This window comes from Plecotus auritus, assembly GCF_963455305.1.
Source record: "Plecotus auritus genome assembly, chromosome: 4".
Lineage (NCBI taxonomy): Eukaryota > Metazoa > Chordata > Mammalia > Chiroptera > Vespertilionidae > Plecotus > Plecotus auritus.
This window is the reverse complement of record NC_137775.1, coordinates 5101698-5332679: the sequence shown is the minus strand read 5'-3', so window position 1 is coordinate 5332679 and position 230982 is coordinate 5101698. Positions and strand designations below refer to the sequence as shown.

At 49.4% G+C, this 230982-nt stretch overlaps 4 protein-coding genes across 14 annotated transcripts; 3 read left to right on the top strand and 1 right to left on the bottom strand.

Moving 5' to 3' along the window:
• The first annotated feature begins 23597 nt into the window (after positions 1-23597).
• Positions 23598-93876, top strand: SNX9 (sorting nexin 9). Its single transcript, XM_080663533.1, is given in 20 exon segments — positions 23598-24008; positions 24011-24067; positions 24070-24164; positions 49984-50070; positions 53748-53822; positions 55052-55177; positions 64605-64770; positions 66694-66844; positions 69418-69502; positions 71548-71673; positions 71783-71900; positions 77052-77182; positions 80251-80354; positions 81959-82062; positions 84586-84663; positions 85239-85315; positions 86386-86475; positions 88223-88337; positions 90179-90270; positions 92381-93876. Coding segments are annotated over 20 exon segments (1986 nt in total). The 5' UTR covers positions 23598-23947; the 3' UTR covers positions 92429-93876.
• An 8010-nt stretch (positions 93877-101886) lies between these two features.
• SYNJ2 (synaptojanin 2) lies at positions 101887-183119 on the top strand (the record flags this gene model as incomplete). Of its 6 annotated transcripts, none has more annotated exons than XR_013960470.1 (28): positions 101887-102010; positions 123452-123538; positions 129503-129773; positions 132062-132287; positions 135649-135732; positions 147644-147705; positions 151599-151695; positions 154053-154225; positions 155574-155655; positions 156296-156445; positions 156532-156697; positions 157040-157228; positions 159107-159188; positions 159881-160021; positions 160966-161158; positions 163929-164087; positions 165579-165735; positions 167793-167910; positions 168119-168337; positions 168440-168518; positions 169445-169613; positions 170041-170208; positions 171614-171745; positions 173763-173872; positions 174983-175091; positions 178056-178207; positions 178634-178807; positions 179640-179696. XR_013960470.1 is itself a non-coding variant. In XM_080665898.1 (28 exons), the coding sequence occupies 27 exons, from the start codon at positions 101887-101889 to the stop codon at positions 178754-178756; spliced, it is 3822 nt and encodes a 1273-aa protein (XP_080522024.1). In that variant the 3' UTR covers positions 178757-178783; positions 179640-179738. The 6 variants fall into 6 exon arrangements, 5 of the variants coding, with proteins under 5 accessions (XP_080522024.1, XP_080522023.1, XP_080522022.1 ...); XM_080665898.1 differs by having other exon boundaries at positions 178634-178783; positions 179640-179738; XM_080665897.1 differs by lacking the exon at positions 178634-178807 and having other exon boundaries at positions 173766-173872; positions 179640-183119.
• A 2041-nt stretch (positions 183120-185160) lies between these two features.
• SERAC1 (serine active site containing 1) lies at positions 185161-223513 on the bottom strand. 5 transcript variants are annotated; one of them, XM_080665893.1, is made up of 18 exons: positions 223441-223513; positions 222506-222578; positions 213292-213383; positions 210938-210974; positions 208779-208915; positions 207341-207430; positions 205757-205888; positions 202941-203062; positions 201813-201941; positions 200324-200437; positions 198530-198692; positions 196871-197021; positions 195276-195411; positions 193953-194047; positions 192487-192584; positions 191199-191381; positions 189839-189982; positions 185161-188156 (listed from the first exon to the last, which is right to left on the bottom strand). In XM_080665893.1, the coding sequence occupies exons 3-18, from the start codon at positions 213380-213382 to the stop codon at positions 188020-188022; spliced, it is 1959 nt and encodes a 652-aa protein (XP_080522019.1). In that variant the 5' UTR covers position 213383; positions 222506-222578; positions 223441-223513; the 3' UTR covers positions 185161-188019. The 5 variants fall into 5 exon arrangements, with proteins under 5 accessions (XP_080522019.1, XP_080522021.1, XP_080522020.1 ...); XM_080665895.1 differs by having other exon boundaries at positions 222506-222537; positions 223376-223468; XM_080665894.1 differs by having other exon boundaries at positions 223376-223464.
• Positions 223514-223567: 54 nt separating this feature from the next.
• On the top strand, positions 223568-230671 carry GTF2H5 (general transcription factor IIH subunit 5). Of its 2 annotated transcripts, none has more exons than XM_080665889.1 (3): positions 223568-223637; positions 224902-224975; positions 230264-230671. In XM_080665889.1, exons 2-3 carry the CDS (start codon positions 224941-224943, stop codon positions 230442-230444), a joined length of 216 nt encoding a protein of 71 aa, XP_080522015.1. In that variant the 5' UTR covers positions 223568-223637; positions 224902-224940; the 3' UTR covers positions 230445-230671. The 2 variants fall into 2 exon arrangements, with proteins under 2 accessions (XP_080522015.1, XP_080522016.1); XM_080665890.1 differs by lacking the exon at positions 223568-223637 and adding an exon at positions 224454-224653.
• The last annotated feature ends 311 nt before the right edge of the window (positions 230672-230982 follow it).

Genomic DNA, 230982 nt, shown 5'->3' with positions numbered 1-230982 from the left:
GGTGCTGGTCTGCCCTGCCTCACGTACGTCGAACCCTTTAGCTTTCCTAGACACCTGACCCCTGCCCACTCTGTCCCAGAGACCTTTCTTAAATGTTGTTTCTTTTCCTTTCTTACCTAGACAGCAGAAGACAAATGCAAGAGAAGGAAGTAAGGTTTAAAGACCGGGCCCTTCTGTCCCACTTCCTTCTCTGGCATCTTCAGCTCGTGCCCTGTCTCCCTGGCCCTGGGTGTTTTAGTCTCCCTGGCCTTCTTCCATGCCAGGAAGATAGTCCAGGGAGGCCCGGAACCATGCTTTGGACGGCCATGGCCTTGGGAGAGAAGGCAATTGCCTTCCTTGTCGCATAGCTCAGGGCCTCAAAGCAGGAACCCCGTTCCTGGGGTCAGCAGCACTGAGGGCCTCGCTTTGGGGCTGCGCTTGCTTTCTTGCTGTTATATAAATGTTTCAGGAGAATATTAATTATGTTAATTGGCACCATGCTACCGTCCTCACCCTTTCTCCTGTCACGAGTGGAACAGCAGGGGGGTGGGTTCCCCTTTCCAGCCGGAGGAAAAACATTTGCAAAAAAAATAAACCCCAATAGGAAATTCCTCTAGCCTGCTACTTTGTTTTTTAAAGCAAAATTTGCTGGGGAGGGGTGGTTCATTATGGTTACAAGAGAAATATATGCATGTATTATGACAAAATAGAAAAGTCGAGAAGGCATTTTTTTTAAATCACCCAGAATCTCGGAATGGTACCTTCTAAACACACGGGATACCCACCTGCAGTGGACGCCGGCTTGGTCAGGTGGGTCCCCGGCCATTCACCAGAGCCACAGCTGCTCAGAACATTCGAGTTCTATGGCCTTTTCCGCACCAGCAGCCACAGCAAACACGTTTCCTCATTACGGGCAGTAGTTCTGTTGCTCCATGATGCTGAACTGATGACAGAGCCTGGAGTCCATCCACAAGTGCTTCTGGAGTCTCTATGGCAGTGCAGGCCCCTCCGTGGGCAGGAGACACACAGAGTGAGTGTAACAAGTTGTACCAAATGGCAGAGTGTGCGTGGGGGTGGGCAGCCAGGGCACCCCTCCTAGTGGGAGGCAGGGGAGGTTTCCTGAGGCCGTTGTACCTAAGCCAAGACCTGACCAGAGAGTCAGGTGAAGGCAGAGAAAGAAGGGCTCAGGCCGAGGGGCCGCCTGTGGGGAGGCTCAGAGCTGGAGGTCCCTGTTCGAGGGAAGCATGGAAGAAGGCCAGGGAGACTAAAACACCCAGGGCCAGGGAGGCGGGGGCACGAGCTGCAGATGCCAGAGACGGAAGTGGGGCAGAAGGGACCGGTCTGGAGGTCCATGTTCTGGTTCGTGGCCTTCCACCAAGAGCAATGAGACACCCCCGCAAGGCTCATCCACATGGGTGGTCAGGGCCCCTACGCGGGCAGGGCGGGCTGCTGAGAGCAGAGTGGGTGCGGAAGAGAGTGGCCGGAAGTGAGAAACATCTTGAGAGGACTGGGGAACGTGGGTGTGTTTGCAAGCTAACGAGGTGACAGTTTCAGTAGAACCTGGTGATGGAGTAACTATGGGGCGAGAAAGGGCCCAGATGACAGGTTGCAGAAGGAGAGAACAGTCTGAACGCCTCATCAGTTTTGAACCAGGGGCCCTGTGTTTTCATTTTGCATCAGGCCTGCAAGTTACAGAGCCGGTTCCTACCCAGGGCTCAGTGTCTTCTATGCGTTTATGCAGGATCTTCACTTGGCTGATGGGACTTGAACTCCATCCAAGGCCTTGAGATTGTTGATTTATGCTGACGAAGAGTGTGAGACAGCCCCCCGAGCCCGGCTCAGTGCAGTGTGTGTCTGCGAAAGGACCAAGGGTGGTTTGTGATGCAGTTCCCGAGAGCAGGAGGAGACAGAGACCTACTGTTCGCTAGCTTGGAGACACTTAGGGGACGGAGGGCGTGTTAATAGCATGAGCTTCGAGTTTGCTGCTTCAGTAAAACAGGAATTTCCCTCACCCAGGTTTCATTTAGGTTAGTGACTCAAGCTAAAAAATTCCGTCAGCGCAAGCCAAAGCTAAATGGGTATGCAGTTTGGCAGAAAAGACTTCTTATAAGTGAGTGGCTTGTTATTTTATTTGGCTAAGAATGTCACAGGATGTCTGAATCTCATGCAATACCAAATTTGCATTTGAAAGAAAATTATTATTGAAACGGTTTAAAAGAAAATTTGTGAATATTCCTATGTTTGATCTCTCTTTTTTTTTTTTTTATTTTAGCAAAGCTTAAGGTATAACACAATAAACTGATTATTCAAGGAACTGTCTACAAATTTACTAGAATTGCTTTGCAGGCTTGTAGGCTCGACCAAATAATAATTATTACTTTCATTATTAAGTCTGAAAATATGCTACGAATAATAACTGAGATATGGATTCACCATGCTAAATTTCTTTAAGTGTCTCATATCTACTTACAGCCAGCAAATCTATAAAATATTAAAATTATAGGAGGAATAAGGGAAATTGGGCAAGTGCCTCCAAATATTTACCAGGCTGCAAATTTTAAAGTCACTTTGGGAATGTTGTTAAAAGGAAGGGCTTTCAAGTCAGACAGTTTTAGGCTCAAACCTCGGCTCCATGTTGGGCAAGTTGCTTAACCTGTCTGAGACTCAGTTTCCCCTAATGTAAGTGAAGGTCACCTCTACTTTCTATTTGTATTCTGCAAGTTGAAATCATTTCATAATTTGTGTTTTTTAAGCTGTATTTTTTTAGTAGCTGCTAAAGGACAATTAAATGCGCAGTTCCCTGTGTGAATCTTCGTGAATTTCCTTGAAAAGAAGCCTTCACTCCTTTGATAAGCCACACAACTGCCTCTGAGGACAGAAGCCAGTGACTACTGAGCTAACCTGTTCTGCACATGACACAGAGATGAAGAAATTGGTGTTTTCCCCTCAGAAAAAAAAGAGGTAGAGAGGGACTGAAGTGGGGAGGGTGGGGGAGAAGGGGTCCGTGAGCTGGTGTCCCCTGAGGGGCCACTGGGTCATGTCCGAGGGGTAGGATGGGCCTTAAGGGATGGTGTTTCTCTGAGTTTATCCGCAGATATAGTGATACTATTTGTACGGCATTTGTACTAGTTTTTAAGGGCTGTCACCACCACGTACAGCAAACTGGGTGGCTTAACACGCCGGAAACATATTGTCTCACAGTCAGGAGGCTGTCCTGGGAGCTGTCATGGAGCAAGAACAGGGCTGTTGAGAATGTGGGGTCTCCAGGGCTTCAGAGCGTCTTCATTCCTCTTCCCTGGTTTTATCTGGGCTCTCTGCGCGGCCACCAGGCTCTCCCTGGGCTGCCCTGGGCCTCAGCCCCCTCCTCGGCCCTGCCCACTTTATTGCAACACGAGGGCAGTAGAAATATTCACCAACCTCAACAGGATGTTGCGGCAATTAACAAAGGGATAATTACCGAGCGCATTCCCATGAAAGCTCCTGATACAGCTAAATATTATTGTTACAGGAGCTCTCGAAGGGAAGTCCAGCTGGTGGCTGCAGGTGGCGTGTGCGCTGGGTCTCTCTGCCGGGGCCTCCTTCCTCCCAGGATTGAGATCGGGAGCATCCCAACCCGGGGCTCCCCTCCCTGGAGTGCGGCCTTCCTGGGCCAGAGGGCTGTCCCCTTTGGCAGCACTGAATGGGGGACCCGGGGTTGCCAGGTAAAAGTGAATTGCAGATCGATGGCAAACAATTTTTTCATGTAAGTAAGTTTCATGTAACAGTTGTAAGAGAAGCAGCACATACTTATACTAAAAAATTATTCCTTGTTTATCTTAAATCCACATTTAACTGGACATCCTGTTTTATTTATTTGTTTGCTTGCTTTTGCTGTATCTGGCCACCCCCAGGTCCACAGTTTTAGGGTCAGCATCTCAGAACCATAATATTTAGACAACACAGTAATCACCTCATGCCTCCATGAAAGGACAATCTCTGTTATTGTTGTTGATGCTAATGTGTGGCATCGGGTTCCATCAGGCGACACCCTGCTTAAGGCAGAAAGAAGTCTTTCATTGGGGCTGCTTACCTAGAGCCGTCTAGAGCCGTGATTCTAACAGCCAGGTGGTAGCCATCCTGTCCGCATGTCCCTCCTGTCCCCGTGTCCCTCCTATCTGTGAGTCTACCGATCACAACTAGAGAGTGTTGCTTTAGCTCCAGGACTTTGTAAAGATGAGAAAATGTTTGAGAAGCAGTGAAACCCACACTCCATAAGGGACCATTTGGTTGAACGTCCAACATCCATGTTCTTCAAGGTCATAGGAAGGTCAACAGTGGCCCTGTCACCTGGTTCCACATGCAGGCTTCCATCCAAGAAACCTCTGAGGAAGCAGAGGTGGGGGGTCTGCTGTCAGGCCCAGCGACTCCTCAGTGGCCCAGTCCCCCTCTGCTCTGTATGACCACACGCAGGGGTCCTCAAACTTTTTAAACAGAGGGCCAGTTCACTGTCCCTCAGACCATTGGAGGGCCGGACTATAGTTTAAAAAAAAAAACTATGAACAAATTCCTATGCGCACTGCGGGCCGGGGACGCGTCGGCTGCTAAGCAGGACAGGCAGCGGCCCCCGGCGGGCCGGATCCATGTCCTCGGCGGGCCGCATGTGGCCCGCGGGCCGTAGTTTGAGGACGCCTGGACCACAGGGTCCCGTCTTTGTTTGGGAATCTGCTTGTTGCATTTAGGCCCTGAAGGTAAAGCGTGTGCCGAAGCGTGTACGTCCCCTCAAAGCAGGGTGTGTTCGCTGAGTTCAAGGGAGGCCTTTAATGGCACAACATTCTCTGGAAAAGGTTGACTGTGAAGATTAGGTTTTCGTAGCTTGGTGAGACCAAACCCCAGAGATAACAAGGGAACATTCTTTTAATATCTGAAAGCGGTGGAGAGTGGCAGAAAGCAGGTAGAAACTGGAGTGGAATTTACCCTGGAAGAGGGAAATTACCTGGTGAGATCTGGAAGTTTGCAGCTTCTGTTTCCCTCTGAGGAAAGTTCCCGGTGTGCCTTACGGGCAGCAAACGGCCTTTCTGCCTCGCTCTCCACTCCTGAAGCAGCAGAAGCCACAGACCTCGCGGCTTGCTGAGTCCCCAGGGTGGAACAGCGCCTAACCCTTTTGATAAGCATTGCTGGATCCTCTTGGGAAACCATAGGATGAGAACAAATTTTATCTGAGTCACTTAGATGCATTTGCGGTCTGTGACTGTGGGTTTGTACAGTAAGATGGCTTTTGCTGTTTCATTTTGTTTTGTGTATAAACAGACTGTGTTAGAGAATTTTTAAACGAGCGTCTCTCAGACTCCTGAGGGCTAGCTTGTGCTGCTGAATGGCTTTGCCACCGGCTCCAGTTCCTCACTGTCCCAAACTGCGTGTGCACGTTAAATTAATCCAATGAGTCTAAATCACTGATGGGCCTCTTCCATTCCTATTGTCTGTTCCATTCAGAAGAAATGTTTGTAGTCTTAAATCATACCACGGAAACTCCTTCTCCCAATAGCCAAGCAAAGGATGAATTTAGTCTCTGTCTTTGAATGTCAACCAGTCCCCCTTCGGGACTAATCAGCCCGTCACCTGTTTGGATTGACTGAAATAGCCATAAACCAGGGGTCCTCACACTTTTTAAACAGGGGCCAGTTCACTGTCCCTCAGACCGTTGGAGGGCCGGACTATAGTTTAAAAAAAAAACTATGAACAAATTCCTATGCGCGCTGCGGGCCCGGGATGCGTCGGCTGCTAAGCAGGACAGGCAGCAGCACCCGGCGGGCCGGATACATGTCCTCGGCGGGCCGCATGTGGCCCGCGGGCCGTAGTTTGAGGACGCCTGCCATAAACCATAGCCCCCCAGCCTGGTCCTTGGTAGTTTTCAATAACTGTTGCATGAATACATAAGTGAGACTCGTGAGTGTGCTCATGAATGTTTTTGAAACGCCCATCTTCCTCAACCAAGACTTCTCTAGCACTTGGCAATGTGACGCCTTTCTTCCTGGACAGACCGCGGGCGCTACGTCAGTACTGTGACCAGCCGCCAGTCCGTCCAGCGATGGCCAATCAGGCCACTTCAAGGAAACACTTGCCGGGTCCATAGGACAAGCTCTTGTCTGGGTGGGGTGATGACAGTGTTTCTCTTACCCATGTCTCAGCTGGGAGTCAGCACTGAGGAGCATCCACAAGTGACTAATTACTAACATTTCTGATCAGCGTAAGAGATACTTACCGGTATGACTGTGAAGAAACCATTTAACAAGAGCTCTGGGGAAAATAATCCAGCAGAAACTACCCCCTGCTGGAAATACCTGAACCCTGGGGTGTTTAATTGGGGTTACCTGGAAACCAAGGTAGCCACACTCCTGCCTACCTAGCCTGAGGAACCTTCCGTGGCCCTCCTTCTTAAGAGAGTCCTTGTGAATTATTTTCATTATTGAGAGCACAGTGTGTTCGCTTTGGCTTCACCCCTGCCAGAAGGATGCTCTGAACTCTTTAACTTCCGGCCATTGTTCCTGTCTCCACCTGGCGCTAGACTGATGACACTAGAGTCACTTTGGAAAAGCATCAGATGGCAGTCACTTTATCAGCCTCCACATAGAATTTAAGGCCTTGAGAGCAGAAGAGTCTATTTTTCAAACGCAAGGATCTTAGCGCCGAGTTTCAATGCTGTGCTGAAGATATGCTCCCCCGCCCCCTCCCCATTTTTATTCATCCGCTTTTGATGTTTTGCGATGTGCGCATTTCCCCCTCCCACCAGCTTGCCAGTTCCTTAGCTGGCAGGGACTTTGTCTTACCACCTTTGTGCCACCTCCGACTCGGCAGCCCTAGGACCCAGCACAGGCCTTCTTCCAAAGAGCAAATCCACAGAGAGTGCGCACTAAATAAGGTAAGAGGTGTGCGTAGGACTTCTTTTTGGTAGGACTTGTGAGTGATTCTGAGCGTATTCACAAACACGTTCCGTGCGTGGCAGCCGCAGAGAAATCAGTTGATGGCTCCAACGGGCCTGGTTGAAGAACCACCCTTCTGTGGAAGCCTGAGACCCGGTGGATTTGTTGGGGAGACAACAAGGATTTCATTGTTTCTTTACTCACACTGCATGATGAAATTCTAGAGTATTCCAAGTATATCTTTTCCGCCAACTAGGCCAACCTTTCCCAGGAAGATACCAAGGCTAAGACAACTTATAGGACTTATTTAAATCATTAGCTCACTGTAAAGGCAGGACTAAACCCCAGTCTTCTTACTCCCTAAATCTCTAGGTAGTATTCTTCCTGCTGCTATATCACAATGCCTTCAGAGACGGCTAAAACAGGTAAGTAAATCGCATTGTTCATCTTTCTTTTTTTAACGAGGAAACTTCTTTACAATAATTCGTTGTCTCACTCTTTCTCCTTTTATACATACAACTGTTATAAGTTTTCATGTGAGCAACATTGAAAAGCACATGGGGTGAAGGAAATGGTCTTCTAATTGAACCTAAACACCATTTCTGCATTGAACAACTTTGGGTATTAGTGTAACAGTCAAAGCATCTTTGCTCTGAAAATTCCAAACTAGCTGGACAACAATTGTGCTTCTCAGCGTCCCATAATGAAAAAGATGTCAGAGCTTAAGAAGAAACTAGGAACAAAATCAGTGTTTTCTTGAGTGGGGAAGTGGGACGTGAAGACTGGGCCTTGTCTCAGGACTGATTCGCAGGAGGCTGTGAGGCAGGGAGCTCTCAGTGGCCTTGAATTCCAGGAATCTGGGCACCACCCCCCTTTCTTTCAAATTAATGTTCTTGTTCTCCCAGTGCTTCCTTTGTACATGAATATTTGCTTTTAAATTATTTCTGTGGGTAGTTACGTATAGTCATATGTGTATGTATATATGTACATATGTGTATGTATACATGTACACATGTGTATGTACATATGAACTTCATTTCTTGATAAAGACAAGAACCTGTGCTTTACCACAGATCACTGCTTGTCATATCAAGGGTGGCTCACGTGATCTGCGGCACGTGGTGGAGACAGGAAACAGGGTGACAGGGGCACGTTCACACCTGGGCACCGTTGAAAGAATTGAAGATGGCCAGTCCACAGCAGCCACAGCATCCGGTCCTAAATTACCTGCCCGGCAGTCATGCCGCCGGAGGGGCTCAGGTGACCCAGGGACAGAAACCTGGCCGCGGGGAAACCGTCAGAGAGGCCCTGTGAGCTCCATGTAGGGGAGGGCTTGCTTGGTGAAGGCTACTCCCCAATGGGAGCGCCATTTCCCCCTCCCAGCCGCCCCTGCAGAGGTCCTAACAGACGCCAAGAGGGGGTGGCCTCTGAGATGTCGCCTCCTCCGGACCCCTGCAGGTGGGAGAGGCCAGGGGCCTCAGCTCTGCACCAGGAGCAGCTGGCTGCTGTGTGTTGCCCCATGGGAGTCACGGAGATGATGAGACGCCTCTGTCCAGGGCTCCTGTGGCGCCGTCAAAGCTCTCAGAAGACGTGGCCATTGCCTCTCCTCTAGGAAGCACTGGACACAGAACCAGCAAAGAGAAACAGAGTCCCACGGGACTTTCCACTTCCTCATCAAGGGCAGTTCTATTCGCAGTCTTGGGCTCCATGAGACTTTCCTGTACCTGTGCGAGTTCCATTTTCAGTTTATGTGACATCGGGTTCGTTTCAGATACCTGCACCCAAAGAAGCTTACCCCACACAGATGAAGTCAAAAACAGCCTCTGCAAACAGGGCTAAGAAATGGAGGAGAGCGGACTCATACGGTGCCAGCATTTGGGGTTACCGCGGCGGCGACCCACCCCGGCTGGCTTGCAGACCCCCTGAACTTCCTGGTGGAGTGCCTACTAGGGTGCACGCGCAGGCCACAGGGCAGCGGAGAGGGGAGAAAGCCCTGGGCCAGAATGTGGGGGTTTTCCACTGACTTCCGAGTAGATGAGGTTGGGTTGAAAATTACTCTTTTGAATCATACCTGCCCTTTGCCTAAGCCAACACAGTAAGGGATGGCTGGAAAGGCAGCAGTGCGCTCTGACTCACCGCCATTAGGAATTCCTATGAATAGTTTGTGAGCACTCCTCTGAGCAAGCCAACTCATCATTCACGTGTGAAAGCAACCAGAATGGCCTCAGATAGGCAAGGGCTCAAAAAATGCACCATCATATACCTTCCTGAAAACATCATTCAGAGGACACGAGTTCTTTGATAATAATAATAATAATAATAATAATAATAATAACAGAAACCAATTGAACATGTACAGATTTGGGGGCATATGATTTCAAAATTGACGAAGCAAAAAAACAATTCTTAAAAATATTTTTATGAGCAAATACTTTACCTATGTTATCATACACACACACACACACACACACACACACACACAGGGAGAGGGAGAGGGTATGGGAAAAGGAGATCTGTACATAAGGGAAAACGTTGTTCTTAACTTTTAAACTAGAGACATAGATTTTAGCCATGTGGCCCTTAAACCTAAAGGTAGCCTTAGCGTTAGACAGAATGTGTATTTCCAAATCACTTTAGGAGATGAACGCAAATAACATACAGCACAGATCCCAGATGACAAGAGATAAAAACAAAGGAAATGAGGAGGAGGCATAATGAACAGGAAGCATACATCAAGAGGACTGGAGTGGGACCAAGAGCATCAGTAAGATTATCAGTATTTAATGACACACCAAAATGCATTAGAATGAATGTGAATGAACAAGCAGAATAAAACACCACGAACATACAAATACATTTGTGTAAAACACGGATAGAGGACTCTGGAAGGCAAGTGGGGGAAAGTTTAAGTGAGTTGTACCCGGGTATATGTGAATTTCTTCTGTTTCTTTGTCCTTTTCTGGTGTTGGCAGCTTGTCCACAGTGACAAGCAGTACTTTACCAGGCAAAGCTCATTATTGCAAGCAATAGCAACTGGCTCTGCCTTTTGTTTGCAGGGCGGCCAGGCAGGCTGAGGCCCAGGGAAGAGCTGACGTTGCAGCTGGTAGAATTCCCTCTGCATCAGGGGTGACATCAGTCTTTTTCTCTCTCAAGGCCTTCCACTGATGATTTGAGGCCCTCCCACATTACTGAGGGTAATCTGTTTTACTCCAAGTCCACGGATCCAAATGTTAAATCTCACCCCAAAACACCTTCAGAGCACCATCTGGACTGGTGTGCAACCAAATATGTTTATGGCGTCCTCTCCCACCCTTTCATGTATTCATTTCCACATGCATGCAGTCATTCAGCAAAGCTCTACTGAGTGTCTCGGTCAGGCACCGTGTCAGGCACCGCGGACATACCCAGATGGGTAGGAAAGGCTGTATTACAGTTCACCTCCTACATCAGCTTTTCCTGGCCCCAGGCCCGGTACTGAGGTCAGTTTAGTAAGTGCCTGCCACAGTAATAGACACCCATCCCGCAGAAATTCACATATACCCGTAGTCTGTGAATTGAAAGCTGTTATGTGAACATTTTATTGGAATTCTATACACACACAAAAATGAATAAAAGTATGTTTCTTTCTTTCATCAGACTGCTAAGAAAGATAAACAGCCAAAACAGTGTTAGTCTAAAATTGAGCTAGTCTAGCCGAAACTGGTTTGGCTCAGTGGATAGAGCGTCGGCCTGCGGACTCAAGGGTCCCAGGTTCGATTCCGGTCAAGGGCATGTACTGTGGTTGCGGGCACATCCCCAGTGGGGGGTGTGCAGGAGGCAGCTGATCGATGTTTCTCTCTCATCGATGTTTCTAGCTCTCTATCCCTCTCCCTTCCTCTCTGTAAAATATCAATAAAAAATATATAAAAAAATAAAAAAATAAAAAAATAAAATTGAGCTAGTCTATATAACTGCAGCATTTTATAAAGAACCGGCGAAAGGCCTCTTTTCCTCTGCTCTGCATGGCAAACCCGTCAGCGAGGCCTTTTCCCGTCTCCTGAGTTCCATTCCTCCCTCCCTGCAAGGGGCCTTGGATACCGAGGCGCTTATCCTCAGCAGATGTAACGGTTTCTCGAACTCTCTCAAATATTCGATAATTGTGAAGCCTTATTCCAGGGGTACCACTTTGGCCATGCAACTTGTAGTGGGGAAAGTAAAACATCCGAAAGTTTCTCTATAAACATTTTAAAAATGTAAAGCAAATCAAACAGTTAACTGCATCTCACTTTCTACTGAATAACCTTGAGATCAAGTGGAAATGGCAGCTGGTAGCAACCAAACCCTCACTTTGCCTTGCTGTACCGCTGACCCTTGAACAACGAACGAGCAGGTAAGGGGTGCCCACCTCCCGCACAGCTGAAAATCCCCTCAGAGCTGTCCCGTGGAAGTGGATGATTTAAATCAATCGCCAAATATTTACTTTCCTTCTGAAATGGAAGCTCAGCCTATCATGGCAACAGAATATTTAGATGATCTGGAAACTGAGACAACGGCAACAATTTTGCCAATGTGCCATCACGGCTCCTCACCCCTTTGCCTCCTCCGCTCCCGAGGCTCTCCCTTCAGGGGTGGGGGCCACTGAAACTTCTCTTCAGAGATCATGTGCGCTCCAGAGGTGCAGAGGCCCAGCTGCAGAGGAAGGAAGTCCGACCCGGGGCTCCTCCCTGGAACCTCATTTCTATTAATGGCTTCCCGCTTCTCCAGAAGAGTTCATATGGAACACGCCGAAAATAGTGCCTGGCGCCACGGTGTGCTGAGAAAATGTCGCAGGTACTGTTATCCAGCCTCAGAGCTACACGACCTTTCTCCTTCCACATGCACTAAGTCCTGCATGCTCTTCATTCCGAATGTCTCTTACATGTATGTACTGAAATATCGACCGATGAGATGCTGATATCTGGGATTTTATTCCATACTAGAGGCCCAATGCACGAAATTCGTGCAGGAGTAGGCCTTCCTTCCCCCAGCTGCCGCACCGGCTTCCCTCTGGCACCCGGGACCCGGGCTTCCCTCGCAGACGGAGGCCCCCCACCTGTGCAGCCCGCCGGCCGGTGGCCTGGGCCTCCCTCTGCCGGTTCATGGGGCGATGGCCGGGCCCCCGACCGATTGCATCGCACCTACCTTGACTGGCCTGGCGCCAGTGGGTGTCATAGCGTGGCCCCGGATGTTCGTCTGGACAGTCCTTCTGCTGTTTGGCCGCCCGGTCTAATTAGCATTTTATGCTTTTATTATTATAGATTGTACAGGAGGGAGACAGTGGGTGAGTGTAAGAATGAGAGGACTGACCGGGGGTTGATGGTGTCTGGGCTGGATAAGGGCTATGTGGCAGTTCATTTTACCATTTTATCTACTTTTGAATTTTGAAGTTTTCCATAATAGAAAGTAAAAGGACAGCAAAAATAATTATCTTTCATGGTGATTCCCTCCTTTCCATCCCACTGTGGAGACATTCAAAGAAGCAAGAGGACACTTGACGAGCAGCCATGCTGAGGTGTGCGCTCTCTGGGGAAGGCTGATCGGTCACCCGAGGGCCACAGTGGCCTGTTCCCTCGGGACCTCTTCCTGGTCCTTTGTAGCCACCCACCACCCGCCCGCAGGCTCAGAATCGGATCTGTCACCACGTTAATTGTGACTTAATTGAGGGGCAGATTCCCGTGAACCAGGCTCCGGAGAGTGGCAGCTGCTTCAGGATGCCAGTTCATCCTCCTGTAACGGAAGCTGGAACTGCCCAGAGTCCGGGACACCAAGTCCTTCTGCCAGCAGCTTCTCTTGCTCTGGGCAAGCTCTATGGATGGAGGACTTTCTGAGCTTGGAATAGGAGGCTGGGAGTCAACCTTGCCCTGCACATTGTTTACTGGAATCAGGCCAAGGTCACCTGACCCTTCCCCACAAGGTCAGGACAAGAAAGGCACCAGAGTCCTACATAGTGCTCCTGTCCCTTTGGCCTCTGGACTCTCCTTTTCTTATTTGTTTGTTTGCTTATTTATTTATAATATATTTTTCTCTTTTTTTAAAGATTTAATAGAGTTTTATATTTTTTTAAATTAATTTCAGAGAGGAAGGGAAAGGAAGAGATAGAAACATCAATGATGAGAGAGAATCATTGATCAGCTGCCTCGCGCACACCCCACACTGGGTATCAAGCCCACAACAGGTATATGGTCTGACCGGGAATCGAACTGTGACCTCCTGGTTCATAGGTCAATGCTAACCACTGAGCCATCCAGGCCGGGCTTCCTCTTTTCTTTGCTTCCAAGTCAGATCAAGCACCTCCTGCTGAAAGGCACTTCCTCTCTTCAAATACATTAATGCCTTTAATCTAACCCTTGTTAGATTAGCAGGCCAAGGAGTTATTTTATCTACTTACTAGAGGCCCAGCTCGAAATCACGCACAGTAGCCTGCGGCTGCTCGCAGCCCTGCCCACCCACCCGCCGCTGCTTGTCGCATTGGCTGCCCGCTTACCTTACTGCGATCGGAGCTTGTGGGCTGTGGGGAAGGGACTGAGAGGTGCTCAGTGCACCTCATGGTGACTGGTCGTTTGGTCGTCCTGGTCATCACGGACACTGGCTATATATATATATATGTGTGTGTGTGTGTGTGTGTGTGTGTGTGTGTGTGTGTGTGTGTGTGTATATATATATATATATATATATATGGTGTCTTTGGATATTTCTGCTCTTATCAATGTTGTCCTGATCTTTAAAAATGTAGTGGTCACATGATTTCTCTTGATCTCAAATTCCTAGGGAAGAGAAGGAAGTGGGGCATTTCAGAATAGTGTGGCCATAACTATCGATATGAATACCTCCAACTACTGAGAAAGGCCTTGCCATCTGTCTCCATCCCCCTTGGGTCGGCCTGCTCCAAAGCTTCCTACACACACCGTCAAATTCACTTTCCAGCAACAATACTTTAAGATACTTTCTAATGGGTTCCACGGCCTCCCCAAGTCATAATCTGCCCTCTACCTATCTTTCTGTTTGGATTTCCCACATGACAACCTCTGCCCCAGTAAACGTGGACTCACTGACATCAGAGAATACAGCCTGAACTGTTCTATTGTGTCCTTGCTCACACCATTCCCTGTACTTTGAAAATTTTAAATTTTAACTGTTTTTCTTTTTTTTTCCCACTGCAAAAAGCTTTATTGTTTCATTTGGTCCAATGCATAGGAGAGGGCTTCAGGGTGGTTAAAAGAATGGCTAGTGGTTTTGGGGAGAGGCTCAGGTAAAAGACAGATATGAGGGGGATGCAGAGGAGCCCCTCAAAGGCCTCTGGGCTCCACAGGCTCCTGGTCGTGCTTGAGGGTGAGCCTTTCTAAGAGATACTCGCCCACCAGCCTGGGGTGGGCCAGCTGCGGAGGTGAGCCAGGTGTCACCCATCTTCTTGATGAGTTTCACCTGCTCACCCCGGAAGTGGTTCTCCTGGAAGTCACAGAGCTGAGGGGCTGCGTGGGAAGAACCAGGGCCTGCAGCTCCCAAAGGGCCTGGTCAGGTTCCTCTAAGCCCTGGCGGCCTCCATGGCGTCCTGAGTTTTACCCACTCGTCTTGGGGAGGCTTCAGCACGTCCTGGAGAGAATGCGGCCACCGCGCTGGTTTTGCAAATTTTTTTCTTTGAGAAAAGTTTTTGATTTTTATTTATTTTTCTTATATCAATTCTCTTACCAAAATCTTTTTTTAAAAATAAATCTTTATTGTTCAGATTATTACAGATGTTCCTCTTTTTTCCCCCCATAGCTCCCCTCCACCTGATTCCCCACCCCCCACCACATGACCTTACCTCCCACAACTTCCTCATCCATAGGTGTAAGATTTTTTGTCCAATCTCTTCCCGCACCCCCCACACCCATTTCCCCCTGAGAATTGTCAGTCCACTCCCTTTCTATGCCCCTGATTCTATTATATTCACCAGTTTATTCTGTTCATCAGATTTTTTATTCACTTGATTTTTAGATTCACTTGTTGATAGATATGTATTTGTTGTCACTTTGTTGTTCATAATTTTTATCTTTACCTTTTTCTTCTTCTTCCTCTTCTTAAAGAATACCCTTCAGCATTTCATATAATACTGGTTTGGTGGTGATGAACTCCTTTAGCTTTTTCTTGTCTGTGAAGCTCTTTGTCTGACCTTCAATTCTAAATGATAGCTTTGCTGGGTAGAGTAATCTTGGTTGTAGGTTCTTGCTGTTCATCACTTTGAATATTTCTTGCCACTCCCTTCTGGCCTGCATAGTTTCTGTTGGGAAATCAGCTGACAGTCATATGGATACTCCCTTGTAGGTAACTAACTGTTTTTCTCTTGCTGCTTTCAAGATTCTCTCTTTGCCTTTTGCCCTTGGCATTTTAATTATGATGTGTCTTGGTGTGGTCCTCTTTGGATTCCTTTTGTTTGGGGTTCTCTGCGCTTCCTGAACTTGTAAGTCTATTTCTTTCACCAGGTGGGGAAAGTTTTCCATCATTATTTCTTCCAATAGGTTTTCAGTATCTTGCTCTCTCTCTTCTTCTGGCACCCCCATAATTCGGATGTTGGTACGCTTGAAGTTGTCCCAGAGGCTCCTTACACTATCTTCATATTTTTGGATTCCTTTTTCTTTTTGTTTTTCTGGTTGGGTGTTTTTTGCTTCCTCATATTTCAGATCTTTGGTTTGATTCTTGGGGTCCTCTAGTCTGCTGTTGGATTTCTGTATATTATTCTTTATTTCAGACAATGTATGCTTAATTTCTGACTGGTCCTTTTCCATTTTTTTGGCATTCTCATTAAGATCCTTGAAGGTCTCACTAAGTTCCTCAGAGGTCTCACTAAATTTCTTGGCGGTTTGTAGAAGATTCTTGAGTAACCTTATAACTGTGATTTTGAACTCTATATCCAGTAGTTTGCTTTCCTCCATTTCTTTCATTCGTGACATGTTTGTCTCCGCATTTTGGCTGCTTCCCTGTGTTGATGGAGTGGCTTTGTGTGGTAGGTGACCTATAGGGCCCAGTGGCTCAGCCTCCCCAATCACCTGAGGTGGACACTCTTGGTGCACCCCTTTGTGGGCTGGGTACACAGTCTTGTTGTAATTAAGCCTTGATTGCTGTTGGTACACTGGGAGGAATTGACCTCCAGGCCAATTGTCTGTGAGGATCAGCTGTGTCTACAATGGAAGAACTGCTGTGCTGGAGACACCCTTATGGGGCAGGACTTGCTTCAGTGGGGCTTTGGTGCTCACCGAGTCTACCTCTTGAGTGTGTCACTTATGTATGTGAGGAGTTGAAATCTGGTGTCATCTCACACTGACCTCTAGGTACACTGGTTCCTGGATCTCCAAGGAGGTGCAAGGTCAGCCACTGTCTGAGGCCACCCAGCAGGAGCTACAGGGAGATCTACAGATTTCTCCTCTTTGCTTGGGGTTTGGAAGTTTTGGAGTTGTCTGACCCAGTTGCAATTTGTTAGGTTAAGCTGGGAGAGGGCAGGCCATTCATATGCAAAAGCCGCTGCGCATAGCTCGGTGGGTTTGTAAATTGGGTGGGGCAGGGTCTCAGGGAATCACTAGGGCGTGGCAAACAGCGATGGCTGCCAGTCAGCCCTCTCTGCGTCTCTACATTCTGTTCCGAGTTCCGTTCCGCATTCCGTTCCGTGTCTGTGTCCTGCGTCCCGCGCCCCAGCGCAGTAAACAATGATTCCTGCGCGCACCTCTGCGAGAAAGCCACCCTCACTTTCCAACCCAATGGTAGACAGTCCAGTTACTACCTGTATGAGTCTGGGTCCCCAGAGTCTTGCCTGAAACTGGAGTTCAGAGCAGTCAAGAACTGGTAACTCCCTCCCAATTGAAAAAAACAACACATGCCAGCCCGATTCGCGTGCGTCTCTGTACCTCTGCTTTTCCGAGCCTCTGCACGTCCTACCCAGTCTCAATGCACTTTTTTCTTTCCTTCTAGTTGTAGAACTTCTACTCCGCCAGCTTTCCCGTGGTTCTGGGTGATAGTCATTTTTCTTTTAGTTGTAGTTTTGGTATGGTTGTGAGAGGCAGCACGTACAGGTGTATACCTTATGCCACCATCTTGGTTCTCAACTGTTTTTTCAAAATATAGCTCAAATTCCACCTTCTTTTGACGTTTCCTGAGTATACCAGTCATGGGTGACAACTATCTCTGTTTTACATGACCTGGACCTGCTCAGAGTATAGGTATCTGATTTCTAACAGAGTTAGTAACCATGCTGCAAAATTATTCACTTTCCCCTCATTTCAATGAATTCTATCTACTGAATATTTATCAAACGGGACGAATAATTTCTTAATCCTCCAAAAAAAAACCCACTTACATTTTCAAGAAAGCATGCTAAATTCGTCTCTAATTGTCACATACTGGTGGGGGACATTTGTGGCAAGGGATGGCTACAAGGCGCATTAGCCCTGGGGCAAGTGTGTTGGGGTTTGAGGTTGGGACAGTGTGGTTTGACTGACTCCCTTGATTGTTCTGCTTTTTCACAGCTTTCCCTTCTCCTTTATTTCTGAAACCACATGGTCTTTGAAACACAGGTGTTTCTCCCAATGGCTCTCATGGCAACAGCATGAGAGTTTGCTTCCATTTGTTTAGTTAAGAATGAATAAGCAGTCAGGACAGACTTAAGGCCTCTGACTGTGGGTGCATGAGGGGTGTCCTATTTTCCTTATAATATTTCACAATCTAGGGGAGCATAAACTGCACTTTTCATGGCTTATCTACCATAGTTCTTTGCACATTTTAGCCTCTCAATAAATGTTTTGTGAATGAAATTAAAAGTAGCTAATAGACCGAATCAGCTCTAATAAGAGCCACTGGGCCAGGACTCGGGTACCTATCACTCCAGTCAATGATCTAATCATCGCCACCTGCAAACCGCACCCTTCCAAATATTGACACACACAGGTAGATGGCAGATAGTGTCTGTTTATAAGAACCATATGTGTTTCTGAACAATTATTTATTTAATACTTTTAAAAAACTAAGCTTGGAATGTCTCTTTCTACAAAGTATAACATTAAACTTGTTACTTATTTTAAAACTAATGCAGAACTTGTGTTTACAAGAATTGTTTTTATGCACTTATTTAAAGAAAAGGGTATTTTGCATTTTGACATTTCCTGACTTAATCAAAGGCTAATTGACCTTAAGAAGCAGAACACTTGCTGAGGTGTCTGAAAATAATGAGAAACTAGAGATGTTAGACTCGTGAGAGAAGAAATTAAATATATCCAATGACTGAACTAAAACACAATGAGGATGAAGAAGAGGATACTAAAGAAAGAGAAGGCTGAATGAAAAGAAAAGAAGAAAGAATGAGCATATACGCTACTGGATGCAAATCATTTCAAAAGCCATAATGATTGTGGGACAGCATATAGGAAATTGGTTGTAGATCTGAGAACCGCAATAAGAAACTGAAGTCCACCAAGTGGACAGCTATTGATAACCATTGAGATTTGTTAGACTAGCATGCTACTCCAGCTAAAGGTGGTTTGCTACATCTTCTGAACGAGTCTCAGAGCAGCATCACTATAAATGAGAAAACTGAGGACCAATATTAAATAACCTGCTCAGATTTGCCCGCGTGGCAAGCAGCGGAATGAGCTCCAAGACAAGGACTGTCCAAATCCAGGGCTACCAGCTTACCATTCAGCACTCAACAGTGGGTGCCTTTCTGACCAGAGGCCTGGGGGAGAACAGTTCTCCAAGGGACAGAGGCTGTAATTCGCAGCGCCCAGCAATAAAACATGCTGGTGGCAGCAGATGTCCTGCGCTTGTGGTTAGCAGCACTGTCATTAGATTGCCTTCCACGAAGAAGGAATCATGTGTTTGTGTGTGCTCGCATATTAGATGGGACTTGTAGCTTTGAAAGTAACTCCCATAGCTTGTGAATTGAGCAATGACACACGAGCTAGCACAAAGCCCTGTGCTATGCAATTACTGCTACAGCCACTGTCTGTCATTATGTTTCTGAGAACTCACATTAGCCTGTTCATAGCAGGTCAAAGAATCAAGGCAATGTCCTCACTAGACTAAATGGTACCGTGTAGTTGGAAGCTGTGAGGATCAGGCAATTGTGGCATATTGCGTGCAAAGAGGTAAAGGGTAGTATATGACAGTGGTCGGCAAACTCATTAGTCCACAAAGCGGCAAATTGCATCTCGGCTCGCGAGCCGCGGTTTGCTGACCACTGTCCTAGGGTAATGCTTTAAGGGACGTCAAGGAACCTAGAGGCTGTAAGCCAACTCGTTAGCCAATCTCACTGCGCCCATTTCACTGTTCTATCACAGATTTCCTTCCGGGAGTCGGGACTACCCAAAAATGAGCCAACAGCCTCATACAGAACCAAGAGCAGACAGTCCTTGCTGCAGCCTAACCCTGCCTGCCCGGGCCACCCCTGCCATGTATGCAGCTTTGTCAACTCCAGCCTTTTCCCTATTACCTATGTCCCTTCCTGCCTGCTCAGATCCTAGCAATCAGATTCCAGCTAAGTCTCCAGTTCTGGATACCATTTCCCATGACTGTACATGGACTGAGTCTCCCAGACAATGGAGAGAGAGAAGTGACTTAGTCAACATGGAACCAGTTAGCCAACCAACCAATCAACCACCCATAACAAACAAGAAACCATCCACTTTTATACCTATCATTGGCTAGTTCAACATCAAGGAACAGCCTTATATAAAACAATCTTCCCATTTCTCTAAAGCCCTTGCCCTGCTTGATTTCCCATCAGAGCACATACTAAGGCATCTGACGTGTCATATAATGTACTTATAGTTTATTGCCTACCCCCACACGCTTTAGATTCTAAGGTCTAAAGGACAAGGAACTTTTATCTCCAACATCTGCAACAGTACCTGAGACAAGGTGAGGATTAGATACATTTATTGTGATAGAAAGGCACTTGTCACACCCCTCTCTGATGTTTATTTTCATCACCCTGAGGTTCACCTTAACCTCATTTAACTCAAAAAGTGAGAGAAAATATGCTCTTGTTCCACACCCAGGATGACTCCGGGGGTCTGTATTATTCTCCACTTTTCCCATTCCCCAACATGTATAGTGGGCAACCATCCCATGTTTTCATCCCATTTCACATTATTTTCCATAGTTTCATTTTCCCACAGTAGTTTCACATTAGTTGACCTAGCACTTAGTAGGGATCTGAGCTATTGGAACATAAGGACAATCTAATTTTGACTAGAGAAAGAAACCAGAACGATGACTAATATTTACTGTTTATTATGTACAAAACATCATGCTAAGTCCTTTGAGCTCATTATCACACAAGAAACCCATGAGATAGGTATTATTATTATCCCCATTTTGCAGTTCAGGAAACTGAGGATGAAGTAATGTACCTAAGGTGATATGGGTTGTAACTAACAATCCAGCCCTGTTGACAGCAAAGTCTGTGCTCCTAAGGAAGAAAGGAGGGAGCCTGGCCTGCCAGTGTTGACCCATGAACCAGGAGGTCAAGGTTCAATTCCCCGTCAGGGCACATGCTCAGGTTGCAGGCTCCATCCCTAGTAGGGGGCCTGCAGGGACAGCCAGTCAATGAGTCTGTTTCATCATTGATGTTTCCATCTCTCTCTCCCTCTCCCTTCTTCTCTGAAATCAATAAAAATATATTTAAAAAAAGAAAGAAAGGAGGGAAAAAAAGAAGGGAGAAGGGATGGGGGCTGTATTTGTGTGTTGCTGAGCCACTGTAGCTGTATCTAAGAAAATTCAAGTCTTTAAAAAAGATAATTTTTTTTTTTAAACTATCATTTCAATGTGAAAAAGTGAGTTTGGAGCTAGAGAGTTTCTGAATTATAATGATGAAGTAATTAATTTCTGCAGTAAAAATAAAAGCTTTAACTTCATAGGTTTATAGTCATAATACCTGTTACTGGACAAACTCAGGGCAAGGGTTAAATGAGTCTCTAGCACAGGCTTGCCAGGAATCCTTATTGCTCCCTCTCCCTGGCGCGATAAATAGACCATGATAAAAAGGAATAGCTCTGCTCCAGCCACACCTCTTTTTTTCTTGCAAAAGTTCAACCAAAAGCAGTCTGCCAATGCAAATCAAATTCCTTAATTGTGTTCTCACCAACGGGAGTAATGGAAACTCGGGCTGTATGTAGAGGAAATAACTGAACTTCGCATGTGTCCCAAGTTCAATGCCAGGGATCTGGGTTCTGAGGGAGCCCACATAAGGCACCACCTCTGGGGAAGCTGGGAAGGAGGGGCGGGAACAGAGAGGTGTGAATGGGTGATCAAATGGAAGCAGAAGACCACCTACTTCCAAGTTTGCCCAGGACTTTTCATGATGACCTTGAGTGAGGTCTACTTCCTAGTTTGGGAGAAGCCACTGTTCCACTGGGCGGCCGCCCTTCACGGGATGAGGTGAAAGGGTGTCGTGCTTCTGTTCTCCCATGTAGGTGGTGGCTCTTGCAGTTTGGGACAGGAGTTCTTGTCCCATTTTTTAGCTGTGACTGTCTTGCCCTTCACACAAGTCCCTTCAAACCTCTTACCTAAAATATTTTTAGTTCAAAAGTGACATGGTTTGGAGACCTGTGATAAGAGAAGTAGGTTCTTGTTCCTACTCTGTGGCCTGGGTAAGCCATTTAACTACCCTGGTCTGTTTCTACACTATAAATCAGGGGATTGGCATGTTATCATTCCATGTACTTGGTAATTACATCCAAGACAAATGCCAACCAGGGTGGTATTAGAGGGAGCTGGACTCAGACTCATCTGAGGGTTGATTACCTTAGTGACTGCACTTCTGGGCTCTATAAAACCATGCCATAGTGTTTCATTCTCTCAATAATATGGACAAGTGATTTCACGTTTTCTTTAGTGTTTAACTGATCTGCATTGGTCATGATGAGTTCGGTGTCTCCATGGTTACTTATAAAAATGAAACCGTGACTACAGAAATTGTCCAGATAGGAAAAGCTTGGATTCTGGTCTTGCTTTCTTGGTGCCAGGTGCCCAGGAGAATTGGTTGCTGGGAACACATCAACTGAGGGTGTCACAGGAATGACCCTGACTTTGTACCTTCCTATCAAAACGTGCATTGTTGAACTGTGACAGGGAGCTATCCCCAGCTTTCAAATCGAAAAGAATATGGAAAACTCTTTATAGTATTACCCGAGTTCAAATCTTAGCTTTTCCAAATACTCATGTGTGCTCTTCTTAGTCAAGATACTTGTTAGAATGTAAACTCATTTTTAAAATAAAGTAATACATACATTTTCAAAACATTCTGACAATGGCATCTGATGAACTTCCAGAAAATTTCTAGGCATACACAAGGTATTTTCCATTTTTTGCACAAATAGATTGTGCTACACATAAGGTTCTTTTTACCTTTATTAGTGCCTCTTAAAAACATTACCACTTTCTTGTGGGCTTCCTAGAATTTCCTTGGTATGGATATAGCATGTTTAGTGAAACAGTCCTATTAACAAACACACAGGTTACCTTCTGTTTGGGGTTGTCACAGAACAACGCTTTACTGAACAGCTGTGCTCACTCCTGCACATCTGGCAGCAACAGGATAAATTCCTAGAAGAGGAGCTGCTAGGTCCAAGGTTAAGGCCATTTTCAATTTTCTAAGTATCACCCCATCAGTCAAGTTATTCACGGGAGCCTTGGCTTCTTCAGGGCTGTACACAGTGGCCCGTCATGACCTTCTCCGAGGTTTCCTGTGAGGATGACAGCAGATGAAGGTATGTGAAAGCCCAGTACATGGTGAGCGGCCGTGGATGAATGTTAACCCTCCTTTTCCATAGACCGCTGTTTATGAACATCATGATGGCCATGGACGTGAACTCAGTAACATAAGAAACATAAGAATGCACAGAAAACTCTGGGCATTTATTTTTTAAATATATATTTTATTGGTTTTTTACAGAGAGGAAGAGAGAGGGATAGAGAGTTAGAAACATCGATCAGCTGCCTCCTGCACACCTCCTACTGGGGATGTGCCCGCAACCAAGGTACATGCCCTTGACCGGAATCGAACCCGGGACCCTTCAGTCCGCAGGCCGATGCTCTATCCACTGAACCAAACCGGTTAGGGCAACTCTGGGCATTTAAAATGTGCCTGTTTTAAACTCCATTGTTGAACATAACTCATGAAATCTCTGGAGGGCAAGGTGAATATTTTCACACGCACACAGACTTGGAATTAACTGTAAATACTGCTTTCCTCGCCCAATCAAGGTGCTTGACTTGACAGTTGCCTCTCTGCACACGCACATCCCAGGGGACCCCGCACATCCCAGGGGATCCCGCACATCCCAGGGGACCCCACCAGGGCGCACCAACCAGGCCGAGGCCAACTCCGGCGTGTCTCCCAGGCACGTGTCTGGTTCCTGAGTGGAAACCGGCTGCTCGAGTCCAGCCATCGATTATTAATACAACCCGCATGCCCAGCTCTGAAAATCGTTTTGACAAACAATATGGAAAATTCCGGACCTCTCCTTTCCACTTCAGCAAAGCTGCCGAGTCTCCCCCGGCCTCTGGGGGCCCCGAGGCGTTTCAAATGGATCAAAAGTCCGGAAGGAGGTTCACGGGACCGAAGCCCGGGACCGAAGCCCAGGGCCGGGCCCAGCCCGGCTAACTCCAGGCAGAACCTTCTGGAAGGGCCGGGCGGCCCAGGAAGCCATTGCTCCGCTCGGCCCGGCTGTTGACTCCGCACGCCTTTCGCGCAGCCCAGGGCGTCCCGGCCCCGCCGCCGCCGACCCGGACCGAGCTCCCCGCCGTCGCCGGTCTCCGGGGACGGAGAGGTTTCCTCGGCTTCGCGCCTCCGGCCTCCGACCGCCGGCCTCAGCGGTGCGGCCGTGAGGGAGCCGGGGGCTCGGGCGGCAGCGTCCCCGCCGCCTGACCGCGTCCGCGCCGCCGGCGGGCGGAGACCGGGCGCGGGAACAAAGGGCGCCGCCGGCAGCGCGGCCCGGGGCGGAGGCTCCGGCGGGGGCGGACCGTGGGCGAGGAGGCCGGGCCGCCGCGGGCCCCGGGCGCGCTTCCGCCGGCCGCGCCGCGCACGGTCCATGGGAGGCTGGCCGCGAGGGCGGGCGCCGCGCAGCCGGGAGTTTCAGGAACTGCGGGAGCGGCCGGCGGCCCGAGTCGCCCAGAGCCCACCCTCGGGGCCGAGGCGCAGCCGCCGCCGCGCCGGGACGAGCCGGAGCCGCCCTCAGCGCCGCCCGCCCGCCGCGGGACCCGAGCCGGCCGCCCCGGGCCGGGGAGCCGCCCGCCATGGCCACCAAGGTGAGGGGCGCGCGCAGGCCCCGGCGGCCCCTCGGCGGCGCGGGGGGGCGGGGGTCGGGCCGGGAGCGGGGGAGGCGGAGGGGCCGCGTCACGCGGGGCGAGGGCCTTCGGGGACCCGCCGGAGGTGCGGGAGGATCGCGGGCGGGACTCCGGGCGTGAGCGGCGCCGCCCGCAAAGTTTGCGCGTGAGCGTGGGCTGCGGCCGGGCCGAGGGGGGAGTTCCCGCAGCCCTGCTCGCCCCGAGCGGCCCCCAGGCCACGGGGACCCTGGTAACGTGCGGGCGGCGGCCGCTCCCGGCCCGCACGCCCGGCCGCCGCGGAGGGCGCGTCCCCTCGGTCGCCCGCCGCTGCGACCCGCACGCGGCCGGAGTGGGGACCCGACCCCCGCCCGCGAGGACCCGGCGCCCCAGGGTCAGGCCCAGCTCGGGGGACGGAGCGGCACGTTGAAAGACCAGAAGCAGCCCCGCGCTTCCACTTCCTTCGTTTTCCCTGTGTGTGTGTGTTTTTCTCTTTTTCGTTGGTTTCGCTGCCTTTTCGGTTTGAGTGGCATTTCCAGCGTGAATAAAACGCAGAGTGGGAAATGACTGTTTTCGGCCAGGCGTTCGCCCGAAAAAGGCCCAGGCCCGCGTTCGCGGTGGAACTTGGACTCGGGCTTGGTGAGCGGCCGCCGCGGGGCTCGCTCGCCCCAGGGCCGGTTCGGGGCTGCTTCGTGGGGTCGGCGGCCACGGTTCGCCGCCTGAGGCTGCAGGGGGCGCCCTCCCCGCCCCTTTTCCTGGGGCCCTTTCCTGGGGCTCTTCCCTTAGTTCTGCACGCGAAGCAGCAAGAGCCGGGATTCCGCGGCGCTGACGGGAGGTGGGGACCCTCCCCGAGCTGGTCACGTGGTGTGAGGGAGGGCTCGGCTTTTGCAAGTGGTTTTTGTCCGGCACCCTTTTTAAACATCAGCACCCTCCTGCGTATTTATGTTCGAAATCCCCCAAGTTTCTCTTGGGTTACTTTTTGTTGTTGTTGAGTTTTTGTTAGATAACTTCGGGAAGTGGTGAGAAACGTGGAATCCCTTTGAGAGGTCAGGTTGTCTGATGTCATTAATAATAGTGTGTGCTCAGAGTTTACCTAGGTGCAGCGTTTATTTTTTAATGGAGATTCTTCTCCCAGGAACCTGTTTGCCTGCCGCCACCGAAACAATTACCTTTTTGTTAAGATACTGGTGTCGATGCTCTTCCTTGGTTTTATCAGATGTGACAGAGCTTGCCACCTTTTCAAACATGTATCATTTGTGTTGATCTTTTAAAAACAAAGCTGAGCCCAAGCCAAGGATTTCTAAGGAAATTTGATTTTGAGGTTTGTTGCCACACATTTCGGAAATTACCAGTTTCACGGTCTTGCTTGACACCCACCTTGCCGCCTTCCGAGCTGTGTGTGGGTCCCACTCGGGGCGGCCAGGGTGGGGGCATCCCTGCTCTGACCTCCTAATCTCGCCACCAGGCCTGTCCTTCAAGTGGGACCCCGCTTAGCAACCAGCTCAGGCACACACAGTGGAGATCTTATTTGATGGGTACACCTGAACTTGGTTTTCCCGTAAAACTGAAAAAGGTGGTGTGGTTCTTGTATTAAACTTGAATTGGACCGGCTCCCATTAAGTACAAGCCTTGAAGCGTGCGTCAGCACTTCCTCCTCGATTATCTCCGCATTCTGTGAAGGCACATTCCAGTACCTTTCTAATCACCACTGCACAGGGGACTCACTTCCACGTGCGTGTGCTGATAAACCCTTCCTTTTTTTTTTTTTTTTTTTAAAGGAAGAGCAAAGAAGTGCGTAATGAAAGAGGACCCTGCCTCCGTTTTCTGGTTTTCCTACTTTCTGGTGATTCTTATATCAAACCAAACGAATTTTCCCGTTGTTCCCGGAGAGTAAAGTTGTTCTGGTTGCTTCCCTTCCACCCATTACCCACATGCTGCCCTTACCCACATCGGACCGGTCTGGGCTTTTCCCTTCCCTTTAATGGGGAGGTGGGGGAACATGCTTTTAGTAACTAATGACAGCTAATGTTCTTAAAGCTGAAGATCACCGAGCACTCAGGCTGTTGCTTTAAGTGATGACAAATCAGTGCACTATCTGGATATGTTAGGTGGTACTGGGTTTGCCTTTGAATTTACCAGAGGATGGCTTTGGTTCTCTTAGATGCGATTTTCTTGTGTATTATGCTCACATGTTTTCTTGAAGATGCATTTACCTTCAAACGATCATGATTTTTAAAAGACTTTTGGTATACTCAGAATAGAAAGGAATGATCTATTTTGAGGAGAAAAACTTGAATTGGTCAATTCTTTACTACCCAAGAAAGTTAATTAGTAACTGCATATTTTAAAAGAATTATCTGTTCTTTGAATCTAATCTTTCCCTAGTATGCTGAATTCAGTTGTGTCACTCTGAGACCAGTCCAGTCTTATTTAACAAACACAGGGAAAGGCTAATACAAGTGTGTAAAGTCTTGACTTCTGTTAGAAGCTTCAGAAGGTTATATTTTGACACAGTCATCTGGTGAACTTAGGAGTAAATTAAGTTTTATGTATTAAATCTTAGAAAATAAATATGGGTAAAAAATCATTTATTAAAAGGGACATGAAATAGCTAATGAAAGTTAATCCATAGCTATATAACTTAGTTGTAATTTCCATTTCAGAGTTAACCTTTCGTAACTAATTTGGATCCTTGTGTGCTTACGTAGTCACTTTTAGGATTAATCATTATAACAAGATTCTAGGAGTCCCTGGTGCTTTTTTAAACAGAACTTTTCTTTCCAGCTCCAATGTCTAAAGTCACACATTTGTGTGTACTGCTTCTCTGGTGGAATTAAGTGGGGGTGGAATGTTGAAATACTGCTAGGAAAGGAGTGAATTGCTCAGGACTGTTCCATGATAAACAATAGAGAGAACAGTTTAGAAAGCATACCTTGTAGTCTCTGAGCAAACACCTCTTTATCTGGGGGAAAAAAAAGAATAGAAATATCTTTCTAAAGAGTCTTCAGGGTTAAAGTTGGTTTTGAAAGTTAAAAAAAAGTATGGAAAATGCTAACCATTCAATTTTGCATAACAGTAATATTTTAAAAGTGTCTTAGTAAATATATCTGGACAGTTTTTGTATAGTCAGGAAAATTTGATGGCAGTAGAAAGGTAAACCAATTTCTTATTAAAGAAGGAGTAGATTAGAAAGCATGAACATTTTGCTGTTTTCTACTCCCTGCTTTTATATCGACCATCTGAAAATTAAATTAGAGTTTTACTTTAATTGCCCACCTAATACTTTATAACTTTGCAGATGCTGTTCTTTCTTTTCTGGAATGCTGTTCTCTGGCTCTTCCCCCAGGTGCCTTCTATTTATACTTATGTCTCAGCTCAGAGCATCACTTCCTCTGGAAATTATTCCTGATCTGCCCAGCCCTTGAGGTCACATATGTCCCTACTGCCATTTAAGGTATGTTTCTATGACGAGTGGCTGTCTCCTTTAAGATACTGTCAGCAGACATGTGCTCTGACTGGGAACCGAACCGGTGACCTCTTGGTTCTTGGGGCGATGCTCAGCTACTGAGCCACACCGGCTGGGCTTTGCTGTTTTGATTGGATGTTTTCTGCTACCTTATCTTCCAAATCACTGATTTGATCAAGTAATTTAATCTACTTTATTCTTTATTTTAGTTATTGTAGTCTTCATTTCTGACTGGTTCTTTTTTATGTTTTATATACCATTTTTATGTTTCCTATCTCTGTGAAGTTTTCACTGAGATCCCTGGTCATCTTTATAACCAGTATTTTGAACTCTACATCTGATAGATTGCTTGTCTCCATTTTGTTTAGCTTTTTTTTTTTTTTCTTCCTGGAGTTTTGTTCTTTCAGTTGGGACATGTTTCTTTGTCTCCTCATTTTGTTTGCCTCCCTGCATTTGTTTCTATGTATTAGGTAGAGTGTTATATCTCCCAGTCTTGGTAGAGTGGCCTTATGTAGTAGGTGTCCCATGGGGCCCATTGCAGTCTCCTTGGTTTGTTGTGTGAGCCCTCCCGTTGTAGTTGAGCCTGGATTGACTATTCTTGGTATGTCAGGAGAGGGGTTGACCCTCAGGCTAATTGGTTGTGAGGACTGGCTGTGACTACAGCAGAGGAGCTGTTGATAGGGGAACCCTGTGGTGCAGGATTTGTTTTGGTGTTTCTTTGTTGCCTGCTGAGTCTACCCTTTGGGTGTGTCAGGGGGTTGGGTGATGTTCTGGTGGGTCTGATGCGGGGGTTGTGGAGGGGGTTGGGTGATGTTCTGGTGGGTCTGATGCGGGCCATTGGGTGTGTTGGTTCTGGAGCCTCTTGGGAGGGGCTCTGGTGCAGCCAAGGTCAGCTGCTGCCTGTGCCCTGCCCAGGGCCTCTTGCGCAGGGACTGGCTAAGCTGACCTGGAGAGGCTCAGCTGCAAATTGAGGCCAGCTGCACTCGTGTTGGGCGTGTGGTTGCTTAGGGAGTGATAAGGGGCACCTGGAGACTGGATGCCGCCTGTTTGGGGTTTGAACCTTTGAGAGATTTTAGGAAAGTTCTCACCATGAGCCAAGACAGGCCATTTGTATGGAAAAGCCACTGGAAGCGGCTTGGGTGTGTCCGAGAGTTGGGTGGGGCTTGGTCTCAGGGAATCACCAGGGCAGGGCAACCAGTGTCATGAGGTTGATGGAGACTCAGATATGGCCAGTATGTAGGCTGGGTTGGGGGAGGGCTCCAAAAAGGAACGATGGCCTCTGCCAGCACTTCTGACTTGGAGAAAGCTGCCCCTCCAGCCCTTGCCCTAAAGCCAGACAATTCAGTTCCGCCCCATATGTCCCTGGTACCTTTCAAGCTGCTACCCCAGTCTGGAGCTCAGAGGGAATTAGTCCGAGTAAAGTCAGAGCAGTCCCTTTAAGAGGAATGCCTGGACTCTAGCAGCCCTCTGTCTCAGCTACAGTCGCCACTGGGTTTTTGTTTTGTTTTGTTTTTTAACTTATTTTTATTGATTTCAGAGAGGGAGGGAGAGGGAGAGGGAGCTAGAAACATCAGTGATGAGAGAGAATCATGGATCATCTGCCTCCTGCATCCCCAGGCATGTGCCCACAACCCAGGCATGGGCCCTTACTGGGAATTGAACTGTGACGCCCTGATGTTCAACCACTGAGCCATACCTGCAGGGCGATCCTCACTGGTTTTTACCAGCCAGAAGTAATGGGACTTCTCTTCCTGCCACTGGGACCCTGGGCTGGGGGTTCTTTTGTGGGGCTGGGACTCTTCAGGGGTGACTTCCACAGCAGAGTTGTTGTTTTTTTTTAACTGCCGTATTTGAGTGGGTGACCAGCCCATTTTGTGTTTCCAGTCTCAACAGGGCTTCCTCTGATATCCTTAGTTATAAGACTTCTGTTCAGCTAACTTCAGGGGGTTCTCAATGATGGTTCTGTATTTTAGCTGTAATTTTGATGTGGTTGTGGGAGGAGGTAAGCACAACATTTGCCTACTCCACCTTTTTGACTGGAAACCCAAAAGTATGTTTAAGTTTTAAAAGTATAGGATTGCTCTTTGTCTTTTTGTTAATAATTTCTAACTTAATTGCATTGTGATCAGATAATCTGATTGATACTAATACTATATCTGAAAATTAGTTGAGGCTAACTTTGTACCTAGCATATAAGCAGAAATATTCCACTTGTGCACAATATATATGTATATGCAGTATAGATACATGTATATATACCCTAATTGATACACATGTGTGTATTCTGTGTGTGCCCATTAGATTGAACTTACATTAAGTTATGCCTTTCACATCTGTTTTCTTACTAACTTGATGGACATGTTAAAATGGTGGCTTTTTAAAAATCTCTTGAGTTTAGAATTAACATTATCTTCCAGGTGACTTGAACTTTTTATCTTTATGAAGTAATGCTCATTAAAATACTTTTTTTTTTTTCTTAAAGACCATTTTGTCTAACATTAATGTGGTTTCACTGGCTTTCTTTTGGTAAATATTTGCCTGATATATAAAAGTGTGTAGCTGAATTTTCCCTTTTTATCTAGTCTGGCAATCTTTGTAGCTAGAAAGTTTTCTCTGCTTTTATTTGTGTTTACTGATGTGTTTGGATTTCTGGCTACCATCTTACAGATTGATTGAAACCCCACACCCCTTTATTTTACTTCTTTTTCCCCTTCTCACTTTTTGGAAGGTTTGTCGGACATACTGCCTTTTCTTCAGTGATTATCATGGAATGTATGTTACCATTCTAAGTTAAAGTCTGAAATTACTCAATATTATTGCCCTCTCTCCCCAGATAGCCAGTTACTGCCTAGTATTTGAATTCTCTCTTTTCCACCACAAATTATAATTTTAATTTTTTTACAATTAATGTTTGTTTAGATTTCATCACATTTTACCATATCTGTGCTTACTATTCCTTTTTACATTCCAGTTCTTCTTTCTGGGATAATTTTCTTTCTGCCTAAAGAGAATTCTTTGAAATTTCCGTTAGGGAAGATTTGGTGATGGTAAATCTCTTCGGTGTGAAAATATATTTTGCCTTATTCTTGAAATGCAGTTTCCTAGGTTCAGAGTTCTAGGTTGGTAATATTTTCTCTTGGCATGTTTGAAGGTATTATTCCCCTGTTTTTGCTGGCTTTCAAAGTTACTGCTAAGAAGTTAGCCACCTGAGATCGTTCCTTTAGAGATGGTCTAACTCTCCCTCTGCCTGTTTTGAAGACCTTCTCTGTCCTTAGTATTGTGCAGTTCCCCAGTGTGTGTCATGTGTGCATTTTATTTACACAGCTGGGATTTAATGGGTGTCTCGGGTGTTTCAGTGGCTCTAGGGCAGTGCAGTTCAGTAGAACTTTCCGTGATGCTGCAAATGTTCTCTGTGCAGTCCTTTATGGCAGCCGCCTGCCACCTGTGGCTAACAGGACTTGAAATATGGCCATTGTGATTGAGGAACTTTGTTTCGATTCTTAATTTAAATAGCCACATGTGGCTAATGGCTACTGTATTGGGGATCACAGTCGTAGAAAATTCCCAGTGATTATTATTTCATGAATATTGCCTTGTTCCCATTTTCTTTTTCTGGAACTCAAATTAGCATGAAAATGTCCAACAGACATATAACTTCTTAACTCTCAACCTTTTATGTTTTCTTTGTGCTGTATTCTGGATACAGTAAACCCTTGATTTTGCAGATCTCAATTTAATGGACTTCGGGTTCAATGGACACAATTTCCGGTCCATATGTCATATGTGGAAATTAACATCCTATAAATTTTAAAATGCATTTAACCAAGATTAGCTTATAACTAAATTAACAGGGCTTTTTTTGTTAACAACTCACTGTTATTTTTAACAAATTTTAGCAAATAAGCCATATGTTGGAGAAAACACTGTAGTAACTTCACTGACATAAATCATTATTACATACCTACACCTATAGTCTACATCTCAAATCCAAGAGTCACAACACTTATAAACGATGTTTGACAAATGATTAGCACGTGATCATACTGCATCGCACTAGACTTTCTGCAGCAGCTTTAAAGCGTGCTGGCTGGTTTTCTGACGTGCACTAAACCATGTCCCAGCCATGTGCATTTGTTTATTCTCGATGACTGGTGAATGCACACATTTGCTAGACCTATTCAGTATAAATTTAAAATTACAGTAATACATATAGAAAACTTTTCTGTGAAATTAAACTTTTCAAGCATATATAATTTTAATTACACAAATGTGTCTACATAAGCAAAAACAGGTAAACTAACCAATTTGTCAATCTTTTAACATATGCATTCGGAAAACCTTTATTATGTAGCAGACTTTCTGTGATGCTACAAATGTTCTACATCTGTGCAGTCCCATATAACGGACTTTCGGCCTTAACTAAGGACACCCCCTCACCCGAATTAGTCTGTTATATTGAGGTTTTACTTAATTTACTCTAATTTCTTTGACTCTTACCCAACTAAGAAAAGGACAGTTCACTGCTCTTTTTTTTTAGTTGGACCTAATCTGCTATTTTATCCATACCATTAGTTTTTAGTTATATTCTGGTTTTAGACATTATATTGGATTCTATTTCAGATCTGCTTGGTCAGTCTTTATAGTCTCTCATTCTTTCCTCATTTTTTTAAGCCTCACTTAAGCATAATAAACATTTATAATTTGTGTCTGGTAATTCTGATATCTGAGTTCTAATTTGACCATCTGTTTCTTCTGTTCATTCTCACTCATGGTGCCTTGTTTTCTTGTGTGTTTTATTATTTTACTAGAGGCCCAGTGCACGAAATTCGTGCACGGAGGGGGGATTCCCTCAACTCAGTCTGCACCCTCTCCAATTGGGGACCCCTTGCGGGATGTCCGACTGCCATTTTAGGCCTGATCCCAGGGATCGGGCCTAAACCGACAGTCAGACATCCCTCTCACAATCTGGGACCACTGGCTCCTAACTGCTCACCTGCCTGCCTGATTGCCCCTAACTGCTTCTGCCTGCCAGCCTGATTACCCCTAACTGCCCTCTCCTGCAGGCCTGATGTCGCCCCCAACTGCCCTCCTCTGCTGGCCAATTTGGTTCTGATTGGTCGGTTCCTATGCCAGCGTCAAAAGCTTCACCTCCTAGGCAGCCATTGGTTCCCCAGAGCACCCAGATTTGGTTCTCATTGGTCGGTTCCTATGCCAGTCAGCAGCAAAAGCTCCGCCTCCTAGGCAGCCATTGGCTCCCCATAGCACCCACTTTTGTTTCCCATTGGTCAGTTTCTATTCCAGTCGGCGTCAGAAGCTCCGCCTCCTAAGCAGCCATTGGCTCCCCACAGCACCCACCTTTTTTCTCATTGGTCAGTTCCTATGCTAGTTAGTGTCAGAAGCTCCGCCTCCTAGACAGCCATTGGTTCCCCACAGCACCCACCTTTGGTTCTGATTGGTTGGTTCCTATGCCAGTCAGCATCTCCAGGCCTATCTCTGGGCCTGATCAAAGAGGCATGACAGCCCTGCGGAGTCCGGGAGAGAAAGAAAAGCCTGGCTGCTGGCGAAGGTCAGAAAGAAAGAGGGAGAGAAAGAGAGAGGTAAGTACACTGATCAGCAGCTTCCACTGAGGCTGCAGATCAGAGCCTGACTCACTTTCTGGGTCTCAGCCACCTGGGCAGTCAGTGTTGGGTCGCCAGGCTGCAGCTGGGCAACCCAGGGCTGACTTCCGGATGGTCTGCGTTTGGTCGCAGGCTCGGCCCCTTCCCAAGTCCCAGGCTTTAGGCTTGGGAAGCACCCCCACCCCCTGCCCCTCCAATCGCAGGCTTGGCCCCTCTGATGGCCGGCTGGGAGTGACCTGGGTGCAGAGGAGGTTCCCGGGACCCAGGTATGTATGCAAATTAACCTCCATCTTTGTTGGGTTAATTTGCATACTTACTCTGATTGGCTGTGGGCGTAGTGGAGGTACAGTCAGTTTACATGTTTCTCTATTATTGGGTAAGATTTTATTTTTTTCTATGAGTTGCTCCTTTTCCTTAGAATGTCACCTGAGAGAATTTTACTATCTATATTGAAGTTACTCCAGAGAGAATTTGTCATTGCTTATGCCATTCTCCTGGAGATGCTATATCCTTGGGGCCACTCTAACTTGATTCCTGGCTTAATGTTTTTCCAGCCATACTGGGTAGCATAAACATGGACCTCAGATCTCAGTGGAAATTTTCCCTTATTCCCCTGCGCTGTGTCAGTGGTAAGTTTCCTTGCTGTTCCCTTTTGCACAACAGGTTCTTCTCTTTTACCCTATGTTTCGGTCCTCTGGGGCCCCAGCTTCTAGCTCAGTACAGGAGTCCTGCCCTCCCCCAGTACAGCCTTCAGAGTATAGATCCAAATAGGGTCTCCAGAGTTTGCAGGAGACTCCTAGGGTACAATCCTGCCTCAGCACATCTTTCTCCGAGGGTTTCTGCTCTCGCTCCCTATGACCTCTCCAGATCCTTTCCTTTTGTGCTGACTCAGAAATGTGTTTTAAAAGGTGAATATTTTGTGTGTGTGTGTGTGTGTGTGTGTGTCTTTTGCTTTTAATATTTTATTCAGTACCTCAGTGTTTCACTGTGATGTTGGTTAACATATCAGCCTGCTGTGTTTGCCAAAACAAAACCCAAGTTAGAGCATCTTTATAATAGATTGTGAAGGAATGGAAGATGTGCACACAAAGGGTTAATCTGTTTTTGGAAGAAAAACACCAAGTTGTTAAGCATTTAAGTTGAAACCAAACCTGACTCAGGCGATCAAAATAACAAACTGTGGGCATTTCACTTTCTAATTGGTACATCTTCTCCCCTTTTGATTTTTAAAAACACACCTGTTAGATTTAGCCCATTTATTCATTTTTAGGCACTGTAAGTACAGTGCTTAAGGATGTTATTCAGTATGACTCAATTTTCTAAGCTATTTTTAGTATCTGAAAATGGAGTCAGGTAGTGGTATTACCTGCAGGGACAGGATCCAAAAGTCTGGGAACTGTTACCCGTCATCATTCACTGACTCATTTGAACTCTGAATGAGCTCAGTGTCAGGTCCTCAGCGCCACAGTGGGATGTGATCGGAAAGGCCTTGTCCTTGCCCTCAAAGGGCACACTACCGAAGTTGCAGTGTCCTAGAGGAGTGGGGGCTCTCTGCACAGTGGGGGCTCCTGGTGCACCTCAAGCCAGCAAGGCTTTCAGAGGAGCTGAGTCTTGAAATGTCTTTTCTTCCTTTCATCCATTGATTGGATTTAACCCTTATTCTATCACATCAGTCTCTTGTAAAATACCTAGTACATCTCGATAGTCTTCGAGTCCAGTCTTTGTCCTGTAGGGTCTCAAATATTGAATTTAACAGACATTTCAGTAGCTCCTGTGTGCCTCTTGATGCTCGAAGTAAGGCAGCTAAGGTTTGGATCCTTGCCTAAGAGAGTTGACATTCAGAAATTATTGAGCTATTTAAAATGTACCAGTTAGCCCTAACTGGTTTGGCTCAGTGGATAGAGCGTCGGCCTGCGGACTGGAGGGTTCCAGGTTCGATTCCGGTCAAGGGCATGTACCTTGGTTGCGGGCACATCCCCAGTAGGGGGTGTGCAGGAGGCAGCTGATGGATGTTTCTCTCTCATCGATGTTTCTAACTCTCTATCCCTCTCTCCCTTCCTCTCTGTAAAAAATCAATAAAATATATTTTAAAAAAATAAAAATAAAATGTACCAGTTAAATGCCAGGTTCCATGTATTTTCTAATGCAGATTCACAGAAGAGGGCTTGAAAATGTAGAAATATGTGTTAATAGTAATTGTTTCTCTCATGGTGGCTGCCATTAACAACTTATTTTTCAGCTTTTAGCCTGTTTTGTATTCTCTAGATTTTGAATAATGAATATTTATTGTTTTAGTAATAAGGAAGAAAACAAGTTCATTTTTTTAAATTTAAAAACTTATTGTCACTAACCAGGCATCTAAAGCAGAATCCCAAACTTATCCACCTTCTGTTAATTGGTTTTGAATTTACTGAGATGAAAAAATGTTTTTAATTTTAATTTATAAGTGGTATGTCAACAGAAAAAAATAGAAAAATGCTAATGAATTCAGTATTACAAATAGAAACTTAGATATTTATTTAACTTAAGTACCATATTTTCTTACTTTCCAAAGGAGAAAAAAAGTATGTTTTTTTTAACTTTTAAAAACAACTGAAAACTTACTGAATAACCACCGCTGAACCTGAAAGTTTTAAAAATTGCAGCTTTTTAAATACATTTGTAATTTTACCTGCTTCTCTGCATTTTTCTCTCAGAACCTGAGAGGAAGCAGAGCAGCTAATCTGTGGGTCAGCAACAGTTTTTTGTTTAAGTCATTTCAGTACTTCCTTCACCTTCATAAGATTTTAGAGTCAACTTAAATTTAAGATTTTTTTACAGCCTTTTTGTTGATGTGTCAAAAATGAGTCTCTAATCTATTTTCCTGCATTCACTGTCATTGGAAATGTAAAAGTAAAAATGAATTTATGTCTGTAAAGAGGCCACAGCATTTTTTTAAAAGTCTATTTTGTGCCCCGGCCGGCGTGGCTCAGTGGTTGAGCATTGACCTATGAACTAAGAGATCACGGTTCAATTACAGGTTAGGGCACATGCATGGGTTGAGGGCTCGATCCCTAGTGTGGGGCGTGCAAGAGACAGCTGATCCATGATTCTCTCTCATCATTGATGTTTCTATCTCTCCCTATCCCTTCCTCTCTGAAATCAATAAAAATATTCTTTCTACTTGGTTGTTTTCCCTTTTTGTGCTGTGTATTCACGTGCAGGAAGGATTACTATAAACTGGGATCTGTTAGACCCCAAGATCTAGGGTCTACCTTGACTGTATTCTGGGAGCTTAAACACGTTTTTCTAATTTCAAGTTACTCATGTGGAAGTGATGAACTTTTCGAACTGACTTTTTTTTTTTTTTTATAAATTCTTACTGATTTCAGAGAGGAAGGGAGAGAGAGAGAGAAACATCAATGATGAGAGAGAATCATGGATTGGCTGCCTCCTGCACATCCCACACTGGGGATCGAGCCCGCAATCCAGGCATGTGCCCTTGACCGGGAATCGAACCCGGGACCCGTCAGTCCGCAGACTGATGCTCTATCCACTGAGCCAAACCCACTAGGGCTTCAACCTGACTCTTATCCCAAACTTTGCTAACCCAGTTTCCCAAGTCTGGGTGTCTGGCAGTTTGAGTCTGATACTTTTTGCCATTGCTGTGGTGTGCTGCTGGGGTGTTCCTCAGCATCTAGAAGGGCTCAGGAATCTGGAGAAGGGCTGCGTGTAAATTAATAAATAGACTAGAAATACAAATTTAGAATACATGGGGGAGCCAGAGGAGACCTAGCTTCAGTAACCAAGTTCTCTCTGAATCTCCAGACCCAGGGCTCTTTATTAACACAAATTGCCCTAAAGTAAAGCAGATATACATATCAAAAGGTAAGGTTTGGTATACAGTAGGCATTGTCAGGTTGGGGGGAACTGCCTGTCATGTAGCAGGCAATAATATATGCAGATCTTTAGGTTTGGGGAAAAGCTTTCAGCTATTCCAGCAGCAGGTAATCTGATTCAGCCTGCTGAATATAGAAGCCCATCAACCTTTTGAGGACTTCTTGCTTTTTATTATGCCCTGTGGAATTAGCTTCCGGCAGTGTGCCTTGCTAATTCTGGTAAATTACCTTTCAGACATCAAAACAAGATAAAAATGAGTCAATGTTTGAGGCATGCAGGACAAGAGTGTGAATAAGCTAAAAAGCACATTGGCATTGCTAGAAAATCTGTGACATGATACCACTATGTGTTTAGCTGCTCCATAATTTTGTTAACTTAAAGAATATTACAACTGTAAACCTACTTTGCCAGCCCCTGCATTTACTTTCAGTATTTTCAGGACATGTGATCTGAAATTTTCTATGAAATAGAATCTAAAATTCAGTATGTTAGAGATTTTAAAATTTTCATTTAAAAATTATTTTCAACTCATTTGACTGGGATATTCCTCATATATAAAAAAATAGTCTATTAATCCTTTTGTAGCTCTCTCACCAATTGGCTTAAATGGAGCTCAGGATTTTCCTAGTGTCACTTTAATTAGATAAAATCAATTAAGTTTCAAGAAGGGATGAAATAAGACTGAAGTCTAATATAAAGGTGAACAGAGCATTACCTTCCCACAGTTAGCTTTGGCCAATAAAGGCAAGATCAACTCTTTAAAAAAAGGTCAGTTTAGGTGTGTTGAAGCCCTTCAGTAGTTGAGATGGTATCATCCTGGCTTAGGATTTTGAGATTTAATGAATCTTTATTCTTTTCATTGTAATTTTTTTGTATGAAATATATTATTGAAATTTTATATGATTTGTGGTTAAAACCCCCACAGCAATGAGTTTTATTAAAGACTAGGGGCCTGGCGCATGAAATTCATGCGCAGGTACAGTCCCTAGGGCTGGCCTGCGGTTGGGACCACCTTCCCCAGCTGCCTGCAGCCGGCCCCACCCCCTGCTGTCACCCACCCCCGGTTCCCCATTCATCATCGGATGATTGGTGCCTGCCGGCCAAGGAAAGGAACCAAGCGGTGGTCAGTGTGCCTCATAGTGACTGGTCCAGTGGTCGTTCTGCCGTTAGGGTCAATTTGCATATTACCCTTTTATTATATAGGATATTGTATAAACGTTTGGCATGATTCAATATTTTTTATTTTAATTATTTATAAAAATTCCAACCACAGACAAAAGTAAAATGGTAAGTCTATTGAGCTCTGTATGTACTAGTACATATCACCAGTCTGAATATTTATCAACTCCTGGCCAATTTTACATCCTCTAACCTTCCTCTTTTATTTTTCCCTTTCTTTGTTATTTTGAAGCAAATTTCAGATATTAATGATAAATATTTTAGTATATACCCTTAAAAATAAGATTTTAGAAACAAAAACAGTATTTGTTCTTTACTGTTTCAACTGGATCAGCTGCTGTTAGTAAATCAGTATCTGCTGTATCATGATTTATCAGAAGTGTTTCTGTGACATTTCCAGTGAAAATGGATCTTAAACAGTTATCTAAAAAATAACAATGTAGTTTACTGAAACAGTGTGGTATAAAGAAAATACCATAGCTCTTTAAATTTAGAGGTCTTACAAGTGTAGGGAACCTAATAGGGCTTACTGTTATTTGCAGTGAAATAACTAGGTTTACTCTAGAGATAGAAGTAAGGACAAACATAGTCTCTGTCCTGGAGGGAATAAGAAAATGAAAGACAGTGACCAAGTCATTAAGGCTCAGAATAGCCTCTCCCCTGCTTTCTCTGCCTTCTTCCCTTCTTCCCTGCCTGCCCACTGTGCTTTGCTCCACTGTGCATTGTTTTATCACATCACATTCTCTTGTAACTATTTCTCTTTCCCATCAGCCATTGGGGTGGTGGCTTTTCCTTGCGTGTTTTCATATCCCCCTGGCGTGATCAGTAGTAGCTGTGCAGTAGCTGATTTTTTGAGTAAGAGCTGCACCGCCTGGGTGTCCTGGGAAGGAAGGGCCCAGGCTTTACCTGGAGACAGGCCTGGGTGGCAGTCCCGGCTTTCCTGCTTTTCAGCTGTGACGGTCGGCAAACTAACCGCTCTGCCATTATGCCAGGGCCGATCATGTTTCCTGCAGGGATGTTAAACTTAATGTGCAGGGTAGTCCCAAAATAAAGGATATAAAGAATTGCCCTTCGTTGGCCCCAGTGCTAATGGCAGCTCTGTGGAGAAACACTGGCCGAGGCTAATCAGGCCTGGATCTGCCCCTAGAGCTGAACGTGGTGTTACTTTGCAAAACGGGGGAGGGTTATCGAGTAGAGAGGGCAGAAGAGGGCGTGAATGTTGTGAGCACGCTAGTGTTGATTCCAGTGGTGTCTCTCTAGGTGAGAAAAGAGTGCTCTGCTAGGGAGAGTGGTATTGTGGAGTGGGACACAGGGTTAGATTTTTAGGGTGGGGTTAGGTTTTGGAGGGTCTTAAACACCAGAAGAGGAATCTGAACTTGATCCTAGATAATTGGGAATCAGGAGTTTTCAATATGTGGCATGACGCCTGATTTATCAAGATAACCTCTACCAGCAGTGTGCAGAGTTGACTGGGTGAGAGGAAACACTGTGGCCAGATCACTTAAGGGGTCAGGACAGGATCAGCTCCTGGATAACTGACGTCACAGAAGGTATAGGGCTAAGAGCTGGGTTAAAATTCCAGTTCTTCGTTTGTTGGTCATTCTACCTCAGGACAGGTGACTTCCTGCAAAACAGCAGTACCACCATATAGGGTTGTTTTGAAAACTAAGGACATAGCTGAGGTGCCTCGTGCCTGGAGATGCTTAGTCCCACTTCCTTGTTCTTCTTTCTACTTGGTGGTTTTCCCTTTTTGTGATGTTCATTCGTGTGCAGGAAGGATTCACTGCAAAGGGAAAAGCAGATGCTGGCAGAACCTGGCCAGGAGTTAGGACCCCTCCAAGGAGCTTTTCTGGCTTCTCAGTTTTCCCATGTAATGGATCCCTCATCCTGTAATCTTTTCCCACCTCTTGGTTGCCATTTAATCTAAATCTCTTCATTTGATTAAGTATAATTCATTCTTCTGTTTTTGGTATAATAAAGTAAGTTAGCTCAAATTGTATTTTATTTTGCTAACTTAATTCTCTTGGGAAGTCTTTTTTTTACTCTATCTTTAACCTTATACTGTGATACTATAAAAGCCAGCTGTAGTTCTGTGGTGAGTTTATATTAGCTGTATGAATCTAGAAGAGAAATTGTCCTAAAGAGGAACCACTGATAAAAATAAATCAGTTAATGCCCTGGCCAGTGTAGCTCAGTGGCAGAGCGTTGGCCCACACACCAAAAATTCCAGGGTTCGATTCCAGATCGAGGGCATGTGCCTCAGTTGCAAGTTTGTTCCCTGGCCCCGGGCTGGGTACATGTGGGAGGCAACCAGTTTATATCTCTCTCACATCGATCTTTCTCTCTCTCCCTCCCAATCCCTCCCTTCTACTCTCTCTAAAAGCAATGCAAAAAATATCCTTGGGTGATATTTTAATTAAAAATAAAAATAAAATAAATAAGTCATAGTTAAGAGTACTGGCCTTCATCCAAATATTCAATTTAAAGCAGACACTCGTATTCCTCATGCAACCCAGTTATATGTGTCTTTATATAGATTACCTTAAGAAGAAGCATATTCTGAGTAGTTTAATTGTATTTTTAATTTTTTTTTTTTAGTTTTTAAGTTACAGTTGATGTACAATATTTTATTACTTTCAGGTGTACAACATAGCAATTAGACATTTACATAACTTACAAAGTGATCACTCCAATCTAGTACCCATCTGACAACATAGTTGTTATAATATTTTTTACTGTATTCCCAGTGCTGTACTTTACATCCCCATGACTGTTTTTTTAAATACCAATTTGTACTTCTTAATTCTTTTGCCTTTTTCACCTATTCCCCTAACCCTTTTCCCATATGGCAACCATCAGAATGTTCTCTGTAGCTAAGATTTGTGTTCTTTTTTGTTTGTTTGATTTTTAGATTCCACATATAAGTGAAATCATATGATATTTGCATTCTCTGACTTATTTCTCTTAGCATAAAATCCTGTAAGTTATCCATGTTGTTGCAGATGCAAAATTTCATTCTTTTTTTATGGCCAAGTAATATTTTATTGTATATATGTACCACCTCTTCTTATCCATTCATCTATTGATGGACACTTAGGTTGCTTCCATATCTTGCCTATCTTAAATAATAAAAGGCTAATATGCAAATTGACCAAACAGTGAAACAACGGGTCGCTATGATGCACACTGACCACCAGGGGGCAGATGCTCAACGCAGGAGCTGGGCTCACGGCTGGTGAACACAGTGGCTATGCCAGGAGCCTCTCCTGCCTCCACGGCAGTGCCAAGATGTCCGGGGAGCAGGCCTAAGCCACCAGTTGGACATCCCCCGAGGGCTCCCCGACTGGACTGCGAGAGGGTGCAGGCTGGGCTGAGGACTCCCCCACCCCCACCCCACAAATATCATGCACTGGGCCTCTAGTTGTAAATAATGCTGCAGGATGCATATGTCTTTTTGAATTAAATGTTTTGAGTTTCTTCAGATAAATATCCAGAAGTAGAATTGCTGGGTCTTTCTTTCTTGTTACAGCCTTTTTTTTAAAGTCTATTTTGTGCCCCGGCCACCGTGGCTCAGTGGTTGAGTGTCGACCTATGAACCAGGGGGTCACTGTTCGATTCCCAGTCAGGTCACCTACCCAGGTTGTGGGCTTGATTCCCAGTGTGGGGCATGCAGGAGGCAGCCGATAAATGATTCACTCTCATCATTGATGTTTCTATCTCTCTCTCCCTCTCCCTTTCTCTCTGAAACTAATAAAAATATATTAAAGTCTATTTTGTCTGATATAAGTATTGCCACCCCAGTTTTTAAAAATTTATTTCTATATTCATGAAATATCTTTTTCCATCCCTTTACTTTCAGTCTGTGTGTGTCTTTAGATTTGAAGTGAGTCTTTTGTAGGCAGCATATGTAAGGGCCTTGTTTTCTTATCTATTCAGCCACCCTGTCTTTTGATTAGAACATTTCATTTATTTACATTTAAAGTAATTGTTGATGGATGGTAGTTATTGACATTTTATTATTTATATTTTTTATCTTTTTTCTTCTAAAAGATGTCCCTTTAACATTTCTTGTAATAGTAGCTTGGTGGTCATAAACCTTTAATGTTTTCTTATCTGAGAAGCTTTTAATCTGTCATTCAGTTCTAAATGATAGCTTTGCTGGGTAGTTGTCTTGGTTATAGGCCCTTCCTTTGCATTACTTTGAGTATTTCATTCCAATCTTTTCTAGTCTGCAAAGTTTCTGTTGATAAATTATCTGACAGTCTGGGAGATCCCTTGGAGTTAGTGAACTGCCTTCTCTTGCTGCTTTTAAGACTCTCCCTTTGTCTTTAACCTTTGGGTTTTTTAATCATGATGTGTCTTGGTATGAGCCTCTTTGGGTTCATCTTGTTTGGGACTCACTGCACTTGCTAGACTTGTGTATGCTATTTCCTTGGCCAAGTTAGGGAAGTTTTCCATCATAACTTCTTCAGATAGGTTTTTATTTTGTTGCGTTTCTTTTCTTCTTCTGGTACTCCTATGATGTGAAAGTTGGTATGCTTGATGTTGTCCTAGCAGTTCCTTATACTATCTTCATTATTTTGGATTCTTTTTGCTGTACTGATTGGATGTTTTCTGCTACCTTATCCTCCAAATTGCTGATCCTGTCCTCTGTTTCATCTAATCTGTGGATTTTCTCTAATGTATTCTTCATTTTAGTTATTTTCTTCATTTCTGACTGGTTATTTTTTGTTTTGATCTCCATTTTTAATGTTTGCTATCTCTTTGTTGAAATTCTCCCTGAGGTCATTGAGCATCTTTGGGATTTTGGATGAATTGCAGTTTTTTATAAACAGACATCTTTATGTTGTTGCACCTTGTTCTCAGGAACATGGTGTGATATATTGATAGGCTTTCTTCAGTAAATTCTTTATGCTTTTGGTTATCTCTTCTTTTGTATTTTGTTTTTGTTGCTATTGGGAATATCCTTTCTATTATTTTTTTTTATCGGAGTATTTACAGGGGAACTTGATTTTTGCCTATTTATTTTTAAATTGATCTAGTTAAATTACTACTATTCTAATATTTTTTCAAATGTCTGAGGGTGAGGGATTCCTTGTGGACATCATAATTAACATTGCTGGATAAACTCTTCCCACCATACACACTACACAGGAGTGGAAGGGTTGTTGGGGTTGACAACTCCAACCCCCAGGTGGATCTGGTTCGTGAGTGATGTGGTGAAGTAACAGATTCCAGAACCACCTTTTGTGGGAATAAGTAACCTGATCCTCAGCTCTTCCCCTTGAGCTCCAAGGCTAGTTCCAGAGCCTTTGGTGGCTGGAAAAAGGAAAGCTATACAATGATTTTTAACACATGCAGTATATATGTGTGTGTATATCTATACTAATAATCTATACTAATAAAAGGGTAATATGCAAATTGGTCACGATGCCCTCACAGTAACAACCGAACAGTAGGCTGCGTGGGGCAATCAGGCCAGCAGGGGGGTTAGCGAGGGACGACCAAACGACTGACCAGCAGGCTGTCTGGGGCGACCAGGCCAGCAGGGGGGTTAGCGAGGGATGACCAAATGACTGAACAGCAGGCTGCATGGGGCGACCAGGCTAGCGGGGGGGGGGGGGGGGGGCAGTGAGGGGCAACCAGGCCAGCAGAGGGGGGCAGTTGAGGGCAACCAGGCTAGCAGTGGGGGGCACTAAGGGGTGACCAGGCCGGCGGGGTGGGGGCAGTTAGGGGCGATCAGGCAGGCAGGCAGATGAGCAGTTAGGAGCCAGTGGTCCCAAGATTGTGAGAGGGATGTCCGACTGCCGGTTTCCCTGGAATTGGGCCGAAATCGGCAGTCGAACATCCCCCAAGGGGTCCCAGATTCGAGAGGGTGCAGGTTGGGCTGAGGAGACCCCCCCCCCATGCAAGAATTTCATGCACCAGGCCTCTAGTGTGTGTGTGTGTGTGTGTGTGTGTGTGTGTGTGTGTGTATGTATATATATATGATGTTAAAAAACTCAAAGGTTATGACAGCTAATATTTGGTGGGCTCTTTGTGCCAGCCACTGTTCTAAGTGCTTTATATTTCTTACTCCATTTATCATTCGTGTCACGAGGCTCATGCTGTTATCCTTATCTTATTCTTGAGGAATTTCAGACAGAGACTTTAAGCTTTAAGGAATTCAGCCTAGTTGAACCTGCATGGTCTGGTTTCAAAGCCAGCTTAATCGCTGTGTTGCCAATAATTACATTTCCTCCCCTTTTGTGGGAGGAATGGAAAACATTCAATACACAATACTGGGGCCTGGGAGGTAGCAGCTTAGACAGACACTGTTACTGGGAGTGCATATAAGTTCTCTACCAGTCATCTCTGGGGTTTGAAAAGCGTGCACGCACGTGTGTGTGTGTGTGTGTGTGTGTGTTTTACCTCGTACATGTCTTTTTACAATCAGGAAAATAATAAAGCTATTTTAATTTGGGGTGGGGAGTGAAGTTATTTTCTTAACCACAGCGAGGTAGGTTTTCACGTGCTTTGCCCTGGAGGTTAGTAGTAACCTTGCAAGTGTGATAAAGAGCAAGGTATGCTGATAAGAGAACTATGAGTAAATGAAGTATGACCCGAAGAAGAGTATATGTACTATGGTTCTAAGTGGTTTTGTATTTATGTGCAAACATGTGTGAAATGCATAATTTTTGAAGGGTACTTTAAGGGTACTTTCAGATCTGTTAGCACTTGTATCCTTTGGCAAATGAGGAACATTTTTTAACTTCTCCTTTTTTAACTTCATTGAAAGTATCCTATCTAATAAAAGAGTAATATGCGAATTGACCGTACTTCCGCTATACCCACAAGCCACGCCCACCAGCCAATCAGGAGCGAGTATGCAAATTAACACAACCAAGATGGCTGCGGCCACGGAGAGAGCAAGAGGCTTGGGTTTCCCTGGCAATGGAGGAAGCCAAGCTTTCCGCCGGCCCTGGCCTGCCTTGGCCTCCACTGAAGGCTACAAAAGTTTTAATTAGAGAAGATAAGTAATTCCCAGATACCAGGGCCTCCTCTTGGGTCGCCGGGGGGCGTGGCCAGCCTGCAAACCACCACAGGCCCCTCACCCAGGCTACCCCACATGCCAAGGGAACCCCCACCCTGATCTGGGACACCTTCAGGGCAAACCAGCCGGCCCCCACCCATGCACCAGGCCTCTATCCTATCTAATAAAAGAATAATATGCAAATTGACCATCACTCCAACACACTAGATGGCTGCCCCCATGTGATCAAAGATGACTGCCCCCATGTGGACCCAAGATGGCCACCACAAGATGGCCAGCAGGGGAGGGCAGTTGGGAGGGACCAGGTCTGCAAGGAAGGCCAGTTGGGGGCAATCAGGCCAGCAGGGGAGGGCAGTTAGGGCCGACCAGGCTGGCAGAGGAAGGAAGTTGGGGGCAACTGGGCCTGCAGGGAAGGGCAGTTGGGGGGGACCCAGGCCTGTAGGGGAGAACAGTTGGGGGTGACCAGGCCTGCAGGGGAGGGCAGTTAGGGGTGACCAGGCCTGCAGGGGAGGGCAGTTAGGGGCAAACAGGCTGGCAAGGGAGCAGTTAGGCATCAATCAGGCTGTCAGGGGAGTGGTTAGGGGGTGATCAGGCTGGCAGGCAGAAGCGGTTAGGGGCAATCAGGATGGCAGGCAGGCAAGCAGTTGGGAGCCAGCCGTCCTGGATTGTGAGAGGGATGTCCGACTGCCCATTTAGGCCTGATCCTACCTGGCAGTCGGAATCCCTCAAGGGGTCCCATATTGGAGAGGGTGCGGGCTGGGCTGAGGGACACACCTTCCGTGCACGAATTTCATGCACCGGGCCTTAGTATTTATTATGTTTGTGCACAGTGAAAACCACAGTACTCAGAATGAGAACTGCAGGAATATATAGCCCTAAATACAGATTCTGCCTTCTAATCATCTTTTTTTTTTTAAATCCTCACCTGATACGTTTTTATTGAATTTTAGAGAGATAGAAACATCGATTGGTTGTCACCCTTACAGCCCCCAATGGGGTGATCGAACCCGTAAACTCTAGGTATGTGCCCTGACTGGAAATTGAACCCATAACCTTTTGGTGTACAGGACGATGCTCCAATAACTGAGCCACATGGGCCAGGGCTTGAATAGATTCTTGAATGAATTATTAAACATGCTACTTGTGAACATTTAAAGAAATAGACTAACTTTATTTTCTTCTTTGGAAGTTTTAAGAGTACCATACACAAAACATGGTAATTAATTGACCCATGTATGTCCCCTTGGAGAATTTCTTTAGCAGCTCTCTTGGATCCCGGGCCACAGTATTTTAGCAGTTTATTAACGAAGCAGGTGAAACTATAGAAAGCATGCTTATCGGGCTTTCTGATGACTTGGCAGGAAAGGATAAGGGATAAATTAGTGGCTTCAGAATTCAGAAAACTCTTATTAGTAGGTAGAAGCAGTGGGCTGAATCTAACAGGATGAAATCATAGAGATATTTAAGATTCTGTATTTGATTCAAAATAACAATAGAATAAGCACAAGCCAGGATTTAACCAAAGTGATTAAAATCATAGATTGATATTAATTGAAAAGCATTTAAGCCGCCGAAACCAGTTTGGCTCAGTGGATAGAGCGTCAGCCTTTGGACTGAAGGGTCCCGGTTTCGATTCCTGTCAAGGGCATGTACCTTGGTTGCGGGCACATCCCCAGTGGGAGGTGTGCAGGAGGCAGCTGATCGATGTTTCTCTCTCATCGATGTTTCTAGCTCTCTATCCCTCTCCCTTCCTCTCTGTAAAATATCAATAAAATATATATTTTTGAAAAAAGCATTTAAGCCTTAACGTTTATAATAGGGACAAATACATCTATATTAATGATGTAATACAGTAATGCTCTCAGGGTATATTAGAATACACTCTGTTTCTTACTTAAGCTGTAGAAGAATAATTGATCCTCCAAAATAAACTAACAAAATGAAAACAGACTCATAAACACAGAGCAAACTGGTGGTTGCCAGAGGGGAGGAAGCCTGGGTGTTGGGTGAGAAAGGTGAAGGGATTAAGAAGAGTACAAATTGGCAGTTACAGAGCAGTCACCAGGAGTAAAGTAGAGCATAGGGAATAACGTCACTAATATTGCACTGACTGGGTGTGGTGCCAGGTGAGGACTGACATATCAGGGGACCACTTTGTCAAATATGTGATTGTCTAACTACTGTGCTGTACACCTGAAACTAATACAAAATAATATTCTATGTAAACTGTAATGGAGAAGTAAAATGTAAAGTTCTAAGAAAGGAAGGAAGAAAAGAAAGAAAGGTTGCTCCTCTAGGCTGAACGTTCAGTTATTTTGTCTTTGGCCTGTTATGCTCATTTGGGGATGTGCCTTTGAAATATTTTTGTTCTCCAAAATTATTCTCATTTCTAATTTTTAAGAAACATTCTAGATTAAAATAAAAGTATTGATCAGTGTTTTAAATAAACCTACAATGTTTATATACATTTTTGCCTTGGATAAATGTTTAGTAACATTTAAATGTGTAAGAGTTTCCAGTTTTTGTTTTTATTTTTGACATTCTGTTTTACTAAGTTGTAAATTTGGTAAACAAGAGGCTTTGGTATTCTGTATTTGGGGATAAGTTGGAGTTAGTGGGATTAAAAAGAATTGTTAACTGGGATTCTTAAGGAATAATAAGAAAACATCTGGCTCTTGTCAGCACACCAGACCCCTCCCCGCTTGCTGTGCTGAGGGGTGTGTCCTGGTTCAGGGACCCTCCTCACAGGGGAGGACCCGCCACACCCATTTATCTCACGTCTGCCCTCTTTGCACGAGGGATTGAGATTGGTATGACATGGTTTTGAAAAATATTCTACAACATGACAAGCAGAATTCTTCTACTTTTGCAGCTGTAGGAGAAAAATCCCTCACAGTTTTGTTGTGCTTGAAATGACCTAAGGAAAATTAATGCTCCAAGAATTCTCTGCCTGCAGTCCATTCTTTCCATCCCCCTTCCCATCCTCTCTGTAAAGATGGAAGTAAGGAATCAGGTGCCATTTCTTCACTGAAACACTATACACTACCATTTGTTTCTTTCCAACATTTTATTATGAAAACTCTCAAACATGTAGAAAAGTTGAAATAATTTTTCATTGAACACCATAAACCCACCATCTAGATTCTATAAATAGCATTTACTATGCCTGCTTTATCACATATTCACCCATCAGTCCATCTTACTATTTTTGATGTATTTGAAAATAAGTGAGTATTTAGGTTTTTCCCTTGTCTTTTATTACTAGCTGTGAATTTTTAATCCTTATGATAAGGATTTCAGGCCTCATTTAGCAAGTGTGAGAAAGCGCCCTGGCGAGCAAGAGGGCCTCGCACAGGTCTGGCTTATGGTAGGTGCTGAGTAAATATTTGTGAAGTGAATGCCGTTCCATCCGTCCTATTTGACTAGCTCTGGAGGTAAACTTCAGTTTGTCTCTTAGACAAACAATTACTTTAAAAATAAACCATATTATCTCTAGATATGGGTGAGCCTCGATTTATAAGATGGGCTTCTTTTTATGAGACAGTCCATGAAAGGCATTTGAAATGGTTAAAAAAGGGGTTTTTGTTTGTTTGTTTGTTGTTGTTAGTCCTCACTCGATGATATGTTTCCATTGATTTTTAGAGAAGGTGGAAGGGAGGGGGAGAGACACATCCATCGGTTGCCTCCCGCATGCACCCTGACCAGGACCAGGGATCGAGCCTGCAGTTGAGGCATGTGCCCTTGACCAGAATCAAACCCAGGACTTAGTCCATGGGTTGATGCTCTATCCACTGAGAAAAACCAACTAGGGCAAGATATATATTTTTTTATGATATATAATACATATACATTTTTTTCAACAGTGATTCTCTCTCTCAAAATACATGTGTGGCAGTATTCCAAGGAGCTCACATTTCTGGGTTGGTGCCTCAAGGATCCTCTTAAGGAAGAGGCTGGAGGAGTAATCTCACAACCAGAATGGCTTCCTTTTAGTATGTTTTCTAAGAAATTAAGATTTCATTGCAGGAAAATGTTTGAAAATTATAGCTGTTGAGGTTACCTGGCCAGTCTCCACAGCCCTATAAGGCATTGTACAGTGGGTAATGTTGTAGAACAAGAATGCAGTGTATATCCTGCATTCTGACTTTACTTGGCTGGGAAAATGCATTATCAGGATTCATCCCAGTGGCTCTAGATAAAGAATAGTGAGAGTTTTAATGGCAAGGGAGAAATCTAAAGATGTCTGCCTCTTACAGGTGTCTACATATTTGTATATCTCTTCGGTCCCTGAGAGTGAGTTCCCATAATGAACGATGTCTGTATTACTACTTCTTACCTCCTGGAAAGGAGGGCATGCCTTTTTCCCCTTGAAGAAATGGGTTTGTTTTGAGGACTTTTGGGGGGCCAATCTCTAAATGCAGTATGGGCAGTTACCAGAACTTCTCCTGTTTCCAAAACAGAACCAGGCTCTGAATCATTTTGGTAATATGTTTCCTTTCTCCCAAAACATGGCAGCCACTGTCATGTGGTGTCTGTTCATACCAGCATGTATACAAAGGGAACTTAGAGGTTGTTGGTTTTTTTACTAAGTTTACATTTGTAACTTCTTTTCCTTTCCATTCCCAACAGGCTCGGGTTATGTATGATTTTGCTGCTGAACCTGGAAATAATGAACTGACGGTTAATGAAGGAGAAATCATCACAATTACAAATCCAGTAAGAGAACTATTGCATTTAAATCAGATTGTCCCTTAAGGACTTACTTTTAAGATTTTATTTATTTATTTGTTAATCCTCACCAGAGGGTGTTTTTTCCATTGCTTTTTCAGAGTGGAAAGGGGGAAAGAGGAAGGGAGGGAGGGAGGGTGAAAGAGACAGACAGACAGACAGAGACAGAGAGAAATTGGTGTGAGAGAAACACATCGATTGGTTGCTGCCCTGACCAGGAGTGTGGAGGGAACCCGCAACCCAGGTACGTGCCCTTGATCGGAAATCAACCCTGAGACCCTTCGGTGTATGGGCTGAGGCTCTAACTGCCAAGCAACACCAGCCAGGGCAAGAATCCTATCTAATAAAAGAGTAATATGCAAACTGACCATCACTCCAACACACAAGATGGCTGCCCCCATGTGGATACAAGATGGCCAGCAGGAGAGGGCAGTTGGGAGGGACCAGGCCTGCAAGGGAGGGCAGTTGGGTGTGATCAAGCCTGCAGGGGGGGCAGTTAGGGTTGACTAGGTCAGCAGAGGAGGGAAGTTGGGGGCAACCGGGCCTGCAGGAAAGGGTAGTTGGGGGGGACCCAGGCCAGTAGGGGAGAGCAGTTGCGGGGGGAGACCAGGTCTGCAGGGGAGGGCAGTTAGGGGTGACCAGGCCCGCAGGGGAGGGCAAGTAGGGGCAAACAGGCTGGCAGAAGAGCAGTTAGGCATCAATCAGTCTGGCAGGGGAGTGGTTAGGGGTGATCAGGCTGGCAGGCAGAAGCGGTTAGGAGCAATCAGAAAGGCAGGCAGGCGAGCAGTTGGGAGCCAGCAGTCCTGGATTGTGAGAGGAATGTCCGACTGCCCGATGGGGGTCCCAGATTGGAGAGGGTGCAGGCTGGGCTGAGGTACACACTCCCCTGTGCACCAATTTCGTGCACCGGGCCTCTAGTCCTATATAATAAAAGCCTAATATGCTAAGTGTCCAGTCGACTGGTTGGCTGTTCAACCAAAGCATAATATGCTAATGATAAGCTAAGGCCGCTCAATGGCTTGCAATGATGTGCACTGACCACCAGGGGGGAGACGTTCCAACCGGTAGGTTAGCTTGCTGCTGGGGTCTGGCCCTGGAGCCCTCCTGCGGTCCCTCCCCAGCTGGCCAACCTCCTGTGTCTCTCCCCTGCCCCGATCATGCACTGGTGGGGTCCCTCAGCCTGGCCTGCACCCTCTCACAATCTGGGGCCCCTCGGGGGAGGTTGGAGAGCTGGTTTTGGGGGATCCGCTTAAGCCGGCAGGCGGACATCCCCCGAGGGGTCCCGAACTGTGGGAGGGCGCAGGCTGGGCTGAGGAACCATCCCCCACCTCGCCCAGTGCATGAATTTCATGCACCGGGCCTCTAGTACTTTATAAACATTGAGAAAGTTAAGTCCCCTAAAGATAGCTGGGTAGGGTTTCATCAAATAGAAATCCTAGCTGGATCCCAGCCAGATCAAAGGTGCTGAAATTAGAAAGTATTCACTGTTTCTTAGAAGTCGCAGCAACCATACTGACAACCTATGAGTCAGGTGTTTGGCTAAGTTCTATGAATACTTTCTTTATTATATTTTCCCCATGAACTCTGTGAGGTCAGTATTTTTCATCTCTTTTTGCAAATGAGGGTAAAGAGACTTAGAGAAGTTAAGTAACTTATCCAAGGTCATTCTACTTGTAAGTGACAAAACAAGGATTCAAAGCCACATCTGTTTGGCCTCTAAGCTTCTGCTTTTTTTCTCTGCTGGGGAACACTACATGTACACCAGTGTCCCAGGAGCACAGGTATGTACACACCAGCAGGAGACAGGCTAAGAAAACTGGCTCTCAGAGCCAAATCAGACAGGACTTGTATGCCAGGCCATACATAGATTCTGGGCTTCATTTGTTAAGCAGTGGATTCACTTAAGGGTTTTGCTTGTTTTTTTTGGTTGGTGGTGTTGGCAGGGAGACATGATGAGACCAGCACTTCGAGGAAATTAATCTAGTAGAGGCATATGGAATGAATTGGAGTTGAGGGACATGACTTTGAGTCACAGCAATAGAAGTTGAAAGAAAATGGATATAGGAGGCTTTGGAGAGTCAGACCCAGAGGCCTTGGGGCCTGCTTAGATACTGTTGGTGAGAAGAGAGTCAAGGACCCCTGAGGTTTTTGTCCTTTGCGCCTGAGACAATGGCGGACTTACTCATGTATGTAAGTCAGGAAGAAAGATTGAATGAGTTTACTTTTAGATACGTTGAGTTTAAAGAATAGAAAATAATTAACCGTGGCCTGCATCAGTTTAAGAATGGAAATGCAGAGCTGGAGGTGGGCTGGCTCTGGACAGGAAGCACATGAGGAAGGTGCCAGGAAGGCCAAGGGGGACTCTGGGGAAGGAAGGAGATGCAGGTGTTCCACCAGGGGGGGTGGGGGCGGACTGCGGCACAAAGAGCAGGGAAGGAGACGAGGATGCCCGAGAGGAGGGTGGTGGTTTCTCATTAGTGATGGTATTTTTACAGCCTATTTTAAAATCTGCCTTAGATACAAAAATGAATTACTGGGTAGAAAAAGTATATGTAGTTTTGTAAAATATGCTAGGTGTATATAAGTAAATAGGTTCTATTTTTAATCATCGATGAAATTTTGATTGTTTTATCTACCTATCTAATTTTTTTAAAAATGAAGACATATTCTTTATGTCTTAGAAAAACAGTAATGTCTTTAAGTTGCTGTTGTTAAAAATGGACAGAGTTGTGGCTAAATTTTTTTTAAAAGAATGAAAAATGTTTTATCTAGATTCAGGTAATTATTAAATAATTAGGGCACAATTTATGAACTTAAGACAACTCTTACTATTTTAAGGGGGGGGAAGTGGGTTTCTGCTGAGATAATAGATTGAAACACAGGAATCCTGCTATAGAGTACTTTATTACTTATTTTATTAATAGTATTTTATAAGAAGAGCTAAGGAACCCATGGATCAGTTGGTTAGCTTTTCCTAAATAATAGGCAATCCCAGAGCTTAGTGACTAGAACAAACAACCGTTGGTTGTTGCTCAGGAGTCTACAAGTCAGCCGGATAGTTCCACCAGCCTGGGCTCACTCATGAGCCGGAGGTCACCTGGCACTGGGCTGGGGCCCCCTGGGTAACATGGCTTCACTCACTCACGTCACTGGCAGTGTTCCTGCTGGGGGTAGGCTGGCTTTAGGTGGGGCAACAGGCAGATTGGGCTTTGTCTTCATCATCATCTAGCAACGCAGATGTATTCACATAGCAGCTCTTCTAGGGGGAAAGCCTCTTGAGGCCAGGCCCTGAGCTCACCCCACCATTTCCACCTCACTCTGTTGACCAAGAGGCCACAAAGGACAGCGCCAATTCTAGAGGTGGGGTGTGCATTCTGCTTCTTGCCAGTCAGAGCTGCAGATCATTTTTGTAATCTACCACAGACCATCAGTAGGAAGGAATGATGGCATTCTGTGAATAGGCTGTTTACAAATCTTTGATCACTTATTGTTGAAGTTTGTTACTTCTTGTTTTTAGATGATATCATTTTCTGGAGTAAAGAAAAGGCTTAAAAATTTAAAATTTTGATATCACATATATAACAATTCCCAAAGTAAAATTTTTGCAGGAAATTTTCTAACTATATTCTTTTCTTTCTTTCCTTTTTTTTTTTTTTTTAACTTAGGATGTTGGTGGAGGATGGCTGGAAGGAAAAAACAGCAAAGGAGAACGAGGTCTTGTTCCCACAGACTATGTTGAAGTAAGAACTTACTGTCGTTTATCAGTTAAACCTTGCCTTTGTCAAACATAGTTTTATGAATTACCAGCTTAAGGGACAGACTGGATGATAGCAACTTTATTTTTAATAAAAAATTTTCATTGCAAAAGTAATACACGCTAATTATATAAAATGTGGAGAATACATTGAAGTAGAATTAAGGAAAAATATTATCTGTGGACTGAAGCTCCAAAGAGTGTCTACAAATATTTAAGTGAAGTTCTTTCCAAAGATAGAGTGTTTCATTATTCTGAATCTAAGTCCCTGTTTTTTACTTGCTTATACTGTGTAATAGCTGCTACCTACAATACTGTTTATTATAGAATTGATTCACAAAGTTTAAATTTAGTACATTTCTCTCAGTTCCTTCTCCCATTCCCATAGACAGAAGGGTCTTAAATGAGCTACTGGGAACCATTGCCTGGTTTAAGCTCTGTTATGATAGACGCCAAGGATAGTGTTACAACACCCTGAATGAATGAGGCTCCCTGCCTGGGACACACCCACTCATCTGACAAGCCCTCTTGTGCGTCAACCTCCTGGCGCCCCCCGCTGGTTGTCTGTAGGTCACTCAAAACTAAGTATGGGTTATACAGAGTTTGTCTCTAATCTGGGTATAGAAACTAAGGCTGCCTGGTACCCTGTGAGTAAAATCAGAGTGAGATCCAGAATAAAGGTACCTGCGGTTCCCCTCCAGTAGAGGAGCTCTACCCAGGGAAGATGTTTACCGGGGCGCTGCCTGCGGAATGGCGTGGCTGCCTCTCTCTTGTTCCTGAGTGAGAGAGTTTGGGTGGGAAGTTTGGAATCCTTTGGAAAATCTAATGAAATCTGTAACCCTTCTCAGAAATATGTGCATTTGCACGCACCCAACCTTTTCCATACAGTTTCAGAGGTTTCCCAGGCCTCTGAACTCAGTCCACATGCCTTATGTTTATGTTGTGTTTTAGCTCTGTGCAGTGTGCTTTCAGGATTCTGAAAATGGACAAGAATAAGAAATATCTGAGGATTTAAGTAGATACCGTCATTAATTGCATTTCCTAGAACTCTGCATATTTACAGAAAGGCATAGTTAACTGTTCTTGGGTTACTTGCCTCTTAGAAATGTAAACCCCTTTTCTGTAATAGATAGCAATTCTTACTTGCCCTCAGGGACTCTAACTCTGAAATAACTGTAATCTATGAAAATGATTGTGATTCTTTCTAATATTCAGATTTTGCCCAGTGATGGGAAAGATCCATTTTCTTGTGGAAATTCAGTGGCTGACCAAGCCTTCCTCGATTCCCTCTCAGCAAGTACAGCTCAAGCTAATGCGTCAGCTGCCAACAGTAACAACCAGGTAAGTCTTACATCACCCTGCTGGGTGTGGCTGGCCTTACTGAGAGCAAAGTGCATTTGTGAAAGCTTGTGATACGTTCTAGCTGTCAGATGTTTGTGTGGCATTTCTTTTGGGTATTAACAAAGAACTTGCTTGAAAAGAGTTGCCTTGAAAAGTTGCATGATCTGAACACAGACCCTGTAAGTTGCGAATACCCTGTCAAGTGAGGGTGTGGAAAGAAAAGAAGGGTCCTGTGCTGAGGTGGTCAGTGTCAAAGCTCTGGCTGGGACAGGAAGTGATCTGTCTGACCTTGGCACCTTGCTTGCACTCTCAGCTAGAGCTCCCTCTTCTCGCAAATGCAACACATGTAAAAGTGACTGCAAATGCAGCTGTTAGCATTTGGTACTATTATTGTATTGCTTCTAGAAAACTTGGAACAGTGGGATAATTCAGTGAGAAAACTACACTGTAATTTTACATTAATTTTAATGAAAATATGATCAGTTTAGGTGATGCTGCCTAGTGCAGTTACTGCTAATTGATTATCCACAGTGAGTGACAACAAGGAAATTGAAAGAACGGATATCAGAATATTATTGCTGCCTACATCTTCAGAGTGAATGGGCTTTAGGGAATGTTATTTCTTCATATATTTTCAACTACTTAGGTTCTTTGTGCCTCAGTTTCCTCATTAGTAAAACCTCTTAGAATTGTTGGAAAGAGTAAAGGGAAAAACAGTTATAACTCAGTAGGGATTTAGTAATTGTTTGTTACAGCTATCTTATACACTGCTGCCTCTACAATAATACATTTAGGGGCTCCCCCATTGCCTCCTGAAACAAGTAACCATTTCTACTCGCAAAGTGAAAGCGTTAGGAATGAGGTAGTCACTATCCTATCAGTCAGGATAACTAAGCAGACACTGAAGTGCATGGTAGGAAATTGCGTAAGAAATTCACCTGAACTTGAGGTAGGATTAGACACTTTTCCAACCTCAGTTCCTTACCTTATCCTTACTATGTGTTAGGCTCCAGCCAAACTGGCTGTTCTCCAAATATGCCTTATGCTACCCCATCTTTTCTTTGTATCTTTGTTCTCTTCCAAGAATGATAGAATGATTCCTTCCATCTTTCAGAAGTCTGCCCAACCCTTAAGTTTCAAATCAAACATTACTCCTTTAGAAGTCTTTGTTTTTTTCTTCTCCCCTTTGCTTCCTCTCAATTCTTGTAGCACTATTTGAGACTCGTAAATTATATTACTTATTTTTAAACTTGGAAGTTGTACCTAAAGTTTCAAAGGATTCAAATTGAACACTTTTGGCAAGAATATATTATGGGTAATTTTGTATATTCATGCTGCATCACATCAGAAGACATAATATCTGGTTAACCCACCATCGATCAGAATGACCTTGGGTCAGGTTGATCATAGTCTTGTGCTCCCATTGTCTAGTTACAGTTGCTCCATATGTCCATAAAGCAATCTGTCCGGTATTAATTTATTGCTGTAACCATTCACCTTAGGGTTTACCACCAAATGGTAATCCTTGCCTGCCTGAATCAATACTGTTATCCTTCCACAGTTATGGAGTGGCTCTCTTCTGTAAAGTAGCACTTCTTCAATCAGCTGAAGCTCGTTAACTACCTTGAAAAAGTTTCTATTGGAGTCCAATACAGAAGTCTAATTCTTTCCCTTTAGTTGCCAGTTTTCGAAGTAAGAAATTGTTTTAATAGCTTCTTCAAATAGCAACAAATGAGTTTTTCTATCTTTTTTCAAGTTAGGGACCCATGGAATTACTAGAGTGTTTTTTTCTCTTATGCTTAAAATTGTTACCTCTTAGAAACGCATTCAAAGTGTTTCCTCTGACGTCAATATTTGAAATTTTTCTTGCTCTTAAATACTACTAATTCTGTCATCTGTTATTACTGGGTCAGCTTCGATTGATTTTTCTCTTTTTATGGGTCTTAATTTCTTGCATCTTTTCTTGCCTGGTGATTTGTTATTGGATGCCAGACATTTGTGATTTTTATCTTATTATATGCTGGATAGGTTTGTATCCTTGTTCTGGCATGCAGGTAAGTTACTTAGAAACAATTTAGTCCTTTCATGGCTTATTTTTTAAACATTTTAAAGTGAGATCAGAGCTACATTTAGTCTAAGGACATTTTTGCCCCTCCAGGAAGCAAAACCCTTTTCAGTCTGTCCCCAGGGCCCTGTGAATGATGAGGTTTCCAATTTTGGCTGGTGAGAAGGGCCATATGCGATATATTGAGACTTAATCCTCTCATGTGGTAGGTTTCTCACCTGCTTACGCTGGTCAGTACTGAGCCCAAAACCTGGGGTCTCCTTCAGTCGTCACATCTCCCCCCTCGGTCCTCTGCCCCAGACTCCCAGCTGTCTCTGCAACTCGAAGACCACTGGGCTTTGTGTGCGTTTCCCACCCCCAGTCCGTGGCCTGGAAAGTCTCTCCAGGAGGGAGCAGGTCCTTTATTGCCTTATGTCCAGTGATTTGAAATCAGTTTTATATATTTTGTCATTTTTATTTTTCAGTTTTAAGTGTAAGTGTAAACTGCATCCCAGTTACTCCATCTTGATTGCCCACTTTTGCATATTACTTGGTTTAGAAAACCAAGTTTATCTATATCTATAAAATGGAAATATGCCACCACTTTGCAAGAGAGTTGTACCAAAAAGTGCGTTCTCACAAAACTGTATAAATGCTAAATAATGGCATTAACTTCCCTGATAGATAGTTGTGGAGCTGGGATCTGAAGCCTGGAAATTAGACTCCAAAGTTGTCCTCTTAACAGTGAGGCCAGTTTGGCCTTGGTTGGCTTAGTGGGAGGGTATCCGTTATTTTTTTCTCGCTACGATGCTGCATACTGAGCTGGGCAGAGCCTCGGGAACCCACCACAAGACCTTTGCTCCTGAGTTCACGGCCTGGACAGGCTGATGGTGCCCTCAGCTGCGTTTGGTGGGTTCATCATGGCTCTGATTGCTTCACGTCAACCCCATGGCTGTTCATCTCATCTTCGCTCTCTCATGTATCTGGTGGCTGGGAAAGCAAAAGGTTCAGCATCTTAACATTATTAAAAGCTTGGCTATGTTTCTTCTCTGGAGTTTCTTTCATTGGCTGTGTTACTTGCATGATATTTGTTCCATTTCCTCTGTACTATAATTATTTCTAGTGCTGCATTATGACAGCAACAGGTCTTCAGAATATATACTAATGCATTGAAGATAGCCCATTGCTACACAATTGGCGCTTTGCTTTTTGCATGTAATATGTGTGAGTGAGGGGCATGCTGGAATTTCCTGGTAAACTTAGCCCTGCTATGAATTTGCTGTTTTTAGTTAAGAGCTTTGGAGTTCTCTTTTTTCTTCATTTACTGAGCACTTCTTTTATTTTAAGGTGGATATTTTGGCTCAGATTGGTTGTGTTGAAAGTCTCAGCCAGTCACCACCTTCTTCATCTTCTCCTTCTCCTTCTCCTTCCATAAATAAGGTAAAATTCAAACTTAAATGCAAGAGGAAATAAAGATTTAAAACCGCAAGAAGTAATTCCTGTTTCCCAGGGAGGTCCTTGTTCCAGGTAAAGCATCTTAGACAGCTCTTCTGGGGCCCTGTGGAACCATTGGAACTGCAGTGAGGTCTCAAGAAGAGTCTTAAGGACGTGGTTGAAATTCAGGAAGGACTTGGTGCCCTAAAGGGGGGGGGGGGGGGGAAGAAGAGGAAGACATTGCTGAGGATAAAGGAGAGGAAGGAAAGGTAGAGAGGAGGTGCCTCAGGGTTTGAAACCTTATGGAGGAGCAGAATGGGTTAGTGTGTGACCAAATGCCTGCAGTTGAGGGACCTAGGGGTTACTGGGATTGATAGCAGAGAAATCAGAGGCCAAAGGATTGTCATGAAAGCAGGTCATTGTAGCCCAGTTGGTTACAGTAGCAGTTAGGTTAGGCTTTGAAGAGACCAAATCGCGGCGTTTAGCACTCAGAAAATGTTTGTGCCAAGCCCTGAGAATTAGGAGTTGCTTTTGAACTGTAGGGGAACAGTTCTGCCTCTTTCTCTGTCCTTTACGTAGCTGAAGGAAACTGATCTTTGGCTAGAAGAGAGAGCATCTTAAGTGCTTGTTATTATCCCTTTAATACAAAGTTTCTGGCATTGAAACCAATCGGAAATAAAACTTTTTGATCTTTTCTTCTAAAGCACATACCAATAGGTATACTAGTCATACTGGGATTTATTCAAAGGACTGCCAGTCTTCATTCTTGTCTTTATATTCTAGATGGCACTTCCCCCCACCCCCATAATAAGATAACTTCTCCTGATGCCACATATTGTGTTAAATGCTTTACGTACGTTATGTCATCTAATCCTTATAAAGCCCCTATGAGAAAGTTAATATTATTGTACACATTATATAAGTGTGGAAACTAAGAGAGATGGAGTAACTTGGCCAAGTTCAAACAGCTTGTAAGTGGTAAACCTGGGATTCAAACCCAGACAGACAGCTCCAGAGCCCAAGTTTAAGTTCTTAACCACTGTACCTATGTGAAATTTACTTGAATAAAATTCCATTGAATCCTTGGTCCCTGGGATTTAAAATTCACCCAGTGAACCAGTATTCTTATCCTTGACCCTTTTTATCCCAAATTATGTATTTGTAAGACCCACAGCTTCCTGCAATGATCTCAAGAAAACCCATCAACTGCCCATTCTGCATGGGCATTCTGACTACATTCTGTGGTCTTTCTGGCTCTCCAGTCAGGTACAAGCCAGTCTTCTTTCGGAAGAAACTCAGCTTATGCTTTCATCCTTTCAGTGAATAGATTTAAATAATTCTCATAGAAAGCCACTGTAAATGTATTTCTCTATTTGTTTTAAGAGGATAGGATAGCTTTTAAATGTAGAGTGCTAAATCAGCAACTGTTTGAGTAGTTTGTTCCTGGCCGTAAGGAGCACTTAATTTAGTTGGTGTAGGGGTAAGGGGAGAGTCGGACTTAATCAGCCAGTTTTAGTGCAAGGCAGATGGAAATGCATTTTTAACAGAGGTCCCAGACAAACACGCTCTGGGAGTATGATACTTTGTAAAACACTGTGTAATATGACGCGAGAATTCTCATGATCCACCCGCAATGTGTTAATCTGTGATCGGTCACAGCAGGTTATTTTCCTAGAAAAGACTCCAGTGTACATAAGGAAAATCCCATTTCCCTCTTTGTGAAATAATGATGTTATGAAGGTTAGATGTCTGACAAAGAATAATACATATTTCATACAAATGATTAAGAACATCATACTTAATCACTTTAAGTTAAAAAAATTTTGAATCTTTGCCACTCAAAGAAATCTTAAGGGAAAGTGTTTTTTAAATAAGATAGGCCTATACCTGTGACTTACTAGTGGGAGTGACCTCCTGATACTCAAATGGCTCTAACTTAAAGACTAGCTTTGGGAGGATATAGGGTGTGACAGTGTGAGCTAGCAGGCTGGGACCGGAGCCCTTAGTGCCGTAGGACTTGGACAGAGTTCAGAAAGATGACGGAGAAGGCTTTGTGTGCCAATAGAGAGAATAGCATGAGCAAAGGCAAGGATGTAGGAGAGTTTGGGAACCTGTGAAGGTTGAAGCACAGAAGTGAAGGTTAATGGCAAGTAAGAATGGGAAATGTCATGGAAGGAAATGTCATGGAAGGACCTTGATGGGTGGACAAAGGAGCTTGGAGTTTATTCCATGGTCAGTGAGAGCTAATGAAGGGTTTTTAATGACATGTGGTTGAGAGTCAGGAAGGGTTTGGTACCATAAAGAGGTTAAAAGAAGAGGATGAAGACACTGCTGGGAGGAAGGAGAGGAAGGAAAGCTGAAGAAAGTAGAGAAGAGGCACTTCAGAGTTGAAACCGTAGGGAGGAGCATAGTGTGTGACCAGACGCATGCAGCTGAGGGACCACGGAGATGGGGGCTTGAAACCAAAGGAGTCAGAGAACGGTGGGCTCAGAGAGAGACAGGACTAGACAGACTGCGTGAGCTAATTTTAGGTGTTGATATTAGAAGAGGGGTTCTGGAGGGTCAGTAAAAGGTCATCAGAGAGAGAGAAAGCCAGTAAAAAGTGCATGAGAAAAGCTAGAGAGATTTCTGGTTTGGAAAGATTGAAACAAGATAGAAAGTTCCAGGAAAAATAACAAAAGACAGAGAGAGAAGCAAACCATTACTAGATTTGCCTACAGGGATTTTATAATCTAGATAGAGAGCTAAGATCATATACATAACCAAATAATGTAGCAGTTATTACAAGTATTATGTGAACAAAGTGGATTTAAAGAGAATTATCATATGTTTCTGTCCTAAATTTTAAATTTTGGGGGATACTTGCTGTGAATAGGTCACATTCCGTTTTCCCCAGTGTTGATGAAAATCTTTCTTTGCCACTTCACTGACACAGCCTTATCGTCATGGCAGTGCTGAGCTCCTACCCTTCCTGTTGCTTTAGTTTATAACCCTCTGTTCCTTCACAGTCTACTTCCTTTCAGTTCTGTCAGTCTTTCAGAACCCGAGGCGGCTGCCTGGATTCGAATTCTAGCTGAGGTTGCCCAGCTAGAGAGGTAGAGCCAGGATTGTAACCCCGCAGCCTAACTGGAGGGAAGCTGTGTTCCTAACTGTGCCACCCTCAGTGTCCGCCTTTATTTCCATTCGCCACTAGAGTAGCTTGAAAGTATTGTCTTGTAAGCCACATATTGGAGAAATTCACGGTCCTGTGGATGAAATGTCCTTCTGCTATTAATATTTGCCTTAGAGCAAAATCACTAGTAACTTCAGAAATCATAACTCCATATGTAAAACATATATTCTGCTTTTTATGCCTCTGGTATGTGGTAGCCAATTTTCCATCCCATCTGTCAGTGAAGTGTAAACAAAGACCAACATTATAGGGTTCTAAAACATTAAAAAGGTATATTAAGCAGTTTGGGAAATTTTCTTATAAATATCTATATGTCTCTATCTCCCCCGACCCCAAATTCAATTTTTTTTTTTCCATGTGAAGGGGAAATATTGCGATTCCATGTTCTTGGATAAACAGATTCAACGTTGAAATTGTTGTTGTTGTTTTTTTTTTTAAGGCATTACTTGTGTTCCCTGAATTTATCTATAAATTTTAAGTGATTGGAATGAAAATTAAGGCATTTTAAAAATTTTTGACACTCTAGTGCTAAAATTCACATTGTTTTAGGTTTAAAATATTAAGCTGATGAAAAAGTTGGTTTAAAAATAAATCAATAAAAGATGTTATACTAAAGTACTAATGGTATTTTATCTAGTGGGCTCCAGAGTAGCTTGGTACGGTACAGATGGATTGCTAGGATACAGTAGAGAGGCTAGAAATGGGTCCCAGGCCAGTATGTGATGGAGGTGACATTTCAGATCGGTGTGGGGAGATGGATCATTAAATGATAGGGCAACAGACAGACTACAAGAAAAATTAAGCTGGAGTCCTATATTATTCCTTATACTGAAGTACATTTCAGACAGATTAAAGATTTAAATTTTTAAATCAAGGAAACAAAAACAAAAAGCGTCCTTGACTCACAGGAGATACAGAAGGGGTGAGGGGGGCTGTAGGCCTCTTGCTGCCATGCTCCTTGCAATTGGGTGCCATGTGTTACCTGTTTAAGAATTTTACTTATAATAGTAATTAAACTACTCTAAGGAATAATGGGAGGAAATGTTTTTAAAATAATTCGGGGATGTGGTGGCCCACCTTTGTGCAAGACAAAATTCCTTGGCCTGTCAGGAGTGTAGGGATGTAACGGCAGCAGGCTCTTCGGAGTACAGTTTGACAAAATCCACTCATTGTAAATGTACAGTCTCCTTAGCACAGCAGTGTTTCTTAGGGGATTTCACAAAGGTCTGTTGGACACATGGGAAGGATGTGCATTGCAGTCTTATTTACAGGAACAAAATACTGAAAACAAGGTAAGTGAGCATCCCCAGGTGCTGGTTACACTATGGGGGGTGAATACAGTGGGGCTCTGGGGCCGTGTAAAAGAAAGAGGCCCCCAGATGTTGATGCACCTTGAAGAGTGTCTCAGGCTCCTAGGTGGGGAAACAGAAGTGCAGAGCAGATAGTGTAATTTGGGCTCCCTTATATGTTTAAAACCACAAAGGATCTCTATGCACGGGATGTTTGAGGAAGTGTATGTAAGGATTTGTTAGTAGTAGTTGTCTTTAAAAGAATGACTGGCATCTTAAGATGGTATATGTGTGTGTGTGTGTGTGTGTGTATGTATGTATGTATGTATGTATGTATGTTAATCCTCACCCGAGGATATTTTTTCCCATTGATTTTAGAGAGAGTGGAAGGGAGCGGGGCGGGGGGGGGGGGGGGCGGGGAGAGAAACATTGCCTTCCGCACACACTCCAACTGGGGCTAGGGATTGGGCCTACAACTGAGGTACGTACGTACGCTTGACCAAAATAGAACCAGAGACCCTTCAGTCCTCGGGCCGAAGCTCTATCCACTGAGCCAAACCTGCTAGGGCAGTAGACATATTTTAAAATTCCATGTCTTTTTATTCTGTTTGAAATTTTTTTGCTGGGAATGTATTACTTTTTCAGATTAAAGTAAAAGCCTAGTAAAAATACAACTGATTGTTCTAAACCAGTTAAAGTGAATAAAACATCCTCGTTATTAGCATGTATAATCTCAAAAACATATTGTTAGGTGAAAAATAAACAAGTTGAAAATAGATATATACAGTGTAATGTCGTTTAGTTCAGTTTTGAAACTAAGAAACAGGAATGTGCACACGTGCATGGCAGCGTGTAAACACACCCAGGAATGACTCGGTTCAGAAAGGAAGTTACTTGGGGAAGGAAGAAGACATGGAGGGGACGGTGCTAGTCCAGCAGTTTCTTTGTTGCTGGTTGTAAGGTTCCTAAGCAAATAATGGCAAAATGCCAACATCAGTAAAATCCGGTTGATGCTGTTTTTTGTTCTTTCTGACATGTTTAAAAATTTTTTTTAAGATTTATTTATTTATTTTAATTTCTTTATTGATTAAGGTATTACATATGTGTCCTTATTCCCCCATTACCCCCCACCTCCCATTCATGCCCCCACCCCCCTGTTGTCTGTGTCCATTGATTAGGCTTATATGCATGCATACAAGTCCTTTGGTTGATCTCTCCCCCTTACCCCCAGCATCCCCTACCTTCCCTGAGGTTTGACGTTCTGATTGATGTTTCTCTGTCTCTGGATCTATTTTTGTTCATCAGTTTATGTTCATTATATTCCACATGTTTAAAATACTTTATTATTTAAATTTAAAATTGTTGTAAATTTCTACTGCTTTCTTTCAGCACTCCTATTGTATTCAATTGTTACGTGATTCCTATGGAATTGAGTAATGCTTCTAGAAGTCACAAATATTCTTTCTCCTTTTTTAACCCTAACAACAGGTCAGCAGTGGCAATGACCCCTGGTCAGCCTGGAGTGCCTCCAAGTCTGGAAACTGGGACAGCACGGACGGCTGGGGAGCCAAGCCAGAGGGGACTGCAGCCCAGAAAAACACTGCCAATAACTGGGACACCGCCTTTGGTCATCCCCAGGCCTACCAAGGACCAGGTGAGGAAGATGAGGAAGAGGGCTCTGCTGGGGACTAGGGCCGTGGTCGGCAAACTGCGGCTTGCGAGCCACATGCGGCTCTTTGGCCCCTTGAGTGTGGCTCTTCCACAAAATACCACGGCCTGGGCGGGTCTATTTTGAAGAAGTGGCTTTAGAAGAAGTTTAAGTTTAAAAAATTTGGCTCTCAAAAGAAATTTCAATCATTGTACTGTTGATATTTGGCTCTGTTGACTAATGAGTTTGGTGACCACTGGACTAGGGCATCGGAATAAAAATAGATTTTAATTCAAGGACCTGCTCTCAGGTGCTCCTATTCGGTAATAGCAAACCTATTAGTCTGCATCTATTGTAGGTAGCTGTTAATTATGATCATTAGTCCAATCTCAGTTATCTGTCAAGGAGTCACATGCTTGCAGGGGCCAGATTCATAAAGCAAAAGAACACTTTAAAATCTTGGCAATTAGCACACATGTATTTTCTTTTAAATCTTAGGCTAAAAACAAACGTATACAGATGAAATATGGTGTATCACCTGCCAGGCTATGATCTCTGACCAGCTGTTTCATCTTTTCCTTAACTACCTGTTTGACTCCCAGGCTATCAATGGAAATATTGAGGCAGAAGAGGAATTTATAGACGGGGAAACAATTAAGGAAGGATATTTCTGTCGGTTCTGAAATTAAATAAGATAAAAATCTGCTCATCATTTTTTATGATCCCTATATGAACACATTGTGTCAGGAATTGAATGTGCTAACTGGCGAGGGGCTTGCACACGGGAACCAGGGCTCAGGTACTGGTCCTAAGCTCCCCCCCCGTAGAAGGACCGGGACTATTGGCAGGACCAGGAGTCTTGGGCTGAGTAGAAATGTTGAGACCAGACTGCTGACGTGTAGTTCTTGGTAACGTGGCATGGCCCCAGGAAGCTTGGCCCAGATCCTTCTAATACTTCCTGTTCTTTTCTTTTTTGTTTTGGCATTTGTCTCTTCGTTGTGGCACTCTTAAGGCAGAGATGCCAGGGCCAGTTCCTGCCTAATAGCAAAAGGACATGCCAGGCCCCCGGAGGTGGGAGGCAGGCAGACCGTGGTGAGGAAGGGAGCAGGAGAGCTGGCAGCACCTTACCTGACACCCAGACTACTGCTGTGTTAGGCTGCGAGTGCTGGTTGTACTTCCTGTCTCCCGTTTTTCTCTGCCTTTCTCCTCCATCCCCATCCTGTTTCTTCCCATCTCTCTCCCATCATCACCCTTCTCTCACCTTTATGGTTACTAGTGATAATTGCTTTTAAGAGCTTTATTGTACCTTTTGTCCTCCTCAATCATAGATAGGTAAATAGATAGGTACATAGATAGATAGAGAGAGAGAGATATTTCAGAGCGGGAGAGAGAGATAGAAACATCAATAGCATCAATGATGAGAGAGAATCATTGATCAGCTGCATGCCCCCTGCTGGGGACCAAGCCCACAACCCAGGCATGTGCCCTGACTGGGAATCAAACCATGACCTCCTTGTTCATAGGTCAACACTCAACCACTGAGCCACACTGGCCAGACCTCCCCAATCTTCTTGACTTTAAGGGTGTTTGATCTGCTTATTTGCGAGTTTATAACACTAGATTTACCAACGTATGGGCCTCTAGAAGACCTTCCCTTGTGTACCATGTAGCATTTTTATAGTAACTTCATATTAAAATGAAGTTACTTGGACTGACAGTCCTCTTGAAGCTAAAAGGCAGACTCTACACTACAAGCTTTATGACTGACTACGGAGCCTATATTCTTCATGTCTACTTCATACTCCTATAGTACACCCTTTTCTCCTTTTTTTAATTGGTCAACCCAGTTGGTAGTTTCTATCCTAAAATTAAATCATTCCCTTTTTATTTTGTTTTTCTTCACTGACCATCTTTGGTGCCCACCCCTAGCAACTGGTGACGATGATGACTGGGATGAAGACTGGGACGACCCCAAGTCATCTTCTCCGTACTTTAAGGATTCAGAGGCAGCCGAAGCAGGAGGTGCTCAACGCGGAAACAGTCGTGCTGGCTCCTCGTCTATGAAGCTGCCACTTAACAAGTAGGTTTAAAGGTAGTTAAGGCACAGGAACTCTGTGTAGGAATAGACACGAGATACAAAGAGGCCTTTTCTCTTCTCAGTGATTTACGAAGTTTTGTAATTTGCTCACTTTCATTTGGATCTTAGCTTGGTAGCTTGTTTTAATACTAGAGGCCCGGTGCACAAAATTCATGCACTTGCGGGGGGTGCCTTAGCCTGGATTGCAAAAGGGCACAGGCCAGGCCAAGGGACCCCACTGGTGCACAATTGGGGCCGGGGAGGAACGTGGGAGGTTGGCCAGCCAGGGAGGACCACAAGAGGGCTCCAGGGCATGTCCAGCCTGTCTAGCTCAGTCCCGATTGGCTGGACCCCAGCAGCAAGCTAATCTACCGGTCAGAGCATCTGCCCCCTGCTGGTCTGTGCATGTCATAGCGACTGGTCGACCAGTCAACTGTCTGCCCGCTGGTGGTCAGTGCATGTCATAACAAGTGGTTGAGTGGCCTTAGCATATTGTTAGCATATTACACTTTGATTGGTTGAACGGACAACCAGACACTTAGCATATTACGCTTTCATTATATAGGATTTTTTTCATTTTAAAGGAAATATTTGTCCTATTTAATGATATGCAAACACTATTTTTACCTTTATCAACTCCAGGATGTATTAAGGTTTCCTTACTGATGTCACAGGAAAACCAAAACTAACTCTCTTTAAATATTTTATTATTTATTGATCGTTGATCGCTTACCGAATTACCAGGCATTGTGCAAAGCATTTTGTATACATTCTCACGAGACCCTCATATCCCTTGTGGTACATGTAATCTCTGTTCTGTGGGGAAAACTGAAGTCCAGAGAGGTTAAGTAACTGCCCAGACTCACACAGGATTCCAATCCATTCCCTCAGTCTCCTAAGTACATGCTCTGAACTACGATGCTTAAGGTAATTAAGATTGTTTTCACCTAGATTTCTCTTAGATTAAAAAAAAGGTTTTGAGTCGTACTTGTAGATGCACTGCTTAACAAGAAAGCATGTGGTAAATATGGATGAGTGCTGTAGCATTGCTTGGTAGAGAGTTCTGGATAGTCTGTAGTGCACACCATGTAGCTTGAAGGAGATATAATTTATGACTTCCATAAGAATCTTCAGCAGTTACGTTTAAAATAGTTTTCTAAAATGACTGATACTGTTTCTCAGTGTTCCAAGTCCATGATTCAAAGCAGATACCAAGGAACGTTAACCTGTGTCTGGAAAAATATTGTCAACATAATGTTTGATATCTGTATCTAGTTCTAGATCTACACACATATGCATACGTTTAATAAGCCCTACAAGTCCCCTTAGTATATTTAATGAGCATCAGAGAGTAAAAGTCATCTTTTAGCTACCCACTTTCCTACGTCTCTGTCTAGTTTCTTCCATTATGTATTTTCATGCTCAGTTTCTTGTATAATAAAATGAGTCATTTGTTATGGACAGTATCCTGTTTCTTAGGGTCACATTTGAAGTTTTCAGTATGGTCAGTAGAGATGTGTATTACTCTCCGCTGTCCTTTAAACCTGAACACAGAGTATATTTAAAACCCATTTCAGTAGACTGTATCTCTTTGTCCCAGTTTGAAAATGAGGAAGTCGAGACTGCATCACATGACTGGCCAAGGTTTCTGCCAAGTTCTTGTGGCCAGAAAGTGAGGTTGTGGCTGGTGCCCAGGCCCGTGGCTCCACTGCCCTGTGCTTTCTTTCCACTGCTCGACGCTGGCTCTCTGGTACGCTGTATGATATTAGAGAAGTTGGAAGATCTGGTTGAGCCTCAGTCGCCTAACCTCTACAGTGAAGGGGCTGGCTTTAAGAATTTTCTGCTCTAAAATTTCATTCCACTTTGAAACCAAATTAAAGCAGTCCTCATTTGCATCTGCAAAAATTTCTAAAACCCAAATCAATCTTGTCTTCTTTAGAAGTAGCACTTTGGATGGCTATGCATGTTTTCCAGCTTTTCTCCAATTTTAGAAATTTGCTTTGGATTTAGATTTGATTTCTGGAAGTAACCAATTTATTATGTTTTAGGTCTCTATTAAGAAGACTGATTTTCCTTTGTGTTGCAAAAACTGGTTCTTTTGTCTATCAGTGGCAGCTTCTTTCGGATAATTGTGGCTTTCCTGAGGAGGGCATATGTTGAAAGGCAGCTTTAATTTGGATCTAGAAATGCTGTGTGTGGCCATTACCCCGGTGGTCAGCTCCCATTGGTATGCTCCGGTAGCGTCTCCTCCTGTGACATGGGGGACATTTTTCTGGTGTGCCCTTCACTCTTTGTGGGGTGATAGAGTGTTCAGGTCCAGTTAGGCAAATGGAGTGCCATCAATATCACACCTTCTGGAGTCAAACTGTTCTCTTACCAGGTAAAACTTAATTAAATGACTAATTGGCCGTCGCACAATCTGATTAGTTTAGGTTTCATTTACCACAGTTTCCTAGTCCGAGTACATCTGCGAGACAGACAAGGTTAAAGTTGTTGTATTAAGTAAATGTGGATGAGAGCTGTATAATTCTTTTAAGAAAGGCGTAAGACTCACGAACATTTGTCTTCATGATTAGATTTCCGGGATTTGCAAAACCTGGGATGGAACAGTATTTGTTGACTAAGCAACTAGCAAAACCCAAAGAGAAAATTCCTATCATTGTAAGTTTGTTCATTTTTGTTTGTTTGCTGTGTTTCTGATTAAGCTCTCGTATACGTCTTAAAACTAAGAGGGTTATTAGTTATTTGGAAAGTTTCTAAACACATTTAATACTCTAAATAACTGAGTATGTGCTAGTATTTTAAAAGTACTAAAGGTAATTAGCATAAATTAATGCCTGTCATTATATTGTTTAGATATTTTTTACATTTACCTTTCAGATTTAGTAATTGAACCAACAACACTCTTTAGTATATGTATTTTTAATAATTCTTTGTATGGTGTCTTAAAGTACCTTTTACATGCTGTTTTTCTACCAGCCCTACCTATTTGGCTAATAAATCCAATTCAAATATTTAGGTTTCTGCCTGGCAAAGTCCATGCATGTTATCAGAATAAAGTGCCTTTTCCACTAAGTTGATATAATTAGCCTTTCTTCCAGTAAACCTGCTCTCAGGTCATAATAAGGAGCTAGCAAATAAAAGCCGGGAGTAATGACACCATTAAGAATATCTGTCTTAGAATAACTTGATTATTACATCACATGCACTGGCTCTTTAGTTTCACCCAGACATTGATTGTTGGTAGATTTTTCTGTCGAAGCATTATATAGCCAATATTCCCAGATAAAATTCTGGAAAAGAACTGTGGCTACCTTCTGACCCTATTGACTTACCCCTGTAACTACGAGATGGGAGAACCTTGAGTGTAATCATCAGAGACCCAAAGAAGGAGGAGGAAACATCTGGTCTTATTCTATAATCTCCTGGGAAACTTGATAAAATTGCAAGAATGATGTTGGACTTATTTTATTACTTATTCTTACATCTTTGAAATCTAGAAACCTCCAGAGAGAAGGGATGTGACCAAGACCCCTTTTTTCCTTCTTCCCTCAAAGCAAATTTGGGGGAATTATCTTCTGAGCTATTCTAAAACAGATATTCTTAATGGTGTCATTGGATTAAAAATTATTATTTTTTTTTCTTCAGACCTTTTGTAAATACTGAACATGTGTCATTATTTTTGTTCTGTTTCCTTTTTTTCATTAAATTTAAAACTCCACACAGTTAAGAGCCCGTGGCCCTGCCCCTTGGATTCGCAAAGGGGTCTTTGTCACAAGTGTGGCAGTGGTGGAATAGAGCTGAAGGACCCCAGCACATGTACCAAAGTCTTAGGTAGAAGTGGCCGTGTGCCCTTTAGGCAGACTGCCTATGTGGGCTTCTTGTGTGGAGAAGGAAGCCCAGGAAAGCCATTTGTCTTCAGGAAACCGAGAGGAAGTAGGACCTGGTTCTTTGCTTTTAAGGCACAGTAACCCTTCCCACAGGACCCTTGTGTAGTGAGCAGGAGTCGATCAGAATTGCTCTCGGTGCTGTGATTGTGGGAAGTTCCCCAGAGGCTCCTCTTAGAGATCCCTGCTCTGTAGCTTTAAGGGTTTTCTGGATCAGGACTCCCTCTTGGGGAGTCAGAGTAGCTTGTTGTCAGAGATCTTCTCTCTAGTCCCTTATTAAAATTCTCTGGACCCCCGTCATCATCCTGACCTAATAGCCTCTGAACTTGCATACCCCACCCCACTTTTTCTTCCTTCCACCCTTAAAAAGAAATAGGACAGGGTATACAGAAAATGAGAAAGTTTGATGGCAATGTGACATTTTTCAGACATACAAGGCTGTAATTTTTTATTTCACAAACTATCAACCCATGAGAGATGAGAACATTTTAAAACTAGCCCTTTATACATATAACTAAGATTGCTGGACCAGAGAGAGAAAACTTGTGTTCCGCCCAGCATTCCCAGCGGGGAGGGAAATAGGCATCTTTCCCGCGTGGCCTGGAGTGCCCAGATGAGAAACAGCAGCATTTGCCTGGCGAGTGTGTTCTTCAAATAGAGCTCAGCAGGAACAGAGAACACTGGTGTAACCCTCAAACAAGGGCAAGAGCGGCCCTCCAAAGCACCTCTAGTCCTAAAGAGAACCTTTGATGACTTGCATCAATTTTATTTACGGTTTTTCCTTGTAACAAAGTTAACTCTCCCTGAAACGTTATGTAGGTTGGAGATTACGGCCCGATGTGGGTTTATCCTACCTCTACCTTTGACTGTGTGGTAGCAGATCCCAGGAAAGGCTCCAAAATGTATGGGCTGAAGAGCTACATTGAATATCAGCTAACGCCCACTGTAAGTATCCGAGTTATCAAAAGCTTATGTCACTAGTTAGGATTGGCTTTTTTCTTCATTTTCTGTAATTGGCATTGTAACTTTTTCTCCTCTTTCCCTTATTTTGTAGAATACTAATCGATCTGTAAACCACAGGTATAAGCACTTTGACTGGTTATATGAACGTCTCCTGGTTAAGTTTGGATCAGCCATTCCAATCCCTTCTCTTCCAGACAAGCAAGTCACAGGTGAGTGTGTGTGACGCTGAACTCAGGGATGACACGTAAAAAGACTCCAGTTTTTAGAGTTTCCCGATATAAATCAGTAATGGCATTTTCCATCCTCTAGAGGAGCCAGATATAGGAGTTTGGAAACAGTATCTGCATACACTATACACACCGTACATGTATTTGGAAGTTACCTAAACACCTAGCAAGAAAGACTCATAAAGTTTTCTATCAGAGTTCTTGTAGACATAGCTTGAATTCTAGCAAAGTTGTTGTCTTTATTGCTACACCCTTTCTTATAAAAGAAGTACATGAATGTTAAAATGATACCTGAGAAATGATCCAAATAGCCTGAAGTGGAACTACAAATCTGTGACCCAACTGGTGTGAGCACTTCATGCAGTCCAGATGTGCTGTTTGCATTAGAGGTGTGTAGATATCCAAGGTAGAAGCCACAGAGCTTCCATCTGTTAATGTAGGGCGCTGCCAAGTTTTCTACCCAGTTACCTAGGTGACTGTTTGTAGTTAAATGTTTTTATTTATCGCTGAGAAGCCCTCGCTTTTTCTTACTTATTTAAGGTGTCATTTTCCCCACTTGCCCTGCCCCAAGTAATCTGGTCAAGAATCCGCATGCTACCAGAGCTTCTTATAACGTGCAGTCGGAAAGGACTTCTGTGTCTGTTTTGAGAACAGTCATTGATTTTTTTTATCTCCTAGTATAAAACCTGGAAAATGAGTACTCAGGACTTGTTATGTTTTTCTTAGAATAAAAGTTTGTAACAAAGCTGAGCTTTACTAAAGATGGGAAAGAGTTTTAGTATGAAGGTAGAAGTTTTTCCGATAAATGGAACTGGTAAGTATGGAAAGGAAAGGATCAAAGATGAGAGTGCGGCTGAAAGGTCTGAGGTAGACACCGCTGAGAGAAGGGATGACATCAACAGGCTAACCTCAACCCAGAGAGCAGAACGTGGTCTTCGGAGGAAGTTCCTTTCCCAGATGTCAGAGAGGACCGGCAGGGTCTAACCCCCACCCCGTAGAGTTGAGATAAACAGTTGAGAGAGGAACTGAGAAACCTAACCAGCCACATGGCAGAGCCGGCTCAGGACACGTCAGTGCTGTAGTGAAGTTACCCTCCATGCCGGGGTCTGTGTGCCCAGACAGGTCGCCGTGCTGTCTCAGTTCAGAAACGCTGAGCACGCCCTGCCCAGCATTGGCATCGGAATCTCAGTCCAAAGCTCGCTGTTCAACGTTATGAGATGTGGACCCACTAATCTTAGTTAGAATGAGGGACCTTTGCATAAGAAGTTTGTTCTTCTCCTTAAAACGTTACCTTGTACTTATTTTCTGTTTCTCTGAAAATTTTTGAGGACATAGAAACATGTTTTTAAAAAGTTGTTTGGATTTTGATTTTTTTTTTAATTTTCAAACATTTCAGATTGTCACAGCAGAATGGGGAGTGGGGCTGGGCTGCATTGCCAGGCCCGTAAACACGTTCTCGCCCTCATCCGGCCCCGAGCAGTCCCTTGTGGGGCGGGCACATCCACTGGAAGCCGTGTCAGGGCGACCGGGCTAGTGTGCATTGCTGCCTCCTTCCACTCCAAGGGGTCACTTACCCCTAGTTCTGTGCCCGGTTCGCAGTTCACTAGTCCTCCTTTTGTCATCCTATTGCTTTAAATAACAGCTTGCTTTTTAAAATTTTAGATTTCTTTCCCTGAAAACTTCAGCCTGCCTTTCTCCATATTTTCAAATTGCAGTTCATTTTACTCTCCTTTATCAACTTGACTGGCCCAATATGTGGAATAAGTGGATTGAGTTATTTCAGGGCTGAGGAATTTTCAGATCACTTAGGTTTTAATACATTGTTTAGTCTAAATCAGATAACTCTGTGCTATTTTAAAGCATTGTGGAGTCATGGTTCTGTTCCCATATTAAGGTTTGTATGGGTTTTTTTAAAAGAAAAGTTCAGGCCCGAAGCCAGGGGGATGTCACAGAAAAGCAGAAAGCAGCAACCCGTCGTGTGCAGAGAGCTGAGCTTTGATTCACTGCCTGGGATATGTGCCGAGGAAACTGAAAAGCACAGAAGCCACTGTCTCTCTCCCTCCTCTTGATTGCCTCCTGCCCCGATGCCACAAGATCATTATTGTGTAAACAAACTCCCCTCGCACTTAAGTCTGGAGGACAGAATAGAAATGCCAACATATGATGTCACCGCATTTCTGTGGACTTGCTGAGCTGTCCCTGAAAAACCTACAGCTACCATTTTTTATTCATAGATTTGGGGTTTTGTGAAATAATATTGACTGAACCTGGCTTTACTCCTGGGTGCAAAACTGGTATGTTCACATTCTTAGTGAAAACCTAAGTAGGGTTATTAAAAATGGGAAAAGGGGAATTCCTTCCCCCTTTTTCCCCCCCAAATTCTCTGAAACTTGCTATAAAAATCTTATCAAGCACAAAATAACACCTGAAATTATTTGGAAATAAACCAGCTATGTCAGAAAATTTTCTGGAAGAAGTTAAGAATCAATGAGTAGGCTATGAACTCTTGGTATAATTCACTTGGTCATAATGGGGAATTCGGTATAACTCAGGTCTATGCTGATTTATGGGGTCTTTTTCTGTCCCTCCTTATATCCAACAGACGAGACTGTTTCTGCACAGCCTAAGCTTATAGAGTACTTAATCTCTATTCCTAGTAAGTGCAGAATTTGAAGAGTTTTCATATACAGGAGCTGTCCGGACCCATCACACAAACACACACATACACCCACCATAGATGATAAATTGCTTTTCACTTGCTGCTTTCAAATTTTGATTTTGTTTTGTCTTTCAGAAGTTTGATTCTGCTATATCTTGGCATGGATTCTTTATATTTATCCTACATGGGGTTTGTTGAGATTCTTGGAAGTGTAAATTAAAGTTTTCCATCAAATTTGGGAAATTTCCCCACATTATTTCTTAAGATATTTTTTTCTTCTTTCTCTTCTCCTTTGGGTTCTCCCATCATGAGAATGTTTGGTGTGCTTGATGTTTTCTGAGGCTCCGTTCATTTTACATTAGTTTTATTTCTCTCTGTTCTTCAGATTAAATAACTTCTGTTTATTTATATTCAGATTCACTCATTTTTTTTGCCATCTTGAATCTGCTGTTAAAACCTTACAGTGAATTTTTAATTTCAGTTATTGTATTTTCAACTTCAAAATTTTTTATTCTTTTTTTTTTATAATTTCTGTCTTCTTAAGAGTCTCTATTTGTTGATTCCTTGTCATACTTTTCTTTAATTTTGTTTTTTTAACATGGCTTCCTTTAGTTCTTGGAACATATTTATAGAAGCTTCTTCGTTGTTTTGGTTTTGTTGTGAAATTCAGCATCTGGGAACACTTACAGTTTCTCTTGACTGCTTTTTTCCTCATATGGATCATGCCTTGCTGTTTCTTTGCAATCTCTTAATTTTTTGTTGAAAACTGAACATTTTGGAGAATATATTTTAGCAATTTTCTCTCTGAAACTTGTTGTTTCTGCTTTGTTTTGTTTGTTTGATTTACAAGTAACTTGCTAGGCTAAATCTCTGACATCTGTCTCTCCTGCAGCTCAGTTTTATTTTATCCTTTAAGTATGGCTTCCTAGGGTTCACCTGTGTCTGTGTGTATTGGTGGTAAGCCTGCCTCAGGCCATTGAGCTTCTGCCCTCTGCCAAGGGACCTGTGAGTGAGTAGGGGAGCAAATTCAAAGCTCAGGTCATTTTCAAGTTAGCCCTGGTTTTTCCTTTTTCGAGGGCCCCTTTTGTGTCTCCTTCTCGTGTGTATAGCCTCAGGTTGGCTGGGAGTGCATGCCTGGCCTGGACCCCAGCAAGTCTCCCCTGTTCCTGCACTCAGCCTCTGCCTGGAAAGTCTGGCTCCACCTCGTAACCTTGGCTCATGGAGCTGTTGGCCTCCCTGTTCACAGCCTCTGGATTGTCACTGCCCCACCACTGAGCACGGGCATCTCCCACGCTCCAGATCAAGTGAGCTCTTTCCTCCCAGGGAAGAGCAGCTGCCAGTCTTCACACCCTGCTCCATCCTGGTAGAACGCCCATGTCGGCCAAGGAGAGATGGGAGGGTGGGGGCAGGAGGGGAAGACAGGAGCAGCCACAAGCCAGACGCCACAGATTTCTACTGTTTTTGCCCGAAGTATGGCAGTTTTGCAAACATATTTCTCAGATGGCTGTTGGCCTTCGGTGGATTTCCAGAGCGCTGATTGTTTTGCTTGTCTGGGTTTATAGTTACGTGGGGGGACTGGGTTAGCTTGCCTCACTTGACCATAGCTGGAATCTCCATTGCCAAAAGCCCTTTAACTGATAGTGGTTTTGTTTGGTAGGCTTGTAAAAATGGCAGCTTTCATTATTGCATTCATGGAAAAATTGCTTTTTCTATTTTCAGTTTAAGTAACTTAAAAAATAAAATGGGGGAAAAAAGCTACAGTCCTGAGTTACTTTGCATAAATACTAAACTTAAATTTGTATATCTGAGATTATACTGCATGGTCACATTTTTATAAATATAGAAATTTCATAGTCTTTTGTAAGAATTACTTACTAAATTCAACAATATTACCTCTTTCTTGTCAATAGGACTTAATATGGCCACAGATTACTTTATAAGAAAGAGAAGGTTTTTCATATTGAAATAAGATTTACTTTAAATTTTTAAAATACTTTAGGGAACCTTGAGGAAAATAGCACTTTGAGGTTATAATATTCTTATCACAATTAAAAGGTTTGTTGACTTGTTAAATTGTAATTTCATGCTTATAAACTAAAAAGTCTATTGTATCATTCCTGTGGGTCTTTGAGAATTCACTGTTACTTGTTTTTTTTTTCTTTATTTATATTATTTTTTGTGAATCCTCACCTGAAGATATTTTTTTATTGATTTTTAGAGCAAGTGAAAGGGAAGGAAAGAGAGAAACATAGATGTGAGAAAGACATAGCAATTGGTTGCCTCCCACACAAGCCCCAACCAGGGCCAGGGATCAAGCCTGCATCTTCTGTATGTGCTAGGGCTGTTGCTTGTTTTTAGGTTAGTGAAAAATTACCATGGTTTACCTTTTACCAATAACTTTCTACCAAGTAGCCATTAGCTATATAAACAGCTTTTCAACAAAGTGGTACATCCTCTCGGCACATCCCTTGCAGGTCGCTTTGAAGAAGAATTTATCAAAATGCGCATGGAGAGACTTCAGGCATGGATGACCAGGATGTGTCGGCATCCGGTAATTTCAGAAAGTGAGGTTTTCCAGCAGTTTCTAAATTTCCGGGATGAAAAGGTATTTGATAATTGTCATATTCACATCAATTTTATGTCTGAAAGGAGTTAAAATTATGTCAGTTGGATCGTTACTTCTGATTTTCTCTACAAAGACAATGGGGATAGAAGCCTAAATCCCAGGGGTAGGAAATTAGTCACAAAGTCTGAAAGAACTGCTTGCTGGGATGGTTCTCCATCTGTGGAGAACAGATTGGCCCGGAGTAGATGGGGCAAAGGGTGTGCTAGGGTGAGGAATGGTTCCTAGATGCTAGAAATAGGATAGACCCCAAACTGTGCAGGATATTACCAGCGAGAAGTGAGGGAAACAGAGTGAGTGATTTTTTTTTTTTTTATGGTCAGGTCAATTTTTTAAAAATTGATATTAGGAAGAGGGAGAGAGAGAGGCAGAGATAATCAATAAAAACTGATTTTTGTAGTCAATAACTCATGTAGATGGATGGATACAGAAAATTCCAATGAATCTACAGAAAAATTACTAGAAATAAGTGGTTAGTGAGGTAGCTGGGTATAAGACATTGCATATTTGTATATTGGCAATAAACAGAAAATGAAAGTATGAAAAACGATCATTTACAACAGCATGAAAAATACCAAATTTCTAGGAGTAAATACAAGGAAATTTACAAAAGATCTACATAAAAAATTATGGAACACTGTTGAGAAAAATAAAAGAAGACTTAAATAAGTTTTCCAACATTGTCTTTCATGGATTGAAGAACAGAAGAGTTGTCATATGTAGAAAATCAAAGCACTAAAATAGCCGAGATACTCTTGAAAAAGCATGAAGTGGGAGGAGGACTTGATTGGATATCAGGACTCACTGTAAAGAATTTCAGAAGCAAGGAAGTGGCCTAAAAAAAGACGACAGAACAGCAGAACAGGACAGAACACACACTTAATATCTGACGCAGAGGATGCTGATACAGTGGGGAAGGACGGTCCTTTTAATAAATGGTGCTAAGTCCATTAGATCAGCCGTCGCCAACCGGTGGTCCGCGGACGACTGGTGGTCCATGAGGTCCGAAAGGTGGCGACCGCTGCATTAGATGGCACCACTGGGGAAATCAAAGCATGGCTCCCACCGCATAATAACGTGCTGTTGATCTTGTTAGGGTTGACATTAGCATGGTGGTTATGTTTTTAAAACATGGCCTTCTATCTGAGAGGTCCGTTTAAGTAAGAAAAAAAACAATAGAGTAGATAAAACACAACTGGTAAATTTTTGATAATTGTTGAGGGCTGAGTCTTGTAGGGGCTTATTGTTCTTTCTCTCTACCTTTGTATATATTTGGAAGTTTCCATTGTATAAAGTTTTAAATCATTTCCAGATCATTCTGAGGTCTAAATGTGAAAGGCAACCAATAAAGCTTCTGGAAGGCGACATGGGAGAATAGCTTCATTCCGCTAGAGTAGGGAAGGTTTCTGAAATAAGACAAAAACAACTAACCATACAGGAAGAAATTTGGATTTTTTAGAAATTTAGATTGCATTAAAACAAAAAACTTCCGTTTATCATCAGAAGCCATTGTGGAAAACAAACTAAGATATGAACAAGTAGGACCAACCAAGGGCTGGATTTTAGAATATATGAAAACCCAAACAAAAAGGTAAGGTAATCAACCCAGCAGAAAAATTGTAGATTTGATTAAGGACTTCCCAAAAGAAAGTATAGAATCCTCAACAACTGTTTAGAACAGTACTTAATCTCATTAGTAATCAAGGAAATGCAAAATAAACCACAGTGGATACCACTACATATTCACCAGGAAGGCTAAAATTAGAAAGTCTGATAAGTGAGATGAGCAGCTACGGGGGCTCACACACTGCCTGTGGGTGTGAGAATTGGTAAACAGTTTCATATTATCTAAAGTGGAACAGTTTTCCATTCCTATACCTCACAGAAATTCGTGTGTGTGAGACTATACACACACACACACACTGAGTGGCCGTATTATTATGCTCTCTGAACGCATAATAATCTGTCCACTCAGTGTATAGCTTCCTATATAATAAAAGGCTAATATGCAAATTGTCCCCTCCACCAGGAGTTCAACCAGCAGGCTGGCCGGCCAACTGCCTATGTCCCCTCCCCCTGGCAAGGCTGGCCGGACCCCACCCATGCATAAATTCATGCACCGGGCCTCTAATACACACACACACAGAGTGGCCAGATTATTATGCGTTCAGAGATCATAATAATCTGGCCACTCAGTGTATATGAAGACATACATAACAACTTCATTCATAACTTGGCAGGGGCCAGGGGTGACTACCAGTCATAGGATGGATAAATAAATGGGGGAGTATTCATGTTAGGGAATATTGTATAGCTATAACAACAGTGTGAATGCATCTCTTATACACAGGTTGAGCCAAAGAAGCCAGATACACAAAAAAATGTATTGAGTTCTTTGCTATTTAAACTAGGAAAACTATACTTTAGGGACTCATGCCTAGGTGGTAAAATTCTAAAGAAAAGTGATGAACTGACAACCATGAAGGAGAGAGAGGGTAATGGTTAACTTGTGGGGGAGAGAAGGGTGGTGATTGGGAGGGACATGCGGAGGCTTCTGGAATGCTAGCTCTTCCCCGTTCTTGGTCTTGGTGGTAGTGACGCAGGAATTTACTTTGTGAGAATCCCTTGCATGGGCACTTTTCTGTATGTGTGTGTATGTATGTTATGTATGTCTTGCAATAATATGTTTTTAAACTAGCCCATAGTACTGGTTCCTGTCTTCTATTTTAGAAAAGTGTTAACCCTTTTTAGAACTGAACAGCCTAAAAATTTAAGGCATTTTGTCCGAATTCATAGGTGTGTTTAGATTGGTAGCGGTTGGGAAAGGAACAGTGGCTGAGTCACCTCACTCGGGAAGGGCGTGGGCGCTCAGAGACCATGCTGGGCACGGGCGCTGTTCACATGAGATTACATTTGAGATGTGCAGGACGTGGCCCACGGGGCAGAGGGAGATGTTGGGGAGCTGCTTCCTGAGAATTAGAAAGGTAGAGGTGATCAGTGAGCCGGGGGTTTTGAAAGACCAGTTTAACTCATGGCCCTCCCATTTACAGGAATGGAAAACGGGGAAGAGGAAGGCGGAGAAAGATGAGCTGGTGGGAGTGATGATATTTTCCACCATGGAACCAGAGGCCCCTGACTTGGACCTAATAGAAATGTAAGAGACACTGCCAGATTTGCCTTCTTCTCAACTGTCCACCGCCTTTGCTCACAGGTCTGGCAGGACAGCGCAGGTGGGACTCGGTCAGGCTCGAGTGTAGGAAAGGAGTGGGGCTCGTATCAAGGAAAGCATCTCGGGTCGTGAAAGCACATCTCCCAGCAGAGCACCACATGGCAGTCTGCTTCCTTTTGGCCTGCAGGCAGTGATCTCGGAGCTGACCCAGTGGTTGGTGGGTACTCCTAGTAAAGCATGATGAAGCCGAGTGGCACCGAGCCAGCTCACACCCACGCACAGTCCACAGAGCGGAGTCTCTGAGCATTGCCTCGGAGGAAGTAATCTCTGGCTGCTTTATCTGTGCTTTATCACGTCATCTTTTCTTTAATGTGGGCTTGTGGAGAATTTGCAGTAATTCCTTTTCTATGTAAGGACTAATAAGTCTTGAGGTTTGTTTTTATTTTAAGAAACGTTTTTTTTATAAAATCGTTGCATATGTGTTACCAAAAACATAGACAAGGAAAAAAAAAAAAACACAACACACAATCTTCCAACTACCCAGCGAGAAAGTCAGCGTTAATACGTCGGCCTATATCTATAGTTTCCCAAACCCTCCTTGGTACGTACGTATCTAAAGGAGAAATTGTTTAAACAAAAATGACCTCACAACATGCATTCTCTTTTATCATCTTTTTTAAATTTAAGAGTGTCTTGTGTGCTTGCTTCGGCAACACATACACTAAAATTGGCATGATACAGAGAAGATTAGCATGGCCCCCGTGCAAGGGTGACGTGCAAATTCGTGAAGCGTTCCATAATTAAAAAAGAAAAGTATCTTGTGATGATTTTTTCAGGTTGGTAAATACTTTTTACATCCTTAAAGAATTGATATATTCAGCATCACCTTAGAGCAGTGATTTCCCATCTTTTTCATCTCATGCACATAAACTAATGACTAAAACCTGAGACATACCAAAAATCATGTTGTATTTTTTGCCAAGCTGACAAAAATAAAAAATAGCTGGAATTTTGATTCATTCACACCAAGTGGCTATTGTTGTGTTGGCTGTTGTCAGTTTTTAACTTGGCGATCTAAGGGAAAGAGGTCAGTGCCCTGACTCAGTAGTCCGGTGCCGCATGTTTTAAACATCCTCGAGGCTCAGCGGGGAGATGGGGTGGCCGTCCGTGGGTTGTTTCTGGGACTCACTGTCGGGAGGAGGAACCCCTGCCATTAGCAGCCCTCTGTATCTTACAGGTTCCATGGTACTGCCCACGAGGAATTTTTCTAAGTAAGACAGTCAGGAAATGAGGGTTTTATTCACTTTAGAATAGTTTTACTTGACATTCACAAGGAATTGAGGGGAGAAGGAAGCAGAGTAAAATAGAAATGGCACATTTCTAACTCGTTCTTTAAAAGCCTGAATCACGCCTGTTTGTAAGACTGATTTGCTTACGGGCGGCGGTTCTGACGCAAGGACACAGTGCCTGTGGTTACATTCGGTGTGAGGCTCTCTGACCACCGTGGTGTTTCTCCTCCTGCCCCCGACGCGGGACATTCGGTGGCTGAGCCCAGGAGGCACTTTTTTTCTTGTGTTTTTGCCCCACAGAGAACAGAAGTGCGATGCTGTTGGTAAATTCACCAAGGCCATGGACGACGGCGTGAAGGAGCTGCTGACGGTGGGGCAGGAGCACTGGAAGCGATGCACCGGACGTGAGTGCACCTCCGGCGCCGCCCGGGCTCGCTCTGCGGCCTTTGTCACCCCGGGGGCCACACCCCTTAGGCAGCAGTGCGTTTAGTGACCTGAGCATGCCCTTCCCATAGCTCTGCGGTGAACCTCACTTCTCAACCCAAGTCAACAACAGACCGTCGGCTCTAACAAAGCCAGTTCAAGACCTCTTAAAAAAACACCACATTTGCTTAAATATTTCCAGTTATTTGGGGTTTTTAATCTATGAAAAATGTATCCTTTCTGCGTGTTGAGAGAATAGTTGTAGCTCATTATTATCGTTTTCAGTCTTCCTCCATTGGCAAGGTGTTGATTTGACTAACAACCTAATTTTCAGGAAAAACCAATGTGATTGGTAGAAAACACAAGACAGGTCGGACCAGGAGCACTGCTGAGGGGCCGGTGGCACCGCCGGGTGTGCTTCCTGCCTGCCGTTGCCATGTCCTCCAGGACGTCTTGTCCCCTCACTTCCCTTTGTTTGCAGACTGTCAGCCTGCTGAGCCGCGTTTGCTGCGCTCCCAGAACCATGAGCTCTGGTGTCGGATAGCCCGGCCTAGGCACAGGTGTCCATTGGAGCCTGCCACAGCCTCCGCCCTTCCTCCCTGAGGCTCGGAGGCTCCAGAGGCCGGACCCGCGGCAGGGTAGCGTTCACACAGGTGGTCTGATTGCCCCAGAGGATGAGGCGTCTCCTCCCCTTACATCCATTCTGCCCTTATTGCCAGCACAGCCTTCTGAGCCCCCAGAGAAATCCCGGGTTTCTGAGCTGCAGTTGGTGCTCACCCGTGTTAACTTCGTGAGAACGAGGTCCTGCTAGTCTGTCCCTAAGACCTACAAGAACCCTGCTCATCCCCAGTTATTTATAAAAATAAGAATGGCTTGGCTTTGAAGTCTAAAAAGAATGCATACTCACTTTAACATTATATCAGTACTTCGGTACCAGCATAGGAAGACGGTTAAATTACCTGTTTTTGTAAAGATTTTTTAAAGGTGGAATTTTTCTTCTAAATAATGGAAAAGAATCAATTTGAAGTCCGATAACAGTTTTAATGAACAAGAAACTGAATGTAGAGTGACTTGAGGGTGCAATCCTAATATATATAAAGAGCTAGCTGGCCTCACGACCGAACAGGTGACCGGTCACCATGAAGTGCATGGAGCACCTCTGGGTTCCCCCTCTCCCCCAGCCCCCAAGCCACTCACCATAAGGGGGGGCTGGCGGCAGGGCGGGACTGGGGGCTGTTGAACGGTGATGGCGGCTGCTTCACGGGGTGGCCGTGAGCTTAGCGGAGCAGTGGCAGGGCAGGGGGAGTTTCACGGAGCGTCCAGCAGCGAGCTTCGCAGGTGGGCAGCAAGCTTTGCGGAGCAGTCGAGGGACAGGGGGAGCCTTGCGGAGCAGTCAAGGGGCCGCGAGCATCGCGGAGCTTCCCGGGGCGGGGAGCTTCACGTAGCGTCGCAGGGCAGCAGAGGCCGTGCGATGGAGGCCAGGCTAGGCCTGGGGACCCTATCGGCACGGTTTCGTGCATGCTGAGCCTCTAGTATTAAAATAACAAAGCAAGTGAGTAGCAATTCTGAGGTCTGTGACGCAGACTTGAAAGTGAAGCCTTACATCAGGGATGGGCAAACTCGGACCTGCAGGCCAATGTGGCCGTCCCCCGACTTTTGTAATAAAGTGCTGCAGGAACAAGCCGTCCCCGTTTACTTATGTGTAGTCGTGGCCTCCTGCATGTTACAGTGCACAGGTGAGGAGTCGCAGCGGAGCCTGTGGCCCCACATTGCCTAGAGCAGTGGTCGGCAAACTCATTCGTCAACAGAGCAGCAAACCGCAGCTCCTGAGTGCTCACTGTCCAGCCACCGAGTGGGCCCCTGCCATCACACAGTTTATACCAACGGATGAGAAAACTCAAATCCCTCCTGCCTGGTCCTGGGAGTCCCTCTGCCTTTGTCTCCACACCTCGTTGCTTTGAGTTTTGGTTTGTTTTGCAAATAATTTTTCATACATACATAGCAGAGCGGGGAGAGCCATGTAATGGGAATCAGAAGTGCCACATGCACAGTTTCATTAGCCATGTGACCCTGAGCACGTCACTTTACTGATCTGACCCTCCCCTTCCTCCCCATGAAGTGGAGGGGTGTCTGCAGCGGGTGGAGGGGTCGTTGTGATGGAGCGGGTGGCCTGTGATAGGTAGCACTGTGCACACTAGAATCGTCTTCTAGCAGCTGCCCGTCCACACAGATGTCATTCAGTAAGTGAGGATGGGCAGTGGTGCTGGCTGTTAATAACAGCATGCACCGTTCATTAAACAAGTGATTAATTATAAATTGAAAGAATTTGATTGAAAAAAAAACAATAAATTTAAAAACCCCTATCATTTTGTTATAGCATATAAACTATTTGAATCACTTCAAATTTCTACTATTATAAAAGTAATCACTTTTAGAGAATAGTTGAGTCCCACTTCAGTCTGCGGGGTGGACTAGCTGACGATTTCTTTCTTTTTCTCTTTCAGCCCTCCCCAAGGAATATCAGAAGATAGGGAAGGCCCTGCAGAGCTTGGCAACGGTGTTCAGTTCCAGTGCTTACCAAGGTAGGCTTTACCTACCTATCCAGTGAGCGTCAGTGTGTTACCCAGACTGCCGGCCGCTCCGGCTCCTGCAGACAAGCACCTCGGCGTCGACTCAGATTGGCTGGCTGCTCCGCTCAGGCCTTGTGCAGCCGCACCGTGTGACTGCAGAGGAGAGTGGAGGGTTGTTAAGTGTATTTCCTCGCCAGCTTCTTTGCCAGCAAGCTGCACACTGATAATTCACATCAGGGACAATTGTCTTCACTGTAATACGCTCTGGTCCTTATTTTTTAAAGAGTCCTTATCTTCTAAGTGACATTTATGGATGAAATGTTATGTGGCCAGCGGAAGGGAGGTGGGAGTGGATGGTATAGGTCAGTGGTCGGCAAACTCATTAGTCAACAGAGCCGCAGTTTGCCAACCACTGGTATAGGTGAAAAAATACTGCCCATGAACTGTTCATTGGGAGGCTAGGTGATGGGTACATGTAGGGATTCATTCCAGTTTTAAAATGTCTGAAATTTTCTGTCATAAAATTATTAAATAAAATGAATGAAAAGACATAACTTACAACCTCTGGTAACTGTGATGACTTTCAGGTGAAACAGATCTCAATGATGCAATAACAGAAGCAGGAAAGACTTACGAAGAAATTGCCAGTCTCGTGGCAGAGCAGGTATTGACATAACCACACAATTCCATGTGATATTTTATGCCATCTAATCTACATACTTAATTTAAAATAAGTTTTAAGACAAATGCTCCAGTGGTTATCCTCTACTTTTCTACTCCTATGTATCTTTTTAAATTGTATTTGGCTTCTTAGATTTAGCTAAGGTGGTGGGTAAAGTTGTCATCAAGAAATCTAAAAGAATACCTTCCAGGGTCAAGGGCTTGGATCTGTCGTTAGCCGCCAGGGACCAGTATGTACAGGAAGGAGCACTGCTCAAGTCCCCTTTGGACTCCTACTTGCCTCGGTTTCCCCCTCGGGAAAGTGGTGACGGAGGCGCCAACCTTGGAAGGAGCTCACTTACATGGCGCTCAGGACTCAACAGCTGATAAGGCGAAGGCTCCTGCTCCAGCCCCAGCACGGAGCCCGTCCTCGGTACAGACAGGGTGTGGGCTGGAGTCTAGTCGCCCGTCTCACCTCTCGCAGATACTGAAATAAGTTCCTCCAAGGACATAGTCATCTAAGTTGTTTCAAATCCCTGAATTAAAAAATTTTTTTTCAGATAACTTTTTAAAATGTGTTTTACACATGTGCCTGTGGACACACACTCATGTCATTAATTACTCTCTGCTACTTGGAAAAAAGATTCTTTTTTAGAACTGTGCATGACATAGCTATTAAAATTTGTAATTCAGGAAAATAGAAAATGTTAACGTTGCCACTTTCTAATAATACTTTTACATTTTCTGCTAAAATTTAGACATTAAACTATAACATCTTATTTCCTTGTATGTAAACATATAGTCCTAACATTCTTTTCCTCGTGGTGTTGTATTTTGGGCCACCTCAAGCCAACCAAAATATTACCTGATGTGTTATAATTTTCTTTACAACCTGTGGTGGAGGGTACAGACTCTGGGATTATTTCCTTGTAGGAAAATAAGCTGAATGCTTAACACTCAGTCACTTGATGAGTGCCGGCGGGTTTGGCTGATACAGTCCTCAGCTGGGGGTTTTCTTTCCCGTGATGGTCTGCATTCCGCTGCCAGTAACAACCGACTTGTGTCTTGTTACAGCCAAGGAAAGACCTCCATTTCCTGATGGAATGTAATCATGAATATAAAGGGTTCCTCGGCTGCTTCCCTGACATTATCGGCGCTCACAAGGTAACTTGATTGTGGAAGTTTACAGCAGAGAGTGGGGGTGCATCGGGAGCTGCAGGCACAGGCCCCACCTCTCACTCCTGAGGCGGGAAGCTTTCTGGGACCCCTGGAAGTCCTTGGTGTGTTTAACTAGCAAGGTTCCATCACATGTTTGGATATAAGAGTAGTTTTTGTTTCTTTTGTTACTAAAAAGCAACATTATTTTGAAGGAACTAAACATATGAAAAGTATATCTTCATGCATGTAGTTAGGTATCATGATGTTTGAAATCCAAGACAGTAATAGGAATGATCCTCTCTTACCAGTGAGACTTGTCAGCTGCTTGGGCAAGTCCTCAAAGACCCTGCCCTGGCGCATGAAATGACCACGAGTGTTCTAGTTAAAATCCACATGGTCAGTGTTGGCATTATATGTTTATACATAGTATAAAAAGGAAACTACATAATTCCCGTCTAAAAGGTATTTTTAAACTAAATTTAAAAATGGACTTAGGGTATACTCAAATTTTGTTTCTGGTTAATTTTTGTCTCTGTTTCAAAATCTGTATTACCTCAGACTTTGGGATCTTACAGCTGTGGGCCTCCAGGACACAGTGCTGTGCTGGGATTTGTTAGGAAACTCTACGAAGGCCTGGTCAGAGCCCATTTTAGCATTTGGCTTTACTAGTATAATTAAAGTATGAAGAGATAGATCGCATACGTAAATAAGAAGTTTTGTGCAACTTAGACAACTTAATATAAATCTCAGAACATTTTCTTGATCCATTCATTCGTTGATGGACACTTAGGTTGTTTCTGTCTCTTGGCTATTTTAAGTCGTGCCGCAGCGACCTGCGAGTGTTCTGTCTCTTTGAGATAGTGATTTTCTTTCCTTCAAATATGTAACAGAAGCAGAATTGCTGCGAGAGTAGATCTTAAATATTCTCATCATAAGGAAAAATATTTGTAATTCTGTGAGGGAGATGGATGTTGACTAGACTTACTGTGGTGATCACTTCACAGTAGACACATGTAACAGGTCATTATGTTGCACACCTTAAGTTAATGCAATGCTACATGTCATTACATTCCAATAAAACTGAAGAAAAGTAAAATTAAAATCTCAGTTAAATAACTCAGATCAGTTAACTTGTTTGAGGAATGTATCCCACCAAGTGAGTTCTAGGTGCGGAGCCGAATTTATCCGCGAGCTTGGAGGTTTTCTTTCCAGGCGGCTCTAAGTAATGAGCGCTGAGAGGTATTCAGCAGCTTCTACAGCTACTTCCATCTAAATATTAATTTAAAATGGACTCAGTGCGTCTTTCGGAAATCGCAGCAAAGCTCGAGCCTCCAGCCTGCTCGCTTAAGCACCCCCCTGTCAGTCCTCCCCCTGAGCGCAGGGAGCGCTGTGCGTGCACACTGAGCCCGTCCTCCCCGAGCGCCTGCGAGGACGCTGCGTCCTGCTTGGAACTGCGCTGACCCTGGCGGTGGCCCACCGATACTCCAGAAATGGAGCGCTGTCGGGCCTCCTGCTTGCTCACAGCATAAAACTAAATCCTAGCTCAGTGACACTTCCAAGAGCAGTTACCTTTTGCTTGCAGGTGACTTAAAGGAGTCGTGTGTGGGTGCTTTCCTATGTTACCTTGTAGGGACCTTGTCCAGTTCAACAGCAAGTCATTATAAAAGAGGTGGTTGCTTGGTTATATTTTAAACTGAGGAATGATCCTTTCAGCCTTGTTTTATTGATGCCATTTCACTTCTATGTTTCACAGGCAGCAATAGAAAAAGTGAAAGAAAGTGATAAACTGGTTGCTACTAGCAAAATCACCCCACAGGACAAACAGAACATGGTGAAGCGCGTCGGCACCATGTCTTACGCGTTACAAGGTGAGGAGTCTGTGTAGCAGGTGGGCCTGTTTTCCCAGCAGAGTTGCTGTCTTCCTTGCTGGAGAGAAACCCAGATGTGAACCTCAGTTACGTAAGAGCTGATTTGGGACATCCTCATAAGCCACTTGTTCGCAGGGCCCCCGTGTTGATGAAAACTGACATTGACCCGACATGGCTATGAGTGACAGTTTGATTAAACTTGCACATTTTTATTATTTCTTAGGGACATTGAAGGTACCTTTTTCAGCCTTAATATCAGCACCTTCCTAATGCTCTGTCCAGTTCCCAAGTTCAGCTATTAGCAGCCTGTAGCCTCCATGGCTGAGGACCGTGGTGTGTAAAGGCATTTGGAGGTAGCAGCTAGGCACAGTGTGACTCCTAGTAAAAGGAAGAGTTCATTGATTTTTACGTAGTTGAGTGTTCTCCGAGGAGCAGGGAACGGGTTTGTCCTGTTTTGGTGGACAGATAGAATATTCATGGGAAAGGAGAAGAGACGGATGCTCTAGCACGAACCGAAGCGTACAAAATAGTGCAGAAGGATGCCAGTGGCCTTTGGGAATAAAACATATTTGTAGGTTATTGGGGAATAAGCGTTGGTGATTGTGGAGGGCCTTGAAAGCCAGGCAGAGTCTAGTCTTGATGTGGGCATTAAGAAGCCATTAAAAGGTTTTGAGAGAAGAAATGCTCGAGGGAGAAGGGTTTGCTGGTTACGTGGGATACACTGGAGGGGCAGCGTTGGCTCGACAGCCCAGCCCGAAGCCACTGCTTGTGCGGTGAGGTTTGGAGCACCGAGGAAGATGTGCTGGGGCGGAGAACTCAGCACTGCCGGCCCTCCAAGGAGCACTCGGGGCGAGGGGGTTCGTGGGAGAGGAGGCGTAGGAGAGATTTCCAGCACTTCAGCTAGAGCAGAGATGGGAAACCGGATTGCAGATTTGGGTGCTGAAGGGTTTGAAATAGGGAATTTGGTATTGAACTTGTCTTTGAGCTTATCCAGATAGATAAATGAAGAGCTTCAGATACTATAGAACTCAGAACAGTTAGCTTTTTGTAGGCGTTGATGCCAGCAGTTGGCTTTCTGGGCCGGGAGTGGAAGGGAAAAGGCACGCAGCAGCTGTGGTGAGGAAGGCCTCGGCGGCTGTGGTGGGAGGGGTGGAGCCGAGAGACACACTGTGATGAGGGATTCCTTTGTGAGTGGGGACATCAGCAAAGATGAAGAGTAGGGCGCAGAGCCTCTCGCTAATGAGAGGTGGCTTTCTGACAGCCCAGTGCTCGGGCAGTGACGCCCCATTAAGGATCAGGTGCAAAGGGCCCACCAGGTGCCTGGCTAGGTCCCCCGTAAACACACCTGAACTTCGGAACTGCAGTCATCTGCAGAGAATATACAAATCAACAAAAGTCCTCCGTCTACTCGAAAGTGTTATTTGCCATTCACTGTTCAGTGGTTTTTCTAGTCTCTCTATTAAGTGAGTTGTAAAGAGCTGGCACTGTTGCCGAAACCGGTTTGGCTCAGTGGATAGAGCATCGGCCTGCGGACTGAAGGGTCCCGGGTTCGATTCCGGTCAGGGGCATGTACCTTGGTTGCGGGCACATCCCCAGTGGGAGGTGTGCAGGAGGCAGCTGATCGATGTTTCTCTCTCATCGATGTTTCTAACTCTCTATCCCTCTCCCTTCCTCTCTGTAAAATATCAATAAAATATATTTAAAAAAAAAAAAAAAAAAGAGCTGGCGCTGTGCTGAGGCCACCCAGGGTGAACCTGGCTGGTGAGGAGCCGCAGCGGAGCAGAGAAGCCAGGGTCGTTGTGGAGTCGGGGAACTGACTGATGTGCTGGTTTTGGTTGTAGCGGAGATGAATCACTTCCATAGTAACCGGATCTATGACTACAACAGCGTCATCCGCCTGTACCTGGAGCAGCAGGTACAGTTCTATGAAACGGTGAGTCACCCGCCCGCCCCACCGTCTGTTCAGAGGGGAGGGTTCCTGGTCACTCACTCCGACCACATCAAGTTAATCTGCTTGAATTTTCTAATCCTAAGTAGTAAACCCAAAGAGGCTAAATGTTTCCTAGGGTTTATCTTAATCTTTTAATTACCTCTGCCCTTCCGTTTTTAATAACCCTGGGTTAATATAAGGTTTCCTTTTGAAGAAGGGGGATCGGGTGCCAGTGGTGAGGCCCCGAGAAGACCCTATTGTGTGGCTCCCTCCATCCCTCCCTGCCTCTCTGTGCAGGGAACACTGCTGAATGGATGAGGTCACCCAGCCGCCCAGTGGGCTCAGCCGGGGAAGGAGCCTGGCACCGCTCGGGCCACCACAGGCGGGGCCTCTGTTGGTGACAGGGGTCACAGTGCACCAAGGGACTGCAGAGAGGGAATTAGAGAGAGAGAGCGAGGCCTTAACTACTTCCTTCAGAAATCAATGAGAACGTAAAGTGTTGTCTCTGTGCGTAACTCAGTGTTTGCAGCGAGCCCGGGAAGCCAGGCGCCAGCATGGAGATGAGAAGTGAGCCATCTGAAGACACGCCTGTCCCTTTATAACTGTCCGTGTGCTGGCGCCATGTTCTGACTAGGTCCTCCACCCTTCCGTGGGATCGCCCCGTGGTGGTCCAGGGCCTTAGTAGGCAGGCCCCAAACCCAGTCCGTGCGTGTCGTCTTTGGACTGGACCCCGCCGAGCCGTCTGTCCCCGCCACGGTTCTGGGAAGGAGCTGGGCTGATGTGCCTGATGCGTGCCGTGCCTGTGCGTTGGAGCAGCTGGTGTTGGAGACAAGCGCGCAGAGAGGATCCCGAAGCACTGCTCTCCCCCAGCGCGCTCCTGTGCTTGTGCTGTGCACTCGATCACCGGTGCCGCTGTGGTGGCCTTGCACCCTGTGTTAGAAGAGCAGGCACTGTGTTCTGTGTGAGAGAGTGATTGAAGGGCAAATCTTGAAATTCTGATGTTAATTTGCTAAATAATTCTCAAGCCCGAGTGAGATTTAACTGTTAATGCCATTGTAATTCAGAATAGGAAACTAAGTGTTGCCCTAGCCAGTGGTCGGCAAACTCATTAGTCAACAGAGCCAAATACCAACAGGACAACGATTGGAATTTCTTTTGAGAGCCAAATTTTTTAAATGTAAACTTCTTCAAAATAGACTCGCCCAGGCCCTGGTATTTTGTGGAAGAGCCACACTCAAGGGGCCAAAGAGCCGCATGTGGCTCGTGAGCCGCAGTTTGCCGACCACTGCCCTAGCCAGTTTTGCTCAGTAGATAGAGCGTCGGCCTGCGGACTGAAGGGTCCCCGGTTCGATTCCTGGTCAGGGCACCTGCCCAGGTTGCGGGCTTGATCCCCAGTGGGGAGTATGCAGGAGGAAGCCAATCAATGATTCTCATCATTGATGTCTCTCTCTCTCCCCCTTCCTCTCTGAAATCAGTAACACACACACACACACACACACACACACACATACACATGTATATATATACATGTATATATATAAAAGGGTTTATTTTTAAGGGTTTATAATATATAGGTCTAACATAGTTATTAAAATGTGCATATTCACGAAGCAAACATTTCTTCAGTGTTAACACACTAAGCACTTACTGCAAACGCTCAGGATCCAAGGATGACTGAGACCTCTGTCTTCAGGAGCGTGTGTCCTTGGGGGAGACATAGGTACGCCATCCCTGCAGGACAACAGTGGCTTTATGTCGAAGGTGACACTGTCTACCCTGTGGTAGCAGAGGGTGCGAGCATGGGGCGAGCCCCTCGGCTGGGTCCTAGGAGCTCATGGTGGAGGGATCCTCGTGCCTCGCTGGAGGGAAAGGGGATGGTCTTGAAATGCTGCTGCGCACTGAGGCAGGGGGCCCTCAGCGGAGGAGCAGCACTTGCCCGGGAGCATCTGGTCCCGGGTCTGAGCAGGTCTCTCCCACAGCAGCGTGGGAGAGCCTAGATGTATAGACCCAAGAGTTTGACATTGTTACAGTGTTTAACTCACAAGAGCTGGAAACAACAGATCACTGAGAAGTTGTGTGGAGGTGATATCTCAGATCTTCTCTTTCCCACCAGATTGCAGAAAAGCTGAGGCAGGCCCTCGGCCGCTTCCCAGTGATGTAGACGGAGCGGAGCACGAAGAAACTCCCAGGAGCTTCTCTGACCTGGGGCAATGCAGTCTAATCCCCCCCATCCAAAATCAACACCGAAAGAAATAGAGCTGCAAAAACTACACTTACTTTCTTACCTAAGGCATCCGTTATATGTCTTCTTTTCTTCATTTCTACAGCCATTATTTAAACCGGTGGAAATTGTCTCTATTTTTGGAAAGTATTTAAAATTACCAGAACTTTGAATGGAAAATTAGAGGTTTCCCCACTTATATTTTACATAAATTTGTAATTTTTAAGCCCACAATCGTCCAGTTCTTACCCAAGGCCAGATGGTTACTAATTGCTTTCTTAAAAATATGGAATATGCCAGAATAAAAAAATATGTTTGTATATATTTTTATAATTCTTTTCAATGCCTTGGAATTCCTGTCTGTTTAGGAAGCTCCACATGCCTTTCACTGACACATTTCTGTCTCAAGTGCTTGCGTTTTCAGGAAAGGAGGCAGAGGGGTCGCGGGGCTGCGACAGGCTGTCCCTGCAGCGATGCCGCCCCACCATCAGGAGGTTTTGGAGGGCGTCGTCATGAGGAGGGCATTCTCTCCTGCACGTCCTTCCTCAGCAGGGCCAGCTCTCCGCGGGAAAGAACACGTGGGGCCCGTTGGGAACATTCCCCAGTGCTCTGACTGCTGACCCCTGCGCTGACCCTGTGCTCAGGAAGGAGTGAGCGTTCCTCCTGGTCGGGGGCGAGACAGACGCCATCCACAGGCTTGCCTGTGCTTAGTCTTCAGCCGCCCCGTCAGACATAAGGAGAAGTGAGAGCAGGACTGGCCCCTTGATTTGGGTGCAGACGGTGGGCCAGTTGGTATTACCGGACAGATGAAAACAGTTACCTGGCCGCCCCCTCCCCCCAAACGGAAAAGCTTAGTGGCTGCGAAGGGTGGCAGCCGGAACAATGTGCGCTAATCCCCGGAGTTTTCCTGGTCGCTGGTACTTCAGGGCCCGGCACACGCCAAGCAGAGCCTGCAGACCATCCCTGGGGTCTGAGCGCGCAGCACACTGTCTTCCTGCGGACGCGTCCCCGTCCGCACTCTTGCCTTACTTACTCCGTGATCTCCACGGCTTTCGCTCTGCCCTGATCGCGCTGTTACAGAAAATGGAACGTAGGGCCGCATGAATGAAGTGAAACCAAAAAATAAGTAGAAGAGGAAATCAGATGGACATGAATGAGAACTTCTTGTTCTTTAGTGTCACGGGTTTTTGTTAATGTTTTATAAGTAATTTCCCTTGATTTTTCTTTTATAAAATCTCATAGGACAGTGTTTATGATATAGCCATTTAATATATGTACAAATTGTAAAGAATATGTATAAATGTTTTACACAAATGTAAGCATGTAGAAGCGAACATATAAATAAATTGTTTAAAAAACCTGTACAGTAAATTCTCAAACCATTTTTCAAAACACTTTGTGGTGTTAGTGTGTGATTTTTTAAAATCATTGCTTCTTGTGGCCATCTGCTGAGAACAGCGCCACGGTGCCACCGGGGCAGGCGGGGGAGGAAGGAGTGGTGGCCAGGGGCATTTGGGCCGCTTCTTCATGGAACCTCGGGGAGCCCTCAGGGCCCACTCGGCAATCACAGATACCCCACTTGCATCCCGTCAACCCCGCCACTGCCCCAGGCACCTCTCTCCTGGCAGGCGATAAAAGGTGAGCTGAAGAGCAGATGTGACCCAGGCAAATCCAACACCCTCTGTTTACTACGTACCTTCGTTGATCTCAAAATGACCAGCAGCAGAGATGGACTCCCTCAGCAGCCAGCCAGTGAGGTGAGGCTGGACGCGGAGACCTGGACGAGGTCGCCTGGCAGGGGCAGAGCTCCAGGCGGGCCCAGCTCCCCTCCTGGGGGAGGACAGCTGGGTGTGCGTGTGGCTCCCTCTGGCTGCAGAGGACAGGCCTGCGCCCTGCTAAGGATGCCTGCCACAAGGCCCTGCCCGGGCCTGGGTTGGGATGTCTGCTCCTGGGCTGGTGGCCGCCCAGCCTCAGTCCTGTTGGTTTCTGGGGGTTGAGTCCCCGTGCTCACATGGTTGCCCCTCAGGAGTGCGTGGAACCATGTTCAGCCCAAGTGTTTCTAGGGGACTCCCCCGCAGATCTCCTGAACGGACTGTGTCCGTGTGTCTCTCTCGCTTACATCTGATCTCTCCTCTCCTGTACGCTGCCCTGCAAATCCTACCCGCTGTGCTCACCCTGAACGCTGATCTCTGTCTCAAGCCTCTATTTGGTTTCCCCGCCCTGTACTGAACCTGGAACCTGCCTGCAGCAGTAACTGGGGGCCATTGTGGGGCTGACCTGTTTCTGTTCTCCCAGGATTAAAGTCCTGCCCTCCTGCTGCGAGTGTCTGAAACCATGTTTCATTGTTCTATCTTCTTCAAGGGGAGCAAGCTGGCCTGTTGCTCCCCTCATGGCCGGAAGTGGAAAGCCTATCACTTATTTTCTAAATCTAATGGGGTGGTTTTCCCATTCAGAGAGACCATCTTAGCACACGTTCCTCAAACCTCACTTTAATTTTCAGGTGTGTTCCCGTGGTCACTGAGCAGACATTACCACTTTTACCCTCATTTGCTTCTCATTGCCCCTGGGCCCACCGAGGGACCATGCTTCCCCGTCTCAGTAAAAACAAGCATCATCATGGACCTGCTTTAGCCAAAGAAAAGTAGTTGGGAGCAAAGCGTTCACTTCTACCGTGACAGCGGAGTAAGAGGTGACGTAAAGAGGCTCAGCTACCCAGCCCCTGTGGCTCAGTGGTTGAGCATCTTACCTATGAGCCAGGAGGTCACAGTTTGATTCAGGGCACACGCCTGGGTTTCAGGCTCGATCCCCAGTAGGAGGTGTGCGAGAGGCAGCCAATCAATTCTCTCTCATCGTTGATGTTTCTATCTCTCCCTCTCTCTTCCTCTCTGAAATCAATCCTATATAATAAAAGGGTAATATGCAAATTGACCCTCATGGCTGAATGATGCGCTATGATGCACACTGACCACCAGGGGACAGACGCTCAATGCAGCAGCTGCCCCCTGGTGGTCAGTGCACTCCCACAGGGGAGCTCTGCTCAGCCACAAGCCGGGCTGAGGGCTGCGAGCACAGCTGTGCTGGGAGCCTCTCCCGCCTCCTCGGCAACGCTAAGGATGTCCCACTGACGGCTTAGTCTGCTCCCCACTGGGCCTAAGCCATCAGTTGGACATCCCCTGAGGGCTCCCGGACTGCAGGGGAGTGCAGGTCGGGCTGAGGGAATTTCCGTGCACTGGGCCTCCAGTTAAAAAATAAGTTAAACTGTACCTAGTGAACTCTGTTGGGTAGTGGTAATTCTCGTGCACCACTGCACCTGTGTAAACTGGTTAAAATAAACTTAAACCAAAAAAAAGAGGCTCAGCTGAGAACATTGAGCCAACACCCAGGACAGAGGGGCCTGGAGAGCTGCTGGCGCCACAGCCAACTTCCTGAGAAGAGCGACTCCTGCCACGGGGAGCCCGGCGGCCTGGAGCCGCAGCACCTGTCCTGGAGCCGCAGCAGCCCGTCCTGGAGCCACAGCAGCCCGTCCTGGAGCCGCAGCAGCTCGTCCTGGAGCCACAGCAGCCCGTCCTGGAGCCGCAGCACCTGTCCTGGAGCCGCAGCAGCCTGTCCTGACAGCTGTGGTCCTCACGTTGCTGAGCCAGAGGGTGCGTTCACCCGGGCCCCAAACCCATGGGTCTGAACACACGCTGCCTCCGTGAAGCAGGAGTATTTGGCAGTGTGCCCTTTGGAAAGCTATCAGCCCACAGAGGAAGCAAAACCAAACAATATTTACCAAGACGAACCGTTTTTGTGAGCTTGAGCTCTGTGGGTGTGTTTAATCCCTTCCAGATGGACCGAGCCATTGCAGTTCAGGAGGGCCGGTTCTCCCCTCGCCGCACACCCACGCAGAAGGGAAAGCCAGTGAGCACAAATGGGGGTGCTCCGTGACAGTCCACCCCGTGAGGTAAACGTTTTCCCCAAGGGCATCAGTGCTTCACCCCCTTCTTTTGCAGCTGTTAGCTGTGCGTGACCTCGTGCGCCGGGAAATGTGTTTGCCGTTCAGATCGAATTCCCAACCCCTCCTCAGAGGGATCCTGTCATCAGCTGCTTCTAACTCGCCTCTAAAATAGGAATTATTGGCCAGGGGTCCATGCCGTACTGGAGGGTGTGTGTCAGTGAGTCACATGCGACTTCAGGCAAATTATTCATGTGTGTACTTTACAATTTCTCTGGGGAAAAGGTTTGTATCTTCCATCCGATTCTTAAAGGTATGGGTGACTCAGTGGAGGGTCACTCTAAGGGTGTCTGTTTCCTCACCCACCCAGACTGTCATCTCTCATTTCATCAGCCCATCCTGTTCTTTTTCTTGTAATTGCTTCTCTTTCTTTTGAGCACCTGACCACAGGGATGTCCTGAGGGGGGAGGGGGAGGTGAGTAATTTCACAAGTGGATGCGAAGTCGTTTCCAGTCCTCAGAGGTTCCAGCTGATGGCCAGGTCAGCTGTCTGAACAAGACCTTTAATCTGTGTGGTCATTGCCACAGCACCTGGGGTTCTTTATGCTCAGAACAGCTGCGGTCAGGACAGACCCAAGGGCTATGCTCACCCTCTGGCCAAAGGAGGGAGGGAAGGGGGTGGGGATGGGGGGAAGGGGCTGGGCCTTGAGGAGAAAGGAATGTCCTTCTAAAAGGTGTGTTTCCCTTCAGATTTGATGGCCCCGTGGCTCCTTGGGAGTCTGGCGTGTGTGAGGGAGGTTCTGGAAAGAGTGGTCGAGTGATAGAATGAAGAGAGAGGGTAGGGAAAGTTGTGTGTACCCTCACCACTTCCTGAAGAGTCTTGGCACTGAGAGGCGGGAGGCTTATTTTGCTAATTATGAGCCAACCTTCCGGAGGTAGAGAGAGAAATCTGGCCGCGTAGTCAACATGATTGTCTAAATAAACGCGTGCGGGCGCCGGGGTCTGCTGGGCGTGCTCGGCAGGAAGGAATCCAGCTTGGAAACTGCTCTGTCACGGGACACTGCTGGCTCGAGGCGGCTTGTCACGGGTTTTTAATGCATAAAACCCTTTCACTTATAATACCCTTAAAAACACAAGTTCGGGGTATTTTATAGTCCCAAGCTGTCCTCACTGAGAGACAGACTCCTGCAGGTGCTGGAGGAAGCTGGAGGGAGGGCTCGCGAGCGATGGCCGGCAGCGTCCCCCTTTGCTTTTTGTTGTGCTGCTAAACCCAGGCAGATTACTTTTCAGTTATTTTCGTGACGTCTCACGTGGATCTAGTTCAGTGTTGGGGTTAAAACAGTCACACGCTTGAGATCTCAAGAACGCTGTGATATTTTTGCAGCTGCTGCGGCGTTTTCTCTCAGTCCTTCTCTTTCTTCCATGCTCCCTGTAGATCAGCTCCTCCCCTACCCCCGCAGGCGTTGTTGACTTGTGTTGTGGACCAGGAGGGACGGTGCCTGGGGACCCCGGCAAAGAGGCACATGTGAGGGTCGCTGGGTTGCCAGGCTCTGAGCTTGCTGAGCACACAGTGCATGCTCTGTGCTGGAGGGGGTGATGGAGGGGGTGGTGGAGGGGGTGGCGGCGGGGGAGGCGGAGGGGGTGGTGGTGGTTTCACCGGGGTCCGGGCTCCGGCGCAGTTCTGAGAGGTCACAGTCGTGCGGGCTCCGCTGCGTCAGGTGCGCCGTGAGGAAGTAAAGGGAGCCTGTCCATCCCAGTGACCCCAGCCTGAGGCCTAAGTCCAGCCGCCTGTGTGTGTGTGTGTACGTGTGTGCGTGTATGTATGTGTGTGCGTGCACACGTGTATGTGTGCGCGTGTATGTGTGTGTGTGCGTGCGCGTGTATGTGTGCGCGCGTGTGTGTGTGGCTAGATCAGTGCCTCATCTTCCTTTCCCACAAAAGTAACAACTTAATAAAACGAACTTGTAAACAAGGGTCCTGTTCAGGCTGCCACCCCCGTGCCCTGTGAAGGCCAGGAGAGCCGCAGGCTTCCCGGAGCCCGGCCAGGGACAGCACGTGCCTGTGCGGCCCCAGCCTGGCGGCGGGTGGTGGCCCCGAGGCCAGCTGTCCCTGAGATGAGTGACGCCGGAGAGCTAGAAAGGAGCTCGCTTGCCCCCCCCCCCGCCCCACCCCCCCTACCCCCGCAGGTAAATGCCGGCTCACTGTGCAGGGCAGCGTTTCCCGGGCTCCAGGCCGCCGCCAGGGAGAACACGAACCAGCCTCGGCGGACCCCGCCTCATGGCGCCCCGTGCAGGTTCCCACCACTGCAGCTGCGGCCCTTCTCCCGTCGCCAGGGACTGTCCTCCCATCGCCAGGGACTGTCCTTCTCCCGTCGCCAGGGACTGTCCTTCTCCCGTCGCCAGGGCCTCGTGCAGGCGTCCTGAGCCCAGGCTGCACGATGGAAGGCAGCGGCGTGTCATCGGCCCGGCATTTGCCCCGAGTCTACCCCAGAGGCTCCGGCCAGGTGTCCACGTGTCCTCGTCCCTTCACTCAGCAAGGCCTCGCCGGAGGCCAGGCGCTGGTGCCCAGCGGTAACCACAGGGACGTGGCCCCGGCTTCCCGGAGCCGGGGGGACAGCGGGGCGTGTGCCGGCTGCGGCCTGGCGCTGTCCATGCCCGCGATGCCCTCAGTTCTCCCCACTTCTCCGTGGGAGAGATGAAGGATCCCAGGCACCAAAGTCACGTCAGTTGCTCAAGGTGGCCCGAGGTAAAGGGCCGACCCAGGTTCCCGTCGTACATCGCCGTCCTGCGTGGGTCTGTCCGGGTGAAGGGACCGAGAGAAGCACAGATGTCCAAGGGCTGGAAGGGGAGAGAACAGGGAAACGTGGTGAGGAGAGCAGGCCTGGAACTCAGGGAGGAGGGAGGGGGGAGGGGGCAGGAGGGGGTGCCTCACCCAAGTGCCGTCAGAAGCTGAGGCGCTGGTGACCGGTGAGCACTCAGCATGCATGCCTCAGGGCGAGGAGAGGAGGCAGGAGGCGGAGAGCAGAGCCCAGTGACAGGTGGTCACAGAGGTCAAGGGAGAGATGGGCCTGGGCAGGGTTACCTGTGTTGGGTGTAAGATTGGTAACTCAATTGATGGACACCCCAGCTTGCTCCGAACACCCCTAAATAGTGCCAGGGCGCCCCACCATCTTGCAGAGGGGCTTCACTTAAATTCATGATCTCTGAGAAGGGCCCAGTGAGAGGTGATGTGGGGTGGAGGGAGGGTCCCCTCTCTCCCGCGGGAGACACTAGAGCACATGTGTGCCCTGCTGGGAATGACCCAGGAGGGAGGGAGAGATGGGTGATGGGGGACAGCGGGGATCAGGGGAGGAACAAAGTCCGTGGGGAGGGAGGATGGTCAGGGTCCCAGCACGTGGGGAGGGGAGCAGGCACTGGCCCAACACTGCGGGGCAGAAGACGCCTGGAGACCTGGTGATGGGAGAAGAGGGCCCCCCCTCCTCAGGGAAGAGTGGGCCAGGCAAACTGCCGAGGGTGGGTGCGTGACAGAGGAGCGGGGGCTGGAATAACCGTCTTAGAGAAAACGGGCCGAACTCTACACTGTCCAGGAGTCACGGGCAGGTAAGCTCGAGGTTCAAATTCACAGGCCTCTTCGCACCCAACTGTGGTCCTGAAAGTCCTTTTTCCACTGAAAAAATCAGGACTTCTTGGAGAAAGATTCATTTCAGGTCGAGGAGCAGAACATGTGCAGGACGAGCCTGATGCTGCCATACCAGAAGGCAAGGAGCCGGTCAAAGACCACTGGGGTCGCAACACCGAGCATCAGCAAGGCCAAAGCCGCCCTGGACGGGGACCCAGCCGACGTGCTTCCATTTGAATAGGAGCTCACAGGGAGCGTTAAACCACTAGGCGAACTGGTCACCGTTGGAGGACATCAGTGAACCAATTCACTGAGTTCGAAACAGCTCCTTGTCTGAACGCGAGTAAAGAAAGGAAAAGAACCCGATCCCACAGGTTTGGTTTGTCCTCTTAGTAGGCGGGGGTTTTCTGTTAATGGAGTTTGAGCTCCCACTGAGGGAGGAATGATGGAAGAGGACCGAGCTGTTGGGAGCTTTACGAGTAGCACTGATGACCAGTGGCTGCTACATGACAAGGGGGACGCCAGAGGTACAGACACCTCAGGGACACACTCAGCAAACCCAGTGGCGGAGGCGTGCTGGCACGCAACCTAGTTTTTCAACAAGCAGATGGCCAGGGGGAAACAGAAATGGAGGGAAGCCGTCTATTAAACGGGGTTTACTTGTGTGAATCACAAACTGTGGGAAACACCTTATGACAGTTATGAGACAGTTGGAAATGGGAACACTCACTGACTATCTAGCGATATTAAATAATTATTGTTTAGATACTATTAAATTGTGAATAATGACACCAGTGTGCGGGGCTACGCAGTCGCTTCACTTAGCTTCTAGGTCATCCTGGGACGGGCCAGTCCTCCGTGGACCAGCTGGCGAGGTGCTGGTGTCTGTAGGGGAGCACAATCACTGTCACCTCTGCCCGGAAGTGTGTTTGGCGGGGGTGGGGGGGGGGGAGGGCGGGGCGGGGGGATGGGGGGGTGGTATAGTTAACAGAGTGGGGGTAGGGTTGGCAAGTGGGAGGGGAAGGGCCCTCCTTCTGCACCCCACAGTTGCGCCTGCTCCTTATTTCCCGAGCTTTCAATCCTTAACTCCTCTGACCACCCCAACCCCCTCCAAACCCTCGCACCCACCCTGTAAGGGCGTGGGGTGGGTGGGCAGGTACTGGGAGGTGCGGAAAGCAGGCTGGGAAGTCAAGATCACATATTGGCAGGTAGAGACAGAGACCTCAGTCTCTCCAAGACAGCACACGCGTGACCTCCATGGAAAGCTAGTACAAGGCAACTTGTCCAAGTGTCCACTCACCGCGCATCCTCACCTCAACCTAACGAGGCAGGTACTGATTAAGCCGCTTTACCCGCAGGGCAACTGAGGCAGAGCGAGTTGCCGGGACGCGCCCAGGGTCGCCGCCCAAGTGGACGAAAGAGGGAGGCGCAGCCGCCGGGGCTCCAGCCCGCAGCGCGGCCCGGCTGCCCATAAAAGGCCGCGGCGGCGAACAATGTCCGGCTCCTCCGGCCGCTGGGCGCCCAGGAATGTGAGGAATCTCCCTCCCAGCGGCCGCCCCCGCGGGAGGCCTTCCCTCCCCCGGGCCCCGATCGCCCCGATCCGGCCTGGGGACGGGACCGACGCCGGGCCTCCCCGGTGCGGGGAGCGCAGGCCCGGCCCGAGCGGGGCCGGAGGCGGAGGCGGAGGCGGCCGCGCCCCTCACCTGCCCGGGCGGCCGGCGGGGCGGGGAGAGGGCGGAGGCGCGGGGCGGCGGGAGGAGCCTGCGGGGCGGGAGCTCCGCGCAAGTGAAACTCCCGCAAGTGGCGGCGCGGCGCGTGGCGGGGCGCCTCGGGCGGACGGCGGCGCCATGGCCCTGAGCAAGGGGCTGCGGCTGCTCGGGCGGCCGGAGGCGGGGGGCGGCAGCGTCCTGCTGGAGGCGCGCGGCCGCGGGGACGGCCTGCTCTTCGAAGCCGGCACGGTGGCCACGCTCGGTGAGTGCCCGCGACCCGCCGGGCCGGGCGGGGCCGGGGCTGGGCGCGCCCTCTCTCCCGCCGGGTGGGGACGCCCAGCACCCAGGGCGCTGCCCTGCGGAGACTTGGAGACCCGGGCGCCTCCTCCCCCGGTGACCCACCCGGAGGCAGCGGCGTGAGCGCGGGGGCTGGCGGGTTTGAATGGAGGGACGCGGGACACGGGACGCGGGACGCCGGACACTGCTGGCCGGGCCGTGCGCGGCGGCCCTCAGCCCCTCCTGAGCCCTCAGTCCGGCCCCATCTGCGCGCGGGCGCGGGTTCGGTTCTCGGAAAGCCGCCTCCGGCCTTTGCTGCCCCTCGGGGATCCGCGGGGCCGGGGTAGGCGCCAGCTGGGCCATGTGCCGGCGCTCGCTCTTGGGCACCTGATGGTGAAACCCTTTGGTTTGTGTTCTAGCTTCACTCCCCGGGGCTGGGACCAACTCCCCAAAACACAGACGCGGAGCAGCCCCTGGGCCGCCTCTGTGTGGGCTCCGACTCCTGGGGGCCCTATGAATGAGAGTCACCCTGTCCCTCCTCAGCAACCCGCTCAGCTCCTGGGGGCGCATCCCAATGGCTTCTCCCACCTGGTCTTCCTCTTGCCCGCGGAGGGCACCTTTGCCCCATGTAAATAGGCGGTGGAGAGGCGTCAGTGCTGCGGAGTCTAGAACTTGGAGGCAAGTGGACTTCCTGACGCCACCTGTCATGGTGGGTGTTTAGAGTTAGAGGCCACGCTGGTGTGTTTTATAGAGGGCTCCAGGAAGTCTTTAGGCAGGCATTGCGCCAAAGACCTTAGAGACAATCTGGTCTCTAAACAGAAGGGCTGTTATTATCCCCATGTTACAGATGAGTAAACTGAGGCCTGAAGAGGCTAAGAAGCTTGCTTGCCCGAGTGACACGTCTGTACCCGACTCCTGTGTGGCTATTCCTGAACCACGGACCCCTGGTCCCTTGCTCTGTGGGAGGCCTAGGTAGCACCAAAGAGGGAAAACAGGTAGGACTGTTCAACTTTGAACTTGAAAGCTGGAGACTAGGCTTCCAGTCCAGCTGTCCCTCCTTCCCTTGTCCGTAGCTAAACAGGATGGCCACTTGGCCTTCGGGTGGCGGATGGCCAGTGCACTCACTTCCACGACACTTTATAAAGTCTCTAGTCTTTTCTTCACGTTTGTGGGCGTCAGTTCTTCCGTTAGGATCCACGTCTTGGAAGCACTCTCTTCTAGTCCCACTTCCCCAATGCTGTTATCAGCATATACTGTGGGCTTGTTTTCCATCGCTTGGTTTCTGAAACGATGTCTCCAGTTTTGTCAGAACCATAAATGTGCAGCGAATCGTGGATGAAACTATTACCAGGTTACTCCAATTTGTGCTCGGTCCTGAAAAGTCCAAGTTTGGTCATTTGCTAAGGTCTTGTGAGAAAACCACAGACATTTCCATTCCATTTTAGATGTCCACTTCATACCGCATTTATCAGAGCCGAGAGATTAATCTCATGGTACAAAACGGTTGCTTCATCAAAGAGATTAAAACGTCCTTTGGTCAGATTACACCACTAAGCTAGAGTCAGACACATTTGAGTTCCTCTGAAGCCCCTCGGGGAAAATAGACTTTATTTTTTCAAAAGTGAAGATTTAAAAACGATTAATGAAAGTAATGTGCATACTTCCCATTTGGAAATTAAATTGGGGCTAACATACATGTATAGGGTGTCCCCCCAAAATGTATATACACTAACAGCCGATAGCTCAATTTTGAAAGTGAAATGCATTTTAATAAACACTGCCTTTATAATTATCTAAAGTGTGTGTATGCACTTTGGGGGGACATCTTATGCATTCATTACGCTGGTGATTACAGTACAGCGGGTTCTAGAACCAAGAGTGTAATGAAGGGAATGGCATGTCCCCGGCTCTGGTGCCGCCCACATTTGTCACTTAACCTGGCATTCGTGTTTCCGCAGACCTTGGGCTGAATACTTAATTTTTAAAGTCTGTTTTCCTTAAATTAAGTACAACTATTTTTTTAAAAAGCAGCGTAGTGCCCAGCTGGTGTGGCTCAGGGGTTGAGCATCAACCTATGATCCAGGAGGTCACGGTTCGATTCCCGGTCAGGGCACGTGCCCGGGTTGTGGGCTCGATCCCCCAGTAGGAGGTGTGCAGGAGGCAGCTGGCCCATGATTCTCTCTCATCATTGATGTTTCTCTCTCTCTCTCTCCCTCTCCCTTCCTCTCTCTAAAGTCAATAAAAACGTTTTTAAAGTTTTTTTAAAAAATAAATGAATGCGGTGTGGCATTTGGAGGTGTTGCTGGTCCTGAGGACTGTGAGAGCTTCCGTTGCTCAAAAGTTGTCATCTCAGATCAGCCATGAGCAAACTACGGCCCGCGGGCCGGATCCGGCTGTTCTATCCGGTTCTCTTGCTCTCCCCTCCGCTCCTTTACTTTGAATTTATATTAGTTCACACAAACACTCCATCCATGCTTTTGTTCCGGCCCTCCGGTCCAGTTTAAGAACCCATTGTGGCCCTCCAGTCAAAAAGTTTGCCCACCCCTGTCTCAGACCCTACACATGCCCCGAGCGGCCAGAATGGCTCTGAGCTAGAACCTTCTACCTGTGTTCCCAGCTTGTGGGCTCTCCTTTCCTTGACAAGGTGAAGAGCGCCTCCATTTGTTCCCTTCGAAGGTTGCAGCGTCTGCAGGTGTGCGGGGCAGCACACCTGGGGCAGCGGCAGCGCCGGCGGCGGGACCCTGACCACCCCCTTTCCATGAGGTCCAGGCCTAGGTCAGCTTCCCTTCTCACTCCAGCTGTGGTTCCTGTGATGGGCCTGCCCCGGGGGCATGAGAGGCCAGGGGGACTTTAGTGGGGGGCTTATTCCTGTGTGGGTAGTGATTCTCCCTGGCCACGGGGTGGCCCTAGCTCAGCTCTGGCAGATGACGCTGCTGCTGCTTTCATGGGGAGCAGCAGGAGGGCTGGGGTGGCGGGGGACGGGGGGCTGCCAGCCAGCAGTAAGCACAGCCCTTCTGAGCACACCGAACCCCATAAGGACCCTAACTTGGACGGCCTCTCCGTGGAAGGGCCCACGGCTGCTCCGTGTTTTCAGGCAGAATTGGAGACAGCGGCTGCTTGAATTGGCTTGTGAGTTTAGGAAAAACTGATAATGACCCTTGGAGGGTGGATGGCTGGGCCCAGCCCTTCTGTTCCAACATGACTGCAGGGGTCTGGCGGGCAGCAGCGGGCTGCCGAACGAACACGCCCCAGTTCCCGCTTCTACACGGATTCCCTGGAGACTGTCTGCAGCATGGATCACTGGGAACGGGCATTCCAGGGGCAGAAAAGCCAACGTATCAGCTCCTATTTCCAAGGTGTTTGTCAAGTTCCCTTGGTGGCCTGATTGACGAAAGGGGCTTTTCAGATACAGCGGAAGCCGTGGCGTGGAGAATTCCCCGTGGCCCACAGAATTAGGGCACAGACGGTTTCTTACTTGCCCGTGGGACAAAAGGTGCTTGCTGTCCTTGTCTCTGTCTCTAGACTAGACTCAGTGTGGACAAGGCGAAGGGAAATGTGCCTGCTGTTCATGGATTCCATCCACCTCCAGCACCAGCCCCAATGCTCCAAAGTTCAGGGTTCTCCAAACAGCCCCCGGAGGGAGGGCGGTCCCCCAGTGCCCCTGCGTTTGCCCCTGCGCTTGCGCCAGCCCAGCCCCACCCCTGGCTTGCTGGGGAGAGGCAGAGGGGTGGAGGGTGGGAAGGGGGCTTGGGAGACTTCATTAATTAGTGAGTGTTGTCCCTAACTTACTTTGAGCTTCTGGGGGAGAAGTTGCTATGTAAACATGGCCAGGTTTTCCCAGCGGCTGTGCCTTGTAGAGTGTCCCGCTTTGTTGCACTGGGGAGGTGGCCCCGGGACCAGGCGGGCTTCCTCTGAGCTGTTGCCCCGCTCCCTTCCCAGGGCTCGGTGGCCCGGATTTATTTGGTCAGTGCCTGGAAGTTCGACCTGCTGAAGGGCGCCTGAGAGGATCACGCGAGTGGCCGTTCCCTCATTTCTCGGTGAAGAGAAGCGCAGGCGGGCCAGCGGGCTCCAGGCTCGGGCCGGGACAGCTCAGCCACAGCGGCCTGGTGGCCGCCTGGCTCCAGTCGGGCCCTTCCTGGTTGTGGGTTTGTTCGCAGTAATGTTTACAAAAGTGCCAGCCGGGTTAGGGTGGCTTCTGCCTGCGGTTTTGGTAACTCACTGGTAGGAACGTGATTTCAAATCTTGCGGGGCTCCTTTTTGATGCTTCAGGCGTCCTCAAACTACGGCCCGCGGGCCACAGGCGGCCCGCCGAGGACATGTATCCGGCCCGCCGGGGGCCGCTACCTGTCCTGCTTAGCAGCCGACGCGTCCTAGGCCCACAGTGCGCATAGGAATTTGTTCATAGTTTTTTTTTTAAACTATAGTCTGGTCCTCCAACGGTCTGAGGGACAGGGAACTGGCCCCCTGTTTAAAAAGTTTGAGGCCCCCTGCGAGTTTAACCTTTAGTTGTGAAAATTTAAAAATATACACGAAAGTGGAAGGAAACATTAATTTTGTGTGCCTGTCACTCAGCCTTGATAATTATCAGTGTATTTCGAATCTGTGTCACCCATGCCGTCTTTTTTATGAACGAGTCTTCTAAAATTTAGTTGGTTCAACGCCAAGCAAGAATTTGGCGTGGCTCCCCCACCCCAACTTGCATTCGTGCGCCTAAGTTCAAATGGACTGGACAGATTTCCATCTGACCAGCAGCGGAAATGGTGGTGCGGATTGGTCCCGAGATTTTGACCAAGATACATTTTTAAAAGCGAAGTGGTCGCATGAGAAGAGTAAACTACAGCCTGGAAGACTGCAGTCCTAGGCAGGGGTCCTCACACTTTTTAAACAGGGGCCAGTTCACTGTCCCTCAGACCGCTGGAGGGCCGGACTATAGTTTTAAAAAAAAACTATGAACAAATTCCTATGCGCACTGCGGGCCTGGGACGAGTCGGCTGCTAAGCAGGACAGGCAGCGGCACCCGGCGGGCCGGATCAATGTCCTCGGCGGGCCGCCTGTGGCCCACGGGCCGTAGTTTGAGGACGCCTGGTCCTAGGGGAGGACCCCCTGGGCTCGAGGCGCCATGTGCATCTAGGCCGCAGAAGAGCGCCCTGCCCTGCACCTCTCTCCGGCGTGAGGAGTGGGCTGGGGGCCGTGTCCACCGTGTTTGTGCGCCCCTGTCTGGACCACACTGCAGGCTCGCAGGGCCCTGGAGCCTCCTCACACAGGGTGCCCCCTGCTTCAGGCTTTCAGGTCTCGTCCCAGGGCCCCTGCAGACTGCGCAGTGGGGCCGTCCACTCCGGGCCCTGGGGAGGGGGTGTGGCGAGGGGCCCGGGTCTGGGAGGACCCGGGGTGTCCTCTGGAGTGTGCACAAGGCCCCTAGCAGGGTGGTATGAAGCCGGACAGTGGATGCTGAGGGCGCTGGGACGCTCCCCCACCGGCCACACTCTGGACCCGGCACTCCCCTTCTTCATGGGGTATCTTCTCAAACTAAGAGGAGATAGAACATATTTTGTTTAATAGTTTGTTAGCTTGATTTCAAACTTAAAAATAGTTTGACCTGTGGGGTACAGGGCTCCATTGTGAAGGCTGTCAAGCAGGTACGTGTTGGACTGTAGTCATCTGCAGGCCTCCTCGACCTGGGGAGAGGGTCTGGGTGCCTGTGCTGGGCGCCCTGTTTGCCTGTCCCGGGGGCTGGGGTGGGGGCTCTGCCAAGTGGGTGGACTTACCGCTCGGAGATGGGCCCTGGGCCCCCGTGTGGCCTGTGCTGGGCCGGGCACCAGTGGAAAGGTGGTGCCTTTGGCCAGGTCCGGGGTGGGGGGGGGGGGCAGGCAGTGCTACTGGCGTGGGAAGCTGGCAGGTTGCCATTTGTTTGTAGACAGCTTCCTGGTTCAGAAATGACTGGGGTGGGAGGAGCCACTCTGAGCACAGTCGCAGGGCGGGGTGACGGCAGGGTGGCGGGGTGCGGGGGGGGAGGGCAGCTCCTCCCGTGGCTCAGTCCGTGGCAGCCGCAGCTCCAAAATACAAATTAGAGACTTAAATTTAAGGCAGTTTCCTGAGAGGATTCCGTAATATCACGGGAGCTGGTACCGGGTTCTAGTCTGGCCTCTGTGCCACTTCTGGCCGCCTCCTTCCCCGAGGCTGGGCCTGCCTGAGCCGCCCTCCCGCGGCTCCTGAACCGGGGCCGCCTGAGGCCAAGCCCATGCTGGCTCCGACTCTTCCTGTGTGTTGGCAGTGAGGCCCTGCACTGCCTGGGGTCAGGGCCTCCTGCTGCCGGACAAACCGGGCGATAAGAATGAAAAGGGGCTTTCCCGTCTTTCACTGGTAAAGCAGCGCTGTCTCCATGTGGGACTGGGGAGAAAGGTGGGGAGGGTGGGGTGTTCCCATAGGACTGATGGTCCAGCCGCCTGCCAAGGTCCAGAGTTAAGGTGAGCATCTCTGTGGGACGCTGCCTTTCTTTCTTTTTTTAAAAAATATTTTTATTGATTCAGAGAGGAAGGGAGGAGAGAGAGACAGAAACATCAATGATGAGATAGAATCCGTGATTGGCTGCCTCCTGCACGCCCCACACGGGGGATCGAGCCTGCAACCCAGGCCTGTGCCCTGACCGGGAATAGAACCGTGACCTCCCGGGTCATAGGTCGACGCTCAGCCACTGAGCCCCGCCGGCTGGGCAGCCGCTGCCTTTCTGTTGTCACTTGCGTGGACTTATTCCTGATCGGTGCTGGTGATCTCTACGAAGAAGAAGCAGACGGCGTCCTTCCCCAGGCCTGACCACACGGCGTGATACCACCACGCCCTCTTCGCCTGTTTGTCCCCCGCCTCTCCGCATCGGAGAGGGACCTGAATCCCGGCTCTGGCTCCTCCGGCTTGTCTGTGCTGGGGAAATTGACCTAACTCCTCCAGACCTCAGAATCCTCACGTGACAACAAATGAATGAAACCCGTATTGTCTATCTACTCTGGAGATTCCTTGTGTCTTAGAAAAAAAAAAAAAAAAGCTTAAACGCTAAGCATAAGCAAATAAGAAACACCATACTCCACACACCTCGTTCAAATGATAAGGATTAAGAAGTACAAATGGGCAGTTACAAAATAGTACAGGGGCCTCAAGTCCAGCGTAGGGGATGCAGCGAGTGAAATGGTAATAACTGTGTGTGGGGTCCAGCTGTGGGCAAACTACGGCCCGCGGGCCGGATCCGGCTGTTCTATCTGGTTCTCTTGCTCTCCCCTCCGCTCCTTTACTTTGAATTTATATTAGTTCACACAAACACTCCATCCATGCTTTTGTTCCGGCCCTCCGCTCCAGTTTAAGAACCCATTGTGGCCCTCGAGTCAAAAAGTTTGCCCACCCCTGGGTCAGACGGTACTAGATCTATCAGGCGATCAGTTCATAAATTACATAACCCTCTAATCACTGTGTTGTACACCTGACACTAATATAATGCACATCAACTCTAATTGAAAAATAAAAAACTGTTAAAATAAAAAGTCTCACAGACGCACACACACGCGCACACCTACCCAGAAATTTGAATCTTGGGAGAAATGATCTGGCAACGTAAAATCCAAGATGGCTCAGCTCTAAGTCTGACCTTACCTTAGGAAACGGATGCCATGCATTTTTAATTGGACACTTATGAATTAATTAAAATGCATGAGAATCTTTGTCCTTCATTCTGCTCCTTACCTATAACCAGCAACAAGAAAAGTTAAAAAGCCAAAAGAATTTAAGTTTGAATTAGGGACACGAAGTGTGAATTTATTAAGATAGCATACACCACGCCAGTTCGGTAGCTGCTTTAGCTGGTTCTTATTCCTGTGCGTCGCTATCCTTCCACTGCCTTTCATCCTGCTGCGTGACTTCTGTTTAATAATTCGGCGTGGCGTGGAGGGTTTGCGAGTCTGGGCATGTGCGGTCTTTTCTCATCTGTTTAACTGACTGGCTGCATGGACTGAGCTTCCTTCCGCAGGCACCTCGCCCGTGGCTGATAAACATTCCACGTTAGAAAGCTGTTCCCGCAGAACAGTGTCCCGGCCGTTTCAACAGTGGGTTCCTTGTTATTTACTAGTAAACGGTGCGGAGAAAGGAAGGAATATTGGAAGCCGCCTGGCCATAACGTGCTGCCTGCCCAGGCCTGAGCCAGGCCCTCAGTACAAGATCATCTGCGTCGTATCTGCTTGTCTTGTCACCGAGACCACCGGGCGGGTGTGGCCCCTGGACCAGGATCGGGGGTGGGGGTGGGGGAGCGGCCAGAAGGGGGGTCACACACATCTTCATGGGTAGCATGGGAGGGCAGCGATGGAGCTGCAAGAATGGAATTCCACGCTGAAGTTTTGTCTCGTAAGTGGACAAATAGAATCTGGTTCTCACTTCCAATGGCTATGGCCTCTTTCTCCAGCCAGACTACAAAACTGTTTTGGGGTGAGGACTGAGAGATTTTATCTGGTCGTACAAATTGATTTTGATCAGAACTCTATCGTCTGTCTATTTAAGATTTGCTGTTTTTTGACAGGGGAAGAGGTATCATTTTCATTAGGATGTTAAACATACGGACAGTGCCGAAGACCCCAGGGAGCCTGTGATGGGGACAGAGGGGAAGGCCTAGGCCTCGGTGCCAGTTCGGGGGGCGGGGTCCTCCAGCTGTGGGGTGTGTGTGTGTGTGTGTGTGTGTGTGTGTGCGCATGCATGCACGAATTCCCCTTCCACACCCTCACCCCCCCTCCCCGCTCCGAGACACTTTTCCTAATTCCCCCCGTGGGCTGGAGGCTGCCCCAGAGAAGGACTGGTAAAGGCTTTTGTCTGACTTGCATGGAAGTAATAAAATGTAACTCAACCACAGAGCTGTGCTTGCACCCCTCCAGCACAGGTGCCAAAGACATAGGACCGCATACAAGAGGTGGGAAATTCCAGGGAAATTCCGTTGCCTGCAGAGGCTCCCCGCCGTGGGGTGTGGGGGGTCTGACTTCCGCAGCACCCCCCTCTAGGTTCAGTTTGCTGTTGGGAAAATGAGGTTACTGAGAGCTTGTTAGGATTTTGTCTTAGGAGAGAACACTCCCAGAAGGAAAAGTTGAGGAGCGACCTGTGCAGTGGGGGGCTGTAGAGGACGGTGTGTGCCCTCGGTGTGCTCACCCCCTTCCTCCTGGGCCTCCGGGGGTCCCCCCTGTGGCTCTCTCTCCCCTCCTGAACGCTCTCAGGTCTTTGGGTGCATATGATAAGGTGTATCCATAGACAGTTCGGGAGATACCCTGAAGTAGCCCTGCGTGCAGTGACGTCACGCCTGGCATTTGTCTGTCAGTACTCCAGGAGACACACACACACACACACACACACACACACACACACACACGCACAGCAGCCGGGGAGAAGAGGTGGAGCGAGGCTGGGAAGTGTTGACAGCTGGGGGAGCGGGCTGATAGGCACTCGTCCATTAGACTCGGAAGCAGTAAGCTGGTCCAGCACCAGCGGTAGCTTTCCCAGACGTCGTCATTCGCCCATGAGAGTGTGTGATGGGAAACAGATTCCACTCCCAGGGACAGCAGTTTCTGGGAATAAACATAATAAAAAAAAACTAAGGCCTCATAGAAGGAAGATAAAAACTTTAGTGAAGCGCCACATTTTTGGGATGGGAACATCAATCTTGTCAACGTGTTAGTTCTCCAATTAATCTAAAAATGCAAGTAAAATCCAATGAAATTCCCATTAAAGCTTCATGGGCCAATTTTAACGTATGTCTGGGACTCTCCCCGTCACCCCCACCCCCCACTATCATGCATTCTTATCGCAATCCCCCCATTTTGGTTAATGGCAGCCCCCATGGGCGGGGCAGGTGCTCAGGACAAGGACCTGTGAGCCATCCTGGACCCCTGTCTCCGCAGCCCCATCTAGCCCACCTGCATGGCCGGATCGCTCTCCTCCAAATACATCGGAATCCGCCACGTGCCCTGCGCTGATCTCACCACTGCCCTCTCTTGCTTGGACTGCTGGTCGCCACCTGGCAGGTGTTCATTGCCACTCCTGGAGCGTCCCCCGGAGGCCCGCACAGTGGCCTCGTCACACACAGTGGCCTCGTCACACACAGTGGCCTCATCACACACGGTGGCCTGATCCAGCCTGCACAGCCTGCATCCGCTGCCGCTCTTTCCCCAGCCTCGCCTCCCACTGCCTGGGCTCACTCCCCTTCACTGGGTGGGTGCTGCCTCAGCACCTCCCCTCCTGCTGTGTCCTCCGCCCCACACTCTTCCCCCACCCTGCCTGGCCGCCACCTCCTCATTCAGGCCTAACTCAGCGACTTCCCCAGCCACCCCGCAGGACCAGCCCATGGCCTCCACGCCCCAGCCCTATCTGTGCCAGCATCGGTGTTCTTGTCGCTTGTCCCCGGAACGACCTTCTTCGTTTGCTTGCCTCGTCTGTGGCTGTGAGAATGCAGGCTCCTTGCAGCGGGGTGCTGTGTGTTCTGTGTGTCCCCAGAGCGTGCTCAAGTCCTAACCCCTGGTAATGGAATGTGACTTATTTAGAAACGGGGTCTTTGCAGACCTAACCAGGATGTAAAGGAGGGTCAGGTCACACTGCAGCAGGTGGACCCTTCATCCACGGGGCACAGGCTGGAGGAGGAGCAGAGGGCCCGGTGCCGCCAGCGCCGTTTCCAGATCCCCGAGCTGGTTACGTGGGTGCGCTCGTTGTGGGAAGATCCACGGAGCCGCACACGTAGGATTTGCTCCTTTCTTTCTATCTGTGCTGTACTACAGTTACAAAAACATTTCTTAAACCATCCGGCGTTCTTCTTGTGTGACTTCTGAGCTTTGTGCTTTCTTAGAAAGACTTTCCATACCATCACACTGGGAAAGCTTCTCCGATGTTTTCTTCTAGTGCTTTGAAAACCTGGGTTTCTTTACACTGAACTCTTAAATACCTCTGGGGTGTAGTCTAAGGCAGGACATAACTAGGGCTCTTTCCCCTCCCCAAGGGGAATCTGACATTTGTTTGACTCTAGGTGACACTGCTTAGGGCAGAAATGACCTTCCCTGGCGAATCGCTCCTGGGAGGAGGAGCCATAAAGGAAGGATAAACGTTGACAGGACACCAGCTCCGTGCCTCCTGAGTGGGACAGCTGGCACTGGGCCGCCTCTGGTGAGCCCCGGAATCTCTCTTTGGGGTTTTGTGAGGGATATGGGGATCCTGTGGGCACGAGGCTTTAAGCTGGGGAGAAGCTAGTTACCAGTATGGTAATTCTCAAAAGGAAAAGCGCACCTGGCCACCCTGCCGGCTCTGCCTCGCTCGCCCCTAATCGGGTGGACGGAGGAATGCCGACTCTCTGTCCCGCTCCGTGTTTCTTGCCGTCTCCTGCGATGCAGGCGGTGAGGCCCCGGTGACAAACAGTGCACTCTCTTAGTCACCTTCCCTCACACCTGTCCTGTCCCCTCAGGCGGACCCCTGTCCCAGGAGACGCCCCCAGACAAGCCCTGATTTGCCTGCCCTCCACGGGACGCACCTGCTCAGTGCTGGGAACATGAGGGCAGGGCTCGGGCGTGAGGCCTGAACAACAGCTGTGGCAGGACCGGAGTGGCGAGGACCAAGGCATCCTTCGCTGCTCCCTCCTGTCCTTCTCAGTCCCTCAGAACCCTGCCCAGATGGTTCTGCAGCCCACCAAGGACTGGTGTGGGCTCCAGACCTTCCCACCATTCACTCCCTCCATCCTCCCTGGCCCCGTATCTGGATCCATGGTGGCGCTCCCTCTCTGCACAGTCTCTCAACCCCAGCCCTCACCTCCTTTCCTTTCCTCCTTCCTGATGGGATGGGGTCGTCCACGCTGCTGTCTCCCTTCCCCTCCTCCTGTTCTCCCCTGAGGCAGGGCCAGCCAGGCTGTGGTCCTTGCCACGCCCCGGAAGCCCTTTATCAGCATCCCCAGAGACCTCCGGCCTGCAGATCCCAGCAGCATCACCCAGGTGATCCCCCTCCTTCCCGAGGCGACGCTTCTCCTGGTCCTGTCCCCGATTCCCGGGTCCTAGAGCTACACCCGGCACACAGTGGGGTGAAGGAGTTGAGGTGTGAAAGGGGTGACCTTCCCCTACCCGCCGGCTCTCTCCCTGCATCTCATGTAGCGTAAGAGGAGTATATAGCTCACACTACACGGCTTCTGAAGGTGCGTGCGTGTGCGTGTGTGTGTGCAGAGCACACGCATGGAAATGGGGCGTCTGTGGGAGGCAGGACGCACTGAGGTGAGGTTGTAGCAGAGCTGGGCGGGAGGAGGGATAACCTAGGTCAGGAGGAAGAGCAGGGAAGTACCAGAACTGGTTTGGCTGGTCCCTGGGTGAAGAAACTGGAAAGGAGGCTGGGAGCGGAGCCTCCAGGCGGGGCCTGGACCTAATTTGTTAGTCACAGGAAGCGAACGGGAGGGCTGGTTGTAGGAGGAAGGGCCACACCCGGTCTTGGTCCAGGAGGAGCCTGGGGTTGGGGGAGGGACTGAGGCCCAGGAGTGAGATCTGGGCCAGGCCATGAGCCATTGCCCCAGAAGGACCGACCTCTCTCTCCCTCTCTGAAATCAGTAAAAAAAATCAGTAAAATCAATAAATAAAACAGAGCACGTGCACATTTGTAGACACGGGAATCTCTGTGCTTCCTTCTTATTCCCTGTTGGGTGGGAGGCCCACGGCGTGTCCTAAGGTGTAAGGACTGCTGATCAGGGTGTGAGTCCTGTCCCTGGTCTGCCGGAAGCATATTCATCTCGGGTCAGAGCAAATGAACCCCTGGATTCCCGCCTTTTAAAGAAAACTCAGCTGTAAAGTCTCCGTGTCCAGCTCTGCACTCCAGCCCCCGGGTCCGAGGAGCTGGCCATTTCCTCCGGCCGAGTAACCTCAGCCCCTGCCGACCTCGACCTCGCGCAGGGTGGGGTGAGGGCCTGCCCCTGCCCCTGCCCCTGCCCCTGCCCCTGCCCTGCAGATGTTTTTCCAGCTGTGGCCACAGCAGAGGATGGATTTGCCTCTATTTTCTCTGGCTCTGAGCACAGCTTGGCGGGCGGCAGTACATTTGCTCAGGTCACGCTGTTTTGAGGACCACTCCCCCTGGCTCTTCTGTGGGGGCTGGACATTTGGGGGGGCGTGGGGAGGGCAGGAAAGTTCCTAGCGCTGGCGTGCCTGCCTGGTGGCTTTGGCTCTCCAGCTTGGGTTTCAGACCCATGTTTTGATTTGCACTGCGCTTAGCAACGCTGCGCAGCCTCTGGGCCGGGAGAGCCATTGTCCTTCGGAAGCGCTGCTGCAGCTCCACGCTGATAACCCGGGAGGAGCAGCCTGAGCCGAGCTCAGCGTGAGCAGCGAAGGAGGCAGCGACCTTGATCTGGATGATTCCAGCCTCCTGAGGCCCTGAAACACGAGAGGATGGTTTAATATTCTGCACAGGAATGCAGCCACAGATGGCACCTCCGTCTTGGGCTGTCCGCATTGTTAACTGACCTACTTGTTTTTCTGACCTGTGGGCTGGGCTCCGCTGGAATTTCCTTATGGCCTGTTATTGTGGAAAATATTATGAAAGGGAAAAAAGGAAAATATTATGAAAGAGAAGCGTGTGTGGTTGGATTGAGTATTTATCGGGACCGGTGCTGCTGGCCAGGAGCGTGGCCGGCCTGCCCGGGGGAAGAAGCAGACTCTGGCTGCCGGGGGCACCTGCGGCTCCCTGAGACCAGCCGCAGCCTCGATGTCTGACCACAGAGCTTGGTCCTGGGAAGCCGACCGGGGCCACGTGTGCTCTGCCCGGGGCCAGCCACTGGTTCCCTTCAGGCCTCAAGTGGGGCTGCCTCTCACCCCTCCACTTGGCCCCCCGCACCCGGGGGTGGGATGCGTGTCCCCGAGTCTCCTCTTCCCCCTCCAGACACTCTCCCTCCCTCCCTCGTGAAAGCACTCAACTTGGAGCCTCATGCACAGTATCCACCAGGAGGTCTGTCCAGGCTCCTCTAAGCATCCAAACTGCCAGCACCCCTCTGGGATCCTGACGGGAACCCAGCTCGCTGGCAGGTGTCTGTGACTTTCTCCTCCAGAGGCGCCCCGTAAGTCCTGTGAGGCCCCAGCGCGCTCACTCACCTGGCGTGGAGGCCAGGCCGTGCTGCTGGGGAGTCACTCCCCCGGGATCTGTGTCGGGGCCCAGCTCCAGATTCTCAAAGGCCAGCCCCCAGGGGCCCCAGCGCTATGGTAGTTCACTTGTGGTTTCTCTCGGTCCAGATCCTCCACCAGTCACTTTTTTTTTTTTAATTCATTTCAGAGAGGAAGGGGAGAGAGATAGAAACATCAATGATGAGAGAGAGTCATTGAGCGGCTGCCTCCTGCACGCCCCACACTGGGGATCGAGCCCCCAACCCGGGCATGTGCCCTGACAGGGAATTAAACCGTGGCCTCCTGGTTCATAGGTTGATGCTCAACCACAGAGCCACGCCGGCTGGGCCAGTCAGGTCTATTTTTATCATAAGCCATGTTGTCTAATAACAGACAACTTTTATCAGGTTACCATGGAAACGGGGCTAGAAAGTGAGCCGAAGGTCAAATGCTCCGGCAGCTGTGTTAACCCTTTGCCCACACATATCCGGAACCACGTCACCCGCCGCCTCCTGGAACGTGCCGGGTCCTCCTCTACCGTCTCCCCGAGGCTGAGTCCTGCCCTCGAGCTTGGTCCCTTCCGTTGCCGTGATGATCCTTCTGAAGACCTTGGCCTCCAGTTCCCTGACCTCCCCTCCTCCAACGAGTGTGTCCTCCACTCTGGCTCAGCCACTCCCTCCGCGGCCATCCCTGTCCCTCCACCATCAGTGTCAAACACCCAGCTCTGTCTTCTCAGCTCATCCCTCCGTAATTCCCCAATTCCAACCGTCTTTGACCCTCCTGGGACTGCGACCCTTGAACCTGTCCCTCTCCTGCCCCGCCCCCCCCTGCACCCTCCGCCCCCTTCACCTGCTCACTCACCCACCCTGCCTTGCACTCTCCCCCTCCCTCTTCTCCTCCTCTCCCCTCCTCCCCCTCCTCCCCTGGGCTCCTAGCTGGTGGAGTAGCTTCTGGTTGCACGGAGGAAGTGGAAGCCAGCAGGACGCCCACCCACATCTGTCTCTTCTCTCCTGTTAGCCATGGACGGACTGTCTGAGTTTCAGGCGAGGCCCGCCCGGCCCAGGATCCATTGCCTCTCCGGCCCGGGATCCAATGACCTCTCCGGCCCGGGATCCAATGACCTCTCTGGCCCGGGATCCAATGACCTCTCTGGCCCGGGATCCATTGACCTCTCCGGCCCAGGATCCATTGCCTCTCCGGCCCGGGATCCATTGACTCTCCAGGGCATGGCTCCAGCGTAAGCTCCCGCCCTCCTGCTGCATCAGTTCTTACCTCTCTCAGATCATTTCTAATGTGTGCAAGCTGGGTGCTAACCCCGTCTTAGAGAAACCTTCCAACCTCACTGTCCTCTCCACAGCCTCCCCTCTCTCCTCTACACACACGCACACACATGCACGCACATGCGCACACGCAGCGGTCCTCAGAGAACTGTCTCACCCCGGCCGGTGTGGCTCAGTGGGTTGGAGCATCACCCCGTGCACCAGAGGCTGCAGTTCAATTCCCGTTCGGGGTGCTTACCAGACGCAGCCCATCGATCTCTCTCTCATCGATGTTTCTCTCCCTCTCCCTTCCTCTCTCTCTAAATTGAATTATATGTATCTCCTTAGGTGAGGATTTTTTTAAACAAAGAATTGTCTCTGCCCACTGTCTCCATTTCTCTGCTCTTTTTTTAAAAAAATATGTTTTATTCATTTTTTACAGAGAGGAAGGGAGAGGGATAGAGAGTTAGAAACATCGATGAGAGAGAAACATCCATCAGCTGCCTCCTGCACACCCTCCACTGAGGATGTGCCCGCAACCAAGGTACATGTCCTTGACCGGAATCGAACCGGGGACCCCTGAGTCCACAGGCCGACGCTCTATCCACTGAGCCAAACCGGCCAGGGCTCTCTGCTCTTTATTACGGTTTTGCCCGTCAGCTGCTCTGAAACTGCTCCTCGGTGCCTCACCAAGACAGCGCTCCTGTCACAGGACGTGAGCAGCTCTGACCCCCTGACCCCTCCTGCCCCTGCCTCGGCCCTCCTGGGCTTCTGGGACACCGCGCACTCCGGTGCTCCTCGCATCTTTTACCGTGTCTCTCCCGTCTCCCTGACCTTTAAACACACCGTCCCCCAGCCTCACCCCCCACCCCCCGCCGTGACCTCCCAGCCTCCCAGCATTAAATGCCTTCTGTTTGCTGGGGAACCCGGGGTGTGAGGTCAGCCGACTTCCTGCTGAGCTCCAGGTGGGCTCTGGCCTTGCCTTCTCTCCAGCCTGAGCTCCTGCTGCTCCACAGACCTGTCCCGCCAGCCTCCCCGACAGGTGGCATCCATTCACCCTGTCCTGCCAGCCTCCCCCACAGGTGGCATCCATTCGCCCTGTCCCGCCAGCCTCCCCCACAGGTGGCAGCCATTCATCCTGTCCCGCCAGCCTCCCTCACAGGTGGCATCCACTACCCTGTCCCGCCAGCCTCCCCGACAGGTGGCATCCATTCATCCTGTCCCGCCAGCCTCCCCCACAGGTGGCATCCATTCATCCTGTCCCGCCAGCCTCCCCGACAGGTGGCATCCATTCACCCTGTCCCGCCAGCCTCCCCGACAGGTGGCATCCATTCACCCTGTCCTGCCAGCCTCCCCAACAGGTGGCAGCCATTCACCCTGTCCCGCCAGCCTCCCTCGCAGGTGGCATCCATTCACCCTGTCCCGACAGCCTCCCTCGCAGGTGGCATCCACTACCCTGTCCCGCCAGCCTCCCCGACAGGTGGCATCCATTCATCCTGTCCCGCCAGCCTCCCTCGCAGGTGGCATCCATTCACCCTGTCCTGCCAGCCTCCCCCACAGGTGGCATCCATTCACCCTGTCCCGCCAGCCTCCCTCACAGGTGGCATCCATTCATCCTGTCCCGCCAGCCTCCCCCACAGGTGGCATCCATTCACCCTGTCCCGCCAGCCTCCCCCACAGGTGGCAGCCATTCATCCTGTCCCGCCAGCCTCCCTCACAGGTGGCATCCATTCATCCTGTCCCTCCAGCCTCCCTCACAGGTGGCATCCATTCACCCTGTCCCGCCAGCCTCCCTCGCAGGTGGTATCCATTCACCCTGTCCTGCCAGCCTCCCCCACAGGTGGCATCCATTCACCCTGTCCCTCCAGCCTCCCTCACAGGTGGCATCCATTCACCCTGTCCCTCCAGCCTCTCTCACAGGTGGCATCCATTCATCCTGTCCCTCCAGCCTCCCTCACAGGTGGCATCCATTCACCCTGTCCCACCAGCCTCCCTCACAGGTGGCATCCATTACCCTGTCCCTCCAGCCTCCCTCACAGGTGGCAGCTGCTACCCTGTCCCGCCAGCCTCCCTCACAGGTGGCATCCATTACCCTGTCCCTCCAGCCTCCCTCACAGGTGGCAGCCACTACCCTGTCCCTCCAGCCTCCCTCACAGGTGGCATCCATTCACCCTGTCCCACCAGCCTCCCTCACAGGTGGCATCCATTCACCCTGTCCTGCCAGCCTCCCTCACAGGTGGCATCCATTACCCTGTCCCGCCAGCCTCCCTCACAGGTGGCAGCCGCTACCCTGTCTGCGGTCAGGAGATAAATTGGTGGCGTCCTTAAACACTGTCCTCTCGCCTCCGCATCCAGTTTGTCCTCAGATCTTGTCCTCACTTTTCAAAACATGGAGATAGTTAATGATGTTAAGAAATGTGTTAAGTTCTTTTAGATGCGATAATGCTATTGTGGTTATGTTTAAAAAAAACCACACCTTATCTTTTGGAGATTCTTACTGAAATATTTAGAGATGAAATGATATGAAGTCTGGGGTTTACTCAGAATCACCTAAGGCAGGGATTCTCACTGAGAGGACTCATTCAAACACAGGCTTCTGAGTCTCCAGCCCAGAGTTTCTGATTCAGCCAAGCTGGGTGGGTGTGGGGGGAGGAGACGGGGGCGGGGGGGGGCTGGTAACTGGTATTTCTAATGCTGGGTGCTGCTTACTGTCTGAGGGCCACATCTGAGGCCCTGATCTCAGGGGTGAGACTGGGGTGGGGTGGGGTGGGGGCAATGAATGAAATAACGAATGAATGAAACTAGCTGGTATTGGAGCTGATGGGTACATGGTATGTGGGCGCACACGGTTTGGAGCTGATGGGTACATGGTATGTGGGTGCACACGGTTTATTGCACTTACTCTGCTTTTCTTAGGAAATTTCCATAATAAAAACGTGTGCGTGTGTCTCCAGAATTGACTGTTTCTCAGCAGTGCCGCTGCTACCACCATGGTCCCACTAGCATCTCTTGCCTGAGCCATTGCTGGGCCTCCTAACTGGTCTCCTTGCTTTCTCCCTGTCCCCCTCTGGGTTCTGTTCCCAACACAGCAGCCTGTAGGGGCTCCCTCTCAGCGTGAAACCCAAGCCTTTTTATGACCCCGAGGCTCTTTATAATGTGTCCCCCACTCCGACTCCTGCCAGACACACTTATCTCCTCTCTGGCCCCTGAACTGCCAGGAATGCATCTGCCTCAGGACCTTTGCACATGCTGCTTTGGGCCTACAATACTCCCTGCTTGTTGCTCAGCCTTCTCTCTCATTTCCTTCAGGACGGCATTCAAAAGTCGCCATTGCGACGAGGCCTTCTCAAACCACGCGATGTAAAATCCCTCTCTCTCTCTCTCTCTCTCTCTCTCTCTCTCTCTCTCTCTCTCTCACACACACACACACACACACACGCACACACGCGCGCACACACACACACACACACCACTTCATACCCCGCTTCCTTGCTCACTGTTTCTCCTTAGCTCATGCCACTGTCTATCCTGTGCTTACTGACCATGGCTGTCCGCCCTGGCAGGAAGCTTGCAGGGTGCCTGGCACCCACTAGGCCTCCGTGGATGTGCCTCGGCGGTGCCCCTGCTCTAGGGTCCCACCCACCGGGTTGGCCTCCACTGTCACTCATCATCCATGACACACGTCCCTCCTTTGCCAGCGCCCAGTGCCTGCCTGGGCGGGCTCTGATGTACAGGGATGGTGGCCTATTGGGCTCACTGCCAGATCCCTGTGCCAGGGCAGTGCCAGCGCAGTAGAGGATGAATGGTAGCATCCCAGGAGCATGAGATGGATGAGGAAGAGGATGGGAGAGTAGACGAGAAGACTTCCCTTAGCAGGCTGGATGTTCGTGGCCAATGGTGGGGAAGCAAAAACGTTCTCCCCGGGAAAAACCCACAGGAAATGCAGGAAAGCGTGGAAGACGGGAACGCGCTATTTTGGAGGCATTAGCAGGACAGAAGTTGCAAACGGGCAGGCAAGTACCGTCTGCCCACACGGTGCTTAAAATAAATGGGGCTGGTTGTCAGCAGCAAAAAATCAGCCCTGTCCTACTTCTCTGGAAAAACTAGAGACCTGCGGGCACTGGGCTGGCATGGCTGTTGGGGGGCCACTGGCAGCACTGACCTCTGCCCCTCAGAGCAGGCGGGCATGTCCTCTGGTCCCCAGGGCCCCTTCCAGCAGCTTCGTCCATCCGGGACCTGCCCGCTGCTGTTGGGTCGAGAGCTCTCCTTTGAGGAGCAGGATGGATTCCTCCTGTCTCCAAACCTAGTGAGGACACGTTGCTGTTTGGGGCGAGCAGGGGGTCGTGATTTCGGAGCAGGCTGCCTGGGAGGCCAGGCCTGGGGAGTATGGGGCTGCGTCGGGGTGGGTCAGAAGGAGCCGCGGAGAGGAAAGAGAAGCAGCTTATCGGGGAGACTGTGTGCAGGGGGTGTGGGCCTTAAAGGGCTGGCTCACCGAGGGAAGTGATCACCGAGTGTTAACGGCTTCAGCTGTGTCCCCAGCATCATATGTTGAAGCCCCAGCCCTCACACCTCAGAACGTGGGTCAGCGGAGATGTCGTTCGTTGAGATGAGGTCATGCTGGGGTCGGGTGAGCCCCCAGTCCAGTAAGACGGGTGTCCTCATAAGACGAGGAGAGAGACAGAGAGACCCACGGGGAGAAGGCGGCCATGTGACGATGGAGGGAGTGATGCAGCTCAAGCAGGGGTGACGGCCACCCCGCAGCTGGGAGGCGACAGGGAGGGGTCCTCCTGGGGCCCACAGAGGAGGCTGGCCCGCCACCCTCGCTGTCAGCCGTGCCCTCCGGAACGGTGCCCTGCTGGTGGGTCGTGAGCCGGGGTTTGTTTCCAGCCAGTCCGATCGCGGTGGAAAAACGCGTCTTCTCACAAGATGACCGCGACCACCGGGCACGGCGTGCCGAGAGTTGTCCCCGGGCCAGGCAGGCAGGAGGATGCTCAGGTCAGGGAGTCGGTCGTTGACAGGACTCGATGGGGCCAGGTGGCCCCTGGGGCAGGGCTTGAAGACGATGAGCTCTTTTTATTCCTGTTTGTTTCCTTCGCCCACAGCCGGGTGATGGGACGTGTGCTCTGGGGTTTGTGACCCGTGGGCCGAGCGGTGCCCCCGTGTCCACAGCCTCTCCCGTGGTCCGTGCTGCGTCCAGAGTTGGATTTGACACTTGCTTTGCCCAGCGGTTTCCTCCTCTTCTGCCTGGTGCCCAAAGCGCCCCCTGTCTACGGTTCGCAAGCTGAGGACCGGGCCTGCGAAGGCGGGGGGCCTGCTGGGGGCCTTGGGAGAGCTCCGGGCGCTGGGGTATACACACTGTCTCAGGGTTATTGCTTGCATTTGTCCACTTGTCTCCTGCAAGTGGTGACTGTGGTGTCCTCGAAAGGGTGGGCAACTGCCCCTGAGGGTCCTTCCTTCTGGCAGCTTTGCTTTCCACCTGCTCTGGGCACAGCTGCTGAATGTGGGCGGGGGGGTGTTCTGCTCATGCAGCTCACCTTGGGGTTCACGCTACTGGGCCTGGGGTGTCTGGGTGCCCAGCCTTCTGTGCAGCCCCCCTGTGGGTTAACAGTTCCTGGGGGGTGGGGGTGGGCACTGCAGAGCGAAGCCCCCAGTGGACACACTTAGGAAGGCAGGTCCTCCGGCAGATGACGATGACTCACTCTGTGTCTGAGCACGTGGGCCCTGGTGCCGTGACAGGGTCAGGCCCAGGCACCTGCTCCCCGCTCGAACCCAGCGCCTCCGGCCCACGGGGGATGCCCCTCACCCACTCCAGTCCCCCGGAAGCTGTGGGCGCCTGCAGAGAGCAAGCTTTTCGCGGGGAGGTCTGAATCTCTGCTGCCTGGTGATTCGCTGATGGTGAAACCTCAAACCTCCACACGCATTGCTGGGGGGGGGCCGTGCTATTGTCTCTGCGTTCTCTTTTTCAAGTGGGCGGGGAGCAGCGGCAGGCGGCGGGGAGCGAACCCCAGCCGGAGCCCCGCTGACGGTGTCTGTGATGTGCTTGTCCCCCAGCGCCCGCGGAGAAGGAGGTCATCAGAGGCCAGTACGGGAAGCTCACCGACGCCTACGGCTGCTTGGGAGAGCTCAGGTTGAAATCCGGTGAGTATCCCTCCCACGAGCAGCAGCTGCAGCGCCGGCCCGCTGGGCAGGGCCTCCTGTTAGTTTGGAAAGGCTGCCAGATTCAGGCGTTGCATTTTAACTGTGTGATCTTTTGAATGTTTGTTTTGCTGAGCCTGCTCCTCCATGCTGGGAAGGTCAAGGTGAGTGCAGCCAGTTCTCACCTGTCTGTGTTGCTTCTGGCCTTGGGTGCAAAGAAAGGTCCCCTTGGTTGTTTGCCCATCGCCCATCAGGGCCTGAGCGTGAGTGTGTGTGTGTGTGTGTGTGTGTGTGTGGCGGGGGGGGGTTGTTTGTCACAAGGGACCTGTACTCTGCATTCTAGAAGGGTGGATGCCACAGGTCCCATGCCCCCTGGACAGGCTGGTCTGGGCATTGGTGGCGAGGAAAGCCAAGCCTCCAGGGCTGAGGGTCAGGCACTGGCAGGGGCGGGGGGGGGGGGGGAGCTACAGGGAAGGAAAGTGCATCACAAATTGGGCCCCTGGTCTGGCTTGAAAAGGCAGAGAACTTAGAGGAACAAGTGGGTGTCTTTGCTTAGTATGACCTCGAGGGGCCAAGCGGTCAGCCAGGCGGCCCGTGGGGGTTGTGCCCCCCGCCCTGGGCCACCGGGTCACCTCTGCACTCCTGGACCTCCTGGGAACCCTGGACCTACCGTGTCCTTCCCTGTCTCAGCCGGCTAATTTGTGTTGGCCCACCCGGTGTCATCAGTGAGTGATGGGGCCGAGGCCAGAGCTGGGTCAGAATGGGAAGGGCTGTGAGTTGACCCAGTTCAGGCGCGATGGCTCTCCCCAGCCCAGCACGCGCATCTCCCAGCCCCTCGGCCGCGGGCGTGTGGACGGAGGACGGAAAGCCCCCAGAACGGCAGGGGTGTGTGCCTTACTTTCCTGGTCTTCTAGGGGCTGGTCTTGCCTGAACTACGATGATGACATTGTCAGTTTCTAAACAGGGCCGAGGAGAAGCACTAGGCTACCCGCCCACACGACGAAGTGCTTTGATTGAAAGTCCGCTCCGTGCCAAGGACTCGATATACATTACGTCACTTAATCCTGCAGAGAAGCAGTGCGTTTTACAGTGAAGGAAACGCCCCAAGAAGCTCTGCTGGGACTCACACCCGACCTGGCTGCCTCCAGAACTTGCTTTTCCCATGAAAATGTGCTGCCTGCCCCACCCGCAGCCTCAGTCATGATGCGGGCGGAGGCAGGTGGCCAGCACTGCTGAGTGCTGTAACTGACGAACGCAGCTCTCCCGGCAGCCTGAGGGGGGCGCTGTTGCCGTCCCGCTTCTCAGACAGAGACAAGCTGAGGTGTGGGGAGGGGGTGGCAGAGGGGGGCTTACCTGCTGGGCGTCATCTAGTCTGTGACACTGGTTTCTCCAGGCACTCAGGGGTGTTCCGTGGTTGACATCTTACAGTGATAATTGGAAAGGTTTCTCTTGTGCTTAATGAAGTGATCCTTAATGAGTGATCTGAAGGGGCCTGGACTCAGTGCAGGGCCGTAACTGCCCGAGGTCAGGCAGTTCTTAAGCTGCAACTCGGGTTGGGTTGTGTGCCTTCTGGCCCCAGAGGCCACTCTCCACCACCGGGCAGGGAGTGAGCTTCCGAGGGCAGAGAGCAGCACCCCCGCCCCCCCCCCCCCCCCCCCATCCCAGGGGAAAGCAGTGCTCTGAGGTCTGCTGCAGGCAAAGGGCCGGCACCAGGAGAACATTGTCAGGTGAGCTAGGGTGTCTGCAGAGCGCCCGGCCAGGGGCCAGGGTGGGTTTGGCAGCAACCCCAAACTAGATCTGTTTTCTCTGTTTGTTGCTCCTCACCTGTTGAGGGTGTTGGGAAGCATGGCCACCAGGACGACCCTCCCCCGTGGGGTAGACGCCCCCCCCCCTTGATTTTTTAGGCTGAGGGTCTCTGCAGAGAGGGAGGCGTCCCCTCAGTCTCTCAGCGTGGACAGTTGGTCAATGTTCATTTTACTGACGTGGAAATAGCCTTTATGTTAGAAATGATGAAACATGCATCAAAGCTTTATCTCCGGTTCCTGGGTGTCACAGAGAGCGGAGTCCCCCTTCCTCCCTGAAAAGCCAGCAGGAAGAGGTGGAGCCCCGCCCCCCGCCCCCTGTTTGCAGGGCGTCGGGCTCCCCAGTGACTGCACGCGGGAGCCCAGGAGGTGAGAGTAGCAGTGAAGGCCCTTTCCCAAGGAGACCGGGACTTAACCCGCTTTTAGCCTGAGCGCTCGAGGCCTCCACGTGTCATGGCCTCCGCGGTTGAATGAACTGAGGTCTCTAATGGACGAGGCTCCTGGACTGTGCCGGGCACAGCCGCTGAAGCGATGGACGGCCCTACACTTCCCGGACAGCCCCGGGGTCCCGTCCCAGCGGCACAGCATGGCCTGTGCTCCTGCCACCTCCCTAGGGCTGGTTTCCCGTCTGTGAACCAGGGTGCCTCCTCCCTACCTGACCCTGCACCTAGATTTCCGTGAGAAGGAGCATGGGTGCCGAGTGGGCGGGGTGGCAGAGGGGTCCCCGGGAGAGCTGGCGTGGGGGACAGGGCACAGGCTGGTGGACAGGCACGGCTCGCTGAGCGCTGGCTCCTGTGGGCGCTCACTTCCGAGGGAAGAATGGAGAGGGCGTGGGACCGTCTCCTGTGTTCGGGGCACGCAGTGCTCTCTGGCAAGTCTGAAATGGAGTGGCCTTCCTGGTCTCGGAGTCCTCGACTTTGACACCGATACCCCGTGGTGAGCGGGTAAATATTGGACACCCAGCTCTGGGGATGTCCGTGGTGTGACTACCCCCCACCAGCTGATGGCCGGCTGCCAGGCGGAGGGGGGCCGCGTGCACAGAGGCTGTCCCGAGCTGGGTGAGCGGCGGCGTGGTCTGCACCGCTCTCAGGTTCTAGAAAGGGAAGGTGCGGGAGCACTGAGCCGCTGCCATGTGGCTACAAGGGCAACAGAATTCTGAGCTCGTGTGTGGGGGAGGGGAGGGCCCCGGGGGTCCCCTGGCCCAAGCTGCTTCCTTCCCCTGGGGCAGCCCAGAGTTCCTAAGGCCTTCCCTTCCCATGAAGTTTGAGAGAGCCCTGGACGAGCAGGATGAGATTGGGCAGCCCGCAGGGCTGAGATCGGTAGGAACCCCGCTGGGAGAGATCTCGGAGCTGAGTGCACAGAGCAATGCCAGCACAGGAGGCGGGCCTGGGAGAACACGCCCGTCTGGTCCCGGAATGAACGGCCTTGTGTCTGCCATGACTCACGGGGAGCCCAGTGCCAGCCCACCCTGCCAGGTGACAGATGGCCACAGCTCGATGGACGTGGGCCCCGTCACTGCAGGCTCGGGGCGCGGGGCAGCTCTGGCTTGGAGGTGGGCTCCGAGGAAAGAGTTCCCAAGTCGATACTGAGGTCTCAGAGTTGTTTTTATTGTTATAAAATGTGCAGGAGATAAGATTGTTAAGGGAACAGTTCAGTGGCATTAAGAACATTCACCGTGTTGGGCCACGATCCATCTTCAGAACGTTTTCATCTTCCCAAACTGCAACTCGGCCATTAACCCCTCGATTTTGAGATGCACCGTCCGTTGTCCTCCCTGCCTGTCCAGGCTGCAGGCGGAGTTGTCTGCACTGAGCGCCTCTCGTCCTCCGCAGGGGAGTACCTGTGTGTGCATGCCTGTGTGTGCACATGTGTGGGCATGCGGCTGTGTCTGCACGTGTGTACATGTGTGTGAGCATGAGGCTGTGGGTATCTGCACATGTATGCACATGTGCGTGTGTTTGCCTGTGTGCATGTTTGTGCATGTATGTGAGAGAGTGTATGCGCGTGTGTATCTGGTGGGCCTTTGGCCTGTCACCCGTTGCTTGCCCTCCCCGCCACCTCACCTGACTCTGGCCAGCAGCCTCTGACCTGGCCTGGTGCTGCTTGGGCCAGAGCCCTGCGGCCAGGAAGTGTGAGCCGGAGGGACGTGGAGGCCACTGGAGCCTCCCCTCTGAAGCCCGGAGAGGCTGGGAGGCTTGCCACAGGGGGCGTGCGGAGCTCCGAGCCCGTCTTCTGAGGCCAGGTCCGGCCAGGGCTTATCTGTCCCTTTATGACCCTGGACTCCGCCTGCACTAAGGGCCTCTGAGCCCTCCCCAGGCTGAGAGAAAGCTGACCTGCCTCACCCACAGCACAGCCTAGTCTCTAGGCCCTAGATCCTGTGCTCCAGGTGAGCATCGGCGGGATCCCCACACGCCTGGGAGGCCAGCCTCCGCCCCCCCCACCCCCGCCTCGCTTTGATCCCCTACAGAAACCTTCCCGGTGGGGACACCACCCTGGCAGGGGTCAGGGGGACCGTCTGCACCAGGCTCAAACCAGGACCCTGCCCCTCAAACCCTCCCTGTGCCTACCTCCCTTTCTGTAAAATGGGGCAGAAGCGCCCCCTCCCCGGGGCTGCTGGAGGAAGTGCGTGGACCGGTGCCACGGCAGCACGCCCTGAGAACCAGCCGGCATCGGAGCGCCTGCTCCAGGGCTCCCACCGCGACTGCCGGCACCCGCACCCTCTCCTGAGCCGCGTGTCCCAGGACTCGGCCGGATGCTCAGTGGCGGCGCACTGTCCTTTGTCCTCCTCTGCCTGAGGAGCCTTTTCACGCCTGCCTGCAGCACGCCCGTCCCAAGCAGCCCGGCCACACCTGCCCAGGAAGTGCTCGCTGTCCTCACGGCAGCCTGGGCTCTAGCAGGGACCCGGCCCCCCACGTGAGGCGGCGAGGACTGGGACGGAGAGATGCAGACTTCCCAGGCCTCACCGGGCCCACGCCCCACAACCTAACCGCGGGCTCGCAGCCTTGGGTCAGGGCTGGCCCCGGGGTCAGTGGTCTGGGAACCTTCCACGGGGCAGGAGCCTTGAGCTGCTCTCTGGTTGGGAGAACTCATCGACCACTTGCCTGTGCCGTGCTGGGACACAGCACCGAGCACAGCGCTGCCCGAAGGGGCCCGGGGCCCCGGGGGCACCGGTGGGGAGGAGGGGCCACTCTGCCTGGGGCAAGGCTAGCAGGGAAGCTGTTGGCACAGAGAAGGGGCAACTGACCGTGACTTGGGAAGGCTCCTTGAGGAGGTGCTGCTGAGATGACCCCAAAGGGTGGAGAGGCAGGTGGCCTTGCCGGGTAAAGGGGGGGGGCGGGGCAGGTAGGGCGGCCCTGCTGAGCACGTGGGCAGGCTTGTGCTGTCCTAGAGGGTGGAGGCGGGAAGGTGAGAGGGGAGGTGGGGGTCGTGGGAGGTCTTCTTGGGCAGACAGTTGGGGGGAGGCATCGGGGCAGAGCAGCGTCTTGGGCAAAGGCCCAGCGGTAGGAGGGCACACAGCACTTTTGGGGAGCTGCAGAGCACGGCCAGCCGGGATAGCTGCTGGGCCCTGGGTGTCCCCACAGGGGGGACGAGAGTGGGAGGAGTTCCCAGGTCAGTGGGGAAGTGGGAGCCGTGGAAGGAGTCAGGTGGAGGAGGGAGGTCTGCCAGCAGGTGGGGTGGGGAGGCCACTCCAGTGACAGAGCTGGAGGACCGGTGTGGCTGGAGGCCCTGAGCAGGCGTGGCTGAGGATTCACGGGAGCGTGGCTTTGAGAGGCTTGGAGGGGGGGGTACAGGTAGGGGGAGAGGGGGCGGGGCTGGGAAGGCTCCAGGCCAGCACCCCTCAGCTCTGCTGGGCAGCGGAATCGCCTGGGGCTCGTTGGAGCACGTTCTGGCCAGGCCCACGGGTCTGCGTGGGCCGAGAATTTGCAAATATTTCTAACAGGTTCCCTCCCAGGTGGCCCCGCTGCTGGTCAGGGGCCACGCTCAGCAGCAGGCCCTGGACTGCAGGCCCACGTGGCAGGGCGATTCCCAGACGCTGAGCTGAGGAATTGGAGGCGCCGGGGGGTGTGGGGAGTCACGAGCTGCGGTGAAAGCTGGGCCGCCTGGGCCCCCGGGACTGGGAGCTGCCACGGCGGTCCTAAGCTCTCCTGTCCGGTTTCCCCTCCAGGTGACACGTCCCTGAGCTTCCTGGTTTTGGTGACGGGCTGCACGTCTGTGGGCAGAATTCCGGAGGCTGAAATCTACAAGATCACCGCCACCGACTTTTACCCTCTGCAGGAAGAGGCCAGGGAGGAGGAGCGGCTCCCGGCGCTCAGGAAGATCCTCAGCTCGGGCGTCTTCTACTTCTCGTGGCCCGTCGACGGGTCGCGCTTCGACCTCACCGTCCGGGCGCAGAAGCAGGGCGATGACAGCGACGAGTGGGGGAACTCCTTCTTTTGGTGAGGCCCGGGCCCCCAATCTCCTGCCCAGGTCACAGGGCGGCGGGCCCAGGTGGGCACCTGCATCCTTGACCTCCGCTTGGCATCGTCCCAGGGTCCCGGGTGACCCCTGAGAGTGGAATCCGTGCCCACCCAGAGGGGCCCGAGCCTGCATTCTAGAAGGTGGTGATGGTGGCACCGACGCTGCTGGTTCAGGGACCAGCTCTGAGTAACAGGTCCCGGTGGGAAGGGGGTGTCTCTGTGACTCACGGGGCCACTTTGCAGGGACCAGCTGGTGCGTGTGGCCCTGAGGCGGCTGAGCTCACAGACCGAGGGTCTGTGTGCCAAGGGCACTGAGTCATTTCAACCTGGGGCCGTCGGGGGAGCAGAGGCGAGAAGTCCCTGAGGCTGTGACCCTCCTTGGGAACATTGTGGGGCCAGAGGACGGCAGGGGACTCTGGATGCCCCCTCCCCCCCCTCCCACCCCCCGTGTAGCTTCCCTCCTCAGGCCCCTCCTGCCCGCGTTGTGACCAGAGGTTCGAGCACACAAATAGGAAGATAGCAGAGAGTCACCACGCGGAGGCTCAGTGGGGTTGGGAAGGGGAGACCCCATGACACCAGACTTTACCTTGAGTGAGAGAAGGCGGCGACTGGGGAGGGTGCCAGGCTGCTGGGCCGGACACCAGGGGGTGGCGTTTGGGCTCAGGGTACACCCATGGGACTGACCACAACCGAGTCGGCTCTGGCTGAGTGGTCACGGGCTCGATTTCCTCACCCACCATTTGGGGTGCCGGGTCTGGCCCCATGTGAGGAGTCAGACGGGGTCAGTGCTGAACGTGGCTGGTGAGTAGGGAGCGTGTGCGGTGGGATGAAGTCATTTTCCAGGGCTGGTGATCGACCCCGCCCAGAATGGCTTCCAGGACAAGCCGGGCCCGGGAGGAAGCACAACGCTGACTTCCTTTCTCGCGCCTCCTCCAGGGGTGTGGGGGGTCCTTCCACGGCGGGCGGGCGGGCAGTGGCCACAGGCAGGCTCGTTCCGGGTCGTCCATTGGCAAGTCTCCTGCTGCTGCCTGGGCTGACAGCAGCCACAGCTTGGGGCTTCGTCTTGATGCCCCGTGTGGGCTGCATGCACGGTCCCTCGGGCTGGTTTACGGTCTGAACTTTAGGGGTGCAGGGGAGGGAGACGGTGTTTGCAAAGCAGTCCTGGTGATCCTCCTTTTTCAGGCAGACCCACACTGAGGTTCTGAGAGCTAGGGATGGGGTTGGGGGTGTCCCACGTGGCCGCTCCCCGAGGGGCTCCCAGCACCCCGATGGAAGTGGCCGTGTCACAGGCAGGAAGGCTGGCCTCAGCGGGAGGTCACTGCTGCCTGGAGAAGTCACCTGAGATGCCGGGGCTCACAGCACCTTCTCCAGAAGTGAGAGAAAGCTGCTGTCTTTGAGGAAGGCCGAGGGCAGGGCCAGTGCTGCCTTTTTTGAACAAGTGGAACATTGTGATCTAGATTTGCTTAATTACCCGGCGAGGGAGAGGAGAGGAGAGGAGGATGTGGTGTGCACGGGAAAGGTAGGGCCTTCATCAGGAGAGGCCAGGGCTGGCTGCCTGGGAAAATGACACCTGCTCCCAGCTCCACGCTGCCGCTTCCTGGCCCCGTGACCTTGGGCAAGCGGGCACGTCACTCCACTGTGCCTCAGTTTGTTTATCTGTGAAATGGGGTGAGTGATCATACCTGTCACATGGCGTCATTTCGAGGACGAAGTGAGTTAATCCTTCCCAAGCACTTAGAATGTGCTCAGTGCGCTTGATGAACGCTGGCTGTTGTCCCACCGTTACACCAGGGCTCTCCAGAAGCCCAGAACAGTCCACCAGGCATGGACATGCCGGAACTTCCGTCGAGTTTTATTTCCATCTCATCCTCTTTTATGTATTTGCGAGTGCTTTGTAATTCACCTCCTGGGATTTGGATATAATTTAAGTAAGCATGCATGTATTTAGTAGGGTTAATTTGATCATTTGTCATTCTCTAATCACAAAACACCTGGTTCCGTTTTTACTGATGGGCTTGCCCTTTGAAACGCGGAGGCCGCAGGTGTAAACAGAGGCTCCTCTGAAATTCGCCGAGAGGCGCGCGATGGCTCCCAAGTGTCTCTCGGAAGCTCCAGACGCCCTGGGCCGGGTGCCCCGAGTGCAGAGTTCACGGGAGGGGGAGCGCAGCGCTCAGGGAGGGGCACGCCGCCGGGGCCCTCCCTGCCTGCTTTGGGGCCGCTTCCCACAGGAGGCGAGGTGACCTGAGTGCTGTGGGCTCCGTCTGCAGGAACCAGCTGCTGCACCTGCCCCTGAGGCAGCACCAGGTGAGCTGCCGCGACTGGCTGCTGAAGGTCATCTGCGGGGTGGTGGCCATCCGCACGGTGTACGCCTCGCACAAGCAGGCCAAGGCCTGCCTCATCTCCCGCATCAGCTGCGAGCGCGCCGGCGCCCGCTTCCTCACCCGCGGCGTGAACGACGACGGCCACGTGTCCAACTTCGTGGAGACGGAGCAGGTCAGTGCCCAGGCCGCCTGGCCCGCGGCTCGGAGGGGGTGGGGCCAGGCACACGTGTCTCCGTGATAGGGTGTTCGAGGCGGTGTCTTACTCTAACGGGAACAGAGCCGGTCATGGGGCTCTGCCTGCAGACGGGGCACCTCTGATTCACGTCTCGCGCTGGGAAAACACCGCTTACCTCCTGGGTCCTTGCAGCTAGAGTAAGCGTGCCAACGAAGCGGGGCATGCGGCCCGCCAGCCTCGGGTTTGACATGCTTGAGCGAGAGGAAGCAGGGTTTCCCCGGATGGTGGAGGGTGGCAGTTAAACAGAGAGCAGCAGACGACCGGTGAACCCGAGGAAGTTAGAAATCGTAAGGCGAAAGTCAGCACGTCGCTCCTGGAAGGGTGAGGGAAGGAACAACCCTGTGACCCTGTTTCTTTCTGAATCAACCGAAGCTTCGCCCTAAAAGCCGTCTCAGCACCGGGGGAGGGGGAGGGGGAGGGGGTGAAATCCGCGTGTTCGGCAGCCGTGGCCTCGGTGCCCGTGGGCTTGAACCACCTGCTGAGTTTCTCATTGATTAGTTTCCTGAATCCGGTCCTCGTTCCCGGGGATGCTGACGCACAGCGGTTGTGTTTCTCTCGGACTTGCCATGCGGAGGTAATGCCACGTGGAGACCCGCAGGTGGAATAAATTATAGGCATGGGGAGGCACAGGTGCAGTGTGTGGGGGTGTCAAGCTGGAAAAACCTGTGTGTACTGAGTGGCTGTGGCTTTGCCAGCGGCAGCTGCGAGAGGGGTTTCCCGGGGGACTGCAGCCAGGGTAAGGCAGCCCAGATCGGAGCGCCTGGCCGCTGTGTGCGGGCTTCCAGACGCACAGAGGAGCGGACGTCCACTTGGTTAGACGCTGCGTGGGGGGACCCCCCACAGGAGCCTTAAGATGGGCAGCAGGGCCAGCTTCTTGCCTGTGACTTCCGCTTGCGATATCTTTGCTCCTGGATGTAGACACGGCAGGTAAATAAACGCCCCTGGCTGGAAGTGATGGAGAGAACACGGCGCCCCCCCGTGGAGGCCGCTGGCTTTTTCTCGCGCTCATGTCTTCACGATGAACGTTACTCCCTTCGGTTCTCATGCCTCTGCTTCATTACCACTCTCCACCCCGTGCCATTAGCCTTGGAACCATCCAGTCCATTCAACACATTTTTGTTACTGATCACCTGCCGTGGGCCGGGTGCTGTGGTGGGAAGTGGAGGCCAGAAATGCAGAGGCTGACTGTGCAAATCAAAGATTCGAGAGGCTTCCTCGGCGGCCCTGGAGCCAGGCCCGCACCCGGCCGCTGCCTCGGTCTCCGTCCAGCCCTCGGGCCGAGGCCCCCTCATTGGCTCCTCTTGCATGGTGTGCCCTGGATTTTTGGATTCCATCCAGTCTCTAAACACTGGGGTCTCGTCTGCTGACTTGGATGAAGTAAGTCATTGGAATATCAACTGCCCTCCGCGTCATGTGATTTCCTGAAAGAGGCTTTTTCAGCTGAAAATGGAGGAGGACGAGCGTGGCTCCCCAGAGCGGCTTAAACAGCTGGAAATGATTCAGAGGCCGCCTCCCCCTGCAGCCCCAGGGAGGGTCCTTCCCGCCTCTTCCCGCTCCTGGGGGCCTGGCTGTGGCAGCGCCACTCCAGTCTCTGCCCGCGTCTCCACGCGGTGCCGTCTCCCCTCGTGTCTCCCCTTTTCGTAAAGACACCGGTCACATAAAAAGGAGGGCCCTCCGCACTCCAGGGTGACCCCACCTTCCCTAATCACATCTGCAACGACTGTTTCCAAATAAGGTCACATTCTGAGGTGCTGGGGTGAAGACGGCAGCATGTCTTTTGGGGGGACAGAATTCGACCTTTAGCAGGGACGTCATCCGATGTTAGAGGACTGACTCTGCCTTCAGTGCAGCACCTGCAGCTTTAGGGAAAGAAATCTCTCCACTGTCTCTGCTTTCACGTTTGTCTACAGACCAGGGGTGCGGCCTCTGCGCTGGCTAGCTCCCCCACAGATGCCTGGTGACCTGGGTTGACCTCCTGCGTGCCCAGGTCCCTCGCTCCGGCCGGTTCCCCACACATTCCCGCTCAAGGGGAGCGAGGTCTGACGTGGGCAGTGGCGCTGTTAGCAGGTGTCCGTGAACGTGAGCAGTGTCGTCATGGAGAAACGCCGACCGAGCGGTTTCTTTCTCAGCAGCGTGGCCGTGCAGTTCCCACGGCCGCTCTGGCTTGCTCTCCCTCACGGTGGCCAGCGCTGCCTGCAGTCATTTAAACACCCTGCACCTCGACTCCTTCGTTGTCAGTAGAATGATGGTGGTCAGTGTTTGGACACAGACGGCGAGTCCTTCCCCCAGTGCCTTTCCCTTTGGAGCTCAGGGGATAGGATGTCCGCCCAACAGTGTGGCTCCCGGCTGGCGTGATTCCTGTAGTCCAGGGAGCCTGCGGGCCTGACGTTCGAGTCCTCCCTGCGGAATGACTAATGCATGCTGATCTGAGCGAGATCTAGCCCGTGGAACGCTACCCGGTAAGGGAGCAGGCTGGTGAGGAGTGGAAAGGCCGGCGGCACCGCCCGGGCTGCCCTGCCAGGCCAGGGTAGAGTTACTCAGATAAAGGGCAGAGCATCTGAGAACTGCCACGGCCTCCCCTCGTGAGGCTCCGGCCTGTCCTTTCTGTCCTTTAAAACTCCCTCACAGGCAGCCGGGGAGTTGGTTTGCTCTGGAATAACTGGGGGGGAGGGGAGATGCCGTCTTCAACGGGTAAGTATCGGCTTCCGTGCAGGGGCTGTCCCCCCGCCCCCGCCCCCGCCCCCGCCCCGGCAGCGTGTGGCAGCTGTGTTGTGTGTGATGACTTAGGGAGCGGCATGTTTAAGGACACGGTGGCGTGGGGCCAGGGCCGACTACAAGTTCAGGTCTTGACCCCAGTGGTCAAGTACAGGACTGACGAGTGCCCTCAACGGGGCCTTTGGCTGCAGCTTGTTCAGTTCATTCACTCGGCCCTTTCCCAGTTGCCTTCTCTGCTCTGCTGATGGACGAAGTGAAAGTCGAGGGCTCTAAGGAGGGTGCCAGTTAAATCCCTAGAAGGCGGGGCATTGCTGGGATTTGCCGGGAGCTGGGGCAGCTGCAGAGACCCAGGCGGCCCTGCCTGCTCCAGACTCCGGAGGCTGGTGGGCAGCCAGCATGCCGGGGAGGGCGCTGGCCGGCCGGGTCAGGGAGCCCACGCCCCGCAGGGCCGCGGAGCGCAGGCCTGACGTCCGCTGTCTGCCCTTCTCTCCGGTGTCGGGTCTCAGGTGGCCGGATCCCGTTACCGGCACGGACGTTCGGTTTCACTGAAGAACACTTCCCTTTATGTCTCTTTGTGGTGCAGACGATCTACATGGATGATGGTGTGTCGTCTTTCGTCCAGATCAGAGGCTCGGTTCCGCTGTTTTGGGAGCAGCCAGGGCTCCAGGTAGGTCATAAAAAGTCCGTGCACGTGTGTTACGGTTCGCCCTGCCTTGTCTCCCACACGGCTGTGGTTTGTTTCTTTCAACCATGTTCTTTCATGGCAGTTTCTGGCCTTTTCCCGCAGTAGTGCAGTCGGGTTGAGCCCGGCGTGTGTGTGTGTGTGTGTGTGTGTGTGTGTGTGTGTGTGTGTTGTGTGTGGGGGGGTATGTGTGTGGTGTGTATGCAGAAACATGCATTGTGTAATTTTCCGATTGTGAGCTCACTGTTGATGCACCTGAGGCGGGAAGTCTTTGCTGACCGGGAGCCCTGTCGTATAACTGAGAGAATCGCCTTGTTAGCCCCCAGATTCCGTACATGAGAACCTGTTAAAGGTGTGTGGGAGTCGTGACCGTGCTAGAGGGCTGTGTGAGGGCCCGGGCCGGGCAGCGGCTTGGTTGGCATTACAGGGGCCCGTTGTGCGGCCACGTGAGAATTGCACAGAGTCTTCCCGTGGTTTCTAAAAATACCCCTGCCGCCCACAACAGCGCTCTGGCCAGCGCCGAGGTATTTGGCGTCTGCCTCATGGGGAGAGTTCGGGGGGGGGGGGGGGGACGGGGGGGGGGGGCCGTGTTCCAAGAACACATTTGTTGTCCACGGACTGGCGCTGCCTCGTTCACTGAGTTCCTGCCCACGGGGGTGGGCAGTGCCACTGTGCGGGGTCCTGAGGTTCCTCTCCACCATCCGGACCGGCCACCATCCGGACCGTCCTTCTGGCCTGAGCGTCGTTGTGCGCTCAGCAGGCCTCCCGCCCGGCCTCGGTCCCTTTGGCTCCGGGTGACAGCGGTTCGGGTGACTGAAGAGGCACAGGGCCATCTCCCAGGTTTGTGGGGTGTTTGACAGGGCCGGGTCTCCCCTGGCCCTTGACCTTACCCCGTGTCACCGTAGGCGCCTTGTCCTGCAGTCTGTCGTCGTGCTGCCGTGGGCAGACATGTCAGCTCTGCGAGTGACATGGACGGATGAGCGTCACCTGGGCTCGGCGTTCTGGGAGGGCAAGCCTCCCTAGCCTCCAGCCCAGCCGTGGGCAAACTATGGCCCGCGGGCCGGATCCGGCCCGTTCGGCTGTTCTATCCGGCCCGCGGAGCCGAAAGAGCGGAGGGTTCTCTTGCTCTCCCCTCCGCTCCTTTACTTTGAATTTATATTAGTTCACACAAACACTCCATCCATGCTTTTGTTCCGGCCCTCCGGTCCAGTTTAAGAACCCATTGTGGCCCTCCAGTCAAAAAGTTTGCCCACCCCTGCTCCAGCCTGTGCATTAGGAAGGAATGGCTGAGCGGCTGGGACAGCTGGTGGCAGGAAGTGGCGGCAGGGCAGCCTCCTGAGCGTGATTATAATGTGGGGAACCCCCCGGCGCGCTTCCCACGGCCGCTGTGTGCAAGAGCTGGTTGAGATACAGATGACTACCATGAACCTCGCCCGTGCAGAGCGTGCCAGCCAGTGGTTCTCGTGCGTTTACAGAGCCGTGTAGCCATCATGGACCCTAACGTTAGAACATTGCATCACAGCTGAAACCCTGTCCCTGCGAGCAGTGGCTCCCGTTTCCTCCCGTCGCTCCCCACGGCCGAAGCAGCTGAGTCTCCATAGAGGGGCCCCTTCTGGCCGGTCCACAGAGTGACACTGGCTTTTCTTTAGACTTGGAGATTTCCCTCTGCAACTTCCGGAGCTCTGTAGGAGACAAAGCAAACATCGGATGAGCAGGGTGCAGAAGGAAAGAGGGAGACCACGTTTAAGAAATCCCCACGTTGGGGGGATGGTCACAACAGAATCGTAGTGTTGGGGAAGGCGCTGTGGAATTCATCCACTTCCCCCAGGGCCGCGGCCCCGCTCCCAGGATGTCCGAGGCTGCCTCCGGCGCTGAGCTGGAGGCCACGGGGTGGGGCGTCTTCCTTGCGGTGCCCTCTGTCTGTCCAGGTTATACGGCCCCAGAGCGCGTCTGGCTCTGCAGACCTCTGGCCGTCGGCAACCATACGTCTGGGACCCGCTGTGTCTGGCCTCCCTTGGCGCAGCCTGACCGTGTCGGCGGGGCCCGGCGCCCTCAGCCTGACCGTGTCGGCGGGGCCCGGCGCCCCTCAGCCTGACCGTGTCAGCGGGGCCCGGTGCCCGGTCTCCGGCAGCTGTAGCACCTTTCAGATCCTAACACTGGTGCTTCTCTGGAGGCTCCGTGCGTGGTTCCTTCCAAACACATTTCAAAAGGCTTTGTGTCCGCGAATCTTGTGAAGGATGTGCTGACCTCTGAGCCTGATGCGCACGTGCATCCTCCGAGTACCACCCACCCTCCCAGGGGAGCGGGGCTGCTCCCGGGGGACCAGCAGGCCGTGCTCAGTGGTGGCAGGGCCTCCCTCTCGGGATGTGTGAGGAGCGAGCCTGGGGATGGATGCTGGTTGTTTTTCTCCACGTGGACCTTCCCCCTTCCTTCTTCGCTTAGGTCATATTATAAGCACAAATCCTTTTGGGTGAATAGCTTGCATTTTAAGTTGCACTGTTGCCTCCTCTTGGGGCTGCCCCAGGGAACCTCTGAGCCTTGTGGGTAGGATGGGGCATGGGGAGGGGGTGGGTATGGGCAGAGAGGGCTGTGGGATGCTGATTCCTGTGCGACTTTCCATAGGAACGGTACCCTTGTTAGGAAGTCCTGGATCCTGAGGCCATTTCCAGCCACCGTGTGCCTTCCTCAGCTCCATCCTCACCATGTCAGTGGGTCGCACAGTTTAGAAACAGCCACAGGGAAATTTTACCCTTAAGGCTCATGGCTCTCCTGGAGTGTTAGTTACAGGGTCTGTCTTTTACATACTGTGTGTCTGCGGAAGACTTTGTCCCCTTGTCACTTAAGACCCTCCCTCCCCCGTCACGTGCACACACGGACCACGTCTTGCACAGGTGAGTGAGTCTGAGTTCTGAAGCTCCCTGTGCCGCCCCAGCCGGGGAGGGTGCGGGGTCGGTGAGCACCTCTGCTGTTCCCACCCGGCCTGCATCCCCGCCTCCCCCGTCAGACCGCCTCCCCGGCCTCCCCCGTCAGACTGCATCCCCGCCTCCCCCGTCAGACCGCATCCCCGCCTCCCCCGTCAGACCGCATCCCCGCCTCCCCCGTCAGACTGCATCCCCGCCTCCCCCGTCAGACTGCATCCCCCCCTCCCCCGTCAGACCGCATCCCCCCCTCCCCCGTCAGACTGCATCCCCGCCTCCCCCGTCAGACCGCATCCCCCCCTTCCCCGTCAGACCGCCTCCCCGCCTCCCCCGTCAGACCGCATCCCCCCCTCCCCCGTCAGACTGCATCCCCGCCTCCCCCGTCAGACCGCATCCCCCCACTCCCCCGTCAGACTGCCTCCCCGCCTCCCCCGTCAGACTGCATCCCCCCCCTCCCCCGTCAGACCGCATCCCCCCCTCCCCCGTCAGACCGCATCCCCGCCTCCCCCGTCAGACCGCATCCCCCCACTCCCCCGTCAGACTGCCTCCCCGCCTCCCCCGTCAGACTGCCTCCCCGCCTCCCCCGTCAGACTGCATCCCCGCCTCCCCCGTCAGACCGCCTCCCCGCCTCCCCCGTCAGACCGCCTCCCCCGCCTCCCCCGTCAGACCGCCTCCCCCGCCTCCCCCGTCAGACCGCATCCCCCGCCTCCCCCGTCAGACCGCATCCCCCCACTCCCCCGTCAGACCGCCTCCCCGCCTCCCCCGTCAGACCGCCTCCCCGCCTCCCCCGTCAGACCGCCTCCCCCCACTCCCCCGTCAGACCGCATCCCCGCCTCCCCCGTCAGACCGCATCCCCCGCCTCCCCCGTCAGACCGCATCCCCCGCCTCCCCCGTCAGACCGCATCCCCCCACTCCCCCGTCAGACCGCATCCCCGCCTCCCCCGTCAGACCGCATCCCCCCCTTCCCCGTCAGACCGCCTCCCCCGCCTCCCCCGTCAGACCGCCTCCCCCGCCTCCCCCGTCAGACCGCCTCCCCCGCCTCCCCCGTCAGACCGCATCCCCCGCCTCCCCCGTCAGACCGCATCCCCCCACTCCCCCGTCAGACCGCCTCCCCGCCTCCCCCGTCAGACCGCCTCCCCGCCTCCCCCGTCAGACCGCATCCCCCCACTCCCCCGTCAGACCGCATCCCCGCCTCCCCCGTCAGACCGCATCCCCGCCTCCCCCGTCAGACCGCATCCCCGCCTCCCCCGTCAGACCGCATCCCCGCCTCCCCCGTCAGACCGCATCCCTCCCTCCCCCGTCAGACCGCATCCCCGCCGCCCCCATCAGACCGCATCCCCGCCTCCCCCGTCAGACCGCCTCCCCGCCTCCCCCGTCAGACCGCATCCCCGCCTCCCCCGTCAGACCGCATCCCTCCCTCCCCCGTCAGACCGCATCCCCGCCTCCCCCGTCAGACCACATCCCTCCCTCCCCCGTCAGACCGCATCCCCGCCTCCCCCGTCAGACCGCATCCCCGCCTCCCCCGTCAGACCGCATCCCTCCCTCCCCCGTCAGACCGCATCCCCGCCTCCCCCGTCAGACCACATCCCTCCCTCCCCCGTCAGACCGCATCCCCGCCTCCCCCGTCAGACCGCATCCCCGCCTCCCCCGTCAGACCGCATCCCTCCCTCCCCCGTCAGACCGCATCCCCGCCTCCCCCGTCAGACCACATCCCTCCCTCCCCCGTCAGACCGCATCCCCGCCTCCCCCGTCAGACCGCATCCCTCCCTCCCCCGTCAGACCGCATCCCCGCCGCCCCCATCAGACCGCATCCCTCCCTCCCCCGTCAGACCGCATCCCCGCCTCCCCCGTCAGACCGCATCCCCGCCTCCCCCGTCAGACCGCATCCCTCCCTCCCCCGTCAGACCGCATCCCCGCCTCCCCCGTCAGACCACATCCCTCCCTCCCCCGTCAGACCGCATCCCCGCCTCCCCCGTCAGACCGCATCCCCGCCTCCCCCGTCAGACCGCATCCCCCGCCTCCCCCGTCAGACCGCATCCCTCCCTCCCCCGTCAGACCGCATCCCCGCCTCCCCCGTCAGACCACATCCCTCCCTCCCCCGTCAGACCGCATCCCCGCCTCCCCCGTCAGACCGCATCCCTCCCTCCCCCGTCAGACCGCATCCCCCGCCTCCCCCGTCAGACCGCATCCCTCCCTCCCCCGTCAGACCGCATCCCCGCCTCCCCCGTCAGACCACATCCCTCCCTCCCCCGTCAGACCGCATCCCCGCCTCCCCCGTCAGACCGCCTCCCCGCCTCCCCCGTCAGACCGCCTCCCCGCCTCCCCCGTCAGACCGCATCCCCCGTCAGACCGCATCCCCGCCTCCCCCGTCAGACCGCTGAGCTCTCGGATGCGTTGTGCTGTGCTCATGTGTGTGGTCATACCTGTCTTTGTTCTAGAATGGGAGATGGCTCGTAGAACAACCGTTTCAAAAATGACGAAGAGGTTGGTTGGGGTGAGGGGAAACACTCACAGTGAGCATGAACTGGAGCCGGGATAAAGTTGCGGCGCGTGTTGCCCCTGGGTCTTGCGTGCTTGCTGAGTGTAAGGCGGCCGTCACAGAAACAAGATCACGTTTCCGGTGGTGAAGAGCACAGAGCCCTTGAACTTACACAGACCCACGTTCTATCCACGTTCTGGTTCTCTCAGGATCCATATACTTTTTAAAATTGAATTTATTGGGGTGACATCAGGGAGTAAAAGTATGCAGGTCTCAGGTATACAGTTCTGCAAGACGTCTGTATTGTGTGTTGACCTTCCCAAGTCAGGTCCCCTCCCACCACCATTTATCCCCCCTTTACCTTCTACCCGCCCCCCCTTTCCTCTGGGAATCACCACACTGGGTCTGTGTCCATGGGAACCATACGTGTGAAAAGTTCTAACCTCAAAAAAAAAAAAAAAGTTCTTATCTCAGAAGAATGTACTTATCTCAAAAATATTATCTCAAAAAATGTTCTCATTTCAAACAAGAAGTTCTTATCTCAGACAAAGTAGAGAAGTTCTTATCTTCACTAAGCCTCAGCTTCCGCTGCTGCAGCACGGAGTAAACAATACCGACCTCCGGTAACGGAGAGGACGGAGTATGGGAATTGAGCACAGTATCTAGAACCTCGAAAGCACCGGGAATGGTAGCCGTTAATATTACAAACGTAAATTATAACATCTCGGAGGCGGAAGCTCAAGTTGCATGGCTGTTTGCCTCTGGCAAGCGGAATGAGAGTTCGCCCTGCGCCTCCGGGCGGACACTGGCAGGTGCAGGGACAGCGTCCTCACGCCTCTCAGGACGCAGCCCAGGACCCGTCTTCTGGGCTGTTCCATCTCCCAGCCCTCAGACACCCCAGGGCAGGCCGTCTGTTTGTCCCACAGACACTCATTGAGCATCTGTGGACACGCAGGCAAAGCCCCTGGCGCTGGACACAGCCTCGGGGAGGAGGGGAGGGCATGGCAGTGTTGTGTGGACAGAGCCCGGCTGAGGGAGGGGTCTGAGCTCCCTTGGGAAGGACAAAGCAGAACCACCGGGCAAAGAAGGCGGGCCTTGCAGCGGGAAGGCCTGGTGCAGACCTAGCCCCTGGGTTCAGGGCAGAGGAGAGACGTGTTCTGGTCTGGCTGCCTGCAGTCCTAGGCAGGGACACGGCGGGAGGTGAGACTGGAAAGGCAGGCAAGGGCCGGACCAGACGGGCTTACACGTTCTGCTAAGGAGGTGACGGTTTCCCCCGGGAGCTGCCAGAGGAGCTGCTGCACATTAGAATCACCTGGGCAACTTTAAAGCTCCTGGTCCCCTGATTGCATGCCATCCCAATTCAATCACAGTGTTGGCCCTGGCTGGTTGTCTCAGTGGATAGAGCGTCGGCCTGCAGACTGAAGGGTCCCGGGTTCAATTCCGGTCGGGGGCGCCTGGGTTGTGGGCTCCATCCCCAGCGTGGGGTGTGCAGGAGGCAGCCGATCAATGATTCTCTATTATCATTGATGTTTCTCTCTCTCTCTCTCTCCTTCTCCCTTCCTCTCTGAAATCAATAAAAATATATATATTTTTTTAAATCACAGTGTTGGAGGTGGGAGCCAGGCAGCGATCCTTTTTGAAAACCCCTAGATGACTGCAGTGTTCAGGAAGGCTTGAGAACTACTCGGGTGTGCTGGTAAACCAGTTTTCTGAGGGCCAGGAGGGAGAAATCCAATTTGCAGCACTTGCCCATTACTGTAGTGTAAATACTCCCATCATGGCTATGTCAAGCCACCACCTTGATGTCCCTGAACTTGGAGTTGGTGTGTGAGCTGGTAGCAGTTGTCTCCGGCACACACTGGACCACTGCACGGAAGGGTTTCCAGGGATGGGTGACAGGATTAGCTGCAAGTGTGATAGGTTTAGTTTGGGGAAAGAAGACTGAAGGTAAAGACACCAGGTGGGAATTCACAGCAATCCAGGTAAGATGCTGGCAGCCTTAACTAGGGGAGGGGCAGTGGGTGCCAGGGGGCTTCTCAGATGCCCTTTGTGATTGTGGGGCCCGTGTGGACTCAGGTCTGACTCGCACAGCCAGGCGTCCTCGAGGTCTCAGTTATTTTCACGGCCAGTGCCCCTCGGTGTGTGGTCTGTAGGATTGAAGTGACCACTTCCGACAGGAGTGATTGTCCAAGCGTCTACCTGGCCAGGGGGAGGAGGATGGCTGATGGAGAAGGAGGGAGACCCAATAAAGCATCACAGTCGGTTCCAGTTGCCGGTGCCAACTGTGGCTGCACTCCAGCCCCGACGGAAGGCTTCTGACACCTGGTGGCCTCAGGACTAGGTGACACCAGAGAGGACAGATGCGGGTCAGTGTCAGAGGAGGAGGCAGGATGTGAGGCCTGAGGCATGAAACTAAAAATGTTGGAGGAAGGATGACCTCCTGAGAGAATGTCCAAGGAGGACCGGTGAGTGCAGCCTGAGGCCATGATGTCTGGGGAAGCTACCGGGGGCAGGCTGGGCCTGGTCACAGTGCCCTGCGGCTGGGCAAGTGTGGACACGGCCCCTCCCCCCACCCCGCCCCCAGTTGCTCATTTCCTACCACCTTCTCTGCTCACAGGCATTTGCAGCCTGAGCTAAAAGGGGTTGGAGGAGGAAGATGAATCAAAACCAGTGCTGCTCAGATCCAGTGCTTGTGCACATGCGCAGACACGTGCAGACACACGCAGACACGTGCACACGCATGCAGGAGTCACCTGGGCGACTTGTTAAACAGATGATGCTGCGGGTCCAGGGACCACACTTTGAGGACTGCTGGGGTCAGGGATCCTGACTGCCCTGGTCATTCGCTGGGCAGTGCCCTTGACTTCTTAGTGCCCCCAGCAGTGACCTTGGACTAAGTGCTGTCGAGGACAGAACATGCCTACGGCGGTCCTGCCTAGCTCTGTCCACAGGGATGGGTGTCAAAGGCAGGTGAGAGAGAAGCCAGAGACATCGGAAGGAACGTGCACTGACCGGTGGGCCATGCGCGCTCTGGCCGTGGGCTGCTGCTTCCCGGCTGGGTCCCACCGACCCTGGCCCGCTGTGGTGTGTCTTCCTCTGGTACACGGCTTGTTCTCAGTACGTAGGGGCACAGTTTCCATCAGATTCATTGGTACTCGTTCAGCAGGCTTGTTAATGAGCTGGAAGTCTGTTTCTAGGTCTTCCCTTGGAGAACCCCAATGGATTCGTCCAGGGCAGGGAATTTGGGGTCTCCCATCTCTCTCCAGTCTTTCTATGGTGCCCTGTGCTGCGAAGACGCGGGTGTCAGGGTGCGCTCGCTAACTCCGTCCTGGACTGGTTATGCAATTTGTCGTGGGATTCAGGTAATGTTTATAGTGGGCGGAATTTCGAGCCCAGAGATGGGACACTCCTGGTGCAGTCATCCGTGACTGACATTTCTGCCTGTTTAGAAGAAGAAACCGTGGGCTGTGACTGGGGGGGGATGGGTGGGGGGGGGGCAGATGTGTCCAGTAATAGAACTGTCACAACTAAAATCTAGGCCTCTGAGCCCTGAGCCCGTTTTTCCATCCTCCTCTTGCTGCGTTCCCATGGGAACGAGTCTAAAAACAGGCGCAGTGTCCCTGGGGCCGGGGAGACTTCTTGCGATGACCGGCAGACGGACAGACAGACTGACACAGCCCCTGCTCTTGGGTTTCAGCGCCCGGGGATCTCAGGGTGGCTGAAAGGATCCCGTTTTCCCAGGTGCCTTCCTTGTAAGTCCAGAAAAAGGGCAGAAGCCCACTTGCCTTGGGGGGCAGGGCAGAGCGGCTTCTCAGAACCTGGCTGAGAAAGTGTTTGGAATTCAGCATCTCATTTCCTCAGCCAGGTGGTGGCGGCCGCGGGGAAAGGGGCAGAATGAGCTCAGCCACCAGACGAGGGCCTTTGGCTGAGCCTTCCTCCAGAACCCCAGGGTTTCGTCGGACCGAGGGATGGGCCTTATTTCTAGACTCGGGCAGGTGGGCCAGCCCAGCCCAGTCTCCTCTGCGTCGGGCCGGAAGGCGGCTTTCTGGACGGCTGTGCTCCTACGCACGAGAGGGACACGGGTACCACCTGCGGGCAGGCGCTGTGGAGTGACACTTGGTACAGATTTGCAATAACTACATGCGATCATCCTGGTGGGTCTAAGGACGCCACTTTCATAATGCACACTAAGAGCCCAAGCTAGGCAGTGCATTTGAAGAAACTTTCATCTTGAAATAACTCCAGGCCTACAGCAAAGCTAGGAGAGCAATAGAGAGAACAGTGTGTCCTTTACCCACATTCACTGTCACCATCTCCGCACACACACACGCACACACACGTGACACATGCACACACACACACACGCTATTGCTTCTTTTCTGAGTCAGTGAGAGGAGTTGCTACCTCGTGTCTCTCCCTGTTATTATGTCAGGACGTTTCTCCTAAGAGCAAGGACACGCTCCCATGGCCACAGTGCAGGCACGCATTCCGGAAGTGTCACGTGGGTGCAATGCCGTGATGTAGCATGCAGTCCTCCTCGTCTGGGTTTCTCTGTTGTCTCGGGCGTCCTGGTGGCACTTGCTCCCTCCGGGCCAGCATCACAGCTGCAGGTAGCCATCGCATCGCTCGTCTCCGTTAGTCCCAGCAGTGCCTGCTGTCTCTGACGAGGCGTCCTTGGAGAATGCAGGCCTTCTTTGCCTTTAAATCGCATGTGCTTCATCTTGGTGTGTCAGTGTTTCGCCGTGATCAGGCTCAGGTATGGATCCCTGACGCCATGTCCTCCTCGGGGTGTGCCCCTGTCCCCCATCAGCGATGCTGATTTTGGTCGCCTGGGCAAGGAGCTGCTCCGTTTCTTCCCTGAGAGTGTTTTCCTTTTCAGCTGGTAAGCAGCCTGTGGCTGACGCTGAGACCATGCAGGCATCCTGCTCCTCATCACTCTCCCGCACACTTAGGATCAACCCGGATGTTTGCTGAGCAATTACTTCCTATCATGCTTGTAAAATGATGATTTCCCACCACTTCCTCCATTAGTTAGAATTCCACTGTAAGGAAGAGTCTCCCAGCTGCCCCATCCACCCACCCTCCATCCATCTGTCCACCCCACACCTACCCAGCCATCTACCTATGTGCCGCACCAGCACGGCCAAGGGTGACCCTGAGAGGGGGCGGTGTGAAGGATTGAGAAAAGACAGACAAGAGAAGAAAGCTGGGTCTCGGTGGGACGCTGCGCTCTCTGATGGAGAGAGACAGCGCCACGGCCTGTAAACTGTCTCCTTATTTTATAGCCAGATTCCACGAGGCAACGTAAGGGGTGGTTACAACGTTCTTGTGGGTTTCGAATCTACTCAATTACATGCACCTGAACTCTATCGAGCCCACATCACTCAGGCACGTGAGGCCACGTGTTCGGACCATAGGTTCACGCTGACAACTCTAGCTGTTGGCTGTCATTGTGCTGGGAGGGCTCTGCCCTCCAAGCTGGGACTTGCACGTGGCCATGAGAGGACTGTGCCCTCTCATTAGTCCGAGGCTTGAACCTGTCCAAACACTGTCGCCGCTCTCCACATACCTATATGCCTGCCCATCCATCCACCCACCCACCCACCCATCCATCCATCCATCCATCCATCCATCCATTTATCCATCCATCCATCAACACTCCTACCTGCCCACCTACCCACTCACCCAGCTGGCCAGCTCTCATCTGTATTCAGGGGTGGGGAACCTTTTTTCGGCCAAGGGCCATTTGGGTATTTATAACATCATTCTCAGACCATACAAAACTATCAACTTAAAAATTAGCCTCCTGTATTGGGTCAAACATTTAACTAACTCACCCACCCACCCCTCATGCCTTGGCAGGGCCCCACCAAATGATTTCTTGGGCCTTTTACGACCCGAGGGCCAGATGTTACCCACCCCTGGTATAGACTCACGGGTTCCTGTTTTACTCTCCAGGTTACAATCCGTTACTGTCCTTAAACAGCCCCAGAAACGTTCAGAGAGGGCCCTTCCAGGTGGCTGCAGGAACCACACGTTCGTTTCAAGTTTGTTTTTAAACTTCCAGTGTTTAGCAGGTCGCTCTAAGTAACAAGACGCGTTACTTTCCACGTAGCTATCACTCAAGCGTCAGGGCCGTGGAGGGCCCCGTAGCTGCAGAGGATGCTGGGACAGTGGTCTCTCTCCCGTTGTACCTCTCACCACAGAGGGGTTTGTGGGTCAGTCGCAGGCCTCGGGGTCTTAACCCTGGAGTTTCTCTTCTGCCTGTGGAAGAATTTTAGTGGCATGGTCCGCGCTGCAGCTCAGACCGGGCCGCAGCAGAGCCCCACTTGGGCTGCGGGACCTAAGTTCGGGGCCTGGCCATCCTGCGCTGGGCGGGGCCCCATCGGGGGCTGGGAATGGGCCGCTGGAGGCCGGGCTGGCAGAGACGGGGAGTGGGGACCACTCCTGGGTTCGCAGAGCAGCAGGAGTCACCGGGTTATTTCTCTTTACTTTGCAGGTTGGCTCGCATCATCTGAGACTCAACAGAGGCCTGGAAGCCAACGCCCCTGCTTTCGACAGGTAAGGCCGCCTGTCACCCCCAGGGGTCTCCCTCCTCCCACCAGACAGCGGCGCAGGGAACAGCAGGAAGGGAGGCCCCCCGCCCTGCATCTGACCTTGCCCTTTACTTTGTTCCTTTATGCAGAAGGGAGTTTCCAAAGTGAGGTTTTTACCTGTGCTCAGATTTCCCTGAGGCTCAGTGATAAATGCTCAGGTCGCAGGTGGAATTGTTTTAGCAGTTCCTCCTGTGGTGAAGCTTTATCCCTGCTCCTCTGAATCATAGGGTATTTGTAGCTGTTTGTGTTCGTTTTAAAAGTAATATATTCCCAGGTCTGATGTCACCACATAGAATGGTATAAAGTGAGAAGTCACAGTACCCTAACTCCCAATTCTCACTACCAGAGAGTCCGCTATTGGCTTTTTATGTACCGTTCTAGAAAAAAGTTGGCGTATACGTAGTTCATGTTTTAAAACACAAATTGGACCATAACACACTAATTATTTTGCAACTTTAACCTGAACTATTAACTTGAACTTGAAGAATTAATAGCTTCCTAAAGTATCTGCTGTTTCAATCTAAATACTAAGTTTAAAAATTATCTTAGTGAATGTCATAAAACTTCAGAAAGTAATTTTGTGTTTTAATCACTGTGCCTGAGGCTTCGTTGGGACTTTAAACTTGTTTGCAGCCGTCTCGTTTACCATAACCTGGTAACCAGCCCAGCTGCGACCCCCGTCTCGTTTACCATAACCTGGTAACACCAGCCCAGCTGTGACCCCTCATAATAGCTTTCTCTGGAAGGAGATACGTAACCTAGTAGTGAATATGCTATTGCCTTTTTTCCTGAGCGCTATTCATGTGTCTACCCGTGGCGCATACGGACTTCTTTTCGCTGACAGTGGTCTGCATTAAATGTTCATAGGAAATATAAGCAAAACTGAAATTCCTCCTGAGCTGGCCAGAGGCAGGGGCAGGGGCCTGGTGGGCTCCTTTCAAAAACCTTCATCTTTATGAGCTGTGTTTTTGTTTTTGTTTTGTTTTTTAATTAAGAACATTTGCATGGACTTACAGTTTTTAACAGTGTGTGTGTGTGTGTGTGTGTACTTGGGAGTACAAGCCCTCTCTTTTCTTACACTCACTTCTCCCCTCAATCTAAGGATAAACTCGATCTTTTCTGTGAATCACCAGACACCCCTCTGAGGCCCTAAGTCCTTAACAGGCAGCCCCCACTTAAAATTCCGGCTGGCAGGGGTTTCTTTTTTAATGCTTCTGACCCTGACGTTGGACCAGACTGTGCCCCCCTCCCCCCGCTGGGAGGAGCTGCCTGTCTGTCCTGACAGCTGCTGGCCCGTCACTCTCGTTGGGCTGCAGTTTGGAAGGGAGTGTCTGGGAGTGAGGTCACAGGTTTCTCTCACAGACCGAAATGGGTGCAGTGGGCCCCCCGGGGGAGCAGGGCTGTGTCACCCCCTGATCTGGAGAGGTGCCCCCAGATCTCCGAGTTTCTCAGTTCTTCGATGTGTTTGGTCCAGAGTAAATCCCTCCACCTGCCCCCACGTGAAAAATCCTTCCCATGGGATCCTTTCCATGGGACTCTGCTGTCTTGCTTTCCTGGTTGCTTGCTGCCATTCTGCCATCTGCCATGCCTGAGGAGGGGGTGTCTCCAGCAGGCCTTGGGCTGCGGCTGCTCGGGGTGTCGTACAGCTCTGGTGACAGCGTTAGCCTGTCACTGGGCGGTGCCCGGTCTCACTCTGCCGGACGGTGACCCGCTCCATCCGCCCTCTCTCGCTTTGCACAGACCTGCTTGTGTCTGGACATCCGGGTGGGTTTAACTGCTGGCGCCTCAGCTGTGCCCTGAATTTGAGAAGGATGCTGCCAAATGGAAATCTGACTCCTCGAGGTGCTGGAAAACTCCCCGTTTTCCAAGGAGCACCATCTGACAGTAGCAGATGGGCAGAAACGTTGAAAAAAGTCCCTAAATGCACGGAGCCTGGTATGCCAGGATGAGCCTAACTCTCCTGACCTGGGTGTGGACTCCAAGACTCGGTCCCTCAGAGCCACTGAAAGGAGTCTTAATTTATCAATACGAACCGTGCTATCTTATTTTTAAATCAAAAGGAAGGAAAGAAAAACCAGCTCCCGCATACCAAACGCTGGGCTTGTCACTGTCACTCGCCTCTTCTCCTCACGCCCGCCCCTCACAGGGGGAGGACGGGCCGTGGTTCAGACCAAGGAGCCAGCTCAGAGCGGTGAATGATGTGGTCGAGGCTGCGTGGGGCCGGTGACATGCGTAACGAGGAACGGTGTTCCTCTCCCAGCCTTGGAGTGTGGGGCCGGTGGAGATGTATGTGGGGCATCCGACGGCTTTATTTCTGACAAGGTGCACCGTGGCTCGGGCACAGCTGGGAGGTGTGGCCACAGTGGGCTTCCTCACATTCCTCCCCAAATTAAGGGCGCTCACTCAGTGCTGGGCAGCTTGGACTTGCCACCAGAGCAGGGCCTGCTGTTCTGTCCACATGTCACACGTCAGGCCAGGACACCCCTTCTCTGGGCAGAGACCCCAAAGAGCCCAGAAGGCCAGGCCATGAACGTTCCATTTCTTCCGGCAGCCTCACCCAGGGCTGCACGCCCAACAGCTCCAGGGACAGAGCACAGCCTTGGAGGCCCGATTTCACCTGCTGGGAGGGCGGGGCCGCGGGCGGGGGCGGGGCCGTCGGGGGGCGGGGCCGTCGGGCGTGCTGCTAGGAAAGACAGTTCACACAGACAGGAGCTGCCAGCAGACTCAAACTTAACTCTGCGGGGAGAAACCTGCACTGCCCCCTTCAGAGTCATACTCTCCTACCCACTGCCACCCCTCAAAGTTAGTAACAGAGTGTGTGTTTTTTCTCTTACAAGGTTTGGTTCTTTTGTGATAATTAACTTTTTAAAAAATTTGCTTATAAAAGAAACATGTCATTGTAGAAATTTGGAAAATAATGAAATGTTTAGAGAAGAAAAGAATTTTAAATGACATAAAATTCTCCCACTTCTAACATCATTATCTTCTGGTCTTTCTTCTGTATTTAGTATAAAGATGGCCCTATTAGATTACAGTTTTCCATCCGCTTTTTGCTTGTGTCTTTTTCCTATGTGTTTTTTTTTTTTAAACACTGCATTTCAACCTTTCTAACCATTGTTAAAATTGTAAAGTTACTTTTCAAAAGCTGGTGATAAAAGATAAACATTAGAGTCTCTCCCTAATATTTCAACATAGGTGTTTTTAAAATGGTCTCTGATGCACAAGTAATTTTCCTAAAGACTGAGACTTGGTTGTGTCTCCTTGTTTGGACCATCATAAAGCAGCTCTTAGCCTGGCCGGCGTGGCTCAGTGGTTAGTGTCAACCCAGGAGTCAAGAGGTTGCTGGTTTGATTCCTGGTCAGGGCACATGCCAGTTGCAGGCTCGATTTTCAGGCTCAATTTGCAGGCTCAATCCCCAGTGGGGGCCGTGCAGGAGGGGAGGAGGCAGCTAATCATCTAAAACAAACAAACAAACACATTTTTAAATAAAAAGAAATGGGAAAAATATATAAAGCAGCTCTTAGATAAAAATTGGACCCTGCAGTTGACTGCTCTCCTACCAGGGTTTCCAGTTTGGAGGACAGACGGTACCAGTGGAACAGATTGATTTCAGAGATAATACACATGGCATTTGTAAGGCTCTGTTCGTGCAGGCCAGGTCAGCTGTTCTAGGTTTAATGGGGCGCTTTCTGGAAAGTCCTTCCTCTCATGTTCCAGGTTTATTCCTGCCCTTTCATGGGCGGGTGCATCCTGGGCCTCCGTGCCCAGCAGGTCCCTTCCACATCCTCTGCCCCGAAGGCGGGGCTCTCCGTCTGCGTCCCGGTGACGGGGGTCACTGTGCCACCTGCTCTGTTGCAGGCATATGGTCCTTCTGAAGGAGCAGTATGGGAAGCAAGTGGTCGTAAACCTGCTGGGGAACAGAGGCGGAGAGGAGGTGCTCAACAGAGCCTTCAAGGTAAACGCAGCCCCTTGCCCGCTTGTCCACACAGGGAGCGGGGAGGAGGAGGGGGAGGGGGAGGGGGAGCCTGAGGGGCCCCTGCTCTGAGGCAGGCTCCCGCGGGGGCTGGAAACAGTGCAGACCTCACCAGGGTTCCAGCATTAGTGACTTGGGCTCCTGACGCGTGAGGTTTAATTTGTATGAACTGAGAGCCGGGAGAATTTGCTGAGTCGAAACAGAGCATCTCCTGTCTCCAGCTGCATTTCCTCCAGAGCAAGCATGTCAAACTCCTGGCCAGTGGGCCGCATGCCGTGAGTTTGACGTGCTTGCTCTAGAGCTTCCACTGGGGCTTGGACACTCAGGACAGCCGGGCCTTTTCCGTCCTCTTGGATGAACACGCACACACCCACACACACATGCACATCCACATACACTCTCACCCACACACGCACGTGCACACACTCACCCACCCACTTAGCCACCCACCCATACCTGCACGCCCACTCACACACTCATCCGTACACATACACACACAAACACATGCACCCAGCCACACATGCAAATGCGTGTGTGCACGAATGTTTGGGCTTTGCCCATGCAACCCTGACCTACTCAGGGAGCACGAGCTCCCCCTCCTTCCTTGGTCTGGCCCCGCTGCTGGCAAGCTCATGTAAACACCTGCAGGGCCCTTGTGCCTGGAGTGGCTCTTCAGAGCTCCTGATCGGCTCAAGACAAGAAATCTTAAGTGATTTCCTCCTGCTAACTAACGTTGAGCCTTCAAACCTTCCACTCTTGCTTGGGCTGCCCCTAAAAGCTGCTGCCTGTGTCCAGCTGCACATGGCTCCCTGTGGCTTCCCTGTGCAGGACCAGGAAGGTGTGGGGAGAAACCCTGGGCAGGGGAGGAAGCAATTGGAGTGCCCCCCCCACACCCCCCCTCCTGCACCCCGTCTCTCCCTGTCCCCAGAGCTCCTGTCTGTATTCCATCTACCATGTGAAAAGCTCCAGAATGGGCTGTGGGCCACAGCCCCTTTCCAATCGCCCACAGCCCCCACTTAATGGGAAAAGCCCTGGTTGTTTCAAGATCAAGGAAGCCCCGGATGGAGAGAGGGTGAAGGCAGGCCTGTGGCTGGCTGATGGCAGCTACCCAGCTGGGTGCCCATTTCACTCCGCTTAGGAAAGCCACGGGCTTGGAGCAGACTTTCCAGGTGCCAGTTTCATTTGGCCAGACCTGCTTTTCCTGTTTGGTTTGTTGCTACTAGCAACGAGATTGAGAAATATCTCCCCTCCACCCATCTTGGCAGCTCATTTTAGGGAAGAAGGAAGGAGGGGAGCAAGAACAAACAGAACCCAAGGGTGTCTTTCCCTTTTATGCCTTGAGTTATGGGGAAGGTATCCCCACCGACCTGTCAGCCGGTGGAAGTGCCTCTTGGGCTGAGGCTCCTTTGGCGCAAGAGGGGCAGGAGATGGCAGCGGGCCCGCGGCCCAGGCCGGGAGGGCAGGCTCCTGGCAGGTGGGAGGTAAGGAGCTGACATTCCGCCTGCAGGAGACCTGACCAGTGTCACATGGAGCCCCGGTTCCCTCGGCCCATCAGCTCTGCAGTGCTGAGGTCCGTGCCCCCCAGCCGGCCTGCGACCCCGTGGTTATCGGGCCACAGGGACAGGCGCCCGCTCCAGACATAATGCCACTGAGCAGCACCCTGTTCAGTCCATCCAACTTCATCTTCATGGCAGCACTTCCTTGACGGTGGCACCGGGCATTGATTTGCATTCTGGCCCATGGTGGATGGGCGCTCTGAGTCACAGGATCAGACAGCTGGAAGTCCCCCTAGTCCTTCAGGGTCCTTACACACTCGGAACAAGTCTGGCCGGAGCTGTGGGTGGGGGAGGCCTGAGGCCAGGTCCCTGGGCGGCAGCCAGGTGGTGAGAGAGCTGAGGAGCAGGGGGCGAGGTTCCTTGTGTGGAAGGGAGGTCTCTGCCAGGAGCACCCAGAGGACCCCTGGAGACTCAGCCGCTCCAGAGCGCGCCCACCTGGAGGCCAGTGCTTGTCTGGATGGGGCTGGTTACCAGGCAACCGTGAGCTGGATTATGAGCTCCCAGCCTGCTGGCTGCTCGGTGCCTCAGGGGCCTGTGGCACTTGGTGCCTGAAGAACAGAGTGGTCCTTCCCTCACCGGCGCCCTCCCCTCGGAGAGCCCTGCAGAGGGCGATGTCGAGCAGGACTGGGGCTTCCCCGGCAGCCGCACCCTGCCTGGCTGTCGCTCGCCCCAGGCGGACCTTCTGTAGGCAAGATGCTCTGTGGCTCTGTGGGCTGGCTGTGCGCTGCCATGGTCTCCTCCCCTGGTCCCCTGCACTCTCACCTTCTCCCTCTCGCCCTTCAGAAGTTGCTCTGGGCTTCTTGCCACGCCGGGGACACGCCTATGATAAACTTCGACTTCCACCAGTTCGCCAGGGGCAGGAAGCTAGAGAAACTGGAGAACCTGCTGAGGCCCCAGCTGAAGCTCCACTGGGATGACCTGGACGTGTTCACCAAGGGCGAGAGTGTGAGTCCACGGTGAGTCTCCGCCCGTCCCCCTCTCCCCACCCCCGCTGGGCCAGGTCGCGGAGGGCTGGGCGCTCCAGGGCTGTGTGCCTGCCCCGCCCCTCGCCACTCGCCAGGCTTACAGTTTCCCGGGCCCCGGGGTGCCAGCCTCTCCCTCCCCTCCTGCAATCAGAACATGCTTTTGAATGCTGTGGGTGGATAGGAAAGCACATTACATTTGCTAATAAAGGCGACCGGGCTAGAACGGGAGCCATGGTAACCATATGACTTCTCCAGACAGAGGTGAGAACCCGGGAGTGAAGGGGGTGGCTGCCATGACCCCGATTGCCCAAGGAAACAGGTGTGGGTTTTGCTGCTCAGCTGAGCAGAAAAAGGAAGTCCAGTGTCCTCAAATCACAATACGGCTCATCCTCATTATTCCCAGATTCTGTATTTGCAAATGCGCCCACTGGGAAGCCTTGTGGCCCCAAACCCACACTCCGGCGTTCACAGACCCGCTCCGCCGGGGAGAGCCTGGGTCGCCGGGCCCGGCCTGGCGCGCGTTCCCGGGCTCTGCCCTCGGTTCCGCTCTCCTGCTTCCATCTCGTTGGAGCCACGGCTTCACATTTTTGTGCACCTGCTTGGCAATGTCACTGTCTGAAACGGCCCCAACAATGGCGCTACGCGCCGTCTAGTGGCCCTCGGCGTAGAGGGAAGTAACGTGACTAACGGGGAGTTCGGGAAGCTTCGTGCAGCTGTGAGAGCGCCGTGGGCTGTGAGTTCAATGCTGAGGAAGGCGCAGACCAAATAAGGCGCCTCTGCCAGCGGAGCCCATGACACAAGGCTGCATGCGGAGCAGGCGGTGGACACGTGTGACCGGAGGCTCAGGAGCGGGCGGCTGTTTCCCTGCGAGCAGAGGCTCAGCGTTTGCTCCTGGGCTAGTGGTTCAGTTCACCGATAGTTCTCGGCCACTTCCTGAGCCTTTAGGACAGCCGTGGGCAAACTACGGCCCGCGGGCCGGATCCGGCCCGTTCGGCTGTTCTATCCGGCCCGCGGAGCCGAAAGAGCGGAGGGTTCTCTTGCTCTCCCCTCCGCTCCTTTCCTTAGAATTTATATTAGTTCACACAAACACTCCATCCATGCTTTTGTTCCGGCCCTCCGGTCCAGTTTAAGAACCCATGGTGGCCCTCGAGTCAAAAAGTTTGCCCACCCCTGCCTTAGGATGACCCCGGTGTGCGGGCTGCCAAGCGTGTGCTCGGGGGTCCTGGTGAGCTACGAGGGGCACGCGTTTTGGGGGGCCTACGTCACACACAGGCCACTGTGCTGCAGCCACCGCTCCTTCTGACACAACACGTAACCATTTATTTCCTGTTTTCCTAAGTTTTCAGAAAGGCACTTTGCGGATGAACTGTCTCGACTGCCTGGACCGAACCAACACGGTGCAGAGCTTCATTGCACTTGAGGTCTGTCCTGCCCCGGCCCTCGGGCTCTGTCGTGTCGGTGCCTTCAGCGAGGCAGGCTGGGCCTGAGCCTTCATGGGCTCACTTTCACTGTGGGGAGGGGGACGGGGTGTGCGAGGCACCTGGCGAGGTTTTCCGGGGGCGGGGGGCTGGCTTGCCTCTGACGCGTCAGGCACACTTTGCATGCATCTCAGACGTGGTGGCCCAGGTGCCAGGCGCACCTTGGGGAGCAGGGCTCCGGGCAGGAGTGTTGTGAGCACACTGCCGGGCAGAGGCGGGGAGAGGTTGTGCGAAGAGGCTGGCTAGAGGCCGCCGAGGGAACCCCAGTCTGTCCGTGTGTCTGCGTGATCTCTCCTGGCTCCCTGCTTGCAGGAGGCGGTGGTCCAGGCCAACTGCCCTGCTCGCTGTGCACCCTCTGGTGGTGGGGCAGGGACCTCCGTTGTACAGGGGTCAGAGGAGGCTGGGTGGGATGGTAAGGGGGGTAGTTGGGGTGCAGGCCCCATTCCCTGCTCAAGGGCTCCTCGTCCTCTGGAGGGGCAGAGGGATCCATGACCTGCCGGGTAGGGAACCCGCGGTGGTGTGAGCGGGCCGCCGGGGGAGCTCCCGGGTGGAAGTCGATGACACCTGTCCTCACTCTCACCAGGTCCTTCACCTGCAGCTCAGGAGCCTCGGGCTGAACTCAAAGCCCATCGCCGACCGCTTTGTGGAGTCCTTCAGAGCCATGTGGTCTCTGAATGGGCACAGCCTGAGCAAGATGTTCACGGGCAGCCGCGCCCTGGAGGGCAAGGCCAAGGTGGGGGCAGGCCGAGGGGATGGGGTCAGGGGGCGAGGGGGTGGCGTGTGAATGCCTCTCACAGCCTGTGGTCCCGCTCTCGGCAGGTGGGGAAGCTGAAGGACGGGGCCCGGTCCGTGTCCCGCACCATCCAGTCCAACTTCTTCGACGGGGTGAAGCAGGAGGCCATCAAGCTGCTGCTGGTCGGGGACGTCTACACGGAGGAGTCGGCCGACAAGGGAAGAATGCTGCTGGACAACACGGCCCTGCTGGGTACGGGGGTGCCTCTCCGCTTGCCTGGGGCGTCCAGCTGCCCTGCCACGCAGAGGGCGTGTGGGGTGCCAGCTGGCCCGCCCCACCCTTCCTGTCATCCCAGGTGGCGGGTGGCAGACACTCCCCTGAGCCTGAGGGCGGACGGCGGGGGCGTGTGCTCTGCATGTGGCCGTGACGGAGCCTGGCCAGGGTCCTACGCTGCTCGTAGCGGCTTCCTGCTCTTAGGAGATGGTCAGTCACGTGCGGCCACATGAGGAGGCAGGACAGAGACCCCGTCCGTGTTTAGGGAGAGGCAGGGGCTGGTGGGATGCAGACGGATGTGCCCTGCGTTGCCTCCCGCAGTGACTCCCAGGATCCTGAGGGCGATGTCGGAGCGCCAGGCGGAGTTCACAAATTACAAGCGGGTCCGTGTCGCCATGGGGACCTGGAACGTGAACGGAGGGAAGCAGTTCCGGAGCAACCTGCTGGGGACCGCCGAGCTCGCCGAGTGGCTGCTGGACTCGCCCAGGCTTTCCGACCCCGAGCCCCAGGGTGAGCGAGGGCGCTTCGGAGAAAACGCGCCCGTTCCGTCGAGCCCGTGGTTTGACCCTTTCCATGGCGGTTGCCCCATGAGATGTGGTGTTTGGAGTTCCCGCCCCCCCAGGGTTTAGAGGGCGCAGGGTCTACCCTCAGAGCGCCCCTGGCACGTGAACTGCCCGCCGCCTTCTCTCGTCCAAGCGTGTAGGGTTACCACAGCCGCGACTCTCCCCCCCCTTTCACACAGATTCGCAGTTTTTGGGTTTTGATCATTAGAACCTTCTGTCTAAGGAGGAAGAGGCAGCTTCTGGAATCATGTCCCTGGGAGGGGCCGGGCTCGCGGTCCATGTCACCGCTGGCCACGAGCGTCCGCTCCTGCTCTCCCGCAAACCAGCCGTGCAGCTAGGGGCAGCCACGTCAAGCCGTGTGTGTGCGTGTGTGTGTGTGTGTGTGTGTGTGTGTGTGTGTGTGTGTGTGCGTGTGCGCGCGCCTTTTAAGAAGGAAATAATCCAGATTCGACCTCACCTGTTGTCTTAGATCTTGCAAGGTAGCCTGTAAAGGCCTCAGAGCTCAGGACTGGAAGAGGAAATGGGTGTTCTGCGGTCAGCACACACCCAGGGCCCCGCTCCCTCCGGCTCCTTGGAGTCTCTTCCGGAACCCAGCGAGAGGACCAGGAGCCTCTCGCTGCCAGCAGAGCCCCATCCCAGCCGTGCAGGCAGTCTGCACCCCCTTTCTGCCTCGGGGGTCAGGGGAGCTCGCGGCTGCTATTTGGGGTCCCTGGGATTGTGTCTGTGGTGACCATTCTGAATGTCCCCCTTCCCTACCTGCCCCCCCCCCCCCCCCCGCCCCAGGCAGGCCCTGTAAGTGCACAAGCTCGGCCGACTGCAGCTCCTTCTGCTGAAATGGCTCGTCTTCATTTGTGTGCAGGAACAGGGTGGGTGCTGACAGCACCCTGCCTCGGACTGTGCAGGGGATTTTAGTGGGATGGAGGGTGCACCGGGGCTCCCACTAAAACTCGCCGCGTTCAGGAGAGAGGAGGAGTTCTGGCTGTTGCCACGCAGATCAGAGGAACAGTGGTTTTTTTTTTTTCTTTAAAGAAAGAAAAGAAACTCTAAGCCAGTGAAGCTGGAGGGTCCAGCTGTCCTGTGTGGCCAACAGGAAGGCCGTGGACACTGGCCTTTCGGATGGAGTCGGAGGAGGGGGAGGGGCCCCTTGCTGCAGCTCGAGAGCCACTGGCTTCCTGGCTCAGGACACTGAGTGTCAGAAGGACGTGCTGGAGAGAGGCGGCCAGTGGCTGCAGGGATGGCACGGGACCCCAAGCTTCCCTGTTAAAGGGAACACAGGACTAACACCCCTCCACGTGCCGTGCTTCCTGTGAGCCAGGCATTCATTTCATCGGCGCAGGCCCCAGCCGACAGCTCCCCTTCTCTGGCCACGGGGATGACAGTCCCCTGGGGCAGGGCCACGTTGGTCCGTCATTCCGCCGGGTGGGGCGGGGGGGGGGGGGCGGGGCTGGGCCCAGCGGGGAAAAGCACTGTCGAGCACAGACAAGTATGAGACGGTGCCTCCCCTGGGAACCTGGGGCCTGGCTGGGGAGAAGGTGTGATGCACGTGGACGGCACGGGACGGGAGAGGCTGCTGTGACACACCATGCGGCCCCTGATGGACACTCATGACCCCCCGTGAGGGGCAGGCACCTGCCCCCGGATGCAGACGAGAAGGGCTACGTGCCCGTTGGGGAAGGAGGGGGTGGGCCGTGCGGAACTCAGCCCAGTGGGCCGGGTGAGTGCGCCTGGGCAGAGGGGTACCTGCACCCACAGGCCAATGTGGCGCCCCACGCGTGCCCTAACGCTGGCCGTGGTGGCCCTGACGTCCTTCATCTCCTGCCCCCAGATGGCAGCAGCCCGGCTGACATATTTGCCGTGGGGTTTGAAGAGATGGTGGAACTGAGCGCGGGGAATATCGTCAACGCCAGGTAAGCGGCGGGCGCCAGGGTGCCGGAGAGAGACGCGGAACGCACTGAGGGTTCGGGGCAGGCGCAGGGCCACAGGCCATCTGTCTGCATCCGCTGACCTGGGCCCCTCGGTCGGTCGGAGGGGCCACTGACTGCCCTCCCCCTCGCCCCTTTCTCTGCTAAGCGGGGGAAGAAGGCGGCTTACGGAGCATGCTCTCTGAGCTGCGGCCTCTGGCCCGTGCATCCTGCTGTGAGCTGGAGGGGGTGGGTGGAGGGCCAGCGGGAGGGTGCTGAGTCGCCTTTCCTGGGGAGAGGGGAGAGGAGTGTGGGAGGAGGCACTGCTCTTCTCCCCACCCCTGGTTCACGTGGCGTATAAAGTCAACGGGACCTTTTCTTCCCTAAATTGGCACGGCTTCATTTCAGGAACTTTCTGAACAAATCGTGAACCCCGACTCTGTGGCGCTCCTAGGAGCAGGGGTCCCGTGCTGGGTTTCAGGTGGCGGGGTGGGGAGACCTGCCGGGGTGGGTATGACGCAGCCAGCAGCAAACGGCCAGTCCAGTGCTGCCTGGAGCCCGACCCTGTCCGGGAGTGCGACCGCGGACGTCACGCGTGTGAAAGGGTCAGGCTGGGGGCTGGCTGGCGGGCGGGCTGGAGGTGGGCGAGCCCCGGGCCAGCGACGGTGACCTGTGTCATTGTCTCTGCCCTCTCCCAGCACCACCAACAGGAAGATGTGGGGCGAGCAGCTTCAGAAAGCCATCTCGCGCAACCATAGGTACATTCTCTTGACCTCGGCTCAGCTGGTGGGCGTCTGTCTCTATATCTTCGTCCGTCCGTACCACGTCCCGTTCATCAGGTAAGAACCTGGAGTTTGGGAGTGTGGGGTGGGGGTACGGGGGCTGTTGGTCCTGGTGCTTTGTTCTGACTTCCTCTTCGTCCTGCCATTATTCAAGACAAATGGAAGCAAACCCCCAGGAGAAACTCGGCTGAATAGGGTATTGTCTGGCAGTGAACGAGCCACAATGGGGCCAGCTCGCTTAGGAAGCTGGGCTCCGTCAGGAGCCTTGCGTCACCCACGCTCAGCTTGGCACGAGGGCAGGGCCGGGTGCCTTGTTGACATTTTAGACGGGAAACCTCTGACCCCGAGCTGAGTAACTCATCAGGAAATGCCAATTCTTTGCCTCTTAAAAAAAAAAAATAATAATAAGACACATGGGCAGAAAGCCTCTACAGCAGGTGTAGGCCACGGTCTGTCACCTGCGCACCCACTCGTGTACATTGTACGTTGGCACTTTAAGGCGATCAGGAGTCTGTATTGAACCACCTACCCAGCCCGGGTAGTCCCTGGATGCTCCCTGCTCCTTCAGCATGTTGATCCCCTGGTGGCACCTCCTGAGCTTTGCAGGAAAGCCGGTGGGGTGGCGGGTGGTGACGCCCATGCTGGCAGCGATCAGGAAGCAGGGGTGGAGGTGGGTCGGCTTCAGGGCTGCCTTGTGGGGCGTTTTTGTGGGTGCCGAGCCCTTGAGAGTTGGGCTGTGGAAGAGGCACTCCAAACCCATGGGGCGGCTGCCAACAGCCACAGTGCGGGAGGAGATCGGGGGCCGCGGAGTTGATGGTGGGCGCGCCGGTCGCTGTGTGGCTTGGCGTCTGAAGATGGGATTAAGCGGCTCTGAGCCGGTGGTTTTGGCGTTCTCGGCTGCAGCCTCGGCTGCGGCCCGGCTCTTCTCTGTAGCCAAACAGGTTGATGCTCTTTCCCCCGAAGCCACTAAGAAGCCACCGCCTGTGCTCATTCTGTTCCAGGGACGTGGCCATCGACACGGTGAAGACGGGCATGGGTGGGAAGGCGGGGAACAAGGGCGCCGTGGGCATCCGCTTCCAGTTCCACAGCACCAGCTTCTGCTTCGTGTGCAGCCACCTGACGGCCGGGCAGTCGCAGGTGAAGGAGCGGAACGAGGACTACAGGGAGATCACCCAGAAGCTCAGCTTCCCCATGGTGAGGGCTGCAGGGCGGGCAGCGGCCGGCAGAGGCGGGGCGGGGGGGCAGGATGTGGGGCACGCTCTGGCCTCCATGCGCAGGCCCCCCGCGTGGGCTTCTGAGCTGAGAATATGGGCAGGCACTGGGGACACCCCAGAAAAGGGTCCCCGCCTTGGGAACTTGTGCTGGGGAGGCGGGGAGGTGACCTCGGCTGGTACAGTGGAGGCAAGCCCAGGGCGTCCAGCCTGGAGGGACCACGCCTCACTTTCATAGGTCTCTTCGATGTCCTTACGACCCTGCGTGTTCTTATGTGTGTTTTCCGGTTTTCTGATTCAAGCGTGTGGAATGGGGAAGGAAAACCAATGTGTCGGTTCTTTGTCCGAGCTGGTGAAAACAGGCTGTTTTCTTGAGATTCACGGTCTTGGCACATACATTCTGTTGTGGCTCAGATGAGAAGGCCCGTTTTCAAAACCAGGGACTGTTTGACTCGGGAGCCCTGGGTCGCCCATCCGGTCACAGGGCCACCAGTAACATGCGTTGCGCTGCCCTCTAGTGGTGATCCAGAGCTTTTCATTCTGAAGCCAGCCGATTTTCCTCGGAATTCAGATTTGAAAGTTCTGCGTCCTGTGCCAACCTGGCCCGCACACCTTCAGCCCGCTGCAAGCCACCTGTCTCCCGGAGGGAGGAGAGGCCTCCGCTGTGCTCACCACAGTGTCGGCGCCACGGCCCATTAGGTCCCGGAGCTCTTCATCGGGAGGCCAGATCCCTGAAACGTGGCCGCTCCTTTACGAGGCTGCACAAGCACTCGAGGCAGGAAGGACTTCGTTTTCATGAATAAGTGCCGCAGGCCTTGTGGTCGTGTTTGGTTCTTGGATTAAAGAAGAAACAAAGGAGCTGGGAAAGGGCGCTTTGTCATTTTCCAGACTATGTAGGACATTGTGCGTATTTTCCTCGTGCGTCTATGTAATTTAAAAGGTCGAACCTTGTCACTTAACAGTGCATTCAAAATATGACCTATTGGAAGGACGCATTCTAAGTAATTAAAAGATATATAGCTCCTTTTTCAACAGTGCAAATAATGAAGGTACCTACACCTGCACTGTCCAGTAAAGGAGCTTCTTAGCCCAGGGGTGGGCAAACTTTTTGACTCGAGGGCCACAATGGGTTCTTAAACTGGACCGGAGGGCTGGAACAAAAGCATGGATGGAGTGTTTGTGTGAACTAATATAAATTCAAAGTAAAGGAGCGGAGGGGAGAGCAAGAGAACCGGATAGAACAGCCAGATCCGGCCCGCGGGCCGTAGTTTGCCCAAGGCTGTTCTAGCCACATAACAGCTATTTAAATTGAAATTAATTAAAATGGAACAAAACTCCCTCGGTTGTACTGGCCACATTTCAAGTGCTCCGTGGCTGCCGCGGCCGGCGGTCCTGGCTTGGACAGCGCGGGCGGGACCGTCTCCGTCACCACAGAAGGTTCTGGACAGCCTGCTCTAGCACTCCCTGTATGTGGTCCTGGTCATTTTAATCTTCTGCCCAGATGAGTGCTGTGGGTTGGGGGAGTGGGGATGCCACAGAGTGTAGCAGAACAGAAGCAGAGTGGGGAGCCGAGTTCAGATCTTGTCTTTATCACACACTGGTTGTGTAGCCTCCAGCCAGTTTTCCTGAACTTTTTTTTTTACCTGGAAAAGAGCCAGCAGGGTGTGCTTCAGGGACTGCCGTGAGGGGTACCGGGACCAAGCCCAGCCCTGGGGACAGGTGGTAGGGAGCGGCCGCTCTCACCGTGATTCCTGGGGGAAGGGAGGGCGAGGGACTCGGCTGCCAGGTCCGAGTGACTGGGCGAGATGGGGAGCGAGGGTCACAGATGAAAATGTATGAAATCCTGCCCTAGCCGGTTTGGCTCAGTGGATAGAGCGTCGGCCTGCGGACCAAAGGGTCCCGGGTTCGATTTGAGTCAAGGGCACGTACCTCGGTTGCAGGCTCCTCCCCGGCCCAGGCCCTGGTTGGGGTGTGTGTAGGAGGCAACCAATGGATGTGTTTCTCTCACATCAGTGTTTCTCTCTGTCTTTCCCTCTCTCTCCCACTCTCCCTAAAAATCAATGGGAAAATATCCCCGGGTGAGGATTAACAAGAGAAAAAGGAGAAAGAAAATGTATGAAATCCGTGAAGTTTTGTGAAGTTGCGCGTCCTGTGCAATTTTACTTACGTCCTTAGACCTCATCCTCACAGCACAGAATGTCTGGGCGGCTCCTGGGGTCTGGCCACAAAGGCAGGAGCTCAGCCTGCCCACTGGGGGGTCAGCAGAGCAGATGTTGGGAGCCACGCCACCGGGAGGGGTGGGAAACTTCTCCAAACCACTCAAAAGCATGATTATTTAAAGTGAAAAGTAAGCCTTGTAGAAGCCCCCCAGCAGGCCTCGGGGATGAGTGAAACGTAAGATGCTTTCGCAGAAGACTTTTTTATTTTTTAATATATTTTATTGATTTTTTACAGAGAGGAAGGGAGAGGGATAGAGAGTTAGAAACATTGATCAGCTGCCTCCTGCACACTCCCTACTGGGGATGTGCCCGCAACCAAGGTACATGCCCTTGACCGGAATCCAACCCGGGACCCTTCAGTCTGCAGGCCGACGCTCTATCCACTGAGCCACACCGGTCAGGGCCGCAGAAGACTTCTTTAAAGTAACGTTTAAGAAAATGCGTCTGCGTGCCGCCTGTGCGGCGAGCTTCCCTGCCCCTCCCACCGTCCCCGGAAGATGGGCCTGAACGACTGTGATTTCCTTTACAATTTAGGGAAGAAACATTTTTTCTCATGACTACGTGTTTTGGTGTGGCGACTTCAACTACCGCATCGATCTCACGTACGAAGAAGTCTTCTATTTTGTTAAGCGCCAAGACTGGAAGAAACTTCTGGAGTTTGACCAGCTCCACCTGCAGAAATCCAGTGGGAAAGTAAGTAGTGCTTTTAAAGCCGTGTGGCAGCTGCTCCAGGAGGGAAATGACCTCTAGCTGTGCGTGCTGGGGTCCGGCAGGTTAAGTTCCAGGAGTAGATTAAAAAGGATCGTGACGCCGTGGGGAATGTGTATCGTCGTCCGTTCACACACACACGTCCCGCCCCCCTCACGGGCTGTGTTCGGTCTGTGTCCTCTCACGGCGGGAGGGCCGTCCGTCACGATATGAAAACATCTGCAGGCACGGTAGCCGGCTGCAGGAGCCAGAGGCAGTGGGTTGCTGGCCCTGACTCTGTCAAACCAGAAAATAGCTGCACTCAGTGTGAGTCTCAGCATCTGAGCGACCCACTCATGCTCACACCCAAACCTTGCAGGCACTGCTGTACTTCAGGTACTCTAAACCAGCAAGGGGCCCTTCCGACTCTGCTCAGAATACTGGATTTGGGTGCTATCTCTAGCTCTCCTTGGTGAACACACTAACAGATTAGACCAGTATCAATATATATTTTACATACCAATTTGTATGGTTAATTCTCAAGGCCATCCTACAAATCAGTTATTATACCCATTTTATAGACGAGAAAACTGAGGCTAAGGTCAAATAATCCATCCAGGGTCACAGGGGTCAGTAACAGAGCTATGATACTGTCCAAGACCGGAACGACACAGCTCATGCTTTCCCCTTACGTGACCCATGTGCAGATTTTAGCGACTCCGTGGGCCATGACCGCCTCCATTCTGCAAGGTCACCCTGGCTAGCCTCCAGATGCCCCAAAACTTATTTCCTCCTCCAGCTAACACTGTTTGCTTATTGGGGTGCCTGTTAGCTTTCCAGCAGCTGGGCTGGGATGAGGGAAGCACAGCTAACCTCCATTAACCTTCTGGTTAAAATGCACCAGAGCTGGGAAGTTAGATCTCTCCTTCAGCGAGATTCAAATGTTCCTCCAGGTTCTCCCTGCCCATCCCCCTCAACCCTGCCAGGCATGGGGCACGGAGGGGGGCCAGTCACCACCCCGTTCCTTCCTCCCGCCCGTGTTCTCCGCACCCTCCCACTCGTGCACTGAGCAGGCGGCTGTTCTTGGGCCTCGCCCGGAACCAAGGCTGGGCCTCGAGCTAAAGGAAGAGGAGGGGAGCTCAGCTTCAGTTCTGGGCTTTGTTACACAGTCCGTGTAGCGAACAGACATCGGTTACGGCCTTGCTGGTGTGGGCTGGGCATCGCGGGGCCCCGAGTGTGCCTCCTTGCCTCGTGCCTCTCACTGTCTGCGGGGCCAACCAGCAGACAGTGTGACAGGCCGGGTGTTGGGGGCGGGGGGGGGATGCACCCCGTGGTAGTGAGTCAGACAGGTGGACAGACAGACAGTCACCACTGTTTTGCTGATTAAAAGGCACCCACGTGTCCAGTTTTAGACATATCTGTAAATGCGGCGTGGGTTCTGTGACTTAGGAACGCAGAGGACTAAGGAGAGCGTGTGGCTTCTTTTCCTCCCACCAGATTTTTAAAGACTTTCATGAAGGCAGCATTGATTTTGGACCCACCTACAAGTACGACGTTGGCTCCGCCGCCTACGACACGAGCGACAAATGCCGCACCCCGGCCTGGACGGACAGGGTGCTGTGGTGGAGGAAGAGGCATCCCTTCGACAGGACAGGTGCGTGGGAGCTGAGGCTCTCCGAGCTGGAGGGGCCGGGGGTGGTCAGCACCACGAGCGACAGTCACGTTGACTCAGCCTCCCACTCGGTTATGTAAGGAACGTTTCCTTGACAACCCAAAGCTACACCCAAGTCACCCCAGCGTTAGCCCCTGCGCTTCGGGAGGTGTGCGCTGGGGACCTCCCCCTGTCATCCCTCTAGAAACCGGTCTACAAGGACCTGCCGCTGACTCCCCATCCTGCCCCACGGTCCCCCACCCCACCCCACCCCCCTTCGTTCCAGTGGGGAACAGGAGGGAAGCCACGCCTTCCCCACTGCCTGCCCGCACACAGCTGCACGTCACCCAGGCCCTTCCTTTCAACCACACCCTCACCTGCTGAAGCCCCGGTTCCGAACCCAACAGGGGAAAGATAAGAGTTTGCTGTCATTTAGCTTTAGTATGTCTGGGCTGATGATCCCAGCCGTGAAGTGCAGTTGATTTAAAATTAGAAGGAAGGTGGGGGGATAGGGGGGAGTGATTAACCGGGGATCTTATATGCATACGAGAGGCCCGGTGCACAAAAATTCGTGCACTCGGGGGGGGGGGGGTCCCTCAGCCCGGCCTGCCCCCTCTCACAATCCGGGACCCCTCGGGTAGGGTCCCTAGGCCTGGCCTGAGGTCAGGGCCTATCGGGGCTTTCCTTCCCCGGGCTGCAGGCAGCTGGCCCCACCCTCGCCACGGCCACTGTTTGTCATCTGTGCAGCGCTGCCCCCCCTCCCCTGCCACTGGTGGCCTCCTTCACAGGTGACAGGCTGGGGTGCAATGGCTTGGCTGGCCTGGGCCTCCCTCTTTCTTTGCTGGGGGGCAGGGCCAGCCCTGCGAGGGGCTGTCTGCCTACCTGATCGCTCCTAACCGCTTGCTTACCTACCTGATCACCCCTAACAGCTGGTCTGCCTACCTGATCACCCCTAACCCCTCTGCCTACCTGATCGCTCCTAACCACTCTGCCTGCCTGCCTGATTGCCCTTAACCACTTGCTTGGGGGCAGGGCCAGCCCGGGGAGGGGCCGTCTGCCTACCTGATCACCCCTAACTGCTGGCCTGCCTACCTGATCTCCCCTAACTGCTGGTCTGCCTACCTAATCACCCCTAACCACTGGCCTGCCTACCTGATCACCCCTAACCCCTCTGCCTACCTGATCACTCCTAACCACTCTGCGTGCCTGCCTGATTGCCCCTTACCGCTTGCTTGGGGGTGGGGCCAGCACTGACTTCCGATTGGTCAGCCTCTGCTCATTACTGGTCGTTACAACCCAGGGTTTTTATATATTAGGATATGCACAGCCCACAGACACAGACAGTAGTGTAGTGAAGACCTGGGAGGAGCGGGTGCCAGGTGGAAGGGGTCAATGGGAAAGAAAGGGGGGTCGTCTATAATACTTTCAACAATAAAGATCATTAAAAAAAAAAAAAAAAAGCAAATGGAGCAAAATGGAACCTGGGAAAAGGATGTATGGGTGTTCCTTGAACTTTTATATAATCTTGAAATTATTTTCAAATAAGCTAAATGTTTAAAAAATAATAAGATAAAATAAAATTAGACCACCTGTAAACTGGTACATAAACAACTGAACTTCTCTGGTGAGACACTTGCTGAGATTTCAAAGCCAGGAAGTCACATCTGCAGATTGAAAGATACATTTAGTTCAGATCCGTTTGGGGCACCTGGTGGCCCCATGGCACCGAGCGTCCTTGTGTCCCCAGCCTCGGCCTGGCATCTCCTGCTGTGCAGAGGGCTGCAGACCTGTGTCCCTGCACCCTGGGACAGAAGGCCCACAGCGTGATTTCCGTGTCCCCGCCCCCCACTGTGGCCCCTGGGGAGGGTGCGGGTGGGACTGGCTTACTGTCTTACAATCCACATGGGAGAAGTTCTTGACCCCAGGTCCAAGGGTTAGAGCGAACGAGTCTGAGACACGTGTGGTCCGTCCCTGTGGTACTAGTTCTGTATTTGGCATCCGTGTATGTTGATACCATGTTGTGTTGTCTGTGGGTCTCTGGATTGGCATCCCGTGAGTAGCTGGAGAACTCAACCTTCTAGACAACGACCTCGATGCTGACACCAAGGTCAGACACACCTGGTCTCCCGGATCCCTCAAGTATTACGGCCGAGCGGAGCTGCAGGCGTCGGATCACAGGTACGGTCCTCGCTGCCTTGGGCACAGGCTCCTCTGCGGAGACCCCAGGAAGACGGAGACCCCAGGGCAGCCCAGTGAGGCCGCAGGGCCGCTCTGGGGCTGCCTCGGGCTGTTGGCGGTTTCCGTTCACAGGAGCTCTGGGGACGGGGCGCGGTGTGGCTGTCGCACCCGGGCTAACCGCTGCCTGTCTTCCCTCCGTGTCTCACAGACCCGTGCTGGCCATCGTGGAGGTGGAAGTTCAAGAAGTCGACGTGGGGGCCCGGGAGAGGGTGTTCCAGGAAGTGTCCTCTTTCCAGGGCCCCCTGGATGCCACCGTCGTCGTCAACCTCCAGTCGCCCACCTCGGAGGAGAAAAACGAGTTTCCTGAGGATGTGCGCACCGAGCTCATGCAGACCCTGGAGAATTACGGGACGATTGTTCTCGTCAGGTGACCACCGCCCCGCCCGGCGGGGCGTCCGCTGGGGTGACATCCCGGCCGTGGGAGCCGCCGAGCCTCTCGGGGTTGACTGGACTATTTCCTTTATTCCAGGATCAACCAAGGGCAGATGCTGGTGACGTTTGCAGACAGTCACTCGGCTCTCAGCGTCCTCGATGTGGACGGCATGAAGGTGAGCCCGCTTGGTCCTGTGCGTTCTCAGGGTCATGCGCCCCCGCTCCTCACCGTGTCGTGAGGTGTAGGCTCTGCGTGAGGGCAGAGGCCTGGACCCTTCACCGGGCGTCTCCTCCTGGTACCCTTGCCGAGGTGTCTGATGTCCAGCCTGGGCTACTTGCAGAATTTGGGAGAAAGAACAGGTTTCGGAGTCTCGTTCCCGCTGGGCTCCTGGGTCTGTCTCTGCTCACACGCCTCCGTGTGGGAGCGGTGCTGTCTTCCTCTTGCGAGCAGGGGTGGGGAACGTCTGGCCCGAGGGCCGTATAAAAAGAAATCGTTTGGCCTGGCCCTGCCCCGGCGTTAGGGGAGAGTTAATTAAATGTGTGACCAAATACAGCAGGCTGATTTTTAAGTTGGTCATTTTGCAGGGTCTGCAAACGCTGTTATAAACGTCCAGTGGCCCCTGGCAGGAAAAGGGTTCCCACCTTTCAGTCTTTACTTTGGAATAGGCAGCCCAGGTGTTTTCCGTTCTGACGATTTTAAATTCACGCGGAATGAGAAGCTGAAGACGATGGTTTGCCTTCTACTTACCAGCCTTGGGCAAACTACGGCCCGCGGGCCGGATCCGGCTGTTCTATCCGGTTCTCTTGCTCTCCCCTCCGCTCCTTTACTTTGAATTTATATTAGTTCACACAAACACTCCATCCATGCTTTTGTTCCGGCCCTCCGGTCCAGTTTAAGAACCCATTGTGGCCCTCCAGTCAAAAAGTTTGCCCACCCCTGACTTAGACCCAGTGCGAGCCTGCCCGAGGCCAGGACCCGCTGCGCTTGGCCGGCGTGCAGCCGGCCTGGCTCCGGGCACACGCGTTTGAGCAGAAAGCACTGGCCCCAGTGGGCTTGTCGGGCCCAGCGGGCACTCACTCGGGGCGGCACTGTCCCTCGCAGGTGAAAGGCAGGGCCGTGCAGATCCGGCCGAAGACCAAGGACTGGCTGAAAGGCCTGCAGGCCGAGCTCCTTCGGAAGCGGGAGAGCCTGGCGCCCGTGTCGCCCACCGCCAACTCCTGCCTGCTGGAGGAGGGCTTCGACCTCACCAGCTCAGACTACGAGTCAGAGGGTGAGTGGCCCTGGCAGGCCGTCCGGTCGGGTGGCGAGGCGGGCGGGAGGCCACGCTCCCAGCAATGGGCATGGGCTGTCAGGAGCCCTTCCGAGACGCGGCCTGGGAACGGACACGGGCTCCAGTGCAGTTTGTCCCGGCGATGAGGGGGGCAGCATTCGTGTGCAGGGTGATGTGTGGAACGGCAGCTAGGATGGGAGACGTCGAAACGTACCTGGAAAGCGGCGGTTTTGAGGATGTCAGGGCTTCGGTTTGGTCCCCGTCCCAGGCATGAATGGAATTGGGGCCCCGTCCTTGGGGTCACGTGGGCTGCCGGCAGGTGGGCCGAGGGGTCCTGACGCCAACTGTCGGCCTTGGTGCCGAGACAGGCCCCCCATGAAAGTGACGGCCTCCCACCCTAATCGTCTGTGGCTCCCTTGTTCCCAAGGGGATATTCTCGAAGAGGACGAAGACTATTTGGATGACCTGAGTCAGCCTGTGGTCTCAGACAGCGAGCTGGGCGGGGACGACCTTTCCGATGCCCCCAGCTCCACGGCGGTGCCGCCCAGCAAGTCACCTGCGCTCCCCAAAAAGAAGCAACACCCGACCTACCGAGGTAGCTGGACCTTTCCTTCCTAACAGCCTTGGGCACGAGGTCTCTGTTCTCAGCATCTCTGTGTGCTGCCGCAGTCGCGGTCACCGCAAGCAACGGGCACGGGGCTCCGGGAAGGTGGCAGCTGCCACCACGCTGGTTTTCTCCAGTGATTTGTGTTTTACAATTTTTGGTGCCCCTTTAATACCCAGATTCATGATAATTCCCTGTGTATTCAAATGGCCACAGCTCTGAACTGATTTTACCTTTGATTTTTTTTTTCCTCTCCCACACTTTTCTGGTTCAGTCCTGTAAGAGGCATGTTCAGTATCTGTGCTACGTTGCTGGTCTTTTGTTATTTTTTATAACATTATATTGTCATATAATAACAATTTTATATATTACATAATCATATATATATATATATATACACACACACATATATGTAATTAATGATATCAACATTAGCATCATTATATCACCATTGACTGAAAGGCATGTGGATTGAACTGCACATCCCTAGATTATATAGTATAGTTGACTCTTGAATAGTTTTTTAAAATATATTTTTATTGATTTCAGAGAGGAAGGGAGAGGGAGAGAAAGATAGAAACATCAATGATGAGAGAGAATCATTGATCATCTGCCTTCTGCTCACCTCCCACTGGGGATTGAGCCCGCAACACTGGGGCAGGTGCCCTGACCTGGAATCGAACCTGGGACCCTTCAGTCCGCAGGCTGACGCTCTATCCACTGAGCCAAACGACCAGGGCCAGGTGCCCCTTTGAATGAAGACTAGAGCAGCGGGCTGTGTGGGCTGCCCAGCCACCTGGTGGGCATCCAGATGGATTTGAGGGATGGGGTGTCGGAGCCAAAATGAAAGGGACCGGGCTGTGTTGGCAGAGTGAGGGAAGACCTGCACTTGTCTGCGTTTACATACGATACATACATGTAATGAAACACAAGCAGCACTTCCTCATGCTGCTCTGAGCCTTGGAAGGCTTTGGCGAGGTGGCCAGGGTGGGGAACATGGGTGAAGTCGCGGGCCCTGGCTGAGTGCCTGGGACCTGAGTGCCCGGGACACCCCAAACGGGGCTGTGGCTGGAGGCTGCCCGGCTGCAGGGACGAGCGATGATTCTCAGCGTTGCAAACGGTTGTCTCGTGTGCAGAGAAGGAGGCTGCCACCTCTGCTCGGTGCGGACGTCTTGTGGGCTGTTTCAGGAGGAAACACATTTTCGGTGTCCCTCCCGCCTGGACAAGGCTTGTCGAGGTTCCCTGAGTGCTCCCAGTAGGCACCGGGTCCTGCCCTCCCATGCCAGCCGCCAGGGGGACACGTCGGCTCCCCCGGGAGCCCTCCTGCCCCAGGTGGCTCCGCACACAGGTGGCTCCCCGACTCACCTCCCTCCCTCCCGTTCCGCGTGTCCTCCAGATGACGCCGCCCTGATGGAGCTACAGCAGGAGCTGGAAGCCGTGGGGGACCGCCTCCGCTCTCCAAGTAGGTCTCTGTCGGTTCCCAGCAGGCCGCGGCCGCCCCACCCGCCGCAGAGGCCGCCCCCGCCAAGTAAGACTCGCTGCTGGGCTCACGCCTGCCGGGATGGCTGCGCGCTCCTGCTCCTGCTCCTGCTCCTGCTCCTGCTCCTGCTCCTGCTCCGCACCAGTGGCGCTGAGTCACCTTCCCGGCCTCGGGCCCACATGTACTCTGCCCTCTGCCCTCTGCCCGCTGCCCGCTGCCCTCCGCCCTCCTTGGGCCTCTTTTTGTCTTAAACCCGTGACATTTGATAGGGGAGGTGCAGCTGGGTTTCTTGCGGCCCTTGGCGATCCTTTGTGAGACCGTCCTGGGCCCCCTGTGGCTGCGCTCTGCTTCTCGCTGCTTCCGCGGAGCATGGGAAACCGGGGCCTCAGCCCAGAGCGGGCGCTTTTTAGCTTCTCCCCAGCCCCACGGAGTCTTCCAGAATCTTCTCCCCTTGAGTGCTGCCACACACACACCCCTCCCCCCTCCCCCGCCTCTCTCTGTTAATCCTTACCTGAGGACATTTTTCCCATTGATTTTTAGAGAGAGTGGAAGGGAACGAGGGAGGGGGAGAGAGAAACATTGACATGAGAGAGAGAGACACCGATTGGTGCCTCCACACACACCCCACCCGGGGCTGGGGGTGGACCCTGCAGCCCAGGTACATGCTTGACCAGGACTAGAGCCTCTGCCCTTCGGTGCCCGAGCCGATGCTGCAACCATTGAGCAGCACTGCCGGGGCCCCGGCCCTCTCTCCCCTGAGGAAATGCAGGCCCCCCGACCTGTCAGGTGACCGCACGCCCGCCTCTCGCCAGGCCACTTCCTGTCTGAGCCCAGGCCTGCTGGCCCCCCGCACTGCCCTGGACCTGCAGACACCCTCCTCCCAGCCCAGGCCCCCAGGAGAGGGCCTCCTGGCCCCTGAGAACACAGTGCCTTTCCCGCCAGCCTGTCACCAATGCCTGAATACGGTTGGGACATGCTTCTCACAGGTTGCAAGTTCCCTTTGCTGCTGACCACCCCCTGTGCCCCCCAACTTGTGGCCATTAGACCCAGATTTTGCTAAGACGCGACTTTCAGAATCGGGTTCACCGTGGCTTATGTCAGTCGTAATCCATGGTGAGCTGGACGCACATGACCTTTTACTTTCCTGAGCTGATACTCCGAAAATAAAGTACAAACAAAAATTTTAAATGCTATATATTTCCGTGGAAAACTTACACAAATAGGCAAATATAAAAAAGAGGTAAATTCTTCATTTCACTTGACTACCTAGAGATAATGGCTGTGAATCAGAAGACTCCCAGCCTTTCTTCAATTACGCATATCGACACCAACAGGCAATTTCTTCTTTCTTTCTTTTTTTTAAATATTTTTTAAAATATATTTTATTGATATTTTACAGAGAGGAAGGGAGAGGGATAGAGAGCTAGAAACATCGATCAGCTGCCTCCTGCACACCTCCCACTTGGGGATGTGCCCGCAACCAAGGTACATGCCCTTGACCGGAATCGAACCCAGGACCCTTCAGTCCGCAGGCCGACGCTCTATCCACTGAGCCAAACCAGTTTCGGCCAGGCAATTTCTTATTTTCATGTGTTTTACGAAGTTGGTAACCATTTTGTTTGGTCATTCGCCCTTCACCTAATGTCTGTGTGTCATTCCATGTTGTTCCAGGACGTGACCCGTTAATGGCTGCACGTGTAACTTAGCATAGAGTATTCCCCGGCTTTGGGATTTTTTCCGATTTTTAAAAGTTTGCTCCTCGTCACAATAGTGTGTTCTGAACCGCTTAAAGCGAACTGGCCTTTACACCACCCGGGAGTCCCCGGGACTTCAGGGTAACATTTACACCCACAGTTAGACGGGAATCATGCTTTTCCAGAGAATCTGCGTTCACAGGCAGGCGCCGGGAGGGGGGAACCGGGGCCCGCGTGGCCGCCGGATGCCCGCAGCCGAGCCCGCGGCCCGCACCGCCCTGCGCTGCTGCCTTGCTTTCCGCCGCCGCGACTTTGCCCGGAAGCATCGGCAACGCCGCTGAGACTAAGACTCTGCCTTGGTGTTTTCACAGCAGGCTTAATGGTGAAGAAGTCGGCCTCCGACGTGTCCTTCTCCGGCACCCACGGCCAGTACTCCATCCTGCAGACAGCAAAGCTGCTGCCGGGGGCACCTCAGCAGGCGGTGAGTGGCTGCGTGTGCGGTGCACGGGGAAACCGAGACGTGTCAGGTGCCAGGGGTTGGCCTGTGGTTCGTCCTCGGCCCCCATCTCACCCGGGGTCACCCTTTCCAGCACATACCTCGATTGCTACCTCTCTAACCCGCTAACTGCCCACCGACTCACCCCAAAACCCCATAGCTTAGTCGCATGTTTTTTATGGGCTTTTAAATGGCCGTGCAGGGCATGGGAGAGACATCACGTTGATGAAAAATCCAGGTGTCCCGTGTGGTGGGATTGCTGGCCTCCAGACTCACCTGCTTCTCTCTCTCCCGATGCCTGGCGGTGTGCAGAGCAGTGCGTGGCAGCAGGGAAAGCGGGAGAAATTCCCATCCATTGCTGGACAGAATGATGGTGCCCCTGGGGTGGAGGTAGCTGAGAGAAGAGGCTAAACCAGATCCAGGGGCCTAAATACCGCAGGCGGGGCCCTGGGAATAGTAACAGCGTTGGAGGGTGGAGAGGTGGAGTTCTAGAGAGGCACAGGGCTGCCAGAGGCTGTAGGTGGAGGCCGGTGGAGTCAAGGCGAGGAAGGAGGGAGGGGGCCTGGGTGCTGGGTGGAAGCTACTGGGTCCCCGGACAGGGGCGGAGGGCGGGGCCAGATGCCCATGCGGTCCCAGCAGGGGGTTGACTACCCTTCTGTCCGGGGTTTGCAGGCATGAAAGCAGGTCAGCAAAGGGGACCCTGCTGTTTAAACGGGGTGAGGAGGTCGAACAGGCACTCGAAGTAAACAAATCTGGAAGGCGTTTTAATAACTCAGCTGGGCCATAAAATGGCTTCTGCTATGCTCTGGCTCTGTCCTGGCTATCGAAAGAAAGTTAGAGGCTGGCTTGTCCATATTGCAAAAACCGGGGACCCCCCGCCGTGGGGAGACGAGGGTCCCCGCTCTAACACTATCGCATTCCTCCTCTTGGGAGCGCGGCTCCGGGGAAGGGGCCTGAGCACGCGGTTCAGACAGGACCGTGTTCCTCACCGGCTGATGGCTCAGGAGCAGGTCAGCGGGCGGGGGGCTGGCCGGTGAGGGTGAGGCTGCTTCCTACCTGTGTGCCTAACGCTTCTCGTCCTCATCTGCCCTCAAGCCCAAGGCCAGGATGGGGATAAGCAAGCCTTACAATGTCAAGCAGATCAAAACCACCAACGCCCGGGAGGCAGAGGCCGCCATCCGGTGTCTCCTGGAAGCCAGAGGCGGTAGGTGCTCCCGGGGCCTCCTCCCGACGAGGAACGCTGGTCTCCTTTTCATCTTCCTACTAAACGGGGCGAGAGGAGGAAATAATTTTTACTAAAGGCAGTATTAAACGAAAGCCACCGTTAGCAACATTTTGTAGAATTCCACTACTACAATGTATGGTCCATTTAAAGTTCTGTGTTACAATAAGTATATAAAAAGGATCCCAGGATTGTTAAGCAGTAGTTAAGGGAGAGAGTGACATAAACACAAATGAATGTTAGCAAAGGCTAAAGCTCCAGGCACTCACCCATCCTGCTGAAGAAGGGGTGCTTCGGTACACATCCCTGTTCCAGACACAAAACCCACCCTTTAAATCACCAGCAGCTCTTGGTTCTTCGATGTCAGAGAGCCCACAGTTAATTTAACTGCCTGTTAACGTAGTTGCTGTCGCTTCACTTAACCCACGTTAGTCATATTTTACCTTAGCATCCCCCCCAGCATTCACATCACTGCTCACTGACTTGTTTGGATTTTGGAAGCGGGGAGAGCACGCCCTCGGAAAAGCCACATGCCATACAAGGGACTGATTTGTCTTTGGTCGGGATGTTTAACTTGCTTGGGGTTTTCAAATGACATCGAAAGAGAGTGGAAAGTGAGGGGGTGAGAAGCCCTGTTGTAGGGTAACATCATCTCAAGTGGTTTCTTTTTCATTTAAATCTATTTTCAAATATTTATTAAACATCAATTTATATTTTTTGATTTTTTAATTGATTTTAAAGAGAGAGGGGAAGGGTGGTGGAGAGAGAGAGAAACATCAGTTTATTTTTCCACTTATTTATGTATTCATTGGTTGATTCTTATATGACCTGGGATTGTACCTTGTATCGGAGATACACCTAACCAACTGAGCTACCTGGTCAAGGCTGTTTTTTATTTCTTTTTAAATCCTATATAATAAAAGCCTAGTATGCAAATTGTCCCCTCGACTGAAAGTTCGACAGGGAGTTGGACCAGGGGCTGGGGCCGGCCAGCCAACTGCCCGCAGCCCCTTCCCCCAGCCGGCCCCAACCTGGCCAGCAGCGGCAGCAGGCAGCCAGGGGAAGGGAGGCCCCAGCCGGCAGCCAGCAGCCGTTAGGGACCCTACCCGTGCACAATTTTCATGCACTGGGCCTCTAGTATAACTGTAATTGTATGTAACAACTCAAGTGTCCATCAATGGATAAAATGTGGTGTAAACATACAGTGGAATATTATCCATAAAATAAAAAAGGATGGAGTATTAATACATGCTACATCATGGGTGAATCTTGAAAATAGTATGCTATGTGTACACACACACACACACACACACACACACACACTCACTCTGTGTATGCAGAACAGGCAGATCTACAGACAGAAGTTATAGCGTTTCCAGGGCTGAGAGACGAGGGAAGGAGGAATAAGTGCTAGGGAATGTGTGGGGTTTTTTTTTTTGGGGGGGGGGGGGAATGATGAAGATGTTCTGGAATTAGACAGTGATGGTTGCAGAACTATTCTTAAAAGGGGTATATTTTATGGTATGTGAATTATATTACTATTAGAGGCCCGGTGCACGGATTTGTGCTCATTGAAAGTAAATTAACTAGAAGGTGTCTGGTGGGGCAGGACGGGGCGAGAGGGGCCGGACACACCCTGGAGCCAACCAACCTCCCAAGGTCCCTCCCCGGCCAGCCGCACCTGGGATGGTGCCGGGGCTCAAAGGGAATCTGTGGAGTGAGTGGCATTCCTCCAGCAGGTGGGGTCCCTCGGCCTGGCCTGCAGGGATCGGGCCAAAACCGGCAGTCCAACATCCCCCGAGGGGTCCCAGAGTCTGAGCGGGCACTCTGAAAAGTTGCTGTCACTCAGCAGCTCCTGTATTGAGCTTCTGCCCCCTGGTGGTCAGTGCGCAGAATAGCTACCAGTCAAACGGTTGGACGGTCGCTTAGGCTTTTATATATATACATATATACACTGAGTGGCCAGATCATTATGATCTCTGCACACATAATCATCTGGCCACTCAGTGTGTGTGTGTGTGTGTATATATATATATATGTATATATATATATATATACACACACACACACACACACACACACACATATATATATTAGAGGCCCGGTGCATGAATTCGTGCATGGGTGGGGTCCGGCCAGCCAGCCTGGCCAGTGGGAGGGGACATGGGCAGTTGGCCGGCCTGCCTGCTGGTCGAACTCCTGGTTGAGGGGATAATTTGCATATTAGCCTTTTATTCTATAGGATATACACTCAGTGGCCAGATTATTATGCGTTCAGAGATCATCATAATTTGGCCACTCAGTGTATATATTTTAATCCTCACTGGAGGACATGTTTAGAAAGAGGAAGGGAGAGAGAGAGAAATATTGATGTGAGAAACATCGATTGGTTGCCTTTTGTACATGCCCTGACCAGGGATCAAACTCACAACCCAGGTATGTGCCCTGACTGGGAATCGAACCGGCAACCTTTCTGTGCACAAGACGACGCTCAACCAACTGAGCCACTCCAGCCAGGCCATATTGCCTTTTTTTATTTTTATTTTTTTAAGGCTATGGATGTGGAGGCAGGAGAGGTATGAAGTTTGAAACCTACCTGGAGTTTGAACTTAACATTCTCTTGATCATGGGCCCTGCCGAGGTTTTCAGGAGCTTTAGGTCATCTCCCGTGAGAAGCGCACACATACACATCTCTGAATGTGATGTCAGGGCGTCACTGATGCCCCATCGAGACCACTACAGACCCAGCTCACCATCCATCCCTGCTTGGGAAGTGAGCATGAGAAGCTGGGGGCCAAAGCTAGCTCATTGGTCCTAACAACCCTCAAGCATCTATTTTAGGGGAAAAAAAGGAAATATACGGCATCAATAAATTACCCTCAGAATGTAGATTATCTAAAGATTACATGGCCCTGGGCACTTCAGCCATGCACGTGTATGTTTCAGGCCCCCCGGAGGAAGTCCTAAATGCCACGGCCCTGAGGGACCAGGAGTCCTCCAAACCAGAGCCCGCGGTGGGGGCAGCCCCGCTCCTGCCCCGCCGGCCCGCACCCAGAGTCCCTGCCATGAAGAAGCCAACCTTCAGGAGGACCGGGAAGGTAAGAGCTGGCGGCATCCGCCTCTTACCCCCCTGCGTTGCTCGAACCTCGAACGTCTGGCTAGATACAAATCCCATCTCGACTGAGTCTGTCTCTCCATAAACACTCATGAGTCCCTGGCACGGCCCCATCCGTGAGGAAGATGCTTGGCAACTGCTTTCTCCTCCGCATCCCCGGCCCTGGCTGCGTGGAAAAGCCAGGAATGCCTCACCACACCGGGAGCGGCTGGGAGGCTGAGCCCCCACGGCGAACCGCGGTGGGAGGCCGCTTCCACGTGCTCCCGGGACTCCGTCGGTGCGTGGTCGGTGTCGTGCGGGCAGGTCCCGCGTGGGCAGGTCTTGTTTGCGTTAGAAGAACAGTAACCGGTCCTGGCAGCGCCGCCTGCGAGGCGGGACGTGCCACCCCTTCTTGCCACTTTTCTTGCAGATTGTGTTCTGCTCTGGCCCCCAAGCTTCCCCGCCTTGCTTGCTGCTTCAGAGACATGAGTTTGTCAGGACAGTAGCCGCCCAAAGACTGGCACCCCTAGAGGCCTCTGGACCTTCCGTCTGACCTCAGTGTTCTGGTGCCGGACGCTCGGTAACCCCTCGCTGCTCTGGACAGGTGGCCTCTGCTTTCCCCCGGGGACGTGTGGGCCGGGGCCTCGGCGCCTCGTGCGGACCCAGCTCGCTGTCCCCCCTGCCCACTTTGGCTTGGGGCACCTGTCATCTTCCTCCTCTTTCCCCACCTCGTCCTCCTTTGTGTCTTGTCTTAAAAGCCAGGAGCAGAAACTAGTTCATGTTCCCAACCCCCCGCTGCGCAGGAGCGGCGGCGGGGCGGCCCGAGGGGGCCTGGGCTTGCCGTGTGTTTCCTAAAGAAGCGAAGGAAACTCTGAGGGCCGCCTTGGCACAAAGCTTCCTCTCGCCCCGCGCGGCTGTTCTCTTTGCGGTGGCTTTGAATTAGAACCACGGAGGCGAAGGGTCCGTGTCAGTGTTTCCGTCCTTCCATTTAAACACCACGTCCCAGGAGCAAGCGTACCTGTGCGTCCTTCAGGTAGCCGGACGCCGGGACCCAAGTGGCTCTGCGTTTGCTGATCTGTGTGGGCATTAGCAACGCCGCGGCCTCCCGTCGAGAGCCTCGGCGCGGTTTGCTTCCAGTAAGGAGAGAGGACCCCCTGCTCCTCGGGGAGCAAAGGGAGCCCTGTCTCAGGGGATCCCCGTGGCCCTGGTTTTTAAGTCCCCACTCGTCTCTCATCGGCCCGTGGTGCCCCCGATCCGTGTGTGTGTTTCTGCCGTGTTCTTCTACCCCGGTCACGTTGCCGCATCCCAGACATTCTCAAATCTCGAATTTGCTAGAATGTCCACTTGGCCCCCGCAGCTCCTGGCTGACGCTGAGCGTGGATGCCCAAGCCCCCCGCGCTGGCTTCTCACTCACTCTGTACCCTGCCTTTCCCCAGCCCACGTCGCCGGAAGAACAATTGGGGCCACAGACTGTCCATTTTACCATCGGGCCCCCGGAGACGAGCCTCGAAACCCCTCCTCTTGTGACAGTCCCGCCTGTTCCCAAACCAAGAACGCTGCCGCCTGGGAAAGGCGCCGAGAGGAGGCCGAGCGCCGGGAAGCCGGCGCCAGACGACGCCCCTGCTGGCGCCACGCCGCCCCTCGTGGGGGCTCCGCCTCTTGTGCCCCAGGTGCCCCCGAGGAGGAAGAAGTCCGCCCCGGCCGCCTTCCACCTGCAGGTTCTGCAGACCCACAGCCAGCTCCTCCAGGACCTGGCCCGCAGCGGCCTCCGCAGCGACGGCGCCCCTGCCCACCAGCCCGACGGGGGCGCCCTCCTCCCACCGCCAGCCAGCGCCCAGACCGATGGCCGCAAGGAGCCCAGACCGGAGGCGGCCTCCCTCCTGGGGGATGGCCAGGACCCCTTCTGGAGCCTTCTCCAGCACCCTAACCTGGTGAATAGCGCCTGGCTGTCCAAGAGCTCGGAGCCCCTGGACGCGGGGACCAGGACCCTCAGGAGGGCGCGCACAGCCCCACTGCAGGTCGGTGGCCCAGCCGCCGAGGAGCCGCCGCCAGAGCTCAGGCACACAGACTCGGGTCACTGGGCGGCCATCAGCGACACGGACCAGAGGACGGTGCTGCAGGTGTTTGACCCGCTGGCGGAAACCTGAGTGCGGGCCGTGGACAGCGCGCCCTTGCAGAATGCGTGCCTCCCTCCTCAGGCATCGCTTTAGAGAGAAAAGCCCGTTCGCCTCCACGCCCCGTCCGAAGAGACATCTATGTAAAGGCACACTGAAGCAACATTTGTACTTTATCGCCTCCTGTGCGGTTTACAAAAATCCTGTCTCTTAATCCAATAAGATTATTCCTCAGCCACCGAGGTCTGATTATTCCAACGTGTGCGTTTCGAGTTTGCTCTCAGGGGGCTGGGAAGGAGCCTTCCTTCTGGAGTCCGCGTGCGGGTATTAGAAAAGGGAATTCGTGGGCAACGCCTACGTTCCCCGCCGTCCAATTTTACACGGCTGTTCGGTTTACGTGTGTATGTGGTATTCTTTTCCTTTCGTTTGTGTTTTACAGATTCAGAGTGATTTTCTGGTGCATCACCTGGGGGTGGATGCATAAAGTAAGGCTCACACTCAAAGGTAGCTGGGACCGTGGAGAGCCGTACCTGACCGCCTGGCACCAGGTTAGGAACGTCAGAGACGGAAGCAGCAAAGAGGTCAACCCATTCCCTGGTGTTTACTTATGTGCGTGTATCTATTAACCCTGACCGTGCGGGAGACGGTGTCTGTACCTTTGGGGGCCCTGAAGCATATGCCATCGGCTTAACCCGAGCATTTTTAAATAGGCTGAAGGCTCCTGTGTCCGGTCTCAGACGTGCACGCCCCACACACTGCTACGGACCAGTGTTTGCACGCCGTCTAGCCCCTTTTAAGGGAAACCTTGTGCATTCTTTTCTCCCTTATGTTCCGTGCCCGGTGAACGCACAAATGGGAGAACGCCTGCCGGCACAGGCCCTGGGTCCTCGGTGTTACAACGATGACTGCCTGCTGTAGCCTGGTCTGTGGCCGCAGCGTCAGGAAGGAAAGCACCACGTGCCCTTTTCCATAAGAGACCCAGGCGGCGTCCTGCATTGGCTTCTCTCTATGTCGACTGGGTCTGTTTTTTACCTGCGTTTTCCCTCTACGTCTCCAACACCCCTTCTTGCCCAGGACATCATTTTAAAAGAAATGGCCATACTGTTCCACATTGAAAAAAAAACAATGTTACAGGGCCTAGAGTTTCATTTGGAGCAGATACTGTATTTTTGCTAATAAATTCACTGGCAAAAATCTTAGCATGTCACACGCCATAGGGAGGAGCCTTCCATGTCATAGGGCCACACAGCAATGAGTCTGGGCTGCCCCCGAGGTGACCGGGGAGTCCCTACACTAAGTGCTAGCGGTTGGGATGGCCTTGCCCAGGGAATACCGCTCTCTCTTTACTGGTCAGACCTCTGGGTGTTCAGAATCATTTCTCATCGCCACCATCCAGGTACATGCAGATCATTTCAATCCGGCACTCAGGACAGAAACAAAACCACCCCATTATTTCACTTCATCTGAAAACCGAGCAAAGAAAAAGGCATTCCTGACCCATGGAGAGAAGCAGAGTACACGAGGTGTCCTGTCAAAAGAAAGATGGTCTTTCTGGCCCAAGGTGTCAGGACACCTTTTGTAGTGAGTGCTTGATGTCATTTTCACCTCTCTGACAAATGCAAATAACATAACCTTTGGACGCATTAGAGGAAGCAAGCAAGCAGGATGGGTAGCAGGCTTGGAGAAGTTCAATGATTTGCAGTGGCTACTAGAGTACAGTTGGAAATGGAAGCAAAGGTTTCTTAATGCAACCACTCTTTTCGTCTGGAACCTTTTTGCCCACCAAAAGGAGGTGAATTTGAAAGCAGATACGTGTAACCATCAGTTAGAAAAGCAGGGGAAAGTCGGTGCCGCCACAGTTGCTTTGCAACGCTGGGAACAGGCCTAATTCTCAAGTTACTTCTTTGTTCCGGAAAACCTGTAGCCGGTGAATGGCACAGGAACTGAATTTCGGTGGAGACAGGTGCTCGTCACACAAGTAGCGCTTAGGAACCCAACAGTAAGTAGTGATGCACCGAGCTGTGTGGGCCGCGGGACGCAGGCCTCAGGAAAATGACCTAGAGTTTAACACAGCGAATTGAACACATACTCGATCCCGGGTGTTCACGGTCAGTGACCAGCACATAGGTTGGATTCTGAGTTGATATGTGAGGCTCTCAGCCAGCTTCCTCTTACGAAGACAATTGGCATTGCCTCATTTGTTTTTTAAATCGATGCTTCATAGCTGTCCGTTTCCTAGGTTAGGGCAGGCCGTGGATAGCACAGTGAGCAGCTGCCATCCGGGGATGTCATTCTGTGGGGTTTGTATTTTCGGTTTTGCTTTGATGCTCCCTCCCACACGGGGCTTTTTACTGTGACCTTGTCGTTTATTTCATTCCTTTTCTGTAAGACGTTGCCGCTCGCTGCGGTCCCGTGTTTTCGGCAAGGTACTTTACAACTCGACACGCTCTCCAGGACTCCAATCGCTGTCTTCCCTTGCAGCGTCATCTCCGACTTCTCGGCTATTTTTAAAATTTATTCCAGTAAATTACTGGAATTAGGACATCTGTCAAAGCAATTCCTTTAAAAATTTTAAAGTTGTTGAAGTTCAAGACACTTCATAGAATTGTCCTGATGTGTATAAGCAAAGTAATGTATTAAAACATTCTCTTTATAACAGTGATTTATTTCATCAGAAAGGAAAGCCACAAAAATTATTTATTGACTGACTGGCAATTTAATAAAAACCCTGTAATGTTTATTTGAAGTGATCATTTGTACTGAAATTGTAAAAAAAATAATCTATTAAATGTTTTGTGTTTGTTTTGTAATTTGCCTTCTTTTTAGATATGAAGAGAATCTTGGGATAGCTTTTTTGGCTAGCCTGCTGTTCTGGATGAAATGTGACTACATTACAAACAGTTTTCCTCTGTTTGAGTTTTTGTTTTTTGTTTTTTCAACCATCAGACTGAGTTGAAAAAGCATAAGAATAATTTGGTTAAGAATCTGTGACTTGAATAATGCCGGTAGGGACCATACGACGCCATACATAATAACTTTAAGCTATAATATTTATAAGATGTGAGAGATGTGAGAATTCATTTTCTGTAGCAAACATGCAGTCTTAGACTGCTAGGTTGGTTTTGAGTGCATTACTATGTCGAGGCAGAAGAGAGTAAACAATGTTCAGGTTCTGTCTAGGTTGGTTTCAGCTAGTTAACACAAACATACATTAAAAATGTTCTCTGATGACTTTTAGGAATGAGGGTATACTGACAATCTCGAAATAATAAAGATGGCCAGTCCAGTGGTTGGCAAACTCATTAGTCAACAGAGCGGCAAACCGTGGCTCGCGAGCCGCAGTTTGCCGACCACTGGGCTAGTCCTTCCTGCCCAGTAAGTACCATTTTGAAGTCCTTTGACCTAATTGCACAGCCCCTGGGCTTGGTTGGGGAGGAGGAAACCGCTGGTTACGATCCTTGCTTTTCCAAGGTCATGGGAGAGAGAGGTTTGACACTCCCTCCCTTAGGCCAGCTGTGTGTGTCTACGGAATCACCTCTAACTCAGTGACGCAGGAGAGTACAAATGAGTGATTGTGAACACACGGCCAGGGGACATTTGAGTGGAGAGGATTAAGGATTTGACAAGTAGCAACGTGGATTTATGTACGTGGAAAGGATGTTAGCTATGGGAAAGAACTTCAGAAGACCTTAAATGACAGTTTAGGATTTTATTCTGTAGATAATAGTGGGTAACAGAAACCTAAACAAATCTGTTAGAGTGGTTATGATTACAGGCTGTGTAGGCCTGTGTGGATCAGGGGTTGAGCATCCACCCATGAACCAAGAGATCACTCGTTCGATTCCCCATCAGGGCACATACCTGGGTTGCAGGCTTGATCCCCAGTAAGGGGTGTGCAGGAGGCAGCCAATCAATGATTTTTCTCTCTATCCCTTTCCCTTCCTGTTTCTCTAAAAATCAATTTTAAAAAACATTTAAAAATTTAGCATGTGTTATTTTTAAAAAAGATACAAGCTTTGCCTGGGCTAATAGAAACTCTTCAAAGCACCTGGAATATAGTTTATAAATGGTGTGTGTGGGGGGGTCTTACATTATCTTCCTGAGAGATAGTTGGACGTGTAATTGTTCATATTGGTCTCTTGTGAACCTTAGTATTTGTGTTATCAGTTGAAACGGCTTCTCATTTTAAAAAAAAAAATCTTTCTTGTTGAAAGTATTACACATCTCCTTTTTCCCCCCCATGGGCCCCCCTCCAGCCCACCCTGGCCCCTGGCCCCAGGCCCTTACCACCCCACTGTCTGCATGCATGGATTATGCATTGAAGTTTGGATTAAACTAAAAATCAAAGATTCTAGTAAGTTTAGTGTTTCCCAACTCTGGGACCAGGTACTGAACTCCATGGCCATGTTTCTAAACTCCAAGGCCAAGTGGAACACAGATTAAGAAGTGGAAATTTTACAAGAAATAGCTTGTTCTAAATTTGAAAATTTCTTAGATATTAAACTGATCTATGTCTTCTGTTCTGTTAAGGTAATCTATATATATAAAAGCCTAAGCAACCAAACAACTGGTGGGCCAGTCGCTATGACGCACACTGACCACCAGGGGCAGATGCTCAACGCACAGGATCGGGCCCCCTCCTGTCTGGATCGGGCCTGCGGGATCGGGCTGAAACCAGCTATCCGACATCCCCCAAGGGGTCCCGGATTGCAAGAGGGAACAGGCCAGGCCGAGGACCTCTAGTTCATAATAAAATGTCACTTTTCATAAACAAATTTCCAATAGATTTTAAGTGATTAGCTATTGGCAGTGTTCAACATCCAATACAAGGGCACAATCAGTTGTAGTACTTTAAAGTGACATTTATTAAACATGCTTCAATTTTTTCATGGACATAATTTTTATACCAAATGTCAAAACAAACTCATTCAATATATTTGATATTATGAAGGAGTAAAAATTCAGGAAGGTATGCCTAAAACTCCAATTTTAGGAATTTAAGGGGCATTGTAAATTATGAACCAAGTTCAAGACACGTAACTGTCTTACTGCCCTATTTTTCTCACTAGGAAGTAAATGCTGGTGTCCCCACCCTCAGGCATTCACAGGCAGAGGCCTGCATCCTCCACCATATCCTGCGTGTCGGCTTAGCCTGGGTGACTGGTTGAGATGCTGTTGAGAAAGGTACCATGGTCCTGTTTTTGGTCTCTTTCTGTGGCGACATTTAATTTAAACCCTGGGGAAAAGGGGACTCGGGACCCTGGAAATTTAGGGCTGACAATGTAATCTGGTAGGTTTGGGGGGAATGTAACCAGAAAGAAATAAATAGGTTATAAGTAAAAATAACTGTTCATTTTCCTTCTAGCTGTATTTACAGCTTGCTTTCAGTAATTTGTTCTGTAACACCTATATTCTCTTTACTTCCTTCTTAAACAAGATCATAAAAAGTGACTTTTCACATGAGGGAGAAGGTGATAGGAAGCTTCATTTGAATTTTTTTCCCAGAAAGGGTATTTAAACAAAGCTGATCAAATCCCCAGAGCGTTTTATTGATGGTCTAAGTTTGAAACTATTTCAAATACATGTTTTCATACTTTGTGTCCTTAAAGTATTTTTCATGCAATGATTATTTTAAAAACATTGACTGAACTATCACAAAACTGATGAAGTCAACCTGTGTACATTTATATCCATTTCATAGGCAGAATAAAAAGAAATGTAAGTGCCTTGCCTGAAAAACTATGTAATTTAGTACAACAGTGGATCTCTCTCCCAGACCTCGTTTTAAAAGCACCGCTAGAACAGCTATATAGAGATTTAAGGAGTGGGGTTTCATTGCATTACTCTACGTTAATGAACAATTGTTTCAACCATGTTTTACCTGCCATGGTTCATGGAAAACAGGAAAAGAAAATGAACCAAATGTATCTCCCCCTTCTCCCCGTATCATCCCATTACCAGCATTTACTGTTGTTACTGTTGTTAGCTTGTAACCATGCATTCGCTGTATCTACACAGTAACACAAGTGGTTAAGTCACTTGTTAGGTTGTTGCAAATTAAATAATTACATGTTGACAGGGCTTTAGTGATGACCCGTTTACCTCTAGATTCTGTACTCGTTTTAGCTTTGATTATCCCATTCTACAATGTCCATCATCTTCAAAATGGCTATATCCTATATAATAAAAGGCTAATATGCAAATTGTCCCCTCGACAGGGAGTTCAACCAGGGGGCAGGGCTGGCTGGCCAACTGCCCGTGGCCCCTCCCCTCAGCGGGCCCCACCCAATCAGCCCCGATTGGGGTGGGCCGGCCAGCCAGACCCCACCTGTGCACAAATTCATACACCGGGGCTCTAGTGAGCTTAGTAAGACCCAGCAATTCCACTCCTAGTACACATCCAAGAGAATGAAAAACAGCATAATACCCCCAAATTCCAAAGAATCTAAATGTTCAAGCAGCATAATACCCTCAAATTCCAAAGAATCTAAACGTCCATCACCTGATGAACAAGTGTGGTATATTCATACAATAGAGTATTACTTGGCCATAAAAAGGAATGAAGCCCCAATACATGCTTCCTCATGGGTGAACCCTGAAAACATTATACTAAGAGAAAGAAGCCAGACATAGAAGGGCACATACTGTATAATTCCATTTATATGAAAGTCCAAAACAGGCAAATCCATAGAGGCGAAGTAGATTAGTGTTTGCCAGGGCTGAGAGGAGAAAAGGTGAGGAGTGATTGCTATGGGTTATGGGGTTCTTTGGGGGGATGATAAAAATGTTCTGAGATCAGTGGCGATGATTGCACAACTCTGTAAATTTACTAAAAATAAACAACCTTGAGTTAAGAGGGTTAATTTTATGAAATGTGAATTATATCTCAATAATGTCATTATTTAGAAAAAGTCAACATGATTTCCTATTTCTCACTTGCTGGAGGTCAAAGGAGCAGGAAAGAAAGGGATATTTTATTTGGTCTAAAGAGAATCTGAGAATCTTGATACTAAGTATTACTAATCTATATAATGGCTTAGAATAGTTTTATTCACACTGTCATTAATAATGGATTAGCTACTTTATCTGGGAAAAATACAAGTATAGGGAGCTAAAGTCTGGAAAGAATTACTATAAGCTAGATTTTTTTAAGAGAAATATGTTCTCAGCCATATGAAAATAAAAACGTACAAGGAACTGACCCATGGGTGGCAACAAGTCTAACAGTTAACGTGTTAGACAAAGGTTTACACTTACATATTAGTAAAAATTTACAGCACATGGAATCCCAGAACAAAACCAGTCTTTTACGTTCTAGATCATTCTCTGCCCATTGTAGGTGCTCTCCCAATAGCATTGTTATGGCAAGCTGGCAATTCGCTGTCCCTTCAGAAGCCATCAGTGCTCCGCCAGCATAAGCTGCAGGCGGTCACAGGTGACAAAAGGTTCTCTATCCACAGCAGCGTGTTCACCAGGGACAGCACTGCACAGCGTCAGCTGGCACCCATGGAATTCCCTGAAACCAAAAGAACCGCAGCCCTTCCTTCTTCGAGTGCCACTTCTGTGCTTGTGCTTCAGTGTTCCGTTGCCTGCAACCGACTCCAGACCATGCTGATGCCACAGTGACTATGTTTGCATGATTGCTTCAAAAGGGACCACCTAGCTTCTTGCACTGTGTTCACATGAAAATGGAAGGTCATTGTCAGTTTTCAAGGTCTTTGGCTAAAGCTTCACGGATGAATTGTAAGGTACGTTGGTACAAAAAAGCATCCTTTTTCTTTGGCTTACAAATGTTCAGATGGTTCACATCCACAGGAATTAGATCTCCAATGCCTAAATCTGAAGAAAACAAAAAATGTGAACAAAATCTAAGTAAAAATGTAAGCAAATGTAAGCTTCTCCCCTATCAATATTGAAAGAGGCCAAATTTGCAGTTCTAAATGTTCACTTGGTTGTGACAGAGACTCTTAAAAGATAAAGGATCTTTAGCTAAGTTTCACTGTAGCTAAACTATATTTGATTAATCATGCCTGAATGGATTCTCAGCAGGTATAATTATAATTTATGCATTTCATAAATTCATTTGTATACTTCCTAATTTAGTAGTGAATAGAGCCTGATCACTATAATATAATGAAACACTTTTTCTAGAGTTTATATTATAAAACTCGATAATGAATGAGCTCCCTTGTCCTGATACAAAGAATGGGAATATCTCACATAGGGTCCATTCTACCCAGACCCGGGCTGGTGGTGGTGGTGTGGGAGGAAGAGCGCCTCCTGGTGACGCAGAGGAAGGCGCACCCAGAATTACGATGAGGCTATGTCACTACAAGCAGTTAATCCATGATGTTAACTTTGCTTTGGGTTTAAGCTTCCAAAGTCCTTTCTGGTAAATACCAGCAGCTGTTCCTTGAGCTCTCCAACTCAATGGTACTGCTCACCCTGTGGCACATTTCTTGGAGGAAAACCATCTTCAGGTTTCACTGGAGTATGAAGGCTTTCCGTTTTATTCAGACAGCACGGAAGGAGGTTCGGACAAAACGTGTTATGCAAACCAAAGAGCCACCCAGCAAGTGCTCCAGCCTCACACTGTCTGGCTGCAGGGGGCACTGCGGGCTCCCGGGACAGCACCTAAGCCCGCTTCCGGGGTGACCAGAAATGGATTCACACAAGCTGAGGAGTCCGGGGAGCGATAGGCAGGGTCACCTACCATCACGGAGTAATCAAGGAGCCGTAAGGAGAACGAAGATTCGGGCCCTGCTCTCAAAGAGCCGATGGCACAGTGCAATACGCTGTAGTAGCAGGTAACAGTCATTCCCTCACCTTCAGGATTATGAAGAGATTCTACTTTTAACGTTAGTTTTTCCCATCAAAATCTTTGTTGAATATTCCATATATCTTCCATTTATTTACTAAAGCCTCCATACCTTTAGTTGATCTTTTTTAAGGTTTCTGCATGCAATTAACAATCTTTTAAATGAAATGCCCCTTTCAGTCTAGCTAATAGAAGGGTTTTGTGTTCTTAGCAGGGGTCCTCAAACTTTTTAAACAGGGGGCCAGTTCACTGTCCCTCAGACCATTGGAGGGCCGGACTATAGTTTAAAAAAAAAAACTATGAACAAATTCCTATGCGCACTGTGGGCCCGGGACGAGTCGGCTGCTAAGCAGGACAGGCAGCGGCACCCGGCGGGCCCGATAAATGTCCTCGGCGGGCCGCATGTGGCCCGTGGGCCGTAGTTTGAGGATGCCTGCTTAATGCAACAGAGTTCACTGTTGATGGCTAATTTAGTTAGCCAATTAACCTTTGCCATCTGCTCAACTAAATGAAGGGGGGCGTGGTAATACCAAGGTTATATGTTTGTGGAGAAATGTCAATCTATGGCTGAAAAGAATAACAGGATTAGAATCGAGATCGCCCTAAGATTGAGAAACTAAATAGAAAAGTTGACGTTTATCGTTAACTGCTGGGTATCGCCAACCGGTGTCTGACGGCCAACAGGTTCCTACAGGGGGCGCACCTGCCGAGTCCACAGGCACCACGTGGAGTTTAATCATGCTCCCAATGGAGGTTGGCAGCGTCTCGACGAAATTCAGCACCTGGAAGTTTCTGTCTTTAGCAAACTCCAGAAAGTCATCCTGCAGTGCCTTAAGCGCAGGAGAATCTGGAAAATTACAGAGAATAAGACTGTGACAGGTTCTGTTTATCCCATTCACAATAAAATACATTAACCTTCCAAACTTAGAGGGAAAATCAGGGTTCTAATTTGGATGGTGGCTCGTTTACCGTCTCTACTTCCTTAAGCTGAGAGTAGAGGGCTAAACGCAACAATGAGCGGCCAGTTTTGGGGGCAGAGCTCCCACATTACCGCTGACAGGAAGCAGCCCCCAGTGTGTGGGACTCGGGGTCCCCCCGTGTGCTGGCTGGCAGCCCACACCCACGCTACAGCACAGCCTCCCATACCGAAGCCTGGCTACAGCAGAATCCCTCAGCCTCACGGACGAAAGGGCTGCCACGAAGCACCGAGTGTTAGAGGAAAGCTGACAAGCCAAAGTCAGACCGGAGGAGCAGACAGGAAACCGGACTGAGGAAGAGACAGAGAGAAACCTACACCCCCACTAATCTGTCTCTTCAGAATGATTTCAAAGATAATGGATCAACGAACAAGAAAGAGCTTATGAAAATAAAGTTTGACTGCAAAAATAAAATTCAACAAAAGGTCCAGAAGATAAAGTAACTCTCTCTTTGCATAAAGGTGAGAGGAAATAGGAATAAAAAGACATCTGGCCCATTCATTAAGCTCAAGCCGAGGCTCCACATGCTGATCCACAGGTGCTCCCGAGAAAAAGAAAACGCTTACTAATGAAAGCAAATGCGGGCTGGGCAAAAGTAGGTTGACAGCTGTGACTATGCAAAACACAGAGTTTATTCTTGTATTATTACTTGTTAGTTTCCATAGGAACACTGTAAACCTGCTTTTGCCCTGCCCTGTATACAATGCTTTACAGTTGATATGGTGAAAATCTTCAACGCGTGTGCATATTTTAACAGTTGATGATTTTCCAAATTCATGGAAAAAGGCAATTGGTAATTTGGAATTATACTTAAAACAAAACATTATATAATTAAAATTTTTAAATATTTCACATAGTATTAAAATTGTTATATTTGAACAAATAATGGCTTAAGACCAAAAGGGGAAGTACCAAAGGAAAGCCAGACGCAAACTAAACATTTTCCGTGAGAGTCTAAACACAATTCATATACAAATAGTACAACGAGATGATCTAGTCAGGTTAGAAACTGTCTCTTTTCTCCCTCCCCTGGGAACTGATGTCAATACCATCCCGGTTTCCCTCGGGACAGAAGATCAGTGTTACCCTTGCTGAGCTCCTTGACTTCCAACGAGGGAAAGAGAAGGTAGCGAACGTTCACGGAGTAGTCGGCCAGGTGGGAGCCGTGGTGAGGCACGCTGTAGAATATGATCCCTCGGGTGTTGTCTAGAACAGCGCTCATCTCTGGATTCTGAGATGCTTCCAGCAGCATCTTCTTGACAAGAAGACCTGGCCATGGAGGAGACAAAAAAGGCAGAAGCTGTTTCCTTCCCTCCATTGCTCCTAAAACCCAAAATATGCAAAAGGAGGAATACAGAGAAGAGAAGCTTTCTAAAAAGTTTGAGAATAACTCTCTGTGGTCTAAGAAACGGCCTTAAACACCGGCACTGGCTAATGCTCCGTCCTCTGGTCGGACTCTCACCTACGAACAAGGTTCTAGTAGCTCCTTTGTATCCCAGGCTGCACTGTCCCACAGAAGGCGTATCAGGTCTATGTCACGTGTCCATCAATGAAGCGAAAATGCAGCTGCCAGTCTCCCCATCCTGCCCACAGTGGCCCCCGGACGCCCTCCGTTAGGACAGAACTAATATTCCAAAGCACACAGTGCATGAAGCCGACTCTCCGTGCAAAACAAGCTTCTGTGGGAAATGCACCCAGGAAGGCGCCTTCTGTCCCCCGCGGGTGTGGAGCAGTAATGAAACAAGGTCACAGAGGTGGCGGCACTGCCTTCCTCTCAGCTGCACGCTGCACGGGGCGCCCCGCGCATCTCAGCAGATGCACGGGCAGCAGCGCAGAAAGGCCCTCCGCGAGGCGGGCGGCGAGGTTTAGAACTGGGCTGGGGACAGGGCTGGGAGGAGATGTCACGCAGCAAGTGAGCACGAGGAGCCGCAGAGCGGGCACCTGCAGGGCCGGGTGGGCAGGCACGAAGGGGCTGTGTCTGTGGCTGTGGCTGTGGCTGTGGCACTAGAACAGTCATGGACTCTGCAGTGATTGGGGTGCAGGAAAGAAAGGGGTGCCCTGGGACCAGCCAGGAACAGTCGCGCGTCAGGCTTGTAGAAGCCAGGGACTGCTTCTGATGTTTATTCATTACCATCACATGACAGCATTAAGCTGTCAACCTCATATCCCTTTTATATGGTTTGTCACTAGTTGTCCCTTCTTGACAACGGACTCGCACGGAAGGAGAAGAGTAATTTTGAAACTCCTAGCTGTACAAGAGCATTTATTTAGGGGGAAAGGGTCACTCGAGTAGACAGAGAGCTGCAGTAACTCGGGTAGCTTGCATGGCTAACGTCCTCACAACGCTCGCTGCACAGCAGTGACACGCACTTACCCCCCATGCTGTGTGACACCCACACCATCGGCCTGTCCCCAACACCAGCAGCTCGGAGTTTCTGTAGAAGTTCGTTGCTCCTGAATGCAATGGACTTTCTGAACAAAATGAGAACAGCAGGCATGACAGGAGGCTATTGATCGCCCCAAAGTTTGCTTTCCAGTTTTTAAGGCAAGAACTTTCGTTTATTGGACCAATGCTACGTGCTACATCTGGAGTCAGAAATACCCCTCTTCTCTCTGCTCTACTGCAATTGCTCATTCCCCATTTCTAACTTAGTCACACGGCATAGTTGAGAGTATCTAAGCCCAGAACAAGCCGTTCATGTACTAAACAAGCATTGTTTGAGCATCTAATACGAGTCTGGCAATTTTCACAGGTCAAAGGTCGGTCTCACACCAACTGCCCCCAGCACTTAGGACATGGGTCTTTTCTCATTAGTGGCCTCTCTTTTGTGACTAGCCTACATGAAGGCAGCTGTCATTGTACTGAGTCGCTGTTGTATTGAGGCTGGAAACATTATTTTAGTTTGTTACTTAGAAATACCAGAAAGTTATTAGAATGAGAGCATTCAAAGTAAGTAATTTTCAAAATGGGAATGTCAAAACTGTCTGGTCTGGAAGTTTCAAACTGTTTACCTGTAGAATCCTTTCTTCAGAATAAAGGCTTGTCAGAGTCCTCTGGGTGAAATGTGAAGGAGCCCTGGGTCCTGTCTCCCCGCCCTCAGCACCATTTCTGGCACCTAGGTGGGGGCCGTTCAGAACCCCAAGACTCAGACTGAGTCTCCCAATTTGTAGACCAAGCTCTCCAGACAAGTAATGACTTGTCTAAGATCACACAGTGAGTCGGAGGTAGAACTGGCTACCGTCTAGGTCCGAAGCTGAAGTCCTGTGCCCTTCCTGTGTATACAATTACACGGGTGACATGCAAGAGACCTAAGGACCCTCTATTGCTCAGCATCGTTTTCTTTGCTGCCTTCAGCCAGTGTGACTGTGAACACAAAAGCAAAAGGCACCATGTGTATGTCAGGAGTAAAGGATGCTTTGCTATGGGGTCCGTGGTCCTTCTGCTAAAATAGCTGTAAGTGAACCACGTTAGGAGCCCAACACTGACACTCTAAGTCAGGCGTCCTCAAACTACGGCCCGCGGGCCACATGTGGCCCGCCGGGTGCCGCTGCCTGTCCTGCTTAGCAGCTGACTCGTCCCGGGCCCGCAGTGCGCATAGGAATTTGTTCATAGTTTTTTTTTTAAACTATAGTCCGGCCCTCCAACGGTCTGAGGGACAGTAAACTGGCCCCCTGTTTAAAAAGTTTGAGGACCCCTGCTCTAAGTCTCTTCGTTAGTTTATGTACGGCTAACTCCTCGAGAAGAGAGAGAGAAAGGTTAGTTTTCCTAAGAAAATACTGTCTCCCTCCCTGAGGGCCCACCTGTGGCCTGGGCCCTCGCCATTCCAAAGCTGCCGTTACCTTTCTGTTGGGCACCTTGCTCTCCAGTCGCTCAGGCTGGTGTCGTACTCCACAGATATAATTCGGAGAGCGGGACAGTCTCTTGCTAACCATGTCTACGTAAAGTAAAAGGTACAAAAGAACATATATGACTTTCCATGGCCCCTATTATTTCCTAGGAACTGAAATTCACAACTAAAGGACTCCTGCAATATTGACTAAAAATCGCACTGACCAGAAAAGAAGGCCAGCATTCTATCTTCCCATGTCTCTGGTCACAGGTGGCATGAGTATTCATAGTGTCAGGCCAGTGTCCAGAGGATACTCTGTTTTAATCTGCTCCAGCCAGAAGCAAGGCCTGTTTTTGAGTCTGGATCAAATTGGCTTTTTGAAAGCATTTCATAGAAAGCTATGAGCTCAGGACAGATAGTATTGTCTGATGGTTAGAGACTTGGCCTGAGCACTGAGCCATTCATTACAGTCCCAGTTCTGTTTCTACGGACCAGGCTCTGTCGTTATCCCCACACCTCTGTGTTTCCACCGAGTAAAAGCCATTCTTCTGCTGACAAGCCTTTTGTGAAGGGGAGCGAGCAGGGCGGGACAAGCCCTGGGAACTCTCTCCACATGCTTCCAGCACCAATGTCACTGAGCTTCAATAGCTTCCACTCAGGGACTGCATCTCAGGGTTAAGGCTCTTTGGAAGAAACAATGTCAAAGAAATCCGAAGTAGAATTACTTCTTCCAAGTCTTTCTATTTTTATCGTTATTAAAATCATAGAACTAGCCAACTACCATGCATGTAATATCTTATTTATTGTATTTATATATATATATATAAATATATATTTAAACGTATTTTTATTGATTTCTGAGATGAAGGGAAAGCGAGAGAGAGAGAGAAACATCAATGATGAGAGAGAATCATTGATTGGCTGCCTCCTGCACGCCCCCTATTGGGGATCGAGCCTGCAAACCGGGCATGTGCCCTTGACCAGAATCGAACCTGGAACCTTTCAGTCTGCAGGCCGACACTCTATCCACTGAGCCAAACCAGCTAGGGCTGTATTATATTTTTAATTGAAGTGAATGATTACTGGCCCTTGTCCCTGTTTTTTTACTTATTGGAATATTCTTTTAGAGTCATAGACTGTACACAAATTACACAAGGTGATAAGCCCAGCTGTTCCTGTAACATACCACAGGTATCACTAAGGGAAAGAAACACTGCACAGAAAAAAAATCCCAGTAAAGATAGAAAAGCAAGTCACAATGAGGGCTCCAACAGGCAGGGACACGCAGTGTGTCGTGACAAAGGTGGCCTACCAGGGTCAGCCGTATACTTACCTTGGGCCAACATGTTGTATACCTGGTTTCATCCCCTGAAACCTTTTCAGTTAGAGCCTGGTCCTGCTGACGCCACGTCTTGAATGCTGCTCCCATAAGGCCGTGAATAAAAAGGACATCTGCTTTAATGGGCTGACTAACAGGGGAGAGAGTTTTAAAAAGAAGCAGAATGAACACATTATTGTTTTGGTGAGAATCTACATAGCACACTCTGTGGATGGTGCTTAGCGGGGTTACAGGACATCAGATAAAAATGAAGGCGAGCTTTAGGAGCACACATTTGCTGAAGAACCCTACAAGGAGTTTTGGCAAAGCCATGCATGGAGTGTGCTCACTGCTCTCTAGAAACGGGGACATCTAGCCAGACGGACCAACTAAAATCAACTGCAGCAAGTCAAGTGATGAGAGAAGTGACACAAGTCAGATTGCCCTACAAAGAACTCCATGAGACTGTCCCACAAATCAGTAAGTATTTAAAAAATTAAATAAGAATATGCCAGAGTAGTTTCAAGGTCAGCGTGCATAAAAGGGATTTTCAAAAATTTATCAAGGATAATGTTTATCAGAAATAGAGTGAATGACTTTTTTTAAAATATGTTTTTATTGACTTTAGAGAAGAAGGGAAAGGGGAGAGAGAGACAGGGATGTCAGAGGGAACCATCAATCGGCTGCCTCCTGCACAACCCCTACTGGGGAGCGAGCCTGCAACCTGGGCATGTGCCCTGACTGGGAATAGAACGGTGAACTTTCAGTTCATGGCATGACACTCAACCAACTGAGCCACTCCAGCCGGCTGCTAATGACATTTTAAAGTAATATTCTTTCTTTGGATATGACATTTAAAATATGTAGATAGTATATTACTTACATCTTTTTATAGGGCACACACAACTATGCAACACACAAATACCATAGTATTTTACTTACAAATTGGAATTAAGTAGGCAATCCATTTTTCAAATTAAAAAAAAGTTTTTGCTCTTTTCTGAGTTAATATTTTAAAGTGTCTGACAAAATCCAAGAAATATGTAACTTTTTCACTGTGGTCCTTTCTGTCAATTACACAACTGGAAAAGGTGGCCAGAAAGGACCTTGAGGAGGAGTGTGAGTCAGATTTATTATGACTTACTGCTTCCAGCACATGCTTTTAAACCTGGCATCAACTTTTTCCAGTCCCTGGAGGTCTCGGCCCAGGCTAATTTGGTTGCCTGCATATAAATAATAATGTCCTAGCTCCTTCCCATCCAGAACAACCTGTACAATCCGGATCAGTCACTGAATCTATGTGGAAAGTGCTCTGAGACAAAGGAATACGCGCACACAGTTTAAGTGCGGCCTGGAATGCAAGGTGAAGGCCGCCTTCCTGAACGCAAGCCTTTGATGTGAAATAACCCTGACAACTAGGCTCCTTCCATGCTCTGTGGCAGCCTGCGATGCTTCTGAGGTGAGGAGGACAAACTTTCCGTATATGAGGTATGGGACTTCCTTACCTGTAAGGTATTTAACGTCTCTAAATTATGCAGAAATAAATTAAAACAGGAAGCCCTGTGGGCTTCCCATCCCCACAGGGACAGAGGGGACAGCTGCTCTCTTACCTTGTGCGACACTGGGGGTGAAGCACGTACACGCCGTCCTGGTACTTCTCTCGCACCGTCTCTCGGTCTAGGTTAGCCAGGGCTCTGGCGGCATGTGAGGCCTCCACAATGTGGTGAGACTTCAGTGCTTCTGCCAGTAAGGAAACCCAGCCTGGTGAAGAGAACACACCTCCTAAATCCCCATCATCCATCTCGGGTGGTGCAGAGGTTTCAGATGGAAAATGATGGCCCTTCGTCAGTGGTCAGCAAACTCATTAGTCAACAGAGCCAAATATCAACAGGACAACGATTGAAATTTCTTTGGAGAACCAAATTTTTTAAACTTAAACTTCTTCTAACGCCAATTCTTCAAAATAGACTCGCCCAGGCCGTGGTATTTTGTGGAAGAGCCACACTCAAGGGGCCAAAGAGCCGCATGTGGCTCGCGAGCCGCAGTTTGCCGACCACTGCCCTAGGTCTCCCTGGCTTTCTCTCGGGCATTGGCGGAAGGAGCATGTAGAAGGAAGCCAATGGCCCCAGCCCCACTGAGCTCCCAGCTGACAGCCAGTACCAACTTGCAAGCCCTGTGAGCAAGTGATCCTGAAAGTGCATCCACTGCCCCACAGCTGAGCTGCCCAAATGATGCTGCGTAAGGCAGGTGTAAGCTGCCCGAATTTCAGATTTATGAGCAAAATACATAACTGCTGTTTTAACAAGTGAGTTCTGGGATGGCTTGATACATAGTAATATATAATTGAAACAAGAAAAAGGTTAAAATCAGTGATCTAAGTTTCTAACTTAAGAACCTATAAAAAGGGGAACAAATAAAATTTATTTGTAAGTGGTCCTTGATAGAATTTTCTGATCCCTCTTCTGATCAAAAGACTCTCTTAAATGTAAATTCTTTATTTCTAATATATGTACATGTAAGAACACATGCATATACAGGTGACCCTGAGCAACGAGGAGGTTAGGGACACTGGTCCCACCAACCCATGCTGTTGAAAATCTTCATATAATTTTAGACTCTACAGAAACTTAAGTTGCCCCTGAGTATCTGCCAGGAATTGGTTGTAGGGCCCCTCGGATACCAAAATCCATGGATGCTCAAGTCCCTATAAAACTGGCGTACATCAATGCAGCCAGTCAGCTCTCGCATCCTCAGACTCCCAGTGGTGGATCTAAAACAGTACAGGTATTTATTGAAAAAATCCACATAAAAGTGGACCCACATATAAGTGGACCCGCACATTTCAAACCTGTGTTGTTCAAGGGTCAACTGTACATGTGCAGATATGTATGTAGATATGTATATATGTGTGTGTGTTTTTATCACAGCTTTTTCCACTGAAAAAGTCAAGAATAAAGACACCCCAGGAGCAATAAGCACACATAGCACCCAGATCTTGGACTCTAATAATCATTCATATCAAAGATACAAACATTTAGGTGGTCATCAGCAAAAATTGCTCTCATGTGACTGCCACACCCCGATTATCTTAGGTGTCGATTATCCAAATAACGAAGCAATTCCTTGCCCCTACACTAAAACAACATGCTTTAGGACTGATAACTTGCCCTAAGCAGTCTTCAGTCTGTTGAAAAAAATGAATATATCATGAGATGGAGGTAGGAAGACAAAGAACTGGGTCCCAAATCCTCAGCATATAAAGTAGTTACCTGAGTGAACTATAGTTGAATGAAGATGTTCGTTCAAAGCCATATTTCCAATGATACGTATTATATTTCTCTGTACTTTAGGGCAGTCCTTGTGAAGTTGGTACAGCTTCTGAAGTAGCTGCAAGCCTCCATTTGCTTCAATTTTATCACAGTGTGTGGGTATCTAGCACAATAAATTAATGAAAGCCCACTTTATGTCGTACACATTCACTAAGCAGGTAACACAGCTTGTGGCTGGGCAGCCAGGTGGCCCCTGCTCAAGGACAGAGACCCTGAGAGACCACCCGACCTCTCACCTCAGCTTACTTAATACACAAACCCCTGCCGACATGGGAAGTGCTTCAAAATCACGGAAAAAAAATAAGTTATCTCCCCAGGATTTCTGAAATAGTTATTCTTAAAGTTATTCTGTTTCGCTCTTGGTCAGAAATAACCTAACAGCATCGTTATTACAGAACTGTTTCAATTTCTGGTGATTACTCTGATTGGCTTAAAACTACCTTAGAATCACAGCTATTGGGATTGTCTGAGCTCAGGAGTCAAAAAATTGTTTAAAGAGAATGACCTAGTACAAATAGAAAGAAAAGGGAATATGGATTTTTAATAGAGAAAAGAGATGAAAGAAGGCCAAAGGAAATATGTATACTAAGGTAAGGTGACAGAATGACCAGCACGTCATTATGGTTTGCTGGCATGGCGTGCCTCTTTCCATCTCTAGTTGTATTCACTGACATGACACCATGTCACTCACGTATATGCAACCATTTTCATTACCTTTTATCACATTTTACATGCATTTAAAATATGCCTTTTAGACATCTGTCGGTTGTGATGTGTAATAGCCTGAGAGGCTTCTGGAACGGTTACTATATTCCACGCACCGCATCTTCTACTGCAGATGCATCTTCTGCTTCAGATACGAGACTAAATCACAAAAACTCGTTGTCCCCCATTCCCTTCGGCAGTGCGACATTTTACTAACTCTGCTTTGTCCTTGACCCTAATTCCACAGGCGGGAGCGAGGTGCCAAGGAAGCCCGTGTCCTGAACCATGTCTGATGGTTCCCAACAGTGAACGGGAGAGTGTAGGGTGTGTAGGATGATGTTCCTCACCACGTGGGATGACCAGAACCACCAGCAGCAGCCTCGCCGGGGGAGGCCTGGCACAAATGTAGAGTCCGGACTCCACCCCACATCAGTCAATGAAAATGGCCACAGGTGAGCAGGAAATGTGTGTTTTTAACACGTGGGTAATTTTTACGCACTAATGTTTGAACACCATGAAGTTTGCTATTTTTTTCTTTTTAAAATCAAACTATAATCATGATAGGAAGGTTGTCGTAAAGCCAAGAAGTTTGACAATCACTGACATATGCTATGGTTAACATTTGGTCGTTCAAGTGCTTTCTTTTTTCTACCTTGACACATCTTGGACAGATGTTTTAATGGAAATTAACTACGTGATAATATTACTTGTAAAAATGATCTGAGAAAGGTAGTAAAAGACAGCATAACTCAAAGACAAATGCTGTATTTAGACAACGCATTGCTTTCTTCAAGTGCAAGTAAGATTACATCGATTTTTAGACATAGTTAGCAGGAATGAAATTCATGTACTGCTGCTAAAACATGATTAGCAATTTGAACAAATGAATGGGGGGAAAGCAGAAATTTTAAAACAAGCAAAAAGCTTTTTTTTCTTTTATAATAAATGAGGATAATTTCCCTTAAATGAACATGTGTAATTTTTTCAATGTGATCATGAAGATAAACCACATATGAAAATGTAAGTTACCTCAGAATGCTTTACTAAAGCTTCTAAACAGAACATTTCCACTGTCACTGAAGGAACTTCTCCGAAGCTCTCAGCATAAGGAAGTCCATTTCCTCCAAAACACCACAAGCCACCCTAAAAGGAAGATAATTAAAACTTTTACTGAAAACAGGACTAATATTTTTTGTTGAACCAAAAAAAAAAAAAAAATCTCTGTATTACATACAGTATTAGAAAGGACTAATACGTAGGTCTCTAAATATTATGGGAACTTTAGCTATGCAAACTGTTGCTGACTAGAATAGAAAGCATGGAATTATTCCTAGAAGAGAGCAATCTTTTTATTAAATATATCTTTATTGGTTTCAGAGAGGAACGGAGAGGGAGAGAGAGAGAGAGAGAGAAACATCAATGATGAGAGAGAATCAATGATCAGCTGCCAATAAAAAAATGGGCAACGGACCTAAATAGAATCTTTTCGAAAGAAGACAGAAGGAAGGCCAAGAGACACATGAAAACATGCTCAAAGTCACTAATTATCCGAGAGATGCAAATCAAAATGACAATGCGATACCATCTCACACCTGTCAGAATGGCTATCATCAACAAATCAACAAACGACAAGTGTTGGCGAGGATGCGGAGAAAAAGGAACCCTCGTGCACTGCTGGTGGGAATGCAGACTGGTGCAGCCACTGTGGAGAACAGTATGGAGTTTCCTCAAAAAACTGAAAATGGAACTCCCATTTGACCCAGTAATCCCACTCCTAGGAATATATCCTAAGAAACTAGAAACACCAATCAGAAAGGATATATGCACCCCTATGTTCATAGCAGCACAATTTACAATAGCTAAGATTTGGAAACAGCCTAGGTGCCCGTCAGCAGATGACTGGATCAGAAAACTATGGTACATCTACACAATGGAATACTATGCTGCCATAAAAAAGAAGGAATTACTACCATTTGTAGGCACCTGGATGGAATTAGAGAACATTATGCTAAGTGAAATAAGCCAGTCAATGAAAGAAAAATACCACATGATCTCACTCATTTGGGGATAATGAAAAACATTATAAACTGATGAACAAAAAGATAGATACAGAGGCAGTAAAGCATCAAACAGACTGTCAAATTACAGCGGTAAGGTTAGGGAGAGGTGGGGGAAATAAGAGATCAACTGAAGGACTTATATGCATACATATAAGAGTAACAAACGGATGCAAAACATTGGAGGGTGAGGGCATGTATGGGAGTGGGGTGGGGGGGGGGGCAATGGTAAGATATGTACACATATAATACCTTAATAAAAAAAAAAAATGATCAGCTGCCTCCTGCATGCCTCACACTGGGGGTCGAGCCCACAACCGGGGCATGTGCCCTGACAAGGAATCGAACCTTGATCTCCTGGTTCATAGGTTGACACTCAACCACTGAGCCACGCCACCAACACAAGACCTTGGAAAGAGTGGAAACGCAGAAATATTTACAGAATGAGCAGATGAGCTAACCTTCTGAGCCGCCAGACTCTGACTGCTTTCACTCAGAGCCAAAGATGTGAAATACTGGATGCACTCATCCAGCTCCGTTTGAGGTAAAGAAGCCAGCAAGCATCTGAGCTCTTCTTCAATGGAAGAATCCTGAAATAAAAGTAAATAAATTCTTCATAATTAAGCTCAACAACTGAACACAACACAAAGTACACAAAGAAAGCCAAACAAGCAAAAAACGAACAAAAACACGCAGAGATAAATTAGTGCTTTTAGTCTCAGAAACAGTCACCCACCCAGGTACAGATCATTTACTTGGGAATGCTTTGCTTTCACATCTGCTACCCAATCTGAAGACCTCTGGCCAAGTACAGCTCTACATTTCACCTCCTGGGCTGCTTCACTTCTTGACTCAAGTAATTATTACACTTTCTAACTCTAGCTGGCTTTTAAAATCCAGAACTCATTACTATCTGATTTTCCCTAATAACTTATACCTAGTATAATCGTTTTTCTAGTCTTCAAAACCTGGCAGCAACTTTTCAGATTTTTCCTTTCCTAGTCTAGGAAAGGTACTCAGGAAACATGCTCAACTATCTGTACTGCTGGCTAACAACCGGAATCCCCATGTGTCAGACATCAGTAACTCTACGCAGTGGTTCTCCAGCGGTGTCTGGCACTTCGGGAAACATTCCGCAATATCTGCAAACAGTTTTGGTTGTCACAACTTGGAGTTGCTGCTGGAATCTAATGAGAGGAGGCCAGGAAGCTGTTAAACACCCTATAATGCATAGGAGACCCGCCAATAAAAAAATAATTATTTGGCCAAATATGTCAATAGTGTTGAAGTTGAGAAAAACTAATCTAAAAGCAACCTTAGATCAAGGGACCAATTCATGGATGCTGATATGCTATGAAGTTATCCTCTGGTGCAAGAGACCCCCGATCCCCCAAAGGGGAAAATAACAGAGAAACAGCATCTCCTGAGGAATCAAGAAATCTTTGTAGGAAAACTAGTTTCAGGTCGACATTGTTTACTTGCTTGTAAAAAGTAGCCAACAAACTACTTTTTGAATGTTTATTACATACCCAAAATGAAGACTATATATTAAACAATTTTTCACTCACTGTATTATTTTATTTACTTACGTCATTTAAAGCTGGTATAGGAGGTGGAGGGAGAAAAAAGCGAAGATCACTCTCTTGGCTTCGTGCCAAACCAATACGAGTTCTCAGATCACAGGCTTGAGCAATTGTCCTATACTGGTAATCTATTGTAAAAGCATGCCATTAGCTCCCAGATTGGCTTAGAGTTTCAAGAATTAAATGGACAAACTACTTGAAAGCACTCTAATTTTTAAATTACAAGTTTATATGCCCCAAGTATTTTTTCACAACTACAACATCAATAAGCTAAATACCCATCATTTCCATATCTGATCTCACAATTCTCCTCAACATATATCTGGGTATGTCAAGGTCTAACTAACATTTTTGAAAAGAGGAACTTCAAATGTGAAAGTTAATAGGTGAGAACCAATTTATCTTCTCTTTAAAAATAACTCTAGCATTCAAAACCTGTTCCGATTGCTACTCCAAACCTGCAATTGCAGTTATGTCCATTGTTCTGGTAACAGTATAATCCCTGCAGTTATTGTCCATTGTTCTGGTAACAGTATAATCCCTGCAGTTATTGTCCATTGTTCTGGTAACAGTATAATCCCTGCAGTTATTGTCCATTGTTCTGGTAACAGTATAATCCCTGCAGTTATTGTCCATTGTTCTGGTAACAGTATGATCCCTGCAGTTATTGTCCATTGTTCTGGTAACAGTATGATCCCTGCAGTTATTGTCCATTGTTCTGGTAACAGTATAATCCCTGCAGTTATTGTCCATTGTTCTGGTAACAGTATAATCCCTGCAGTTAGGTCTGTTGTTCTGGTAACAGTATAATCCCTGCAGTTAGGTCTGTTGTTCTGGTAACAGTATAATCCCTGCAGTTAGGTCTGTTGTTCTGGTAACAGTATAATCCCTGCAGTTAGGTCTGTTGTTCTGGTAACAGTATAATCCCTACAGTTATTGTCCATTGTTCTGGTAACAGTATAATCCCTGCAGTTAGGTCTGTTGTTCTGGTAACAGTATAATCCCTGCAGTTATGTCTATTGTTCTGGTAACAGTATAATCCCTGCAGTTATGTCTATTGTTCTGGTAACAGTATAATCCCTGCAGTTAGGTCTGTTGTTCTGGTAACAGTATAATCCCTGCAGTTATGTCTATTGTTCTGGTAACAGTATAATCCCTGCAGTTATGTCTATTGTTCTGGTAACAGTATAATCCCTGCAGTTAGGTCTGTTGTTCTGGTAACAGTATAATCCCTGCAGTTAGGTCTGTTGTTCTGGTAACAGTATGATACCTTCATCACGTGATGTCCATGTAGAGCAGGGGTGTTGAACCCTTTCCTGCCAAGGGCCATGTGGATATTTATAACATCATTTGTGGGTCATACAAAATTATCAACTTAAAATTAGCCTGCTATGTTTGGTCAAACATTTCATTAACTCACCCCTAATGCCTTGGCAGGGCCAGACCAAATGATTTCGTGGGCCTTAACATGGCACGCAGATTGGACATTCCCCACCCCTGGTGTAGTGTATGAGGTACTTTATCTTAACCTTCACGATTCACCACTCCATTCTTTATCGATTGTGCTACAGACTGAATACTTGTGTCCCCCCAGATCCATATGTTGAAACCTAATCCCCAGTGTCATGGCATTTGGAGGAAGGGCCTTTGGGGGTGAGCAGGTCATGATGAAATTAGTGCCCTTATAAAAGAGACCCCTGAGAGCTGCCAGCTCCCTTCTGCCAGGTCGGACCCAAAGAAAAGATGGCCAGCTATGAACCAGGAAGCAGGGCCTCCCAGACACCCAACTCTGCCGGCACCTGATCTTGGACTTCCAGCCTCCAGAACTGTGAGAAATACATTTCTGTTGTTCATAAGCCACCCAGCCTATGGTATTTTGATATAGTGGCCCAAATAGACTAAGAAATGTATCAAAGCAAAATCCAACCACTGAAGCAGACACTCTGTTTAATGATGGCAGTTCATAATCTGGTGAGTTCTTCAAGATCGTGTGGGGAACTTTTCAAAATACACATGCCAGGACTCCAACCCTGATTTTTCTGATACAGTAAGTCTGAGCTGGAGTCCCAGAAGGCAGATTTTGAAAAAGATTTTTATTCTAAGTCTCCATTAACATTATGAAATAATTTATATTTACATTATAAATTATTATAATTACAGCCACCAATCAATCAACTGATTAACTAGTATGAAGGCAGAGATCTTATTCTGAGACTTCTTTGAGAACATTATTTTTTCTATTTGTTTACCCATTTTTATGAGATGACGTTACTCAAAGTGTACATTAATCTCTAATAGAATCTGAGCTCTTGCTGAGTATGTTTACTGCAAAACTTGTGGGTTTTAAATACAAATAAATATTTTAAATACCCCTTACAATGATATATACACATGAATCAGATACATTTAACTAATTATTAGTATTAGGCCAATTGTCAAGTGAAAGCAAATATAATGCTATGGTGCAGCAAGCAATTAAAATATATTTCATTAAACAGGAACCACAAGAAAATGTAATATAACATGAGGCCAAATGTAATATAACTATGAGAATCAAGAGTTTCTCTAATCAAATAAAACTTTGTTCTGCTACAAAGTCACACAAAGAGATCTACCTCGGTATTGAGGCTGTTCTTACCAAACACATCTGGTTACCAGGCCAGTGGGTTTGCATTGGAGTTTCTTTTTTTAATTTCTGAAAATATTTTTAATATATGTTTAGATTGCCTGAATTATTTCCTTCCTTAAAATGTCATTCCCTTCTCTTTTACATCAGAAGTGGAGAACTGGCTAACGGTGTGCCATGTGCTGAGGGTCATTACCATGCCAGTGGTGGGCCTCCGACATTGCCTGCACAGCCTGCAATCGGGCCGTCCTGTCACCTGACCTGCTCTTCTTCAGGAGCAGCCACGCGGCGCATTCGTGATCTTCTATGTCAACTGTGCTAAAAGTGTCTTTGCAAAAAGAAAGAAAAAGACAATATGAGCAATGTGAACAGCTACAAACATTTTTATCCTCCTATTTATTTATTTATTTATTTATGTTAATCCTCACCCCAGGATATTTTTCCATTGACTTCCAGAGAGAGTGGAAGGGAGAAGGAGAGACACAGAGAGAAACATCAATATGAGAGAGACATCAATTTGCACGCGCCTCTACTGGGGCCTGTGACCGAACCTGCGACCGAGGTATGTGCCCTTGATCAGAATCGAACCCAGGACCCTTCCGTCTGCAGGCCTAAGCTCTATATAGTGAGCCAAATCAGCTCGGGCTATCCTCCCATTTATTTAAAGTGGTAATTTATAAATATTTGAAATCTACAATAGGAGAGTTAAATCTATTTCCAGGTATTGATAATAGCTGATGCAGGCTTTTATTTTTTTCTTCTTTTTCCCTAAAAAAACTTTTCATTATAAAAAAGATATCAAACAGCCCTGGCCAGTGTGACTCAGTTGGCTGAGCGTCGTCCCAGGCACCACAAGGTCACCAGTTCGATTACCAGTCAGGGCACATACCCAGATTGCAGGTTCAATCCCCAGTTGGGGTACATATGGGAGGCAACCAATCGATGTTTCTCTCTCCCTTCCTCTCTCTCTAAAATTAATAAAAAACATATTTAAAAAAGAAATCAAACATACGGAAGAATTAAAATAATAATACATTAATACCCATATGCCTACTACAGCTAGATTTAAAAACTTATTTTGTCATATTTGCTCAATCTATATGCATAGATCTATATATTTTTTCTAAACTATTTAAAGGGAAGTTGTAGGCCTATGACTTTTACCCTTTCATAGTTCATACTGAACCTCCTAAAAATAAGCCTGCATTCTCCTATATATAATCACAATGCCATTGTAACACTAAAGAACACACAAAAAAATCCTCCAAAATTACCTAAAATCCAGTCTAACTGCATATTCAAATTTCTTCAATTGTCCCAAAAATGTCTTGAGAGCAGTTTTGAAACCAGGATTTAAGCCTCTTTAGTCTCTTTTAATTCTAGAAAGCTTTCCACCTTTTCTTTTTCATGATGTCAACTTTTGAAAGAGATGTTCTGTTCTTTTATAGCTAGCTCTACATTGTAGAGTTGCTGGTTGTGAAATCTACATTTTTCAATGCAGTATGCTCATTACAAGAAAGCATGCGAGATTTCTTAACAAATTTTAAATATTGAAGAGGTTATATTTAGTCTCATTTATTTACAAATATCTAACAACAATACATTCTCAAAGATGGAAGGAAAAAATTGTTCAAGGAATTAAGGCTTAAAATTTAATATAACCCAAGATTTCACTGCTATAATAAATGTTAGTACCTGAAATGGAAAAATATCTTAGGTAGACCATCAAATGACTTTAAGAAGACTGATCAGGATTCCCAGTTAAAGATTTGATACTTACCAGCAAACGGACCCCGTAATATCTTAGATGAGGTTGCCAATATTCTTCTTACTGTTTTGTGAAGCTCTTTTCGCGCCTGGTAAATGAGTCCTAAAGTGTTTACAAATTTAAATAACATCACGTATGTACTCTTAATGCCAAGTTCTAATACTTCAAAGAGAAATATAATTAAACTCCAGGTTTTTTCAAAAAGAAAATATAAAATAGCATCTTTCTGTTTTTACTGTCACCTGATTGAAGCAACAAAAACCATTATGGGAACATCGAGTTCTAAATCCCAAAATAAGATTGCTCTCCAAGTCAGGGAAAAGGTGAAAAACAAAACAGAAACAAAAACACTAAACTTAACAGAAATCCTCATATACAGCATAGGAGTAGCTACAGTCAGGAAAATGTCCCTTAAAAATAGTCCCTCTCAAACTAAAATTTGGATATCTCGCTGAGATTAAGCTTCACTATATAGGTAAATCACAAGCTGTAAAAATGATCTGTGTAACTGAAATTGTAACACCATAAAAGGTGAAATACAGGAAGGTGAAACGATGATACACACAGCTTGTGGACGGGGAGCAGGAGAACCTGCCCACTCAGGGAATCATCATGTACTAGCAGGCATGGCCGTTCTGGCCGACAGTGCAGGAACACGCAGCTCCGAGTCACGTGTGGTGACTCACCACACTACCCACATCTTGATGGAATGATACTCCTCTGCTCTCAAATTTCATGTTTACCAAGCAATTGTCTGATTACTAATTAGGTTTCCATGTAACCTAACTATGGAGAAGAGGAATGTTCTGACTAGTAGAAACAGGTTTTCTAGCCTTCAAGACAGATTTTTCCCTCCATAAATAAGTTCGTATTCATATTTATGAATCCATCTCTCCAGTTTAGTGTGCATAGTGAATAAATCCCTTAAATCAGAAATATCTCCAAGTGACAAAAACTGAGGGCCGGCCTCTGGACTGACATCCCACTAAGGTGGGGAACTCCAAGTTTACCCTGAAACAGCTAGCCAGCCTTCACTTCACCTAGTTATAGGAGAACTGCAAACTTGGGGTCCAATTAACTTTTTTTTAAAAATATATTTTATTGATTTTTTACAGAGAGGAAGGGAGAGAGATAGTTAGAAACATCGATGAGAGAGAAACATCGATCAGCTGCCTCCTGAACACCCCATCCTGGGGATGTGCCTGCAACCAAGGTACATGCCCTTGACTGGAATCGAACCCAGGACCCTTCAGTCCGCAGGCCGACGCGCTGAGCCAAACCGGCCAGGGCTCCAATTAACTCTTTAGGAAGTTGGTTCTCACAGGGTTTGGTGATTCTTAAAGTTAGCTGAACCTACCTTATTTATACTGTGTTTTAAATATTCATTTCTAAATTCAATAACTAGCTTCCATTTGTCACAAAAATAGGATTACTTTACTATAAAACTTACCATAATTTTCTCTTTTATCTAAAACAACTGTATGCATACTTATATATGACTTCATTTTTTCTCTTTCTACCACTTGAGTATCTAATGTCAAAGACTTCTTCAGGGCCAGAAGTTCATATGTAAGAAACAGAGAACTTCTAAAAAAGAAACAAAAAATTCATCTTAAATATATGATCTAAACATAACACAAGAGTCACTCTTTTATTAAGCTTTAAGTAGTTAACTTAAAAAGATAATAGTTAACTTTTCTATCTTTTTTTATTGGAAAACATAACATATATGCAAGAATGTGCATATACTATATATTTATATATATGCAAAGTATACATGTCAAGGTATACACATATTTCAGTTTAACAAATAATAATAAATAGCTACATTACCATATCCAGGCAAAAAAACAACAACAGAACTTTAATAGCAAGTATTCCAGAAGCCCACAGTGCGTCCCTTCCTGATCCAGACTCACTCTCTCACGTCCATAGCTAATTATTATTCTGACTTCATTATAATAATAGCCTTGTTTTTCTTCATAGTTTACCATCTGCATATGGGGCCTTAAACAACAGTTTTGCTGCCTGTGAACTTCACAAGAATGGAATCACACTGTATTCCTTGTTCAGTCCTCTGTGAGATTCATCCATGTGGCTGCATGTATCTAGTTTATGCATTTATACTTTCCTATGGTTGTGATTCATCACTGTATGACTATACCACAAGTTATTTTCCCATTCTACCACAGATGGGCATTTAGGGACTTTGTAGTTTGGGTCTATTACAAACACCATTGCACATCACACCCAGGTGCACTATACACACGTGTTTGTTCCTGTAGGGTACATATCTAGAAGCAGAATTACAGACTTGCTGACAGCATATTATGATTCCACTTTACTATATAATGCCAAACTGTTGTTTTAAAAGATTAGTCAATTTGTACTCAATCACCAACATATGAAAGTTTCTCCTCTCCTAAGTTATACTTAAAGTCAGTTTTTAAATGTCACCTATGATGTTGTTTGTTGTGTATCCCCAAATGAATTTTTTTCCCCCTGAATCAGACTGACTGGCACACTCCCGTGATCCAGACACAAAGGCTGCCCTTAGTATAATATTACTGATACTAAGCGTTCTCCTGAACTTCCTAACCAAAGCAAAAGCAGGTAAAACAGAAAGGCCAGATCTGGCTGGCACCAGAGGAAGAGAGACAAGGCTGAAAAGAACCCTTTTCGCTCTTGGGGATCTATCTGAGCAGCCAAAAAGAGACAATGTATTCAGTATTTTTATCATGCTTTCCCTGAAAGACAAAATTTTTTACTAAAAATTGTGTGATTAATTTCCATTCTATTCCTGAATATAACTATGATATAAACGAAGAAACTACTTTATAAAAGAATACTCACTTAGCTTTTGCCTAGAATAAGTCAAAGGGAAAAATCATCTAAATATGTTTTGCCTGACCTTGCAATGTCATGGAGAAATGTATATATTTGGATAAAATGGCAATTATATCTCCTTTATCATTTTAGCATCAAGAGTTGATTTTATATTTATAGACTATTAACAAAAATACTAGAGCAGTATGAGACATACATTTAACATGTCACCCCCCCATCCCCCCAAAAAAGAAAAGAGAATGAAAATACAATTTTCAGAGAGTCTCTCCATTCATCAAGCAAGTGCCTCTAAAATAGCACAGGATGGGAGATGTCAATCAACTGCTTTTCTAAGCCAGCCTCAATTTCCTTTCCTAAGAGCTTTATGGTGAGTCATAGGATTTTCCCAACTAATTTTGACTATAGCTGATTTTTACCTTCTTCCCCCACTTTAGAACCCGAGACCAGATGTGGTTTTAGGGGTGTGACAGCTACTTAGTGAGTCCCTGCTCTGCAAGTGTCAGGTGCTTTCCTCGGAGTAACAGTGCTGGTGGGCAGGATCCCCATCGTACACTTGGATCAAGAGAAACCAATACTCAGAAGGTAAAGTAACTGGAGCGATATGACACTGATGTGGTACAACCAGTGATTAACCAGTGATGAATCCACCTACTTCCAAGATCTATACCCTTTCACTCCCCCATGCTACCTGTAAATCACTTCCATCGAGATTTCAAATAATAGTGTAATGAAGCCAATTAGTATTTCACTGTTGACACTTACCCTAAAATAAGTGATCCAGTAAACTTTATTATGTTTCCTTCAAAGGAAAAAAAAGTCAGTGTGATTAATTTCATTTTAAAAATGACAGAAAATAGGCATATTCAGATAAGAAGTGACTGGTATTTTTCCATTAATATAATCAGTTGCTATCAACATCAGGCTTACTATCCCCAGATATAAACTGGGTACAAAAATATAACCTCATTTCCCATTCACTGTCTCCCTCCTCCATCCCCACCCCACCAGCAAGGCCCCAGTCCCCGCTGCACTGCTGGTGCTGCCAGGCCCCCTGCTCCCACTGAACCCCATGTCCAGGGAGCTAACTTCCCTCTGACTCCTTTTAGTTCACATCCCATTAAATAAAGGAACGGGGATGATTCTCCCTTTCACTACTAAGACTACATTGAGGGATTATGGTTTTCTATTGGTATATGAAAGGACTCTTTCCAAAGTAATTATGTTAAAATTGGTGGTTATAGCCCCATTTTAAATACACGTTACATTCTACAAGTCTATTTGGAAACTTTGAAAACACTTTTGTTAATATTTTTAAAAACCCTAGTGGAAACACAGGTAGTTGCCTGTTTAATACATATAAACCCTTTCATCCTTCCTAACACAACCTGATTCCTATCTAAGTCCCAACCCCTCCATAGCTAGAGATGGCTGTGCAACACAGCGGTAGCCTTTCAGATAGAGACAGAAGTCTACAGGCATCCCTCCCAAATAAAAAGACAAAGCCTCATAAGATAGCTTTTGACTGGCTGCCTTCTTGATGTCCAGGGATTCAGCAATCATCTTGTGACCATAAAGACATTAAAGAAATGGGGGAGGAAGACAAGAGGATTGCTAAACTGCAATTCCTGCCCTAAAGTGTCTCAGTCTTGAGTTCCTTTTAAGAAAAATGAAAACCTTACTACTTAAGCCATGGTAGTCAAGTCTCTGTTACACGCACTGAACCCAATTGACAGACCAGCCATGGTGGTTAGGTGCTGTGGCTCGTCCACAGAAGTCTATGTTACCTAGTGGTATATGGTTAGCTGTAGAGGTAGCCCTCTGTTCAGAGCTTCAACACAAGCTGCCAAGAACACATTTCTCCTCCCTTCTGAGGGAAAAGGACCTCTCCCCAAGCGACTTCCCACCTCAGGCAAGGGAGAGGACCTTCCTCTCAAACTTTAGGGCCCAGTGGTCCAGGGTGGGAGAGGCAGTTCAGGAGGCCTGCAGGGAGGAGGTGAGAAGCTGTGATACACAGAGCTCCTGGCGTCCAGCTCCTCTGGACAGTTTCACTCCAGCATGGCTCCTGGACTTCCTCCTGCCCCACAGCATGGGCCCGGGCAGCTAGTTTATTTCCTTCTCCACCGCTGCCACCCACCACTGGGCCCTAGAGAAAATTCACTTCCCTGAGTTTGTTCTGCTGGAAATGAGAGAGAAAAAAGTTCCCTTTCCTATTTAAAATGTTCTAGATGAAGAGGATCTACCCTAAAAACGGATCTATGTGAAGACCAAAAGGAGGCTCTGTGAGAACAGGGACTTTGCGTGATTCAATACAGGCACACCCTATTCTACTGCACTGCACTTTACTGCAGTTTTTACACATCGAAGGTAAGAGACTCCACCAGCAAAGTGATTACAACTTGTTGAAGGCTCTGATAATGGTTAGCATCTTTTAGCAACAGTATTTTCAAATTAAGGTGCATAACCTTTTTTAGACATAACAATACTGCACACTTAATAGATGGGAAAACCAAACAGTCTGTGTGACTTGATTTTCTACAACATTTGCTTTACCACAGTGGGCTGAAACCGAGCCTGCCATCTCTCTGAGGTGGGCCTGAGTTGTATCCTTAGGGACTAGGTAGGACAGGATAGTACCTGGCACCTAACAGACAGATGATCTAGGCCAGTCTTCTCATTTTACAAATAAAGACTAGTGATAAATAAGGTAAATAAAGACTTACAAATATACACAGATTAGTGCTAGATCCTAAGCTCCCGTAAAGCAAGCACATCTACCTTGCTCACTACTAATACATATGCCTGGCACTGTGCTTTGCAGGAGTTTAAATAATAAATAGCTGCTGAATGAGAATGCAGTAATACTTAAGTTAAATTCAGAAGGATTAGTATGAATCCAACAGGAAACACGTGGGAGGGAAAAGACTCCCAAGAAAAAGGAGTGTGCATAGCTCTAGGCCTACCAATTGGGGGTGGACCATTAGCCTAGAGAAGACATACACAGATCTCAGATTGATCATGGGTTCAATAAGCTTTGAGGGTGGACTACCCTGGCACCCTCCCACCCTGCAAACAGGCCGCTGTTCCTATAAGAAAACATCCTTGTTTAAACTACTCACTGATATCTTTCCAGTGTGTGCTGCTCTTTGGAGGAGGAGCTGAGGTTCCCATTCTTCTACAACAGATGACACAATAAGCAGCCAGGGACATTCTGTGTATTTAGAACAATTATTATAAATTTGGTTTAGTGTCTAATTAAAAACACTTCTTTTAATCAGAAGAACGTGTCACAATCACAGTGCATTAGGCATAGGGTTAGATTTTTCAAAACCAGGAAAAAACTTTTTAATTAAAAAAATATATATTTCTCCCTTAAAAACTTAAAGTTGACTTATTAGAATATTTTACTAGTACTTTGATTCTTTTTCAAACTCTGTCCAATTGTGAACAATGATTAGTAAGAAACTGGAAAACACAGGTCATTAACCAGAACGTCAGTACAGGAGTTTGCCCTGGCCGAGTGGCTCACTTGGTTGGAACGTCATCCATGCGTCAAAAGTCGTGGGTTCGATTCCCGGTCAGTGCACACACCTGGGTCACGGGTTAGATCCCCAGGTTGCAGAGTGCACAGGAGGCAACCAACCGATGTTTCTCTCTCTCCCTTCCTCTCTCTCTCTCTCTCTCAAAAGAAATTTTTTTAATCAATAATAATGTCAATATAGAAATTTAAAATTTTAATGTCTTTTAAAAATATATATGCATCTAAGTAGATATCATTTACCTTTGATGGCTGAAGCCCTACGGAAATGAAAAGCAACTCGGAATGAAAGGTCTACTTAGGACCCAGGGAAGTATTTAGCTCTTCTCCAGCTCCTTCAGGATGGTCCCTAACACTGTTTAAAATCTTGGACACTTGCTCACTGTTGGCGCCCTGTCAAAGGAGAATTGTTGCTCTACCGCTTCACCAACTGAGTAAAGGTGATCTAAATATGACGCAATGGTTTCTAGAACAACTCAGTATTCTAGAATCATATCAGATTCCCTTTGGATGAGACATTTTTCTTCTTTCTCTTGGATTAATGTGGAAAATGGTCCTTTGGTTCAACATATAAAAAATTCCGAGCAGTTTTATAGAGATTACTGGGAAATTATGTGATGTACATGTGTAAGAAATATGTTAGACAGCACAAAATAAAAAGCTTTAAGATTTTTTCTTGTGATTCCAGTACATCAATTGATGACTAAGCAAACTAGTTTAGGCAACAGGTAAACTTGTAGGTGACTGTTTTAAAGGTCTGTATTCTAGATCTCAATCCCTTCACTTCCATGGGGACCTTGATTCATTATCTATCCTTCTCAATATTCACACACTCCTCCCCCTAAATACTGGATTTCCAATGTTCTCTGAAGTATAGGGTGTTCCAAAAAATGTATATACACACTTTGAATAATCATAAAGGCAGTGTTTATTAAAATACATTTCATTTTCAAAATTGAGCTATCAGCTGTTAAAGTGTATATACATTTTTTGGGACACCCTGTATATATTTACCAACAGTTCTGCCAATTTCCTTCCTTACTACTGCTTCCTACATCTGTTACTTCCTTCTGGGTTCAAATCATCTCTGATGAAGATATATCCTCTGACAGTTCTTTCATGAAGGCCTGTGTATGGTCAGCACCTTCAATCTTAGCACATCTGGAAATGTTGTTTTCACCTTCTTTCTTAAAACAGCTGATTTAGAACTCTAGATGAACAGCAGGTTTCCTTCAGCACATTGATGATACTTCCACTGATATTTCATCTGATATTTCTCATTGTTCATGGGAAATCTGTTGTAAATTTGTTTCTTTGTAAGCAAAGTAATAGTAATGAGGTTAGCCCTAGCAGATTTGGCTCAGTGGATAGAGCGTCAGCCTGCGGACCAAAGGGTCCTGGGTTCGATTTGAGTCAAGGGCATGTACCTTGGTTGCAGGCTCCTCCCTGGCCTGGGGCCTGGTCGGGGCTCGCGCAGGAGGCAACCAATCCATGCGTTTTTCTCACATCAATGTTTCTCTCTGTCTTTCCCTCTCTCTTCCATGCTCCCTAAAAATCAATGGGAAAATATCCTCGGGTGAGGATTAACAACACCAACCAGAGAGAAAGAGAGAGGGGGGGGGGAGAGAATGGGGGGGGGGAGAGAGAGAGAGAGAGAGAGAGAGAGAGAGAGAGAGAACAAGCACGCGCGCTCTGATCTTTCTAAAAAAGTTTATAAAAAATAGTAATGAGGTTAAAAGTATTTATTCTCTGAAGAAGCACACTACCTAGTTTCAAGACTATTTGAATTGTCTTATTTTATGATGCTTTAACATCTTGGGACCTTAAGGGCCCAGGAGGTGACTGCCCCTTCCGGGCTAATTCCTAGAGATTACAGCCACGCTTATGAGCAACTTTTCTATGGAAACTAACCAGCATTTAGTCCATACTCCCAAGCAAGGTCTTTATCTGCCACACAACAAGCCAATATCCCCCCCGCCCTAAATCAACCTGGGGCCAGGTATCAGATAACCAGGGGCCGCCCCAAAGCCCAGACCCTGCCAAAATTACCCCAACTATCCGATCCTAAACTTGTTCGGCTGGCCTCTCCAGTCCGGTCCATTTCTTCCTGCGAAACCCATAACAAAGGCTCTGGCCCATGATTTCCCCTCACTGCCTTCCACCTCCTGACCAACCCTTATGTTTCCCCTGTGGCTCTGTGTGGTGTGACATGCCCCTCCTCTTGGGAACTAGAAATAATAAACTTCTTTCAAAGCAGTTGTCTCTGTGTCTGTCGTCCTACCATACATGATTAATACAAAATCCTGGATACACTTTAAAACACAGCTAGACAAATGATTATGGGCTAGTTGATTAATTCCTCTGCGTCTCGCTTTCCTCATCTATAAAATGGCAGTAATAACAGGACTGCTTTAAAGGATTGTTATCAATGTTACATGAGTTACACGAGTAAAGCACAAAGAGTGCCTGTTGTAAGCACTCAATAAATGTTGCCTGTCATTATGATTACTATATTCCATCTGGCAATTTAAAGACCTTTTCTTTGCTTCTGATGTTCTTAAACGTCTCTACTTTACATTTGGTTATGGGTTTGCTTTTATAGATCCTGCTCAGGATTTGGTGTGCTCCTTCAATCGTAGAACTTGTATCTTTCTTAAATGCTACAATATTTGTAATAACTATCGCTTAGAACCCCATTCTGTTTTTCCCTCTGGTACTTCCAATAGATGTATGTTAGACTTTCTACTCTACCCTCCTATTCTAATCTCAACTTCCATATTTTTTTCCTTTTTCTATCTCTCCAGCATGCACTACGGATTGTCTCCCTAAATCTATCTTCCAACTGACCAACATTTATTTGGCTGTATTTAGCCTCACATTCAATCTATCCAGAGTATTTCAGTAACTTTTTCTTGTTTCTAAAATTTCTAATCAGCTCACTTTCACGCTTGCTATTTATTCCACACTACTCAGTTTGTGTGTTGAAATATAGCAGATTATAACAAAATGGCCACACGTTATTCCTTTTCCTATTTCCGTGTTCATTGGTAGTGCCCCCCACCTCCTATATTGACGCTGGCTGGCCTTACAACTGACGTTGTCCATAAGACAATAGAAACATGCAAGCTGAGACTGGAGAAGCACTTGCACACCGAGGCTTCTGTCTGCTGCTCTTGGGAACCCCGTGGCCACCACCATGTTAAATACCCAGTTTAGTCTGCTGGATGACATGAGCAATGTTGCCCAATATCCCCATCAGCCCAGCCACCAGTACTACCTGACAGCAGTACCAACTGCTGGGCATGTGAGGCCATCCCAGACTAACTAGCCCAGGGGTCCTCAAACTACGGCCCGCGGGCCACATGCGGCCCGCCAAGGACATGGATCCGGCCCGCCTGGTGCTGCTGCCTGTCCTGCTTAGCAGCCGACGCGTCCCGGGCCCGCAGTGCGCATAGGAATTTGTTCATCGTTTTTTTTTTAAACTATAGTCCGGCCCTCCAACGGTCTGAGGGACAGTGAACTGGCCCCCTGTTTAAAAAGTTTGAGGACCCCTGATACTAGCCTATAGCTGACCCTACAAACCCATATTCAACCCACAGACTTGTTTAAGCTACTAGGGTTTGGTATAGTTTATACGTGGTTTCTAAATCTTCCTTTATACTTTAAACATACTTAAAGTCTGTTGAACCACTATTTCTAATAGGCTGGCTATCCTTCATGGATTGCTTTTATACTTTGTAATCTTTGACTGAGAGTTCATCTTCAGTGGAAGTAATTCCTGTGGGAGTCCTATGTGCTCTGGGCTATAGCACAGTTTTAAATTTTCTTGGCCAAAGTAAAACAGGTATCACAAATGTATAAATTTTTCAACTTGCATGTCCCAGCGTTATGAAGACAATGTAAACTCAAACCCCACAACCCTAAGTGGCGTAGAATTAGAGTCCCAATAGCCACTCTTTCTTCCTCCTGGTATGAGCATGTGGTTTGGGCCCCTGACGTTCCTATCCTAAAGATAGCATCTAGGCCTCACCTGTATTTCAGCTCCAGGTCCAGAAAAGCAGCAAAACCAGACCAGTGACCCCATGGCTGACCTCAGGACCAGCGGCACTGACTAATGACCCCCTGCCCTGGTGTTGATCAATCAATCAAGAGAGATCTAGACCCTGAAAGGACCCACCTGGGAAGCTGCTGAGATCTCCCTCTAGGACCGCCCCTAAAATCTCCACCCTAAAAACCCTTAGGACAGACGACCCAGCACACTCCGGAGCAAGCCTGCACCTTTCTTCCTCCCCCCCTTCCTTCTCCACCGCCCCCGCCCCCCGACCCCATGCATTTTCATTACCTTCCTCACACCCCAGCTCCACGGGCCTTTCCTTATCTGTGTAACTTGTTTCCTAAGCCCATTTCTTCCAGGAATTTTGTCTTCCTCCTCTGTGATTTTATAAGTAAATGTTCTCTTATAGTTTGGGTCTTGGCTCTGAAATCTTTCCTAGCCAGAACTCAAGTACCAAGGTTGCTGAACCCAGGTCCGGTTTGACCCCGCCCGGTGCCATTCCCACAGCCTACAACATATCTGGTGCCGAGACCCCAACTGTTCTTACTGTGACTTGGATTGTTTCATCACTGGTAAGCCTGTTGTCCTTGCCACCTTGCCTTGAAGGACATGACTAACTGTTCTCTGTCCTCCCTGCCGATTGCAGCCCTGTGCAGGCACGGGACGAGCATTTAAAAACCGCTGGAAGACTCTTGGGACAGGATTTGTTGGTCATGGACAGCGGGAGTTTGCACTAGGGCAGTGGTCGGCAAACTCATTAGTCAACCGAGCCAAATATCAACAGGACAACGACTGAAATTTCTTTTAAGAGCCAAATTTTTTAAACTTAAACTTCTTCTAACGCCACTTCTTCAAAACAGACTCTTCCAGGCCGTGGTATTTTGTGGAAGAGCCACACTCAAGGGGCCAAAGAGCCGCATGTGGCTCGCAAGCCGCAGTTTGCCGACCACTGCACTAGGCAATCCACCGACTGCAGGACAAGGCCCATGCACCCGGGAACACTGTAAAATCACACAAGGCCCTTCCCCTCGGCTGTTCCCTATCCGGTTACTAGTGCCAACGGAGAGGGAGAGATCCTTGCCCTTTGACTGGAAGGATGTCCTTCCCTTTCTCTTTCTTCCTTTGTGTCTGGAGTTAAATTCAGGCTTTTTTGAAATCCTCAAGGTGGAGCGAAGGGTTAAGGGTTCAGAGACCCTAGGCCAGTGGTCGGCAAACTCATTAGTCAACAGAGCCAAATATCAACAGTACAACGATTGAAATTTCTTTTTAGAGCCAAATTTTTTAAACTTAAACTTCTCCTAACGCCACTTCTTCAAATAGACTCGCCCAGGCCGTGGTCTTTTGTGGAAGAGTCACACTCAAGGGGCCAAAGAGCCGCATGTGGCTCAGCTCGCGAGCCGCGGTTTGCCGACCACTGCCCTAGGCTATCGATCAGAATTGAGGTAACTAAAGGTCAGAGGAAGAAATGAATGGCTCCTTTATAGCTTTGGCTTTTCGATTGGAATTGCTTTCTGAGGGTCTAAACCAGCCTTGGGCAAACTACGGCCCGTGGGCCGGATCCAGCTGTTCTATCCGGTTCTCTTGCTCTCCCCTCCGCTCCTTTACTTTGAATTTATATTAGTTCACACAAACACTCCATCCATGCTTTTGTTCCGGCCCTCCGGTCCAGTTTAAGAACCCATTGTGGCCCTGGAGTCAAAAAGTTTGCCCACCCCTGGAAAACCTTTTGCTAGATAAATCAGAGCCTAACTCATTCTGTTTCAAAAATAAGGGACACCCAGCAGTTTCTAATCTTCCTAGAGAAGGCAGACAGGATTTTCCCTCAGGGCCTGAGGTGCTGTCAGTCTGTCTGGCCGTCCCAGCTAACATAGGTCACCAGGAATTTTCTCTGATCCCTTTCAGGTTCCCTGACTTTTTTGTTTGTTTATTGATTTCAGAGAGAAAGGGAGAGGAAGAGAGATAGAAACATCAATCATGAGAGAGTATCATTGACTGGCTGCTTCCTATGTGCCCCGCACTGGGGATCGAGCTTGCAACCTGGGCATCGAACCGTGACCTCCACGTTCATAGGTCTACGCTCAGCCACTGAGCCACGCTGGCTGGGCTAGAAGTTCCCTGTCTTTTAAAACACCTTTTCTAAACACTCCCTAAGGTCCCTGAAACCAACTTCTATGAGAGCCTTAGGGATAACTTAACAGGGACTCTCCCTTCCCTTCGAGGGGCGGCTGCGCTCTCTCTCCCAGGCTTCGTAAAGGACCAGGGCTTTGGGGAACATGAAAGGCAGGGCAACAGGTCACTAGCCCAACTACTAAAGATGAGAGTTGTGGGATGAGTTTTCTAGGTACCCCCTGTACGGAGGTTAGGTCCAGAGGCAGACAAGCAGGGACACCTCGCCTGGGATTGACGTCGTGTAGAGTTGAGTCCTCCTGTCTGAGCCGAGTCTATCGCTACAGTGCTCGGCCATCACTGTGACCGTTGGTATGTCTGCACTCAGAGCTCGGGGTGTGCACTCCACACCTCGGGTAATTCCCAGGTGAAAGGGAGCCTGCGCTACTGCGGTTCTCAGACCACAGGACGGCTCGGGACAGCCAGAAACTAGCAGGGACACCTCTCTGAGCCTGGAATCTATCTGTCTCTCCGTACGTGGGGAACCAGTCCATAGTGACTTGAGATAACCCTTTGGAAGAAATTTGACCTGAGTCCCTCTGGCTTCTTTTGCAAGAGTCTGGCCCCTCTGTAAGTGGACAATGGAGAGGTTTGGCCGGTTAATGGCATCATTAAGTTTAATGCTGTCCTGCAGTTAGACCTGTTTTGCTGTTCCCAAGGGAAAAGAATGGAAGATGAGGCCTCCTTAGATCAATGTCTTTTCCATACATGCAAGCCCTCATGGCTCTCAAAAAGGACCCTCCACTGTATATACTATCCAAAAACTAGATTTCTCTAATTCCTATAGAGCAGAAAAGAAAAATAGACCCAGATGGAAAGAAACATTCCAAAACTGGATGAAGAAATTTGTTAGTCCTTTGCCAGCATTTGCCAGTCCTTAATGACTGCCCTTGTTTTACAAATAAGAGGTATGACTCCAGAACATCAAAGCCCACTAAACTCTTTTACCTTCCCCCAAACCTCCCATTTGGCTCAAAATGCTTATAGATAACTAGAGGCCCGATGCATGAAGATTCGTGCAATAGGCCTTCCTTCCCCTGGCTGCCGGGACCCGGGCCGCAGCGGAGCCAAGCCTTCAGCCTTCAGCAGTCAAGCCTTCAGTCTTCAGGCTTGGCTCCGGCTGCAGCGGAGCCTTCAGCCTTCCGTCTTCACTCCGTGCCTGCGTATGCAAATTAATCCGCCATTTTGTTGGGTTAATTTGCATACTCCTTTTTAGCTGGTGGGTGTTGCAGAGGTACAGTCAATTTGCATCTTTCTCTTTTAGTAGTGTAGATTGGTTTTATGAAACCAACATCCTTCTATGAGAAGCTGGCATTTCTTTCCCTGTACCTTTGAGATACAAATACCTGGTCTTCTTCAAAAACTTTTATTTGGGCCATCTTTTAAAATGCAAGTTTCTGGGAGGTAATCCTTATCCAAAGAAAAAACCTTAGCCATTTAAGAAGAGCAATGAACTCATTTCAGCTGTTAAACAATGATTGCTAGACAACTCTTAGGTTCACCTACTTTGGGCCTTTTATTACAGAAAAGCTAGAAAATACACTTGAAACTGTTAGTGAATGTCATACTTTATTAGAAATATGTCTCTTAAAAGTCTGAGTGTGCCCATCTAGCATGGCTCAGTGGTTGAGCATAGACCTATGAATGAGGAGGTCATGATTCAATTTTCCAATCAGCGCACATGCCCAGATTTTGGGCTCGATCCCCAGTTTGGGGCATGCAGGAAGCAGCCCATCAATGATTCTCTCTCATCATCGATGTTTCTCTCTCTCTCTCTCTCTCCCTCTCCCTTTCGCTCTGAAATCAATAAAAGTCTTCTATATATATAAAAGCCTAATATGCAAAGTGTCCCCTCAGGAGTTCAACGAACCGAGAGTTCAATTGCTCACTATGATGTGCGCTGACCATCAGGGGGGGCAGCAAAAAACGAAGGGAGGCCCCGGGGGGCAGCCGCTAGGGACCCTACCCATGCATGAATTTCGTGCACTGGGCCTCTAGTATTCATATATATTTTTACAGTGTGAGTGTGGCCGTAGCCGGTTTGGCTCAGTATATATAGTGTGTCGACCTGCGGACCAAAGGGTCCCAAGTTTGATTCCGGTCAAGGGCATGTACCTTGGCTGCAGGCTCCTCCCCTGCCCAGGGCCTGGTCCTGGTCAGGGCACATGCAGAAGGCAACCAATCGATGTGCTCACATCAATATTTCTCAATATTTCTCTCTGTCTTTCCCTCTCTCTTCCACTTGAGAGTGAAGTTGGCGGGGGAAGGGGGAGGATTGTATTTCAATAGAGTATAATACACAGTTGTGAATATTAGACTCTAATTTAATTAGCTGTATTCAAAGTTTTATTTTTCACCTATAAATTGAACTGGATCCTGAATTTATCTATTTTTCTTAAATATTTGGCTACCACCCTCCAAACTAATGTTTCATTTTTCTCCCATCCTTTGACTTGGAATTTTTAAGGACTAAAATTTTTTCCTTCCACCAGGATTATCTGTCCTAATTCTATGACCCAGTGCTGTTCCACCACCTACAACAGTTCAGCTTGAGAGGAGACATGTAAGTACTCACAGGTCGTTAATGTGCAGGCATCAGGATGGCACCTGGAGCACAAGGGTGGAGGGAGGGTCAACGTGATGAACCGCTGAGATGGTCAAAGAGAAGAATGCATGCAAGAACCAAAAAAGCAAAAAAAAGGAAACTTGGGAAGAACTCTATTTAGAGGCAGATTAAAGAGAGAGAGCAGCTGTCCACAACAGTAATGGAAACCAACGGGAAGGAAAAGATTTGAGGAATCGGAAAAGGGAAATAAGTGGAGGGGCTGGGTTTGTAAATCATATAAACACTCCAAGTAAGAAAGCAGCATGAGCTCAACTGAAGTACAATGTAACCTAAGGAACGCAAAGCATGAACCTCGTACCTGCGCTGGTAAAAACACAGACAGACAGAGCGCTGTTAGAATACAGACCAGAATTTGGGGAAGGGATGAATTTTAGAACCTTCGGGGGTCTCTCGGGTGAAAATGACCGTTACTGGGTTCAGAGTCCTATCAGCATTCAATCTATTGGACCTCCGGGGTCAGAGCTGGAATCTGGGTCTGGAAGGGCCCTATTGGAAGGGAGACTGTCTCATCCTCCTTATCAGCATTCCGTCACTACCGAGCCGATGATGGTACCCCCGCCCCCGCCACACACACACGTTCTCTTTGGGTCTTGGAGAAGAGCCAGAGAACGGCGTCGACCGGGAAAGAGTGGGCTTTCAGGCTTCGAGAGAGGCCCTCACGCCCGGCGGAGGGTCAGCGGGTCAGTCGAGGCCCGCCAGTCCACGCGGGGGCGCCCCGGCCGCTCCACAGCCGAGCCCGCCGCCACCTGCCCTGCTCTCGGCTTTGCCCGCTTCCCTGACGCCCTCGCCCGCCCCCGCAAGCCCGGCTCCCCTTCCCACCTGCCGGCACCTGGGCTTGGCCTGCCCGCAGCAGCTCTCCGAGGCCGGGTCAGCAAGGAACTCACCTTCCTCCCCGGCGCCCAGCCCGCGCCCTCCACCCGGAGGCGGGCGGCACGTGACCCCGCCCCCGCTCTCCCCGCTCCGCCCCCTCGGCCCCGCCCACACCCCGCCTCCCGCCCTCCAGGGCGTCGCCGACGCGATGACGTAACGCGTTGCGTGCTCTGCAGGCGACGCTGGAGTGCTGCTAGTTCTGTGGGCGGAGGTATGTGGCGTCTGCTCCCAGAACAAGAGGGAAAAGTGAGGTGCGAGGAAGATGTAGGGGTCCCGAAGAAAGAGAGAAGCGGGTGAAGAGACCCAGAAGCCTGTCCTCCAGCTGCTGGGGTACAGGGCGGTGTCCCGCACCCCCTCCGGCCCGATCTAACGGGGCCGGGAGGCTGGCGCGCAGTGACTGAACCGTGAATTTCCTTTGGGGAGGCATTGCCGGGTGACCAGGTGTAGGAGTTCAAGGGTTAGGTTGGCGTGCACGGGCTGGGATTTTTCCTTTTAGTTTAGATCCTTGGGAATGTCATTTATTTGGTAAATGAACACAAGTCTGGAGACCTTGTACCCTTTGGGGAGAGAACGGGGGAGCTACTGCTTAATCTCTTCAAAGGCTCTGTCTCAGCTGTAAAACGAGATGATTGGACTCAATATATAGTTTTAAGGCCTCTTTCGGAGCAACCATCCTGTGATTTCCTGCCTCCCAGGATCTTTTTTTTTGTAATATATTTTATTGATTTTTTTACCGAGAGGAAGGGAGAGAGAGAGTTAGAAACATCGATGAGAGAGAAACATCGATCAGCTGCCTCCTGCACACCTCCTACTGGGGATGTGCCCAAAACCAAGGTACGTGCCCTTGACCGGAATCAAACCTGGGACCCTTCAGTCCGCAGGCCGACGCTCTATCCACTGAGCCAAACCGGTTAGGGCCCAGGATCTTTTTTTTTTTTTTTAAATCATACTCCTGGGTGGGAAAAGAAATCTTTCAACTAATGTTTTCTTAAAAATATATTTTTATTGATTTCAGAGAGGAAGGGAGAGGGAGGGAGAGATAGAAACATCACTGATGAAAGAGAATCATTGATTGGCTGCCTCCTGCACGCCCCCTACTGGCGATGGAGCCGGGACCCTTGTCAAACCCCGGACCCTTCAGTCCGCAGACCCACGCTCTATCCACTGAGTCAAACCAACTAGGGCTCAACTAATGTTTTAAAAACTGGGTTGGACACACTGGTGTAGGTAAGCCGCTTGCCTTCATTAGGATTGACTGGTAACATTTGTTTGCAAGTAAGGTTTATACATTAATATTCCAGTAGACTTGTAATTTTATTGAAAGGTCAGAATATCTGTGTGTTTTCTTAATGTTAGCTCTCTGTCTTCACAGACTTAAATGTTTATTCATATTCTGCCTCATTTCAGAGGTAAATTTCCAAAGTGTATTAATGTTGATGCTTTTGAATTGTATGTCACCGTCTTCCTTTTATTAGCATTTTTAAGGTCATCCGCTTCTTCTGACTGAGGAAAACATGGTCAACGTCTTGAAAGGAGTGCTTATAGAATGGTTAGTAGCTTTGATACTTAATGAGCTTTTTAAATTTCTTTTTTCTTTTGTTTTAAGATCTGAATGAATCAAGTTTTTCACCTTCCTCAACTTCAGTTTTCTTACTTAGATAACAAATGGAACAGATTTTGTTGCTAAGTTTCTTCCTGGTGCCAGATTTCCATGTCTCTGTTGAACTGATGTAATTGGCATTATTTCCACCCAGTTTGGGTGGGAGGCAGCGTATTTGTGGGTCTACCACCTGACTAGCAACAGGCCAGGGCTCCCAGAGCGGCATGACCAGCGATCTCAAAGGTCAGGGAGTCTAAACTGAATGACCAGCGATGTGCTAGGGGAGGAGAGGTTATCCCGGGAGTGAGCTCCTGATTTTCCCATTTCTGCCCGTAGCTGGGCACCTGGGGCTTTCCGCCCGGGTGGCCATCCTTGCTCTGCTCATGTCTGTCTAACTGCCTGCCACAGGATTCCAGGGTCTGCAAAGTCTTCACCTCACAAACTAGGGTCTTCCAAAAATGCAGGGGGAAAAAGCTAAGCGAGCCAGTTGAAGGTTGCTTAAACTAGTCATACATTTCAAAGGAGAAAGGAGAAACCTAAACGGGCAGAGGCCCTCACGGCCAGCACCGGTCAGTTCCGCAAAGCCAGCTCACATGGGCTTAGTCATCATGCAGCTGGAGAGCTGAACTACTGCTTGCCCCACCAGTAATTCTGTCTCATCTGGGAATCCCGCTCTGTGAACACTCCCATTGCCTGAAAATACTGTTACCGGTATCTCTGTGCCCCTAATACGAGTCATAATATAGATAATGGTGCTGTTTACATGATGGCGAGGCTGAGGGAAGAACAAGTCCAAGTCCAGAACACTTCTTGCATTTACAGCAGCATTGCCCTATAGAAATAGTACTGTGTGCCACACATGTGATCTTACATTTACAGCAGCATTGCCCTATAGAAATAGTACTGTGTGCCACATCTGTGATCTTACATGTACAGTAGCATTGCCCTATAGAAATAGTACTGTGTGCCACATACGTGATCTTACATTTACAGTAGCATTGCCCTATAGAAATAGCACTGTGTGCCACATATGTGATCTTACATTTTCTGGCAGCTACATGAAAAAGTAAAATGAAATGGGTGAAATTACTATTTTAATCAACCCAGTATGCCTAGAATATTTCCACATGGAGTAAGGCTTCAGAGTCTGTACTAAGTCTTCAAAATAGTGCTGTCTTTTTTCATATTAAAGCTTCAAAATTCAATGCATATTTTATTTTACAGCATACTTCACAGACTCTCCAAATTTCAAGTGCTCAGTACTGACATGTGACTAGCAGGCTACCAATGCAGAGTGCAGATTTAAAGTTTGGGTAGAGGAGACACCAACAAAAGCAGTTCAGAATAAAACAGCCCGTGAAGTTGGAGGGCAGTTAGGAATGTTCCATGTAGGTGAGTGGGCTGTGTCAGGTGGTGGTAAGAGATGGAATAAGGTAACACACTGGAAGCCATTGCACATACGGGCACTTGGGTTTTGTTTTTTGCCTTGCCAGCAGGTTCTCCCAGGGACCATGTAGAAGTAGACTAGCCCTGTATTCAGGCAAGATATTTCAGATATATGCTGCCTCCCACCAAAACTGGGTGGAAATAATGCCAAAAGATAAAAGTTTAATTTCATAACAAATTGTCCCTTAAACTTTTATCTTTTTGAAATATTACAGATTATATTTCAGGTACAGACTTGAGAATTCAATCTCAAATTGACTGCTTTCCATTTTCTTTCAAAAAGTTTAATGGAGGCCATTGATATAAATTGCCTACCCAACCAGCCACTCTCTTAAGTCATCTCATTTGTCAGCAGTTTCCTAGTGATACCACTGGTGTTCAAGATGGTTGGTAGGAGAACACACATTTGGGGGCAGAAGGAAATTAGAACACAAAATTAGTTTTTATATGACAAGTTTAATTTGAGAAAAAAATAAGCACATCAAGATGACTGGTGATTTATACCAAGTGAAGTTAAGCTTAAAAGTGGATTTGAAAGCAATTTAAAAGTATTAAGTAATGTGTAATGCAAGTGTAACAAGAGATGGCTGAAGTGGCAAGGATCGCATGTGTAGGGGTTCAGAATGAGTCACCCCAAGATGTGCCTCTGGGATATGTAGAGTATTTTGAGTTAAAGGCAGTCGAGATCTTGTGGGCTCAAGAGAAACTTTTGTCCCCGCTTACTTATGTAGAGGAATTTAAATTAGGGGCCTTGCCCATAATAAGAATTATCACCAGAAATAACCTTTTCTGACCTATCTGTAGGGCAGGACAAACATCTAATTAGTGAACATCTGCTCCCTTCTGAAGCCTCAGGCACCCCACCTGATTCTTCCATTATGTTAGCTATCTTTGTCAAAGACCCCCATTCTCTCTCCCATCCATCACTGGCTATTGTTGCCTTTCAGTCTCAGTGTCACTATCTGTCAGGAGACCCTCATTCTTATACCTTATACCCTTTCTTGTTTCAATCCCCCAAAAGGCCACATACTTCCATTGCCACCCCTCACTCCTTTTACATGCATTGTCTTACGGCTGTATCATCCGCTTTATTAATTCCATCTCCTCCCCATCCTTTCCACTTTGCCCTCTAGGACCTGGGAGCAGCAGAATCCCCTGTACCCTCAGCCTCTTCTCTGGACTTTTCCTCTTCCTTTCCCCAGGCCCCCTTTCCTCTAGGCTGTACCTAAACCTGCCTTCTCCTGAGTGCTCTGCTTCTCCCACAGCCCTGTCAGGTGTTGAGTTGTTTCTCTATACCTCTTGTACCATTGGGTCAGGAAATGGGATGGGTATCTACTTTACTCCTCTTTGCCGCTTCTAGAAATTCTCCTTCCCTCTCCCATAGTAACTCCTAGTTCTGAATCTCACCACCCATTTAGGAATAATCTACAAACACCCAAATCTTTCCTTGAGGGTTTTTCTTTGAAGACTACCAGTCACTCTCCAGGAGCTGTCCTGTCAAGTTCTCAGTGAATTTGATGTCCATGTGGTCAGTCCTTTCAACACCATGTCCTCTCAGTTCCCTGACCCCTTCCAGGAAGCTTATCCTCCACTCATTCACACAGAGCTACACCTGTCCCTACCGATAGTGCCATCCCCAAAATCTCTACTGTAGGCATCTGACTGACAACCCCCTCCTTTCCTGTTCACCCCTCCAGTGCCCCATAGCTCTGTCATTTCCTCCACTCTACCAGATATACAGTCTGTTGATTCTCCCACCTTTTCATTGTCCTTCACCACCCCAAAATCTCACTCTCCTCTTTTCCCAGCTTACGTTCCACAGCCCATCAAATACTTGTTCCCTCAAAGACATATTCAACTCCCTTGCCCTTCTGTCACACTCACCAAATCTGTTAAAATTCAGCTCTTCGCCCTCTCTGACCCTTTACCTCCATAATTCCCAGTGGCTGGAGAAAAACATACAAACATACTAATTAGTTTCACATCAGATTTATGACTGATAAACTCGTATGGAGCCTGAATGCTAGCCAGCAAACCTACAACGTTTCCTAATCCACTTCTCCCACTCCTAGTAAAGCTTTTACAGGCAATTAAATCTAAGATTTCATCAATTTTATAATTTACCAATATTTTAGGTACCTCTAAGAAAAACCACTGCCAGTTATACTATAACATGCTCTTGATTGTAAGATTTGCCCCAATTTTAAAGATGTTAAAATGTGAGGAGAGATGGTTCTTAGAATGGATGAAGTATAGTATTTCATGCCTTCATTTTCTCATGTCTCAAACAACTTCCCTGTCCTCACTTCTAGCAGATCCCTTGCTTCCTGATTAACTGAGAAAATAAAATCCGAAGAGAATGTCCACTAGTCTTTACCACATGGATCTGTCTATGCCCATATACTCTTCTCTACTTGAACTAGATCCCATCCCCTCTTGCCTATTTAAGAACACCTTTTCAGAAGTTCTCCTCTTTTCTCCTGCTTCATCAGCTTTTCTTTCTCCATTGGGTCATTTCCATCAGCATCACAAACATACTATTATTCTCCCCTCCCAGGTGCAAACTCTTGATTCCCACATCCCTAGCCAGCTCCCACTCTACTTTCCTCCTCTTTGTACCAAAATTTCCCAGAAGGCCTTCTGTGTTCACTTTCTTTAATTTCTTTCTTTTCTGAAACCCACTTCAGTCAGGCTTTCTCCTCTGTGATTCCACCGAAACTGTCCTCGCCAAGTCCAGCAGCTCGGAATCCAGCAGTCAGTTCTCCGTCCTTGCCTTCCTGTGCCTGTTAGCAACAGCTTTTGGTACCGTGGGCCACTTGGCTTCCAGGACTCTTCATGCTTTCTTCCTACCTCAGTGTTCACTTCCTCATAACCTGCTTGGCTGCTCTGTCCTTTTGGACCTTTTGATGTTGGGTTGTCCAGGGCGTGGTCCTTGGACTCTTTTCTGTAACTATACTCATCCCTTGTCATGGCTTTTGTGAAAGAGACACAGTTCGGTAAATCCAAAAAATTATATCCCTTCTTCCCTTCTCATTATTCTATTCATTCCAAAATAAAGCCACAAATAAATAGAATTGAATTTCGATCTCTTCTTTGAGCTCAGCATTCACAAGAGATTTTGTTAGAATTTTCTTTAAAGATTCTGAATGGTAGTTCAGACTTATAAGCTTCAGAATTTTAAGGAAGGGGAAAATACTTGAGCACCAACTGCAGATCAAATACTATCCTTGGCATTTTTCTCCCATAATTTCCATAACAATGCTGTTATGTAGGTTTACTTTGAGGCTTTGGGAGAGTCAATACATTTTAAGGTCACACAAGTAAGTGCTCAAGCCAGGGTTGAATCCAGATCTGACTCTAGCTGTGCACCCTGCTTTATAAAGTGACGATTTAACTGGTTTTGTAAATTAATGTGTCACTGGCAAGGTAGTGAAAAGCTATTGGCTTTTTAAGTGTAATGGTTGTGGACAAGTAAGGAAATTCATTTTTAAAGTCAGTCAAGGAGGCTGTGATTCTAGGCCCTATTAACTACAAAGCTCTGAACGTTACTTCTTCACTTGTCAGTGACAAATTCTTTTCAAAATATTATTGGCCTCTTTCTCTTAAACTTACACTAACAGCTCTAAAATGAAGCTACATCTACAAATCATTAACACTTAAGGCAGAGTGGGAGTGAGAGTTTAAGATTTTTAACTTAACCTAAGAATGCTATGTGCTCAAAATTCTAACCACTCAGGTTCTGGTGTAAACTGGCAATAAGGTTTCTCATCAGTATGTGTTTACCTCTACAGTGACCCTGCCATGAAGCAGTTTCTGCTGTACTTGGATGAGTCAAATGCCCTAGGGAAGAAGTTCATCATTCAAGACATTGATGACACACATGTCTTCGTAATAGCAGAGTTGGTTAATGTCCTCCAGGAGCGAGTAGGTGAATTGATGGACCAAAATGCTTTTTCTCTTACCCAGAAGTGAAAATATTAGATGTTAAAGTAACAGATGCAAGAGACTCATCACCTAGTATCTTATGTGACAGGCTAGACTTAGAGCCTTGCTAAGAAGCATGCTGCGGGAAAGACTCGGGGATCGTTTGTTCAGAAAAAAGCCCCTGAACTGATATTCTTGTTATTGTCTTCTGTGTGTGTGGTTTTCTTTTTTTTACTACATGTACCCTAGAATTAAAAAAACACACAAAACTTTAACAGTTGGCTATGATTTGACTTTATATTGTCCTTTATTAAAGTCTAAATTATTTTCCTGCCGTTTCCATCACAATTTAATACATTAGGAATATAATGGAATATGACTTTTAATTATCAGTCTAGCCTAGATGCTTATTTTCCTTGTTCCTGTTAATAATGGTTTTTGTAGTTTGGGTGTGGTTAGTTTTGTTTCACCTAGAAACTTCAGATAATTTTTAATCAAAGGATGACATACAGAAAATGCACAAGTCATAAATGTACAGACCTCAGAATTTCCACAAACTGAACGCACTTACGTAACCAGCATCCAG

What these genes read in the sequence shown, in the direction of transcription:
- SERAC1 (XM_080665893.1), bottom strand. Translation starts at nt 213,382, where the DNA reads ATGTCCCTGGCTGCTTATTGTGTCATCTGTTGTAGAAGAATGGGAACC. An exon ending in AGTCAAGGAGCTCAGCAAGG is followed by an intron (nt 189,983 to 191,198) that starts GTAACACTGATC and finishes GTAATTTTCCAG; the next exon opens with ATTCTCCTGCGCTTAAGGCA. An exon ending in GGTGCCTGTGGACTCGGCAG is followed by an intron (nt 188,157 to 189,838) that starts GTGCGCCCCCTG and finishes TGTTTTCTTCAG; the next exon opens with ATTTAGGCATTGGAGATCTA.
- GTF2H5 (XM_080665889.1), top strand. Translation starts at nt 224,941, where the DNA reads ATGGTCAACGTCTTGAAAGGAGTGCTTATAGAATG. An exon ending in AAAGGAGTGCTTATAGAATG is followed by an intron (nt 224,976 to 230,263) that starts GTTAGTAGCTTT and finishes TTACCTCTACAG; the next exon opens with TGACCCTGCCATGAAGCAGT.